Source organism: Eretmochelys imbricata, chromosome 6, assembly GCF_965152235.1.
Source record: "Eretmochelys imbricata isolate rEreImb1 chromosome 6, rEreImb1.hap1, whole genome shotgun sequence".
In the NCBI taxonomy this organism is placed as follows: Eukaryota; Metazoa; Chordata; order Testudines; family Cheloniidae; genus Eretmochelys; species Eretmochelys imbricata.
In genome coordinates, this window is record NC_135577.1 from 15,959,950 (window position 1) to 16,206,237 (window position 246,288).

The 246,288-nt window shown below is 47.9% G+C and overlaps 7 protein-coding genes and 4 pseudogenes across 11 annotated transcripts; 6 read left to right on the forward strand and 5 right to left on the reverse strand.

Annotated features, from left to right (window-relative positions):
- Positions 1-268: 268 nt before the first annotated feature.
- CD5 (CD5 molecule) lies at positions 269-24,874 on the forward strand. 2 transcript variants are annotated; one of them, XM_077820871.1, is made up of 11 exons: positions 269-409; positions 13,099-13,137; positions 15,286-15,570; positions 15,744-15,794; positions 17,494-17,808; positions 19,237-19,515; positions 20,111-20,242; positions 21,429-21,482; positions 22,672-22,794; positions 23,237-23,336; positions 23,521-24,874. In XM_077820871.1, exons 1-10 carry the CDS (start codon positions 358-360, stop codon positions 23,320-23,322), a joined length of 1,416 nt encoding a protein of 471 aa, XP_077676997.1. In that variant the 5' UTR covers positions 269-357; the 3' UTR covers positions 23,323-23,336; positions 23,521-24,874. The 2 variants fall into 2 exon arrangements, with proteins under 2 accessions (XP_077676997.1, XP_077676998.1); XM_077820872.1 differs by having other exon boundaries at positions 15,289-15,570.
- Positions 24,875-26,858: 1,984 nt separating this feature from the next.
- VPS37C (VPS37C subunit of ESCRT-I) lies at positions 26,859-34,412 on the reverse strand. 3 transcript variants are annotated; one of them, XM_077820876.1, is made up of 6 exons: positions 34,394-34,412; positions 33,835-33,911; positions 30,243-30,357; positions 29,974-30,145; positions 29,405-29,487; positions 26,859-29,124 (listed from the first exon to the last, which is right to left on the reverse strand). In XM_077820876.1, the coding sequence occupies exons 3-6, from the start codon at positions 30,333-30,335 to the stop codon at positions 28,366-28,368; spliced, it is 1,107 nt and encodes a 368-aa protein (XP_077677002.1). In that variant the 5' UTR covers positions 30,336-30,357; positions 33,835-33,911; positions 34,394-34,412; the 3' UTR covers positions 26,859-28,365. The 3 variants fall into 3 exon arrangements, with proteins under 3 accessions (XP_077677002.1, XP_077677001.1, XP_077677000.1); XM_077820875.1 differs by lacking the exon at positions 34,394-34,412 and having other exon boundaries at positions 33,835-33,999; XM_077820874.1 differs by lacking the exons at positions 33,835-33,911; positions 34,394-34,412 and adding an exon at positions 32,176-33,819.
- LOC144266484 (pepsin A-like) lies at positions 33,204-72,601 on the forward strand (annotated as a pseudogene). Its single transcript, XR_013346481.1, has 8 exons — positions 33,204-33,216; positions 33,741-33,818; positions 66,635-66,753; positions 67,045-67,244; positions 70,435-70,551; positions 71,082-71,217; positions 71,355-71,447; positions 72,452-72,601. The product of XR_013346481.1 is annotated as a pepsin A-like (transcript).
- Positions 37,357-56,072, reverse strand: LOC144267156 (pepsin A-like). Its single transcript, XM_077820877.1, has 9 exons — positions 56,017-56,072; positions 52,448-52,604; positions 51,001-51,118; positions 48,699-48,817; positions 47,749-47,948; positions 39,352-39,468; positions 38,706-38,847; positions 38,483-38,575; positions 37,357-37,506 (listed from the first exon to the last, which is right to left on the reverse strand). The coding sequence occupies exons 1-9, from the start codon at positions 56,070-56,072 to the stop codon at positions 37,357-37,359; spliced, it is 1,152 nt and encodes a 383-aa protein (XP_077677003.1).
- Positions 72,602-82,298: 9,697 nt separating the features above from the next.
- Positions 82,299-96,785, forward strand: LOC144266486 (pepsin A-like). The gene is made up of 7 exons (XM_077819923.1): positions 82,299-82,412; positions 82,829-83,027; positions 83,576-83,684; positions 84,179-84,323; positions 84,776-84,868; positions 91,466-91,631; positions 96,631-96,785. The coding sequence occupies exons 1-7, from the start codon at positions 82,299-82,301 to the stop codon at positions 96,783-96,785; spliced, it is 981 nt and encodes a 326-aa protein (XP_077676049.1).
- A 10,067-nt stretch (positions 96,786-106,852) lies between these two features.
- Positions 106,853-115,074, reverse strand: LOC144266851 (pepsin A-like; annotated as a pseudogene).
- Positions 115,075-129,009: 13,935 nt separating this feature from the next.
- LOC144266393 (pepsin A-like) lies at positions 129,010-136,953 on the reverse strand. The gene is made up of 9 exons (XM_077819849.1): positions 136,898-136,953; positions 134,614-134,770; positions 133,967-134,084; positions 132,507-132,625; positions 132,006-132,205; positions 131,248-131,364; positions 130,358-130,499; positions 130,134-130,226; positions 129,010-129,147 (listed from the first exon to the last, which is right to left on the reverse strand). The coding sequence occupies exons 1-9, from the start codon at positions 136,951-136,953 to the stop codon at positions 129,010-129,012; spliced, it is 1,140 nt and encodes a 379-aa protein (XP_077675975.1).
- A 6,690-nt stretch (positions 136,954-143,643) lies between these two features.
- On the forward strand, positions 143,644-153,380 carry LOC144267160 (pepsin A-like; annotated as a pseudogene).
- Positions 153,381-162,156: 8,776 nt separating this feature from the next.
- LOC144266487 (pepsin A-like) lies at positions 162,157-175,643 on the forward strand. Its single transcript, XM_077819924.1, has 7 exons — positions 162,157-162,256; positions 163,175-163,372; positions 163,921-164,029; positions 164,524-164,668; positions 165,108-165,200; positions 170,822-170,987; positions 175,489-175,643. The coding sequence occupies exons 1-7, from the start codon at positions 162,157-162,159 to the stop codon at positions 175,641-175,643; spliced, it is 966 nt and encodes a 321-aa protein (XP_077676050.1).
- A 28,088-nt stretch (positions 175,644-203,731) lies between these two features.
- Positions 203,732-214,012, reverse strand: LOC144266394 (pepsin A-like; annotated as a pseudogene).
- A 7,122-nt stretch (positions 214,013-221,134) lies between these two features.
- Positions 221,135-228,902, forward strand: LOC144266395 (pepsin A-like). The gene is made up of 9 exons (XM_077819850.1): positions 221,135-221,190; positions 223,316-223,472; positions 224,002-224,119; positions 225,460-225,578; positions 225,881-226,080; positions 226,722-226,838; positions 227,413-227,554; positions 227,686-227,778; positions 228,765-228,902. Exons 1-9 carry the CDS (start codon positions 221,135-221,137, stop codon positions 228,900-228,902), a joined length of 1,140 nt encoding a protein of 379 aa, XP_077675976.1.
- The last annotated feature ends 17,386 nt before the right edge of the window (positions 228,903-246,288 follow it).

Sequence of the window (246,288 nt, forward strand, 5' to 3'; positions counted from 1 at the left end):
GATACTCAGTCTACACTCGTGACACACACAGTGCTCCCCCTCTCTCCTGGCCCTGGGAATTCATGTGCTCGGGTCTTGGGGATACTGGCTGTGAGGAGGCATGAGCATGAACCTCATTACGAGACGTCTGCGCCTCTCTTGTGCTCGACAGGCTCTGTCAAGGAAGCTGGCAGGCTGGGCTTCAACTCAGCGAGCCGTGACGCAGAGAACCACAGAGGGAGGAAAAGCAGCCTCTTCCTCCCGGCCCCCTCCCTTTCCCCGTGCCAGGTAGCAGAGCCAGCTGGGGTGCAAACGCCCGGTCGCTCAGCCCCGAGCTCACAGATTCAGACGGGGTGGAGGAGGGAGAGACCCAGCCCGATGGGAGTCCAGCAGCCGGCATTCATCTCGTTGGTCTTGGTGGGGATGTGGGGTGAGTACTCAAACTGGCCTCTGCCATTCAGGGACTCAGCGCGGCTGCCCTGATCTACAGAGGAGTCCCAGTGTGTGCGAGCGCCCTTCCCTCTGCAGTCGGGGCATGCAGTAATCACACATCTTCTTGCCACTGCAGGCGTCCAGCCAGGGGAACCAGGGCAGGATAGATGAGGTCCTACTGAACTGGTGCAGAGATGCAGAGATCCCCTAGGTGGAGTGGTAGATTTCACCCTGTCCTAGCTTTGGTTTTCAGGAACTTAAAACAATGAGCGAGAGCCCCAAATGTGGTAAATTGGTATCACTCCATTGGTGTCAATGGACCAGATCCCTAATCAGTGTAAATTGGCTTTGCTCCATTGGCATCGATGGGCCAGATCCCCAAATGGGATCGATCTATCTCGCTCCACTGGGGCTGATTTACACCAGATGAGGAGTTCCCAAAGAACATCTGCTGTGTCTTTGTATTTGCGGCCTTGGTCGGGCATTGTGCTTAGCAGTTTAACATAATAACGATACGTCGTATTTACGTGGCGCCAAAGTGTGTTTGGTGATTTACTCTTCAACATAGGCTGATTAAAGGACTAAAAACCAAACATAGATGGTCAAACCATCAGCCAATAAAATGAGCAGAGCCCCATAAATGAAACCAGCCTGCTATTTAGCACTGCACCTTTTGAAATAAAGCAGGGCTCTAAACCATGAAGAAATATGAGGCTGAGCCTCAGCAGGTGTAAAAGGGCATTGGCGTCAATGGAGTTACAGTCAATCTGGGGATCTGACCCGTTGACTGCAATGGAGCTATGCAAATTTACACCGCCTGAGGATCAGGTGCAAAAAGCAGTTATGCCATGACTCCGTCTTGTGTAACTACCAGGTCCTCCATCCCTCCCTTTTGTCTATTTATCCACCAATTGCATCTTGTTGTAATCCTAGATCAGGAGCTCTCTGGGGCAGGAACTAGTCTCTCTCTCTCTGTTTGTTCAGCACTGAATACAGCAGGCCTTGATCACTGACTGGGCCCTGTAGCCACTTCTGCAATACAAATAAGAAGCATAACAACATGCAAAGTGGTAATTCTGTGAGTCCTGTAAAGCGTGTGAGCGAGAACTCGAAATAAGGGAAAGCAGCATCAGTTTTTCTTGAGTCATTTCAATCTGGATGTGCTGAGCTTCAGTTGGTCAGGAGATTTTCAGTGAAATGGTTTTTCACCGGAGAATGCTGATTCGTCAAAACCAAATATTTATGCAGGAAAGGAAACGTTCTTTGGGATGGTTGCTCAGGTCCAGGATGGAATTTCTGGTCAAAGCGAGAGACAGAGCCCCACCAGGGCCTAGCCAATAGCCTTCCGGTTTGGGCACTGCCCTGCAAGACGGCTGGTTTCAACTCGTTTATCCGAGTCAGGCAGAGCAGGGATTTAAACCAGCGCCTCTCATACAATGGGTGAATACCCTAACCACTGGCTTATTCTGGGGCCTCTCTTCCACTCTGTTTTTTCTGAAAAAAATTTGAAAAGGCCTCTCCTTTGTCCCAGTGCATCACAGGAACTTTTTTTGAAATCTCAAACACTGTTGCAGGACAGGAAAACCATTTCCCGCCGAGCTCTGTTGAGAATGTACTGATGCACGTGTCCCAAACACAGGGCGGGCGGGCTGGTTGCCCCTCTGTCTCCTTGTCTGGTCTCTCTGAGCGCACCTACAGCAGGTTTTGGGCCTCTTGCCCCCGTCTCAGGGTGGGATCTCACAATTCTTCCACTCTTAGACCAGGAGCTAGGAACACAGTCCCGCTTACACAAACCGGCTACCATCCTGCAGGCCCTACTGAGCTTGGGGAACCTATGACCAGGTATAGCAGCCAACAGCCGCCTTAAACACAGGATTTTTTATTTAGCAGCTGGAACAAAGCATGAGAGAAAAAGGGATTTGAAATCAACAGCCAGCCTTCGTGAGTGTCTAATTTAGGGTTTAAAAGGAGTTATTCAGAAATGCCACCTCAAATTCACACTCTACCTTATTAATCCAGAATAACTCTCACATGTGGACAAGCCCTTACCTAAGTTCTGCCATCCCACCATGGTGACTGAAGCAGGTCACATTTCCTCAAACACCCCGCAGACTCCCATGTCTCAATCTGGTTCCTTCTGGCATCCCTTTTTTAAATCTTGCCAAGATTTTTTGCTCCTGAGGAGGTTTATTCCAGGGTTGGTAGGTTTTGGCCCCTCTTGGCAAAACCAGTCCTGAAGGCTCAAAGGGGATCAAGCGAGAGCCACTGGAGCTAATTGCTCAGCATTGTCCCATAATGACTCTTAAGCGGCGAGTGATAGTGACCATCACAAACCACCTCCTCTTTCCTGCCTGACCCTGTGAGAAACAGACCAAAATGTCCATGCAGAAAACACCATCCTAATAACCAGGCCAATATACAATCGCTACAGGGTGCACCATATTCACCACAGTGCCACTAGGAAACCAGCCCTCCTGTTCCCCAGACAGCCCACGGATTGTGTCCAGATTGCACGGTCCGTCTAACTGAGGTCGTAAGCACCTTAGGGCGAGGGGCGCATATTCTGGAGGCATTGCGCAGGGCCCACTGTGCTGTCGGTGCTTAACAAATGTATAACAAACCTCCTCCTTGATAACAACAGCCTGGGGACTAATCCTACCCTGGCCCAGGCTGGGGGACCCAGAGGTGACTCGAGAAGAAGTAAATGTCTAGATCTTTTCCATCTCTTCTCTCTCTGGGACAACCTGGCTCTAGGGCTTTATTCAGTCCCTGTTTGGGCAAAATTTCTGCTGGGCTAGCACAGCACCAGTCAGGATGTAGCCCATTGACTTCAATGGGCGTTTGCCCTGAATAGTTATTTCAGGTCTGTAATAAGCCCCCCTCCCCACCCGCCAACACCAGCCAAAGAAGAAGCAGAGGAGGGACTCTGGAAGAGGAAGGGAAGAGGGGAGACACAAGACTTGACAAATTAGACTGCTGTACTGAACCAGCCTCTCAGCCCAGCCAGTCTGAACCTGAGACCCAATGGCTGGGAGGAAGGCAAGCTGCCAATCATCTGTCTGCCAATCACCATGGCATCTAGGCACCAAATACAAGATCTAAAGGCCTCAATATGGGGGTCAAACCCACCCAGACAAGGGCATGCATTAGTAGGAGCATTGGCAGCAGATCGAGGGAAGTGATTATTCCCCTCTATTTGGCACTGGTGAGGCCACATCTGGAGTACTGTGTCCAGCGTTGGGTCCCCCACTGCAGAAAGGATGTGGACAAATTGGAGAGAGTCCAGCGGAGGGCAACAAAAATTATTAGGGGGCTGGGGCACATGACTTACGAGGAGAGGCTGAGGGAACTGGGTTTATTTAGTCTGCAGAAGAGAAGAGTGAGGGGGGATTTGATATCAGCCTTCAACTACCTGAAAGGGGATTTAAAGAGGATGGAGCTCGGCTGTTCTCAGTGGCGGCAGATGACAAAACAAGAAGCAATGGTCTCAAGTTGCAGTGGGGGAGGTCTAGGTTGGATATTAGGAAAAAAGATTTCACTAGGAGGGTGGTGAAGCATTGGAATGGGTTACCTAGGGAGGTGGTGGAATCTCCATCCTCAGCGGTTTTTAAGGCCGGCTTGACAAAGTCCAGGCTGCGATGATTTAGTTGGGGTTAGTCCTGCTTCGAGCAGAGGGTTGGACTAGATGACCTCCTGAGGCCTCTTCCAACCCTAATCTTCTATGATTCTATGATCAAGGAGGGATCATAGAATCATAGAACTATAGGGCTGGAAGGGACATTGAGACATCATCAACTCCAGGCTCCTGCACTGTAGCAGGACCAAGTAAGCCTATGGCTCAGTCCATTTTCCCCTTTGCCCCCATTTATCTGATACACCTTAGGCCCCTCCCCCTCTAATTTTTCTCCCACTGGTGCTCAACTACCCTGGAGGCGGCAATCTCTTTGCATGGGGCCATATGTTGCCCGCTTTACTCACCCTAGAGGTGCCCAAAGGGGTCAGTGGGGCTCTGCGTGTGCCAGTGATGCAAGCCAATTTGGGTTCCAAACCTCGTCATGTAGCTAAGCCAGCCTTGCAAAAAACCATCAGGCACATTTGCCAACCCATGCACAAAATCTGCTAGCAGCCCTGAGTAATGAGAAAGAGAAATCTAACTCTATCGGACTCACCCCTCAGAAAAATAAAATAAAAACCACAATCACTGGCACCAGGAGAGTTGAAATCTGCAAGGCTGCATTAATAAAACACAGTCCTGGCCATTGGAAGCCACTTTGTCTTCCCCACCACTTGTCTGTTCACGCTCCTGCTGTGTGCCATGGATCAGGGCCCCGCTTGTGCTAGGCATTGTACAGACATGCATAACAAACAAATGGCCCTGCCTAAAAGCCTGGTCTACAGGCAGCTTCTGTACTGGTCTATCTATTTTGTTTAGAGGTTTGATTTTTACCAGCACAACCTCCAGTGTGGACACAGCTATACCAGTATCAAGTTACCTTATACCATTTTGTACTTCATTCCACTTCTCATAAGGAAATAAGCTATGCCGGTATAAGCACAGTTATGCCAATATAACGATGTCCACACTCGAGGAATTGTGCCCCTTTTAACTACACTGGGATTGTTAAAGCGGTACAACTTTCTAGTGTAGACAAGGTTAAGTATTGTCTAAATCTTAGACTGTGAGCATTCTGGGGCAACGGCTGCTTTTGTATTGTTTATACTGAGCCTAGTACAAAGGGGTCTTGATACCTGACTGGGATCTGGAAGTGCAATAGCAGCCATACACAATAATAAATCAAGATTGAATGCCTTTCTTAAAACTACACTCTAGCTCAACCACAAGAAATGTGCTTGATTCAGGAATCACTGGGTGAATTCCATGGCCTCTGTTATATTGGATAATTATAATGGCCCCCTTCTGACCCTAAAATGCTGATTTTCAGCAGGTCTTGTAATACAGGGAAAGTTCCAGAAGACTGGAAGAAAGCTAATGTTGTGTCAATATTTTAAAAGGATAAACGGGATGAATCGGATAATTATAGGCCTGTCAGCATGACATCGATCCCAAGCAAGATAATGGAGGGGCTGATACAGGACTCAGTTAATAAAGAATTAAAGGGAGGTAATACAATTAATACCAATCAACATGGGTTTATGGAAAGCAGATCTTGTCAAACTAACTTGATATCTTTTTTTTTTCTTTTTATGAGATTACAAGTTTGGTTGATAAAGGTAATAGAGTTGATGTAATATACTTAGACTTCTGTAAGGCATTTGACTTGGTATCGCATGACATTTGGATGAAAAATCTAGAAAGATATCAAATTAACATGGCATGCATTAAATGGATTAAAAGCTGGCAAACGATAGGTCTCAAAATGTAACCGCAAACAGGGAATCATCATCAAATGGATGTGTTTCTAGTGGGGTCCCACAGGATCAGTTCTTGGCCCTATGCTACTAACATTTTTATTAATGACCTGGAAGAAAATGTAAAATCATCACTGATAACATTTTCAGATGACATAATAATCCAGGAGTGGTACATAATGATACAGAGCAATCTGAATCACTTGGTAAACTGGGGGCAAGCAGACAATATGTGTTTTAATACGTATGCACCCGGGAACAAAGGATGTAGGCCATCCTTACAGAATGGAGGACTCTATCCTGGGAAGCAGTGACTCTGAAACAGATTTGGGGGTTATGGTGGATAATCAGCTGAACAGGTGCTCCCATGCGATGCTGTGGCCAGAAGGGTAATGCTATCCTGGGATGCTTCTATGGGAATCTCAAATAGGAACAGAGAGGTTTTTTTTACCTCTGTATTTGGCACTGGCATGATTGCTGCTGGAATCCTGTGTCCAGTTCTGGTGTCCATAATTCAAGAAAGATGCTGATAAATTGGAGAGGGTTCGGAGAGAAGCCTCAAGAATGATTAAAGAATTAGAACCCATGCCATATAGTGAAAGATTCAAAGAGCTCAATCTATTTCACTTAACAACAGAAGGTTATGGGTGAGTTGATTACACTCTATAAGTACCTACATGAGTGACAAATATTTAATAATAGGTGTTATGTTGTCTGGAGTCGCTCGTGATTAAGAGTGCCTAGTTCAGGGCAGACTGTCAAAAACACCCCAAACGGGCGGTACATTCTATAATTAGATTTCACCAACCCAGTACCAGAGTACTACAATAGTCTTATAATGGAGTTCACAGACAGTCCCCTTAGACTCTCCAGTCCATCTTGCTACCAAGGCAAGCTGGACTATGTGACAAATGGTCCCTTAAACCTAAATAAATCACAAAATATTCAGGTTACCTCCAGTCCCGAGAGACCAATCATTCACCCAGATCAATTTGTGTCTTAGATCTCACATCAAAGATAGTGCTGGTAGCCAATTCTAAAGTAAACTAACTAAAGGTTTATTAGCTAAGAAAAAGGAATGAGAGTTACTGAGAGGTTAAAGCAGGTGAAAATATCTGGACAGTCTATAATTCCAAATGGTAGCAGAGATGTAATAATCTGTCAGTTTCCCAAATAAAAGCAAACAAACAAAAGTCTCTCAGGACTACCCAGAATAACTCTGGAGATCTCCGTCTTCTTGTTCTGTTATTCTACCCTGTTAGAATCTAAACAGTCCAGAGATGAAGAATTTTTCCCTGTGTCCGTACTTATAGCTTCTCACAGAAACCAAGCTGACACATGGGCTCTTTCTCTGATGCCAGAGAATGAGGAGTGCACTTAGAGTCTTTGATCTCCGATCATCACACACAGTGACCACTTGCTTTGAAATTAGCACTCTCCTGTTAAAGTTCTTCAGTTGCATTCCACAAAGCTTCTTTCTCATTTGAAGGGTTATTTATAGGGCTGTCAATTAATCACAGTTAACTCAAAAAAATTAATCATGATTTTAAAAATAAATGTGATTAATCACATTTTAATTGCACTGTTAAACAATAGAATACCAATTTAAATGTATTAAATATTTTGGATGTTTTTCTACATTTTCATATATATTGTATTCTGTGTTGTAACTGAAATAAAAAAGTGTACAAAACCAAAACAATGTAAAACTTCTGCGTCTACAAGTCCACTCAGTCCTTTTTGTTCAGCCAATCACTACGACAAAAAAGTTTGTTTACAGGAGATAATGCTGCCCTCTTCTTAGTATCATAGAAGATTAGGGTTGGAAGAGACCTCAGAAGGTCATCTGGTCCAACCCCCTGCTCAAAGCAGGACCAACCTTAATTAAATCATCTCAGCCAGGGCTTTGTCAAGCTGGGCCTTAAAAACCGCTAAGGATGGAGATTCCACCACCTCCCTAGGTAACCCATTCCAGTACTTCACCACCATCCTAGTGAAATAGGTTTTCCTAATATCCAACCTCGATGTCCCCCACTGCAACTTGAGACCATTGCTTCTTGTTCTGTCATCTGCCACCACTGAGAACAGCCTAGCTCCATCTTGTTTGGAACCCGCTTTCAGGTAGTTGAAAGCAGCTATCAAATCCCCCCTCACTCTTCTCTTCTGCAGACTAAATAAGCCCAGTTTTCTCAGCCTCTCATCATAAGATATATGTCCCAGCCCCCTAATCATTTTAATTGCCCTCTGCTGGACTCTCTCCAATTTATCCACATCCTTTCTGTAGTGGAGGGCCCAAAACTGGATGCAATACTCCAGATGTGGCCTCACCAGTGCCAAATAGAGGGGAATAATCACTTCCCTCGATCTGCTGGCAATGCTCCTACTTTTGTAGCTGGCATTGCAAAGTATTTACATGCCAGATATTCCAAACATTCATTTGCCCCTTTGTACTTCAGCCATTGTTCCAGAGGACATGCTTCCATGCTGATGACGCTCGTTAAAAAAATAATGTGTTAATTAAATTTGTGACTGAACTCCTTGGGGGAGAATTGTATGTCCCCTGCTCTGTTCTACCCCTATCCTGCCATATATTTCATGTTATAGCAGTCTCAGATGATGACCAGCATATGTGGTTCATTTTAAGAACACTTTCACTGCAGATTTGACAAAACCCAAAGAAGGTACCAATGTGAGATTTCTAAAGATAGCTAAAACACTCGACCCAAGATTTAAGAATCTCAAGTGCCTTCCAAAATCTGATCAGGACGGGGTGTGGAGCATGCTTTTAGATATCTTAAAAGAGCAGCACTCTGATGCGGAAACTACAGAACCCGAACCACCAAAAAAGAAAATCAACCTTCTGCTGGCGGCATCTGACTCAGATAATGAAAATGAACACGCATCGGCCCATCCTGCTTTGGATTGTTATTGAGTAGAACCCATCATCAGCATGGATGCATGTGCCCTAGAATGGTGGTTGAAGCATGAAGGAACACATGAATCTTTACCATATCTGGCATTGACGCTGGCTACAACAGTGCCATGAGAATGCCTGTTCTCACTTTCAAGTGACATTGTAAACAAGAAGCGGGCAGCATTATCTCCTACACATGTAAACAAACTTGTTTGTCTGAGCGATTGGCTGAACAAGAAGTAGGAATAAGTGATTTTGCAGGCTTTAAAATTTTACATTGTTTTATTTTTGAATGCAGTTTATTTTGTACATAATTCTATATTTGTAAGTTCAACTTTCATGATAAAGAGATTATACTATAGTACTTGTATTAAGTGAATTGCAAAATACTATTCCTTTTGGTTTTTTACAGTGCAAGTACTCGTAATCAAAAATAAATATAAAGTGAGTACTGTACACTTTGTATTCTGTGCTGTAATTGAAATTAATATATTTGAAAATGTAGAAACCATCCAAAATATTTAAATAAATGGTATTCTATTATTGTTTAATAGTGCGATTAATCGTGAATAATTTTTTTAATCGCACGATTAATCATGATTAATTTTTTTAATCGCTTGACAGCCTTAGTTATTTAGTTACAGGGGTGCACACAATATAAATGTTTGCCATTACATTATAACAGGATACAAATAAGTGATAACAATGCATGCAGCATCCCTTTTGTTTTCATGAAGTTCAAACACCAAAGACATTCTTATACATTTAACAATCACTTTGATCTATACTAATACACAAGTGGGTCGGCCTGGCTTCCAGCTCTGCATTTGTAAGTGTTCAGTGAAGCCTGGGGCGTTGGCATGTACTGGCACCTGGCCTGCCTGCGTCACAATGGGCTCTTCAGTCTAGCAGAGAAAGGTAGAACACCGACCCAATGGCTGGAAGTTGAAGCTAGAAAAATTCAGACTGGAAAAAAGGTGTCAATTTTTAATGGTGAGGGCAGTTAGCTAGTGGAACAATTTACCAAGGGTTGTGGTGGATTTCTTGATCACTGACAGTTTTTAAATCAAGATACAATGTTTTTCTAACAGATCTGTTCTAGGAATTATTTTCTAAGGCCTATGTGGTACAGGAGGTCAGACTAGCTGATCACCAGTAAATCTATAATGTCACGCTAGTGCGGAGGGCCTGCCCAAGATCCCATGCCCTATTTATATTCTGTGTTAAGGATACTATAGGCCAGATCTTCAGCTGAGGTAAACTGATGTAGCCCCATTGACTCTAATGGAGCTAGGGCCTATTTATACCAGCTGGGCCACTGATTTCATTGGAGTAACGCTGATTTCTACCAGCTGGGGATCTGGCCCATTGAGTCCAATGCAGTTATGCTGATTTGCACCAGCTGGGGATCTGGCCCATTGATTCCAATGGAGCTATGCTGATTTGCACCAGCTGGAGATCTGGATCCAAGTATTTAAAAATAACCAAAAATTCAATATTCAGGTGCGACATGAGCGGGAAAGTGCATGGAAACATGGCCCGTTCCTCACGGTGTCTTTGAATCACCTTAGATTGTCTCTGCACCAGTCCTGTGAGCATTGCACAGCTGTGGGAGAGTGAGGGGGGGGATGGTCTATTCTGCTTCTGGCAACATCAGCAGGCTTGCCCGCTCTGGACTCTGTATTCCTGGCAATGACAATGGTGCAGGAGGCAGGAACGGCTAAGCTGGATTTCCAGATCCCGCAGGGAGCTTGTTGCGCTTATGGCGGTTAGAAAAATCCACCGTGAATTTGCGAATTGAGCACGTGGTATCTAGACTTGTGGGTGGGAATCAGTGTGGAGCCCGTGATCTCCTTGGAACAGACTGACTAGAACCACAGTTTAAATAAGAAAAGGAGTACTTGTGGCACCTTAGAGACTAACCAATTTATTTGAGCATGAGCTTTTGTGAGCTACAGCTCACTTCATCGGATGCATACCGTGGAAACTGCAGAAGACATTATATACACAGAGACCATGAAACAATACCTCCTCCCACCCCACTCTCCTGCTGGTAATAGCTTATCTAAAGTGATCATCAAGTTGGGCCATTTTCAGCACAAATCCAGCGAAGACTGTGTGCTCTGAAGATGTCCTTACTTTGCTGCCCACTCCTTCCTCAAGATCACGGCTGGTAAGGGTTTCCTGGTGATTTTCCAGACAGAGCCCTTGGGGTAGGAATCTGCCTGCACTGCACAACTTCCCATCAGCTTCAGTGGCACACAGCGAATCAGAGAATGCATTTAGTTTTGCTGGAGCTTTGCAATCCTTCTTTCAGCTGCCCCCACACCCTCTGCAGCCTTTGGTGATCACTGAAGGTGTTGGAGCTGCTACCATCTCACTCCAAATACTTTCAAGCAAGCTGGGCCAAATTTCCTTTAAAATGGGGTTTTCAGATGTGAACATGATCCCACTGGGGTGCTGGCAGGGCTTGCACCCAGGGTCTTCTGCACTAAGGACACGAGCTGCAGGAGTGAATCCTCCCCCTAGAAGCAGGGCCAGACTCATAAAGGTCTGTAGGCCAGCCATTGGCAGGGCATGTGTCACAGACACTGAGAGGCAGGTTGGGCTAATGGATAGGGCCACAGATGGGAACTCAGGAGACGTCATGTGACACTTCCCAGGAGTTTCCAGGGTTGTGAGGCACCTCTCCCACCACCTGCCCTTAGCTTGAGGGAGCCTTGTCTGTGCCTGCCAGGGGTCAGGCCCCTGACTCCTCCGCCCACGCAAGCACTGCCCTCTCAGTCTACACAGCCCCACTGTCCCTCTGCAGGTTAGCAATTGGCACAATCCACCCCCAAGTCCCTGTGAGCATCTCCCTGTAGTGCCCAGCCCTCAGTCCACTGGACACTCACAGACGTCACACAGCTGCTGTTCCCAAAGGAACAGTATCCGGTAGCTTCCCAGTTACACCTCGGATCACCGCTCGGCTCAACTCACAGTACGTCAATACGTTTATAGGGAAATCAAGGATAAGTGTATTTAACAAGGAACAGCGGTTCAAGTCATAGCAAGTAAGTAGAAATATTGGAAATGATTGGTTACATGTCAAATAAAACCACCTCCTGCTGTCCAGGCCTAGATTTAACAAACAAGACACTTTTCTGGCTGATGAAGTTTAGCTCACCCAAAGTCTTTCTCCCAGCACCTAACAACCAGGCCAGCTAAACAAGCATGCTGGTGGCTTTTCCCGTAGGTGATGGTTAATGGGGTACCTCTCTACCCCCAGATAGAGTTCCAACCACCCAGTGTCTTCACTTGTAAATGGGGTACCCCCCTGCTGCTTGTTATTGCCTGTCTAGAATCAATCCTGGAGACTTTGTTATTTCTTGATTAGTATTTGGCTCAGACTGTAAATAGTTGTTCATTGTGAAGCAAACAATACCCAATTTGCATATAGCCAGACAGATAAATAAGTGTCTCCTGCTGGAAAGAAGGTTGTTTGTCACCTTTTGGTGACCGGCCCTAAGTCACAAACCCGAAGAGCCTAATTTTCAGAATATATAAACAGCACCTTACATATTATCCATACCTACATTTCACAGTGGTGATGCTGATCAGCGTGACACAAGCTTTCAGCAGAGCCCTTACATGATGCCCTCTGATGAACTATTATGTAGAGACCAGACCCACGGGATTCCTGGAACCCTTAGGCACCCCTGTATCCTCTGCCAGTAGGCATCAAGAGGTTGCTGCCCCACACCTAGCTTCTATCCCCAGCTCTCACCTGCTGCGTGACCTTGGGCAAGTCCTTTCCCCTCTCGTGCCTCAGTTTCCCCTCCCACCCTTTCCCTGTCTTGTCTCGCTAGACTGTAAGCTCTTTGGGAGCAGAGACTGTCTCTCACTATTTGTTTGTACCATGCACCACAGGGCCCCAGTCTCCACTGGGGCTTGAGGTGCTTTTGTAATATAAATAATAATAATTGAACTGTGGATCAGAAAAGGCCCCAGACATGGAAGTAGCAGCAGCTCTATCACTTAGGACATTTAAAACAGGCTTGATATAGGGAACGATTCTGTACTGGTCTCATTGGGCCCCAAGAAATCCTTTGCATTGCTGAGGCCTGATAGTCTGTGCTTAGCTCCTTTCGGAGAGGGTATAGTTTGTGGTGTGATGGTTTTATTGAAGGATAGCGAAAGCTCTTCCAAAAATGTTGCAGGGATGGACAGAAGATGTAGAGGAGACTGTTCTAGCAGGAAATGTCCCTCAGCGGGAGCATACTTTAGAACCAGGTGCCAAGGTTCACTGGCCAAGGGGAATGGCGCAGCATTAGCTGCCTGTTTCCTAATGAGAAGTAGGTTTGAACTGTAGTCATGGCTGCCCTGCCCACTTCACTTCTTCTGACAGTCTCTTCTCTTTGCAGTGACCTCCTACCACAGTGGAGAAGGCCAGAAACCTGCAGGTCAGTGCATCTGTTGAAGCCTCTTTCAAGCCATGTTGATCTTGGATATAAAATAAAATCCAATCAGGCAGCCATCAGTTACTTAGCTTGTCAGCAACCGGCTTAGTGTTCTGTGGCATCATGAGATAGACTTATGCTGGGTTCCTGGCCCTGGTGTGGATATGGCCCCAGGATGTCATTGCAGCAAGGGTTATGCAACCAGGCATAGCGCCCCCTCGTAGCCCTGGGATGCCTTGGACCCTGAGAAATCTTTGCGGGAGGATTGAATCAAGCAACCCGGGCTCCGATGACTATATTTACCCCTCAACACTTCTGGGGCACACAAGCCTCAGCTACAGAAGGGGGAGGGATAGCTCAGTGGTTTGAGCATTGGCCTGCTAAACCCAGGGTTGTGAGTTCAATCTTTGAGGGGGCCATTTAGGGATCTGGGGCAAAAATTGGGGATTGGTCCCCCTTTGAGCAGGGGGTTGGACTAGATGACCTTGGGTCCCTGATATTCTAAGTTTTCCAAAAATGTCTCACCATTGCAAACAGCTCCACTGAGGTTAGCGATGTTGGGAGCCCTAATGCAGACATACTGCTATCTGCCGCAGGGCTTTTAGCATCATGTCTTCTATCGCTGATCAGCTCAAGGCTAATCCACCTGGCAGCCCATCTATCCCAAGGCTCCCAGTGTTTTAACATCATGGAGCTGCAACAGCGTCGGCAACATTTCTCTAGTATAGACCAGCTAGACAGGCAGGCCTTCTCCCCATGCACACTAGTGTGTCTACACGCTCAGAGAGAGACACACACACTACTACACATCTGAGAGTCATACAAACAAACGAGCACCATTTCCTTCCTGCTCTGCTTCACAAAACACCTGCTGACATTTCAGACAGCACTGGAGCAAAGGGAACTAACAGGAGACGAGTGAGTTGAAGGCTAACTTCACTGCAGAAAAGGTGGGGTTTACATGGGGATAATTAACGTGCATTCACTAGCCTACTGTAAAATCCTAGTGGAGACAAGGCACCTGTAGCTTTTACAAGGGTAGGGTCAGCACTAGAGCGCAGAGAATTTTTTTTTCCTTTGGTGAATAGTAAATTTGCAGAAAAGTGCATTTTTCAGGGCACCAAAACCATTCACAAAATTGTGTCAAATTTGGTAAATAGCGTTGGCTGAAAAAAATGAATTTTTTTTTTGGAAAATGTCAAAACAGTCCATTTTAGCCATTTCAAAATGATGTTTCCTTTCAAATTGTTTGCGGCATTGTTGTAGCCGTGTTGGTCCCAGGATATTAGAGAGACAAGGTGGGGAAAGTAATCATTTTTATTGGATTGACTTGTGTTGGTGAAAGAGACAAGCGTCTGAGCTCACACAGAGCTCTTCTTCAAGTCTGAAGCTCTGTGTAAGCTGGAAAGCTTGTCTCTCTCTCACCAACAAAAGATGGTCTAATAAAAGATATTACCTCCCCCACCTTGTTGCATTTCAAAGTTTAGCTACATTTAAAAACAAAGGGTGAAAAACACCCAAAAAGGAAAATTAAAAAAAAATTCATTTGAGATTGAATGAAACATTTAGTTTAACCTGAAATGAAACAAAAACTAAAACAAATGTCATTTGGGGTCAAAAACAATGTTTCAATTGACTTGAAAAGATTTGTTGTTGTTTAATTTCAGCAAGAAAAAACAGCAAAATTTGGTTTCAGTTCAAACCAAACTGATTTTTTTCCTGAGTCTTTCAGGTCAGCCCACAAACTGCAAAATCGATTATTTGCTTAGCTTTGGTCAGCACTATCTCCCCCGCTGCCTGTAGTCAATCTTACCTATTTAACAGCTACAGTGCCCTGTCTCCACTGGAACTGGACAGCAGGGGAGCTAACATGTACTGGTTATCCTGCCATAAAACATACACTTTTTTGTTTCAGAGTAGCAGCCGTGTTAGTCTGTATTCGCAAAAAGAAAAGGAGTACTAGTGGCACCTTAGAGACTAACCAATTTATCTGAGCATAAGCTTTCATGAGCTACAGCTCACTTCATTGGATTTTTACACTTTTTTGTGGCAAAGACAAAGCTAAAGGGAGGGAGACAGACACAAGGGGAGAGAGAGGAGAGATTTCCTAAACACTGCTCTTCTCTCTAACATGCTGTTTTACTTTCTCAGCAGAGTGGACCATGAGACTCACAGGCTTTCACTGCAGATGTTCTGGCCTGCTGGAGGTTAACCCTAGGGGCCACTGGGAGAGAGTCTGTAGAAGTGGTTGGAACCAGACGGTCACAAAAATGGTCTGTGAATGGCTGGGCTGTGGCTCCCCCTCCAGTGAAATAGTCTCAGAGCAGAAACCCATTGAAGGGATAAAGCTGAGCTGCCAGGGGAATGAGGCTGCCCCCAGGAACTGCCACTGGGAGAAATCCAACTGCACGCAGGTTCTGACCGTGGTCTGCAAAGGTAGGTCTGGTCTTCCCTGAAACCTTCCAGCAAGGGAATTTATCTTTTTTATTTAATTTCTCGCTGTGTCTATTCAGTGAACATAACATTCTTCCTGACTGTCTCCCTTAGAACTTTGCCTGGGGCTGGGTCTGCACCCTACTAAAACATTTTGGACATCCTTATCATTTCAGATCCGGAAAAAACCACCACTGCACCACCAACAACTACACCAGAACCCACCGGTAAGGAAACTCCACACATCCAGGTTCACCAAATCCATTCAGATCCACATTCACTCTTCTGATAGAAATGGTTGCAAGTTACCACAGTTAAAGGTGATCATTAGGAGAGAAGATGCAAGAAATCAAAGGAGTCCCTTGGTGAAATTAGCATCTAGCAAATCAAAGCAAATGCTTCTTCGCACAGTGAGACATCTATCCATGGAACTCACTGCTGCAGGAGGCCGTCTGTGTATGGGTTTTTAAGAGAGACAGATGATCTTATGATGGATAATAACATTTGTAGGGAGGCCAGCTAAAATATGGTAATTGTCTTTCATGCTTCAGGGGCATAAACAGATGTCTTCTGCGGCTGGAATGTAATTCCCCTTTCCCACCCCAATGAACAGCACTGCACATTGGGCAAGCTGGATTATGGGGGTTTCACCTGGCCCTGAAGCATCACATAGAGGCTGGTAGTGGAAACACAGTACTGGACTAGGTGGACAGCTGTCTGAACTGGTGCAGCAGGAGGCAGGATATTGAACTCTGTGGATCAATGGTCTAATCTAGTATGGCATTGGCAGGGGGTGAGATATTAGATAAAATAGGCCAATGGTCTCTTATGGTAAAGCAGGGGAGGGAGCAGTAATTAGATCTAGTATGGCAAATCCTATGTTATTCTGATTATTAGCAAAAAGAAAAGGAGTGCTTGAGGCACCTTAGAGACTAACCAATTTATTTGAGCATAAGCTTTTGTGAGCTACAGCTCACTTCGTCGGATGCATACTGTGGAAAATACAGAAGATGTTTTTATACACACAAACCATGAAAAAATTGGTTGTTTATCACTACAAAAGGTTTCCACCTGGGGGTGGGGAGAAAACCTAGATTTGTGCTGGAAATGGCCCACCTTGATTATCATACACATTGTAAGGAGAGTGATCACTTTAGATAAGCTATTACCAGCAGGAGAGTGGGGTGGGGGGAGAGAAAACCTTTTGTAGTGATAAACAACCAATTTTTTCATGGTTTGTGTGTATAAAAACATCTTCTGTATTTTCCACAGCATGCATCCGATGAAGTGAGCTGTAGCTCACGAAAGCTTATGCTCAAATAAATTGGTTAGTCTCTAAGGTGCCACAAGTACTCCTTTTCTTTTTGCGAATACAGACTAACACGGCTGTTACTCTGAAATCTGATTATTAGATAGATCTGTATCGTGATTGATAGATAGATCGATTATATTTTCAATTTAATGGGCATTTGGGTGATTTAATTTAAATTATTGATGAAAACTCTGCTCAGGAACTGAACTACCCCACAGGGTCACAGCAGCCCTCTATGGCTGAGCAGATGTGGGCTGGAAAACACCCCCAGAGCTGTTCCCATTGTGTCAGGTGTAGATGAAAAGCTGGAATAAGGAAGGTGGTGGGAAGGGATATGCTGTCAATGCAGGTACGTGCCCCCAGTGGGATTTCACTTACCCACTGGGCCCAAGCTGTCTCCTAACAATCACCCACAGCTTACCACAGCTGGAGTCTACCAGGGTATGCCTATCAGATGACTAGGGAGAGAAAACACCAAAATACTCCCCTGGTTAATGTGACCAAAAAAAGCAGCAGAAAGGCATCCCAGGACCTTTATCACAGGCAATGTCGGTAAATTATGTGAGATGATGTCACTGTCTGTAACAATCCCCTTCTCTTTGTCCTTCTCCCAGGCCCCCCCAGGATGCGGCTGGTCGATGGGAAGTTCTACTGCTCAGGGATTGTGGAGCTCTACATGGGAGGCCACTGGGGAACGGTCCAGTCAAATCCAGAAAATGAGACAGAGCTGGCCCGCTGGGTTTGCCGGAAGATAGGCTGCGGTGATGCCTTAGAGCAGAAAGATCGGTCTTTCTTGGTGCAAAATGAAAGGCAGCATCTACCTGTCCACTGGGAGATGGTGGCTTCATGTGGAAGTGACTCTATCCCAGACTGTTTCAACAGAACCAGGAACTCTCAGGACAAAACTCCAGCCTCTGTCATCTGCTCCAGTGAGTGAGTCCATCTTAGGACAGCCAAGTCAAGTTCCTTTTCGCTTTCCTCTCCTGCCACGTTTCACCTTTACTCCTGTGCATTCTAAAGAGGCCAATCCATCCCCGCAGCCCATTTATTGCACAAGGTGGGCAGAGGGGACTTACCCCACTGGCAGCCTGCATGGCCATGAACCTAGTGTCAGATTGTGGTACAACATTTCCCGAATAGCAACGAAACTCCTCAAAAATATCCCACTCTCTTCTATCTCCATGCCTGCTGCTGGCCTCTGCTGCCTGTAACTGCCAGCAGTTTTGACCCTCACCTCCTCTTTTCCTCCCTCATCCCTTAGTATGCAAATCTAAAAGTGTCAAGATTGGCATCACTTTTCCACACAACGGCATCCTCTGCATTAGCCTCAGAAATGCCGACTGTCAGTCAAAATTATTACCAAGTTTATTTCTAGTAACAACTACTTCTGACCCTGAGAATTTTCAGACTCTTGGGTTGAGAACAGTGCAAGCCAATGCAATGCAACACTGTACAAATGCAATGCTATAGGTTAAAATGCAATACAAGGCAAATATAATATAAATACTCTGCAGCACAATACATGGCAATGCAATGCAATATGATGCAATCCGGTTGAAATACAGTACCATAGATAGCATCCATTGCAATGCAAGCCTATATGATACAATACAGTGCAATTAATATCCCATATGATGCAGTACAATACTACTTTACTAATACTCTGAACTTCTCTAGCCACTTGTAGATGAGGATTTCCAAGCACTGTTCACACATTAATCATTAACCCTTATAATTTCCCAATGAGGCGTGATTATTGTCCCCATTTTACAGGAGGCAAAACCATAGACTTGCCCCGGATCACACAATGAGTCAGGATTGGAACTCAGAGCACCTGCCACCCCAGCCTGGGGTCTAACCAACAAACCATGAGATCACTAGAATGGATAGGAATTTAGTGCAATATCACGAGCTGTGAAATGCAGCAGTGAATGGGGTGGTTTTCATGGCCACGTATACCACACAAACCACTATTAACTAGCAGCATTAGGTATGAAATGCACTGGAACCCCATCAGTCTGCCCATTGTTGTTAATTATTTGCAGCACCTGAAGGCCTTATATGAGATCAGGATCCCACTGTGCTAGGCGCTGTATAGACACATCATGAGAGACAGCTTCCACCCCCAAGAGCTTCCATTCTTACTGCACAGGACAAAGGATGGGAGGGGACACAGAAGTGAAGTACCTTGTCCATGATCACCCAGCAGATTAGCGGCAGGGATGGGAACAGAATCCAGGTCTCCCCATTGGCAGGCTAGTGTTCTACCCACTAGGCCACATTGCCTGTAGTCAGCTGGGTCATTCAGATATCCACTCGCCTGGGGTCTCACCAATCCCTGCTTGTCTCCTCCCCAGGTTCCCAGCCAAGGGTGATGCGAAGGCTTGGGGACAGCCAGAGCCCCTGTGAAGGGGTCATGGAGGTGTTCCATGAGGGGAAATGGGAAGTGCTGTGCGATTCCAATTCATGGAAGAAATCTAGGGGGCAGCAGGTGTGCCAAGAGTTGCAGTGCGGGAAGCTCTCCTTGAGCGTCCAAGTCCCAGGTGCCAAGACACGGGGAGTGTCCTGCAGCCAACAGCACCTCCAGGAGTGTTCCACTTTCAAAAGAGAAAGCTGCTCCAAAACGAGAGTCACGTGTAAGCCAACAGGTTCTCTTGTGTTTTAGACCAGTGCTTATCCCTCATGGGATAGGACCACTTTACATCAGGAAACAGGTCGGTGATGACCCTTTGGCTAGGTCATCCATGGGGATGGAACAAAGGATCTCTGGATCTCACATGAGCTGCTACTCGTAGGCTAAAGAACTAATGCCATTAGCCTGGCGGCAGTAGCAGACTCATAAATCTTTTACGTGGACCAGCCACTCAAAAGGGACAAAGACCCACATGTGGCTGATGTACTAAGGAAATGGGGAGGAAGAGAAATTTGCCTGATCTACAGTCAACCTTTGCAAATTGCTGGGGTTGGAAATTGGGTAGAAGGTGGTGTTTAGGGGCAGAAGATGGGAGTTGAGTGAGATTTGCGATATAGATTGGGAGCTTGGGAAGGGCTTGGCATGGGGATTTTGGGTTGTAATTGAGTCTTTGGGGCGGAGTGGAGGGATTGGGGTTTAAGGTGGGACTGTTCTCCTAGGGATCACCAGAGGCTGGCTAAGCTGTCAAACCTGTCCGAAGCACTGGCATGTCTCTGGAGAGATGGGAATTAATCAGTAACTGCAACTCCTTTTCCCAGGCCAGAATTTCAAGCCACGCTCAGCTGGGGTGGGAGCAGGAACCATTGTGAGTATCCTCCTGGCTCTGATCCTCCTTGGAGTTCTCATCATTATCTGTGGACCTCCCGCCTACAAGAAGCTACAGAAGAAATGTATGTGACAAACTCTTGCTGTAGGTGTGAGACCACTGATCCTGTTGTCCTTATACCATAGCATGTCTGACTCCCTCAGCTTCAGTCCTCCAAGGAGTCTAGGGCAAGTTCTCATCTCACTCACACAGCTGGGAGTCACTGTCCCTCTAGCTCTTATGTCTATTTCCCGTCTTCTTCTCTCTCTCTTTTTCTCCCAGTCTCTTGCTCTCTTCCTCCTGCTCTGTTGCTGGCTGTCTTCCCATGCCCTCCCCTTCTTTTGGCCTCTTTCCCACTCCATTACCTCTGGAGCGGTGGCATCACGGAGCTACATTGGCTGATGTATTGCTCTTAAACAAAAGGCGTTTTATATATCGTCCCTTTGAGGATTCAGGAGACACACACGCATTTCTCCTGTTGATCTTGTACATCAGTTTTTGGAATGTGAGTTCCTGAGTCAGAGGGGTTTCCCAGACTTTGAAACACACCACAAATGCCTCTCCTCGAGATCCGTAATTGTCTAGCCCACACAATGCAGGCAAAATAAAAAAGGAGTTCAGAATGGAAAAGCCTCTTGAATCACCCAGTGTTGTGTATTTCACAGGCTCTTGAGAGGCTTAGACATGGAAATGACACAAAGGATCAGCCAGGCCCTGTCTTATCCAAATGATTTCTAGCATCTCAAGTGTCTAGCCAGGAAGCAGAGGGATTATTTGATGTGGCTTATGGGGCTAGGAGGAGACAAAAGGGAAATTAAGGCAGAACGTCCAGAAAAAAACTGCTCCTGACAGCGAGATCAATCAGGATGGGGAATAGTCTCCAAGGGAATCCCCATTGCTGGAGCTGTGTGAAATCCAAATGGACAAAGCACTAGAAAGTGCACTGTAGGGACAACCCTAGGACAAGCTGATCTAATGGGGCTCTCCAGCCCCTAATGCCTGTGATTCTGTGATGCGTATAAAGTGACAGACTGGTCTGTACCCATCTAACTTCACCCTTCCCTCCTCCACTGCACTTATCATAGAATATCAGGGTTGGAAGGGACCTCAGGAGGTCATCTAGTCCAACCCCCTGCTCAAAGCAGGACCAATCCCCAGTTTTTGCCCCAGATCCCTAAATGGCCCCCTCAATCACAACCCTAGGTTTAGCAGGCCAATGCTCAAACCACTGAGCTATCCCTCCCCCCCATTGCCTCTCCCTCTCTTTGCAGACTCCAAGAAGCAGCAGCGCCAGTGGATAGGCCCAACTGGATTACAGCAAACTGGTAAGGAGCAAGCACAAGACAGAGGCAGGTCTCTGCAGATCACCCCTAACACTCTCATCTCTTCAGCTTCCTCTGAAGCATCTGATGCACTGCTGCGGTCAGTTTGATCTCAGGCACACAGGCCCCCTGGGCTCCACAACTCAGCAACAGGATGGCTATTGTTCAGCCTGAGGGTTAAGTGGTTTATAGCCAACAGCCACCACAGGTGCTGAGGTTTCCCTCTGATCCCACCATTTCACCACCTTCATTCAGGCTGTCTGAATGATCACAGGGCCAGAAAACAGCCCAGGTACAAGACGTGTCTGAAGCAGAAAATAAGGCCGAGGCCTCAGGAACTTCATATGTGACAGGGCTCTGGGACGAAAGATCCTATCCAAGCCCTTGAAATGTTACTAAGTATCCCAGAACACTGCATAGAAAAGGTTGTACACCCACCCCTGAAATGCAGCCATCTCTGGGGTGGAACACAGCAGCATTGTACTGCTTTAAGGAGGCACAGTGAAGGATAATCTCTCCCATTGAAACTGCTGGGAGTTTTAGGCAGGGAGAACGTCATTACCCAGCTTAAATGACATTGGGATTTTAATGACCACAAGTGGTCAGGACTGGGGCTTTATACCTCAACCAACACAACACCCCCTCCTCACCAGACTAGTGGCTGGTTTCATACTTGCTCAGAAGGAAGAACGCCCCCTATTGAGCACTTGTTGCAGGACTGTAATTCTTAGTACCATGCATGACTCACCACTATCACGTAGTGGGATGCGTAGTGCAGCATCCCACCTTGGGCCCATGCTGACTCAATGGTTCTTTAGTGACTCAGATGGGAAAGTTGAGTCACACACCGATTCCAGTGGCACAGTACACTTCCACTGTGTTCCCGCACTGGTTCAGTTCTTACTCAGCCCCGCTGACTGACAAACACTGGCCGGTTTGGGAGGTGCTACTGGCGGCTGGCGAATGAGGGTGAGGAGTTTCAACCACGGCTTTGGGGGAAAATGTTGAAAAAAGACTCGATATTTTGGTTAAACAATAAGACACTTCTGCAGCTCAAAAGGAGAGGGAGTAGGGATGGTCTAAGTATACTTAATCCTGCCTCTGCATGGGGGACTGGAGTAGATTCTTACATTGCTATGATTCTACCTTAAAGATGCAGTGACTAACAATTCTCCATTGTGCTGCCATCTAGTTTCATTCCATCGCAACAGCACTGTCACTCTCAGGCCCCGTCAGGAAGGTCAAGGCGCACAGGGCGAAGACAATGACTATTCTCAGACCCCTAAGAAGAACTCCTACCTTTCGGCTTATCCAGGTAAGAGACAGCACAGTGTATAGTGACCAGGTATGACACAAAAAAAGAAGTGGACAGGTAGGAACAAGAGAGCAGGGAAGGGAGACAGTCAGGCCTGCTTTGCAGAGATGGACTACAGTGTTTCCCTAGAATAGAGTGGGAATCACTCTAGAGGGGTTCTTCTTCCACTCTGTAGCTTCAGGCAGATCAGTTAAACTCTCTGTGCCTCAGTTCCCCATCTGTAAATGAGGGGTAGTAACCACTTTTGTGATAGCTGGCTGAAAGGCACTTATGTGAATGCATGAAGTAGTTGTTACCTCTTAGATTTTTCCATGACTTAAGAGGTACTGGGGATGGAGGACCTGATATTCATTCCTACACCCCTGGTACTCCTCACAGAGGTCATTAGCACCTTGATCTCTGGCTGTGTAGTGAAGAGAGTGATGGTTTCTTCCTTTTACAGCTCTGGAAGGGGCGATCAGGTCTTCCAACCCTCCAGACAACTCCTCCGACAGTGACTATGACTTGCATTCTGCTCGGCGACTTTAGCCTCTTTCCCCCAGGTAAGCCATTCCCTAACCTTGGCACTGTATCACCAGGCTGAGCCATTCCCAAATCATGTCATCACCAAACCCAAGCAGGGGAGGGGAGGCCCATGAGAGCTGAATCAATAGCTGTGTTTGTGCTTCTTAAAATTCTGGCAGCTGTTAAGTGATTTTCTACGTGGTTCATTTTCTTGCCCTGCAGACAAGACAACTTGAAAAACGGACAGAAGAGAAGAAAAAAAATATCTGAGACGATCCTGCACTGGAATCATTTCCGTGTTACTACATGCAGCTGTAAAGGCTTTTCCCACACTGCCAGAGACATGAGATGGGGGAATCTGTACAGCCCAAATTACACATCCCTTTCCATGCATAGGGGCAAAGAGAATCAGGATGTCTGCCTTCTTTTCCCCCTAGTGACCTTTGGCAAGTCACTTAGGCCCAAAATTTCAAAAGCACCCCTAATTGTGCGTGTCTCTATTTTTTGGTGTACAGCTTCAGACCCACCGGACCTAATTTTCAGCGGTATTGAGCTGAACTCAAGGGGCCTGTGTGTTTCATGCTAGGCATCTAAAATTTGGGGCACCCATGATCAGTGGATTTGATTTTTATATGTTGGTCATTAACCTCTGTATTCTATTCTATTCAGGTTCTTGTACTATGCCCATCGCTATGGTATGTGAGCACCTTCCTATGACAAATTCATCTAGCATTCATTGCTTGTGGTTTCTTCTCCATTCCTCTCACTGGGAGGAAATGTGTGTGTGTGCTGAAGTTGATTTGTTGTTGTTTGTTAAGGGCAGGCAAGTGTAAGAACTGTGCTTTACATTTGGGCTGTGAAGTGCTGGTGTTTGTTTACTTAAGATATGTCCACATAAACTGTAGTATAGATGCTTCCAACATTAATGGAAGGGTTTTTTCCCATTGCTGCAGTTAATCCACCTCTCCGAGAGGCAGTAGCTAGGTCGACAGAAGAATTCTTTCATCGACCTAGCTGCTTCTACAATGGGGGTTAGGTCAACCTAACTATGGTGTTTGGGGTGCGAAATTTTTCACAGCCCTGAGCAATGTAGCTAGGTTGATCTAATTTTTAAGTGTATACCAGGCCTTAGTCCCTGGAGGAGTGGATTGCAGAGTCTCCATGCCTGCTCTTGCACTCTAAATCAGTGGAATACTTCACTATCTTCCAAGGATATAGTGAAGCTAACTTCATTATTGTCTGCAAGGTGCTCAGATGCCAGAGTAATAAGCACCATGGAAAAGATTAGGAATAAACTGTCTTCTTACGTCACTTAGGAAGCTGTGATGATGCATGTTTGGCTCAGCAAATGGCTGGATGGTTGAAGTACCCGAGGAGTACAATATCCTGTGGTAATGTGTATGTGAGTGGGGCTGGTGTGTATGTGTGGGGGTGTGCGTGGCTAGGTTTATGAAGAGAAGGCATATGTAAGATTGAGGCAAGCTGGATGTGTGATGAGAGTGGGAGGAGATAATGCTGAACACAAACATGACTGAGATATTTAATAAGCAATAACAGTTGTAATAAAACTTTTTTTCTAGTAGTTATGCTTCTTTTTTCAATACAACAGAATGAGCTACACACTCTGGGGTGGGGGTGGGGGATTAAGGCACTCATCGTGGTTCTGCCACAAACTCTCTGGGTGACTGTGGGAAAGCCACTTATTCTCTCTGGACCTCAGTTTCCCATCTGTAAAATGGGGATAATAATACTTCTCTTGTCTATTTATAGTGTAAACCCTCCAGAGCCGGGGCTGTCTCTTACTTGGTGCATCTCCAGTGCCTAGCACAATTCAGGCACTATTGTAAAACAAATTAAGAAGAAGATTTTCCTAAAACCTGGTTCTGAAGTGACATGGCAAAAATGGCATTGTCAAGCTCCATGCTTATTTCTCATGGTGAATTTCATATCAGTTCTCTCAGATGACATGAGAAAAGATGTTTCTACTAAGCGCCACAAGCTCAGCCAGTTATCTGACAGTTAAGCTGGGATCTTACTGGCTTGCATAACGCTGACAATAAAGATTCAGCACCTGGAATTTAGCTGATGTATGCTGATGATGCCAGACCCAGAACAGAATTCAAGTAAGTCTTCCAAAGCTGAACAGGGACTAAGAAGTCAAAAACACAAAAGCCGCAATTGTCACTGAAGTCAACAGAGCCAACTTTGACTACACACAGGGAGCAGGCCTTTGGAGTAAGGCAATAACATTTTTATGTAATCACTTTTCACAGCAAAATTATGCTTTAATCTATTTAATCTAAAAGGAGACTCAGTCTCATCCAGAGACCACTATAATTAATGAAGTATAAGTTCCTAGAAAAATTAGATAGATATTTGGAGATTTTTAAGCGCCTTCTTAGACTCCTCCTGAAATACTCTTCACAGCCTACCCCACACTGTGGTGCTATTCAACAATTGGTGACACCATGCAGAAAGTGTACCAAACCAATTCTTTTTAGAGCGGTTTCTGCTTCTGTCTTTCCCCTTCCCTATGACTAAAGAACATGTGTGTGAAAACAGATTATCACAACTGATTCTGAGTTAATCCAACCATTCTTTGTTTTAACTCACTGTCCTATAATATCACTAACTCCACAGCAGCCAGCTGTTATGTCACAGACAGGCATATGATATCACTTGTGAAATAAACAACAAAACCCAGCAACACTCTTCTCACCCAGACAAAAAGAAGAAGAAACTCACTCCTTACATCTGCAGAGAGACTGTTTGAAACATATGAGTTTGTGCTATTGTTGCTGTTTCCAGTAGATAAAGAAACAGTGAGCCGGGGGGAACACACAGAGAACTTATATTTCCATGAATTTAGGGAACTAGTTGTAGAACTTCACAAAACCAATATTAGAAGAATTCTCTTTCACAGAAAGCTCTTCACAGGGAAGGTCACACCATGCATCCTGGGCGCTAAAGAACTGCTCAGCTGGTGCTATAGATGGAACAGACCAAACAATACTGATATGACAAGACTCGCCCTTTAAAAAAAAAAAAATTAAAAACTTCGGCAATAGTCTTTGCTGGGTTGTAATTGTGACTGGGTGTGTGTAACCATGGAGAGTGAACTACCCTCTCATTCAAGCTGAGACAATCCGATCAGCTTCAAGACACCAAAAGCTGCAGAAATGGGGGCTGAGGAGGTCAATATTAAACCAAGACAGAAAGGAAATGAGACAAAGGAATGAGGCGTGGGAAGGGAAAATGGAGGATAGAAACTACAGTGCAGAGAAGAGGAAGGTAAAGGAGAAATGATGCTGAAGCATGAGATCAATTAGCCCCTGGAGAAAAGGATTGTACAAATGTGCGCCTAGGGTATGTTGCAGACTGAAAGGCAGGAAGGATGATGCATAGAGAATTTGGCAGTGAGAGATAGAAGAGGAAAGACTATATGGACATCAAAGGGAAATCAATGCAAGGATGCTGAGTTGGCAAAAAACCAAAATCAATAAAAAATTTCAACCAGGCACCACTTCATATCCCAAAACAATCACAGCTGCAACCCTGTGTGCAATTAATCAAGTTTTATTACTCTAATTAATCACAGATAGAGAACTGTTTCCATCAAATTCCAAAAGCATTCAACTTGGTCTAGTCCATTAGTCATCTATCTTTATAAATAACGTACAGGTAAGCAACAGAATTTGGTAGGTAAGTGCAGACCAAAGCAAAATACCATTTTTGTTAAGAATCCTTCATTCTCTCTGTTGGGTCCATTGTTTCCTCAGGTCAACAAAGGAGGAAGGGGGGGGGGGGAATATGCAAGGGATACTGGATGCTTCTTGATCCAGTGTACCTTCACCCCTACCGCAGGTCACTAAAGAGGAGGAAGAGAAATTGCAGGAGACCTTACATACCTCAGTGTTTCACTGAACCATTACCAAAGTTTGGATAGTAGTGTTGTTTTCCACCATCAACCAGCAAATAAGGCTTAGTCACCCAGATTTCTACAGGTCAAGGCACATGCTGCCTTGCCTCCAAATTATTAGCAGCTCCAGAAGCATCACGCCAACTCATTTTATCTCCATGGCAGAACAGATATTCCACATATCAAATCCCAGGCATATTTCATGACCCTGATGCCTTCTCTGTGATAATCCACATCCTGCAAAGGAGGGCTCTGCCTGCCTCGTAGCTAAAAGGGGCCAGTGCTAAAGGGGCCTTTCCCCACGAGTAGGCTGGAAACAGCTGAAATGGATAGACAGCGGCAGCACTGGACAGACCTTTGCTTTGCAGTAAAATCATAACATCAGTATGGTTAGACGGACAGAGGCAGTGGTAAGGAAATGTTGGTCCTGCAGTATCCTGGGAATGGCAGGACTGGAGCCGGTTTTGAATTACGCTACACTGACATGGGGCATATCAAGGGGTGACTATCCCAACATGCTAGCTAGTCGCTTCTCATTGACAAGATAAATTATGCATTGATTCTGAATCTGGCTGACTCTGCTAGTCTAGTTTCCAGACTTGAGTTCCCTAGGAAGCAATATGAGCATTTCCGGTCAAATACTGTCAGAGATTCTCACTCCATCTCTCTCACACCTGTGTCTTTAGAATTCTTTTGGTATATATCTATATATGTAGAAAACTATACACACAGGCATCTCACACACAGGTCCTCAGCTGGTGTAAATCAATGCATGTTTTGCCCATTTATAGTAGTAGAGAATCTGGCTCACTATTTATATTTTCCAACATGGCTTCGAAAGACCAAGCAGTACAAGTGGCCACTGAAGAATGCCAGCAGCCATCACACGGTATTATTCATTAAACAAAACCTAAAATAGTGCAATCCTCGGATGTGCTGTTACGGTGTCACTTTGTCTTACATCTCATGCTGTTAGCATGTATAGGACGCCAGAACCACACCTCTCACCTTACATAATGCTTATACATGTATGGGTCTGAGGACAACACTCCCAGCTCTTTCTTCTTTTGCTTATTTCTCAGCAAGGATTGATATCTCAGACCATGACACAGGAGAGGATGATGAAGCAAGCTCTCCAGAAGTACTAACTAGTATCCAGGCCAAGCAGGGCCTCGAGGTGGTGGGTATCCAAAGGGAGAATGTGAAGCTGGAGGATACGGAGGCTGGGATGGAATTGGAAAACTAGGTAGCGGTGGCTGGGTTGGGTATGGACACTGTGGTCTTCCACCTCCTGGTGGAAAATATGGAGGCTGTGGAGGCTGGGGGTACCCTAGTCCAGATGGAGCTCTGGGCTGGGGTTGAGAGTAACCTGAGGCAGATGGTGGCCCTCTGCATGGAGCCCAAGGGTACCCTGGGGCTGAAGATGAGCCTCTTGTCTGAGGCTGGGAGTATCCTGGTGCCGAGCCTCCAGGTGGGGCCTGTGGGTATCCGGGAGCTGGAGGTGGTTTATAGGGAAATGTGGGTTGGGTGCTTGGCTGAGAGGAGGTGAGGGGTCCCATTATAACTGGTGCTCCAGAGAAAGGAGCAGGTTGGAGAGTTCCATGGGCTGTGGGGCCTACAGGCATGCGTGGGGCTGGACTATAGGGCAAAGGGAAGGATGGTGTTCCTGATAGGAAGGGCTGTGGCTGCTGCTCATCAGCAGGCCCAGGAGTTACGTGAGGAGCAGGATGCTGGTGGTTAAAATGAGAGTCACTGGCTGGTTCCTGTGAAGCTTCGGACTTCCTCAGTACCTCTTGGAGCTTTTCCACTCTGACCCGTCGCAGGTGGGACAACTTCCTCATGGAGGAAAACTGCTCAAGAAATATCTCCAGTGGCACTTCGCCCTCCAGGAACTTCTCGGCCATAGTCTGAAACACAAGACACCACTGATACCAACGCTGCCCCCTCCAATGTTCTCTCCCAGCTCCAGCTCAGACACCATGTTCTCAGACATGGCCTAGATCACATGGAAACAATTAAACCACTCAACTATAAAGGACTGATAATCCCAATCTTTAGGACAATGGCTTCAATCTATGGGAGATAATCTCCAATTTAGGGTGCTGGTTGGGGAGGGCAATTTCAAGTTTTCAGGGAGATTTCCATTAGTCAATTTTATTTTCATTTGAACTTAAATTTTAGTATCACCTCAGATTCCTCTTCAATCCTTTGGCCCTCCACCTGCAGAAGATTTAACAAGGTCCCAGGCTGCATCGCCGCAGAAAATTTCTCTGGGGAGGAAAAATGTGATGACCAAAACGTGACATACAAAAACTAGGCAAAATTACCATGTCTCCAGCTCTCTCAGAGACAATACTAGGCACCTATCCCAAGGCTCTATGTTCTAACTCATGATCCCAGCAAAGCGTAAAGTAGAAACTACGTCACCTTCCTGCCCCATGCCACCAAGACTTTGTTAAACCCCTCACATTCACAATGGGAACCTTCGCTGCCTTGGGGAGTTTTAATATAGGGAGAAAACCCAAGGAGAAACCAACATTGTGCAGTCTCTTGGCTAGGGAATCACCTCTACTCTGTCCATGTCAGTCTGAACAAAAACCAGAAGACAGATTCAGAATACAGACCTCCTGTACAGAAAGGGAGCTCCTCAGTCCACTGGGCAGGAATGCGGGGGGTGGGGAAAGAGATGGGAAAAAGTCCTGGTTACAGATGACCTGACTACACTGGGGAGGGTGTGTGGTTTGGGAGACACGTACCCAATTTTGCCTTCTGCTCCTGGCACTGTTCAGCCAGCTTCTGCAGCTTCTGGTATCTGTCGGAAAGGTTTGTGCGGCCAGTTTCCAGCGGCGTCTGAAATTCCAGGTTCTGTTCTGCCAGGCTCCGGTTTGTGGCCAAGGCCATCTCCCTTTCCAGCTGTAGTTCCTGGACCTGAGAGGGGAGATCAAAAGCCACAGCCAATGAGGAGCAGCACCTCCTGTCTGCATCCACACTTTCCTTACCCTGCAGCATGCATGTTAATGTTTACCTCTGTTGATTCCAGTGCCAGACGCTCTATCTCCTCAGAATTCTCCTGCAGCTCCTGGAGCTCCTTCACAGATAGGTCCCTTAAGGTCTCCATTTTCACTGGGGAATGTGAATTCCTAAGAGATGAGGAGTGTAAATGGACAATTACTAGGTTTCACAAAGCCAGCTGCACACTGACAATATATAGATATTAATCCCATGACAGACTTAACAAGAGGCTTTGATAAATTATGTCAATCAACAGTGGTAGGGGGCATTCTGTCACAACAGAGAGTCTGAGGACAGAGAGAAAAAGAAAACAGCAAATCTAGCCATTTTGATTTTGGCAACGGTCTTTCCATTTCAGGGAGACAAGGTGAATGAGCTAATATCTTTTTTTGGACCAACTTCTGCTGGCGAGAGAGGTAAGCTCGAAGGCTTGTCACTCTCACCAACAGAAGTTGGTCCAGTAAAAGATATTATCCATCTACCTTGTCTCTCTAGTATCCTGGGACAAACACAGCTACAACAACAGTGTATTTCCATTTCAGGGACAATAGAGGGAGATGATTCCTCCTCTGTGCCAGGACAAAGGCATTTAAAAGTGGAGAAAAACACCTTCTCAGTCATACCAAAGTGTGTGGCTATATCAATCCAATTCTTAAACAACTTCACTAGCTGGCCATTTATTTGAAGATTCTGCTCAGCATGATCCCCCTGTGTTTTTAAAACCAATCGTCTATCTCTAGACACACTTCCCTGCTCATTTTCCTGCTAGTCTTCTACGCATCACCCGATGTAAATGCCTTCCACTCTGGCACTCCTGCCACCTGGAACAGCCTTCCTGTATCTCCCTACCTTTTCAAGTCATGTCTGACAATATGTTTTTATCTTCTTGCCCATGTCACACCTGAATTTCCCTTTCCTTTCTTTTCCCTTTATGAATAAATACTTTCATATTTTCCATGCAATGGGCTCTCACACCTTTGTAAATCAGGATTAACTCCACTGAGGTCAGTGGAATAAACCCTTTGCAGCACTCTTTTCCATCATTTATATATGCTCTGGCTGTCTTGTGCCATTTAGCTTTGTTACACATTAAGGTCACACTCTGTCAGAAAAGTGCTATACACAGTAACTGGGAACAGAATAAAAACTAAACAGGAAAAAAAAAAAAAACAGAGGTACATTCCTGCAGAGGTGCGAAAAGGGACCAATGAGACAACTAGTGCAGATTTTAACCTAGTACTAGCTACGGGTGTCTCTTCTACCTCTGATTCAAGTGAAATATCTCACAGATTCTGACTCTGGAGATGTTGCATCAGTCTCTGCAAATAACATATTATGTCAAATGAACATTCAGGTCTCCAAATCCCCTCCAGCCAGGACACAACCAAACCCATCTAATAATGACGTTGTGAAACCAGAAGGCATATGTGCATCAGCAAATTTTGCCATCACGCTGCAGACTCTTAAACAAACTCAGGGCTCTTAGCTGTCTCACAAGCCACACTCACAAGATGAATGATACAGGGCAGTGAGAACTGGGGCAGCTGGAAACCCTACCCCCTGCTTCAGTGTATCTATAATCTCCTAGAGAACAAAAACAATTCTAATGGCACGGCCATACCTATACCAGAAGAATTTCAGTAGAGGATGTTCACTAGTAGAACTGACTTCTGCTGAAGAGGCCCAGAATCAGAAGCCTGGAAAGCACAGTGTGAAGGGGATCGGGCTATCTATTTAGTAAGCCCTTTGATGAGTAGCAATGTTATTTCTCAGCTGATGAGGCCCATACATTAGTAACAGTGAAAGCAAGCGGTTTATGGGGCGGCCCATGGGGTCACAATCACAGAGCTTGTTGGCATGAGTCACCCACACAGGCCAGGTCTGGGAGGGTTGGTGTAAGTCACATGCATGGGGCAGCCCTGGGTGCAACAGCACAAGTCACTCACCTGGCAGCAGCATTAGGAGTGTTGGCATGAGTCATCCACTTAAGGCTGGTGTTAGGCACATTGGGTACAGGCCACTCCCACGCGGGCAGAGCATAGTGTGAGTCATGAACACAGGGTGCGTGCAGCTGGGTGTGTTGGCATAATTCACCCACACAGGGACTGCACTGGACACTGATGCAAGTCACCTGCACGAGGGCCAGTGCTGGCAGCATTGACCTGAGCTGCCCGCACAAGGAAGGGCCAGCGCAGGGCACATTGGGCTGAGCAGCCCACATAAGGGCCAGCACTGGCTGCATCGGTGCAAGTCACTCGCTCCAGCTATACCGGGGGCGAGTTACCCACCTTGATGGCACTGCACCGAGCAGTGCCAGGTTTATAATGGTGCCAGTGGCTCCATAGAGCTCAGAAGCTGCCCTGGCCTACTCCACTTGCACTGCACCCCGAGACCACACTCCTCCCGCCACCCACCACTTGCTTCTGGCTCCTCTCTGCCCCCTGGCCGGACCCCAGTGCACTGCTGGCTCCAGGCCTGTGGGGCTCCACCTGTCTCCCTGGAGCTGAGCCGCCTGGGACTGGTGCAGAAGCCTGGCCAGTCTCAGTCTGGGCGGGGGGACAGTGTGGGGGGCTTAGCTGGGCCCCTCCAGGCAAGAGCCTCTTGAGGGAGCCTGGCGGAGCAGGCCTTGGCCTGGCTGATCGCAGCACTCATGAAGGGACAGAGCAATTGTTGGCCCCGGGACCAGCCCTAACTGCACTGCCAGCTCAGCCCAGCAGACACAGTCACCTCCCAGCAGGACCAGTGAGTGCAGCAGGGAGGCAGGGCTTGGGAGAGTGGGTCTCTGGGGAATCTGGGGGGGAGAGGGTGCTGGGTTGTGAGGGGGCAGGGAAGATGTGTGTGTTGGGGCAATAGGGAGTGGGGGTTCTGTGGGGGGTGCTGGGCAGTTGTGATGGGGCTGTGGGCAGGGGAGTGCTGGGCAGGGGTGGTGTTGTGCAGGGCGCTGTGCATTTCCAGGGGAGGTCTGGGGGGGGCTATGGTCATAGGAAGTCAGTGGGGTGTTGGGCGGGGGGCTCTTTGGCGTGGGATGGGACATGCTGGCATCACATGGCCACTGTGCGTCTGGCAACTGCCAGTTTGTAAATAGTGGCCTCGCACTGGGCTGGGCGGAGCGGGGCCGCCCCTGCCATGCCATGCGCCTGGCGGGCTCCTCTCCCTGGGGACTGACCTCGCCGCGCCATGCTCCATTGCCCCTGTGGGGGCCACAAATATGTTTGGCACTGGGCCCACAAAAGGTTAATCTGGCCCTGGCACCGGGTGTGTTGGTGTGAGGACAGGGTGGGGTACGGGCAGAGATAGTGACGGGGGCTCCCAGCATAACAGCCTCTCCCCTCCCCCCACCGCCGGCGAAGGGCGGGAAGGGCACGCGCTGGGCTGGACAGCTGGCGCTGATGCACGTGCCACGCCACCTGGGGAGGAGGAGAAAGAGATCGGCGCGCGACAGGGGAGGGCGGGGAGCATGGAATGTCGGTGCATCGTCGCACGCACAGTCCCGCCCCTGTCGCCAGCTGAGGGGAGGAAGAGAGCCACTCCCCACTGTTCTCGCGAGACCTGGCCGGGAAGGGGTTAAGCGATAAGGAGCCGATAATCGGTAAGAGAATACTCACCTGTGAGCAGCCGGGGAGCCCCCAGGGCCACACACTTCCGGGTTCCGGTCCTCGTCCGGAAGTGAGCCTCACCATTGCTGTGGAGATAGGGGGGTGGGGAAGACGGTGGCAGTGTGAGGAGGATGGTACGCTCCGGCAGCTGGTCCGGTCTAGAGCGCTTTCAGCCGCGCGCCATCTTTGTTCCGCTGCGGAGGGGGCGGGGTTGGGCCGGGCCTCAAGCGGCTGACTCTGAGCGCCCGTCCCCGGCAGCCCGTGCCCTGTATGGGATGCCGGCCACCTCCAGCATGGGGGGAGGGGTAAATCCTACACCTGGCCCAGCTCTGACCTGGGCTAATACCCCCATGGACACAACAGGCCGAACCCCTCCAGGGCTCGGCTGCCACCATCAGCCGTCTGGGGGCAGGGCACCGCACCGGAGTGCTGGAGCCGAGGAGTCGGGCATATTTGAGGGGGAGACGCCTCCGTCTTCCCTCCCCCCAAGCACTAAGCCCTCGCCATGGTTCCTGCATATGTCACAACCCTCCCGGGCCCTGGCTGACTCCCTGCTTCGTTAACTCACGGGCACGACGTAGCCTTGGCACAGGAAGAGTTAATTCATTTCCAGACAGTCCCTGCCTGGTGCGGGCAGGTGTGAACCTGGGGACAACCGCGGCACCTACAGCAAGCACTGTCATGCTGAGATAACCATGGCACACGCAACACCAAGCTGCCGCCAGGACCCCCGCTCGATGCTAACGCTGCCGAGGCATTTTCAGCCCATGGATTAGCCTGGCGGGAGCAATTTGGGAAACGCTTGGTACCAGCTGTGATCACGCAGCAGGAGTGCCAACAGGCTTCTGCCCCCTGGGCGCAGACCTTGCCTGTTCACTCAGCAGAAACAAAGGTAGCTGGGAACACTACTTCTACCTCCATCCCCACCTCCTCATCTAGATTTTGGGGGATGTGATTAGAAACTATCAAAGGAAACAGGGACTCTGGGATTCAGATCTCATTTAATGTTCATCTAGGATTTTTTGTTTGTTTTTTGGGGGTAAGGGGGGAGTTGGTAGATTTAACCTTTGTGGGATCCAGATCCTTCCCAACCTTCCCCTTTGCTCCCAGTTGTGGAGGTGTTGCTGATGAGACACCTGTAGGCCCTCACTACCACTTCTTCCAGGCATCACCATGCCAGTGCTATCTTGCCTCCCGCTGGGCTGGAGGAACCAGGCACCCAACCAGCACCAGAATCGTAGTCATGTCGTTACAACTTTACTTAACTGTTAACATCACTCAATCCCTGATCGTCTAGACCTGGTAGTATTAGTTCCCAACTGGCTGGCTGTTGTCCCCATTCCCTTCTATAATTGATTTGGTGTACAGCTGAATCTTTCATTAATGGATTCCTGTAATAATTGTTTCATTATTGATTTCTTGTGTTATTGGTGCAGATCATAATTGCTTCCCCAGTTAACTGACTTACTGCATAATTGAACAATAGCAGTTCCAGTCAGTGCTTTCCTGTCACTCTCTTCACTTCCCTCCTTTACATCAGTATCTATGTGGGGATTTGCTCTGAGTACAGCTATCAGGCCCAGCCACTCCTGTAGCTGCTCAAAACCAGGGTCCGCTCCATCAGTACAAATAGCAGTTTTGCTTGTGTCAAGGTTCCTCCCCCACTCTGAACTCTAGGGTACAGATGTGGGGACCTGCATGAAAAACCTCCTAAGCTTATCTTTACCAGCTTAGGTCAAAACTTCCCCAAGGTACAAAATATTCCCCCCGTTGTCCTTGGACTGGCCGCTACCACCACCAAACTAATACTGGTTACTGGGGAAGAGCTGTTTGGACGCGTCTTTCCCCCCAAAATACTTCCCAAAACCTTGCACCCCACTTCCTGGACAAGGTTTGGTAAAAAGCCTCACCAATTTGCTGATCTTAAAAATCAGACATGAATCCCCTATTGCAAGTCACCTGCACATCCACCAATGTGATATATGCCATCATGTGCCAGCAATGCCCCTCTGCCATTTACATTGGTCAAACTGGACAGTCTCTACGTAAAAGAATAAATGGACACAAATCAGATGTCAAGAATTATAACATTCATAAACCAGTCGGAGAACACTTCAATCTCTCTGGTCACGCAATCACAGACATGAAGGTCGCTATCTTAAAACAAAAAAACTTCAAATCCAGACTCCAGCGAGAAACTGCTGAATTGGAATTCATTTGCAAATTGGATACTATTAATTTAGGCTTAAATAGAGACTGGGAGTGGCTAAGTCATTATTGCAGGGTAGCCTATTTCCCCTTGTTTTTTCCTACCCCCCCCCAGACATTCTGGTTTAACTTGGATTTAAACTTGGAGAGTGGTCAGTTTGGATGAGCTATTGCCAGCAGGAGAGTGAGTTTGTGTGTGTGTGTGTGTGTGTGTGTCCCTGGGGAAAAAAAAGGGGGGGGTGAGAAAGCCTGGATTTGTGCTGGACATGGCCCACCTTTTTGATTACCATGCACATTGTAGGGAGAGTGGTCACTTTGGATGAGCTATTACCAGCAGGAGAGTGAGTTTGTGTGTGTATGGGGGTGGGGGGGGTGAGAAAACCTGAATTTGTGCTGGAAATGGCCCACCTTGATTATCATGCACATTGTAGGGAGAGTGGTCACTTTGGATGAGCTATTACCAGCAGGATAGTGAGTTTGTGTGTGTGTTTTTTGGAGGGGGGTGAGGGGGTGAGAGAACCTGGATTTGTGCAGGAAATGGCCCAACTTGATTATCATGCACATTGTGTAGAGAGTTGTCACTTTGGATGGGCTATTACCAGCAGGAGAGTGAATTTGTGTGGGGGGGGGTGGAGGGTGAGAAAACCTGGATTTGTGCTGGAAATGGCCCAACTTGATGATCACTTTAGATAAGCTATTACCAGCAGGACAGTGGGGTGGGAGGAGGTATTGTTTCATATTCTCTGTGTGTATATAAAGTCTGCTGCAGTTTCCACGGTATGCATCTGATGAAGTGAGCTGTAGCTCACGAAAGCTCATGCTCAAATAAATTGGTTAGTCTCTAAGGTGCCACAAGTACTCCTTTTCTTTTTGCGAATACAGACTAACATGGCTGTTACTCTGAAACAAATACTCCTGTTCCTTTTATGGATACAGACTAACACAGCTGCTACTCTGAAACCTGTCATTATGTTGGAAGTAAACAAATCAAACAGGTCAGGAGTGAGAAGTGTTGGCACAGAGGATGATGGGGAGGGGCAAGGCTGGAATAGCAGTAGGGGCTCCCGGTCAGGAATGAGCGGTGCTGGCAGAAGGTACATCTCCCTTTTCACAGTGGTGGAATCTGAGTCATTCACCCCATCAAAGAGAAACAATTCACTCGAATGCTCTTATATTACTTCATTCTACTGGGGGTAAGATTACAGGACAGAGGGTGAGTGTGGGGTGGCGTCACTAGATCAATATGCGGTGTTGGGGATCTAGAGAAACGGAGACTCTCTGGGGTCAGGGTTCCATGGCAGTGTCCCGGGAATGGCGCTGTGTTCATGCCACAGAGGCCAGGGCCACCTGGTTGTTGGCCCTGTCGAAGACAACGTAGTACTGGCTGATGAAGACATCTCCAAGGATCCAGAGCTCTCCAGAGGGGGTAGGGAGGTAGATGCTTTCAAAGCCAGAGCTACAAGAGCCAGAGTCCTGCACCAGGAAAAATAGGACATAATTACTGGGCAGGAACTTCAATGATCCCTTGAGTTATCATCCTGTAGAGCCTGCACATGCCTGTGCTTGTACCATCTTCGGCTGGACTCTCAGAGCTCCCAAGGTAAGGAGCATTAGGCTGGGTCAGGGCTTTGATGGGAGATCTCTATGGGCCCTAGGGAGTGGCACTGGTGAGTTGGTCCCCAATGTTTGGAGCTATTTAGATATCTAACCCCCACTCACCTACCTTTGTGGATTTGGGCCTAGGAACAGCTTCAGGCTAAGGGGTGCAAACTTTCAAATGGGAAGAAAAGCAAGGTCCTGACCACTTCTGTTCATGACACATCCCTTGGGGAGGCTAAGCACGCTCTCTCCAGACTCCTGGCCAGATTCCAAAGGAAGCAATTACATTCTGCCACCAGAAATCCTGCTGTGATTATAAGTGGATTTGGGCTTCCCCACTGCCTGCTACCAGCTGGTGTTGCTGTGTGCTGTTAAAGCAGCTTGCCTGTTCCTCCCCAGAGGGAAGCAAACCTTTATCATGGGGAAGGAAACTCCTTCCTGATGCCCAGATGCCCATGCCCTGGAGCGCGAGGCAGTGATCTCTCTTGATCTAGCCTCCCAGCTTGGGTAGCTGCTCATTTAATTCTCTCGTAGCCCTGTAAGGCCCCTGCCCTGGTGATCTCCTATGGTGGCCAGCTTTACAGGCTGCCTCGCTGCTCTTGCGGTATGTCACTTTCACTGTGGGCCTGCCTTGATCTTGACCGTCCCTCCCACTGGAACTGTTTGTGAGAAGAGCTCTCTGCCTCCCCACTCTCATACTGGGGACAGAGTCTGAGCTGCATCTCAGTGATGCTCCTGCAGGCTCATGCCGGCTGTGCAGGGGGCAATTGCCAGCATGCTCAGTGCAATGGCCTCAGGCACAAGCCCTCGATAAGAGGCCCCGAGGCGGCTTTCTCAGCAGAACACTCACATCAAGAATGTAGGCACTGGGGGGCACAGGGAACTCGATGCCATTGATGGTGAAGACGATGTTGGGCAGGCTGCTCATGGCACTGCAGCTGATCTGCAGGGAGGGAGGCAACACATGGAGGAAAGGTTAGACGCATCTCGGACACTAGGTTCTCCAATGAGAGATGGAGCATCACATCCGTGTGTAACAGACAGCGCTAGAAGTGTCTGTCCCCGCTTCTTGCCCTTACCATGCCATCGCTGGCGCCGATGTAGGAGTTGATGTTGGAGATGCCAGAAGAGGGCCCAGCCAGCAGAGAAGTGCCAGTGTCAATGATAGCCCGGCAGCCACTAGAGCAAGCGATGGTCTCGCCATTCATGGTGATGCTGGAAGAGAGAGAGTCAGGGGAACATCCCCACAAACACTCCTGATCTCATTCCCACTCAGCCCATGAGCCAGCAGTGAGAGGCCTGTGGAGCTGCCTCACCATTCCCTTGCTACAACTGCCAAGAACTTTCCCCTAATGTTTCAGCTTCAACCTTCCTTGGCTATTGCCCATCACTCATCATCCTACATCCTTCTGGGACTGTGACCGATCTACCCTGGGTGTCACAAAGAGATGTCAAGGGGTTGTGACCATCCTGCCCTTTCCTTTATTGCTAAGCAGAGCTGGCCAGATGAAGGTTCCTGATGTGGATGAGGTGGAGAAACACTGATCTAACCTCCTCACTGGTGAGCCCCTTTCCTATAGCTCCAAGGAAGGTGTGATTCCTACTCCTTTGTCTCTCATCTTGTCTAGACTCTGCAAGTTGAGCTCCCACACACACCTCCTATTGCCTGTCTCCTCAAGGTGGCACGATTAAGGGGAAGGGCCAAGGGGTGGGAGATACCTGTCCATGGTGATTTCCCAGTAAGTCTCAGCAGAGAGAGGGATCCAATTCAGGCTCCCAGAGTAGTAAGATGAGTCAATGCCACCGAACATCACAAAGCTGCCGCTCTGCTCATCACTGGAGAAGGAAGAGAGGAGAGTCAAGGAAGATCCATGAATGGTCGGCTAACAAGACAATAGCAAATGCCCCATCTGTTAGAAAAGGACCACAGCTGGGCAGTGCTGGGGTAGAGTCATAGCTGGGCACATCAGCATCTAGTACAGAGAAAGGAAAGGATGGTTGGATGAGAGTGGCACCTCACCCCCTACTTTAATCTTACTTTGCCCTGTCTCTTGCTAGATTTCAAAAGCTAAGCATGATTGGACCTGCCCTAAAACTGGATGGGAGACCTTCAAGGAAAGGCCCAGGTGTTTGAGGCAGTGGTGTCAGTCACTCAGTAAAAAGAAAAGGAGTACTTGTGGCACCTTAGAGACTAACCAATTTATTTGAGCATAAGCTTTCGTGAGCTACAGCTCACTTCATCGGATGCATCGGAGCTGTAGCTCACGAAAGCTTATGCTCAAATAAATTGGTTAGTCTCTAAGGTGCCACAAGTACTCCTTTTCTTTTTGCGAATACAGACTAACACGGCTGTTACTCTGAAACCAGTCACTCAGTAGGTGCTGCTCTTCCCTCTGAGTCAGTACCAAGCAAATGGTTCTGTATGGTGCTAGAAGATGCTAAGTGAGGGAACCACGTTTGGGGGAATGTTTCCCCCAGGAGTCAGTGTAATACTGATGACCTACCTTGGCACTGGGCAGTGCTTGATATGGTCCTGATGCTTTAATGTAATCATTAGAGATAGTAGCGTTAATTTCTGCTCCCGAAAACTTGGGCCCAAATTGTGAAAGAAGCTTATTGGAACATCTCTGAGGGTGAGATTTTACCTGTAATCAGTTTCTTAATGTATTAGGCTTAGACTTGCGTGTTTTTGCTTTATTTTGCTTGATGACTGTCAAGGTTCCTTCCCCACTCTGAACTCTAGGGTACAGATGTGGGGACCTGCATGAAAACCTCCTAAGCTTATTTTTACCAGCTTAGGTTAAAACTTCCCCAAGGTACAAACTATTTTACCTGTTGCCCTTGGACTTTCGCTGCCACCACCAAACGTTTAACCGGGTTTATTATTGGGAAAGAGCCGTTTGGAAACGTCTTTCCCCCCAAAATCCTCACCAAAACGTTGCACCCCCCTTCCTGGGGAAGGTTTGATAAAAATCCTCACCAATTTGTATAGGTGACCACAGACCCAAACCCTTGGATCTTAAGAACAATGAAAAGAAGCATTCAGTTTCTTACAAGAAGAATTTTAATAGAAGAAAAAGTAAAAAGAATCACCTCTGTAAAATCAGGATGGTAAATACCTTACAGGGTAATTAGATTCAAAACATAGAGAATCCCTCTAGGCAAAACCTTGAGTTACAAAAAGACACAAAGACAGGAATATCTATTCCTGTCAGCACAGCTTATTTCCTCAGCCATTTAAAGAAATCAGAATCTAACGCATATGTAGCTAGATTACTTACTAAATTCTAAGACTCCATTCCTGTTCTGTCCCTGGCAAAAGCATCACACAGACAGACCCTTTGTTTCTCCCCCCTCCAGCTTTGAAAGTATCTTGTCTCCTCGTTGGTCATTTTGGTCAGGTGCCAGCGACGTTATCCTAGCTTCTCAACCCTTTACAGGTGAAAGGGTTTTTCCTCTGGCCGGGAGGGATTTTAAAGGTGGTTACCCTTCCCTTTATATTTATGACACGCCCCCCCAAATCACAGACAGGGTGAAACACTGCCTGGGATTTCTTCCTGGAGTTCTAGGAAAAAACAGAGTTAATAAGACACAGGCACCTCTAAATATACTACCAAGTATATAAAGACTAACAATATTTTCTACATCTCAAGGATGATTTTAACCTGTTGATTCTGGGAAACTTTCACGGGAGAGTGCATCAGCCACTTTGTTAGAAGCTCCTAGATGTGTTGGATGTCGAAATCAAAATCTTGGAGAGCTAAACTCCACCGAATAAGTTTTTTGTTATTTCCCGTGGCGGTATGAAGCCACTGTAGTGCAGCATGGTCGGTTTGCAGGTGGAAACGCCGTCCCCAAATATATGGGCATAGCTTTTCCAGAGCGTAGACAATAGCGTAACATTCTTTTTCAGTGACTGACCAGTTGCTTTCCCTCTCAGACAGCTTCTTGCTGAGAAACACTAAAGGGTGGAATTCTTGATCAGGTCCGTTCTGCATTAAAACTGCTCCAACACCACGCTCAGATGCATCTGTGATTACTAGGAACGATTTGTCAAAGTCTGGGACCCTTAGTACAGGGTCATACATGAGTGTCGCTTTAAGGTGGTTAAAGGCCTTCTGATACTCTTCGGTCCACTGCACGGAATTTGGCTGTTTCTTTTTGGTTAGGTCTATCAGCGGGGTGGTGATTTGGCTGTATTGCGGTACAAATAGTCTGTAATAACCGGCCAAGCCTAAGAAGGATTGAACCTGTTTCTTTGACTTTGGGACAGGCCACTTTTGGATAGCATCCACTTTGGCCTGTAGGGGGTTGATAGTTCCTTGACCCACCTGGTGTCCAAGGTAAGTCACTCTGTCTAGGCCTGTTTCAGAGTAACAGCCGTGTTAGTCTGTATTCGCAAAAAGAAAAGGGGTACTTGTGGCACCTTAGAGACTAACCAACTTATTTGAGCATGAGCTTTCGTGAGCTACAGCTCACTTCATCGGATGCATACCGTGGAAACTGCAGAAGACATTATATACATACAGAGACCATGAAACAATACCTCCTCCCACCCCACTGTCCTGCTGGTAATAGCTTATCTAAAGTGATCATCAAGTTGGGCCATTTCCAGCACAAATCCAGGTTTTCTCACCCTCCACCCCCCCACACACAAACTCACTCTCCTGCTGGTAATAGCCCATCCAAAGTGACCACTCTCTTCACAATGTCTAGGTCTATTTAACACTTCTTAGCCTTAACAGTTAGTCCTGCCTCCCTTATGCGCTCAAAGACTTTTTGTAGATGTTCCAGGTGTTCTGCCCAGGAATCCGAAAATATGGCCACATCGTCAAGGTAGGCGACTGCATATTCTCCTAATCCCGCTAGGAGACCATCTACAAGTCTTTGGAAGATGGTGGGTGCATTCCGCAGCCCGAAAGGGAGTACATTAAATTCATGCAGCCCGACATGGGTGATGAAGGCTGACCTTTCCTTGGCGGATTCATCTAGCGGTATCTGCCAGTACCCCTTGGCCTATCCCAGTTTCTCTAATAGTTCATCTGTGCGTGGCATTGGATAGTTGTCTGGGTGAGTTACAGCATTTAGCTTATGGTAGTCCACACAAAAACGTATCTCCCCATCTGGTTTGGGAACTAGAACCACTGGAGATGCCCATGCACTGCCAGAGGGGCGGATTACACCCATCTGTAACTTATCCTGGATCTCCCGTTCTATAGCAGTTTTAGCTTGAGGAGACACCCGGTAAGGTTGGACTTTAATTGGGTGAGCATTACCTGTGTCAATGGAGTGGTATGCCCGTTCAGTCAGTCCTGGGGTGGCTGAGAACTTCAGCGCGTAGCTAGCGCACAGCTCCTGGATCTGCTGTTGCTGCATACGCCAAAGGGTCATGGAGAGGTTCACCTCTTCCACGCCACCAGCACTTTTCCCTTCGTAGTAGACACCTTCAGGCCACTCAGCGTCATCTCCTCCCTGGGCTGTAAACTGACAAATCTTTAATTCTCGGGAATAAAAGGGCTTTAGAGAATTAATATGGTATACCTTAGGCTTTCGGTTGGAGGAGGGGAATGCTATGAGATAATTAAGAGTTCCCAGGTGCTCCTGGACCGTGAATGGCTCTTCCCACGACGCTTCCATTTTATGGGCCTGAAGCACCTTTAAGACCATGACCTGGTCCCCTACTTTGAAGGAATGCTCTCTGGCATGTTTATCATACCAGGCTTTTTGCTCTTTTTGAGCATCCTGTAGGTTTTCTTTAGCAAGGGCTAAAGAGCTTCGGAGGGTGTTTTGTAGGTTGGTTGCAAAGTCCAGAATGTTAGTTCCTGGAGAAGGTGTAAATCCCTCCCATTGCTGCTTCACCAACTGTAATGGCCCCTTAACCTTGTGGCCATATACAAGTTCAAATGGTGAAAACCCTAAACTGGGATGTGGTGCAGCTTTGTAGGCAAAGAGCAACTGCTGCAACACTAGGTCCCAATCATTGGAGTGTTCATTTACGAATTTATGTATCATGGCCCGCAAAGTTCCATTAAACTTCTCCACCATGTCATTTGTTTGATGGTGGTAAGGAGTGGCAACCAAGTGGTTTACCCCATGAGCTTCCCAAAGGCTTTCCATAGTTCCTGCCAGGAAATTAGTTCCTGCATCTGTGAGGATGTCAGAGGGCCAACCTACCCTGGCAACAATGTCTGTTAATGCCTGGCACACACTTTTAGCCCTGGTGTTGCTCAGAGCTACTGCTTCCGGCCATCGGGTGGCAAAATCCATGAAAGTCAGTATGTACTGCTTTCCTCTGGGTGTCTTTTTCGGAAAAGGACCCAGAATATCCACAGCTACTCGCTGAAATGGAACTTCAATGATGAGGAGCGGCTGGAGAGGGGCTTTGCCCTGGTCTTGGGGTTTTCCCACTTTTTGGCATACCTCACAGGACCGGACATAGGTAGAAACATCCTTGCCCATTCCCTCCCAGTGGAATGACCTCCCCAACCGGTCTTTGGTCCTGTTCACCCCAGCCTGGCCACTAGGATGATCATGGGCTAAGCTCAAGAGCTTGACCCGGTACTTAGTTGGAACTACCAACTGTCTTTGAGGATGCCAGTCTTCCTGGTGTCCACCAGAAAGAGTTTCCTTGTATAAAAGTCCTCTTTCTACAACAAACCGGGATTGTTTAGAAGAGCTGAGAGGCGGGGGGTTGCTCCGTGCCACCATCCAAGCTCTCTGGAGGCTTTCATCTGCTTCCTGTTCGGTCTGGAACTGTTCCCTTGATGCTGGAGACATCAGTTCCTCATTGGATTGTGGACCTAGGCTTGGTCCCTCTGGAAGCGATGTAGGGGATGGGGCTGTTTCCGTTGACTGTGAACCGCTCTCCGCTAGTGCACTATGTTGGGGTTCAGGCTCCGGCTGAGCCTCTTGTGTATGGTTATCGGCTGCTGCCGGTTCAGGTTCGGTGGGGCCCTCTGGTGTTGGGATTGCAAGTACTGGGTTCAGTGCTGGCATGCGTCTGGTGTTGGTTGTTCCGCCGGTTCCGGTTCTGGGACTGGCTCTGTCTGGGTCTCTGGGACTGGATCCGCTACTGCTGTTGCAGACATTGGCCTGGGGTCTGGGTCCATCACCTCTGACCGGGTCCTGGTAGAAGTTTCCGGAACAGAGCTAGGTGTGACAGCTTGTTTAGTCTGGCTGCAGGTGACCATTCCCACCCTCTTGGCTGACTTCACATGATTGGCCAAGTCTTCTGCCAACAGCATGGGGATGGGATAATCATCATAGACTGCAAAAGTCCACGTTCCTGACCAGCCCTTGTACTGGACAGGCAACTTGGCTGTAGGCAAATTGAAAGAGTTGGTCTTGAAGGGTTGAATCGTCACTTGGATCTCTGGGTTGATTAAATTGGGGTCCACTAAGGAAGCATGGATAGCTGACACTTGTGCTCCGGTGTCCCTCCACGCGGAGGGACCTTCTTCCCGCCCACACTCACAGTTTCCCTCCGCTCCAAGGGTATCTGGGAGGTATCTGGGCCTGAGGACCTCTGGTATGATTCCGGTGCAATGAATCATAGAATCATAGAATCATAGAATATCAGGGTTGGAAGGGACCTCAGGAGGTCATCTAGTCCAACCCCCTGCTCAAAAGCAGGACCCATCCCCAATTAAATCAATGAACTGTAATCTGTTGGAGTTCTTGGGGCAGTTGGCCTTTACATGCCCCGGCTCGTTGCATTTAAAACGTCATCCAGCTGACGGGTCATTGGGGCGAGGTGGGTTTCTGGAGAATGGTGTGGTGGGACAATAAGGTGTCTGGAGGGTTCCTTGGGGGGTAGGTGGTGCGTTGGGCTGCCTCCGGTAGTAGGGTGTGGTCTGAGGTTGTCCCTTCTGGTATCCGCTCCAACTGCGACCAGTTTTTTTCTTCTCTGCCACCTCCACCCATTTGGCTCCAATCTCCCCCGCCTCGATTACAGTTTTGGGCTTCCCATCTAGGATGTATCTTTCTATTTCCTCAGGAACACCCTCTAAGAACTGTTCCATTTGCATTAGGAAGGGCAAATCTGCTGGAGATTTAACAGCATCCCAATGTTTCACAATGTGGTAGGCATGTTGGGTAAATGACATGTCCGGGTTTCCACCTTAGGGCTCTGAACCGCCGATGGGAATGCTCGGGGGTTAGCCCCATTCTGACTCTCACCTTGGTTTTAAACAGTTCATACTGGTTCATTTGTTCCTTAGGCATTTCAGCCGCCACCTCAGCTAAGGGTCCACTGAGCTGCGGCCTCAGCTCTACCATGTATTGGTCTGTAGAGATGTTGTACCCAAGGCAGGCCCTTTCGAAGTGTTCTAAGAAGGCCTCGGTATCATCGCCTGCCTTGTAGGTGGGGAACTTTCTGGGATGGGCAGTGGTACCTGGACAAGAATTGCTAGGGTTTGTTGATATATTCTGCTGAGCCTTTGCATTCTCCATCTCCAGTGCATGCTTGCTCTCTTTTTCCTTTGCCTCCAGTTCTTTGTCCTTCGCCTCCATTTCCCTCCTGTGGGCAGCCTCCATTTCTTTTTCCCTGGCTGCATGTGCATCCATCTCCATTCGCATGAGTTCTATCCATCTTTCATATTCCTATTGTTTTTCCTCAGCCTCCAATCTGGCTAATTCCAGGTTTTGTTGAACCGTGGAGTCTGTAATCCTAACCTCTCTGTTTTTAACTAACTTTACACCCAAGAGTTAGAAAGAAAGAAAAAACTTGGCTTGTAAAATTTTGCTGTGCTGTAATATGATACCTATATTCTCTGATAGTGATTGTCAGCCTACAGAGGAATCCTAAAAAAAAAACCCCTCACACCTTTGTCTCCAGGCAAATAGGCAGAAAACCCCTCTAGTTGCTCTTAGGTAAAAAAACAACTTCAGGTCTGTGAAGACTTGTGAATTTCCCTGCAGGAGGTTAACTACCCTGTCTTTAGGTAAAGAAAACTCCAGCTCACAAAAGACAATTCCCTTTTGTCTCTGCTTTGGCCCCAAAGCAGAGAAAAAGAACTCCAACTACTTCCAGTTGGAAACCTGCTTTCCAGCAGCCTAAAGGAAAAAAAAAATCCCTTTTAAAATCTGTGTTTCTGGTACAAAAAATCTCAAATTGATCTCAAAATGATTTCAAGTTGATCCCACCGCTCTGCTACCATGTCAAGATTCCTTCCCCACTCTGAACTCTAGGGTACAGATGTGGGGACCTGCATGAAACCTCCAAAGCTTACTTATAACAGCTTAGGTTAAAACTTCCCCAAGGTAACTATTTTACTATTTAACTTTTGCCTATTTTACTATTTAAAACTATTTTACCTTTTGCCCTTGGACTTTCGCTGCCACCACCAAATGTCTAACCGGGTTTACTATTGGGAAAGAGCCATTTGGAAACGTCTTTCCCCCAAAATCCTCACCAAAGCCTTGCACCCCCCTTCCTGGGGAAGATTTGATAAAAGTCCTCACCAATTTGCATAGGTGACCACAGACCCAAACCCTTGGATCTTAAGAACAATGAAAAGAAGCATTCAGTTTCTTACAAGAATAATTTTAATAGAAGAAAAAGTAAAAAAGAATCACCTCTGTAAAATCAGGATGGTAAATACCTTACAGGGTAATTAGATTCAAAACATAGAGAATCCCTCTTGGCAAAACCTTAAGTTACAAAAAAGACACACAGACAGAAATAGTCATTCTATTCAGCACAATTCTTTTCTCAGCCATTTAAAGAAATCATAATCTAACACATACCTAGCTAGATTACTTACTAAAGTTCTAAGACTCCATTCCTGGTCTATCCCCGGCAAAAGCAGCATATAGACAGAAACAGACCCTTTGTTTCTCTCCCTCCTCCCAGCTTTTGAAAGTATCTTGTCTCCTCATTGGTCATTTTGGTCAGGTGCCAGCGAGGTTACCTTTAGCTTCTTAACCCTTTACAGGTGAGAGGATTTTTCCTCTGGCCAGGAGGGATTTTAAAGGGGTTTACCCTTCCCTTTATATTTATGACAGCTGCTTTTGGGCAATTCTAATGCAAACATTGCAGGGGTCATTCAATGTGAGAGGCACTATACGAACGTGAGTCTCACTGCAGTAGATGGGCTGTTTCCAGCCCTGACTTACGAGCTCAAGTAGACAGAGAAGAGGTCCTGGGACACCAAACCCTCATTCATCATGTTGTCGAAGACGGGGGTAGCTCCAGAAGAGGCGATGCTTGGGAAGGCCAGACCCAGGATCCCATCAAATTCGGAGTACTCAAAGGCTGTGCCGGGCTCAGTTTCACTCAGGCCAAAGATCTGTTTGGTGTCCACAATGCCTCCAATCTTGGGGGTGGGATGGGGACAATCAGACACATGCTATACCCGAGGAGAAGCTGCTAAGTCCTACCAGAGGGAACTTCATGGGTGGGAAGTTTTCAGAAGCTGAACTCTGCTCTCCCCCACATATGGGAACAGTCTAAGAATGACTGGGTTACGTGCGTAGGCGCTAATGGGTCTGACTTTGATTTCATTCTTTGTGGAGTCGTTCAGCTGAAGTGGGCAGTTACCAGCATGAGATCAGAATGAGGCCCCAGCATTAAGAATAGTGTCAATGGGTATTATATGTATGAACAATCCTATAAAGCCCCTTTGATCACCTAGGATTTCGCAGTTGTTCCTATTCTGGATGCCACACTCACTCCACACTTCAAGCCAACAGCAGAGAGAAAACTGAGATCCTCCTGCTCTAAAAGCCTCCCTGCCATACAAAGGCACTAACTGTATACAGCAGAGCAGCTCTGTTCCATACAGTAGGGAGCAGTGGTGCTGTATACCCTACCCTCTTCAATAGGAGTCAACATATGAGCTGCACTCTGCTTGTAAGTGGGTAAAATAGAGCGAGCATGATACAAAAATGCAGATGATCTCTGGCTTGCTCTTGTGTCTTCCACCTCTTTCTCTGGCTTTATCTCCTCTCTTCTCTACTCTTCTCTATCCCCCTCTCCCGGTTCACTCCATGTGGAATTCCTCTTTAGATTCCCAGATGCGTCCTGTCCTTATAACTCCCTATCTTGATCCTTTCTTGTGATTTACCTGGACGGTGTCATACGCCAGGAATCCGGTCATGCTGCCACTGCCATACTGGATGGAGAGACTCTCATTAGTGGCCTCATAGGTGGAGGAGTCTGATGGGTTGAATTGGTTGTGGTTTGCTGCAAGTACAGAAGAGTCAGATGGTCACAGACGGACACTTGTAACTTTCCCCATGTGTTGTATAGAGAGCCTGGATGCCTAAACAGGCTATGAATTCCTTAGTGGGGACAGGGTGCCGAAGAGTCAAGCGTTGCAGCGCTCAGCATTGCCACACCTAAGTGCCTTTGTGGATCTAGCTTCGGGTCTGACTAGGGCCTGTTTTCCCTCTGACACCATGCAGCACGTGGAGGGATAATGGAGGGAGACCTACTGCTCTCTGGCTTCTGAGGTGGATAAAAATAGATGATTTTAAAAATCCTATTTAAAATTAACCTTGACATTAGGACAACATATGTTAAGGTCTAAACTTACTAAAATCCACTAAAATCATCTACATTACATACAAATGTTACTATTAAGCAGTGCATGTTTTCTGCCTTTAAAGAAAGTCAGTGGAACTGGAGGAATTTCAGTGCTCTCATAATCTGGAAACACAATTTCTTTAAGTGCTAAACAAGCTTTTGACAGCAGTAGGCTCTTCTGCAAGTGCAAAGAGAATACTTTCTTTATATCCGTTTATTAACCAGTTCATGGACTAGTTCATTCCAATTTAAGAAACTAATTGGAAATTGAAAAGTGGGAATGCTTGTTTTCCTCTTCCAATCTCTGAGTAAAAACTAGGTGCAAGAGGATGAGCTCTGCGAGTTCTAAAATCTTGAAGGACACGCTGATCAGAAACAATCAGTTCAATTCACTAACTACAGATAACACTTCCTTTGTTTCATAAATCTGTTATTTTTAAATGCAAAACATGTTTTGATAAATTTTTCTTTCTTATGTATCCAGCCCATTCAAAGGAGTTTTAACTAATTTTTTTTAAAAGCTGGATTTTGCATTTTAAAGTGAATTCCAATTTCCATGCAAATTGAGTTTGACACAAATCAAAAAGTAATTACATAGTGAATAAGAAATGCATCCCTCACCATTCTCTAAAATAATTGAAAAAAGTACAAATTATTTATCTGAATAATTGTATATTCAGCTATATAATTGCGTAAATAAATGTGTATTGCCAACCTTCCTGGTTTCGCCGGGAGTCTCGCAGAATCAGGCCCTATCTCCTGGAGGCTACTGAAGCCGATCCGGGAGATTTTAGGCAGCTAAAAGTCCGGTGGCACAGCAGGGCTAAGACAGCCTCCCTGCCTGTCCTGGCCCTGTGCTGCTTCCAGAAGCAGCCAGCATGTTCCTGAGGCCCCTGACGGAGAGGTGGGGGGTTTCTATGCGCTCCCCCCACCTCCAGCACTAACTCTGCAGCTCCCATTGGCCAGGAACTGCAGCCGATGGGAGCTGCGGCGTTGGTGCCTGCAGGCAAGGGCAGCGGGCAGAGCCCCTCTCCCCCTCCCCCTCCCTAGGGCCATGCTGGCTTCTTCCAGGAGCAGCGTTGGACCAGGGCAGGCAGAGAGCCTGCCTTAGCCCTGCTGCACCACCATGCGGGAGCCAGCCGAGGTAAGCGCCTCCTGTCCGGATCCTGCACCCTACACCCCAAACCCCTGCCCCAGCCCTGAGCCCCCTCCCGCACCCAAACACCCTCCCAGAGCCTGCACCCCATATCCCCTCCTCCACCCCGACCCCCAGCCCTGAGCCCCCTCCCGCACCCAAACACCCTCCCAGAGCCTGCACCCCATATCCCCTCCTCCACCCCGACCCCCAGCCCTGAGCCCCCTCCTTCACCGAAACTCCCTCCCAAAGCCTGCATCCTACACCCCTACCCCAGCCCAGAGCCCCCTCCTGCACCCAAACTCCTTCCCAGAGCCCACGCCCCTCACCCCCTAGTGCACCCCAATCGCCTGCCCTAGGCTTAGCCCAGAGGCCCCTCCCACACTCCCAAACCCTCGGCCCCAACCCAGAGCCTGCACCCCAATCCCCCTGCCCCAGCCTGGTGAAAGTGAGAGAGGGTTGGGGAGAGTGAACGACAGAGGGAGGAGGGATGGTGTGAGTAGGGTGGGGCCTCAACATGTTTATAGTGGTAATAAACCAGTGAGAATCAACTTCCTTTAGAAAAATAACTAAAAAGTACAAATGCAAAGCAAGATTAAAATCAATTATTTCAATTAAGGTTCTTCCTCACTAATGTAAATCTCTATGATTTCAATCAACCTGCCCAGCTGGAATGTCAAGGCAAGAGGCATTACAGGTGACTTACTGCAGGCTGTGCTGGAGCAGTACACGGAGGGCACCCACAGGTTGGAAGAGCCGGTGTCGAAGAGGACAGAGAACTCCTGGGCTGGGGTACCAATGGAGATGGTTCCATAATACTCAATCTGCCAAAGCAGGACAAAGAACGATGTAAAGAGAGGGAACCATTGCGATCCAAGGGCTAGATCCTCAGCTGGTGTAAACCCTTATAGCTGCCCAAGCTGATTTACACCAGCTGAGGGTCTGGGCTATGGTGCCCTCGCTACAGGCTCAGCCTGACCTGGTGTTCCTCTGCCATCACTTTGCCAAGCATGGCTCCTAGCACCTACTGGCATCTGAGGGACAGAGTCATTTAGCCCTAGTCCCCATAAATAACAGTGTGTGAGAGGGGGCGTTGAGTAGGGGGGAGCCAGCAGACCCTGGGAGTGCTGTTCCCAGTGCTCTTCTTAATCCCATCTGTCATAAAAATAAAGGGAAGGGTAACCACCTTTCTGTATACAGTGCTTTAAAATCCCTCCTGGCCAGAGGCAAAACCCTTTCACCTCTAAAGGCTTAAGAAGCTAAGATAACCTTGCTGGCACCTGACCAAAATGACCAATGAGGAAACAAGATACTTTCAAATCGGGATGGGGGGAAACAAAGGGTTCATCTGTCTGGGTGATGCTGTTGCGGGGAACAGATCAGGAATGCAGTCTCAGAACTTCTGTTAGTTAGTAAGTAATCTAGCTAGAAATGCATTAGATTTCCTTTTGTTAAATGGCTGGTAAAATAAGCTGTGCTGGATGGAAGGTATATTCCTGTTTTTTTGTCTTTTCGTAACTTAAGGTTTTGCCTAGAGGAATTCTCTATGTTTTGAATCTGATTACCCTGTAAGGTATTTACCATCCTGATTTTACAGAGGTGATTCTTTTACATTTTCTTTAATTAAAATTCTTCTTTTAAGAACCTGATTGATTTTTCATTGTTTTTAAGATCCAAGGGTTTTGGGTCTGTGTTCACCTGTACAAATTGGTGAGGATTTTTAACAAGCCTCCCCCAGGAAAGGGGGTGTAGGGCTTGGGGGGATATTTTGGGGGAAGACGTCTCCAAGTGGGCTCTCTCCCTGTTCTTTGTTTAACACGCTTGGTGGTGGCAGCATACGGTTCAAGGACAAGGCCTTGAGGAAGTTTTAACCTAAGCTGGTAAAAATAAGCTTAGGGGGTCTTTCATGCAGATCCCCACATCTGTACCCTAGAGTTCAGAGTGGCAAAGGAACCTTGACACCATCCAATCAGGGCTGGGTGGCCTAGCACAGGTTCTTGGCAGCAGCAAGATGAGAGCTTGGTTGGAAGCACATGGGTAAGGGAGTGGGTTGGGGCACTTTTGGGAGGAGGAGAGATCAGCTCTTGGCAGAGGAGTGGGAAGCTTTGATGAGGAGAGGGAGGCTACAAGACCTGCTCTCCTGCCATACTCACATCCATGTAGTTTGTTAGGGGCTCACTGGCATCCTCGTTGGCCAGGCTGGGGAAATACTTGGAGGCCGGGTTGTAAGGGTGTTTCTTCAGGAAATCCTCCAGCAAGCCATGTTCCTTAAGGTTCTGCCTCAGGGATTTCATCTTCTTCAGGGAGACCCTAATCAACAGCGGTGGGGAGAGAGACTGATCAGTAACAAATAAGCAGTAGTCAGGGAATACTGTGCAATCCAGCTTTTACATTGCACTGAGACCCCTTAGTAAACCTAGGATTATCAAAGGAGTGTAAAGGAGTTGGGGTCCCAGTGCACTGAAAGTCAATGGGAGTTGGGCACATAATTCCCATAGGACCCTTGGAAAATTCCAGCACATGTGTACTAGAGATGACAGAGAGATGACCCAGCGGAAATAGACAAGATGGACAAGGGAAGTATTATCAGCCGCCTTGACTCCGTTGACCACACTGTTCTGCTTGAAATCACGTTCTCCCTTGGCTTCCATGTCTCTCTACTCTCATGGTTCTCCCTCCTATATCTGTAATCACTCTTTGATGTCTTTTAGTGGATCCACCCTTCAACTTTCTGGAAGGATCCTTTGTCCCTGTCTGTTATCCTTCTATCCCTTATCTCTGTGCAATCTTATCCACAAACATAAATTCCACTACTATATCTATACCGATAACTCACAAATCTACTGCCCTCGGCTAGACCTGTCTCCTCATGTCCAAACTGAAATCTTGGCTTTGTATGCCAGGCTTGATGGGAGTAATTGAACATGGGGGAAGCCTCATTTTTTGGGAGACAGGATTAGAGAGGTTAATAGATCAGTCGACTGAACACAGAATGTCTGTGCTAACCAGGACAGGTAAGTGGGTGGTAAGCCAAGAGAGAATGGCTGAACTAGCTAATATAAGGCAGGGAACATCAAGGGAATCATTTACAAAGTACAAGGTAACAATGGACAAGATAAGATGGGAACATAAAGATGCGTAAGTCGCACATGGCCTGGATAGAGCATGCTGTACAGGGATTGGTTCCTACAAAGTAACCAAGCCAATCCCCAAATGTGTGATACACAGTAAATGCAATGAATGTGATGTGTAAATGTACGTAAAGGAAGCAGGGTTACTTGTGTAACTCTGGATCCTTGATGCACCCTGCATCCACCCCCTGCAGATGAGTCAGATCAGCCCAGCATAGCTTTACAGTATGCCAACTGAAGACACCTGAGTGAGGAAATACGGAGTCAAACGGAATGCTTGAGGAGCATGACTAAAACAGAGCTCCTAATCTTCCTCCTCCCATCAAGCCCTCCCCCACTATCTCTTTCCTTGATCACTGTCGGCAACCACCCCATCCTGCCTCTCACGCAGGCCATAACCTGAGGTCATCTTCAACATGGACTTTTCTCTAGCTCCTCACATCCGGGTTATGTTTAAATCTTGCCAAATTTTCTTGCATAAGCTCTCTGAGATGCAGCCTTTCCTTCAGACAACTATAGCTCTCGTCCCAGCTCTCCTCATTTCATGCCTCAGTTGCTGAAACATTCTTTTCCCTGGCTTTGACAAATGTCGTCTTGCCCTATTCATGCACGTTCAGAATGCTGCTGCAAGGATAATTTTCCTAGTGTGTCACTTTGACCACGTGTGATGGCGTGTCCTCCCAACACTCCCCTTGAAGGGGTTAAGGTAGGCCAGAGGGGCCAATTAACCTATTAGGCGGCAAGCTGGGGAAAATTAAAGCTGAGAGAAAAGCCCTAATTAGAAGAAGCCCACCTGTGCAGGAACAGGCAGGGCTTCCATAAAGCTGGAGAGCAGACAGCAGAAGGGGGCTGCAGGGAAATAGGCTGCAGTCTCTCCCTGGGAGAAGGGCGGCATGTTTTGAAACTACAGAGGCAGGTAGCCTCCCTGGGAAAAGGAAGTTGGGAGACTGGCCAACCCAGAGAGGGGTGGAAGCCAGATAGGTAGGAAAGGCTTAGGGAAAGTGGCAGCAAAGATCGTGGCTGCTGATTAGAGGGTCCCTGAGCTGGAACCCAGAGTAGAGAATGGGTCCAGGTTCCCCTAAGAGCCACTGGGGAAGTGGCGCCAGCTGTGCAGAGAATGGAAAGACTGCTTGAGCCTAAGAAGGGATATAAGAAGGGACTGGGATACCCCAGAAGGGGAAGCCACATCGTGACCTGGACAGATGGCCAAGTCACGAGGAGGCAGCAGCCGTAGTTCCTGGAGTGACAGAGGGTCTGCAAACCAAGAGGAAGCAACAAAGAGATGGAGTGCAAGGGGTGTAGGCCCCACAGATCTAATCCCCAGAGAGGCCAGGAAGAGTTACTATCCAGCAGTGAGTAGAGCATCCTCTGACACCATGAAAGTCCTCTCTTTGCATCCCTCCATCTCATCAGGCATAAGCTGCTTGTCTTTACTTTCAAGGCCCTTCACACTCAAACAATCCCACCCTACCTCTCATCCCTCATTTGCTATCAAGCTATCGATACTCACCTCCCATTGGCCCATGATGCCAGCCTCCACTGCCCACTTGGAAAATTTCCAATCAAGCACCTTCATGTTTCCTCCCACCTGCCCCTACCGTTGGGAGGTCCTCCCAGGGCCGTCCTTACCCATATGCAAAGTATGCAGCTGCGTAGGGCACCAGGAAATTTGGGGCACCAAATTTCCTGGTGCCCTACACAGCTGTGTGCTGCTCCAGCCCCTGCTCTGCCTCTTCCACATGGCCCCTGCCCCTACTCTGCCCCAGTCCCACTCCAGCCAGCCCTTCCTCTGAGGACTGTAGGATGGGTCGGGCTCCCTGCACTCACTGGCAGCAGTAAGTAGAGTGACCCAGCCCCAGCCTGCAGAGCAGGCTGGGGCTGGGTCATTCCACTTCCCGCAGGACGCGGGGGGGTGGAGGGGGAGGGCTGCATAGGGCACCAAAATGGCTAGGGATGGCCCTGGGTCCTCCCCATAAACATCTGCAAAGCTACCTCACTGTCCTCCTTCAAATCCCTCCTTAAAACCTCTCTTCTGTCAAGATGCCTATAAAAAACCCAACATGAATAAAAGTTTGGCTGCTGGTATGCAGAGACCACTGTCCCTCATGTACTTGTACTCCCCCATTGGTCTGTCTGTATCCATCTGTCCTCTCTTCTCTAATTCTAAGGTTGTTATCTACTTAGCGAAGGGACAGTCTTCCAGTGCCAAGCACAATGGAGTTCTGATCCATGACTTGTGGGTCCTACATGCTGTGATAATACAAATAATAAACACTAATATTATCACAGAGAACTGATCCCCAGAGAGAGACTCTGTCACTTGCCCATGGTCACAGAGGGGGTCTGTATTAGAGACAGAAATTAATCCAGATCTCTCAAGTGCCACTCCAGTGCCTTCACCACAAGACCTTCCTTCCTCATTCCTCCGCTACAACACAAAGCTAAGGGGTAGTTCCCAACCGCTTCCTATACATGAATGGAGAGTGCAGAAGAGAATGAGAGAAGTGCAGACACTCCACTTGATAATCACACATTGCTATGTAGAAAGCCGAGTTCAGCAGCCCAAAGTGGTGTGTTCTCACAATACTCACTTTGTCACCCGGCACTGAGAGAGCGCCACCAAACTCAGGAGCAGAAGCCACTTCATGATGTTTTCTGACACGCAAGCCAGTGGTGATGAGTGGTGAATGTAGAGAAACGCCTGGGTGCTGCTTCTTATAAACACACAGCTCAGAGCTTTTCTTATCGAATTAATAACCCTGATAAGAAATGTAAACCTTCCCGATAAGATCTTCCAGAATGTCCTTTAACAAAATTTTGGAGAACACTAAAAGTCCATAGATTTCCACCTTCACTTGTCTGTGACCCGAAAATGGGGCATCATCTAAAGGGAAGGTGTGAGAGTTCAGGGACGTCTAAGCTTTGAAAAGCAATGCCTGTGGGTTGTTTTAAAGAATGGGACAGAAGGCACAGAAGGATTGAATGGGATACGAATACATTCACTGCTTGGTTCTTCATTTCAGTCTGGCCCCATGTTGTGAGAGTGGGTACCTCAATGGCATTGGAGCCTTCCACACTTTGGGCACCAGTTACAATACAGCCATGTAGTGAGTAACTGGTTTCTTGATGAGAACTGGGATATGGAGCTTTACGCCTCTAGGTAGTTTGGTCTGAATCTGAGCCCAGGTCAGCACAGAGAGCTAAAGTCAGTGGACTGGGAAATAGGATGTAGGGCATGCCACAGTCTGAGTGACTGTCTGACTCAGGAATTCGATATGGAGCCTTTCACCTCTAGGTTCTCGCTCACCCAGTTCAAGAGCAAAAGTGTTTGTTGCCTGACAGCGCTTGGGTGAAATATGTTGGTGATCTCCATCCATCTTCTAGAGGGACAGTTGAGGGTAGGGAAGGATGGGGTGTGATTACTTGTTTGGAAGTGAGTGGATAGAGGGATGGTGGGTGAGTGTGACATGACTACCTTCAATGTGTCTGAGGGCAAATTGTAAGTTGTACTTTGGAATGACAGGGCTAAGGTAGTGGTGGGCTATGGAGGCCACTTTTGAAGGGCAAGAAGGAAGCAGATGTCACGGAGAGTAAGGTCACCATGACTTAGACCTGAGGGGGAGAGAAAAGGAGGAGATCCTGGATGGCCCCAAACCTGGAGACTGATTCCCTGGCCCAGGAGCAAATTATGGGTTCAAGTTCCAATGGCTTGGATGTGCGGGAGGTCTCACTTCTTAGCCCTGGTACTTCAGCCATCCTGTTCCTCTCAGAAGACTATCCACTGAACTTGGGTACCAGGCCATGCACCAGGAGCATCTGTTCTGCCTGAAAAAGAATGAGAATCCCAACAGATTTGACAACTTTTACTTTCCATTTAGCACTACCAGATTCCTGACAAGCAAACACCCCATGAGCCACATTCCCTCACCCACTAACTAGGGCTTAATAATCATCAACATGTATGGTGGAGTTCCTGGCTTGAAATAAAGACCCTTTTAAGAAGCATCACAACCAAGGGGACTGACCATCTGACAAGTTCAAGAATGGAAGATGGAGCTATTTGCTTCTCATTGTGCCTCAGTCCAATCTGGCCACAAACTGGGGAACAACTGGCTCAGGAGCATTGGGATTAGCATACAGAGCCTTCCACTTCTAGGCCCTTAGGTACATTCTGAGCCCAAATCAAGGGATGGATGTTTGGTGGCCCCTATGTCAGACGAGTGGGGGGGATGGGTCTCAGTCCCAGACCCTGGTGGGACAGGTGCCCACATTGCCAGATAAATTAATCATCAGGGGCACCAATTGGGCCCCTTTATCTCAGTAAAAAAGCCAGAGATCAAATGGGTCATAGAAACCAGTCCTCTCTTTTCTCCCATCTTTTGAGGTCAGGGCTGGAACAATTATTGGACTTGGGGATAGAGGTCTTCTCTGTCATAGGACCTTCAATTCACAATAAGAGATCTATACCTGATCCCCCTTCCCTTCAGCTTCCTGTGGGGGTGAAGCTGTGTGTACCATATCACCTCCCGCTGGTGGCCCTGTTAAGGCTGAAGGTCTAGAAATCATGGAGATTCTATTCCAGTGATTCAATGCCCTGATCTAAATATTTGATGAATATGCATGAGCTCACCTACAGAAATAGCAGAAAATGTCTCCATTACAAGAATTTAAACCTGAAAAAGCTCCAGAGTGGAACAAGTTTGAGGAACACAAGAATTGCCATGCTACCTGGTTTGGTGCCCAGGTAGCTCTGAGAGCTTCTAGAGCCTCTGCCTCTGTTTGTTCTTTCTCCTGGTCTGCGTGGAGGGCTGTGTGGTCTTCAGGAAACACTCTGGCCCAAGGGGCTTGAAAGAGCCCCTCTTCACTCAGTCACTGAGTTCCACCTGTCTCTGCTTCTGCAGCGCTCCTCCCCCAGACTTCCTGTGCCTGGGAAGCTGAATGCTCTGAAAGGTCAATTCCCAATATCCAGCCACAACATAATAACAACAACACTTCACAAACAACATTTATATAACTCGCTCCTCCAAACACTTATAACCGTCCTACTGATAAACCTTGCTATCTCAGGAAAGTGAGAATAGTCTAGAATGAAGACAGAGATTTTTCCAGCCAATATAACAAATCTCTGCCTACTTTGCTCCAGGGGGCCAATTATTCCTGTGCCACCAACACTGGCCCTTTTCCTAGACTTGGCCTGAACTTTTGGCACATACGACAAGCCTTGATGGCTTCCTCAATGTTGCTGTTCATTTGAGGCCAGTGTAAAACTTTTCCAGCGCTTCTCTTAGATTTCTCAATTCCTAAATCACCTTCATTTCTCTTTCATAACACATTTTACTGTACCATCTTATGAAGCACCATCCTGATTCCTTTAAACATAGTCCCATGTGGTACTGACAGCTCCCTCTGAACTCAAAAATAGGGACTGGGAATATGCTCTCCATACCACTCTGTATTACTTGCCACAGGGTCTCACCCTGAGGAGTAGCTCCGGCAATCACAGTCAACATTTTGACTGGAAAGCTGTTGGGGTTTTTTTTAATGGTCCTTGCAAACTCTTGCAACATGATGGAATCCATTGCATTTCTTGCATCTTTTTCCCACATGCCGGGCATTATCTTGGAGCTGTACACACTGTGGCAACCAGCACAAGCCATGTGCTCTTTTTTCAGAACTCTGACTTGGAAGTCTCCATCCCTTTCTGCCTCAGGTCTCTTTTCTTGCAGTATTTTGGATTCTCTACCATGTCCACAGTATCAGAGCACTGCCCACCCTCCAAAATCTTCCTTCTCGACTGGGTGACTTCAATTGCTTGACAAATTCTGACAGATTTGTCACAGGTTAATTATGGCTCTTCCAGTAGTCTCTGAGATATATGTTCCCGATCCCAGTCCCAATCTGGTCTCTTATCAGAGACTCAGTTTTAGCCTCCCCAAACTTACAAGTTCAGCTCTTCATCCTCAAATCAGTCACAAATTCTTGCAGGCTGCAAGGAATTCTGCAAAGGGAATAGCACAATTGGTTGTGATCAGCCAACTTTCTATAGAAGAGACTATATTATAAACTAGCACAGGGAGCTGCAGGTCAGGACTGAGGGGCATCAGAAGAGCTGTGGATGTGTCAGACTAAGGTCTGGAATAGCAGGGCAGCCTGTCACTCAGGAGGCGCTTTAGCAGTACTGTGTGTGTGTTTCATACCCCAGGCCTATTATAACCAGGTCTAATTTGAGAGGCATTCGCAGAGCTGTGTGGAGACCCAAGACTGGAAAAGAAGGGCATGCTATAGGACAGGATTAATCCATACTGTTTCAGCGTGCAACGAGGTGCCTGTATTGTCTCTCTGGTGTCAGACGTCTCAAAGAAAACCTCTCTTCTCTAAATCTGAGATCTATTTCACCTCTTTGTTGAAAAATCTGGAGCTGGGAATGGAAAATATCTGCCCATTTGCTAGACTAACACCAGAGGCTAGGACCTCACTGTGGGGCAACAGGGGACATCGGATAAGCTGATTTTCAGGACCAGTTCTGCTCAGATAAACTTGTTCAAACTGATAAGTTTTTATACACAGAGTAGCAAGGTCAGACCTGCCCAGTTCTAGGCCCCTTTGTTAGGGTTGTCACTGGCCTAAGGTGACTTTACTCCTAGTCACGTGAAAACCTCATCCCTCCCCTGGTGTTTGCTTTTCCCACAGGGTTAGGAGTGGATAGTGGTAAATGGAAAGTTAAATGCTGTTGTCTAATCTCATGGGATTTTCATTGTGATTTCAGGCAGAGCAGCTGCTCCTAGCATGTGGGCACATGGCCTGGTGCCCAAGTCCGTGGATGGCCTCCTGCCAGGAATAAGATGGCTGCAGTGTCAGGGCTAAGCAGCGAGGTCCCTCCACACATCCCAGCCATGGGGACTTGAACCCATGATCTGCTCCTGGTGCAGGTAATCACGCTCCAGTTTGGGGGCCAACCAGGATCTCCTTTTCTCTCCCCCTAAACCCTATGTCATGGTGAACTTACCCTCTACCCAATCAGGGCTGGACATCTCTTCCCTCTTCTCCTCCGCTGGTGGACTCCATAGCCCACCAATGCCTTAGTCCTGTCATTCCCAACCACAACTTACCATTTGCCCTCAGACTTGTTGAGGGCAGTCACATCACATTCATAGAATCATCGAAGATTAGGGTTGGAAGAGACTGCAGGAGGCCATCTAGTCCAACCCACTACTCAAAGCAGGACCAACCCCAACTAAATCATACCAGCCAGGGTTTTGTCAAGCCGGACCTTAAAAATCTCTATGGATGGAGATTCCACCACCTCCCTAACGCAATACTCCAGATGTGGTCTCACCTGTACCGAATAGAGGGGAATAGCACTTCCCTCGATATACTGGCAATGCTCCTACTAATGCAGCCCAATATGCCATTAGCTTTCTTGGCAACAAGGGCACACTGTTGATTTATATCCAGCTTCTAATCCACTGTAATCCCCAGGTCCTTTTCTGCAGAACTACCGGTTAGCTAGTCAGTCCCCAGCCTGTAGCAGTGCATGGGATTCTTCCGTCCTAAGTGCAGGACTCTGCACTTGTCCTTGTTGAACCTCATCAGATTTCTTTTGGCCCAATCCTCCAATTTGTCTAGGTCACTCTGGACCCTATTCCTACGCTCCAGCATATCTACCTCTCCCCACAGTTTCTTGTAATCTTCAAACTTGCTCAGGGTGCAATCCATCCCATCATCCAAATAATTAATGAAGATGTTGAACAAAACTGACCCCAGGGGCACTCCACTTGATACCAGCTGCCAACTAGATTCAGCCATTCATCTACCCACACCCAAACCGAGTCCTCACACCTGATCCTTTCCTTCCCTGACATGTGTCGCTAGGAAATTCACAAAGACCATCAGCATATTTCATCCACAGGGTTGATAAAGATTTTTTCTACTGAACTGAGTGAGCTGGACCAGTGCCATAAAGGTGAACGGCTCCATATCCTCTGAGTCAACCAGTTACTCAGACTGTAGCATGCCGTGCATCCTATTTCCCTGTCCACTAACTTCAGCTCCTTGCGCTGACCTGGGCTCAGATTCATACCAATGAGCTAGAGTTGTAAAGCTTCATATCTCAGTTCCCATAGAGACACCAGTTCCCACTACATGGCTATTTTATAACTGGGGGCCAAACTGGAACCAGTGACCTAGAGGTGAATACCTCTATATCCCATTCCAATTCCTCTGTGCCTCCTGTTTGCTCTTTAAAACAACCCAGCATCATTTCTTTTCAAAGCTTAGCCGGGAAACCTCCCCTAACTCTCACCCCTTCCCTCTAGAAGATGCCCCCATTTTCAGGTCACTGCCAAGTGAAGGTGGAGATCTGTGAACTTGGAGTGTTCTCCAGACCTTTCTTTCAAGGACATCTTGGACAATCTTACCAGGAAGGTTTGCATTTCTTATCAGGGTCACTAATGGGATAGGAAAGGCTCTGCACTATGTGCATATAAGGAGCAGCATCCCGGCGTCGCGCTGCATTTAGCGCTCACACTTTCCTTTCCCCACCAGTTTGGGTGTACAGGGACATCATGAAGTGGCTTCTGCTCCTCAGTCTGGTGGTGCTTTCTCAGTGCCGGGTGACAAAGTGAGTGCAGGGGGGAACAAGAAACATTGGGATTCTGAGCTCAGCTTTCTACAGAGCAATGTTCCCTTAGCAGCAGCAGAAGCTCCTACATCTTTCTCCTCAATACTTCATTCTTTAATAGGCAGCAGGTGGGAACTACCCCTTGGCTGTATGGCATAGCAGAGGTATGAGGAAGGATGGGCTTATGGTTACAATACTGGAACAGGATTTGGAAAATCTAGGTTCATTTCCAGCTCTACCACAGTCTCCCTGTGTGACCTAGTGACCGAGTCTCTCTGTGCCTCAGTTCTCTGGATAAAAATGAACATATGTCCTTTGTCCACCTTGTCTATTTCATCAGTAAGATCTATAGGACAGGGGGACTGTCTTATACAATGTATTAGTAAAGCTCCCAGCATACTAGGCCCTCTCAGTGCTAGTTACACATGGGCCAGGAGTTTCCAAGCGTCCTACGGGAATTATATGCCCAACTCACACTGACTTTTAGTGCACTGGTCACCCAGCTCACCTAAACCCTGTGCTAATCCCAGCTATAAAAAGGGGTCTCCGTGCAGTGTAAGAGTCGGACTGCACGGTATTCCCTGAACACAAGGCTTGTCTTTTGTTTATTTCTTATTGATCAGTCTCTCTCCCCACCCTTGTTGATTAGGGTCTCCCTGAAGAAGGGGAAATCCCTAAGGCAGAACCTTAAGGAACATGGCTTGCTGGAGAATTTGCCTGGTGCCCTGAACTCAAGGCTTCCAACCAAGCACATACCTTGCTGCTGCCAAGAACCTTCCCCAGCCCCCATGCTGGGGCATCCAGCCCCCAGCTGCGATTGGATGGCATTAAGAAGAGCACTGGGAATAGAACTCCCAGGTCTGCTGGCTCCCCGCTTCCAATACACTGAGATTGATGGAAACTGGGGATAAACAACTCGGTGCATCAGATGCCAGCAGGTCCTAGGTGCCATGCTGGGCAAAGTGATGGCTGAGAAACAGCAGCTCAGGCTGAGCCTTTAGCAAGGCCACCGTAGCCCAGATCCTCAACTGCTGTAAATCAGCTGGTGGAACTATGCCGGTTTACACCAGCTGAGGATCTAGCCCTTGGATGGCAATGGTTCCCTCTCTTTAGAATCATAGAATATCAAGGTTGGAAGGGACCTCAGGAGGTCATCTAGTGCAACCCCCTGCTCAAAGCAGGACCAATCCCCAATTATTGCCCCAGATCCCTAAATGGCCCCCTCAAGGATTGAACTCACAACCCTGGGTTTAGCACGCCAATGCTCAAACCACTGAGCTATCCCTCCGCAAAACAGGCTGTTTGTTACCATGTCAGCTGATTGATGAGCTGCCAGCCCCAACCCAAGCACTAGCCTTTAACCTATCAGTCACCCATCCAGCTACAGACCAAGCCTTGCATTGCTTAGCTGCATGAAATCAGAGGCAATCACCTCCTTGCCTTGACACGCCATCTGGGTGGTTTGATTGAAATCAGAGAGATTTAAATCAGCAATGAGGAAACCTTGATTGAAATCACTGATTTTAATCTTGCTTTGCATTTGTACTTTTTAATTATTTTCCTGCAGGAAGTTGTTTTTTGTTGGTAACCATTAAAACACCTTGATTTGCAACTAATTATAGCTTTTACCCTAAAATTGATACTTCCTCTTTCTAATCAGGAAGAGAATAAATCTGTACATAATGAGTGTAACCACTTATAGACCTTAACATACATTTATTTGTACATTTTTTAATTATGAGAAAATGGTGAAGGATGCATTTTTCATTTTGCTAGCTGACTAATCTTGTTACTTGAAGTATGTGTTCACCTTTACATGGTAATTGGAATTTGATTAAAAATGAAAAAAGAAAAGCTTTTAAAAATTATTAGTAAAGTAAAACGACCTTAAATGTGCTGGATAGCTAAGAAAAAAAGTTTATTAAAACAATTTGCATTTAAAACTAACAATGTATTAAACAAAGGAAGTGTTATCAATAAGGCCATTGTGGAGAAACTAAATGAATTCTTTGCATCAGTCTTCACAGCTGAGGATGTGAGGGTGATTCCCAGACCCGAGCCATTCTTTTTAGGTGACAGATCTGAGGAACTGTCCCAGATTGAGGTATCATTAGAGGAGATCTTGGAACAAATTGATAAATTAAACAGCAATAAGTCACCAGGACCAGATGGTATTCACCCAAGAGTTCTGAAGGAGCTCAAATGTGAAATTGCAGAACTACTAACTGTAGTCTGTAACCTATCATTTAAATCAGCTTCTGTACCAGATCACTGGAGGATAGCTAATGTGACACCAATTTTTAAAAAGAGTTCCAGAGGTGATCCCAGCAATTACAGGCCTATAAGCCTGACTTCAGTACTGGGCAAACTGGTTGAAACGATAATAAAGAACAATATTGTCAGACATAGATGTACATAATTTATTGAGGAAGAGTCAACATGGTATTAGGAAAGGGAAACCATGCCACACCAATCTACTAGAATTCTTTGAGGGGATCAACAAGCATGTGGACCAAGGGGATCCAGTGGATATAATATACCAAGATTTTCAGAAAGCCTTTCTTTCTGAAGGTTCCTCAGCACAGGCTCTTTCGCAAAGGAAGCTGCCACGGGATAAAAGGGAAGGTACTCTCATGGATTGGTAACTGGTTAAAAGATAGGAAACAAAGGGTAGGTATAAATGGTCAGTTTTCAGAATGGAGAGAGGTAAAAAGTGGTGTCCCCAAGGGGTCTGTTCCGGGACCAGTCCTATTCAACATATTCAAAAATGATCTGGAAAAAGGGGTAAACAGTGAGGTGGCAAAATTTGCAGATGATACAAAACTATTAAAGATAGTTAAGACGCAGGCAGACTGCGAAGAGCTACAAAAGGATCTCTTAAAACTGGGTGACTGGGCAGCAAAATGGCAGATGAAATTTAATGTTGATAAATGCAAAGTAATGGCACATTGGAAAGCATGATGCCAACTATACATATAAAATGATGGGGTCTAAATTAGCTGTTACCACTCAAGAAAGAGATCTTGGAGTCATTGTGGATAGTTCTCTGAAAACATCCACTCAATGTGCAGTGGCAGTCAAAAAAGTAACCAGAATGCTGGGAATAATTAAGAAAGGGATAGATAATAGGACAGAAAATATCACGTTGCCGCTATATAAATCCATGGTACGCCCACATCTTGAATACTGTGTGCAGATGTGGTCGCCCCATCTCAAAAAAGATATATTGGAATTGCAAAAGGTTCAGAAAAGGGCAACAAAAATGATCAGGGGTATGGAACAGCTTCCGTATGAGGAGAGATTAATAAGACTGGGACTTTTCAGCTTGGAAAAGAGACAGCTATGGGGAGATATGATTGAGATCTATAAAATCATGACTGGTGTAGAGAAAGGAGATAAGGAAGTGTTGTTTACTACTCATAACACAAGAACTAGGGGTCACCAAATGGAATTAATAGGCAGCAGGTTTAAAACAAATAAAAGGAAGTATTTCTTCACACAATGTACAGTGAACCTGTGGAACTCCTTGACAGAGGATGTTCTGAAGGCCAAGACCATAACAGGGTTCAAAAAAGAACTAGATAAATTCATGGAGGATAGGTCCATCACTAGCTATAAGCCAGGATGGGCAGAAATGGTGTCCCTAGCCTCTGTTGGCCAGAAGCTGGGAATGAGCGACAGGGAATGGATCACTTGATGATTACCTGTTCTGTTCATTCCCTCTGGGGCACCTGGCACTGGCCACTATCGGAATACAGGATACTGGGCTAGATGGACCCTTGGTCTGACCCAGTAGGGCTATTCTTATATTCTTATGTGTAGTCAGTGAATTGAACTGATTGTTTCTGGTCACCATGTCGTTCCAAGATTTTAGATTTCATCCTCTCATACTTACTTTTTATTCAGAGATTGGGAAAGGAAAACAAGCTGTCTTGCTTTTATAACTCCCAGTCAATTTCTTAAGTTAGAATGAACTAGTCAGTGAACTGAACTAGCTGTATGAACTGACATGAAGAAAATATTCTCTCTGTACCTGCGGAAGAGGCTACTGCTGTAAAAAGCTGGTTTAGCGCTTCAACCAAGTCCAGTTCCAGCTGCTGAGCCAGTGAAATCCACCAGTTCAGTGGTCTATCTTTAAAACTTCAGCAACAAATATGCACTACTTAATAGTAATTTTTATTTAATTTAACTGATTTTAATAGATTTTAGTAAGTTTAGACTTGCACATATGTTGTCATAATTTAAACTTTAATTTTAAATTATTATTTTTAAAAGAAAAATGTATTTACATTGTTTAAAATCAGATTTTTTAAATTAAAAAAATCATTAGTTTCCAGCTACTGATACTATAGGTTTCCTTCCATTGTCTGTGGATTGTCCAGTTGTACAGTGTCAGAGGAGGGGGATGGTTTCCAGGAAGCCCAGGAGCTAGATTCACAATGGGACCTAGGCATTGCAATGCTGAGCACTGCAGTGCATAAGCACCCTCCCCCCACCAAAGAATTCACAGCCTCACTAGTCTCCCATACAACACATGGGGAAAGTTACAAGTGTCGGTCTGTGACCATTTGACTCTTCTGTACTTGCAGAAGACCACAATGGCTTCAACCCATCAGACTCCTCCACCTACGAGGCCACCAGTGAGGACATCTCCAACCAGTATGGCACCGGCAGCATGACTGGAATCCTGGGCTACGACACCGTCCAGGTAAATCACAAGAAAGGATCAAAGCCCCTGGAGCAGAGAAGGGAAATGATTAGGAATTCGAAGGACAGGATGCATCTGCAAAGCTAAAGCAGGAACTCCACTGGCTGTGAACTGGGAGACAGGAATAGAGAAAGGGAAGAGAAGAGACAATGAAGCCAATCATGGGGGAGAGAGCACAGTTCAGGGCATGGTAGCCTCTGAGAACTTGCACGCTGTAAAGACCCTCTGGTAGACTTGGCAGCTTCTCCCAGGGTGTAGGGTGTGTCTGATTGTCCCCATCCCTCCTCTAAGGTTGGAGGCATTGTGGACACCAATCAAATCTTTGCCCTGAGGGAGACCAAGCTCGGCTCCTTCCTCTACTACTCCCCCTTTGATGGGATCCTGGGTCTGGCCTTCCCCGGCAGCTCCTCCTCTGGAGCCACCCCCATCTTTGACAACATGATGAACGAGGGTTTGGTGTCCCAGTACCTCTTCTCCGTCTACCTGAGCTCGTAAATCAGGGCTGGAAACAGCCCATCTGCTGCAGTGAGATTCAGCACCTCTCACATTCAGTGAGCCCTGCAATGTTTGCATCAGAATTCCCAAAACACAGCGATCTCGGGTGGAACAAGGCAGCCATTCCATGCTGGTGATGTACATTTTGGGAGCAGAAGTGAACACTAGTGCCTCTAACGATTACATTAAAGCATCAGGGCCCTCTCTACACCCACTGCAGGTCATCAGTATTAGACTGACTCCTGGGGGGGAAGTGCCCCACGTCATCCACATGACTCCCTGGCTTATCACCTTCTAGCACCAGACTGCTCAGTACTGACTCAGACGGAACAGCAGCACCTGCCACCACTGCCTCAAACACCTGGGCCTTTCCTTGGAGGTGTCCCATCCAATTTTAGGGCAGGCCCAGCCCTGCTTAGCTTTTGAGACCTGGCAAGAGACAGTTATCAAAGTAGGGGTAGATGTGCCCCGCCCAGACAACCGTCATGTCCTTTCTCCACTACTAGACACTGATGTGCCCAGCTCTGACTGTATCCCAGCACTGCCCAGCTGTGGCTTTCTCTAATAGGGAAGGGTTCAAAAAGGAACTAGATAAGTTCATGGAGGATAGGTCCATCACTGGCTATTAGCCAGGATGGGCAGGGATGGTTTGTTTTTGGTTTTTTTCCATAGATATTTAGGTCAGAAGGGACCATTATGATCATCTAGTCTGACCTCCTGCACAACGCAGGACACAGAATTTCACCCACCACTCCTCCTCTCACCTATGTCTGAGTTACTGAAGTCCTCAAATCGTGGTTTAAAGACTTCAAGGAGCAGAGAATCCTCCAGCAAGTGCCCCATGCTGCCCAATGTTACAGAGGAAGGTGAAAAACCTCCAGGGCCTCTTCCAATCTGCCCTGGAGGAAAATTCCTTCCCGACCCCACATATGGCGATCAGCTAAACCCTGAGCATATGGGCAAGATTCACCAGCCAGATATTACAGAAAATTCTTTCCTGGGTAACTCAGATCCCACCCCATCTAATATCCCATCACAGGCCATTGGGCCTATTTACCATGAATATTTAATTACCAAAACCATGTTATCCCATCATACCATCTCCTCCATAAACTTATTGAGTTTAATCTTAAAGCCAGATAGGTCTTTTGCCCCCACTGCTTCCCTTGGAAGGCTGTTCCAAAACTTCACTCCTCTGATGATTAGAAACCTTCGTCTAATTTCAAGTCTAAACTTCCCAATGACCAGTTTATATCCATTTGTTCTTGTGTCCACATTGGTACTGAGCTTAAATAATTCCTCTCCCTCTCTGGTATTTATCCCTCTGATATATTTATAGAGAGCAATCATATCTCCCCTCAACCTTCTTTTAGTTAGGCTAAATAAGCCAACTTCTTCCGTTACTTCTAATTGATGCGTCCCCAGCTTATAAGTAAAATTCTTGTTATTAATCCCTAAATGAACTTTACTTATAAGCTGGGGACGCATCAATTAGAAGTAACGGAGGAGGAGAAGAACCTTGGAGTATTGGTTGATCATAGGATGACTATGAGCCGCCAATGTGATATGGCCATGAAAAAAGCTAATGCAGTCTTGGGATGCATCAGGAGAGGTATTTCCAGTAGGGATAAGGAGGTTTTAGTACCGTTATACAAGGCACTGGTGAGACCTCACCTTACACTTCTCACTATTAAATTTCATCCTATTACTAGGACTCCAGTTTACAAGGTCATCCAGATCCTCCTGTAGGATATCCCTGTCCTTCTCTAAATTGGCAATACCTCACAGCTTTGTATCATCCGCACACTTTATTAGCACACTCCCACTTTTTGTGCCGAGGTCAGTAATGAAAAGATTAAATAAGATTGTTCCCAAAACCGATCCTTGAGGAACTCCACTGGTAACCTCCCTCCAGCCTGACAGATCACCTTTCAGTAGGACCCGTTGTAGTCTCCCCTTTAACCAATTCCTTATCCACCTTTCAATTTTCATATTGATCCCCATCTTTTCCAATTTAACTAATAATTCCCCATGTGGCACGGTATCAAACACCTTACTGAAATCTAGGTAAATTAGATCCACTGCATTTCCTTTGTCTAAAAAATCTGTTACTTTCTCAAAGAAGGAGATCAGGTTGGTTTGGCACGATCTACCTTTTGTAAAACCATGTTGTATTTTGTCCCATTTACCATTGACTTCAATGTCCTTAACTGCCTTCTCCTTCAAATTTTTTTCCAAGACCTTGCATACTACAGATGTCAAACTAACAGGCCTATAGTTACCCGGATCACTTTTTTTCCCTTTCTTAAAAACAGGAACTGTGTTAGCAATTCTCCAATCATACGGTACAACCCCTGAGTTTACAGATTCATTAAAAATTCTTGCTAATGGGCTTGCAATTTCATGTGCCAATTCCTTTAATATTCGTGGATGAAGATTATCTGGGCCCCCCGATTTAGTCCCATTAAGCTGTTTGAGTTTCACTTCTACCTCAGATATGGTAATATCTACTTCCATATCCTCATTCCCATTTGTCATGCTACCATTATCCCTAAGATCCTCTTTAGTCTTATTAAAGACTGAGGCAAAGTATTTGTTTAGATATTGGGCCATGCCTAGATTATCCTTGACCTCCACGCTATCCTCAGTGTTTAGCGGTCCCACTTCTTCTTTCTTTGTTTTCTTATTTATAAGGCTATAGAACCTTTTACTATTGGTTTTAATTCCCTTTGCAAGGTCCAACTCTACTTGGCTTTTAGCCTGTCTCACTTTATCTCTACATGTTCTGACCTCAATAAGGTAGCTTTCCTTGCTGATCCCTCCCTTCTTCCACTCCCTGTATGCTTTCTGCTTTTTCTTAATCACCTCTCTGAGATGCTTGCTCATCCAGCTTGGTCTACAACTCCTGCCTATGAATTTTTTCCCCTTTCTTGGGATGGTGTCCTTAGCCTCTGTTTGCCAGAAGCTGGGAATGGCGACAGTGGATGGATGACTTGTTGATTCAGTTCTGTTCATTTCCTTTGGGGCACTTGGCATTGGCCACTGTCGAACGACAGAATACTGGGCTAGATGGACCTTTGTAATGACCCAGTATGGCCATTATTATATTCAGACAGAGCGTTTGCTATTGACTTGCCAGTCAGCCATTCATGCATCTGCTTTGACTCTCCTCTCTCCTTTCTCTAGGGACGACCAGAGCGGGAGGTTTGTGATGTTCGGCGGCATCGACTCATCTTACTACTCTGGGAACCTTAACTAGATCCCTCTCTCTGCTGAGACTTACTGGCAAATCACCATGGACAGGTATCTCCCACCCCTTGGTCCCTCCTCTTTATTGGCCAGCTTGTGGAGACAGGCAAAAGAAGATGCATGCAGGAGCCTGGGGAAGCTCAAATTACAGAGTCTAGAAAAGACAAGAGACACAGGAGTCAGAATCACACCTTCCTTGGAGCTATAGCAAAGGGGCTCACCAGTGAGAAGGTTAGATCAGTGGTTCTCCACCTTGTCCACACCAGGAACCCTCATCTGGCCCGCTCTGCTTAGCAATAAAGTACAGGGCAGGGTGGGCACAACCCCTTGACCTCTGATTGTGACCCCCAGGCTAGATCGGTCACAGTCCCAGAAGGTTGTAGGACGATGAGCGATGGGCAATAGCCAAGGAGGTTGAGGCTGAAACATCAGGGGAAAGTTCTTGGCAGTTGTAGCAAGGGGGGTGGGGAGGCAGGGTGAGAGGCAGCTCCACCCTGCAGGCCTCTCGCTGCTGGCTCATGGGCTGAGTGGGAATGAAATCGGGAGTGTGACTGGAAACGTTCCCCCGACTCTCTCTCTTGCAGCGTCACCATGAACGGAGAGACCATCACTTGCTCTGGTGGCTGCCGGGCTGTCATTGACACTGGCACTTCTCTGCTAGCTGGGCCCCCTTCTGGCATCTCCAACATCAACTCCTACATCGGCACCAGCGATGGCACGGTAAGGGCAGGGAGAGGGAGAGATGCTTCTAGAGGTGTCTGCTACACACGGATGTGATGCTCCATCTCTCTCATTGGAGAACCTAATGCCCGAGACGTGTCTAACCTTCCCTCCGTGTGTTGCCTCCCTCCCTGCAGATCAGCTGCAGTGCCATGAGCAGCCTGCCCAACATCGTCTTCACCATCAACGGCATCGAGTTCCCTGTGCCCCCCAGTGCCTACATCACTGATGTGAGCGTCCTGCTGAGAATGCCGCCTCGGGGCCTCTTAGCGAAGGCTTGTGCCTGAGGCCATTGCACTGAGCATGCTGGCAATTGCCCCCTACACAGCCGGCATGGGCCTGCAGGAGCATCACTGAGATGCAGCTCAGAGCCTGTCCTCAGTATGAGAGTGGGGCGGCAGAGAGCTCTTCCCACAAATGGATCCAGAAGGAGGGACGGTCAAGGTCAAGGCAGGCCCACAGTGAAAGTGACATACCGTAAGAGCAGCGAGGCGGCCTGCAGAGCTGGCCACCGTAGGAGATCACCAGGGCAGGGGCCTTACGGGGCTAGGAGAGAATTAAATGAGCAGCTACCCAAGCTGGGAGGCTAGATCAAGAGAGATCGCTGCCTCGTGCTCCAGGGCACGGGCATCTGGGCATCAGGAAGGATGTTCCTTCCCCATGATAAAGGTTTGCTTCCCTCTGGGGAGGAACAGCTAAACTGCTTTAACAGCACACAGCAACACCAGCTGGTAGGTGGGACAAGCAGTGGGGAAGCCCAAATCCACTTATAATCACAGCAGGATTTCTGGTGGCAGAATGTAATCGCTCCCTTTGGAATCTGGCCAGGAGTCTGGAGAGAGCGTGCTTTGCCTCCTCAAGGGATAAAAAGAAGTGATCAGGGCCTTGCTTTTCTTCCCACTTCACAGGCTGCACCCCTTAGCCTCAGGCTGAAGCACTGGGACTGTACTGAGGCCCAGATCCACAAAGGTACCTCAATGGGAGTTATGCCCCTAAATACCTGTGAGCATCCAGGCCTCACTCACCAACCCCGCTGCTTGCATCCCCAAGCTGTCCCTTAAAGTCTCCAAGCCAAGGCCTGACCCAGGCTAACGCTGCTTAGCTTGGGAGCAGTGGTGAGATTCCATCCCAAGATGGTGCAGGTGCAGGCATGTGCACTTCCTGCAGGATAATAACTCAAGGGGTCATTAAAGTTCCAGCCCAATAACCCATGTCCCATTTTACCCTAGTGCAGAACTCAGGCTCTTGATCTCCCAGTTTTGACGGCATCGACCTCCCCACCACCTCTGGAGACCTCTGGATCCTCGGAGATGTCTTCATCCGCCAGTACTACGTTGTCTTCGACAGGGCCAACAACTAGGTGGGCCTGGCCCCCGTGGCATGAACACAGCACCATCCCCGGGACACTGCCATGGAACCCTGACCCCGGAGAGTATCTGTTTCTCCAGAGCCCCAACAATGCGAGTCAGTCTAGTGACCCTTATTGCTGCTGGGACCTTAATGGACACACACTATTCCCCACCCCAAACTCACCCTCTCGTCTCTAATCTTACCAACAGTAGAATAAAGGACTATAAGAGCATTGTAGTGAATTGTTTCTCTCTGGTGGGCGGGGTGACCCACATTCCACCAATGAGGCAGGAAGGGAACATTCTCATATCTTCTGCTGTGGCCCCCAATCACAATCTGCAGCCTCCTGATATGCCAGCCCTGAGCTCCCTCCACATGCAGCTCTCCCAATGTCCCTTCAACCTGACCCCAGCCTCTTGCTTTTCCAGCCCTGGCTCCCCACACACAGCTCTGCTGATGCCCCCTTACAATGACCTGCAGCTCCCACACTGCAATTCCATTCTTGTCCCACCCCATCCCCCACTATGCTAATGCCCCTCACTCCTGACCTGTTTGTTTTGTTACTTTCAACAGTATCTCATGAGATGGGCTTGGGGGCTGTCCATAAATTACATAACACAGCCATTTGGGGTGACAGGTACCACTGGAACTGGGGACCACTGAATCCTTTGACTCACCAGCCTGGGTTCCCTCTCACACTTTGCTGTGACAAGCTGCAGACCCGCTCCCAGTCCTACACTTCCACCAGCATTCACACAGGCGGGGACACACCCAGCTGCAGTTACATGCAGGCTTTCTGACCCGCCACTACATGAACCCACAGCTAGGATTTGCTGTGGGGCCAGGAGATGACCCAGTCCTTAGGCCAGCACAGAGGAAAGCCAGGGCCAGCATGAGGGCTGGGTCTATGAGGGGGCGGGGTCACATTCCGAGGTGTTGTTAGAGATGGGGCCAGACCTAGGAGAGAGCAAGGACAGATTTCACTTCACTGGAGAAACTCAGGAATAGCCAGACTGGATCAGAGGTGAGGTCCATTTGCCCAGTGTCCTGTCTTCTGGCACCAGCTGCTTGGAAGGAAACCCCAGAATGAAGAATTAGGAAATAACTACCCATGGCCTAAAGCAGGGGCAGCCAGAGTCCCATTTCCCAGCCACCAAGCAAGGGGCAAGGAGCGGCTCAAGCAAGGCACCCAGGGAAGGGCCGCAGCCCAGGGATCTCACAAACCACAACGATCAATGTAAATCGCCTGGTCCAAGGACCTTCACCCAGCTCTGCACAGAGGAGTTTTCTAAGCACATGGCTTGGCAGAGAAGCCAGTTTGGGAAGGTGCAACATGGTTTAGACCAGAACTGGTTCCACTCACTAACAGGCAGAGACCTTGGGAAAAGACCATTGTGCATCTTTCCGGGCAAGTCTGTTTAGCCCCTTTGGAAAGAGTCATAGTCTCTGTGTTGTCCCCAGACATGTAAACTCAAGGAAATTGGCCAGTACTCAGATACAACAAACGAGGCTGGAGGGAGAGAGCGGGGGTTAAGGCTGAGTCCTTATGACAGTGACACAGAGGAAGGGGAAGGGTCTGGTTCCCAGCTGTTCTAACAGGGCAGGGCTCACAGGGAATAGTAACATTAGGTTCAAACGCTGACGGCCTGTTTTGGTTTATGAGGCCTTCTATGCTTAGAGGAGTGAATACAAACTGCAGTGTAAGAAAGACAATCCTCTGGCTTCTCCGACTCTGGCCTATGGCGAAGGCATTGGATTGAGACCTAGGTTCAATCCCAGTCTGTGCTACAGACCTTGGGCAAGTCACTTTCCCTCTTTGTGCCTCAGTTCCCCACCTGTACAATGGGGATAATGATCCTCTCTTTGTCTGTTCAGCTTGGAAGCTCTCCAATGCAGGGGCTGTCTAGCACCTAGCAAAATGGGATCTTGACTATGGCCTCTGGCACTACTCCCATCCATGCAGAGCATTCCCCACTAGATGGCAGGAAGCAGCCAAATCTCCCTCCCAGACCAGGGAGGCCAGCATACCAGCCACAGCCCGCCACCCACACCAAGAGAAGGGGTAAATCAGGAAGCTGCCAGAGCTACCAGGACACCTAACAAGAGCCAGCCAGGAGCATGGCACTTCCTAAAGTTTGTTCCATGCTGTAGCCTTGTCAGGTTGCAGGTCTGATAATCATAATATTTGCTGCTGTTTCTGTAGATGAGCTCATGCATATTCATCAAATATTTAGATCAGGGCACTGAGTCACTGGAATAGAATCTCCATGATTTCTAGACCTTCAGCCTGAACAGGGCCACCTGTGGGAGGCGATATGGTACACACAGCATCACCCAGACAGGGAGCTGAAGGGAAGGGGCATCAGGGATAGATTCCTTATTCTGAATTGAAGGTCCCAGGACAGAGAAGACCTCTATCCCCAGGTCCAATAATCTGTTCCAGCCCTGACCTGGAAGGGTTACCTCAAAAGGTGGGAGAAAAGAGAGGATTGGATCTCTGGTTTGTCTAATGAGATAAAGGGGCACAATTAGTGCCCCTTATGATTAATTTGTCTGACAATGTGGGCCCCTGTCCCACCAGGGTCTGGGCGTGAGACCTCTCCCCTCCCCACTCATCTGACATGGAGTCACCAAAACATCCATCCCTTCACTTGGTCCCAGACTGTACCCAGGAGACTAGAGCTGGAAGCCTATGCTAATCCCAATAAAAAGCCCTGGTTGGTGGGCCAAGGAACGTGGCGTACAAGACCATGGCAGCAAAAGCAGGAGGTTATCATGTCACTCTCTCACTGCTGGGGCCCTGCATTCAAATCCCATGCTATGCCACAAACCACACTGAGCTGGGGTTGGGTCATCACAGAGCTGCCATCCTCCACTTATACCACTAGTAGAATTCATTGTAGAGTGCAACACTACTGGTTATGATCAGCACCTTTGGTCAGAAGAGGTTACGGTATGGAACAGGAAGGGGAGCTGCTGGTCAGGAATGAGGAGCAAATGTGTGTGTGTCAGGCCCAAGGGCTGGAATAGCAGGGGGGCCTGTGAGTCAAGCTGAAGGGGCATCAGCAGAGCTGCTTGGAGACCCAGGACAGGAATAGCAGGGGGTTCTGTGGGGCAGGAGTCCCCGTGTATCCTGTGTGCTTGCATTGCCTTCTGGGTGGGACTCTTCATGCCAGCAGACTTGCTGGAGGCAGGCAGAGTGACTACGCTGGATAGGCCGGAATCACCCTGAAATTGGGCGTGGTGGCCACTAGGCGTGTGCATTAGCTGTTTGAAGGTACTTGGGAGATTTCCATTGTGGGCATGCAGCCTGGCCGCCCAGAATCCCTCTCTGAGAGTGGAACCAATGGAAACGCAAGGGGAGGAGTTCAGCCACAGGAAGAATGGGAGCCAGACTGGAGGACTCAGTGGTGGAGCGGCACAAGCACTAGAAGGGTACACTGTCAGGATGGCATTGCAGGAATTAAACCCATCCCACTCCCCCAAGCGGAGAAGAGGCAGAGGAGAAGGGCTGCAGGCTGTGCACATGGCAGAGGCTCACAGGCAGCTTGAAGAGACTGTGGGACACTAGCGCTTGTTTCCCAGGCTCTAAGGAGACAGCCAGTGGTGTAGTGGAGCCGGAATGTGCTGGAACACCATTTCCGTACTATCCACCCTCCACAGCACATCCCTTTGACCCTCCTCACCCCTCAGCCCCTAGGTTAGGGCTCCATTCAGCCCCCTGCATGTGAGGGCAGGGGCAGAGAGCAGCATGGGGGCAGGGGTAGAGAGCCAGGCCAGTGGGGATCTCTGGCATTCCAGTACCTTCCAGCTCCAGGACTACACTGCTGTCCATGGCCCGCCCTACAAAGGGTCCGGACACCATTCCACAGAGACTGAGCAGGGTAAACCCTCCCCCACAAGAGCCATTCGGGAGCCTACATATGTGTGTCCCCATAATTATATTGCAGTAGCGTGCTGTGGTAGTAACAAAGAGTAAAACTTGGGGGGAATCCCCTGAAAGGGTTGGCTTTAACAGTTGCTCTTGACAATAGTCACGGTTGTTCAAGACTTAAGTAAACATATGCATTCACAGAGAAAGAGAGAGAGATTTAGGCCACGTCTACATTTAAAACAGTGCAGTGGCACAGCTACAGTGCTGCAGCTACCCCACCTGTAGCGCTTTGGGGGAGACACTACCTACGGCCGACGGGAGGGGTTCCCCTGTCACTGTCATAAATCCACCTCCCCGACAGGCAGTAGCTAGGTCGACAGGAGAATTCTTCTGCCCACCTAGCACTGTCTAAATAGAACTTAGGTCGGCTTAACTACATTGCTCAGGGGTGTGGATTTAGCTGGGTCGATCTAATTTTCTAGCGTAGACCAGTGCTTAGTAAGCATTTGCTTTTAGAGACTGTCCCACTGTCCCAGCAGAGACTTAATTCTATGTAAAATAAAGCTCAATCCAAGTCTTGAGAAGACTAAACTCTGAACATTAAGCAGGGGAGGAAGAGGGGAGCTAATGTCAGGATGTTCCCCTTCCCCCTGCTCCTGCACCCCACTTACTCCATCTTCCAGAGAGCAGGGGAACACATGACAGGGCTCAGGAGGGAGGGAGCTTGCTGGCAGCAGCTGCAGTCTCAGCAAGCTGATCTAATTAACAAGGCAGTGTAATTAAGAGTAGGGTCAGATACTTAAAGGGGCAATGCACATCTCTCTCTCACACACAGGGTGTGTGTCTCTGTCTCTGTCTGCGAGACTGTCTTCCCTCCCTCTATTCCTGATGCCTTGTAGAGTGTGAGAGTTAACCCTTGAGGGCTCAGCCAATTGCTAGTTCATCATTTAGCAGGAAGGCATTCCCTGGGAAATATCCCACCCTCTGACTCCTCCACCTCAACCAAGCTTCACAATCATCATTGCTGTGTACCAGTATTAAATTGTTTGTTTAAAACTTATACTGTGTGTGTATATACATAGAGAATATAGTCTTTTGTCTGGTGAAAAAAATTTCCCTGGAACCTAACCCCCCCATTTACGTTAATTCGCTTAACATCGTTTCTCTTAAAGTCGCATTTTTCAGGAACATAACTGCAGCGTTAAGTGAGGAGCTACTGTACTGACTAAATTTGAGGAACACTGCATGCCAAAAAGGAATGAGACCTTTGAGAGACGCAATTTTTTTACATGCCTGCAAAAAATCGATTATACCATAGAGCAATATGTCACATAATAAAGGAAACTCAGTAAAACCTGCAACTTTGGTGAGTTGAGTGGTCAGAGATAGAATCGTTTGTGGCATTAAAGACAAGGTGTTAAGAGAAAGACTGCTCTGTGAAGGAGACTTGTCACTTTGGATGGGCTATTACCAGCAGGAGAGTGAGTTTGTGGGGGGGGGGGGCGTGGAGGGTGAGAAAACCTGGATTTGTGCTGGAAATGGCCCAACTTGATGATCACTTTAGATAAGCTATTATCAGCAGGAGAGTGGGGTGGGAGGAGGTATTGTTTCATGGTCTCTGTGTATAAAATGTCTTCTGCAGTTTCCACAGTATGCATCCGATGAAGTGAGCTGTAGCTCACGAAAGCTCATGCTCAAATAAATTGGTTAGTCTCTCAGGTGCCACAAGTACTCCTTTTCTTTTTGCGAATACAGACTAACACGGCTGTTACTCTGAAACTTTAGAACAAGCTCTCCAGATATGCAGGGCAGCAGAAACTGTGAAAACACAAGCCAGAGAGCTGAATCCACCAGAGGGAGCTATCTGTGTGCTAAGTACAAAAACATATAGCCAGAATAAGTCAAATCAAAGAGTGGAACTACTCACGATGAAAACCAGTGCAAGGGGGAAGGCTGAGTACAGACGGTCATGGGGAAGGTGTGGATCACAGCATGGCCCCAAACACTGTGTTGTCTTTGGGAAACTGTCATAAATGTGGGGGAAATAATGATTTTGCAAAATGCAGCAGATCTCAAATGCAGAAAAGTCAAGAACAATGAGGAGTACAGTGGCACCTTTAAGACTAACAGATTTATTTGGGCATAAGCTTTCGTGGGTAAAAAACCACTTCTTCATATGCAAGACTAACACAGTTAGTGCACACAGACTAACACAGCTACCCCTCTGATACTAGAAAAGTCAAGCACATTCAGTTGAAAATGACCTGGTTGGGGAGTTTTTCATAGATGTACTGGAATCTAGAAAGCCTGATGAGAGGGACTGGATACAACTTGTGACAGTGAATGGAACAATTATTCCACTGAAGCTGGACACAGGAGCTCAGGTTAATATTCTGTCAGAACAAGATTATGAGAGACTGAAAATAAGACCAAACTGGGACCAACAAAAATAAGAGTAACTGGTTATTCTGGAACAAATATACCAGTGAAGGGGAGGTGCGTTGCTAGCATCAACCATAAAAACACTGTGTGCAGGCTCCTGTTCATTAAAGTGCCAAAGAAGGTGACACCAATTTTAGGCCTGGCTGCGAGTGAAAAACTCAATCTGGTAAACCGGGTGTTCTCACTAAATGATCATACTGAACCTGGTTATGAGGCACTGTTTTGGGAATATCATGATTGGTTTCAAAGGTTGAGTTGCTTGCAGGGTGAACATATAATCCAGATAAACAAGCAGGTCCCTCCAGTTATCCATCCATTTCATAAACAAACTAGAGAAATACAACCTAGATGGAGGTACTATAAAGTGGGTCAAAACTGGTTGGAAAACCATTCCCAGAGAGTAGTTATCCATGGTTCACAGTCATCCTGGAAGGGCATAACAAGTGGGGACCCGCAGGGATCAGTTCTGGGTCCGGTTCTGTTCAATATCTTCATTGATGATTTAGATAATGGCATCATAGAGAGTACACTTATAAAGTTTGTAGATGATACCAGGCTGGGAGGGGTTACAAGTGCTTTGGAGGATAGGTTTAAAATTCAAAATGATCTGGACAAACTGGAGAAATGGTCTGAAGGAAATAGGATGAAATTCAATAAGGACAAATGCAAAGTACTCCATTTAGGAAGGAAGAATCAGTTGCACACATACAAAATGGGAAATGACTGCCCAGGAAGGAGTACTGCGGAAAGGGATCTGGGGGTCATCGTGGACCACAAGCTAAATATGAGTCAACAGTGTAACACTGTTGCAAAAAAAGTGAACACCATTCTAGGATGTTTAAGTATGAGAAGTAATTCTTCTGCTCTACTCCGTGCTGATTTGGCCTCAACTGGAGTATTGTGTCCAGTTCTGGGCACCACATTTCAGGAAAGATGTGGACAAATTGGAGAAAGTTCAGAGAAGAGCAACAGAAATGATTAAAGGTCTAGAAAACATGACCTATGAGGGAAGATTGAAAAAATGGGGTTTGTTTAGTCTGGAAAAGAGAAAACCAAGAGGGGACATGATAACAGTTTTCAACTACAGAAATGGTTCTTAGAAGGAGGAGGGAGAAGAATTGTTTTTCTTATCCTCTGAGGATAGGACAAGAAGCAATGTGTTTAAATTGCAGCAAGGGAGGTTTAGGTTGGACAAGAGGAAAAACTTCCTAACTGTCAGGGTGGTTAAGCACTGGAATAAATTGCCGAGAGAGGTTGTGGAATCTCCATCATTGGAGATTTTTAAGAGCAGGTTAGACAAATATCAATTTTATAAATTCACTACATATATAGGATGAAAGATAGGATATGTTACCTTGACCTTCATTTCCATAACGTACAATGTGATTTGCTAGAAATGGATCGAATTCTGCGACAACTTCAAGGGCTATCATGTAATTGCCGTGGTGATCCAAATTTTTCCACCTTATCTCTAAATGCAAGTCCTCTGCTTGAAAGTTTCTTTACCACTACTACAATCCTCTTCAACACATTTCTCCAATAAATAATGTCTTCTTCCATTTGAAATTTTAAATTCATATCAATTCTTCCGGATATCTCGCCTCTCTTCACCACTGTCAGTGCACACGTTTTATGTTCAGTCGAATTTTCATGTTCACATAGTCGAGCTGATATGTTTTTCCAGTCATGGAATCCGCTCGTCGCCAGACTAGAGATCCCTCTGAATAATCGACATGGGGCCCAAAACACGGCTCCTTTGCTCTCCGAATATACAAGATATTGCTGTGGCTTTACTTCACCGTTTAAAAGACGTCATTCAAACACATTTTTTGTTAGAACATGCATTTTATCAGTATATTGTCTTTTTGAGTTAGTAAAATCACTATCAATATTCGCAAAAAGAAAAGGAGTACTTGTGGCACCTTAGAGACTAACCAATTTATTTGAGCATAAGCTTTCGTGAGCTACAGCTCACTTCATCGGATGGTGTTTAATACCATGGGTTGATAAATACTCAATTGTAGCATCATTCAATATCCATTCGGCCGGGTCGTCACTTATGGTAGATATTTCAATGTCACATTGAATTTCTGATTGACATGATTCACAAATCTCTGCAGTATTGTCAAAGATATCCAGATCAGCATGATAAGCGGTAGTCTCTGATATGCTCGTATTTGGAGCATTTTCTTCAACACTAACCGCAGCCAGAATTTCTTCCTTAGATTCAATATGTACTTTAATCACATCAATATTTTCAATATCAACACCAATATTTCCACTTTTTACTTCACTGCTACTTTCAAGTATTTTTTCTGTCTCTCTGTTGGCACTAACTGATACAACAAAGGAATCCATTTTGGGCATTTTTGCTGTCATTTCATTTTCCCTTTCTTTCTTTTGTATAGAATTATTTTTTAACTGAGAACTACTTAATTTCTTCCTTCTGGTCATATTGTTAATGCTTAGGATTGTCGTGAGTATGTTCTTTACTAAAGGGCGTTGCGCCGTCCTGGGTGGTTTCAATACGTGCTGTGATTGGTAGAATCGCGGCGCACGGCACTGATGCCACAATTACAAAAATGCAGCTATTAAAAATTTGCCGCCCCTGCAAATTTGCCGCCCTAGGCCTAGGCCTTGTCGGCCTAGGTGATACTATGCCGCTGACAGGGAGGAATGTGTTTTAAGGGTTACAGAACTGACTTTTGTTGGGGACATTATTTCCAACAAAGGTGTACAACCTGATTAGATGAAGATTTCAGCCACTGAAATGATGCCACGTCTGCAGTCAAAGAAAGATGTCCAACGGTTCCTGGGAATGGTTAATTATTTTGGAAAATTCATCCGTAATCTATCTACCAAAGCAGCAGCTTAGAGAACACTCCTAGAGAACAAAATTGAATGGTGTTGGGGTGCAGAACAGGCGGCATCATGGGAAGGTTTAAAACAACAACTGATAAAAGAGACAGTATTGACGTTCTATGCACCAGGAAGGCCTATTTAAATCTCAGCAGAAGCTTCACAGTCTGGCATAGGTGCAGTGATTTTACGGAAGCATAAGGATTGTTGGCAACCAGCGGCATATGCGTCCAAATCACTGTCTGAGGCAGAAACCGTATATGCACAGATTGAGGAGGAGCTTTTAGGAATATTGTTGGCCTGTGACAGGTTCAATCAGTATATTTGTGGCCAGACAGTGGAAGTTGAAATGGACCACAAGCCCCTGATAGCGTTATTTAACAAACCGCTAAATGACTGTACCTTAAGGATTTAAAGAATGATGATAAAGCTGTAAAAGCATAATGTGGTTGTGACCTACACACCCGGTAAATTCATGTTCACTGCAGATGCACTTTCCAGGATGGTGACTCCCACTACGAAACCAGAGCATAGGCACCGACTTCCCCTCTTTCCCATGGGTGCTTGGCCCCCCGTCTACTCCCTGAAAGACCTGAGACTTGCTAACCTGCCTGGAGAAAGGCTATTGAGGAAAGTGAATGGTAAAGATTCACTCCAGAGTGATGTGCTGGTAACCTCTCCTCTCTAGATTGTTGACACACTGGGTTTATGGTAACACACTAGATGGGTTGAGAATATAATGTGTGTGTTATTAGATAGCTGTTAGCTGTTTTATATTCGTATATAAGAACTACTGAGTTTTTGTTGTTGTTTTTTAAGGGGGAAGATGTAGAGATATGTTTGTGGAAGATTGTCATTTAGAGAGGCTCCCCCATAAGGGACAGTATTATGAACACAGGAATTTAGAGATGTGCCCTGGAAACTGGGGTGGAGAACACTGTGTCGCTTTGTACAGCAGTTCACCACAGAAGCTCCCTAGTTTGTTTTATCAAAGGTTTTATCCTTTCTCATTCACTGGTTTGTTGTTTAATGAACCCCAATATCATTACATAGGATGCATCTGATTCTCCCCATCCCTCCCCCTAGGTCAGAGGCATTGTGGACACCAGCCAGATCTTTGGTCTGAGCAAGACCGAACCCAGCTACTTAAGCTACTTTGCCCCCTACGATGGGATTTTAGGTCTGGCCTTCTCCAATGTCTCCTCCTCTGGAGCCACACCAGTTTTTGAGAACATGATGACTGGGGGTTTGGTGTCCCAGGACCTCTTCTCTCTCTACCTGAGCTCATAAGTCAGGGCTGGAAACAGCCCATCTGTCTACAGCAAGATTCACATTCCTATACTGCCTCTCACAGAGCGATCCCTGCGATGTTTGCATCAGAAGTCCCAAACACAGCCACCTCTGGGGTGGAACGTGGCAGCCATTCTGTGCTTGTGCCATATGTTTTGGGGAGCAGAAGTGAATGACGATATCTCTAATAACAACTGCAGGGGAAATTAACATTAGGAAGTATCTAGTTACGAGCTATGACTGGAAAATGGGTCCCCCCGCCCAAGAAAATTTCTATTTTCCAGCAAAAAAATCAAAAACTGAAATAATTCAGTTTGTAAATATTGCCCTGGTGCTTGGTGGGAGTTTGAATGGGGGTGTCTCCTGCTCCCAGTCTCCTGTATAGGCTGGAGTCCCTGGTCAGACTACACTGCTCATGGTGCCCCACTGTCCGACCTCATGGTGGAGGAAGGGTGTTGCGTGATGTGAAATGCACCAGTCTGACTCTCTCCTCCATTGAAGTGTTTGTCATTCTCTCTTTAGCCAATAATTCATGCATCTTCCCTGACTCTCCTCTCTCCCTTCTCGTGATGTTCAGTGGCATCGACTCATCTTACTACTCTGGGAGCCTGAACTGGATCCCTCTCTCCTACTGGGAAATCACCATAGACAGGTATCGCCCACCCCTTGGCCATTCCACCTGCGGGCTATTGGAAGACAGGTCAAATGTTAATGAATTGTACATCGGAGCCAGGGAAAGCTCAGCTTTCAGAGTCTAGACAAAATGAGAGACAAGGGAGCCACAAAAACACCTTCCGTGGAGCCATAGGAATGGGACTCCCCTGCTAGATTAGGTCAGGTCAGTGATTCTCAACTTTGTTCATACCAGCACCCCCTCCCATCTGTCCAGCTCTGCTTCGCAGTATGGGAAGGGCAGGGTAGCTGGGACCGTCAGTCCCAGAAGGCTGTAGCATAAGGAGTGACGGGCAGTAGCCGCGGAAGAAAAAGTCTAGGATGAGACATCAGAGCAAAGTTCTTGGTAGTCATAGCAAAGGGGCAGTGGGGCAGCTCCACCCCGCAGGTTTGTCCCTGGCTGCTTGTGGGCCGAGTGGGGATGAGATCGGGAGTGTTCCTGGGGACATTCCCCTGACTCTCTCTCTCTTCCAGCATCACCATGAATGGCCACCTTATCTCTTGCGCTAATGGCTGGCAGGCTATTGTCGACACTGGCACCTCTGTGCTGGCGGGGGCCCCCACGGCCATCTCCAAAATCCTGCACTACGTTGGTGCCCGCGGGGACTCCAGCAACCTGGTCAGGTCAGGGAGGAGGGATGGGTGTTTCTAGGGGCATCTGCTACACACGCGTGTGGCCGAACCCCTGATTCCACTGCCACTGCCCACAGGCTGCACCCAGCCAGCATAGGGATCAGCTGGGTCACTCTGCAGATTCCCTGGTGCTTCCACCCACTGGTAACCCACAGGAACACAGGGGAGGTCACCGTCCCCAGCATGTGGCCAGGCCAAATATAGAATCCGGGACCGTCTGAGCTGACAGCACTGGTCCTTTGGTTCAATCTGCAGAGCCTCAGGCTTTCAGAGCCAGAGGTTCAATCCCTGGAGAGGATCCAGTCAGGCAGTGACCCAGCTCATTTAGATCCCACTGCTAATCACATGCAGCTTCCCTTTGCCCACCTCCCTTGTTGGAGAGTTGAGTGCTGAAGCCGTGACTAACCTGGCTCTTGGATGTTGTCTTTCTCCCTACAGATCAGCTGCAGCGCCAAGCACACCCTGCCCGACATCATCTTCACTATCAATGGCATCAGGTTCCCTCTGCCCGCCACTGCCTACATCCGCCAGGTAAGTATCTGCGTCGGGGCCTCTCAGCAATGGCTTGTGCCTGAGGCTGCAGGACGGTCACTGAAATGTAGCACAGAGTCTGGCCTTAGCATGGGGGGAGGGGCAAAGAGCTCTCCCCCAAAGGGACTGCACGGGCAGCCTGTAGAGCTGGCTGCCCCAGGAAATCACCATGCCAGGGGGCTTACTGGGGTAGGAGAGGGGTTAAATGAGCAGCTACCCCAGCTAGGAGGCTAGCTCAAGAGAGTTCACTGCCTCGTGCTCCAGGGCTTGGGCAAGTGGGATTCAAGAATGAGTCATCTTCCCCCCCGGACAGAACTTTTCCCCTCTCTGGTGTGGAACTGGTGAGCTGTTTCAAAAGGCGAGGAAAGGCAGAGAAGAAGCCCCAGTCCAATCATAATCACAGGGGGGTTAGGGGAGCAGAATATAATTGCTCCCGTTAGAATTTGCCCAGGCCATTGGGGAGAGCACCTTCTGTCTTACCAAGGGATTTCGAAGGAGGAGAAGTGGTTGGTGTGGAATTGGGAACTATATCTCCAAGTGGTTTACAGAACGGCTGACGGAGGAGCACTGCTGATTCCCCCATGCTCTGTTAGGCAGAGACAGTTGGAATGGGGTCACTCAACAAAGAGGATCTCCCTTAAGCACCTGGAGCCCAGAGTGATTCCTGAATGCCCTATGGTACCAGGATTAAATAGCAATTCAAGAAAATACCTTGAGTGGAGAAATGGAGCAGCTCAAAATTCCACCAGAGCTGAAGCTGGCTGGAAATACAGAAGACAAGTGGAAGAGATTTGAACAGGGCCTTGCATTGTGGTCTGCAAGCAATGGGTGCCAGTGAAAAGGGAGGCAATCAGATGTAGCCTTATTTCTGACCAGAGCAGGTTCTGGTGCACGTGTCTCTAAAATTTCAGTTAAGTCAGACTAACTATGAAACTGTTTTACAAAAATGTGAGGAGTACTGCACTCTGGATAAAACTGAAACTTATGAGACTTTAACCTGAGGTTCCAAAAGGAAAGTGAAACTAGAGTAGAATTTGTGCCTGATCCAGGGCTGGCGAACTAAATTTGCAGGTTTTTGTAGGGGGCAGAGCAGAGACTAACCAAGTCCCTGAGAAGAGACCACACTGTGACTGGAATGCGGAACAGAGCGAGGAGACCCAGAATCAACCCTTCACGAAGCGCTCCAAGTCCAAGCACTCATGGAGGATGGACAGAGCTCTGACGCTGCAGCCATGATTGAGAATCCAAAATGTTGTAGGAAACCCGAAGAAGAGCTCTGTGTAGCTCGAAAGTTTCTCTCTTTCCCCAGCAGAAGCTGGTCCAATAAAAGATATTACCTCCCCCACCCTGTCTCTCTAATAGGAAACCTAAGGCAGAAACAACAAGGAGTCCGGTGGCACCTTAGAGACTAACAGATTTATTTGGGCATAAGCTTTCATGGGTAAAAAACCACTTCTTCAATTTTTGTGGATACAGACTAACACAGCTACCCCTGGATACTAAGGCAGAAAGGCACACGAGCTCAGGCAGAATTAGGGAAGAACAGCACCAGCAGAAGTTCAGGCAATGCCTGGCATATCAGAAGAGATACAAGAACCGCCATTAATTCCATCACTTTGCAAGAGTTTTCCAGCACCGGCAGAGTGCGCGCAGCCTGGACAAAGAGGACGACGACAGTACCACGAGCTCAGCTGTATGTTTCATAGGAGCAATGGCTACCAGTGCAGCAAAAGATGACCTGGCTGTCACAGATGGAAAGCAAATGGGAGGTTTATTAATGTTACGTTGGACACTGGTGCACAAGCCGATGAGTTGCCACAAATAGTTTTATCAACACTAAAAGAAAAGCCACAGGTAAACTCAGGGCTTATAGCAGTGAGCTTATCCCCAACAACAGTATGTGAACGAGACATATGGGTAAATTGAGAAAGCTACAATGTGGAATAGTACCAGGGAAAAGCACACCCATTACTGGGTTAAGTGTGTCAAGCCCCTGGTCTCATCAAGAGGGTGCAAAGGGTTTGAGGACATCTTCCAGGGGATGGAGAAGCTTTCAGCAGAGTACAGAAAAGAGCTGAAAGAGCCCAACTGCCCCACAATTCAAACACCAAGGAAAGCTCCCTCACACTAAGACAGAGGCTGAGAGAGGAGCTGGACAGACTCATTGATCTGGGAATCACAGAGCAGGGAGAGGAACTAACAGAGTGGGTTTAATCATTGGTCGTTGTAGAAAACACAGACAGAACCCTTTGCTTATGCATAACCTCAAAAGAATTAAATCTATTAAAAAAGTGGATGTTTTTCACTACTACAGGGAAGGACATTTTGGGGGAGATGGCGGGTGCCAAGTGTTTCTCTACACGGGGTGCGTCACAGCAGGATTCTGGCTGGTGCCCTGAGAAGGACAGAGTACATGTTTGTTCTCCTTCAGCATCCCCTATGGGAGACACCATTTCCACAGAGGGACACCTGGCTACCGGTGGTAGCAGATGACAGAACAAGGAGTAATGGTCTCAATTTGCAGTGGGGGAGATTTAGGTTGCATATTAGGAAAAACTTTTTCACTAGGAGTGTGGTGAAACACTGGAATGCGTTACCTAGAGTCAAAGTTTGACTCAGACTCACAATTTATCAGACCACTCTGTTTTATTAGCAAAGCTGCTCTGCTAATACATTTAGAAGTGAGCCCCCCGAGTGGGGCTTGTGTCTTTTAATTTATACCGTTTTTTGGAGAACAAGTTACAGAGAAGTTACAGACAAAAGAAGAAAAAGATTTTAGTCACCACCCTTCGAGATCCCTGAGACCAGTCACATATCTTCAATTACCTGCCACCCTTAACAATCTCCTTTAACAGCTTCCAGTTAACTTAACTAATTGCCCTTCACACCTTCCATTCTGATGCCTGCTTCTTAGACGTGCTGGCTCTATCTTAATTGCTTCTCCATTCAAAAGCTAACTGTCCCTACGTGTGCTCCCTCAGATACTTTGTAACATGTTATGGCATTCCCTCTCATATACAATGTATCCAGCATGTCCCCTTATACAATGTTATACTTCCACACTAGGGAGGTGGTGGAATCTCCTTCCTTAGAAGTTTTTAAGGTCAGGCTTGACAAAGCCCTGGCTGGGATGATTTAATTGGGGATCGGTCCTGCTTTGAGCAGGGGGTTGGACTAGATGACCTCCTGAGGTCCCTTCCAACCCTGATATTCTATGATTCAGCACCCGCCGTGCTTCACTGGAAAATACAACACGCTGTTGATGGTACAGAGGGTGCCATGGTTTACGCAGGCGATGTTCTGATCTGGAGAAAACCAGCAGAACATCATGACCAGAGGCTCCAAGCAGCTGGGAAAGAGCCAGAGCTGCTGAGCTAAAGCTAAAATAAACAAGAATCTAAATTCTGTGTAATGGAAACAATGTCACTGGGCGAGAAGTTAGTCAAGCAAGGGACACAGGTGGATCATGGTGAGGGTGAGATCATCATCAACATGCCTGCCCCAACATACAAGGAAGGGTACAATGATTCCTTGGAACAGTGAACTGTCTACGGAAATTTGTGCCCAAGCTAACAGCTCAAACAAGCCAGCTTAGAGCATTACTGTGCAAAGACATGCAATGCACCTGGGGTGAAAATCTTCATAGAGAGTTTGAGACAATGAAGGGCTTAAAAAGGCCCCCGTCCTGTGAAACTCTGACAGTAAGCTCAAAACTCAGTTGTCCATGGACATCTCTGAAGAAGATATTGGCACAGTCCTCCTACAGCAGGATGGTCAGAATGGGAGATCAGTGGCTTATGCATCACAGGCACAAACAAAACCGGAGTGTCCATACGCTCAAAAAGAGGAGGAGACTTTGGATTTTTGTCCACTCGTGTAAAGAGTTTCATGTCTTTATTTATGGAGGCCAGTGTTCGCTGAAACTGACCAGAAACCACTTATTGCCATTGCCAAAAGGGGCCTGGGAACCATCCCACCACCCCCAGGAATACAAAGATTACTTTTTCAGCTGCAAAGACAGGATTTGCAAATCGAATACGACGAACCTGGGGGAGATTTGGCGGTCTCAAACATGCTCCATAGAGCATTTGACAAGACAGCAGTGGAGCAAAGTCCAGAGCTGTTCTACATGTCAGTTTGATTAAAAAGCCAGTCCAGCCTCAGACAAAACGTGCATTGCGATTGCCAGAGTTACTGCTTAGGACGAGATGCTGCAGAAAGTGCTTAAGGCTATTAGCACCAAGTGACCGTGACCATGCGTTCCCAGCCCCTCTCACCAGTTCAGGGGGAAGCTCTCAGTCCTAGATGGGATTTTGTTTAAAGGCACCAGGACGGTGATCTCTGAGCTACTGCAGAAACATATGTTAAAAAGGAGACATGAAGGTCATTTCATGATTGAAAAATCTAAGCGAAGGGTCAGAGACATTTTACACTGGCCTCAAATGAACAGCAACATTGAGGAACTGTCAAGGCTTGTCGTATATGCCAAAAATACAGGCGTACTCAAGCAAAATCCTATGTTGGTGGCAGAGGAAAAATTTTCCCCCTGGAGTAGAAATTTGTCTACAGTGGCTGGAAAAAAAAGACTATGTATTTGTCCTAAACTACTAGTCTCACTTCCCTCAGGCAGCCACACTAAAAGGTACTACAGCTAAACAGTTGATTGTGCATCTCTATTTTCGCGAGTCATAACTCTGAGCCACACCTGCCTTCATGATGTCTGACAACAGGCTTCAGTTGAGCAGGCATGAGTTTCAGCAGTTTGCGGTGAAGCTTGGGTTTAGACGTGTGGAGAATATGGAAATGTCTGTAATATTTATAGGAAAAATAAGCATGACTCAGTTTCCCCTACTTACTTTGTATTGCTAGGCAGTGGGTCTGGAGGAGTTAATTTCTTCTTGGAAAGAGGGGGAATAAGAGATGGCTGCTAGTCACAGAAGCCTGCCCAGGTTGGCATGAATGAACTCTCAGGAACTGACCGCATAGCAATGGAGTGCCCTGCGGAGATCCTGGAAGACCAACAACTGGGCACTGACTGGCAGCCAAGAGAAGCGGAACATGTGACCACAGTGGAACTGCAACTGGAGGTGGGGGCAGACTGCTAAGCAGGCTGCTCCGAGTTCGCAGAGATTACATCCACGAGGCTATGGAAGAGGGGGCAGGTGATTCCACCAACACAGATTTAGAGTTAAATTGTGCTGTCCTAGGCTAATCTATGGACTCCTCAGCCCTGGATTCCAGGTGACTAATGAATGCTGGATTGTTTTGAAAAGGCAGCGCAGCAAATCTCTAATGGTCACATTGCTCCCAAAGGGGTAAAATCTCACTCATTTGGACTCACCGGAGAACCCTGCTGAGAATCACAGGGGCTGAATCCAGAGGGCCTGGTCTTGGAGTATTGGAACCATGGGGCTTGCCCTTGAAAAATTGGGGACCGAGGGCCTAGTACTTTAAGGGGCACTCCCAGAGAGTCAGTATAAAGTTTGGAGGCATGGCACACCCTGTAAAAACCACACTAGTCCCCATTATCCCACATCCAATAGGATGGTGAGGTGAAAAATAGTGTTAAAATAACAAAGGGCTGAGAAGTCAGACTTTGAGCCATGCTTAGCACAGTTCAGTTACAGGATGGCACCAATGAACATGGGTTGCTACCTGCAGACATGTGGTTTAACAGAATGCTGACAAGTAAAACGCCTACAACGACAGAATCTGCTGTCCCAGGAACTGGGGATTTGTAGAAGAATAAAGAGAGACAGAGACAACTAAAAAGAAGCCAAATGATTTGGGATCCCAGGAGCTTCCACCAAATCGTGGACATGATGCAGCACGCATCTGTAATAGAAATCAATGGCCATCAACAGCGGTGAGGTCACGTGAGGCTGCCCTGAGGTTGTATGAGGCGGTCACCCAAGACGGACACATACTGAGGAGGAAGAACAGAGGAGGAACATCCAGAAGGGAGGGAGGAGGGGCGCTGGGTTTGCAGCTTGGGCTAAGACAGTCTCAGTGAGGCAACAAATACAGCAGGTGGAGACAAGCGAGCCCCAGGACGTACCAACATGGAGCAAATGGACTGACTGCCTCCTGACAGCAGTAGCACTGATGCATCCAGGGAGATCGGCAGGTCCTAGCTAGAAAGAAGGGCACCTCGGAAATCAGTTGAGCGTTACTAGTGGTTGGTTATAAGTATATGGAATGGAGAATCCTGTGAGTGCTGTTTAAGTGGTGTTGTGATTGAGTACTGGCTGGGAAAGGAGGAGGTTAGTATCCCGGACAGGAAGTCTAGGGGAGGGGCTGCAGAGGTCCATGTGCTGTTCTGCAGAAGCAGTTAGAACTGAGCACCGGGCAATTCCTTCAAGCACCTTGGGCCCAGAGTGATCACTGTATATCCCATCTGAAGGGCAGCTACCCCTAGCAGCTGGCTGAGGCATTGGGTCGGTACTGACACCTAAACTCAACTCCCTGCCTGTCTCCTATCCATGCCTGCCCCAGCCTCATGCAGCTTAGCTTGGGAGCTCCAAGATTCCAGCCCAACATACAGGGAGTCAGTGGAGTTCCAGCCCAACAACCCATATCCCATCTTTCCTGGTGCAGAACTCAGGCTCTTGCTCTCCCGGCTTTGAAGGCATTGACGTCCCCACCTCCTCCGGAGAGCTCTGGATCCTCGGAGACATCTTCATCCACCAGTACTACGTTGTCTTTGACAGGGCCTATAAATCATTGTTGCAAGCTGCACCACGTCTTGTACAGAAGAGGTCAAGTGGGGCGTCTATGGAAAGGTTGTAGTTTGCTGGTCATAATTATGCTGTCTGTATGTGTGGATCATTTTTGTATTTGAAGTTATGAATATTGGCTATGTACCTGTATCTCAATGACAAGTTTCAGAGTAGCAGCCGTGTTAGTCTGTATCCGCAAAAAGAAAAGGAGGACTTGTGGCACCTTAGAGACTAACCAATTTATTTGAGCATGAGCATCCAGTGAAGTGAGCTGTAGCTCACAAAAGCTTATGCTCAAAATAAATTGGTTAGTCTCTAAGGTGCCACAAGTCCTCCTTTTCTTTTTGTATCTCAATGTGTTTGATTCTAAGTAGCCTCAGTGAAGCATTTTGTCAGCTTCTTGAGAAAGGACTATTCTCAGTAAGTGCCCGATGAAGAAACACTTAACTGACAATGGACTTTAGGAGATGCCAATCCACATCTGAGCTTTCCTGGGAATGTTCAAACTAACAGTAAACAATGGTGTCGGCCTGCAAAAAGCTGAATCATTCACAGACATGGGACTTGCCCAGGTGGCTACAAACTCCATTTTGTTGCTGTGGCTTTGCACAGAAGGACAAAGGCATTTCCACTCACAAGAGAGAGAGAATATAAAAGGCCCTGGAAGCCTCTGCATTTTCTCTTCAACTGGCTTAAGAGATGGTCTCTCCACCCCCAAGAGATGCCTGAAAGAAATTGGAAAAAAGGACAGTAACTCCGGGGGTGGGAGTGATTCCTAGACCCAGACTAGGAAGGAGTCCAGTCTGTGAAAGAAGCATATTGCATCTCTGAGAGTGAGATTTTATCTGTAATCGGGGGATGAAAGAACAAGATAAAGGAGGAGAAGGACAATTTAAGAAAACAAGCACTGGTCGAACAATAATTGATTACAGCATGATGGTGCAAACCTCATTGGTCCCAATGAAGAAAAATCACTATATGAACAGGGTGCCTTCCCATGAAACATTGGGTTCTTCCTGCCAAGATTTCCCCAGATGCTTCCGCAGAGCATCGTGTCGTGACCGACAGAACCCGGCTCCTCCCTACCTCTGATCACCCTAGCTGGCCTCTAGATTGATCTGGACTCTGAACTGGTATCTATAACATTGATTGGCAGGACAGTGTGTGTGTGGTGTGATTGAATGCATATGCTAATTATTGTATTTCCAATAAATGCAGCATGTTGCCTTTTCCACTGAAAAAGGTCCCGTGTGCTTCTTATAAGCGGAACACTTGGGACACAATGTGACCCACGTAATTCACTGGTGTTCTGCAGAACTGGCACTTATCAATGGAAAGCTTCAGTCCATAGGCCTCCAACCTGTGAATTACTTTAAGAAGTCTTTCTTCGTGCTCCTCTAAGGTTCTTCCAAATACAATCAGATCATCCAAATAAACCAAGACTTGCAGTAAGTTCATGTCTCCCACGGCTTTCTCCGTAAGATGTTGAAATGTGGCAGGTGCCACAGAAATCGCTTGAGGCATGCGTTCAAACTGTTAAAACCCTAAAAGCTGTCTTCTCCTTATATTTTGCTCCCAGAGGGATCTGGTAGTGTTCACTTCGAAGATCCAGTACTGAGAACCACTGACTTCCCAGCAAACAGTCTAAGGCATCTTGTACTCGAGACATGGTGTACTGGTCAATCACAGTACGGCTGTTTAGGGTGCAGTAGTCAATACATATCCAGCTTTTCCCATTCTTTTTATGAACCACCACAATGGGTGAGGCGGAATGGGCTGTGGGACTCTGTAATGACGCCATTTGCAATCAACTCCTGATGCAACCTCCACGCACATCTTCCTTCTCGGAAGAAGCAACCTCCCAGAGCTCTCCCTGAAGGGTCAGGAGTCATGTGGTCTGATGTTGTGCTCTACTCCTTTTGCACATCCCATGTCCCACTCATGCAGTGAGAACACCTTGGATCTTTCACAAAGCTTCTTCCTCAGGCGATCCTTCCACTCCTCAGACCGTGGGGAATCTCCAGAGTCAAACTTTGCAGGATCTATCACTGAAACTTCAGTTTCACACTGGGGACTTACAATGGATTCAGGGTCAAAGAGATCTGCTATTTTCTGCCCTTGTGTCACAACAACATCATGACTTGTTTCATTAGCAATCAGCATAATCACCTTTTCCTGGGCTCTGGCAGGTAGGGTTATGACTCCACTGGGGACCAGCACTCCTTCCGGGAGCCCTCCCTCAGCCGGCTGCCCTACCATTGCCAATGCCCCTCTACTGCCTTTCAGCCCGGTTCTCATGACAAGCACTTCTCGCTCCATCCTTGCGAGGCACTACTAAGGGGTTCGTGCCCACGTACCTCACTGCCCCCATTGGTAACTCAGATGTCTCCTTTTTAGCGCCCTAAATTTTTCTATAGGCTTCAGCACAAAGCGTCTGGATCATCAGAGTGTTTAGATATTGGTCCCTAGCCCATTGTCTGCAGTAATCCGCGAGTACCTTGAAGAGACTGGAGTTGGTCCCTGTCAGCACAGACACATCAGAGATTCCCTTAGGGTCAGGGCACATTAATGCAGTGGAGTCTACCTCTTGTCTTACCCCAGCAACCTCCTCTGGGAATTCCAGGTGCACAATGATGTACCCTGGGCAGGGGTATTCATCCATCCTGAGGCCACACAGACAAAGTCCTGTCAGTGGCTGTATAGGCAGGTGCCTAAGCATCTGTTGGTAGAATGAGTGAAATATAATCGTCACTTGAGATCCAGTGTGGAGCACTGCTTTACACTCCAACCCTTCAGTCCTCACCGCGAGCTCCGCTCAAGGCCCTATCAGCCTGCGGGGATCCCAGCTGGACAGTCTCTTCTAGGGGAGCCTTCAAGTCCTTTGGATCTGAGTGGCCCCCTTCTCCAGACTGTTCGGCAGTTCCTTGACCCCTCCCCACTGATCCTCAGCTTTCCATACACTAAGGAGGGATTTTCTTCATTACAGCACTTGGCAGCACTGTGCCCATCCTGACCACATCAGTAGCAGAAGAATTATCCTTTCCCCCTTTGCCCAGGGGGGATGGTGGCTCTAAATGCTGACTTCTCCATCGCTACAGCCGGCGGCTCCTTATGCCTGGAAGTCTTAATTCGCTCAGTGGTGCTTTGCAGCTCAGCTGTCTGTTCTGTCAGGACCTGCATTTGTTGGGCAAGTTCCTCTCTGGTGCTCACCATCAGTAGAGTGGCTGTTCGTAGGGGTGCTGTGCTGGCTGGCTCAGACAGTTGGGCTTCCCAAAACACACTGGCAGCCTGCCTTTCTTCCTCCTCTCTGACCTCTTTTATCAGCTGGGAGTAACTCGGGGGAGGTTCCTGCCCTTCGATTAGCCAGAGATGAAGTAGAATCGGGTGCTGACATCGAGATCCTCTTACAGTTTGAGCCAGTCTGGTCTGATCCATCTGCTCAGCAGTTACTGCTCCACCCTGGACAGCTCTCGGAAGCCGTCTCTCCAGCCTCTGTATACAGGCTGAAACCTTCTCGCTCTTTTACTGTTGGGAATTAAGGAACTTCCAGTAACTGTCCTCAGAGCCCTCTATGCTCCCAAAGGTGTGAGCGAGGGCCTCTAGGCAGTCCCTCACACCGACCCCAGGTAGCTTCAATGAGCTTCAGGGTGCAAATCACGTCTAATGCTGGGCCCCTGAGGCTCTCTACTGGACCTCTTCGCTTTTCTGCATCTGGTACAGCCCACTCCTGCAGCATTTCAGGGTATGTTCCAAACAGGGTTCAAACGCCTCTTCCCCAGGTATTGGGATGGGACCCCCAGCAAAAAACCTTAACTTATAATAGGAGCTTGATGTAGCATGGGACAGCACACCCTTTTCCAGTGCTTTAGCCCCATCATCCACAGAGGCTGCAGCCTGGCCACTCAGGGTAAAGCACAAAGCATTTCCCTGATGGAGCAACAGTGAGACTGGGTGGCCAGTCGGGGAAATGCACCAATCATTTCCCCCACAGTGCAGCAGTGACACCCAGTGGACTAACCTATCTGTTAGTCTTTAAGGTGCTTGTTGTTCCAGTGGAATGTCCGGGGAAAGCAAAAAGCATTTCTCTCATGGAGCAATAGTGACACCATGTGGCCAGTCAGGGTAATGAACAGAGCATTTCTCCTGTGGAGCAACAATGACACCACTTGGCCACTTGGGGTAATGCACAAAGTATTACTCTCAAAGCGCAACAGTGACACCAGAAGGCCAGTTGGGGGAATGCACAGAGCTATTCCCCCATGGAGCAGCAGTGACACCCGGTGGCCACTTGGGGTAATGCACAAAGCATTTCCCTCATGAAGCACCAGTGACACCAGGTGGCCAGTCGGGCTAATGCACAAAGCATTTCCCTGTTGGAGCAACAATGACACTGGGTGGCCAGTCGGTGTAATGCACAGAGCATTTCCCTCATGGAACAACAGTGAAACTGGGTGGACAGCTGGGGGAATGTGCCCCTTTTTCCTCTATCTTCCCTTGCTCCCCCTGGCTCAGGCCATCTGCCCTGTGTGCCCATGCGCACTCCCTAGGCGCTTTTGCCCCTGCCCCCTTTTCTGTTGCCCCTGTTCACTGCACCCCTTCATGATACCATAGTCCTCCGCTTCCTAGTCCAGCCGGAGGAGCAGGTATCCCTGCCCTGCATCAGTACTTGCGCACCCTCTTCCTTTCCTTGATTAGCTCCCCTGTGCTCCCATCCCATTGGCACCCTCCTCCCCTGCCTGCAGCCTAGTGGGGAGGAGTGATAGGCTTTTACCTTCTCTTTCCCTTCTTCTCCTTCCACCAGTGAAGCCCCCTGCCCCTTGCTAACATGGCAGGAAAAACTGTGTGTGGAGCCCCTCCCATTGACTCTGTGGTCCCCCTGCCACTTCCCCCGTGTCTCCCAGTGGCTAATCTCTCAACCACTAGTCCAGGATCTGCCCTGGATGGCAACTCCCCCCACCATTTGAGGGGAGGCCCCTCGGCTGGTAAGAAGGGCCAGAGGAATAAAAAGGCACAGCCCCCTATGGTTGGGGACGCCCTCCCCAGATCTGACCAACGCCGATGCTTGCAGAGTGTCCTGGAATGGACTCCTGACGGTCAGCATGGGCGACCGGGACTGGCTAGAGCTGCCTTTCACTCTGGCAGAGTTCTCAGAAGCCCTCCGTCTCATGCCCATCACTGGAGTTCTACCACTCCAATGACAGTGGACTTCTACCATGTGTTCTGGCACGTCCTTGGCTCAGACCTTGTCACCCTCTGAGCTGAGTCCTTGGAGAGCAGAGTCCTCCCTCTGTTGTGCAGGTGAACCATGTTCACCTTGCTACCCAAGAAGGGGGACCTCTGTGACCTTTGGAACCTTGCTCCTCAGCACAGACTACAAAGTCATAGTGAAGGCCATCTCGCTCCAGCTGGGGTCTGTGCTGGCGGACATGGTCCATCCCAACCAGAGCATACCATTTTTGATAATCTGTACTTGGTCTGGGATCTCTTGGAGCTGGGATGTAGGGATGTCATTCACCCTCCTGTCCCTGGACCAGAAGAAGGCGTTTGACAGAATGGACCACGGGTATCTACTGGGCATTCTGTGGGCATTCGGCTTCAGGCCCCAGTTTGTGGGGTTTCTCCCAATGCTGTACGCTGACATGGAGTGTCTGGTCAGGCTCAACTAGACCCTGACCAACCTGGTCAGCTTTGGGTGGGGGGTGCGTCACAGATGCCCAAAGTCAGGCCAGCTGTACACTCTGGAGATCGAGCCCTTCCTCTAGACTCCTCCACCAGAGGTTGACGGGGTTGGTGCTTCAGGAGATGGAATTGCAGCTGGCCCTGTTGTGCTGATGTGCTCCTCGTGGTCAGATGTGACACTCTGTACCTCAGGGGGACACCCTCCACCCCATGTCCATCTTTATAAAATGTGTGTGTGGTATCCAATGCAAAGTTTGTCATGTTGGGTGCCTTCAGAAGACTCATGATGCACTGAGCATGTTTGTTTGTTTATTCTACCTGAAGCAGTGTGTTTGGTTTGCAGTGCGTCAAAGACTCCCCTTGGGATAACAAGCCTGATACATATCAATTTGTTTGTTAAATTGACAAACTTATATGAGCTTGCAGTGTCGAGCAGCTATAACTGGACACTGCAAGACTGAGGTTCCTAGGGTTGTGTCTGGGACTGGAGATATTGGCTAGTGTCATTCACTTGCAAGTAGCTGGGAGCAGTTGAGATGCCAGAGGCTGTGCATGAACAGCCCAGGAGTGGGGGTTTTCACAGCAGAGCTGGGTAAGGCTGGCTCCCAGAGTCAAAGATTGGAGTGGCCTAGAAGATCACTGGTGTGGATAACACCAGAGGGGAACATCACAGTGGCGCAGCAAGCAAGGGTGTGTGTACGGCTTGTTACTCCAAGTGAAGTTCACACTTTAAGCACTGATATTTGTGATTCTAAGTGAGCCTTAAGTGCAGTGGCGAAGAACAGCCAGGAGGAGATCACAGTTTTGTCATTTTCTGTTTGCTTATTTCAGGAAAGGGAAGTAGGAACAGAAAAGCAGGAAAATGAGTGAAAGTAGTGAAGCCATTGCAAAGTTGGAGCTTTTCAGGCTTCAGTCTGCAGAAAAGGAGAGAGAGCACCAGAGATGACTGCCACTGAAAGACCTGGAGATAAAAGAAAAAGAAAAAGAGGCAGCCAGAGAGGAGGCTGCGCACAGAAAGGCTATGGAGGCAGAGGCAGGCAGGGAGGAGGCTGCGCACAGAAGGGCGATGGAGGCAGAGGCAGCCATACGAACTATGGAAGTTGTATGGGACAAAACAACTTAAAACTGCCCCATATCACCCACAGGCCAATGGTTCAGTGGAAAGTTTCAATGGAACCCTAAAATCCATGCTAGGGATGTACACTAAGAAGAGGGGCCAAAATTGGGATGAGTTATTACCATTTCTATTGTATGCATACAGGGAGGTACCCCAGGAATCCACAGGTTTTTCCCCATTTTATCTTCTGTATGGAAGAAAAATGAGGGGGCCCCTTGATCTAATTAAAGATTCCTGGGAGGGAAACACTGGTGTAAAAGAAGAACCAGTAACTGAATATGTTCAGAGGTTTAGAAAAGAATTAAAAGACGTGATGGAAATAGTTCAAACCAATCTACAAGAGAGTCAATCCAGGCAAAGGGCATGGTATGATAAAAAATACTTGTAAGCGTATTTTTGAAATAGGGGATTTGGTAATGGTATTAAGCCCTGCGAAAAAGTATAAAGTGCAAAACTCTCTTAGGAGGGACCCTTCGAGGTAATAGAAGTGGCAAATGAGGACACGTATCAAGTTAAAAAGCCCCTTGATGATGCTGTCCCACAGCTTGTGCATGTGAACAGGCTGAAAGTCTATCACAACAGAGAGGCCATAGTAAACGTGATCTGTTGTATGGAAGGGGAAACTGAGGCATGTCCATTCATTGATTTGATGGCTGAATGCCAAGAGGGTTCAACTATGGGAAGCGTTGAGATCTGCAATGACTTGACACCAGCTGAAACGGGGGAGGTGTTGTCAGTGCTGCCAGGATACAGTGAGGTGTTTTCCAACAAGCCAGGAAAAACACACATGCTAACCCACAAAATCCTTACAGTAGGGTCACAACCACCCCCGTTCAGGCCTTAGAGGGCCACTGGCAAGGTAAAAGAACAAATTCATACAGAGATGCACACTATGTTGGACCTGGGAGTGATTAAAGAGTCTGACAGCTCTTGGCATCCCCTGTAGTCTTGGTCCCGAAAAAGGACAACTCTGTAAGATTTTGTGCTGACTATAGAAAGCTTAATGCTGTTACAGTACCAGATGCATACCCTTTGCCTAGGATTGATGACATGCTAGATATACTGAGCAAAGCCAAATAGCTCAGCACCTTTGATCTAATATGGGGTTACTGGCAAATCCCTCTGGATGAGGTTGCCCAGAAAAAATCTGCTTTTATCACTGACATTGGCCTCTATGAATTCACAGTGTTACCTTTTGGTTTGGTCAATGCTGGTGCGACCTTCTAGAGGCTGGTCAACAAAGTGTTAAATGGTTTACAGAATTTTGCAAGGGCATACATAGATGACATAGCGGTGTTCAATGACTCATGGGACAATCATAAACAACACCTGGGAATTGTGCTGTCCAAACTCCAGGAGGCTGGTCTAACCGTAAAGCCCTCTAAGCGCAAAAGAGGAGCAGCCAGAGTCCCTTATTTGGGACATTGGGTTAAGGAGGAGGACAGATAACCCCTGATCCCCTTAAAGTGGAAGCCACTGTAAATTGGCCTGTGCCCCAAACTAAAAGACAGGTCCAATCATTCATCGGTCACATAAAGGGAAGGGAAGGGAAAACCTGGTAGCAGACGCCCTGTCCAGGAAAGAGGACCCCGGGCGCACTGACTTTGAGATAGTCAGTGACTAACCCTCTTGCAGTAAACTAAGAGGAGAGGTGTGACACTCTGTACCTCGGGGGAACACACTACACCCCCATGTTCATCTTTATAAAATGATTGTGTGGTATCCAATGCAAAGTTTGTCATGTCATGTCGGGTGTCTTCGGAAGGCTCATGATGCACTGAGCATGGTTATTATAGTGATGTTATGGTAATTGTTACAGTAACGTTATAGTAACGTCATAGGTTATAATTTCATGTATATAGTTATGAGGCTGAAAATGTATCCTCATGGCTTAAAGCAAGCCCATGCAAAAACTCTCCAGGAGCAGAGAGGCAGTTCACACCTCGTCAGGGCATGGATGGGACAAACCCAGCCGAACCTCACAGCAACAATGGACACTGGCTTAGGCAGCAACAAAAGAATCTGTTAGACCCTCGAGGGAGTCACCCCCCTTCCTTTGGGCAGTTTGGGACTGCAATGAGGTAATACTCACCTGACTCTGAAGGGGTGGGGGCAAAGACAAGAGGGAAGAAAGGACAGGATAAAAGCAGGGGACATGCTCTGAGCAGGGGGTTGGACTAGATGACCTCCTGAGGTCTCTTCCAACACTAATATTCTATGATTCTATAAAAGGGAGAGACATTTTGCCATGATCCCTCTTCTTCCACCTACATCTACAGACACCACCACCACCAAGCGACTGAAACGCTGATCAAAGGAGAGAGCCTGACTGAAAAGTAACCAGACCACTTAACATGGATCTTTATAGTTAATAAATCTGTTCGTTTATTCTACCTGAAGCAGTGTGTTTGGTTTGCAGTGTGTCAGAGGCTCCCCTTGGGATAACAAGCCTAATACGTATCAATTTCTTTGTTAAATTGATATTTGAGCCTGTGGCTTAACAGGGTTCTTTCAGTTGAGGGTGGCCCCTCATTTGGGACAGGTTAGACACAGTCCTGATTTCCTGTATTTCTACAATAATTACAACATTGGCAACCATATTTCACTACCCCTGCATTCAGTACTAAGGTGATTTGTACCCAACACCAAACAAAGTTGATCACCTTGACACCGCTGTGTCTGTTAAATATTTAAACAGATCAGGAGCAAACTGTATTTACATAAACACACCCAAAGTCTCTCCTCCTCCCAGCTAGCTGTCAGGGAAGCATTCATTCAGACCCTGCTTACATAGGTGTCAGACATCTCTACCCAACCTTCCTTCTTGAAACCTGTGATCCATTTTGCTTCTTTGTTGAAAGCTTTTGAGGGGGGCATGGAAAATAAATTCTGCCCATTAACAAGACTAGCACCAAATTCCTGGTGCCAGAGATGTGTGGCACCAAGAGAGACCTGAATAGGGTGGTTTCCAGGGGCACTCTTTCATTCCAGACCAGCTCTGCTCAACCAAACTCGAAGGAAAAGAGACTTTTCCATATGCAATGTAGCACAGTCAGATCTGGCCAGTACCAAGGCCTTTTGTTGGGGCTGTTGCTCAGCGTAGACAGCTTCATTCCCAGCCACGTCAAAAAACTCATCCTTCCCCTGGTGTTAATTGCTTATCCCAGCAGGCCCCGTCTATAGCACACTGAGCCGGGGATGCAGCCAGGTCTGGCCCAGTAGCCTAATGACTTTAGCTCTGTGCTCCCCTGCTATTTCCTAATGAGCTTCCTGTGCTGTAGCTCCCCAACCTGAAGATGCTCATGGGCTTTAATGATTCACACTCCCTACCCTATCTGGAGTGGAAGGGATAGGATCCAGAGGGCCCTAGACAAATTAGAGGATTGGGCCAAAAGAAATCTGATGAGGTTCAACAAGGACAAGTGCAGAGTCCTGCACTTAGGACGGAAAAATCCCATGCACCGCTACAGACTAGGGACCAAGTGGCTCGGCAGCAGTTCTGCAGAAACGGACCTAGGGGTTACAGTGGCTGAGAAGCTGGATCTGAGTCAACAGTGTGCCCTTGTTCCCAAGAAGGCTAATGGCATTTTGGGCTGTATAAATAGGAGCATTGCCCATAGATCGAAGGACATGATCGTTCCGCTCTATTCGGCATTGGTGAAGCCTCATCTGGAGTACTCTGTCCAGTTTTGGGCCCCACACTACAAGAAGGATGTGGAAAAATTGGAAAGAGTCCAGCAGAGGGCAACAAAAATGATTAAGGGGCTGGAGCACATGACTTATGAGGAGAGGCTGAGGGAATTGGGATTATTTAGTCTGCAGAAGAGAAGAATGAGGGGGGATTTGATAGCTGCTTTCAACTACCTGAAAGGGGGTTCCAAAGAGGATGAATCTAGACTGTTCTCAGTGATGGCAGATGACAGAATAAGGAGCAATGGTCTCAATTTTCAGTGGGGGAGGTCTAGCTTGGATATTAGGAAACACTATTTCATTAGGAGGGTGGTGAAGCATTGGAATGGGTTACCTAGGGAGGTGGTGGAATCTCCTTCCTTAGAGGTTTTTAAGGTCAGACTTGACAAAGCCCTGGCTGGGATGATTTAGTTGGGGTTGGTCCTGCTTTGAGCAGGGGGTTGGACAAGATGACTTCTTGAGGTCCCTTCCAACCCTGATATTCTATGATCCTATGACACATGCCTGTCCTGCTGTCTAGCACCCTGGAGCTGAATGGGAGCTGCCTGGTTGCCCAGTAGTCAGGGGTGGTTTTAGTTTTGGCACCTGTTATATGTCAGGTTTAACTTCCTTGAAACTGGTAGGTAGAACCACCACCCTTCATTTAAGATAATAGAAACCGTTATTCTCCTTTATAAAAATAACAGTGGTCTCCAGCCAAAACAAAGGCACAGGAGAGTCTGCACGTGGGCAGAGGAGTTTTGCTGGGTATTGGTTGATGGAGGACGCTGTGTGAGAGAGAAGCGACAAACACACCAGAGAAGCAAGAAGAAGGCAGCAAGAAAGCTTCAGACACAGGCTGAAGAAGCACTGAGCATGACCCTTTGCAAAGCCTAGAGAGAGAGGTTTTGGGCAGAGTGCTGGCTGAAAGGGCCTCGGAGCTGGGAGTACAGAAACTGTCTCCTGTTGTTTGATTTCTCCTGTACATTCTGGGTAAATAGGCAGGCTTGCATCAAAGATATCTGACTCCATCACCAATGGCTCCTCCTAATGGAAACAACCTAGACGTTGACTTGCCACTCAGGTCAAAAGAGGTGGTCTTGGGAACTGTATTCAGTTTTCCTCCCTCACCAGGAAGTTTGGGAGAGGGGCACTTCAGAAGCCCATGTTCTGTTCACCAGAGGCAATTGGAAGTGGGTCACTGAAGAATTAGGATCTCTTTCAGAGATCAGTGGACAGCCCATTGTCCATCTTGCCCATTGTCTTTCCCCCCAGCTGGTGTGAACATTTGCTTTGGTTCAGAAAGAAGACTCTTAGAGAACAAATTTGGGCACATTTTCACTTTTTTTTTACAAAGTATTTCTGAAGCAAAAATGCAATGTTTTGAAAATGAAAACCATTTAAGGTCAGAAATTCAGTGATCTCTGGGTTGATTAAATTGGGGTCCACTAAGGAAGCATGGATAGCTGACACTTGTCCTCCGGTGTCCCTCCACGCAGTGACCTTCTTCCCGCCCACACTCACAGTTTCCCTCTGCTCCAAGGGTATCTGGGAGCTTTCTGGGCCTCAGGACCTCTGGTGTGATTCTCGTGCAATGAATTGTAATCTGTTGGGGTTCTTGGGGCAGCTGGCCTTTACATGCCCCATCTCATTGCATTTAAAACATTGTCCAGCTGACGGGTCATTGCGGCGAGGTGGGTTTCTGGAGAATGGTGTGGCGGGACGATAAGGTGTCTGGAGGGTTCCTTGGGGGGTAGGTGGGGCCTTGGGCTGTCCCCAGTAGTAGGGTGTGGTCTGAGGTTCTCCCTTCTGGTATCCGTTCCAACAGTGACCAGTTTTTTTCTTCTCTGCCACCTCCACCCATTTGGCTCCAATCTCCCCCGCCTCAATTACAGTTTTGGGCTTCCCATCTAGGATGTATCTTTCTATTTCCTCAGGAACACCCTCTAAGAACTGTTCCATTTGCATTAGGAAGGGCAAATCTGCTGGAGATTTAACACTTGCTCCTGATATCCAGGCATCCCAATGTTTCACAATGTGGTAGGCGTGTCGGGTAAATAACACGTCTGGTTTCCACCTTAGGGCTCTGAACCGCCGATGAGAATGCTCGGGGGTTAGCCCCATTCTGACTCTCACCTTGGTTTTAAACAGTTCATACTGGTTCATATGTTCCTTAGGCATTTCAGCCGCCACCTCAGCTAAGGGTCCACTGAGCTGCGGCCTCAGCTCTACCATGTAGTGGTCTGTAGAGATGTTGTACCCAAGGCAGGCCCTTTTGAAGTTTTCTAAGAAGGCCTCGGTATCATGGCCTGCCTTGTAGGTGGGGAACTTTCTGGGATGGGAAGTGGTACCTGGACAAGGATTGCTAGGGTTTGTTGGTATATTCTGCTGAGCCTTTGCCTTCTCCATCTCCAGTGCATGCTTGCTCTCTTTTTCCTTCGCCTCCAGTTCTTTGTCCTTTGCCTCCATTTCCCTTCTGTGGGCAGCCTCCATTTCTTTTTCCCTGGCTGCATTTGCATCCATCTCCATCCGCATGAGTTCTATCCATCTTTCATATTCCTTTTGTTTTTCCTCAGCCTCCAATCTGCCTAATTCCAGCTTTTGTTGAACCATGCAGTCTGTCATCCTAACCTCTCTGTTTTTAACTAACTTTACATCCAAGAGTTAGAAAGAAACAAAACACTTGGCTTGTAAAATTTTGCTGTGCTGTAATATGATACCTATATTCTCTGATAGTGATTGTCAGCCAACAGAGGAATCCTAAAAAAAACCAAAAAACCTAACACCTTTGTCTCCAGGCAAATAGGCAGAAAACCCCTCTAGTTGCTCTTAGGTTAAAAAAAAAATCTTCTGGTCTATGAAGACTGGTGAATTTCCCTGCAGGAGGTTAACTATCCTGCCTTTAGGCAGAGGAAACTCCAGCTCACCAAAGACAATTCGCTTTTCTCTCTGCTCTGGCCCCAAAGCAGAAAAAAACTAGCTGCTTTCAGCCAAAACCCTGCTTTTCAGCAGCCCAAAGGAAAAGAAATTTTCCTTTTCAAATCTGTGCTCCTTCTTCAAAAAATCAAAATCCTAAAAAAACCAAAAAACTAACACCTTTGTCTCCAGGCAAATAGGCAGAAAACCCCTCTACTTGCTCTTAGGTAAAAAAACAACTTCAGGTCTGTGAAGTCTTGTGAATTTCCCTGCACGAGGTTAACTACCCTGCCTTTAGGTAGAGAAAACTCCAGCTCACAAAAGACAATTCCCTTTTGTCTCTGCTCTGGCCCCAAAGCAGAGAAAAAAAAACTCCAACTACTTCCAGTTGGAAACCTGCTTTCCAGCAGCCCAAAGGAAAAAAAATTCCCTTTTAAAATCTGTGTTTCTGGTTCAGAAAATCTCAAATTGATCTCAAAATGATTTCGAGTTGATCCCACCGCTCTGCCACCATGTCAAGGTTCCTTCCCCACTCTGAACTCTAGGGAACAGATGTGGGGACCTGCATGAAAACCTCCTAAGCTTACTTTTACCAGCTTAGGTTAAAACTTCCCCCAGGTACAAACTATTTTACCTGTTGCCCTCGGACTTTCGCTGCCACCACCAAACGTCTAACTGGGTTTACTATTGGGAAAGAGCCGTTTGGAAACATCTTTCCCCCAAAATCCTCACCAAAGCCTTGCACCCCCCTTCCTGGGGAAGGTTTGATAAAAATCCTCACCAATTTGCATAGGTGAGCACAGACCCAAACCCTTGGATCTTAAGAACAATGAAAAGAAGCATTCGGTTTCTTACAAGAAGAATTTTAATAGAAGAAAAAGTAAAAAGAATCACCTCTGTAAAATCAGGATGGCAAATACCTTACAGGGTAATTAGATTCAAAAGATAGAGAATGCCTCTAGGCAAAACCTTAAGTTACAAAAAGACACAAAGACAGGAATATCCATTCCTTTCAGCACAGCTTATTTCCTCAGCCATTTAAAGAAATCAGAAACTAACGCATATCTAGCTAGATTACTTACTAAATTCTAAGACTCCATTCCTGTTCTGTCCCTGGCAAAAGCATCACACAGACAGACCCTTTGTTTCTCCCCTGCTCCAGCTTTGAAAGTATCTTGTCTCTTCATTGGTCATTTTGGTCAGGTGCCAGTGAGGTTATCCTAGCTTCTTAACCCTTTACAGGTGAAAGGGTTTTTCCTCTGGCCAAGAGGAATTTTAAAGGTGGTAACCCTTCCCTTTATATTTATGACAGTGACTTACTTTGTTCTGTTTGTTATTACTTGGACCACTTAAATCCTACTTTTTATACTTAATAAAATCATTTTTGTTTATTAATGAACCCAGAGTAAGTGATTAATACCTGGGGGAGCAAACAGCTGTGCATTTCTCTCTATCAGTGTTATAGAGGGCAGACAATTTATGAGTTTACCCTGTATAAGCTTTATACAGAGTAAAACGGATTTATTTTGGGTTTGGGTCCCATTGGAAACTGGGTGTCTGGATGCTGGAGATAGGTGACCTGCTGAGCAGTTTTTGGTTAAAACTGCAGCTCTGGGGGCGTGGACCACACCTGGGTCCATGTTGCAACAGGCTAGAGTGTCTGGCTCAACAAGGCAGGGTTCTGGAGTCCCAAGCTTGCAGGGAAAACGGGCTCAGAGGTAACTTCAGCACGTCAGGTGACACTCCCAAGGGAACTCTGTGACTGAACCCGTCACAGCTGCTTTTGGGGAATTCTAATGCAAACGTTGCAGGGGTCATTCAGTGTGAGAGGCACTATAGGAACGTGAATCTCACTGCAGTAGATGGGCTGTTTCCAGCCCTGACTTACGAGCTCAGGTAGACAGAGAAGAGGTCCTGGTTCACCAAACCCTCATTCATCATGTTGTCGAAGACGGGGGTAGCTCCAGAAGAGGCGATGCTTGGGAAGGCCAGACCCAGGATCCCATCAAATTTGGAGTACTCAAAGGCTGTGCCGGGCTGAGTTTCACTCAGGCCAAAGTTCTGTTTGGTGTCCACCATGCCTCCAATCTTGGGGGAGGGATGGGGACAATCAGACACATGCTATACCCGAGGAGAAGCTGCTAAGTCCTACCAGAGGGAACTTCATGGGTGGGAAGTTTTCAGAAGCTGAACTCTGCTCTCTCCCACATATGGGAACAGCCTAAGAATGACTGGGTTACATGCATAGGCGCTAATAGGTCTGACTTTGATTTCATTCTTTGTGGAGTCGTTCAGCTGAAGTGGGCAGTTACCAGCATGAGATCAGAAGGAGGCCCCAGTATTAAGAATAGTGTCAATGGGTATTATATGTATGAACAATCCTATAAAGCCCCTTTGATCACCTAGGATTTCGCAGTTGTTCCTATTCTGGATGCCACACTCACGCCACACTTCATGCCAACAGCAGAGAGAAAACTGAGATCCTCCTGCTCTAAAAGCCTCCCTGCCATACAAAGGCACTAACTGTATAGAGCAGAGCAGCTCTGTTCCATACAGTAGGGAGCAGTGGTGCTGTATACCCTACCCTCTTCAATAGGAGTCAACATATGAGCTGCACTCTGCTTGTAAGTGGGTAAAATAGAGTGAGCATGATACAAAAATGCAGATGATCTCTGGCTTGCTCTTGTGTCTCCCACCTCTTTCTCTGGCTTTATCTCCTCTCTTCTCTACCCTTCTCTATCCCCCTCTCCCGTTCACTCCATGTGGAGTTCCGCTTTAGATTCCCAGATGCGTCCTGTCCTTATAACTCCTAATCTTGATCCTTTCTTGTGATTTACCTGGACGGTGTCGTATGCCAGGAATCCGGTCATGCTGCCACTGCCATACTGGATGGAGAGACTCTCATTAGTGGCCTCATAGGTGGAGGAATCTGATGGGTTGAATTGGTTGTGGTTTGCTGCAAGTACAGAAGAGTCAGATGGTCACAGACGGACACTTGTAACTCTCCCCATGTGTTGTATAGAGAGCCTGGATGCCTAAACAGGCTATGAATTCCTTAGTGGGGACAGGGTGCCGAAGAGTCAAGCATTGCAGCGCTCAGCATTGCCACACCTAAGTGCCTTTGTGGATCTAGCTTCGGGTCTGACTAGGGCCTGTTTTCCCTCTGACACCATGCAGCACGTGGAGGGATAATGGAGGGAGACCTACTGCTCTCTGGCTTCTGAGGTGGATAAAAATAGATGATTTTAAAAATCCTATTTAAAATTAACCTTGACATTAGGACAACATATGTTAAGGTCTAAACTTACTAAAATCCACTAAAATCATCTAAATTACATACAAATGTTACCATTAAGCAGTGCATGTTTTCTGCCTTTAAAGAAAGTCAATGGAACTGGTGGAATTTCAATGCTCTCATAATCTGGAAACACAGTTTCTTCAAGTGCTAAACAAGCTTTTGACAGCAGTAGGCTCTTCTGCAAGTGCAAAGAGAATACTTTCTTTATATCCGTTTATTAACCAGTTCATGGACTAGTTCATTCCAATTTAAGAAACTAATTGGAAATTGAAAAGTGGGAATGCTTGTTTTCCTCTTCCAATCTCTGAGTAAAAACTAGGTGCGAGAGGATGAGCTCTGCAAGTTCTAAAATCTTGAAGGACACGCTGATCAGAAACAATCAGTTCAATTCACTAACTACAGATAACACTTCCTTTGTTTCATAAATCTGTTATTTTTAAATGCAAAACATGTTTTGATAAATTTTTCTTTCTTATGTATCCAGCCCATTCAAAGGAGTTTTAACTAATTTTTTTTAAAAGCTGGATTTTGCATTTTAAAGTGAATTCCAATTTCCATTCAAATTGAGTTTGACACAAATCAAAAAGTAATTACATAGTGAATAAGAATGCATCCCTCACCATTCTCTAAAATAATTGAAAAACGTACAAATTATTTATCTGAATAATTGTATATTAAGCTATATAATTGCGTAAATATATGTGTATTGCCAACCTTCCTGGTTTCGTCGGGAGTCTCCCAGAATCAGGCCCTATCTCCTGGAGGCTACTGAAGCCAATCCGGGAGATTTTAGGCAGCTAAAAGTCCGGCAGCACAGCAGGGCTAAGACAGCCTCCCTGCCTGTCCTGGCCCTGTGCTGCTTCCAGAAGCAGCCAGCATGTTCCTGAGGCCCCTGGTGGAGAGGTGGGGGGTTTCTGTGAGCTCCCCCCATCTCCAGCACTAACTCCGCAGCTCCCATTGGCCAGGAACTGCAGCCAATGGGAGCTGCGGGGTTGGTGCCTGCAGGCAAGGGCAGCGGGCAGAGCCCCCTCTCCCGCTCCCACTCCCCAGGGCCATGCTGGCTTCTTCCAGGAGCAGCGTGGGACCAGGGCAGGCAGAGAGCCTGCCTTAGCCCTGCTGCGCCACTGACCGGGAGCCACCCGAGGTAAGCGCCTCCTGGTCGGAGCCTGCACCCTACACCCCAAACCCCTGCCCCAGCCCTGAGCCCCCTCCCGCACCCGAACACCCTCCCAGAGCCCGCACCCCATACCCCTTCCTCCACCCCGACCTCCAGCCCTGAGCCCCCTCCCTCACTGGAACTCCCTCCCAAAGCCTGAATCCTGCACCCCACCCCAGCCCAGAGCCCCCTCCTGCACCCAAACTCCTTCCCAGAGCCCACGCCCCTCACCCCCTACTGCACCCCAATTGCCTGCCCTAGGCTTAGCCCAGAGCCCCCTCCCACACTCCCAAACCCTCGGCCCCAACCCAGGCCCGCACCCCAACCCCCCTGCCCCAGCCTGGTGAAAATGAGAGAGGGTTGGGGAGAGTGAATGACAGAGGGAGGGGGGATGGTGTGAGTAGGCTGGGGCCTCAACATGTTTACAGTGGTAACAAACCAGTGAGAATCAACTTCCTTTAGAAAAATAACTAAAATGTACAAATGCAAAGCAAGATTAAAATCAATTATTTCAATTAAGGTTCCTCCTTGCTAATGTAAATCTCTCTGATTTCAATCAACCTGCCCAGCTGGAATGTCAAGGCAAGAGGCATTACAGGTGACTTACTGCAGGCTGTCCTGGAGCAGTACAGAGCCGGTGTCGAAGAGGACAGAGAACTCCTGGGCTGGGGTGCCAATGGAGATGGTTCCATAATACTCGATCTGCCAAAGCAGGACAAAGAAACATGTAAAGAGAGGAAACCATTGCCATCCAAGGGCTAGATCCTCAGCTGGTGTAAACCCTTATAGCTGCCCAAGCTGATTTACACCAGCTGAGGGTCTGGGCTATGGTGCCCTCGCTACAGGCTCAGCCTGACCTGGTGTTCCTCTGCCATCACTTTGCCAAGCATGGCTCCTAGCACCTACTGGCATCTGAGGCACAGAGTCATTTAGCCCTAGTCCCCATAAATAACAGTGTGTGAGAGGGGCCGGTGAGTAGGGGGGAGCCAGCAGACCCTGGGAGTGCTGTTCCCAGTGCTCTTCTTAATTCCATCTGTCATAAAAATAAAGGGAAGGGTAACCACCTTTCTGTATACAGTGCTATAAAATCCCTCCTGGCCAGAGGCAAAACCCTTTCACCTCTAAAGGCTTAAGAAGCTAAGATAACCTTGCTGGCACCTGATCAAAATGACCAATGAGGAGACAAGATACTTTCAAATCGGGATGCAGGGGGAGGGAAACAAAGGGTTCATCTGTCTGGGTGGTGCTGTTGCCAGGAACAGATCAAGAATGCAGTCTCAGAACTTCTGTTATTTAGTAAGTAATCTAGCTAGAAATGCATAAGATTTCCTTTTGTTAAATGGCTGGTAAAATAAGCTGTTCTGGATGGAAGGTATATTCCTGTTTTTGTGTCTTTTTGTAATTTAAGGTTTTACACAGACGTGATTCTTTTACCTTTTCTTTAATTAAAATTCTTCTTTTCAGAACCTGATTGATTTTTCATTGTTCTTAAGATCCAAGGGTTTTGGGTCTGTGTTCACCTGTACAAATTGGTGAGGATTTTTAACAAGCCTTCCCCAGGAAAGGGGATGTAGGGCTTGGGGGGATATTTTGGGGGAAGACGTCTCCAAGTGGGCTCTCTCCCTGTTCTTTGATTAACACGCTTGGTGGTGGCAGCATACGGTTCAAGGACAAGGCAAAGTTTGTACCTTGAGGAAGTTTTTAACCTAAGCTGGTAAAAATAAGCTTAGGGGGTCTTTCATGCAGGTCCCCACATCTGTACCCTAGAGTTCAGAGTGGCAAAGGAACCTTGACACCATCCAATCAGGGCTGGGTGGCCCAGCACAGGTTCTTGGCAGCAGCAAGATGAGAGCTTGGTTGGAAGCACATGGGCAAGGGAGTGGGTTGGGGCACTTTTGGGAGGAGGAGAGATCAGCTCTTGGCAGAGGAGTGGGAAGCTTTGATGAGAAGAGGGAGGCTACAAGACCTGCTCTCCTGCCATACTCACGTCCATGTAGTTTGTTTGGGGCTCGCTGGCATCCTCATTGGCCAGGCTGGGGAAATACTTGGAGGCCGGGTTGTAAGGGTGTTTCTTCAGGAAATCCTCCAGCAAGCCATGTTCCTTAAGGTTCTGCCTCAGGGATTTCATCTTCTTCAGGGAGACCCTAATCAACAAGGGTGGGGAGAGAGACTGATCAGGAACAAATAAGCAGTAGGCAAACCTTGTGGTCAGGGAATACTGTGCAATCCAGCTTTTACATTGCACTGAGACCCCTTAGTACACCTAGGATTATCAAAGGAGTGTAAAGGAGTTGGGGTCCCAGTGCACTGAAAGTCAATGGGAGTTGGGCACATAATTCCCATAGGACCCTTGGAAAATTCCAGCACATGTGTACTAGAGATGACAGAGAGATGACCCAGCGGAAATAGACAAGATGGACAAAGGAAGTATTATCAGCCGCCTTGACTCCGTTGACCACACTGTTCTGCTTGAAATCACGTTCTCCCTTGGCTTCCATGTCTCTCTACTCTCATGGTTCTCCCTCCTATATCTGTAATCACTCTTTGATGTCTTCAGTGGATCCACCTTCAACTTTCTGGAAGGATCCTTTGTCCCTGTCTGTTATCCTTCTATCCTTTATCTCTGTGCAATCTTATCCACAAACAGAAATTCCACTACTATATCTATACCGATAACTCACATATCTACCGCCCTCGGCTAGACCTGTCTCCTCATGCCCAAACTGAAATCTTGGCCTTGTATGCCAGGCTTGATGGGAGTAATTGAACATGGGGGAAGCCTCATTTTTTGGGAGACAGGGTTAGAGAGGTTAATAGATCAGGATACTGAACACAGAATGTCTGTGCTAACCAGGACAGGTAAGTGGGTGGTAAGCCAAGAGAGAATGGCTGAACTAGCCAATATAAGGCAGGGAACATCAAGGGAATCATTTACAAAGTACAGGGTAACAATGGACAAGATAACATGGGAACATAAAGATGCGTAAGTCGCCCATGGCATGGATAGAGCATGCTGTACAGGGACTGGTTCCTATAAAGTAACCAAGCCAATCCCCAAATGTGTGATACAATACATAGTAAATGCAATGAATGTGATGTGTAAATGTATCTAAGGGAAGCAGGGTTATTTGTGTAGCTCTGGATCCTTGATGCACCCTGCACCACCCCCTGCAGATGAGTCAGATCAGCCCAGCATAGCTTTACACTTTGCTAACCGAAGACACCTGAGTGAGGAAATACGCAGTCAAACGGAGTGCTTGGGGGGTCAAGTGGGAAGGGGTCTCGGAAGAAATTCCAACGGGCCTGTCTCCCTGACATTTCCTCATGGATGTCTCACTGTCAGCTCCACCCCAGCATGACTAAAACAGAGCTCCTAATCTTCCTCCTCCCATCATGCCCTCCCCCACTATCTCTTTCCTTGATCACTGTCAGCAACCACCCCATCCTGCCTCTCACGCAGGCCATAACCTGAGGTCATCTTCCACATGGACTTTTCTCTAGCTCCTCACATCTGGGTTATGTTTAAATCTTGCCAAATCTTCTTGCATGAGATGTCTGAGATGGAGCCTTTCCTTCAGACAACTATAGCTCTCGTCCCAGCTCTCCTCATTTCATGCCTCAGTTGCTGCAACGTTCTTTTTCCTGGCTTTGACAAATGCCGACTTGCCCTACCTATGCACGTTCAGAATGCTGCTGCAAAGATAATTTTCCTAGTGTGTCACTTTAACCACGTGTGATGGCGTGTCCTCCTAACACTCCCCTTGAAGGGGCTAAGGTAGGCCAGAGGGGCCAATTAACCTATTAGGCGGCAAGGTGGGGGAAATTAAAGCTAAGAGAAAAGCCCTAATTAGAAGAAGCCCACCTGTGCAGGAACAGGCAAGGCTTCCAGAAAGCTGGGGAGCAGAGAGCAGAAGGGGGCTGCAGGGAAATAGGCTGCATTCTCTCCCTGGGAGAAGGGCGGCATGTTTTGAAACTACAGAGGCAGGTAGTCTCCCTGGGAAGAGGAAGTTGGGAGGCTGGCCAACCCAGAGAGGGGTGGAAGCCAGATAGGTAGGAAAGGCTTAGGGAAAGTGGCAGCAAAGATCTTGGCTGCTGATTAGAGGGTCCCTGAGCTGGAACCCAGAGTAGAGAATGGTTCCGGGTTCCCCTAAGAGCCACTGGGGAAGTGGCACCAGCTGTGCAGAGAATGGAAAGACTGCTTGAGCCTAAGAAGGGATATAAGAAAGGACTGGGATACCCCAGAAGGGGAAGCCACATGGTGACCCGGACAGATGGCCAAGTCGCAAGGAGGCAGCAGCAGTAGTTCCTGGAGTGACAGAGGGTCTGCAGACCAAGAGGAAGCAACAAAGAGATGGAGTGCAAGGGGTGTAGGCCCCACAGATGTAATCCCCAGAGAGGCCAGGAAGAGTTACTATCCAGCAGTGCGTAGAGCATCCTCTGACACCATGAAAGTCCTCTCTTTGCATCCCTCCATCTCATCAGGCATAAGCTGCTTGTCTTTACTTTCAAGGCCCTTCACACTCAAACAATCCCACCCTACCTCTCATCCCTCATTTGCTATCAAGCTATCGATACTCACCTCCCATTGGCCCATGATGCCAGCCTCCACTGCCCACTTGGCAAATTTACAATCAAGCACCTTCATGCTTCCTCCCACCTGCCCCCTACGGTTGGGAGGTCCTCCCAGGGCCGTCCTTACCCATATGCAAAGTACGCAGCTGCGTAGGGCACCAGGAAATTTGGGGCACCTACACAGCTGTGTGCTGCTCCAGCCCCTCTTCTGCCTCTTCCACATGGCTCCCGCCCCTGCTCTGCCTCAGCCCCGCCCCCACTCCAGCCAGCCCTTCCCCTGAGGACTGCAGGATGGGTCGGGCTCCCTGCACTCACTGGCAGCAGTAAGTAAGCCCTTCCCACTTCCCGCAGGATGCAGGGGGGGGGCTGCATAGGGCACCAAAATGACTAGGGATGGCCCTGGGTCCTCCCCGTAAACATCTGCAAAGCTACCTCACTGTCCTCCTTCAAATCCCTCCTTAAAACCTCTCCTCTGTCAAGATGCCTATAAAAAAACCCAACATGAATAAAAGTTTGGCTGCTGGTATGCAGAGACCACTGTCCCTCATGTACTTGTACTCCCCCATCGGTCTGTCTGTATCCATCTGTCCTCTCTTCTCTAATTCTAAGATTGTTATCTACTTAAGGAAGGGACAGTCTTCCAGTGCCTAGCACAATGGAGTTCTGATCCATGACTTGTGGGTCCTACATGCTGTGATAATACAAATAATAAACACTAATATTATCACAGAGAACTGATCCCCAGAAAGAGACTCTGTCACTTGCCCATGGTCACAGAGGGGGTCTGTATTAGAGCCAGGAATTAACCCAGATCTCTCAAATGCCACTCCAGTGCCTTAACCACAAGACCTGCCTTCCTCATTCCTCGGCTACAACACAAAGCTAAGGGGTAGTTCCCAACCGCTTCCTATACATGAATGGAGAGTGCAGAAGAGAATGAGAGAAGTGCAGACATTCCACTTGATAATCACACATGGTTATGTAGAAAGCCGAGTTCAGCAGCCCAAAGTGGTGTGTTCCCACAATACTCACCAGGCACTGAGAGAGCGCCACCAAACTCAGGAGCAGAAGCCACTTCATGGTGTTTTCTGACACACAAGCCAGTGGTGATGAGTGGTGAATGTAGAGAAACGCCTGGGTGCTGCTTCTTATAAACACACAGCCCAGACCTTTTCTTAGCGAATAAATAACCCTGATAAGAAATGTAAACCTTCCCAATAAGATCTTCTAAAATGTCTTTAAACGAAATTTTGGAGAACACTCAAAGTCCATAGATTTCCACCTTCACTTGGCTGTGACCCGAAAATGGGGCATCATCTAGAGGGAAGGTGTGAGAGTTCAGGAACATCTAAGCTTTGAAAAGCAATGCCTGTGGGTTGTTTTAAAGAATGGGACAGAAGGCAGAGAAGGATTGAATGGGATACGAATACATTCACTGCTTGGTTTTTCATTCCAGTCTGGCCCCATGTTGTGAGAGTGGGTACCTCAATGGGATTGGAGCCTTCCACACTTTGGGCACCAGTTACAATACAGCCATGTAGTGAGTAACTGGTTTCTTGATGAGAACTGGGATATGGAGCTTTACGCCTCTAGGCAGCTTGGTCTGAATCTGAGCTCAGGTCAGCACAAAGAGTTAAAGTCAGTGGACTGGGAAATAGGATGTAGGGCATGCCACAGTCTGAGCGACTGTCTGACTCAGGAATTCGATATGGAGCCTTTCACCTCTAGGTTCTCGCTCACCCAGTTCAAGAGCAAAAGTGTCTGTTGCCTGACAGCGCTTGGGTGAAATATGTTGGTGGCCTCCATCCATCTCCTAGAGGGACAGTTGAGGGTAGGGAAGGATGGGGTGTGATTACTTGTTTGGGAGTGAGTGGATAGAGGGATGGAGGGTGAGTGTGACATGACTACCTTCAATGTGTCTGAGGGTAAATTGTAAGTTGTGCTTTGGAATGACAGAGCTAAGGTATTGGTGGGCTATGGAGGCCACTGTTGAAGGACAAGAAGGAAGCAGATGTCACAGAGGGTAAGGTCACCATGACTTAGACCTGAGGGGGAGAGAAAAGGAGGAGATCCTGGATGGCCCCCAACCTGGAGTCTGATTCCCTGGCCCTGGAACAGATGATAGGTTCAAGTCCAAACAGCCTGAATGGGTGGGGTGGCCTCACTTCTTAACCCTGAACTGCAGCCATCTCCCTGTTCCTGGCAGGAGAATATCCACGGGAGTTGGATCTATGCCATACTCCAGGAGCAGCTGCTCTACCTGAAATAACCATAAGAATCCTATCAGAATTGACAACAATGTTTACTTGCCATTTAGCACTGCCAGGCTCCTGACAAGCAAACACATCAACAACCACGTTCCCGACCCACTAATCAGGGCCTAATAATCATAAACCCTCCGCAAACCCGTGATGGAATTTCTGGCTTGAAATAAAGATCCTTTTAAGAAGCATCACAACCAAGGTGACTGGCCATTTGACAAGTTCAGGAACAGAAGAGGGAGCTGTTTGCTTCTCATTGTGCCTCAGTCCAATCTGGCCACAAGCTGGGAAACCAGCTGGCTCAGGAGCATTAGGATTAGTATACAGAGCCTTCCACTTCTAGGCCTCTTGGTCTACTCTGAGCCCAAGTCAAGGGGTGGATGTTTGTTGTCCCTATGTCTGATAAGTGGGGAGAGGGAGAGGGTACTGGAGTTTTGTGTCCGGGACCTTTCCCCAGTGCTGAATTCACTGTGAGAGTTCTATCCCTGATGCCCCTTCCCTTAATCTCCGTGTCTGGGTGAAGCTGTGTGTACCATATCACCTCCCGCTGGTGGCCCTGTTAAGGCTGAAGGTCTAGAAATCATGGAGATTCTATTCCAGTGATTCAATGCCCTGATCTAAATATTTGATGAATATGCATGAGCTCACCTACAGAAACAGCAGAAAATGTCTCCATTACAAGAATTTAAACCTGACAAAGCTCCAGTGTGGAACAAGTTTTAGGAATACAAGAATTGCCATGCTCCTGGCTGGCTCTGGTTTGGTGTCCTGGTAGCTCTGAGAGCTCCTAGAGCCTCTCTTCTGTTTGTTCCTTCTCCTGGTCTGCGTGGAGGGCTGTGTGGTCTTCAGGAAACACTCTGGCCCAAGGGGCTTGAAAGAGCCCCTCTTCACTCAGTCACTGAGTTCCACCTGTCTCTGCTTCACAGGGCGTGGGCTTCTGCAGCGCTCCTCCCCCAGACTTCCTGTGTCTGGGAAGCTGAATGCTCTGAAACAATTCCCAATGTCCACCCACAACGTAATAACAACAACATTTAACAAAACAACATTTATATAGCTCGGTCCTCCAAACACTTACAACTGAACTACTAATGAACCTTGCTAATAACGTTCAGTTAATCTCTCAGGTGACCTGTGCTGGTCTCCCTGCCAGATTGTTGTCAGAAGGCAGTGAGTCCACTTTGTTCCAGAGATGGCATGTTTTGGGGCTTTGTTGTCTTGACCTGTTACCTGACTGAGACTGTCTTGAGCCAAACGTCTGATCTAGTGATGCTCCTCCCTCTCTTCTGAAAGTTGGAGAGGTGTCACCTATCCCTCATCAGTATGAGTCCATCGGGGTGACAGCCTCCTAGAACTGCAGGGCAGTCTTAAGTTACATGACCAGATAATACTTAGTCCTGCCATGAGTGAAGGGGACTGGACTAGATGACCTCTCGAGGTCCCTTCCAGTCCTGTGATTGCCTGATTCTATGACACCACCACTGTTAATAACCATTGATTTCCATCAGAGATGTGGGGTGCATTATGTTCTCCACAGAGTGGAAGCCCCCGGGATCCCAAATCATCTGACTTTTTCTATTTAGCTTTCTCTTTCTATTCTTCCACAAATCCCCAGTTCCTGGGACAGCAGCATCTATCATCACAGGCATTCTAGTTCTCATTATTCTGTTAAACAACATGTCTGCAGGTGACACCACGTTTCATTGGTACCATCCCGTAGCTGAACTGTGCTAAGCATGGGACAGTGTGACTCCAAAGCCCTTTTCAGTAGCCGCTTTATTATTTTAACACCATTTTCCACCAACACAAGCCATCTGCTCTTTTTGCTGAAATCTGACTTTGAAGCCTTTCTGCCTCAGGTCTCTTATTGAGGTGTTTTGGATTCTCTACCATGCCCACAGTGTCAGAATGTTACCCTTGTGCTAGTTGGAGTGGGCAGCAAGAAGGGCCGGGTTCAATATCTAGAGGCTCCTTTTCAACAACAGAACACAGAACCAGCTCCAGCCCCCATGCAGTAACCTGGGAAAATAACACGCCACCCCCGGACACCTCTAAGAGGCAATATTTCCCCTCCCGCAAGGACAGAGTCTGAGTGTAGAGAGATTTTTTAAGAAAAGAAACATAGGTTTAATTTGGGAAAACAGCACAAGCAGGATTCATAAACATAAAAGCATGAACAGAACACTCACCCTGGAATACGCTGGGCAGTGTCTTTTGCTTCAGGTTCTTCAATCCAACACCAACGTTCCTGTAATGAGCCCCCCCTTCATACTCCACTCACAGTTGTTGTCCTTGGTCAGTGAAGACCCAGCATTCATAGGTGCATCTGCGTGCATCTTTTACTCCCCTCATTGTGGTGGGGGGAGTAAAAGCCGCCTTCCTTGCTCTGCTGCCTGGGCACTTGCTCCACACCCCAGACACCCTCACCGGCTGCCTGCTTGCCACTCCTCTGGCCACCTGCTCACACTCCAGTGGCCACCCTCACCAGCCGCCTGCTCGCCACTCTGCCGTCCACCGCCTCAAATTTACAAGTTCAGCTCTTCATATCTAAAAACGTCCGGGATTTTGCCATTATTATTTTTCCCCAAAGAAGAGTTGATCATTCAAAAAAGAAAGTGAATGTTGATCACTCAGGAGAGTACCTGCTTTTTCCCCCAGCACCCAGTGCTTGCACTGAGAAACAGCTGATTCGCGCGGCTGGGAGGGAGCGGGGAGGAGGGGAAACGCGGCGTGCTCAGGGGAGGAGGTGGGGCCGGGGAAGAGATTTGGGGAAGGGGTCCAATGGGGCAGGGAGGGGGCGGAGTTGGGGCGGGGACATTGGGGAAGGGGTTGGAATGGGGGCAGAGAAGGGGCGGGGAAAGGGAGGAGTTGGGGCGGGGCCAGGGGCGGAGGGCACGAGCAAATACCTCCTCCCCCCGTGTGGAGTCTCCTCTTTTTTGAATGTTCAGATATGGTAACCCTAAGAGAGGCGCTTTGGCAGCACCCTGTGTGTGTTTCATACCCCAGGGCTATAATAACCGGGTCAAGATTGAGAGGCATTGGCAGAGCTGCATGGAGCCCCAAGACTGGAAGAGCAGTGGGTGCTATAGGGCAGGATTAATCCTTACTGCTTCAGGGTGCTACGAGGTGCCGGTATTGTCTCTCTGGTGTCAGACGTCTCAAAGCAAACCTCCCTTCTCTAAATCTGAGATCTATTTTGCCTTGTTGCTGAAAAATCTGGAGCGGGGAATGGAAAATAGCTGCCCATTTGCAAGACTAACACCAGAGGCCAGGACCTCACTGTGGGGCAACAGGGGATAAGCTGATTTTCAGGACCAGTTCCGCTCAGATAGACTTGTATGAACTGGTAAGATTTCATCCACAATGTGGCAAAGTTAGGCCTGCCCAGTTCTAGGCCCCTTTGTTAGGGTTGTCGCTGGCCTAAGGCGACTTTACTCCTAGTCACGTGGAAACCTCATCCTTCCCCTGGTGTTTGCTTGTCCCCACAGGGTTAGGAGCGGACAGTGCTAAATGGAAAGTTAAATGCTGTTGTCTAATCTCATGGGATTCTCATTGTGATTTCAGGCAGAGCAGCTGCTTCTGGCACATGGGCACATGGCCTGGTGCCCAAGTCCGTGGATGGTCTCCTGCCAGGAATAGGATGGCTGCAGTATCAGGGCTAAGCAGCGAGGCCTCCCCACACATCCCAGCCATGGAGATTTGAACCCATGATCTGCTCCTGGTGCAGATAATCACTCGCCAGTTTGGGGGCCATCCAGGATCTCCTTTTCTCTCCCCCTAAATCCTATGTCATGATGAACTTACCCTCTACCCAAGGACATCTCTTCCCTCTTCTCCTCCACTGGTGGGCTCCATAGCCCATCAATGCCTTAGTCCTGTCATTCCCAACCACAACTTACCATTTGCCCGAGACCTATTGAGGTCATGTCACATTCATCTACCCACACCTAAACCAAGTCTTCACACCTAATCCTTCCCTACCCTGACATATGCCACTAGGAAACAGTGGAGAATACCAGCATATTTCACCTACATATTTCACCCAAGAGCTGTCAGGTGACAAAGCCTTTCCCTGCAGAACTGGGTGAGCTAGAACCAGCCCCGTAGAAGTAACTGGCTCTCAAGCCCACTCCCTTGAGTCAGCCAGTCGCTCAAATTCATACTGCCCCTCCTATTTCCAGCTCACTAACTGCAGCTCCCTGTCCTGATCTGGGCTCAGAAACCTACCAATGACCTAGAGGTGTAAAGCTCCAAATCTGGTCTGTGCTCATCTTGTTTACCTATTTGGTTGGTAGTTTATTCTCAAGCTCCCCCAGGAAAGGGGGTGAAGGGGCTTGGGGGGATATTTTGGGGAAACAGGAACTCCAAGAGGTCCTTTTCCTGAATCTTTGTCTAACTCACTTCGTGGTGGCAGCAATACCGTCCAAGGACAAGGAAGAATTTGTGCCTTGGGGAAGTTTTTAACCTAAACTGGTAGAAATAAGCTTAGGGGGTCTTTCATGTGGGTCCCCACATTTGTCCGGAGTTAGAGCTGAAGCGCTTAGATCTGGAAAGGGCTAAAGCTTGGTCTACCAGATAACCCTAACAGTCCTTCTCCAGGTACTGCTCCCCATTCCAAAAAAATTCCCCACCTACAAGGTAGGCGATGGTACTGAGGCCTTCCTAGAAAATTTTGAAAGGGCCTGCCTTGGGTACAGCATTGCTACAGACCAGTATATGGTGGAGCTGAGGCCACAGTTCAGTGGACCCTTAGCAGAGGTGGCAGCTGAAATGCCTAAGGAACATATGAACAGCTACGAAATTTTTTTTAAAAAGGCCAGAATTAGAATGGGACTAACACCCGAGCGGGCCCGTTGGTGGTTCAGAGCCCTCAGGTGGAAACCAGACGTGGCATTTTCCCAACATGCATACCACAGTGGGATGCCTGGATATCAGGAGCAAGGGTTAAATCACTGGAAGATCTGTCTTTCCTAATGCAAATGGAGCAGTTCTTAGAGGGTATTGCTGAGGAAATAGAAAGTACATCCTAGATGGGAAGCCCAAAACTGTAATCAAGGCGGGGGAAATCAGAACCAAATGGGTGGAGGTGGTGGAAAAGAAAAAAGCTAGTAGCAGTTGGAGCGGATATCAGAAGGGGCAACCCGGAACAACACCCTACCACCGGGGGCAGCCCAAGGCCCCACCTACATCCCAAGGAAAACCCCAAACACCTTATCGTCCCACCACACCAGTCTCTAGCAACCCACCTCGCCCCAGTGACCAGTCAGCTGGGCGATGTTTTAAATGTAACAAGTTTGGGCATGTAAAGGCCAACTGTCCCAAGAACCCCAACAGATTGCAGTTCATTACACCGGAATCACAGCAAAGGTCCCCCAGCCCAGATGCCTCCCAGATACCCTCAGAGGGAAGGGAAACTGTGAGTGTGGGCGGGAAGAAGGTTATCGAGTGGAGGGACACTGGAGCACAGGTGTCAGCTATCCACCAATCCTTAGAGGACCCCACATTCATCTACCCAGAGGCCCAAGTGACGATTCAACCCTTCATGTCCAACTCTTTGGCCTACAGCCAAGTTGCCTATCCAGTACAAGGGCTGGTAAGGAATGTGGACTTTTGCAGTCTATGATGATTATCCCATTCCCATGCTGCTGGGGAAAGACTTGGCCAACCATGTGAAGCTAGCCAACAGGGTGGGAATGGTCACCCACAGCCAGGGTAAGCAAGCCTTCACACCTAGCTCTGTTTCTGAGCCTTCTACAAGGACCCCATCAGTGTTACCAGAGACGCAAACTGAGGTGGTAGAACCGGATCCCCTGCCAATGACTGCAACAGCCGTTGTGGACCCAGTCCCAGAGACCCAACCAGAACCAGTCCCAGAACCGGAATGGGCGGAGCAGCCAGCACTGAATCCAGCGCTTGCAACCCCATCTACAGCTCCAACACCAGAGGGCACCACCGAGCCTGCACTGGCAGCAGCAGATGCCCTTACACAAGAGGCTCAGCCAAAGCTTGAAATACCCCATAGTGCACCAGCGGAGAACGGTTCACAATCAACGGAAACAGCCCCATCACCTGCATCGCTTCCAGAGGGACCAAGCCCAGGTCCACAATCCAGTGAGGAACTGATGTCTCCAGCATCAAGGGAACAGTTCCAGGCCGAGCAGGAAGCAGATGAAGGCCTCCAGGGAGTTTGGACGGCGGCACGGAGCAACCCACTGCTTCTCAGCTCTTCTAATCGATCCCGGTTTGTGGTAGAAAGAGGACTTTTATACAAGGAAACTCTTTCTGGTGGGCACCAGGAATACAGGGACAGTTGGTAGTTCCAACTAAGTAGCGGGTAAAGCTCTTGATCATCCTAGTGTCCATGCTGGGGTGAACAGGACCAAAGACCATTTGGGGAAGTCCTTCTACTGGGAGGGAATGGGCAAGGACGTTTAACTTAATATGTCCGATCTTGTGAGGTGTGCCAAAGAGTGGGAAAACCCCAAAACCAGGGCAAAGCCCCTCTACAGCCACTTCCCATAATTGAGGCTCCATTTCAGCGAGTAACTGTGGATATTCTGGGTCCTTTTCCGAAAAGGACACCCAGAGGAAAGCAGTACATACTGACTTTCATGGATTTTGCCACCCAATTGCCGGAAGCAGTAGCTCTAAGCAACACCGGGGCTAAAAGTGTGTGCCACGCATTAGCAGACATTTCTGCCAGGGTAGGTTGGCCCTCCGACATCCTTACAGATTCGGGAACTAATTTTCTGGCAGGGACCATGAAAAGCCTGTGGGAAGCTCATGGGGTGAACTACTTGGTTGCCACCCCTTATCATCATCAAACAAATGGTCTGGTGGAGAAGTTTAATGGAACTTTGGGGGCCATGTTATGTAAATTTGTAAATAAGCACTCCAATGATTGGGACCTAGTGTTGCAGCAGTTGCTCTTTGCCTACAGAGCTGTACCACATCCCAGTTTAGGGTTTTCACCGTTTGAACTTGTGTATAGCCGCCAGGTTAAGGGGCCATTACTGTGGGTGAAGCAGCAATGGGAGAGGTTTACACCTTCTCCAGGAACTAGCATTCTGGACTTTGTAAACAACCAAAAAACACCCTCTGAGACTCTTTAGCCCTAGCTAGAGAAAATCTAAAAGATGCTCAGGAAGAGCAAAAAGCCTGGTTTGATAAACATGCCAGAGAGCGTTCCTTCAAAGTAAGGGACCAGGTCATGGTCTTGAAGGCACTCCAGGCCCATAAGATGGAAACGTCATGGGACGGGCCATTTACAGTCCAAGAGTGCCTGGGAGCAGTTAACTATCTATAGCATCCCCCACCTCAAACCTAAAGCCTAAGGTGTACTATGTTAATTCTCTAAAGCCCTTTTATCCCAGAGAATTAAAGATTTGTCAGTTTACAGCCCAGGGAGGAGATGAGGCTGAGTGGCCTGAAGGTGTCTACTACGAAGGGAAAAGTGATGGTGGCATGGAAGAGGTGAACCTCTCCATGACCCTTGGGCGTATGCAGTGACACCAGATCAAGGAGCTGTGTGCCAGGTTCGTGCCGATGTTCTCAGCCACCCCAGGATGGACTGAACGGGCATACCACTCCATTGACACAGGTAATGCTCACCCAATTAGAGCCCAACCTTACCGGGTGTCTCCTCAAGCTAAAACTGCTATAGAACGGGAGATCCAGGATATGCTACAGATGGGTGTAATCCACCCCCCTAACAGTGCCTGGGCATCTCCAGGGGTTCTAGTCCCCAAACCAGATGGGGAGATATGCTTTTGCATGGACTACCGTAAGCTAAATACTGTAACTCGCCCCGACAACTATCCAGTGCCACGAACAGATGAGCTATTGGAGAAACTGGGACATGCCCAGTTCATCTCTACCGTAGACTTAACCAACGGATACTGGCAAGTACCGCTGGATGAATCCATCAAGGAAAGGTCAGCCTTCATCACCCATGTAGGGCTGTATGAATTTAATGTGCTCCCTTTTGGGCTGCAAAATGCACCCGCCACCTTCCAGAAACTTGTAGATAGTGTCCTAGCTGGACTGGGAGACTTTGCAGTCACCTACCTGAACGATGTGGCCATCTTTTCTGATTCATGGGTAGAACACCTGGAGTATCTGCAAAAAGTCTTCGAGCACATATGGGAGGCAGGACTAACTGTTAAGGCTAAGAAGTGTCAAATAGGCCTAAACAGAGTGACTTACCTTGGACACCAGGTGGGTCAAGGAACCATCAACCCCCCACAGGCCAAAGTGAATGCTATCCAAAAGTGGCCTGTCCCAAAGTCAAAGAAACAGGTCCAATCCTTCTTAGGCTTGGCTGGATATTACAGGCGATTTGTACAGCACTACAGCCAAATCGCCACCCCACTGACAGACCTAACCAAAAAGAAACAGACAAATGCAGTTCAGAGGACTGAAGAGTGTCAGAAGGCCTTTAACCAGCTTAAAGCAACACTCATGTCTGACCCTGTGCTAAGTGCCCCAGATTTTGACAAACCTTTCCGAGTAACCACAGATGCTTCCAAGTGTGGTGTGGGAGCAGTTTTAATGCAGGAAGGACTGGATCAAGAATTCCATCTTGTCATGTTTCTCAGCAAAAAACTGCCTGAGAGGGAAAGCTACTGGTCAATCAGCAAAAAGGAATGTTATGCCATTGTGTATGCTCTGGAAAAGCTTCGCCCATACGTTTGGGGACGATGTTTCCACCTGCAGACCAACCTGCAAACCATTCAAGTGGCTTCATACCGCCAAGGGAAATAACAAAAAAATTCTTCGGTGGAATTTAGCTCGCCAAGATTTTGATTTTGAAATACAACACATTTCAGGAGCTTCTAACAAAGTGGCTGATGCACTCTCCCGTGAAAGTTTCCCAGAATCAACTGGTTAAAATTCATCCTTGAAAAGTGGAAATTATTGCTAGTTTTTATATAATCAGTAGTATATTTAGAGGTGCATGTGTCTTAATAATTCTGTTTTCTTCTAGAGCTCCAGGAAGAAATCACAGCCAGTGTGGAGCAGGCTGTCCAGCACTGTCTATGATTTGGGGGGCGTCATAAATATAAACGGAACGATAACAACCTTTATGTATGCAGTAATATAAAATCCCTCTTGCCCAGAGGTACAGAATCCTTTTACCTGTAAGGGGTTAATCAGTTCAATTAACCTACTTGGCACCTGACCAGAAGGATCAATGGGGAAAGAAGATACTATCAAATCGGGGGGTTGGGGGGAGGCTTTGTTTTTGTGCTCTGTGTGTGTTCTCTCAGGAGACAAAGAGAGAGACCAAGCAAGTAATCCTACTGAATGATACATCTAAATTACAGGAATAGTAAGTAACCGCAAGGAAATGCATTAGAGTATCTTTTGTTTTCACTTGTGAATTTTCCCTGTGCTTAGAGGGAGGTTTATCCCTGTTTTTTGTCACTTTAAAGTTTTGCCGAGAGGGGAATCCTCTGTGTTTTGAATCTGATTACCCTGTAAAATTACCTTCCATCCTGATTCTACAGAGGTGCTTCTTTTACTTTTTTTCTTTATAATAAAGTTCTGGGTTTTTTAAGAATCTGATTGGGTTTAGTGTCCTAAAAACCCAGGGATTTGGTCTGTGCTCACCTGTACCAATTGGTGAGGATATTATTCTCAAGCCTACCCAGAAAAGGGGGTGAAGGGGTTTGGGGGGATATTTTGGGGAAACAGGAACTCCAAGTGGTCCTTTTCCTGAATCTTTGTCTAACTCACTTGGTGGTGGCAGCAATACTGTCCAAGGACAAGGAAGAATTTGTACCTTTGGGAAGTTTTTAACCTAAACTGGTAGAAATAAGCTCACGGGGTCTTTCATGCGGGTCCCAACATCTGTACCCCAGAGTTCAGAGTGGGGAGGGAACCCTGACAGGGTGTTTGGACAAAATTTCTTGTTAAATACAGGTGCCACTTATTCCCTAAGTAGTACCCAAAATAAAAACCTGTTTGGCCCTCCAGCTGGAATTAAGACCTTACAGGGGTTCAATAAGGCAAAAAGTACTGTTCCTTTTTGAAAAACATTTTGTATCAGTTCAATAAATTAATTAATAAATACATACATACATAAAAGGCAATTTAGCTTTAAAAATCTAAAAAAGGGATTTTAAAAATTAATGTCTTTACAAAATTTAAAATGTTAATTAATTTTGCTATCAGGGTTCTATGAAAAACGCCTCCCAGCACATCCTAAAAGCCAGGAAAAATTTGGCAAGCTACTGAATAATGGTCCTTAAGGCATCTAAAGAGCTAAAGTGGCCAACGTGAACTCCAAAAATTCTAGCAATTGCAAAAAAACCCACCAGGAGATGCAGGCCAAAACTAAAATAAAATAGAATGTGGTAAAATTGAGACAAAGATCCTAGTTAAACATCCCGATCCCCCACCCCAGAAGCAGCACAGCTATCAAAAAAGGCAGAAGCCAGCCTAAAAAGACCCCCAGTTGATGGGCTTTTAAGCCAAGGGGTTTTAGTGGAACAGTCAAGTCCCAATAATGCTGCCCTCTGGCCAGTCCTTAAAAGTGACAGCAAGACCTGAAGGCTGGTAGTTGATTTTTGCCCCCTTAATCAGGTGACACCCCGATGGCCCCCATAGTGGCTTTTTTCTGCACCAGTGCATGCTCACGGCCCCCCCGCCCCTGGCCCCACCCCCACCCCAAAGTCCCTGCCCTAACTCCGCCCCACCCTACCCCTATTGGACTCCTCCCCAAATCCCCACCCCGGCCCCATCTGCTCCGCCAAGCACACCGCGTTCCCGCTTCTCTCCCCTCCCTCCCAGGCTTGCCGTGCGAAACAGCTGTTTCGCGGCGCAAGCGCTGGGAGTGAGTGGGGAGAAGGACGACGTGGCGGTGCTCTCAGGGCTGGAGGTGGAGCGGAGCGGAGGCAGAGGTGAGCTGGGGTGGGGTGGGGAGCTGCGGTGGGTGCAGCGCACCCACCAGTTTTTCCCCATGGGTGCTCCAGCCCCGGAGCACACACGGAGTCGGCACCTGTGGGTAATAGCTTCCAGCGTCGGAGGGGACTAGTGGTTTCCAGTTTTGAATTTGGCCGATGCTTCCTTTCCTATCCCTTTACATCGGGACAGCTATTACAAATTTGCTTTTACCTTTCCAGGGAAGCAGTTGTGTTTTGCCAGGGTCCCCATGGGCTGGAACAATGTCGTTCTTATTTCTTATTTCGTCATGCCCATGTCGTTAAAATGTAAAATAAAATGCCTTAAAAAACCAGTATATTTTCTTATGTAAATATCCTAAGTTGCACTCAAACAAAAAAAAATTATTAAATAGGATGTTATAAAAAATTCAGGAAGCTGGGTTTATCAAAAAAAAAACCAAAAAAGCCCAGTTGGGTTCCCAACAAGTAAATTATCTTGAAGTGACTTTGGGACAGGAAGGGTGCTCCCCTAATAAACAAAAAGTAGAGCTGATTCTTAAATTACCAGCTCCCACCGATGTCACCGCTCTTAAATCCTTTTTGGGAATGGTTAATTTTTCCCAAAATGTTATTAGGGGATTTTCAAAAAAGGCAGCCCCGCTGCATAAATTGTTAAAGAAGGGGGTGAAATGAAACAGGGGCCCTTTGCAGCAGGAAGCCATGATCCAGTTAATGCAGGCCTTAGTTCAGGCTCCAGTTTTAGCATAGTCCCCGGTAGGACAGCCATTTGTTCTACAACTGGCAAACAAAAGTAGTTTGGGTGGTACCCATGGCATTAAAAACGGAAATAATTTCCCTAGCCCAGAGAGGGGGCATTTGAGAGTAAAAAAAATCTTTAGCTAAATTGCAAGCACTTGGCTGGTGCCAAATATAAGCAGTAATATAAAATAGTTTGTAAATAACTGTCTGTCCTGTACAGCCAATAATGTTAATTCTAATATAATCAAAAAGCCTCCAAAACAGCAGAGAATAGAGGGGCCTTGGGCTCATTTACAATTTAATTACATTGGCCCTTTAGCAACAAAAGCCAGGGGTAGTCAGTGTTGTTGGATAACTGTTAATCCACTTATAAAATGGAGTAAACCAATCCTCACCCATAACAACACAGCCCAAACAACAGCCCGTGTGCTGATTGAGCCGGTAATAACCAGGTGGGGTATGCCAAAAAAAAACTGATTTGGACCAAGGACCCCATTTCATCAGGAATATTACTAAAAGGCCTTGTCAAGCAAGTCAAATCAAGCAAAAATTGCATCTAGCAGGACACCTCCAAGTTCAGGCCAGTTAGAATGGGCTAACCGCACTCTGAAAACAGCTTTTAAAAAAATAGTAAACCAGCAGGGAAAGTATTGGGATCAGCCACTACCATTTATTCTTATGGTCATAATGGACTCTGTGGTCTCTCATGGAGTTATCCCATTCAAGGCAACAACTGGCAAAGACATGTGCCTTTCAGAACAATGGTGGGTAGGTGGGGCACCGCTAATAAACTGCAACCCCGGGTCCTTACAGACCAGTGGATGCAACAGCTGCTAAAATTTGTTGCTAATACTCATAGGCAGGTAGCTGTGGCCCTAAAAGCCAATGTTCAAAAAATGAATAAAAGATGGGTCCAATCCTAAACCGCATCAAAGAGAAACAATTCACTCAAATGCTCTTATATTCCTTTATTCTACTGGGGGTAAAATTATGGGGTAGAGGGTGAGTATGGGGTGATGTCACTTGATCGATAAGCGGTGTTGGGGCTCTAGAGAAACAGAGACTCTCCAGGGTCAGTGTTCCATGGCAGTGCCCCAGGGATGGTGCTGTGTTCATGCCATAGAGGCCAGGGCCACCTGATTGTTGGCCCTGTCGAAGACAACGTAGTACTGGCGGATGAAGATGTCTCCGAGGATCCAGAGCCCTCCAACGTCGATGCTTTCAAAGCCGGACATACAAGAGCCTGACTCCTGCACCAGGGGAAAAGGGGACATGGTAATTATTGGGCTGGAACTTCAGTGAGTTACCATCCTGTAGGGCCTGCTCATGCTTGTTACCATCTTGGGCTGGGATCTCAGAGCTCTCAAACCAAGTAGCATTAGGCTGGGTAGGGCTTCCATAGGAGACCTCTGTGGGCTGCAGGGAGTGACACTGGTAAGTTGGGCCCTAATTTTTGATGCTTCTTAGATGCCTAACTCCCAGTGAGCTACCTTTGTGGATCTGGGCCTCAGAACAGCCCCAGTGCCTAAGCCAAGGCCTAAGGGATGCAGCCTGTCAACTGGGAAGAAAAGCAAGGTCCTGACAACTTCTGTTCATGACACATCCCTTGGGGAGGCAAAGCATGCTCTCTCCAGGCTCCTGGCCAGATTCCAAAGGGAGCGATTACATTCTGCCACCAGAAATCCTGCTGTGATTATAAGTGGATTTGGGCTTCCCCACTGCCTGTCCCACCTACCAGCTGGTGTTGCTGTGTGCTGTTAAAGCAGCTTGCCTGTTCCTCTCCAGTGGGGAGCAAACTCTTATCATGAGGAAGGAACATCCTTCCTGATGCCCAGATGCCCATGCCCTGGAGCGCAAGGCAGCGATCTCTCTTGATCTAGCCTCCCAGCTGGGGTAGCTGCTCATTTAATTCCCTCTTAGCCCCGTAAGTCCCCTGCCCTGGTGATCTCCTACGGTGGCCAGCTCTACAGGCTGCCTCGCTGCTCTTGTGGTGTGTCACTTTCACTGTGGGCCTGCCTTCATCTTGACCATCCCTCCCCCTGGATCCGTTTGTGGGAAGAGCTCTCTGCCGCCCCACTCTCATACTGGGGACAGACTCTGAGCTGCATCTCAGTGACGCTTCTGCAGGCTCATGCTGGCTGTGCAGGGGCATTTTGCCAGCATACTCAGTGCAATGGCCTAAGGCACAAGCCCTGGCTAAGAGGCCCTGAGGCGGCTTTCTCAGCAGGACACTCACTTCAATGATGTAGGCACTGGCTGGCACAGGGAACTCAATGCCTTTGATGGTGAAGACGATGTTGGGCAGGCTGCTCATGGCACTGCAGCTGATCTGCAGGGAGGAAGACAACACACGGAGGAAAGGTTAGACACGTCTCGGGCACTAGGTTCTCCAATGGGAGAGATGGAGCATCACATCCGTGTGTAGCAGACACCTCTAGAAGCATCTCTCCCTCTCCCTGCCCTTACCGTTCCATCGCTGGTGCCGATGTAGGAGTTGATGTTGGAGATGCCAGAAGGGGGCCCAGCCAGCAGAGAAGTGCCAGTGTCAATGACAGCCCGGCAGCCACCAGAGCAAGCGATGGTCTCTCCGTTCATGGTGACACTGCAAGAGAGAGAGTCAGGGGAACATCCCCACAAACACTCCCGATCTCATTCCCACTCAGCCCACGAGCCAGCAGTGAGAGGCCTGCAGGGTGATTCTTAGAATCATAAAGTATCAGGGTTCAAAGGGACCTCAGGAGGTCATCCAGTCCAACCCCCTCCTCAAAGCAGGACCAATCCCCATTTTTTGCCCCAGATCCCTAAATGGACCCTCAAGGCTGGGTTTAGCAGGCCAATGCTTAAACCACTGAGCTATCCCTCCCCCTTGCTGAATGCCAAAAAGTTTCCCCTGATGTTTCAGCCTCGACCTCTCCTTCCTTGGCTATTGCCCATCGCTCCTTGTCCTACAACCTTCTGGGACTGTGACCGATTTAGCCTGAGGCTCACAAACTGATGTCAAGGGTTTGCGATCACCCTCCCTTTACTTTATTGCTAAACAGGGGAGAGAGGGGTCCTGGCAAAGGGGACGCGGGGGTGGTGGTGCTGCCCTTACCCTGCCCCCCTACTAGTGGCAGACACAGGTCATCTCTGGGTCCTGTCATGGGCGAAGTGGAGAATCACTCATCTAACTGCCTTGCTGGTGAGCCCCTTTCCTATAACTCCAAGTACAGTGTGATCCCAACTCCCTTGTCTTGTCTCTCATCTTGTCTAGACTCTCAGTTGAGCTTCCCCCGGCTCGCACATGCATCTCCTTTTGCCTGTCTTTTCAAGGTGACATTGAAGGGGAAGGGCCAATTGGTGGGCGATACCTGTCCATGGTGATTTCCCAGTAACTCTCAGAGGAGAGAGGGATCCAGTTGAGGCTCCCAGAGTAGTAAGAGGAGTCGATGCCGCCGAACATCACAAAGCTCCCAGTCCGGTCATTGCTGGAGAAGGGAGAGAGGAGAGTCAAGGAGAATGTATGAATGGTTGGCTGATGAGACAATAGCAATCGCTCCATCTGTTAGAGAAGGACGACAGCTGGGGAGTGCTGGGACAGACTCAGAGCTGGGAATATCAGCATCTAGTAGCTGAGATAGGACAGGCTGGTTGGATGAGAGGAGCACCTTACCCCTTGCTTTGACATCACTTTGGGCTTTCTCTTCCTAGATCTCAAAAGCTAAGCACATTTGGGCCTGGCCAAATGTGGACGGGAGACCACCAAGGAAAGGCCCAGGTGTGTGAGGCAGTTGTGTCGGTGACTCAGTAGGGGCTGCTCTTCCCTCAGACTCAGGACTGAGCAGATGGTTCAGCCTGGTGCTAGAAGGTGTTGAGCCAGGAAATCATCTGGGTGACGTATTAGGGGAAACTCTTCTCCCAGGAGTCAGTTTAATACCAATGCCCTAGTGTTCACTTCTGCTCCCAAAAACTTAAATCACTAGCATAGGACAGTTGCCATGTTCCACCGCAGAGGTGGCTGCTTTGGGGGAATTCTTATGCAAATGTTGCAGGGATCACTCATTGTGAGAGGCGCTATAGGAACGTGAATCTCACTGCAGCAGATGGGCTGTTTCCAGCCCTGACTTACGAGCTCAGGTAGACGGAGAAGAGGTCCTGAGACACCAAACCCTCGTTCATCATGTTGTCAAAGACGGGGGTGGCTCCAGAAGAGGAGATGCTGGGGAAGGCCAGACCCAGGATCCCATCAAAGGGGGCATAGTAAAAGGTGGAGCCAGGCTCGGTTTCACTCAGACCAAAGATCTGGTTGGTGTCCACAATGCCTCCAACCTTGGGAGAGGGATGGGGACAATCAGACACACCCTACACCCTGGAGAAGCTGCCAAGTCTACCACAGGGTCCTGATGGCCTGGGGAGTTCTCAGAGGCTGGCGTGCCCTGCACTGTGGTCTCTCCCCGATATGAGAATATTCTGTGATTAGTCTCATTGCCTCTTCTCTTCCCTTTTTCTATCCCCCCCTCCCAGTTCATACCCATATTCTGCTTTAGCTTCCCAGATGCGTCCTGTCCTTCTAACACCAAATCCTTCACCATGTCTTTTCCATGGGTTTTGATCCTTTCTTGTGATTTACCTGGACGGTGTCATAGCCCAGGATTCCAGTCATGCTGCCGGTGCCATACTGGATGGAGAGGCTCTGGCTGGTGGCCTTGTAGGTGGAGGAGTCTGAAGGGTTGAATTTTTTGTGGTTTGCTGCAAGTACAGATGAGTCAGATGGTCACAGGCTGACACTTGTAACTCTCCCCATGCATTGTATGGAGAGCTTGGGTGACTAGCGAGGCTCTGAATTCTTTGGTGAGGTCAGGGTGCCTAAGAGTCACACATTGCAGGACTCAACATTGCCACACTCAAGTGCCTTTGTGGATCTAGCTTCTTGTCTTACTAGGGCCCATTCTACCTCTGACACTGTGTAGTATGTGGAGGGACAGTGGAGGGAGACCTGCTGCACTCTGTCTTCCCGGGTGAATAAAAATCAATGATAAAAAAAATCTGATTTTTTAAGATATCAGTATGTTTTTCTTTTTAAAAATAACCTATTTAAAATTAACTTTGAAATTATGACAACAGAGGGTAAGGTCTAAACTTACTAAAATCTTCTAAAATAATTTAAATTAAATACAAAGGTTATTATTAAGCAGTGCACGTTTTCTGGCTTTAAAGAAAGTCAACAGAACTGGAAGATTTGACTGACTCAGCACCTGGAACCAGTGTTTCCTTTGTTTCAGGCTAAACAAGCTTTTGACAGCAGTAGCCTCTTCTGCAGGTGCAGAGAGCATACTTTCTTCAAGTCAGTTTATTAACTAGTTCAGTTCACAGACTAATTCATTCCAACTTAAGAAACCAATTGGGAATTGAAAAAGTGGGAACACTTGTTTTCCTCTTCCAATCTCTGAATAAAAGCTAGGTGCGAGAGGATGAGCTCTACAAGTTCTAAAATCTTGAAGGACGTGTGGATCAGAAACAATCAGTTCAATTCACTGACTACAAATAACACTTCCTTTGTTTCATAAATCTGTTATTTTTAAATGCAAAACATGTTTTGATAAATTTTTCTTTCTTGTATATACAGCCCATTGAAAGGAGTTTTAACTAATTTTTTTAAAAGCTGGATTTTGAATTTTAAAGTGAATTTTCCAATTTCCATCCAAATTGAGTCTGATAGAAACCAAAAATTAATCATAATATAGTAAATAAGAAACACCTCCTTCACCATTTTCTAAAATATCGAAAAAATGAACAAAGTAAGAATTTGAATAAATGTGTATAAAGCTATGTTAATTGCTTAAATAAATGTGTATTGACATTGTGTATCCCGCTGATTTGCTAAAGGAAGTACGAAATATAATGTAAATATCTAGTTGCAAGTCAACCTGTGTATAGTGGTTACAAACCAGTGAGAATCAACTTCCTTTCGAAAAATAATTAAAATCAATTATTTCAATTAAGGTTCCTCTTTGCTAATGTAAATCTCTATGATTTCAGTCAACCACCACAGCTGGAATGTCAAGGAAAGAGAGGTTGCAGGTGACTTACTGCAGGCTGCACTGGAGCAGTACACAGAGGGCACCCACAGGTTGGAGGAACCGGTGTCGAAAATGACAGTGAAATCCTGAGCAGGCGTACCAATTGAGATGGTTCCAAAATACTCGGTCTGCCAAAGCAGGACAAAAAACAATGGACAAAGAGGAAACCCTTCCCATCCAAGGACTAGATCATCACCAGGAGTAAACCGGCGTAGTTCCACCAGCTGAGGGTCTGGGCTACAGTGTCCTTGCTAAAGGCTCAGCCTGAGCTAGTGTTTCTCTGCCATCACTTTGCCCAGCATGGCTCCTAGCACCTCCTGGTATCCAATAGCCACAGGTGATCAAATGCACATAATTATTTAGCCTCAGACCCCTGAATCTCCGTGTGTGGAGGAGCATGATTGGAAGAGGACAGCTAGCAAACCCTGGGAGTGCTCTTCCCAACGTTCTTCTGAATGCCATCCAATGACAATTGGGGGCTGGGTGGCCCAGCACAGGTTCGTGGCTGCAGCAAGATGGGAACTTGGTTGGAAGCACATGGGTGCGGGAGTGGGTTGGGACACTTTTGGGAGGAGGAGAGATCAGCTGTTGGCAGAGAAGTGGGAAGCTTTGCTGAGGAGAGGGAGGCTACAAGACCTGCTCTCCTGCTATACTCACGTCCATGTAGTTTGTTAGGGGCTCACTGGCAAACTTGTTGGCCAGGCTGGGGAAATACTTGGAGGCTGGGTTGTAAGCGTGTTTCTTCAGGAAATCCTCCAGCAAGCCATGTTCCTTAAGGTTCTGCCTCAGGGATTTCCCCTTCTTCAGGGAGACCCTAATCAACAAGGGTAGGGAGAGAGACCGATCAACAGGAAATAAACAATAGACAAGCCTTGTGTTCAGCACCGACAGTGCAATCCAGCTTTTACATTGCACTGAGACCCCTTAGTATACCTAGGATTATCAAAGGAGTGCAAAGGAGTTGGGTGCCCAGGGCACTGAAAGACAGTGGGAGTTGGGCACAAATTTCCTGTAGGATTCTTGGAAAATCCCAGCCGATATGTACTAGAAGAGAAATGGCATAACGTTCTGGGAGCTGTACTAATACATAGAAAGAGACAGTCCCTGTCCTGCAGAGGTTACTGTTGAAATAGACAAAATGGACAAAGGAACTATTATCCGCCACCTTGACTCCGTCAACCATTCCGTTCTGCTTGAAATCACTTGCTCCCTTGGCTTCCATGTCTCTCTTCTCATGGTTCTCCTCCTACATCTGTAATCACTCCTTTGATGCCTTCAGAGGATCTGCCCTCCAACTTTCTGTGGGAGTTCCACAGGGCTCTGTCCTTGATCCCCTTCTATTCGCCTTCTACCCCTTATCTCTGTGTAATCTCATCCGCAAACACAAATTCCACTACAACCTCTATACCGATGACTCACAGATCTGCCTCCCTCCTCCAGGCCTGTCTCCTTCTGTCCAAATTCAAATCTCGACCTTCTAGGCCTGGCTTGATGGGACTAATTGAACATGGGGGGAGGCCTCATTTTTTAGGAGGCAGGATTAGTAAGGTACTGTGAATAGATCAGCAGGCTGAACACAGAATGTCTATGGCTAACCAGGACAGGTAAGTGCATGGTAAGCCAAGAGACAGAATGGCTGAACTAGCCAAGATAAGGCAGGGAACATCAAAGGAATCATTTACAAAGGACAGGGTAACAGTGGACGAGATAAGATTGGAACATAAAGATGAATAAGTCATACATGGCGTGGGTAGAGCATGCTGTACAGGGATTGGTTCCTACAAAAAAAGCCAATCCCAAAACATGTGAAACAACTTTTGTCTAGCTCCTCACATCCAGGCTATGTCTAAATCTTGTCAAATCTTCTTGCATAAGCTCTCTGAGATGCAGCCTTTCCTATCCCTTCACGCAGCTATAGCTCTCATCCCAGATCTCCTCCTTTCATGTCTCAATTGCTGCAACTTCTTCTCCCTGGCCTTGACAAATGCCATTTTGCCACATTCATGTCCATTCAGAACGTTGCTGCAAATATAATCTTCCTAGCAAGTCACTTTGAACATGACACTCCTCTCTTTGGGTCCCTCCACTGGCTCCCCCTGCTCTATGATATCAGACATAAGCTGCTTGTCTTCACTTCCAAGGTCCTTCGCACTCAGTCCCACCCTACCTCTCATCCCTCATTGGCTATCAAGCTATTGATGCCCATCTCCCATTGGCCCATGATGCCAGCCTCTACTGCCAACTTGATAAATTTTCAATCACGCACCTTTGTGCTTTCTCCCACCTGCCCCCTATGGTTGGGAGGTCCTCCCTATAAACATCTGCAAAGCTACCACACTGTCCTCCTTCAAATCCCTCCTTAGAAACTCTCCCTTGTCGTCGTGCCTATAAAAAAACCATAACAACAGTTTGGCTGCTGGTGTGCAGAGACCACTGTCCATCAAGCTGACTGATTCTTTAGTTGTGCTCCCCTCTCAGTCTGACTGCATGTCTCTGTTGTCTCCTATGTCTTACTGAGGTAGTTATCTACTTAGGAAAGGGACAGCCTTCCAGTGCTTAGCGCCATGGAGTTCTGGTCCATGACTTGTGGATCCTACATGCTGTGATAATACAAACAATAAACACTAATACTATCACAGAGAACTGATCCCCAGAGAGAGACTCCATCACTTGCCCCTGGTCACACAGGGAGTCGGTGGTAGAGCCAGGCATTAACCAGGATCTCGCAAGTGCCACTCCAGTGCCTGAACCACAAGACCTGCCTTCCTCATTCCCCTACTACAACACAAAGCTAAGGGGATGTTCTCAGCTGCTGCCTATACTCTAATGGAGAGTACAGAAGAGAATGAGAGAGGTGCAGACATTCCCCTTGATAATCACACAGGGTTATGTAGAAAGCCGAGTTCAGCAGCCCAAAGTGGTGTGTTCCCCCAGTACTCACTTTGTCACCCGGCACTGAGAGAGCGCCACCAAACTCAGGAGCAGAAGCCACTTCATGGTGTTTTCTGACACACAAGCCAGTGGTGATGAGTGGTGAATGTAGAGAAACGCCTGGGTGCTGCTTCTTATAAACACACAGCCCAGACCTTTTCTTATCGAATTAATAACCCTGATAAGAAATGTAAATCTTCTCGATAAGATCTTCCAAAATGTCCTTAAACGAAATTTTGGAGAACACTCAAAGTCCATAGATTTCCACCTTCACTTGGCTGTGACCTGAAAATGGGGCATTGTCTAGAGGGAAGGTGTGAGAGTTCAGGGACGTCTAAGCTTTGAAAAGCAATGCCTGTGGGTTGTTTTAAAGAATGGGACAGGAGGCATTGGAATGGGGTACGGAGACATTCACTGCTTGGTTCTTCATTCCAATCTAGCCCCATGCTGGGAGAGAGGGTAACTCAATGGGATTGGAGCCTTCCACATCTTTGGCACCACTTGCAATACAGCCATAGAATCACAGAAGTGTATGACAGGAAAGGGACTCAATAGGTCATCTAGTCCAGTCCCCTGCACCCAAGGCAGCCATGCAGTGGGGAATTGGTTTCTTTTTGGGAACCAGGATATGGAGCTCTACACCTCTGGGTCATTGGTAAGGATACAATTCTGTCACAGAGTTCACAGAATCCATGACGTCTTCCAGTGCAGGGCTGGAGCAGCTGTCAGCCCCAGGCCATCAGAGCAGTAGCGAATGGGGTTGGCTCAGCCCCTTTTGGGGCTGGAGCAGCTGCAGTCAGACCCTGCCACAGGAGCAGCAGCAGGGCTGGAGGAGCTGCTGGAGGTCAGCCCCTGGCAGCTCTCTCACTGTTAGACACCCCCTCACCCCCCATTCCTACCCTCCCCGCCCCCAGCAGGGCTCGATTCATACCAGTGACTAAGGTTTGTCTACACTGGCAAGTGAAAGACAAAACTTCTGGCGTTCATTTGAGGGCTTTCTCTCCACCACTCCCCCCCTTCCCTGGTTCTTGTCATGCAGACGGAAAGCGGAAGACCAGAAGTTTGAAGTGCAGGCGATGCGATGTTTATTGGGGTTAGTTCCAAGCAAACATATTCCGAAGCCCTTCACACAAGTTGGGCTTATCACTCTATGCCGATAGAGTTTTCCCCTTCCCCTCCCCCAATTACAGTTCTCTCCACCAGTGGAACCCCTTCTTCTTCTAACCCCTAGTTCCGCACACCAATGGAGCTCCCTCTTCCCGGTGTTCTGCTTCTAGCTCTGATGCTGCAGAGCATTTACTCTGTGTCCCACTTCCCAGCTCTGACACTGCAGAGCATTGCCTGTGTCCCTGTTCCTCATTCCCCTATTCCCAGTCCCCTATTACCATGATCATTCCCCTTCCCACTCCCGTTCCCCATTCCTACTCCCGCTCCTTCTTCTTAGCAGGCCCAAATATACCTGCAGTGCATGCCCCCAGTCACACTCCTTATAACTTATGGTCATGTTCTGCTCGGGAGGCTTGTGAGCCTGGGTCTTCATCCCACGCCTTTTCTACTCCATGGGAGGGGTAAGGAGTGAGGTTGTGCTCCAGTCACGGGCAGTCATTTCTCTGGTCTTTTAGTGTTTTACCGCCGCACACAATCCTCCCTTGCCCCTAAAAGCCCCATCTGGTTGTGGGAAATGCAACACACAGCATCTTTGTCCTTTGTTCTTCACACATATTAGTAAGGATGTAAGAGTATTGAACATCAAATCCAAAATTCTATCTCGAGCTAACAGGCTTATAAGCTAACAATATTCAGAGGTGTTAAAAAAACACAGACCCCCGAAAGACAAAAGATTTGCTGACGACAAGTGCCGGTGCGAACAGTGCTTTGTCTGCAGGAGCGCTTGGTCTGCAGGAGCGCTCTCCTGCCAACAACGCTAACGCCGCTTGTGGGGGTGGAAGTTTTTTGTTGGCAGGAGACCTCTCTCCTGCCGACAAATAGAGGCTACACTGCACACCTTTTAATGGCACGGCTGTAGCAGCACAGCCATGTCACTAAAAGCTGCTCAGTGTAGACATAGCCTAAGGTTAAGATTCTCTCACGGGTATTTTTAGTAAAAGCCAGGGACAGGTCATGGGCTTCTGTGAATTTTTGTTTATTGCCCATAGAGGCCCCTGTTGATGGGCAAGAAGCAGATGTCCAGTCCTCCTTGGGAACAGGGTAAGGTCACCGTGACTTAGACCTTATGGGGAGAGAAAAGGAGAAAACCCTGGATGGCCCCAAACCTGGAGACTGATTCCCTGGCCCAGGAGCAAATTATGGGTTCAAGTTCCAATGGCTTGGATGTGGGGGAGGTCTCACTTCTTAGCCCTGGTACTTCAGCCATCCTGTTCCTCTCAGGAGACTATCCACTGAACTTGGGTACCAGGCCATGCACTAGGAGCATCCGTTTTGCCTGAAAAAGAATGAGAATCCCAACAGATTTGACAACTTTTACTTTCCATGTAGCACTACCAGATTCCTGACAAGAAAACACCTCATGAGCCACATTCCCCCACCCACTAACTAGGGCTTAATAATTATAAACATGTATGGTGGAGTTCCTGGCTTGAAATAAAGACCCTTTTAAGAAGCATCACAACTAAGGGGACTGACCATCTGACAAGTTCAAGAATGGAAGATGGAGCCATTTGCTTCTCATTGTGCCTCAGTCCAATCTGGCCACAAACTGGGGAACAACTGGCTCAGGAGCATTAGGATTAGCATACAGAGCCTTCCACTTCTAGGCCCCTAAGTACAGTCTGAGCCCAAATTAAGGGATAGATGTTTGGTGGCCCTGTGTCACATGAGTGGGGAGGGGATGGGTCTCAGTCTCAGACCCTGGTGGGACAGGTGCCCACATTGCCAGATAAATTAATCATAAGGGCACCAATTGGGCCCCTTTATCTCAGTATACAAGCCAGAGATCAAATAGGTCATAGAAACCAGTCCTCTGTTTTCTCCCACCTTTTGAGGTAACCCTTCCAGGTCAGGGCTGGAACAATTATTAAACTTGGGGATGGAGGTCTTCTCTGTCATAGGACCTTCAATTCACAATAAGAGATCTATACCTGATCCCCCTTCCCTTCAGTTTCCTGTCGGGGTGAAGCTGTGTGTGCCATATCACCTCCCGCTGGTGGCCCTGTTAAGGCTGAAGGTCTAGAAATCATGGAGATTCTATTCCAGTGATTCAATGCCCTGATCTAAATATTTGATGAATATGCATGAGCTCACCTACAGAAATAGCAGAAAATGTCTCCATTACAAGAATTTAAACCTGACAAAGCTCCAGAGTGGAACAAGTTTGAGGAACACAAGAATTGCCATGCTACCTGGTTTGGTGACCAGGTAGCTCTGAGAGCTTCTAGAGCCTCTGCCTCTGTTTGTTCCTTCTCCTGGTCTGCATGGAGGGCTGTGTGGTCTTCAGGAAACACTCTGGCCCAAGGGGCTTGAAAGAGCCTCTCTTCACTCAGTCACTGAGTTCCACCTGTCTCTGCTTCTGCAGCGCTCCTCCCCCAGACTTCCTGTGTTTGGGAAGCTGAATGCTCTGAAAGCTCAATTCCCAATATCCAGCCACAACATAATAACAAGAACACTTCACAAACAACATTTATATAACTCGCTCCTCCAAACACTTATAACCGTCCTACTAATGAACCTTGCTAATAAAGTTCAGCTAATCTCTCAGGTGCCCTGTGCTGGTCTCCCTGCCAGATCAGCACTACTGTTGTCAGAAGGCATTGCATTTCTTGCACCTTTTCCCCACATGCCCGGCATTATCGTGGAGCTGTACACACTGTGGCAACCAGCACAAGCCATGTGCTCTTTTTTCAGAACTCTGACTTGGAAGTCTCCATCCCTTTCTGCCTCAGGTCTCTTTTCTTGCAGTATTTTGGATTCTCTACCATGTCCACAGTATCAGAGCACTGCCCACCCTCCAAAATCTTCCTTCTCGACTGGGTGACTTCAATTGCTTGACAAATTCTGACAGATTTGTCACAGGTTAATTATGGATCTTCCAGTAGTCTCTGAGATATATGTTCCCAATCCCAGTCCCAATCTGGTCTCTTATCAGAGACTCAGTTTTAGCCTCTCCAAACTTACAAGTTCAGCTCTTCATCCTCAAATCAGTCACAAATTCTTGCAGGCTGCAAGGAATTCTGCAAAGGGAATAGCACAATTGGTTGTGATCAGCCAACTTTCTATAGAAGAGACTATATTTTAAACTAGCACAGGGAGCTGCAGGTCAGGACTGAGGGGCATCAGAAGAGCTGTGGATGTGTCAGACTAAGGGCTGGAATAGCAGGGCAGCCTGTCACTCAGGAGGCGCTTTAGCAGTGCTGTGTGTGTGTTTCATCCCCAGGCCTATTATAACCAGGTCTAATTTGAGAGGCATTCGCAGAGCTGTGTGGAGACCCAAGACTGGAAAAGAAGGGGGTGCTATAGGGCAGGATTAATCCCTACTGCTTCAGGGTGCAACGAGGTGCCTGTATTGTCTCTCTGGTGTCAGATATCTCAAAGAAAACCTCTCTTCTCTAAATCTGAGATCTATTTCACCTCTTTGTTGAAAAATTTGGAGCAGGGAATGGAAAATATCTGCCCATTTGCGAGACTAACACCAGAGGCCAGGACCTCACTGTGGGGCAACAGGGGACATCGGATAAGCTGATTTTCAGGACCAGTTCTGCTCAGATAAGCTTGTTTGAACTGATAAGTTTTTATACACAGAGTAGCAAGGTCAGACCTGCCCAGTTCTAGGCCCCTTGGTTAGGGTTGTCACTGGCCTAAGGCGACTTTACTCCTAGTCACATGAAAACCTCATCCTTCCCCTGGTGTTTGCTTGTCCCCACAGGGTTAGGAGTGGTAGTGCTAAATGGAAAGTTAAATGCTGTTGTCTAATCTCATGGGATTCTCATTGTGATTTCAGGCAGAGCAGCTGCTCCTAGCATGTGGGCACATGGCCTGGTGCCCAAGTCCGTGGATGGCTTCCTGCCAGGAATAGGATGGCTGCAGTGTCAGGGCTAAGCAGCGAGGCCTCCCCACACATCCCAGCCATGGGGACTTGAACCCATGATCTGCTCCCGGTGCAGGTAATCACGCTCCAGTTTGGGGGCCAACCAGGATCTCCTTTTCTCTCCCCCTAAACCCTATGTCATGGTGAACTTACCCTCTACCCAACCAGGGCTGGACATCTCTTCCCTCTTCTCCGCTGGTGGATTCCGTAGCCCACCAATGCCTTAGTCCTGTCATTCCCAACCACAACTTACCATTTGCCCTCAGACTTGTTGAGGGCAGTCACATCACATTCATAGAATCATAAAATCATCGAAGATTAGGGTTGGAAGAGACCGCAGGAGGTCATCTAGTCCAACCCCTTACTCAAGCAGGACCAACCCCAACTAATTCATACCAGCCAGGGCTTTGTCAAGCCGGGCCTTAAAAATCTCTATGGATGGAGATTCCACCACCTCCCTAACGCAATACTCCAGATGTGGCCTCACCTGTACCGAATAGAGGGGAATAGCACTTCCCTCGATATACTGGCAATGCTCCTACTAATGCAGCCCAATATGCCATTAGCTTTCTTGGCAACAAGGGCACACTGTTGATTTATATCCAGCTTCTCATCCACTGTAATCCCCAGGTCCTTTTCTGCAGAACTGCCGGTTAGCTAGTCAGTCCCCAGCCTATAGCAGCGCATGGGATTCTTCCGTCCTAAGTGCAGGACTCTGCACTTGTCCTTGTTGAACCTCATTAGATTTCTTTTGGCCCAATCCTCCAATTTGTCTAGGTCACTCTGGACCCTATTCCTACACTCCAGCGTATCTACCTCTCCCCACAGTTTCCTGTAATCTTCAAACTTGCTCAGGGTGCAATCCATCCCATCATCCAAATAATTAATGAAGATGTTGAACAAAACTGACCCCAGGGGCACTCCACTTGATACCAGCTGCCAACTAGATTCAGCCATTCATCTACCCACACCCAAACCGAGTCCTCACACCTGATCCTTTCCTTCCCTGACATGTGTCACTAGGAAATTCACAAAGACCATCAGCATATTTCATCCACAGGGTTGATAAAGATTTTTTCTACTGAATTGAGTGAGCTAGACCAGTGCCATAAAGGTGAACGGCTCCATATCCTCTGAGTCAACCAGTTACTCAGACTGTAGCATGCCATGCATCCTATTTCCCTGTACACTAACTTCAGCTCCTTGCGCTGACCTGGGCTCAGATTCATACCAATGAGCTAGAGGTGTAAAGCTTCACATCTCAGTTCCCATAGAGACACCAGTTCCCACTACATGGCTGTTTTACAACTGGGGCCCAAACTGGAACCAGTGACCTAGAGGTGAATATCTCTGTCTCCCATTCCAATTCCTCTGTGCCTCCTGTTTGCTCTTTAAAACAACCCAGCATCATTTCTTTTCAAAGCTTAGCCGGGAAACCTCCCCTAACTCTCACCCCTTCCCTCTAGAAGATGCCCCCATTTTCAGGTCACTGCCAAGCGAAGGTGGAGATCTGTGAACTTGGAGTGTTCTCCAGACCTTTCTTTCAAGGACATCTTGGACAATCTTACCAGGAAGGTTTGCATTTCTTATCAGGGTCACTAATGGGATAGGAAAGGCTCTGCACTATGTGCATATAAGGAGCAGCATCCCGGCGTCGCGCTGCATTTAGCACTCACACTTTCCTTTCCCCACCAGTTTGGGTGTACAGGGACATCATGAAGTGGCTTCTGCTCCTCAGTCTGGTGGTGCTTTCTCAGTGCCGGGTGACAAAGTGAGTGCAGGGGGGAACAAGAAACATTGGGATTCTGAGCTCAGCTTTCTACAGAGCAATGTTCCCTTAGCAGCAGCAGAAGCTCCTACATCTCTCTCCTCAATACTTCATTCTTTAATAGGCAGCAGGTGGGAACTACCCCTTGGCTGTATGGCATAGCAGAGGTATGAGGAAGGATGGGCTTATGGTTACAATACTGGAACAGGATTTGAAAAAATCTAGGTTCATTTCCAGCTCTACCACAAATTCCCTGTGTGACCTAGTGACTGAGTCTCTCTGTGCCTCAGTTCTCTGGATAAAAATGAACATATGTCCTTTGTCCACCTTGTCTATTTCATCAGTAAGATCTATAGGACTGTCTTATACAATGTATTAGTAAAGCTCCCAGCATACTAGGCCCTCTCAGTGCTAGTTACACATGAGCCAGGAGTTTCCAAGCGTCCTACGGGAATTATATGCCCAACTCACACTGACTTTTAGTGCACTGGTCACCCAACTCACCTATACCTTCTGCTAATCCCAGCTATAAAAAGGGGTCTCCGTGCAATGTAAGAGCCGGACTCCACGGTATTCCCTGAACACAAGGCTTGTCTATTGTTTATTTCTTATTGAGCAGTCTTTCTCCCCACCCTTGTTGATTAGGGTCTCCCTGAAGAAGGGGAAATCCCTGAGGCAGAACCTTAAGGAACATGGCTTGCTGGAGAATTTCCTGAAGAAACACCCTTGCAACCTGGCCTCCAAGTATTTCCCCAGCCTGGCCAACGAGGATGCCAGCGAGCCCCTAACAAACTACATGGACATGAGTATGGCAGGAGAGCAGGTCTTGAAGCCTCCCTCTCCTCATCAAAGCTTCCCATTCCTCTGCCAACAGCTGATCTCTCTCTCTTCCCAAAAGTGCCCCAACCCACTCCCCCACCCATGTGCTTCCAATCAAGCACTTCCCTTGCTGCTGCCAAGAACCTTCCCTAGCCCCCATGCTGGGCCATCCAGCCCCCAGCTGTGATTGGATGGCATTAAGAAGAGCACTGGGAATAGAACTCCCAGGTCTGCTGGCTCCCCTCTTCCAGTACACTGGGATTGATGGAAACTGGGGATAAACAACTCTGTGAATCAGATGCCAGCAGGTCCTAGGAGCCATGCTGGGCAAAGTGATGGCAGAGAAACAGCAGCTAAGGCTGAGCCTTTAGCAAGGCCACCGTAGCCCAGATCCTCAACTGCTGTAAATCAGCTGGTGGAACTATGCCGGTTTACACCAGCTGAGGATCTAGCCCTTGGATGGCAATGGTTCCCTCTCTTTAGAATCATAGAATATCAAGGTTGGAAGGGACCTCAGGAGGTCATCTAGTCCAACCCCCTGCTCAAAGCAGGACCAATCCCCAATTTTTGCCACAGACCCCTAAATGGCCCCTTCAAGGATTGAACTCACACCCCTGGGTTTAGCACGTCAATGCTCAAACCACTGAGCTATCCCTCCACAAAACAGGCTGTTTGTTACCATGTCAGCTGATTGATGAGCTGCCAGCCCCAACCCAAGCACTAGCCTTTAACCTATCAGTCACCCATCCAGCTACAGACCAAGCCTTGCATTGCTTAGCCGCATGAAATCAGAGGCAATCACCTCCTGCACAGATACATCGTTCTTTGCCTTGCTTTGGCAGATCGAGTACTTTGGAACCGTTTCCATCAGCACCCCAGCCCAGGATTTCTCTGTCCTCTTTGACTCCGGCTCCTCCAACCTCTGGGTGCCCTCTGTGTACTGCTCCAACACAGCCTGCAGTAAGTTACCTGCAACAACTCTTGCCTTGACACGCCATCTGGGTGGTTTGATTGAAATCAGAGAGATTTAAATCAGCAATGAGGAAACCTTGATTGAAATCACGGATTTTAATCTTGCTTTGCATTTGTACTTTTTAGTTATTTTCCTGCAGGAAGTTGTTTTTTGTTGGTAACCATTAAAACACCTTGATTTGCAACTAATCATAGCTTTTACCCTAAAATTGATACTTCCTCTTTCTAATCAGGAAGAGAAATAAATCTGTGTATATTGAGTGTAACCACTTATAGACCTTAACATACATTTATTTGTACATTTTTTAATTATGAGAAAATGGTGAAGGATGCATTTTTCATTTTGCTAGCTGACTAATCTTGTTACTTGAAGTATGTGTTCACCTTTACATAGTAATTGGAATTTGATTGAAAATGAAAAAGAAAAAAAAAGCTTTTAAAAATTATTAGTAAAATAAAACTACCTTAAATGTGCTGGATAGCTAAGAAAAAAGTTTATTAAAACAATTTGCATTTAAAATTAACAATGTATTAAACAAAGGAAGTGTTATCAATAAGGCCATTGTGGAGAAACTAAATGAATTCTTCGCATCAGTCTTCACGGCTGAGGATGTGAGGGTGATTCCCAGACCTGAGCCATTCTTTTTAGGTGACAGATCGGAAGAACTGTCCCAGATTGAGGTATCATTAGAGGAGGTCTTGGAACAAATTGATAAATTAAACAGCAATAAGTCACCAGGACCAGATGGTATTCACCCAAGAGTTCTGAAGGAACTCAAATGTGAAATTGCAGAACTACTAACTGTAGTCTGTAACCTAGCATTTAAATCAGCTTCTGCACCAGAGGACTGGAGGATAATTAAGAAAGGGATAGATAATAGGACAGAAAATGTCACGTTGCCACTATATAAATCCATGGTACGCCCACATCTTGAATACTGTGTGCAGATGTGGTTGCCCCATCTCAAAAAAGATATATTGGAATTGCAAAAGGTTCAGAAAAGGGCAACAAAAATGATCAGGGGTATGGAATAGCTTCCGTATGAGGAGAGATTAATAAGAATAGGACTTTTCAGCTTGGAAAAGAGACAGCTATGGGGAGATATGATTGAGGTCTATAAAATCATGACTGGTGTAGAGAAAGGAGATAAGAGAGTGTTGTTTACTACTTCTCATAACAAAAGAACTAGGGGTCACCAAATGGAATTAATAGGCAGCAGGTTTAAAACAAATAAAAGGAAGTATTTCTTCACACAATGTACAGTGAACCTGTGGAACTCCTTGCCAGAGGATGTTGTGAAGACCAAGACCATAACAGGGTTCAAAAAAGAACTAGATAAATTCATGGAGGATAGGTCCATCAATAGCTACAAGCCAGGATGGGCAGGAATGGTGTCCCTAGCCTCTGTTGGCCAGAAGCTGGGAATGAGCAACAGGGGATGGCATTTGATGATTACCTGGATGATTTATTTGTACATTTTTTAATGTACAAATGTACATTTTTTAATGATCACCTGGAGGTGCAGCTAGCGAGAGATGTCAAGAGTAACAAGAAGGGTTTCTTCAGGTATGTTGGCAACAAGAAGAAAGCCAAGGAAAGTGTGGGCCCCTTACTGAATGAGGGAGGCAACCTAGTGACAGAGGATGTGGAAAAAGCTAATGTACTCAATGCTTTTTTTGCCTCTGTTTTCACTAACAAGGTCAGCTCCCAGACTGCTACGCTGGGCATCACAAAATGGGGAAGAGATGGCCAGCCCTCTGTGGAGATAGAGGTGGTTAGGGACTATTTAGAAAAGCTGGACGTGCACAAGTCCATGGGGCCGGACGAGTTGCATCCGAGAGTGCTGAAGGAATTGGCGGCTGTGATTGCAGAGCCATTGGCCATTATCTTTGAAAACTCGTGGCGAACCGGGGAAGTCCCGGATGACTGGAAAAAGGCTAATGTAGTGCCAATCTTTAAAAAAGGGAAGAAGGAGGATCCTGGGAACTACAGGCCAGTCAGCCTCACCTCAGTCCCTGGAAAAATCATGGAGCAGGTCCTCAAAGAATCAATCTTGAAGTACTTGCATGAGAGGAAAGTGATCAGGAACAGCCAGCATGGATTCACCAAGGGAAGGTCATGCCTGACTAATCTAATTGCCTTTAATCATGAGATTACTGGTTCTGTGGATGAAGGGAAAGCAGTGGATGTATTGTTTCTTGACTTTAGCAAAGCTTTTGACACGGTCTCCCACAGTATTCTTGTCAGCAAGTTAAGGAAGTATGGGCTGGATGAATGCACTATAGGGTGGGTAGAAAGCTGGCTAGATTGTCGGGCTCAACGGGTAGTGATCAATGGCTCCATGTCTAGTTGGCAGCCGGTGTCAAGTGGAGTGCCCCAGGGGTCGGTCCTGGGGCCGGTTTTGTTCAATATCTTCATAAATGATCTGGAGGATGGTGTGGATTGCACTCTCAGCAAATTTGCGGACGATACTAAACTGGGAGGAGTGGTAGATACGCTGGAGGGGAGGGATAGGATACAGAAGGACCTAGACAAATTGGAGGATTGGGCCAAAAGAAATCTGATGGGGTTCAATAAGGATAAGTGCAGGGTCCTGCACTTAGGACGGAAGAATCCAATGCACCGCTACAGACTAGGGACCGAATGGCTAGGCAGCAGTTCTGCGGAAAAGGACCTAGGGGTGACAGTGGACGAGAAGCTGGATATGAGTCAGCAGTGTGCCCTTGTTGCCAAGAAGGCCAATGGCATTTTGGGATGTATACGTAGGGGCATAGCGAGCAGATCGAGGGACGTGATCGTCCCCCTCTATTCGACATTGGTGAGGCCTCATCTGGAGTACTGTGTCCAGTTTTGGGCCCCACACTACAAGAAGGATGTGGATAAATTGGAGAGAGTCCAGCGAAGGGCAACAAAAATGATTAGGGGTCTAGAACACATGACTTATGAGGAGAGGCTGAGGGAGCTGGGATTGTTTAGCCTGCAGAAGAGAAGAATGAGGGGGGATTTGATAGCTGCTTTCAACTACCTGAAAGGGGGTTCCAAAGAGGATGGCTCTAGACTGTTCTCAATGGTAGCAGATGACAGAACGAGGAGTAATGGCCTCAAGTTGCAGTGGGGGAGGTTTAGATTGGATATTAGGAAAAACTTTTTCACTAAGAGGGTGGTGAAACACTGGAATGCGTTGCCTAGGGAGGTGGTGGAATCTCCTTCCTTAGAAGTTTTTAAGGTCAGGCTTGACAAAGCCCTGGCTGGGATGATTTAACTGGGAATTGGTCCTGCTTCGAGCAGGGGGTTGGACTAGATGACCTTCAGGGGTCCCTTCCAACCCTGATATTCTATGATTCTATGATTCTATGATTCTACCTGTTCTGTTCATTCCCTCTGGGGCACCTGGCACTGGCCACTGTTGGAATACAGGATACTGGGCTAGATGGACCCTTGGTCTGACCCAGTAGGGCCGTTCTTATGTGTAGTCAGTGAATTGAACTGATTGTTTCTGGACACCATGTCCTTCCAAGATTTTAGGTTTCATCCTCTCACACTTACTTTTTAGTGGGAAAGAAAAACAAGCTGTCTTGCTTTTATAACTCCCAGTCAATTTCTTAAGTTAGAATGAACTAGTCAGTGAACTGAACTAGCTGTATGAACTGACATGAAGAAAATAATTCTCTCTGCACCTGCAGAAGAGGCTACTGCAGTGAAAAGCTGGTTTAGCGCTTCAACCAAGTCTAGTTCCAGCTGCTGAGCCAGTGAAATCCACCAGTTCAGTGGTCTATCTTTAAAACTTCAGCGACAAATATGCACTACTTAACAGTAATTTTTTATTTAATTTAACTGATTTTAATAGATTTTAGTAAGTTTAGGTTTGCACATATGTCGTCATAATTTAAACTTTAATTTTAAAGTATTCTTTTTTAAAAGAAAAATGTATTTACATTGTTTAAAATCAATTTTTTTTTAAAATTAAAAAAATCATCAGTTTCCAGCTACCGTGGAAGCCAGATATGAATAGGTTTCCTTCCATTGTCTGTGGATTGTCCAATTGTACATTGTCAGAGGAGGGGAATGGTTTCTAGGAAGCCCAGGAGCTAGATTCACAACGGGACCTAGGCATTGCAATGCTGAGCACTGCAGTGCATAAGCACCCTCCCCCACCAAAGAATTCACAGCCTCACTAGTCTCCCATACAACACATGGGGAGAGTTACAAGTGTCGGTCTCAGAGTAACAGCCGTGTTAGTCTGTATTCGCAAAAAGAAAAGGAGTACTTGTGGCACCTTAGAGACTAACCAATTTATTCGAGCATGAGCTTTCGTGAGCTACAGCTCACGGTCTGTGACCATTTGACTCTTCTGTACTTGCAGAAGACCACAATGGCTTCAACCCATCAGACTCCTCCACCTACGAGGCCACCAGTGAGGACGTCTCCATCCAGTATGGAACCGGAATCCTGGGCTACGACACCGTCCAGGTAAATCACAAGAAAGGATCAAAGCCCCTGGAGCAGAGAAGGGAAATTATTAGGAATTCGAAGGACAGGATGCATCTGCAAAGCTAAAGCAGGAACTCCACTGGCTGTGAACTGGGAGATAGGAATAGAGAAAGGGAAGAGAAGAGACAATGAAGCCAATCATGGGGGAGAGAGCAAAGTTCAGGGCATGGTAGCCTCTGAGAACTTGCACGCTGTAAAGACTCTAAGGTAGACTTGGCAGCTTCTCCCAGGGTGTAGGGTGTGTCTGATTATCCCCATCCCTCCTCTAAGGTTGGAGGCATTGTGGACACCAGTCAGATCTTTGGCCTGAGCGAGACCAAGCCCGGCTCCTTCCTCTACTACTCACCCTTTGATGAGATCCTGGGTCTGGCCTTCCCCGGCAGCTCCTCCTCTGGAGCCACCCCCGTCCTTGACAACATGATGAACGAGGGTTTGGTGTCCCAGTACCTCTCCTCCGTCTACCTGAGCTCATGAATCAGGGCTGGAAACAGCCCATCTGCTGCAGTGAGATTCAGCACCTCTCACATTCAGTGAGCCCTGCAATGTTTGCATCAGAATTCCCAAAACACAGCGATCTCGGGTGGAACAAGGCAGCCATTCCATGCTGGTGATGTACATTTTGGGAGCAGAAGTGAACACTAGTGCCTCTAACGATTACATTAAAGCACCAGGGCCCTCTCTACACCCACTGCAGGTCATCAGGATTAGACTGACTCCTGGGGGGGAAGTGCCCCACATCACCCACATGACTCCCTGGCTCATCACCTTCTAACATCAGACTGCTCAGTACTGACTCAGAGGGAACAGCAGCACCTGCCCCCACTGCCTCAAACACCTGGGCCTTTCCTTGGAGGTCTCTCATCCAATTGTAGGGCAGGCCCAGCCCTGTTTAGCTTTTGAGACCTGGCAAGAGACAGTTATCAAAGTGGGGGTAGAGGTGCCGTGCCCAGACAACCGTCATGTACTTTCACCGCTACTAGACACTGATGTATCCCAGCACTGCCCCGCTGTGGCTTTCTCTAATAGGGAAGGGTTCAAAAAGGAACTCGATAAGTTCATGGAGGATAGGTCCATCAATGGCTATTAGCCAGGATGGGCAGGGATGGTGTTCCTAGCCTCTGTTTGCCAGAAGCTGGGAATGGCAACAGAGGATGGATGACTTGTTGATTCAGTTCTGTTCATTCCCTCTGGGGCACCTGGCATTGGCCACTGTCGAAAGACAGGATACTGGGCTAGATGGACCTTTGGTCTGACCCAGTATGGCCATTATTATGTTCAGACAGAGCGTTTGCTATTGACTTGCCAGCCAGCCATTCATACATCTGCTTCGACTCTCCCCTCTCCCTTCTCTAGGGACGACCAGAGCGGGAGCTTTGTGATGTTCGGCGGCATCGACTCATCTTACTACTCTGGGAACCTCAACTAGATCCCTCTCTCTGCTGAGACTTACTGGCAAATCACCATGGACAGGTATCTCCTACCCCTTGGTCCTTCCCCTTCATCGGCCACCTTGAGGAGACAGGCAAAAGGAGATGCATGCTGGAGCCTGGGGAAGCTCAAATTACAGAGTCTAGACAAGGCAAGAGACAAGGGAGTCAGAATCACACCTTCCTTGGAGCTATAGGAAAGGGGCTCACCAGTGAGAAGGTTAGATCAGTGGTTCTCCACCTCATCCACACCAGGAACCCTCATCTGGCCCGCTCTGCTTAGCAATAAAGTACAGGGCAGGGTAGGCACAACCCCTTGACCTCTGATTGTGACCCCCAGGCTAGATCGGTCACAGTCCCAGAAGGTTGTGGGACGATGAGCGATGGGCAATAGCCAAGGAAAGTTGAGGCTGAAACATTACTGGGAACGTTCCCCCGACTCTCTCTCTTGCAGCGTCACCATGAACGGAGAGACCATCGCTTGCTCTGGTGGCTGCCGGGCTGTCATTGACACTGGCACTTCTCTGCTGGCTGGGCCCCCTTCTGGCATCTCCAACATCAACTCCTACATCGGCACCAGTGATGGCACGGTAAGGGCAGGGAGAGGGAGAGATGCTTCTAGAGGTGTCTGCTACACACGGATGTGATGCTCCATCTCTCTCATTGGAGAACCTAGTGCCTGAGACGTGTCTAACCTTTCCTCTGTGTGTTGCCTCCCTCCCTGCAGATCAGCTGCAGTGCCATGAGCAGCCTGCCCAACATCGTCTTCACCATCAACGGCATCGAGTTCCCTCTGCCCACCAGTGCCTACATCACTGATGTGAGTGTCCTGCTGAGAAAGCCGCCTCGGGGCCTCTTAGCCAGGGCTTGTGCCTGAGGCCATTGCACTGAGCATGCTGGCAAAATTCCCCTGCACAGCCGGCATGGGCCTGCAGGAGCGTCACTGAGATGCAGCTCAGAGTTTGTCCCCAGTATGAGAGTGGGGCGGCAGAGAGCTCTTCCCACAAATGGATCCAGAAGGAGGGATGGTCAAGATCAAGGCAGGCCCACAGTGAAAGTGACATACCGCAAGAGCAGCGAGGCAGCCTGTAGAGCTGGCCACCGTAGGAGATCACCAGGGCAGGGGCCTTACAGGGCTAGGAGAGAATTAAATGAGCAGCTACCCCAGCTGGGAGGCTAGATCAAGAGAGATCACTGCCTCGTGCTCCAGGGCACGGGCATCTGGGCATCAGGAAGGATGTTCCTTCCCCATGATAAAGGTTTGCTTCCCTCTGGGGAGGAACAGCTAAACTGCTTTAACAGCACACAGCAACACCAGCTGGTAGGTGGGACAAGCAGTGGGGAAGCCCAAATCCACTTATAATCACAGCAGGATTTCTGGTGGCAGAATGTAATCGCTCCCTTTGGAATCTGGCCAGGAGTCTGGAGACAGCGTGCTTTGCCCCCTCAAGGGATGAAAAGAAGTGATCAGGGCCTTGCTTTTCTTCCCACTTCACAGGCTGCACCCCTTAGCCTCAGGATGAAGCACTGGGACTGTACTGAGGCACAGATCCACAAAGGTACCTCAATGGGAGTTATGCCCCTAAATACCTGTGAGCATCCAGGCCTCACTCACCAACACCACTGCTTGCATCCCCAAGCTGTCCCTTAAAGTCTCCAAGCCAAGGCCTGACCCAGGCTAACGCTGCTTAGCTTGGGAGCAGTGGTGAGATCCCATCCCAAGATGGTGCAGGTGCAGGCATGTGCACTTCCTGCAGGATAATAACTCAAGGGGTCATTGAAGTTCCAGCCCAATAACCCATGTCCCATTTTACCCTAGTGCAGAACTCAGGCTCTTGATCTCCCAGTTTTGACGGCATCGACCTCCCCACCACCTCTGGAGACCTCTGGATCCTCGGAGATGTCTTCATCCGCCAGTACTAAGTTGTCTTCGACAGGGCCATCAACTAGGTGGGCCTGGCCCCCGTGGCATGAACACAGCACCATCCCCGGGACACTGCCATGGAACCCTGACCCCAGAGAGTATCTGTTTCTCCAGAGCCCCAACAATGCGAGTCAGTCTAGTGACCCTTATTGCTGCTGGGACCTTAATGGACACACACTATTCCCCACCCCAAACTCACCCTCTCGTCTCTAATCTTACCAACAGTAGAATAAAGGACTATAAGAGCATTGTAGTGAATTGTTTCTCTCTGGTGGGCGGGGTGACCCACATTCCATCGATGAGGAGGCAGGAAGGGAACATTCCCATATCTTCTGCTGTGGCCCCAATCTCAATCTGCAGCCTCCTGATATGCCAGCCCTGAGCTCCCTCCAGATGCAGCTCTCCCAATGCCCCTTCAACCTGACCCACAGCCTCTTGCTTTTCCAGCCCTGGCTCCCCACACACAGCTCTGCTGATGCCCCCTTACCCTGACCTGCAGCTCCCACACTGCAATTCCATTCTTGTCCCACCCCATCCCCCACTATGCTAATGCCCCTCACTCCTGACCTGTTTGTTTTGTTACTTACAACAGTATCTCATGAGATGGGCTTGGGGGCTGTCCATAAATTACATAACACAGCCATTTGGGGGTAAGGGCTGTGACAGGTACCACTGGAACTGGGGACCACTGAATCCTTTGACTCACCAGCCTGGGTTCCCTCTCACACTGTGCTGTGACAAGCTGCAGACCCCCTCCCAGTCCTACACTTCCACCAGCATTCACACAGGCGGGGACACACCCAGCTGCAGTTACATGCGGGCTCTCTGACCCACCACTACATGAACCAACAGCTAGGATTTGCTGTGGGCCCAGTAGATGACCCTGTCCTTAGGCCAGCACAGAGGAAAGCCAGGGCCAGCATGAGGGCTGGGTCTATGAGGGGGCGGGGTCACATTCCGAGGTGTTGTTAGAGATGGGGCCAGACCTAGGAGAGAGCAAGGACAGATTTCACTTCACTGGAGAAACTCAGGAATAGCCAGACTGGATCAGAGGTGAGGTCCATTTGCCCAGTGTCCTGTCTTCTGGCACCAGCTGCTTGGAAGGAAACCCCAGAATGAAGAATTAGGGAATAACTACCCATGGCCTAAACCAAGGGCAGCCAGAGTCCCATTTCCCAGCCACCAAGCAAGGGGCAAGGAGCGGCTCAAGCAAGGCACCCAAGGAAGGGCCGCAGCCCAGGGATCTCACAAATCACAACCATCAATGTAACTCACCTGGTCCAAGGACCTTCACCCAGCTCTGCACAGAGGAGTTTTCTAAGCACATGGCTTGGCAGAGAAGCCAGTTTGGGAAGGTGCAACATGGTTTAGACCAGAACTAGTTCCACGCACTAATAGGAAGAGACCTTGGGAAAAGACCATTGTGCATCTTTCCGGGCAAGTCTGTTTAGCCCCTTTGGAAAGAGTCATAGTCTCTGTGTTGTCCCCAGACATGTAAACTCAAGGAAATTGGCCAGTACTCAGATGCAACAAACGAGGCTGGAGGGAGAAAGCAGGGGTTAAGGTGGGTCCTTACGACAGTGACACAGAGGAAGGGGAAGGGTCTGGTTCCCAGCTGTTCTAACAGGGCAGGGCTCACAGGGAATAGTAACATTAGGTTCAAACGCCGACGGCCTGTTTTGGTTTATGAGGCCTTCTATGCTTAGAGGAGTAAATACAAACTACAGCGTAAGAAAGACAATCCTCTGGCTTCTCCGACTCTGGCCTATGGCGAAGGCATTGGATTGAGACCTAGGTTCAATCCCAGTCTGTGCTACAGACCTTGGGCAAGTCACTTTCCCTCTTTGTGCCTCAGTTCCCCACCTGTACAATGGGGATAATGATCCTCTCTTTGTCTGTTCAGCTTGGAAGCTCTCCAGTGCAGGGGCTGTCTAGCACCTAGCAAAATGGGATCTTGACTATGGCCTCTGGCGCTACTCCAGTCCATGCAGAGCATTCCCCACTAGATGGCAGGAAGCAGCCAAATCTCCCTCCCAGACCAGGGAGGCCAGCATACCAGCCACAGCCCGCCACCCACACCAAGAGAAGGGGTAAATCAGGAAGCTGCCAGAGCTACCAGGACACCTAACAAGAGCCAGCCAGGAGCATGGCACTTCCTAAAGTTTGTTCCATGCTGTAGCCTTGTCAGGTTGCAGGCCTGATAATCATAATATTTGCTGCTGTTTCTGTAGATGAGCTCATGCATATTCATCAAATATTTAGATCAGGGCACTGAGTCACTGGAATAGAATCTCCATGATTTCTAGACCTTCAGCCTGAACAGGGCCACCTGTGGGAGGCGATATGGTACACACAGCATCACCCAGACAGGGAGCTGAAGGGAAGGGGCATCAGGGATAGATTCCTTATTCTGAATTGAAGGTCCCAGGACAGAGAAGACCTCTATCCCCAGGTCCAATAATCTGTTCCAGCCCTGACCTGGAAGGGTTACCTCAAAAGGTGGGAGAAAAGAGAGGATTGGATCTCTGGTTTGTCTAATGAGATAAAGGGGCGCAATTAGTGCCCCTTATGATTAATTTGTCTGGCAATGTGGGCCCCTGTCCCACCAGGGTCTGGGCGTGAGACCTCTCCCCTCCCCACTCATCTGACATGGAGTCACCAAACATCCATCCCTTCACTTGGGCCCAGACTGTACCCAGGAGACTACAGCTGGAAGCCTATGCTAATCCCAATAAAAAGCCCTGGTTGGTGGGCCAAGGAACGTGGCATACAAGGCCATGGCAGCAAAAGCAGGAGGTTATCATGTCACTCTCTCACTGCTGGGGCCCTGCATTCAAATCCCATGCTATGCCACAAACCACACTGAGCTGGGGTTGGGTCATCACAGAGCTGCCATCCTCCACTTATACCACTTGTAGAATTCATTGTAGAGTGCAACACTACTGGTTATGATCAGCCACCTTTGGTCAGAAGAGGTTACGGTATGGAACAGGAAGGGGAAATCAGGAGTGAGGAGCAAATGTATGTGTGTCAGGCCCGAGGGCTGGAATAGCAGGGGGGCCTGTGAGTCAAGCTTAAGGGGCATCAGCAGAGCTGCTTGGAGACCCAGGACAGGAATAGCAGGGGGTTCTGTGGGGCAGGAGTCCCTGTGTATCCTGTGTGCTTGCATTGCCTTCTGGGTGGGACTCTTCATGCCAGCAGACTTGCTGGAGACAGGCACAGTGACTACGCTGGATAGGCCGGAATCACCCTGAAATTGGGCGTGGTGGCCCCTAGGCGTGTGCATTAGCTGTTTGAAGGTACTTGGGAGATTTCCATTGTGGGCATGCAGCCTGGCCACCCAGAATCCCTCTCTGAGAGTGGAACCAATGGAAACGCAAGGGGAGGAGTTCAGCCACAGGAAGAATGGGAGCCAGACTGGAGGACTCAGTGGTGGAGCGGCACAAGCACTAGAAGGGTACACTGTCAGGATGGCGTTGCAGGAATTAAACCCATCCCACTCCCCCAAGCGGAGAAGAGGCAGAGGAGAAGGGCTGCAGGCTGTGCACATGGCAGAGGCTCACAGGGATCTTGAAGAGACTGTGGGACACTAGCGCTTGTTTCCCAGGCTCTAAGGAGACAGCCAGTGGTGTAGTGGAGCCGGAATGTGCTGGAACACCATTTCCGTACTATCCACCCTCCACAGCACACCCCTTTGACCCTCCTCACCCCTCAGCCCCTAGGTTAGGGCTCCATTCAGCCTCCTGCATGTGAGGGCAGGGGCAGAGAGCAGCATGGGGGCAGGGGTAGAGAGCCAGGCCAGTGGGGATCTCTGGCATTCCAGTACCTTCCAGCTCCAGGACTACACTGCTGTCCATGGCCCGCCCTACAAAGGGTCCGGACACCATTCCACAGAGACTGAGCAGGGTAAACCCTCCCCCACAAGAGCCATTCGGGAGCCTACATATGTGTGTGCCCATAATTATATTGCAGTAGCGTGCTGTGGTAGTAACAAAGAGTAAAACTTGGGGGGAATCCCCTGAAAGGGTTGGCTTTAACAGTTGCTCTTGACAATAGTCACGGTTGTTCAAGACTTAAGTAAACATATGCATTCACAGAGAAAGAGAGAGAGATTTAGGCCACGTCTACACTTAAAACAGTGCAGTGGCACAGCTACAGTGCTGCAGCTACCCCACCTGTAGCGCTTTGGGGGAGACACTACCTACGGCCGACGGGAGGGGTTCCCCTGTCACTGTCATAAATCCACCTCCCCGACAGGCAGTAGCTAGGTCGACAGGAGAATTCTTCTGCCCACCTAGCACTGTCTAAATAGAACTTAGGTCGGCTTAACTACATTGCTCAGGGGTGTGGATTTAGCTGGGTCGATCTAATTTTCTAGCGTAGACCAGTGCTTAGTAAGCATTTGCTTTTAGAGACTGTCCCACTGTCCCAGCAGAGATTTAATTCTATGTAAAATAAAGCTCAATCCAAGTCTTGAGAAGACTAAACTCTGAACATTAAGCAGGGGAGGAAGAGGGGAGCTAATGTCAGGATGTTCCCCTTCCACCTGCTCCTGCACCCCACTTACTCCATCTTCCAGAGAGCAGGGGAACACATGACAGGGCTCAGGAGGGAGGGAGCTTGCTGGCAGCAGCTGCAGTCTCAGCAAGCTGATCTAATTAACAAGGCAGTGTAATTAAGAGTAGGGTCAGATACTTAAAGGGGCAATGCACATCTCTCTCTCACACACAGGGTGTGTGTCTCTGTCTCTGTCTGCGAGACTGTCTTCCCTCCCTCTATTCCTGATGCCTTGTAGAGTGTGAGAGTTAACCCTTGAGGGCTCAGCCAATTGCTAGTTCATCATTTAGCAGGAAGGCATTCCCTGGGAAATATCCCACCCTCTGACTCCTCCACCTCAACCAAGCTTCACAATCATCATTGCTGTGTACCAGTATTAAATTGTTTGTTTAAAACTTATACTGTGTGTGTATATACATAGAGAATATAGTCTTTTGTCTGGTGAAAAAAATTTCCCTGGAACCTAACCCCCTCATTTACGTTAATTCTTATGGGGAAATTGGATTTGCTTAACATCGTTTCTCTTAAAGTCACATTTTTCAGGAACATAACTGTCGCGTTAAGTGAGGAGCTACTGTACTGACTAAATTTGAGGAACACTGCATGCCAAAAAGGAATGAGACCTTTGAGAGACACAATTTTTTACATGCCTGCAAAAAATCGATTATACCATAGAGCAATATGTCACATAATTAAGGAAACTCAGTAAAACCTGCAACTTTGGTGAGCTGACTGGTCAGAGATAGAATCATTTGTGGCATTAAAGACAAGGTGTTAAGAGAGAGACTGCTCTGTGAAGGAGACTTAACTTTAGAACAAGCTCTCCAGATATGCAGGGCAGCAGAAACTGTGAAAACACAAGCCAGAGAGCTGAATCCACCAGAGGGAGCTATCTGTGTACTAAGTACAAAAGCATATAGCCAGAATAAGTCAAATCAAAGAGTGGAACCACTCACTATGCAAACCAGTGCAAGGGAGAAGGCTGAGTACAGACGGTCCTGGGGAAGGTGTGGATCACAGCATGGCCCCAAACACTGTGTTGTCTTTGGGAAACTGTCATAAATGTGGGGGAAATAATGATTTTGGAAAATGCTGCAGATCTCAAATGCAGAAAAGTCAAGAACAATGAGGAGTACAGTGGCACCTTAAAGACTAACAGATTTATTTGGGCATAAGCTTTCGTGAGTAAAAAACCACTTCTTGAGATGCAAGACTAACACAGTTAGTGCACACAGACTAACACGGCTACCCCTCTGATACTAGAAAAGTCAAGCACATTCAGTTGAAGACAACCTGGTTGGGGAGTTTTTCATAGATGTACTGGAATCTAGAAAGCCTGATGAGAGGGACTGGATACAACCTGTGACAGTGAATGGAACAATTCTTCCACTGAAACTGGACATAGGAGCTCAGGTTAATATTCTGTCAGAACAAGATTATGAGAGACTGAAAATAAGACCAAACTGGGACCAACAAAAATAAAAGTAACTGGTTATTCTGGAACAAATATACCAGTGAAGGGGAGGTGCGTTGCTAGCATCAACCATAAAAACACTGTGTGCAGGCTCCTGTTCAGTGAAGTGCCAAAGAAGGTGACACCAATTTTAGGCCTGGCTGCGAGTGAAAAACTCAGTCTGATAAATCGGTTGTTCTCACTAAATGATCATACTGAACCTGGCTATGAGGCACTGTTTTGGGAATATCATGATCTTTTTCAAAAGCTGAGTTGCTTGCAGGGTGAACATATAATCCGGATAAACAAGCAGGTCCCTCCAGTTATCCATCCATTTCATAAACAAACTAGAGAAATACAACCTAGATGGAGCTACTATAAAGTGGGTCAAAACTGGTTGGAAAACCATTCCCAGAGAGTAGTTATCCATGGTTCACAGTCATCCTGGAAGGGCATAACAAGTGGGGACCCGCAGGGATCAGTTCTGGGTCTGGTTCTGTTCATTATCTTCATTGATGAGTTAGATAATGGCATCATAGAGAGTACACTTATAAAGTTTGCAGATGACACCAAGCTGGGAGGGGTTGCAAGTGCTTTTGAGGATAGGATTAAAATTCAAAATGATCTGGACAAACTGGAGAAATGGTCTGAAGGAAGTAGGATGAAATTCAATAAGGACAAATGCAAAGCACTCCATTTAGGAAGGAAGAATCAGTTACACACATACAAAATGGGAAATGACTGCCTAGGAAGAAGTACTGTGGAAAGGGATCTGGGGGTCATCGTGGACCACAAGCTAAACATGAGTCAACAGTGTAACACTGTTGCAAAAAAAGTGAACACCATTCTAGGATGTTTAAGTATGAGAAGTAATTCTTCTGCTCTACTCCGTGCTGATTTGGCCTCAACTAGAGTATTGTGTCCAGTTCTGGGCACCATATTTCAGGAAAGATGTGGACAAATTGGAGAAAGTCCAGAGAAGAGCAACAGAAATGATTAAAGGTCTAGAAAACATGACCTATGAGGGAAGATTGAAAAAATTGGGTTTGTTTAGTCTGGAAAAGAGAAAACCGAGAGGGGACATGATAACAGTTTTCAACTACGGAAATGGTTCTTAGAAGGAGGAGGGAGAAGAATTGTTCTTCTTAACCTCTGAGGACTGGACAAGAACCAATGGGCTTAAATTGCAGCAAGGGAGGCTTAGGTTGGACATGAGGAAAAACTTCCTAACTGTCAGGGTGGTTAAGCACTAGAATAAATTTCTGAGGGAGGTTGTGGAATCTCCATCATTGGAGATTTTTAAGAGCTGGTTAGACACACATCAATTTTATAAATTCATTACATATATAGGATGAAAGATAAGATACGCTACCTTGACCTTCATTTCCATAACGTGCAATGTGATTTGCTAGAAATAGATCGAATTCTGCGACAACCTCAAGGGCTATCATGTAAGTGCCGTGGTGATCCAAATTTTTCCACCTTACCTCTAAATGCAAGTCCTCTGCTTGAAAGTTTCTTTACCACTGCTACAATCCTCTTCAACACATTTCTCCAATAAATAATGTCTTCTTCCATTTGAAATTTTTAATTTGTGTCAATTCTTCCGGATATCTCACCTCTCTTCTCCATTGTCAGTGCACACGTTTTATGTTCAGTCGAATTTTCATGTTCACATAGGCGAGCTGATATGTTTTTCCAGTCATGGAATCCACTCGTTGCCAGATTAGAGATCCCTCTGAATAATCGACATGGGGCCCAAAACATGGCTCCTTTGCTCTCAGAAAATACAAGACATTGCCATGGCTTTACTTCACCATTTAAAAGCTGTAGTTGAAACACATTTTTTGTTAGAACACGCATTTTATCAGTATATTGTCTTTTTGAGTTAGTAAAATCACAATCAGCATTGTGTTTAATACCATGCGTTGGTAAATACTCAATTATAGCATCATTCGATATCCATTGGGCCGGGTCATCACTTATGAATGAATTTTTGATTGACATGATTCGCAAATCTCTGCAGTATTGTCAAAGATATCCAGATCAACATGATTCTCGGTAGTCTCTGATATGCTAGTATTTGGAGCATTTTCTTCAACACCAACCGCAGCCGGAATTTCTTCCTTAGTTTCAATATGTACTTTAATCACACCAATATTTTCACTTTTTACTTCACTACTACTTTCAAGTATTTTTTCTGTCTCACTGTCGGCACTAAGTGATACAACAAAGGAATCCATTTTGTGCATTTTTGCTATCATTTCATTTTCCCTTTCTTTCTTTTGTATAGAATTTTTTTTGAACTGAGAACCGCTTAATTTCTTCCTTCCGGTCATATTGTTAATGCTTAGGATTGTCGTGAGCATGTTCTTTACTAAAGGGCGTCGCGCCGTCGTGGGTGGTTTCAATGCGCGCTCTGATTGATAGAATCGCGGCGCGCGGCGCTGATCTCACGATTACAAAAATGCTGCTATTAAAAATTTGCCGGCCCTGCAAATTTGCCGCCCTAGGCCTAGGCCTTGTCAGCCTAGGTCATAATATGCCACTGACAGGGAGGAATGTGTTTTAAGGGTTGCAGAACTGACTTTTGTTGGGGACATTATTTCCAACAAAGGTGTACAACCTGATTAGATATAGATTTCAGCCACTGAAATGATGCCACGTCTGCAGTCAAAGAGAGATGTCCCACAGTTCCTGGGAATGGTTAATTATTTTGGAAAATTCATCCGTAATCTATCTACCAAAGCAGCGGCTTAGAGAACACTCCTAGAGAACAAAATTGAATGGTGTTGGGGTGCAGAACAGGAGGCATCATGGGAAGGTTTAAAACAACAACTGATAAAAGAGACAGTGTTGACGTTCTATGCACCAGGAAGGCCTATTTAAATCTTAGCAAAAGCTTCACAGTCTGGGGTAGGTGCAGTGATTTTACGGAAGCATAAGGATTGTTGGCAACCAGTGGCATATGCATCCAAATCACTGTCTGAGGCAGAAACCAGATATGCACAGATTGAGGAGGAGCTTTTAGGAATATTGTTGGCCTGTGACAGGCTCAATCAGTATATTTGTGGCCAGACAGTGGAAGTTGAAATGGACCACAAGCCCCTGATAGCGTTATTTAACAAACCGCTAAATGACTGTACCTTAAGGCTTCAAAGAATGATGACAAAGCTGTAAAAGCATGATGTGGTTGTGACCTACACACCCGGTAAATTCATATTCACTGCAGATGCACTTTCCAGAATGGTGACTCCCACTACAAAACCAGAGCATAGGCGCCGACTTCCCCTCTTTCCCATGGGTGCTCGGCCCCCCTGCCCCGCCCCCTGAAAGACCTGAGACTTGCTAACCTGCCTGGAGAAAGGCTATTGAGGAAAGTGAATGGTAAAGATTCACTCCAGAGTGATGTGCTGGTAACCTCTCCTCTCTAGATTGTTGACACACTGGGTTTATGGAAACACGCTAGATGGGTTGAGAATTTAATGTGTGTGTTATTAGATAGTCGTTAGCTGTTTATATATTCGTATATAAGAACTACTGGGTTTTTGTTGTCGTTTTTTAAGGGGGAAGATGTAGAGATATGTTTGTGGAAGATTGTCATTTAGAGAGGCTCCCCCATAAGGGACAGTATTATGAACACAGGAATTTAGAGATGTGCCCTGGAAACTGGGGTGGAGAACACTGTGTCGCTGTGTACAGCAGTTCACCACAGAAGCTCCCTAGTTTGTTTTATTAAAGGTTTTATCCTTTCTCATTCACTGGTTTGTTGTTTAATGAACCCCAATATTATTACATAAGATGCATCTGATTCTCCCCATCCCTCCCCCTAAGTCAGAGGCATTGTGGACACCAACCAGATCTTTCGTCTGAGCAAGACCGAACCCAGCAACTTAAGCTACTTTGCCTCCTATGATGGGATCCTGGGTCTGGCCTTCTCCAGCATCTCCTCCTCTGGAGCCACACCTGTCTTTGACAACATGATGAACGAGGGTTTGGTGTCCCAGGACCTCTTCTCTCTCTACCTGAGCTCATAAGTCAGGGCTGGAAACAGCCCATCTGTCTACAGCAAGATTCACATTCCTATACCACCTTTCACAGAGCGATCCCTGCGATGTTTGCATCAGAAGTCCCAAACGCAGCCACCTCTGGGGTGGAACGTGGCAGCCATTCTGTGCTTGTGCCATATGTTTTGGGGAGCAGAAGTGAATGATGATATCTCTAATAACAACTGCAGGGGAAATTAACATTAGGAAGAATCTAGTTACGAGCTATGACTGGAAAATGGGTGTGTCCCCCCCAAGAAAATTTCTATTTTCCAGCAAAAAATCAAAAACTGAAATAATTCAGTTTGGAAATATTGCCCTTGTGCTTGGTGGGAGTTTGAATGGGGGTGTCTCCTGCTCCCAGTCTCCTGTATAGGCTGGAGTCCCTGGTCAGACTACACTGCCCATAGTGCACCACTGTCCTACCTCATGGTGGAGGAAGGGTGTTGCGTGATGTGAAATGCACCAGTCTGACTCTCTCCTCCATTGAAGTGTTTGTCATTGTCTCGTTAGCCAATAATTCATGCATCTTCCCTGACTCTCCTCTCTCCCTTCTCGTGATGTTCAGTGGCATCGACTCATCTTACTACTCTGGGAGCCTGAACTGGATCCCTCTCTCCTACTGGGAAATCACCATGGACAGGTATCGCCCACCCCTTGGCCATTCCACCTGCGGGCTATTGGAAGACAGGTCAAATGTTAATGAATTGTACATCGGAGCCAGGGAAAGTTCAGCGTTCAGAGTCTAGGCAAAATGAGAGACAAGGGAGCCACAAAAACACCTTCCATGGAGCCATAGGAATGGGACTCCCCTGCTAGGTTAGGTCAGGTCAGTGATTCTCAACTTTGTTCATACCAGCACCCCCTCCCATCTGTCCCGCTCTGTTTCGCAGTATGGGAAGGGCAGGATAGCTGGGACCGTCAGTCCCAGAAGGCTGTAGCATAAGGAGCGACGGGCAGTAGCCACGGAAGAAAAAGTCTAGGATGAGACATCAGAGGAAAGTTCTTGGTAGTCATAGCAAAGGGGCAGTGGGGCAGTTCCACCCTGCAGGTTTGTCCCTGGCTGCTTGTGGGCCGAGTGGGGATGAGATCGGGAGTGTTCCTGGGGACATTCCCCTGACTCTCTCTCTCTTCCAGCATCACCATGAATGGCCACCTTATCTCTTGCGCTAATGGCTGGCAGGCTATTGTCGACACTGGCACCTCTGTGCTGGCGGGGGCCCCCACGGCCATCTCCAAAATCCTGCACTACGTTGGTGCCCGCGGGGACTCCAGCAACCTGGTCAGGTCAGGGAGGAGGGATGGGTGTTTCTAGGGGCATCTGCTACACACGCGTGTGGCCGAACCCCTGATTCCACTGCCACTGCCCACAGGCTGTACCCAGCCAGCATAGGGATCAGCTGGGTCACTCTGCAGATTCCCTGGTGCTTCCACCCACTGGTAACCCACAGGAACACAGGGGAGGTCACCGTCCCCAGCATGTGGCCAGGCCAAATATAGAATCCGGGACCGTCTGAGCTGACAACACTGGTCCTTTGGTTCAATCTGCAGAGCCTCAGGCTTTCAGAGCCAGAGATTCAATCCCTGGAGAGGACCCTGTCAGGCAGTGATCCAGCTTATTTAGATCCCACTGCTAATCACATGCAGCTTTCCCTTGTTGGAGAGTTGAGTGCTGAAGCCGTGACTAACCTGGCTCCTGGATGTTGCCTTTCTCCCTACAGATCAGCTGTAGCACCAAGCACACCCTGCCCGACATCATCTTCACTATCAATGGCATCAGGTTCCCTCTGCCCGCCACCGCCTACATCCGCCAGGTAAGTATCTGCGTCGGGGCCCCTCAGCAACGGCTTGTGCCTGAGGCTGCAGGACCGTCACTGAAATGCAGCACAGAGTCTGGCCTTAGCATGGGGAGAGGGGCAAAGAGCTCTCCCGCAAAGGGACAGCACAGGCAGCCTGTAGAGCTGGCTGCCCCAGGAAATCACCATGCCAGGGGGCTTACTGGGGTAGGAGAGGGGTTGAATGAGCAGCTACCCCAGCTAGGAGGCTAGCTCAAGAGAGTTCACTGCCTCGCGCTCCAGGGCTTGGGCAAGTGGGATTCAAGAACGAGTCGTCTTCCCCCCCGGACAGAACTTTTCCCCTCTCTGGTGTGGAACTGGTGAGCTGTTTCAAAAGGCGAGGAAAGGCAGAGAAGAAGCCCCAGTCCAATCATAATCACAGGGGGGTTAGGGGAGCAGAATATAATTGCTCCCGTTAGAATTTGCCTAGGCCAGTGGGGAGAGCACCTTCTGTCTTACCAAGGGATTTCGAAGGAGGAGAAGTGGTTGGTGTGGAGCTGGGAACTATATCTCCAAGTGGTTTAGTTTCCTAGACAGAACGGCAGATGGAGGAGCACTGCTGATTCCCCCATGCTCTGTTAGGCAGAGACAGTTGGAATGGGGTCACTCAACAAAGAGGATCTCCCTTAAGCACTTGGAGCCCAGAGTGATTCCTGAATGCCCTATGGTACCAGGATTAAATAGCAATTCAAGAAAATACCTTGAGTGGAGAAATGGAGCAGCTCAAAATTCCACCAGAGCTGAAGCTGGCTGGAAATACGGAAGACAAGTGGAAGAGATTTAAACAGGGCCTTGCATTCTGTCTGCAAGCAATGGGTGCCAGTGAAAAGGGAGGCAATCAGATGTAGCCTTATTTCTGACCAGAGCAGGTTCTGGTGCACGTGTCTCTAAAATTTCAGTTAAGTCAGACTAACTATGAAACTGTTTTACAAAAATGTAAGGAGTACTGCACTCTGCATAAAACTGAAACTTATGAGACTTTAAGCTGAGGTTCCAAAAGGAAAATGAAACTAGAGTAGAATTTGTGCCTGATCCAGGGCTGGCGAGCCAATTTTGCAGGTTTTTTTAGGGGGCAAAGCGGGGACTAACCAAGTCCCTGAGAAGAGACCACACTGTGACTGGAATGCGGAACAGAGCGAGGAGACCCAGAATCAACCCTTCACGAAGCGCTCCAAGTCCAAGCACTCATGGAGGATGGACAGCTCTGACGCTGCAGGCATGATTGAGAATCCAAAATGTTGTAGGAAACCCGAAGAAGAGCTCTGTGTAGCTCGAAAGTTTCTCTCTTTCCCCAGCAGAAGCTGGTCCAATAAAAGATATTACCTCCCCCACCCTGTCTCTCTAATAGGAAACCTAAGGCAGAAACAACAAGGAGTCCGGTGGCACCTTAAAGACTAACAGATTTATTTGGGCATAAGCTTTCATGGGTAAAAAACCACTTCTTCAATTTTTTTGGATACAGACTAACACGGCTACCCCCGGATACTAAGGCAGAAAGGCACACGAGCTCAGGCAGAATTAGGGAAGAACAGCACCAGCAGGAGTTCAGGCAATGCCTGGCATATCAGAAGAGATACAAGAACCGCCATTAATTCCATCGCTTTGCAAGAGTTTTCCAGCACCGGCAGAGTGCGCGCAGCCTGGACAAAGAGGACGACGACAGTACCACGAGCTCAGCTGTATGTTTCATAGGAGCAATGGCTACCAGTGCAGCAAAAGATGACCTGGCTGTCACAGATGGAAAGCAAATGGGAGGTTTATTAATGTTACGTTGGACACTGGTGCACAAGCCGATGAGTTGCCACAAATAGTGTTATCGACACTAAAAGAAAAGCCACAGGTAAACTCAGGGCTTATAGCAGTGAGCTTATCCTCAACAAGGAGTATGTGAACGAGACATATGGGTAAATTGGGAAAGCTACAATGTGGAATAGTACCAGGGAAAAGCACACCCATTACTGGGTTAAGTGTGTCAAGCCCCTGGTCTCATCAAGAGGGTGCAAAGGGTTTGAGGACATCTTCCACGGGATGGAGAAGCTTTCAGCAGAGTACAGAATAGAGCTGAAAGAGCCCAACCACCCCACAATTCATACACCAAGGAAAGCTCCCTCACACTAAGACAGAGGCTGAGAGAGGAGCTGGACAGACTCATTGATCTGGGAATCACAGAGCAGGGAGAGGAACTAACAGAGTGGGTATAATCATTGGTCGTTGTAGAAAACACAGACAGAACCCTTCGCTTATGCATAACCTCAAAAGAATTAAATCTATTAAAAAAGTGGACGTTTTTCACTACTACAGGGAAAGACATTTTGGGGGAGATGGCGGGTGCCAAGTGTTTCTCTACACGGGGTGCGTCACAGCAGGATTCTGGCTGGTGCCCTGAGAAGGACAGAGTACATGTTTGTTCTCCTTCAGCATCCCCTATGGGAGACACCATTTCCACAGATGGACACCTGGCTACCAGTGGTAGCAGATGACAGAACAAGGAGTAATGGTCTCAAGTTGCAGTGGGGGAGATTTAGGTTGGATATTAGGAAAAACTTTTTCACTAGGAGGGTGGTGAAATTTGTGCCCAAGCTAACAGCTCAAACAAGCCAGCTGAGAGCATTACTGTGCAAAGACATGCAATGCACTTGGGGTGCAAATCTTCATAGAGAGTTTGAGACAATGAAGGTGTTAAAAAAGCCCCCGTCCTGTGAAACTCTGACAGTAAGCTCAAAACTCAGTTGTCCTGGACATCTCTGAAGAAGATATTGGCACAGTCCTCCTACAGCAGGATGGTCAGAACGGGAGACCAGTGGCTTACGCACCATGGGCACAAACAAAACTGGAGTGTCCATACGCTCAAAGAGAGGAGGAGACTTTGGATTTTTGTCCACTCGTGTAAAGAGTTTCATGTCTTTGTTTATGGAGGCCAGTGTTCGCTGAAACTGACCAGAAACCACTTATTGCCATTGCCACAAGGGGCCTGGGAACCATCCCACCACCCCCAGGAATACAAAGATTACTTTTTCAGCTGCAAAGACAGGATTTGCAAATCGAATACGAACCTGGGGGAGATTTGGCGGTCTCAAACATGCTCCCTAGAGCATTTGACAAGACAGCAGTGGAACAAAGTCCAGAGCTGTTCTACATGTCAGTTTGATTAAAAAGCCAGTCCAGCCTCAGACAAAATGTGGATTGCGATTGCCAGAGCTACTGCTTAGGACGAGATGCTGCAGAAAGTGGTTAAGGCTATTAGCACCAAGTGACCGTGACCACGCCTTCCCAGCCCCTCTCACCAGTTCAGGGAGAAGCTCTCAGTCCTAGATGGGATTTTGTTTAAAGGCACCAGGACGGTGATCTCTGAGCTACTGCAGAAACACATGTTAAAAAGGAGACATGAAGGTTATTTCATGATTGAAAAATCTAAGCGAAGGGTCAGAGACATTTTACACTGGCCTCAAATGAACAGCAACATTGAGGAACTGTCAAGGCTTGTCGTATATGCCAAAAATACAGGCGTAGTCAAGCAAAATCCTATGTTGGTGGCAGAGGAAAAATTTTCCCCCTGGAGTAGAAATTTGTCTACATTGGCTGGAAAAAAAAGACTATGTATTTGTCCTAAACTACTAGTCTCACTTCCGTCAGGCAGCCACACTAAAAGGTACTACAGCTAAACAGTTGATTGTGCATCTCTATTTTCGCGAGTCATAACTCTGAGCCACACCTGCCTTCATGATGTCTGACAACGGGCTTCAGTTGAGCAGGCATGAGTTTCAGCAGTTTGCGGTGAAGTTTGGGTTTAGACGTGTGGAGAATATGGAAATGTCTGTAATATTTATGGGAAAAATAAGCATGACTCGGTTTCCCCTACTTTGTATTGCTAGGCAGTGGGTCTGGAGGAGTTAATTTCTTCTTGGAAAGAGGGGGAATAAGAGATGGCTGCTAGTCACAGAAGCCTGCCCAGGTTGGCATGAATGAACTCTCAGGAACTGACCGCATAGCAATGGAGTGCCCTGCGGAGATCCTGGAAGACCAACAACTGGGCACTGACTGGCAGCCAAGAGAAGCGGAACATGTGACCACAGTGGAACTGCAACTGGAGGCGGGGGCAGACTGCTAAGCAGGCTGCTCCGAGTTCGCAGAGATTACATCCACGAGGCTATGGAAGAGGGGGCAGGTGATTCCACCAACACAGATTTAGAGTTAAATTGTGCTGTCCTAGGCTAATCTAAGGACTCCTCAGCCCTGGATTCCAGGTGACTAATGAATGCTGGATTGTTTTGAAAAGGCAGCACAGCAAATCTCTAAGGGTCACATTGCTCCCAAAGAGGTAAAATCTCACTCATTTGGACTCACCGGAAAACCCTGCTGAGAATCACAGGGGCTGAATCCAGAGGGCCTGGTCTTGGAGTATTGGAACCATGGGGCTTGCCCTTGAAAAATTGGGGACCTAGGGCCTAGTACTTTAAGGGGCACTCCCAGAGAGTCAGTATAAGGTTTGGAGGCATGGCACACCCTGTAAAAACCACGCTAGTCCCCATTATCCCACATCCAATAGGAAGGTGAGGTGAAAAATAGTGTTAAAATAACAAAGGGCTGAGAAGTCAGACTTTGAGCCATGCTTAGCACAGTTCAGTTACAGGATGGCACCAATGAACATGGGTTGCTACCTGCAGACATGTGGTTTAACAGAATGCTAACAAGTAAAACGCCTGCAACGACAGAATCTGCTGTCCCAGGAACTGGGGATTTGCAGAAGAATAAAGAGAGACAGGGACAACTAAAAAGAAGCCAGATGATTTGGGATCCCAGGAGCTTCCACCAAATCGTGGACATGATGCAGGACGCATCTGTAATAGAAATCAATGGCCACCAACAGCGGTGAGGTCACGTGAGGCTGCGCTGGGGTTGTATGAGGCGGTCACCCAAGACGGACACATACTGAGGAGGAAGAACAGAGGAGGAACATCCAGAAGGGAGGGAGGAGGGGCGCTGGGTTGGCCGCTTGGCCTGAGACAGTCTCAGTTAGGCAACAAATACAGCAGGTGGAGACAAGCGAACCCCAGGACGTACCACCATGGAGCAAATGGACTGACTGCCTCCTGACAGCAGTAGCACTGATGCATCCAGGGAGATCGGCAGGTCCTAGCTAGAAAGAAGGGCACCTCGGAAATCAGTTGAGCGTTACTAGTGGTTGGTTATAAGTATATGGAATGGAGAATCCTGTGAGTGCTGTTTAAGTGGTGTTGTGATTGAGTACTGGCTGGGAAAGGAGGAGGTTAGCATCCCGGACAAGAAGTCTAGGGGAGGGGCTGCAGAGGTCCATGTGCTGTTCTGCAGAAGCAGTTAGAACTGAGCACCGGGCAATTCCTTCAAGCACCTTGGGCCCAGAGTGATCACTGTATATCCCATCTGAAGGGCAGCTACCCCTAGCAGCTGGCTGAGGCATTGGGTCGGTACTGACACCTAAACTCAACTCCCTGCCTGTCTCCTATCCATGCCTGCCCCAGCCTCATGCAGCTTAGCTTGGGAGCTGCAAGATTCCAGCTCAACATACAGGGAGTCAGTGGAGTTCCAGCCCAACAACCCATATCCCATTTTTCCTGGTGCAGAACTCAGGATCTTGCTCTCCCGGCTTTGAAGGCATTGACGTCCCCACCTCCTCCGGAGAGCTCTGGATCCTCGGAGACATCTTCATCCACCAGTACTACGTTGTCTTTGACAGGGCCTATAAATCATTGTTGCAAGCTGCACCACGTCTTGTACAGAAGAGGTCAAGTGGGGCGTCTATGGAAAGGTTGTAGTTTGCTGCTCATGATTATGCTGTCTGTATGTGTGGATCATTTTTGTATTTGAAGTTATGAATATTGGCTATGTACCTGTATCTCAATGACAGGTTTCAGAGTAGCAGCCGTGTTAGTCTGTATCTGCAAAAAGAAAAGGAGGCCTTGTGGCACCTTAGAGACTAGCCAATTTATTTGAGCATGAGCATCCAGTGAAGTGAGCTGTAGCTCACAAAAGCTTATGCTCAAAATAAATTTGTTCGTCTCTAAGGTGCCACAAGTCCTCCTTTTCTTTTTTTGTATCTCAATGTGTTTGATTCTAAGTAGCCTCAGTGAAGCATTTTGTCAGCTTCTTGAGAAAGGACTATTCTCAGTAAGTGCCCAATGAAGAAACACTTAACTGACAATGGACTTTAGGAGATGCCAATCCACATCTGAGCTTTCCTGAGAATGTTCAAACTAACAGTAAACAATGGCGTCGGCCTGCAAAAAGCTGAATCATTCATAGACATGGGACTTGCCCAGGTGGCTACAAACTCCATTTTGTTGCTGTGGCTTTGCACAGAAGGACAAAGGCATTTCCACTCACAAGAGAGAGAGAATATAAAAGGCCCTGGAAGCCTCTGCATTTTCTCTTCAACTGGCTTAAGAGATGGTCTCTCCACCCCCAAGAGATGCCTGAAAGAAATTGGAAAAAAGGACAGTAACTCCGGGGGTGGGAGTGCTTCCTAGACCCAGACTAGGAAGGAGTCCAGTCTGTGAAAGAAGCATATTGCATCTCTGAGAGTGAGATTTTATCTGTAATCGGGGGATGAAAGAACAAGATAAAGGAGGAGAAGGACAATTTAAGAAAACAAGCACTGGTCGAACAATAATTGATTACAGCATGATGGTGCAAACCTCATTGGTCCCAATGAAGAAAAATCACTATATGAACAGGGTGCCTTCCCATGAAACATTGGGTTCGTCCTGCCAAGATTTCCCCAGATGCTTCCGCAGAGCATCGTGTCGTGACCGACAGAACCCGGCTCCTCCCTACCCGTGATCAACCTAGCTGGCCTCTAGATTGATCTGGACTCTGGACTGGTAACTATAACATCGATTGGCAGGACAGTGTGTGTGTGATGTGATTGAATGCATATGCTAATTATTGTATTTCCAATAAATGCAGCATATTGCCTTTTCCACTGAAAAGGGTCCCGTGTGCTTCTTATAAGCAGAACACTTGGGACACAATGTGACCCACGTAATTCACTGGTGTTCTGCAGAACTGGCACTTATCAATGGAACGCTTCAGTCCATAGGCCTCCAACCTGTGAATTACTTTAAGAAGTCTTTCTTCATGCTCCTCTAAGGTTCTTCCAAATACAATCAGATCATCCAAATAAACCAAGACTTGCAGTAAGTTCATGTCTCCCACAGCTTTCTCCGTAAGATGTTGAAATGTGGCAGGTGCCCCAGAAATCGCTTGAGGCATGCGTTCAAACTCATAAAACCCTAAAGGCTGTCTTCTCCTTATCTTTTGCTCCCAGAGGGATCTGGTAGTGTTCACTTCGAAGATCCAGTACTGAGAACCACTGACTTCCCAGCAAACAGCCTAAGGCATCTTGTACTCGAGACATGGTGTACTGGTCAACCACAGTACAGCTGTTTAGGGTGCAGTAGTCAATACATATCCAGCTTTTCCCATTCTTTTTATGAACCACCACAATGGGTGAGGCGGTATGGACTGTGGGACTCTGTAATGACGCCATTTGCAATCAACTCCTGATGCAACCTCCACGCACATCTTCCTTCTTGGAAAGAGCAACCTCCTAGAGCTCTCCCTGAAGGGTCAGGAGTCATGTGGTCTGATGTTGTGCTCTACTCCTTTTGCACATCCCACGTCCCACTCATGCAGCGAGAACACCCTGGATCTTTCACAAAGCTTCTTCCTCAGGCAATCCTTCCGCTCCTCAGACCATGGGGAATCTCCAGAGTCAAACTTTGTAGGATCTATCACTGAAACTTCAGTTTCACACTGGGGACTTACAATGGATTAGGGGTCAAAGAGATCTGCTATTTTCTGCCCTTGTGTCACAACAACATCATGACTTGTTTCATTAGCAATCAGCATAATCCCCTTTTCCTGGGCTCTGGCAGGTAGGGTTATCACTCCACTGGGGACCAGCACTCCTTCCGGGAGCCCTCCCTAAGCCGGCAGCTCTACCATTGCCAATGCCCCTCTACTGCCTTTCAGCCCGGTTCTCATGACAAGCACTTCTCGCTCCGTCCTTGCAGGCACTACTAACGGGGTCGTGCCCACGTACCTCAGTGCCCCCATTGGTAACTCAGACCTCTCCTTTTTAGCGCCCTAATTTTTTCTATAGGCTTCAGCACAAAGCGTCTGGATCATCAGAGTGTTTAGATATTGGTCCCTAGCCCATTGTCTGCAGTAATCCGCGAGTACCTTGAAGAGACTGGAGTTGGTCCCTGTCAGCACAGACACATCAGAGATTCCCTTAGGGTCAGGGCACATTAATGCAGTGGAGTCTACCTCTTGTCTTACCCCAGCAACCTCCTCTGGGAATTCCAGGTGCACGATGATGTACCCTGGGCAGGGGTATTCATCCATGCTGAGGCCACACAGACAAAGTCCTGTCAGTGGCTGTATAGGCAGGTGCCTAAGCATCTGTTGGTAGAATGAGTGAAATATAATCGTCACTTGAGATCCAGTGTGGAGCACTGCTTTACACTCCAACCCTTCAGTCCTCACCGTGAGCTCCGCTCAAGGCCCTATCAGCCTGCGGGGATCCCAGCTGGACAGTCTCTCCTCGGGGAGCCTTCAAGTCCTTTGGATCTGAGTGGCCCCCTTCCCCAGACTGTTCGGCAGTTCCTTGACCCCTCCCCACTGATCCTCAGCTTTCCATACACTAAGGAGGGATTTTCTTCATTACAGCACTTGGCAGCACTGTGCCCATCCTGACCACATCAGTAGCAGAAGAATTGTCCTTTCCCCCTTTGCCCAGGGGGGATGGTGGCTCTAAATGCTGACTTCTCCATCGCTACAGCCGGCGGCTTCTTATGCCTGGAAGTCTTAATTCGCTCAGTGGTGCTTTGCAGCTCAGCTGTCTGTTCTGTCAGGACCTGCATTTGTTGGGCAAGTTCCTCTCTGGTGCTCACCATCAGTAGAGTGGCTGTTCGTAGGGGTGCTGTGCTGGCTGGCTCAGACAGTTGGGCTTCCCAAAACACACTGGCAGCCTGCCTTTCTTCCTCCTCTCTGACCTCTTTTATCAGCTGGGAGTAACTCGGGGGAGGTTCCTGCCCTTCGATTAGCCAGAGATGAAGTAGAATCGGGTGCTGACATCGAGATCCTCTTACAGTTTGAGCCAGTCTGGTCTGATCCATCTGCTCAGCAGTTACTGCTCCACCCTGGACAGCTCTCGGAAGCCGTCTCTCCAGCCTCTGTATATAGGCTGAAACCTTCTCGCCCTTTTGCTGTCAGGAATTAAGGAACTTCCAGTAACTGTCCTCAGAGCCCTCTATGCTCCCAAAGGTGTGAGCGAGGGCCTCTAGGCAGTCCCTCACACCGACCCCAGGTAGCTTCAATGAGCTTCAGGGTGCAAATCACGTCTAATGCTGGGCCCCTGAGGCTCTCTACTGGACCTCTTCGCTTTTCCGCATCTGGTACAGCCCACTCCTGCAGCATTTCAGGGTATGTTCCAAACAGGGTTCAAACGCCTCTTCCCCAGGTATTGGGATGGGACCCCCAGCAAAAAACCTTAACTTACAATAGGAGCTTGATGTAGCATGGGACAGCACACCCTTTTCCAGTGCTTTTGCCCCATCATCCACAGAGGCTGCAGCCTGGCCACTCAGGGTAATGCACAGAGCATTTCCCTGTTGGAGCAACAATGACACTGGGTGGACAGCTGGGGGAATGTGCCCCTTTTTCCTCTATCTTCCCTTGCTCCCCCTGGCTCAGGCCATCTGCCTGGTGTACCCATGCGCACTCCCTAGGCGCTTTTGCCCCTGCCCCCTTTTCTGTTGCCCCTGTTCACTGCACCCCTTCATGATACCATAGTCCTCCGCTTCCTAGTCCAGCCGGAGGAGCAGGTATCCCTGCCCTGCATCAGTACTTGCGCACCCTCTTCCTTTCCTTGATTAGCTCCCCTGTACTCCCATCCCATTGGTACCCTCCTCCCCTGCCTGCAGCCTAGTGGGGAGGAGTGATAGGCTTTTACCACCTATTTCCCTTCTTCTCCTTCCACCAGTGAAGCCCCCTGCCCCTTGCTAACATGGCAGGAAAAACTGTGTGTGGAGCCCCTCCCATTGACTCTGTGGTCCCCCTGCCACTTCCCCCGTGTCTCCCAGTGGCTAATCTCTCAACCACCAGTCCAGGATCTGCCACTGGATGGCAACTCCCCCAACCATTTGAGAGGAGCCCCCTCGGCTGGTAAGAAGGTCCAGAGGAATAAAAAGGCACAGCCCCCTATGGTTGAGGATGCCCTCCCCAGATCTGACCGACGCCGATGCTTGCAGAGTGTCCTGGAATGGACTCCTGACGGTCAGCATGGGCGACCGGGACTGGCTAGAGCTGCCTTTCACTCTGGCAGAGTTCTCGGAAGCCCTCCGTCTCATGCCCATCACTGGAGTTCTACCACTCCAATGACAGTGGACTTCTACCATGTGTTCTGGCACGTCCTAGGCTCAGACCTTGTCACCCTCTGGGCTGAGTCCTTGGAGAGCAGAGTCCTCCCTCTGTCGTGCAGGTGAACCATGTTCACCTTGCTACCCAAGAAGGGGGACCTCTGTGACCTTTGGAACCTTGCTCCTCAGCACAGACTACAAAGTCATAGTGAAGGCCATCTCGCTCCAGCTGGGGTCTGTGCTGGCGGACATGGTCCATCCCAACCAGAGCATACCATTTTTGATAATCTGTACTTGGTCTGGGACCTCTTGGAGCTGGGATGTAGGGATGTCATTCACCCTCCTGTCCCTGGACCAGGAGAAGGCATTTGACAGAATGGACCACGGGTGTCTGCTGGGCACTCTGTGGGCATTCGGCTTCAGGCCCCAGTTTGTGGGGTTTCTCCCAGTGCTGTACGCTGACATGGAATGTCTGGTCAGGCTCAACTAGACCCTGACCAAGCTGGTCAGCTTTGGGTGGGGGGTGCGTCACAGATGCCCAAAGTCAGGCCAGCTGTACACTCTGGAGATCGAGCCCTTCCTCTGACTCCTCCACCAGAGGTTGACGGGGTTGGTGCTTCAGGAGACGGAATTGCAGCTGGCCCTGTTGGCATTTGCTGATGATGTGCTCCTCGTGGTCCAGGTGTGACACTCTGTACCTCAGGGGGACACCCTCCACCCCATGTCCATCTTTATAAAATGTTTGTGTGGTATCCAATGCAAAGTTTGTCATGTTGGGTGCCTTCAGAAGACTCATGATGCACTGAGCATGTTTGTTTGTTTATTCTACCTGAAGCAGTGTGTTTGGTTTGCAGTGTGTCAAAGGCTCCCCTTGGGATAACAAGCCTGATACATATCAATTTGTTTGTTAAATTGACAAACTTATATGAGTTTGCAGTGTTGAGCAGGTATAACCGGACACTGCAAGACAGAGGTTCCTAGGGTTGTGTTTGGGACTGGAGATATTGGCTAGTGTCATTTGCTTGCAAGTAGCTGGGAGCAGCTGACATGCCAGAGGCTGTGTGTGAACAGCCCAGGAGTAGGGGTTCTCACAGCAGAGCTGGGTAAGGCTGGCTCCCAGAGTCAAGGATTGGAGTGGCCTAGAAGATCACTGGTCTGGATAGCACCAGAGGGGAACATCACAGTGGCGCAGCAAGCAAGGGCGTGTGTATGGCTTGTTACTCCAAGTGAAGTTCACACTTTAAGCACTGATATTTCTGATTCTAGGTGAGTCTTAAGTGCAGGGGCGAAGAACAGCCAGGAGGAGATCACAGTTTTGTCATTTTCTGTTTGCTTATTTCAGGAAAGGGAAGTAGGAACAGAAAAGCAGGAAAATGAGGGAAAGTAGTGAAGCCATTGCAAAGTTGGAGCTTTTCAGGCTTCAGTCTGCAGAAAAGGAGAGAGAGCACCAGAGATGACTGCCACTGAAAGACCTGGAGATAAAAGAAAAAGAGGCAGCCAGAGAGGAGGCTGCGCACAGAAGGGCCGTGGAGGTAGAGGCTGCCAGGGAGGAGGCTGCACACAGAAAGGCCACGGAGGCAGAGGCAGCCAGAGAGGAGGCTACGCACAGAAGGGCCATGGAGGGAGAGGCAGCCAGAGAGGAGGCTGTGCACAGAAGGGCTATGGAGGCAGCCAGAGAGGAGGCTGCGCACAAAAGGGCCGTGGAGGCAGAGGCAGCCAGAGAGGAGGCTGCGCACAGAAGGGCCATGGAGGTAGAGGCTGCCAGGGAGGAGGCTGCGCACAGAAGGGCCGTGGAGGTAGAGGCTGCCAGGGAGGAGGCTGCACACAGAAGGGCCATGGAGGCAGAGGCAGCCAGAGAGGAGGCTGCGCACAGAAGGGCCGTGGAGGCAGACGCAGCCAGAGAGGAGGCTGCGCACAGAAGGGCTGTGGAGGCAGAGGCAGGCAGGGAGGAGGCTGCACACAGAAGGGTGATGGAGGCAGAGGCAGCCATACGAACTATGGAAGTTGTATGGGACAAAACTTAAAACTGCCCCATATCACCCACAGGCCAATGGTTCAGTGGAAAGTTTCAATGGGACTCTAAAATCCATGCTAGGGACGTACACTAAGAAGAGGGGCCAAAATTGGGATGAGTTATTACCATTTCTATTGCACGCGTACAGGGAGGTACCCCAGGAATCCACAGGTTTTTCCCCATTTTATCTTCTGTATGGAAGAAAAATGAGGGGGCCCCTTGATCTCATTAAAGATTCCTGGGATGGAAACACTGAGGTAAAAGAAGAACCAGTAACTGAATATGTTCAGAGGTTTAGAAAAGACTTAAAAGACGTGATGGAAATAGTTCAAACCAATCTACAAGAGAGTCAATCCAGGCAAAGGACATGGTATGATAAAAAATACTTGTAAGCGTATTTTTGAAATAGGGGATTTGGTAATGGTAGTAAGCCCTGCGAAAAAGTATAAAGTGCAAAACTCTTAGGAGGGACCCTTCGAGGTAATAGAAGTGGCAAATGAGGACACGTATCAAGTAAAAAAGCCCCTTGGTGATGCTGTCCCACAGCTTGTGCATGTGAACAGGCTGAAAGTCTATCACGACAGAGAGGCCATAGTAAACGTGATCTGTTGTATGGAAGGGGAAACTGAGGCATGTCCATTCATTGATTTGATGGCTGAATGCCAAGAGGGTTCAACTATGGGAAGCGTTGAGCTCTGCAACGAGTTGACACCAGCTGAAAGGGGGGAGGTGTTGTCAGTGCTGCAAGGATACAGTGAGGTGTTTTCCAACAAGCCAGGAAAAACACACATGCTAACCCATAAAATCCTTACAGTAGGGTCACAACCACCCCCTTCCAGGCCTTAGAGGGCCACTGGCAAGGTAAAAGAACAAATTCGTACAGAGATACACAATATGTTGGACCTGGGAGTGATTAAAAAGTCTGACAGCTCTTGGCATCCCCTGTAGTCTTGGGTCCCGAAAAAGGACAACTCTGTAAGATTTTGTGCTGACTATAGAAAGCTTAATGCTGTTACAGTACCAGATGCATACCCTTTGCCTAGGATTGATGACATGCTAGATATACTGAGCAAAGCCAAATAGCTCAGCACCTTTGATCTAATATGGGGTTATTGGCAAATCCTTCTGGATGAGGATGCCCAGAAAAAATCTGCTTTTATCACTGACATCGGCCTCTATGAATTCACAATGTTACCTTTTGGTTTGGCCAATGCTGGTGCGACCTTCTAGAGGCTGGTCAACAAAGTGTTAAATGGTTTACAGAATTTTGCAAGGGCATACATAGATGACATAGTGGTGTTCAATGACTCATGGGACAATCATAAACAACACCTGGGAATTGTGCTGTCCAAACTCCAGGAGGCTGGTCTAACCGTAAAGCCCTCTAAGTGCAAAAGAGGAGCAGCCAGAGTCCCTTATTTGGGACATTGGGTTAGGGGGGAGGACAGATAACCCCTGATCCCCTTAAAGTGGAAGCCACTGTAAATTGGCCTGTGCCCCAAACTAAAAGACAGGTCCAATCATTCATCGGTCTGGCAAACTACTACAGAAGGTTTGCGTGTGAGTTCAGCGACATTGTATCCCCAATCACAAACTTGTGTAAAAAGCACCAACCCAATAAGGTGATTTGGTCAGAGGCATGCCAGAAGGGTTTTGATAAGATAAAGACAATCTTCCCTGGAAAACCTGTACTACCCAGTCCTGACTTCGAAAAAACTTTGAGCTCTGTACAGATGCCTCTGACATTGGTGTGGGTGCTGTACTGATGCAGACAGGGGAAGGTAACAAAAAACACCCAAGTGCCTTCTTGAGTAAAAAGCTGTCACCAACGGAAAAAGATTTCTCTGTCATTGAAAAGGAATGTTATCCTATGGTGTGGGCAGTTAAACAGTTGAGGCCCTATCTCTTTAATAGAAACTTTGGATACTGACAGACCAGTCACCCTTGGTATGACTAAACAGAACCAAAGTTCACAAACTCCAAACTTCTGTGCTGGAGCCTGAGCCTGCAGGAGTCGGACATGGAAATTATACACGTAAAGGGAAGGGAAAACCTGGTAGCAGACGCCCTGTTCAGGAAAGAGGACCCCAGGTGCACTGCCTTTGAGATAGTCAGTGACTAACCCTCTTGCAGTGAACTAAGAGGAGAGCTGTGACACTCTTTACCTTGGGGGAACACCCTACACCCCCATGTTCATCTTTATAAAATGATTGTGTGGTATCCAATGCAAAGTTTGTCATGTCATGTCGGGTGTCTTCGGAAGGCTCATGATGCACTGAGCATGGTTGTTATAGTGATGTTATGGTAATTGTTACAGTAAAGTTATAGTAATGTCATAGGTTATAATTTCATGTATATAGTTATGAGGCTGAAAATGTATCCTCATGGCTTAAAGCAAGCCCAGGCAAAAACTCTCCAGGAGCAGAGAGGCAGTTCACACCTCGTCAGGGCATGGATGGGACAAACCCAGCCCAACCTCACAGCAACAATGGACACTGGCTTAGGCAGCAACAAAAGAATCTGTTAGACCCTCGAGGGAGTCACCCCCCTTCCTTTGGGCAGTTTGGGACTGCAATGAGGTAATACTCACCTGACTCTGAAGGGGTGGGGGCAAAGACAAGAGGGAAGAAAGGACAGGATAAAAGCAGGGGACATGCTTTGAGCAGGGGGTTGGACTAGATGACCTCCTGAGGTCTCTTCCAACCCTAATATTCTATGATTCTATAAAAGGGAGAGACATTTTGCCATGATCCCTCTTCTTCCACCTACATCTACAGACACCACCACCACCAAGCGACTGAAACACTGATCAAAGGGGAGAGCCTGACTGAAAAGTAACCAGACCACTTAACATGGATCTTTATAGTTAATAAATCTGTTTGTTTATTCTACCTGAAGCAGTGTGTTTGGTTTGCAGTGTGTCAGAGGCTCCCCTTGGGATAACAAGCCTAATAAGTATCAATTTCTTTGTTAAATTGATATTTGAGCCTGTGGCTTAACAAGGTTCTTTCAGTTGAGGGTGGCCCCCTATTTTGGGACAGGTTAAATACAGTCCTGATTTCCTGTATTTCTACAACAATTACAACATTGGCAATCATATTTCAATACCCCTGTGTTCAGTCCTAAGGTGATTTGTACCCAACACCAACCAAAGTTGATCACCTTGACACCGCTGTGTCTGTTAAATATTTAAACAGATCGGGAGCAAACTGTATTTACATAAACACACCCAAAGTTTCTCCTCCTCCCAGCTAGCTGTCAGGGAAGCATTCATTCAGACCCTGCTTACATAGGCGTCAGACATCTCTACCCAACCTTCCTTCTTGAAACCTGTGATCCATTTTGCTTCTTTGTTGAAAGCTTTCGAGGGGGCATGGAAAATAAATTCTGCCCATTAACAAGACTAGCACCAAATTCCTGGTGCCAGTGACGTGTGGCACCAAGAGAGACCTGAATAGAGTGGTTTCCAGGGGCACTCTTTCATTCCAGGCCAGCTCTGCTCAACCAAACTAAGGAAAAGAGACTTTTCCATATCCAATGTAGCACGGTCAGATCTGGCCAGTACCAAGGCCTTTTGTTGGGGCTGTTGCTCAGCGTAGACAGCTTCATCCTTCCCCTGGTGTTAATTGCTTATTCCAGCAGGTCCCGTCTATCGCACACTGAGCCGGGAGTGCAACCAGGTCTGGCCCAGTAGCCTGATGACTTTAGCTCTGTGCTCCCCTGCTATTTCCTAATGAGCTTCCTGTGCTGTAGCTCCCCAGCCTGAAGATGCTCATGGGCTTTAATGATTCACACTCCCTACCCTACCTGGAGTGGAAGGGATAGGATACAGAGGGACCTAGATAAATTAGAGGATTGGGCCAAAAGAAATCTGATGGGGTTCAACAAGGACAAGTGCAGAGTCCTGCACTTAGGACGGAAGAATCCCATGCACCGCTACAGACTAGGGACCAAGTGGCTCGGCAGCAGTTCTGCAGAAACGGACCTAGGGGTTAAAGTGGCTGAGAAGCTGGATCTGAGTCAACAGTGTGCCCTTGTTACCAAGAAGGCTAATGGCATTTTGGGCTGTATAAATAGGAGCATTGCCCGTAGATCGAAGAACATGATCGTTCCCCTCTATTCGGCATTGGTGAGGCCTCATGTGGAGTACTGTGTCCAGTTTTGGGCCCCACACTACAAGAAGGATGTGGAAAAATTGGAAAGAGTCCAGCAGAGGGCAACAAAAATGATTAGGGGGCTGGAGCACATGACTTATGAGGAGAGGCTGAGGGAATTGGGATTATTTAGTCTGCAGAAGAGAAGAATGAGGGGGGATTTGATAGCTGCTTTCAACTACCTGAAAGGGGGTTCCAAAGAGGATGAATCTAGACTGTTCTCAGTGATGGCAGATGACAGAATAAGGAGCAATGGTCTCAATTTCCAGTGGGGGAGGTCTAGCTTGGATATTAGGAAACACTATTTCATTAGGAGGGTGGTGAAACATTGGAATGGGTTACCTAGGGAAGTGGTGGAATCTCCTTCCTTAGAGGTTTTTAAGGTCAGGCTTGACAAAGCCCTGGCTGGGATGATTTAGTTGAGGTTGGTCCTGCTTTGAGCAGGGGGTTGGACGAGATGACTTCTTGAGGTCCCTTCCATCCCTGATATTCTATGATCCTATGACACATGCCTGTCCTGCTGTCTAGCACCCTGGAGCTGAATGGGAGCTGCCTGGTTGCCCAGTAGTCAGGGGTGGTTTTAGTTTTGGCACCTGTTATATGTCAGGTTTAACTTCCTTGAAACTGGTAGGTAGAACCACCACCCTTCATTTAAGATAATAGAAACGGTTACGCTTCTTTGTAAAAATAACAGTGGTCTCCAGCCAAAACAAAGGCACAGGAGAGTCTGCATGTGGGCAGAGGAGTTTTGCTGGGTATTGGTTGGTGGAGGACGCTGTGTGAGAGAGAAGCGACAAACACACCAGAGAAGCAAGAAGAAGGCAGCAAGAAAGCTTCAGACACAGGCTGAAGAAGCACTGAGCATGACCCTTTGCAAAGCCTAGAGAGAGAGGTTTTGGGCAGAGTGCTGGCTGAAAGGGCCTCGGAGCTGGGAGAACAGAAACTGTCTCCTGTTGTTTGATTTCTCCTGTACATTCTGGGTAAATAGGCAGGCTTGCATCAAAGATATCGAACTCCATCACCAATGGCTCCTCCTAATGGAAACAACCTAGACATTGACTTGCCACTCAGGTCAAAAGATGTGGTCTTGGGAACTGTCTTCAGTTTTCCTCCCCCACCAGGAAGTTTGGGAGAGGGGCACTGCTGAAGCCCATGTTCTGTTCACCAGAGGCAATTGGAAGTGGGTCACTGAAGAATTAGTATCTCTTTCAGAGATCAGTGGACAGCCCATTGTCCATCTTGCCCATTGTCTTTCCCCCCAGCTGGTGTGAACATTTGCTTTGGTTCAGAAAGAAGACTCTTAGAGAACAAAATTGGGCACATTTTCACTTTTTTTTTACAAAGTATTTCTGAAGCAAAAATGCAATGTTTTGAAAATGAAAACCATTTAAGGTCAGAAATTCAGTGATCTCTGGGTTGATTAAATTGGGGTCGACTAAGGAAGCATGGATAGCTGACACTTGTACTCCGGTGTCCCTCCACGCAGTGACCTTCTTCCCGCCCACACTCACAGTTTCCCTCTGCTCCAAGGGTATCTGGGAGCTTTCTGGGCCTGAGGACCTCTGGTGTGATTCCCGTGCAATGAACTGTAATCTGTTGGGGTTCTTGGGGCACTTGGCCTTTACATGCCCCAGCTCATTGCATTTAAAACATCATCTAGCTGACGGGTCATTGCGGCGAGGTGGGTTTCTGGAGAATGGTGTGGCTGGACGATAAGGTGTCTGGAGGGTTCCTTGGGGGGATAGGTGGGGCCTTGGGCTGCCCCCGGTAATAGGGTGTGGTCTGAGGTTGTCCCTTCTGGTATCCGCTCCAACTGCAACCAGTTTTTTTCTTCTCTGCCACCTCCACCCATTTGGCTCCAATCTTCCCCACCTCGATTACAGTTTTGGGCTTCCCATCTAAGATGTATCTTTCTATTTCCTCAGGAACACCCTCTAAGAACAATTCCATTTGCATTAGGAAGGGCAAATCTGCTGGAGATTTAACACTTGCTCCTGATATCAAGACATCCCAATGTTTCACAAGGTGGTAGGCATGTCGGGTAAATAACACGTCTGGTTTCCACCTTAGGGCTCTGAACCACCGATGAGAATGCTCGGGGGTTAGCCCCATTCTGACTCTCACCTCGGTTTTAAACAGTTCATACTGGTTCATTTGTTCCTTAGGAATTTCAGCCGCCACCTCAGCTAAGGGTCCACTGAGCTGCGGCCTCAGCTCTACCAAGTTGTGGTCTGTAGAGATGTTGTACCCAAGGCAGGACCTTTGGAAGTTTTCTAAGAAGGCCTCGGTATCATGGCCTGCTTTGTAGGTGGGGAACTTTCTGGGATGGGAAGTGGTACCTGGACAAGGATTGCTAGGGTTTGTTGGTGTATTCTGCTGAGCCTTTGCCTTCTCCATCTCCAGTGCATGCTTGCTCTCTTTTTCCTTCGCCTCCAGTTCTTTGTCCTTTGCCTCCATTTCCCTCCTGTGGGCAGCCTCCATTTCTTTTTCCCTGGCTGCATTTGCATCCATCTCAATTGCATGAGTTCTATCCATCTTTCATATTCCTTTTGTTTTTCCTCAGCCTCCAATCAGCCTAATTCCAGCTTTTGTTGAACCATGGAGTCTGTCATCCTAACCTCTCTGTTTTTAACTAACTTTATACCCGAGAGTTAGAAAGAAACAAAAAACTTGCTTGTAAAATTTTGCTGTGCTGTAATATGATACCTATATTCTCTGATAGTGATTGTCAGCCAACAGAGGAATCCTAAAAAAAAACAAAAAACCTAACACCTTTGTCTCCAGGCAAATAGGCAGAAAACCCCTCTAGTTGCTCTTGGGTAAAAAAACAACTTCAGGTCTGTGAAGTCTTGTGAATTTCCCTGCACGAGGTTAACTACCCTGCCTTTAGGTAGAGAAAACTCCAGCTCACAAAAGACAATTCCCTTTTGTCTCTGCTCTGGCCACAAAGCAGAGAAAAAAAACTCCAACTACTTCCAGTTGGAAACCTGCTTTCCAGCAGCCCAAAGGAAAAAACATCCCTTTTAAAATCTGTGTTTCTGGTTCAAAAAATCTCAAATTGATCTCAAAATGATTTCAAGTTGATCCCACCGCTCTACCACCATGTCAAGGTTCCTTCCCCACTCTGAACTCTAGGGAACAGATGTGGGGACCTGCATGAAAACCTCCTAAGCTTACTTTTACCAGCTTAGGTTAAAACTTCCCCAAGGTACAAACTATTTTACCTGTTGCCCTCGGACTTTCGCTGCCACCACCAAACGTCTAACTGGGTTTACTATTGGGAAAGAGCCGTTTGGAAACGTCTTTCCCCCAAAATCCTCACCAAAGCCTTGCACCCCCCTTCCTGGGGAAGGTTTGATAAAAATCCTCACCAATTTGCATAGGTGAGCACAGACCCAAACCCTTGGATCTTAAGAACAATGAAAAGAAGCATTCAGTTTCTTACAAGAAAAAATTTTAATAGAAGAAAAAGTAAAAAGAATCACCTCTGTAAAATCAGGATGGCAAATACCTTACAGGGTAATTAGATTCAAAAGATAGAGAATGCCTCTAGGCAAAACCTTAAGTTACAAAAAGACACAAAGACAGGAATATCCATTCCTTTCAGCACAGCTTATTTCCTCAGCCATTTAAAGAAATCAGAAACTAATGCATATCTAGCTAGATTACTTATTAAATTCTAAGACTCCATTCCTGTTCTGTCCCCGGCGAAAGCATCACACAGACAGACCCTTTGTTTCTCCCCCCCCTCCAGCTTTGAAAGTATCTTGTCTCCTCACTGGTAATTTTGATCAGGTGACACTCCCAAGGGAACTCTGTGACCGAACCCGTCACAGCTGCTTTTGGGGAATTCTAATGCAAACGTTGCAGGGGTCACTCAGTGTGAGAGGCAGTATAGGAACGTGAATCTCACTGCAGTAGATGGGCTGTTTCCAGCCCTGACTTACGAGCTCAGGTAGACAGAGAAGAGGTCCTGGTTCACCAAACCCTCATTCATCATGTTGTCGAAGACGGGGGTAGCTCCAGAAGAGGCAATGCTTGGGAAGGCCAGACCCAAGATCCCATCAAATTCGGAGTACTCAAAGGCTGTGCCGGGCTGAGTTTCACTCAGGCCAAAGATCTGTTTGGTGTCCACAATGCCTCCAATCTTGGGGGAGGGATGGGGACAATCAAACACATGCTATACCCGAGGAGAAACTGCTAAGTCCTACCAGAGGGAACTTCATGGGTGGGAAGTTTTCAGAAGCTGAACTCTGCTCTCTCCCACATATGGGAACAGTCTAAGAATGACTGGGTTACGTGCATAGGCGCTAATGGGTCTGACTTTGATTTCATTCTTTGTGGAGTCGTCCAGCTGAAGTGGGCAGTTACCAGCATGAGATCAGAAGGAGGCCCCAGTATTAAGAATAGTGTCAATGGGTATTATATGTATGAACAATCCTATAAAGCCCCTTTGATCACCTAGGATTTCGCAGTTGTTCCTATTCTGGATGCCACACTCACGCCACACTTCATGCCAACAGCAGAGAGAAAACTGAGATCCTCCTGCTCTAAAAGCCTCCCTGCCATACAAAGGCACTAACTGTATACAGCAGAGCAGCTCTGTTCCATACAGTAGGGAGCAGTGGTGCTATACACCCTAACCTCTTCAATAGGAGTCAACATATGAGCTGCACTCTGCTTGTAAGTGGGTAAAATAGAGCGAGCATGATACAAAAATGCAGATGATCTCTGGCTTGCTCTTGTGTCTCCCACCTCTTTCTCTGGCTTTATCTCCTCTCTTCTCTACCCTTCTCTATACCCCTCTCCCGTTCACTCCATGTGGAATTCCGCTTTAGATTCCCAGATGCGTCCTGTCCTTATAACTCCTAATCTTGATCCTTTCTTGTGTTTTACCTGGACGTTGTCGTACGCCAGGAATCCGGTCATGCTGCCACTGCCATACTGGATGGAGAGACTCTCATTAGTGGCCTCATAGGTGGAGGAATCTGATGGGTTGAATTGGTTGTGGTTTGCTGCAAGTACAGAAGAGTCAGATGGTCACAGACGGACACTTGTAACTCTCCCCATGTGTTGTATAGAGAGCCTGGACGCCTAAACAGGCTATGAATTCCTTAGTGGGGACAGGTTGCCGAAGAGTCAAGCACTGCAGTGCTCAGCATTGCCACACCTAAGTGCCTTTGTGGATCTAGCTTCAGGTCTGAGTAGGGCCTGTTTTCCCTCTAACACCATGCAGCACGTGGAGGGATAATGGAGGGAGACCTACTGCTCTCTGGCTTCTGAGGTGGATAAAAATAGATGATTTTAAAAATCCTATTTAAAATTAACCTTGACTTTAGGACAACATATGTTAAGGTCTAAACTTACTAAAATCCACTAAAATCTTCTACATTACATACAAATGTCACGATTAAGCAGTGCATGTTTTCTGCCTTTAAAGAAAGTCAATGGAACTGGTGGAATTTCAATGCTCTCATAATCTGGAAACACAGTTTCTTCAAGTGCTAAACAAGCTTTTGACAGCAGTAGGCTCTTCTGCAAGTGCAAAGAGAATACTCTCTTTATATCCGTTTATTAACTAGTTCAGTTCATGGACTAGTTCATTCCAATTTAAGAAACTAATTGGAAATTGAAAAGTGGGAATGCTTGTTTTCCTCTTCCAATCTCTGAGTAAAAACTAGGTGCGAGAGGATGAGCTCTGCAAGTTCTAAAATCTTGAAGGACACGCTGATCAGAAACAATCAGTTCAATTCAATAATTACAGATAACACTTCCTTTGTTTCATAAATCTGTTATTTTTAAATGCAAAACATGTTTTGATAAATTTTTCTTTCTTATGTATCCAGCCCATTCAAAGGAGTTTTAACTAATTTTTTTTAAAAGCTGGATTTTGCATTTTAAACTGAATTCCAATTTCCATGCAAATTGAGTTTGACACAAATCAAAAAGTAATTACATAGTGAATAAGAATGCATCCCTCACCATTCTCTAAAATAACTGAAAAACATACAAATTATTTATCTGAATAATTGTATATTCAGCTATATAATTGCGTAAATAAATGTGTATTGCCAACCTTCCTGGTTTCGTCGGGAGTCTCCCAGAATCAGGCCCTATCCCCTGGAGGCTACTGAAGCCAATCCGGGAGATTTTAGGCAGCTAAAAGTCCGGCAGCACAGCAGGGCTGAGACAGCCTCCCTGCCTGTCCTGGTCCTGAGCTGCTTCTAGAAGCAGCCAGCATGTTCCTGAAGCCCCTGGTGGAGAGGTGGGGGGTTTCTGTGCGCTCCCCCCAACTCCAGCACTAACTCCGCAGCTCCCATTGGCCAGGAACTGCAGCCAATGGGAGCTGCGGGGTTGGTGCCAGCAGGCAAGGGCAGCGGGCAGAGCCCCCTCTCCCCCTCCCACTCCCCAGGGCCATGCTGGCTTCTTCCAGGAGCAGCGTGGGACCAGGGCAGACAGAGACCCTGCCTTAGCCCTGCTGCGCCACCGACCGGGAGCCACCCGAGGTAAGCGCCTCCTGGTCGGAGCCTGCACCCTACACCCCAAACCCCTGCCCCAGCCCTGAGCCCCCTCCCGCACCCAAACACCCTCCCAGAGCCCGCACCCCATACCCCCTCCTCCACCCCGACTCCCAGCCCTGAGCCGCCTCCCTCACTGAAACTCCCTCCCAAAGCCTGAATCCTGCACCCCACCCCAGCCCAGGTTAAGGTAGGGCAGAGGGGCCAATTAACCTATTAGGCGGCAAACTGGGGGAAATTAAAGCTGAGAGAAAAGTCCTAATTAGAAGAAGCCCACCTGTGCAGGAACAGGCAAGGCTTCCATAAAGCTGGGGAGTAGAGAGCAGAAGGGGGCTGCAGGAAAATAGGCTGCAGTCTCTCCCTGGGAGAAGGGCAGCATGTTTTGAGACTACAGAGGCAGGTAGCCTTCCTGGGAAGAGGAAGTTGGGAGGCTGGCCAACCCAGAGAGCGGTGGAAGCCAGATAGGTAGGAAAGGCTTAGGGAAAGTGGCAGCAAAGATCTTGGCTGCTGATTAGAGGGTCCCTGAGCTGGAACCCAGAGGAGAGAATGGGTCCGGGTTCCCCTAAGAGCCACTGGGGAAGTGGCACCAGCTGTGCAGAGAATGGAAAGACTGCCTGAGCCTAAGAAAGGATATAAGAAGGGACTGGGATACCCCAGAAGGGGAAGCCACATGGTGACCTGGACAGACTGCCAAGTCACGAGGAGGTAGCAGCACTAGTTCGTGGAGTGACAGAGGGTCTGCAGACCAAGAGGAAGCAACAAAGAGATGGAGTGCAAGGGGTGTAGGCCCCACAGATGTAATCCCCAGAGAGGCCAGGAAGAGTTACTATCCAGCAGTGAGTAGAGCATCCTCTGACACCATGAAAGTCCTTTCTTTGCATCCCTCCATCTCATCAGGCATAAGCTGCTTGTCTTTACTTTCAAGGCCCTTCACACTCAAACAATCCCACCCTACCTCTCATCCCTCATTTGCTATCAAGCTATCGATACTCACCTCCCATTGGCCCATGATGCCAGCCTCCACTGCCCACTTGGAAAATTTCCAATCAAGCACCTTCATGCTTCCCCCGACCTTCCCCCTACGGTTGGGAGGTCCTCCCAGGGCCATCCTTACCCATATGCAAAGTACGCAGCTGTGTAGGGCAACAGGAAATTTGGGGCACCAAATTTCCTGGTGCCCTACACAGCTGTGTGCTGCTCCAGCCCCTGCTCTGCCTCTTCCACATGGCTCCCGCCCCTGCTCTGCCCCAGCCCCGCCCCCACTCCAGCCAGCCCTTCCCCTGAGGACTGCAGGATGGGTCGGGCTCCCTGCACTCACTGACAGCAGTAAGTAGAGTGACCCGGCCCCAGCCTGCAGCCTGCACTCACTTCCCGCAGGACGCAGGGGACGGGCTGCATAGGGCACCAACATGGCTAGGGATGGCCCTGGGTCCTCCCCATAAACATCTGCAAAGCTACCTCACTGTCCTCCTTCAAATCCCTCCTTAAAACCTCTCCTCTGTCAAGATGCCTATAAAAAGCCCAACATGAATAAAAGTTTGGCTGCTGGTATGCAGAGACCACTGTCCCTCATGTACTTGTACTCCCCCATTGGTCTGTCTGTATCCATCTGCCATCTCTTCTCTAATTCTAAGGTTGTTATCTACTTAGGGAAGGGACAGTCTTCCAGTGCCTAGCACAATGGAGTTCTGATCCATGACTTGTGGGTCCTACATGCTGTGATAATACAAATAATAAACACTAATATTATCACAGAGAACTGATCCTCAGAGAGAGACTCTGTCACTTGCCCACGGTCACAGAGGGGGTCTGTATTAGAGCCAGGATTTAACCCAGATCTCTCAAGTGCCACTCCAGTGCCTTAACCACAAGACCTGCCTTCCTCATTCCTCCGCTACAACACAAAGCTACGGGGTAGTTCCCAGCTGCTGCCTATACATGAATGGAGAGTACAGAAGAGAATGAGAGAAGTGCAGACATTCCACTTGATAATCACACATTGCTATGTAGAAAGCCGAGTTCAGCAGCTCAAATTGGTGTGTTCCCCCAGTACTCACTTTGTCACCCGGCACTGAGAGAGCACCACCAAACTCAGGAGCAGAAGCCACTTCATGATGTTTTCTGACACGCAAGCCAGTGGTGATGAGTGGTGAATGTAGAGAAACGCCTGGGTGCTGCTTCTTATAAACACACAGCCCAGACCTTTTCTTAGCGAATTGAATCATAGAATCATAGAATATCAGGGTTGGAAGGGACCTCAGGAGGTCATCTAGTCCAACCCCCTGCTCAAAGCAGGACCAATCCCCAATTTTTGCCCCATCCCTAAACGGCCCCCTCAAGGATTGAACTCACAACTCTGGGTTTAGCAGGCCAATGCTCAAACCACTGAGCTATCCCTCCCCCCAAAGGAGTCAGGGCTGGGAGAGGTAGGAGATTCAGAATAAGGGTTTTCAGTTGCTGTAGAGTCATTTCTCAAGGAGATGCCTGGTTCTGTTAGCCCAGGTGCTGGTTGTGACCCAGTTCTCTCTCCTTAGATCAGGGGTGGGCAAACTTTTTGGCCGAGGGCCACATCGGGGTGCGAAACTGTGGAGGGCCAGGTAGGGAAGGCTGTGCCTCCCCAAACAGCCTGGCCCCGCCCCCTATTAAGAAATGTAAACCTTCCCGATAAGATCTTCCAAAATGTCCTTAAACGAAATTTTGGAGAACACTCAAAGTCCATAGATTTCCACCTTCACTTGGCTGTCACCCGAAAATGGGGCATCATCTAGAGGGAAGGTGTGAGAGTTCAGGGACATCTAAGCTTTGAAAAGCAATGCCTGTGGGTTGTTTTAAAGAATGGGACAGAAGGCACAGAAGAATTGAATGGGATACGGAGACATTCACTGCTTGGTTCTTCATTCCAGTCTGGCCCCATGTTGTGAGAGTGAGTACCTCAATGGGATTGGAGCCTTCCACACTCTGGGCACCAGTTACAATACAGCCATGTAGTGAGTAACTGGTTTCTTGATGAGAACTGGGATATGGAGCTTTACGCCTCTAGGTAGCTTGGTCTGAATCTGAGCCCAGGTCAGCACAAAGAGCTAAAGTCAGTGGACTGGGAAATAGGATGTAGGGCATGCCACAGTCTGAGCGACTGTCTGACTCAGGAATTCGATATGGAGCCTTTCACCTCTAGGTTCTCGCTCACCCAGTTCAAGAGCAAAAGTATTTGTTGCCTGACAGCGCTTGGGTGAAATATGTTGGTGATCTCCATCCATCTTCTAGAGGGACAGTTGAGGGTAGGGAAGGATGGGGTGTGATTACTTGTTTGGGAGTGAGTGGATAGAGGGATGGTGGGTGAGTGTGACATGACTACCTTCAATGTGTCTGAGGGTAAATTGTAAGTTGTGCTTTGGAATGACAGAGCTAAGGTATTGGTGGGCTATGGAGGCCACTGTTGAAGGGCAAGAAGGAAGCAGATGTCACGGAGAGTAAGGTCACCATGACTTAGACCTGAGGGGGAGAGAAAAGGAGGAGATCCTGGATGGCCCCCAACCTGGAGTCTGATTTCCTGGCCCTGGAACAAATGATAGGTTCAAGTCCAAACGGTCTGAATGGGTAGGGTGGCCTCACTTCTTAACCCTGAACTGCAGCCATCTCCCTGTTCCTGGCAGGAGAATATCCACGGGAGTTGGATCTATGCCATACTCCAGGAGCAGCTGCTCTACCTGAAATAACCATAAGAATCCTATCAGAATTGACAACAATGTTTACTTGCCATTTAGCACTGCCAGGCTCCTGACAAGCAAACACATCATCAACCACGTTCCCCAACCCACTAATCAGGGCCTAATAATCATAAACCCTCCGCAAACCCGTGTGGTGGAATTTCTGGCTTGAAATAAAGATCCTTTTAAGAAGCATCACAACCAAGGTGACTGGCCATCTGACAAGTTCAGGAACAGAAGAGGGAGCTGTTTGCTTCTCATTGTGCCTCAGTCCAATCTGGCCACAAGCTGGGAAACCAGCTGGCTCAGGAGCATTAGGATTAGCATACAGAGCCTTCCACTTCTAGGCCTCTAGGTCTACTCTGAGCCCAAGTCAAGGGGTGGATGTTTGGTGTCCCTATGTCTGATAAGTGGGGAGAGGGGGTGGGTCTCAGTCCCAGACCCTGGTGGAACAGGTGCCCACATTTCCAGACAAATTAATCATAAGGGGCACTAATTGGGCCTCTTTATCTCAGTAGATAAGCCAGAGATCAAATGGGTCATAGAAACCAATCCCCCTTCATTTCCCCCACCTTTCGAGGTCACCCTTCCTGTAAGGGCTGAAGCAGATTGAGGGACCTGGGGATACCAGAGTTTTGTGTCCGGGACCGTTCCCCAGTGCTGAATTCACTGTGAGAGTTCTATCCCTGATGCCCCTTCCCTTCATCTCCGTGTCTGGGTGAAGCTGTGTGTACCATATCGCCTCCCGCTGGTGGCCCTGTTAAGGCTGAAGGTCTAGAAATCATGGAGATTCTATTCCAGTGATTCAATGCCCCGATCTAAATATTTGATGAATATGCATGAGCTCACCTACAGAAACAGCAGAAAATGTCTCCACTACAAGAATTTAAACCTGACAAAGCTCCAGTGTGGAACAAGTTTTAGGAATACAAGAATTGCCATGCTCCTGGCTGGCTCTGGTTTGGTGCCCTTCCAGTCCTGTGATTGCCTGATTCTATGACACCACCACTGTTAGTAAGCATTGATTTCCATCAGAGATGTGGGGTGCATTATGTTCTCCACATGGTGGAAGCCCCTGGGATCCCAAATCATCTGACTTTTTCTGTTTAGCTTTCTCTTTCTCTTTTTATTCTTCCGCAAATCCCCAGTTCCTGGGACAGCAGCATCTATCATCACAGGCATTCTAGTTCTCATTATTCTGTTAAAAAACGTGTCTGCAGGTGACACCACGTTTCATTGGTACCATCCCGTAGCTGAACTGTGCTAAGCATGGGACAGTGTGATTCCAAAGCCCTTTTCAGTAGCCGCTTTATTATTTTAACACCATTTTCCACCAACACAAGCCATCTGCTCTTTTTGCTGAAATCTGACTTTGAAGTCTTTCTGCCTCAGGTCTCTTACTGAGGTGTTTTGGATTCTCTACCATGCCCACAGTGTCAGAATGTTACCCTTCTGCTAGTTGGAGTGGGCAGCAAGAAGGGCCGGGTTCAATATCTAGAGGCTCCTTTTCAACAACAGAACACAGAACCAGCTCCAGCCCCCATGCAGTAACCTGGGAAAATAACACGCCACCCCCGGACACCTCCAAGAGGCAATACTTCCCCTTCCACAAGGACAGAGTCTGAGTGTAGAGAGATTTTTTAATAAAAGTAAAGTAGCTTTAATTTGGGAAAACAGCACAAGTGGGATTCATAAACATAAAAGCATGAACAGAACACTCACCCTGGAATACGCTGGGCAGTGTCTTTTGCTTCAAGTTCTTCAATCCAACACCAACGTTCCTGTAATGGGCTCCCCTTCATATTCCACTCACAGTTGTTGTCCTTGGTCAGTAAAGACCCAGCATTCATAGGTGCATCTGCGTGCATCTTTTACTCCCCTCATTGTGGTGGGGGGAGTAAAAGCCGCCTTCCTTGCTATGCTGCCTGGGCACTTGCTCCACACACCAGCCACCCTCACCGGCTGCCTGCTTGCCACTCCTCTGGCCACCTGCTCACACTCCAGTGGCCATCCTCACCAGCCGCCTGCTCGCTGCTCTGCCATCCACCGACTCAAATTTACAAGTTCAGCTCTTCGTCCTCAAACCAGTCACAAATTATTGCAGGCTGCAAGGAATTCTGCAATGGGAATAACACAATTGGTTATATCAGCCAACTTTCTGTAGAATAGGCTAAATTATAGAAAGCACAGGGAACTGCAGGTCAGGATTGAGGGACATCAGAAGAGCTGTGTATGTGTCAGGCCTGAGGGCTGGAACAGCAGGCTGGCCTGTGGCACAGGAGTGAGGCTAGGGTTTCCATATGTCCGTATTTTCCCAGACATGTCCAGCTTTTTGGTTCTTAAATCGGCGTCCGGGAGGAATTTTAAATATCTAAAAACGTCCGGGATTTTGCCATTATTATTTTTCCCCAAAGAAGAGTTGATCATTCAAAAAAGAAAGTGAATGTTGATCACTCAGGAGAGTACCTGCTTTTTCCCCCAGCACCCAGTGCTTGCACTGTGAAACAGCTGATTCACCTGGCTGGGAAGGAGGAGGGAGGAGGAGGAACGCAGCGCGCTTAGGGGAGGAGGCGGGGCCGGGGCAGAGATTTGGAGAAGGGGTCCAATTGGGCAGGGAGGGGGCAGAGTTGGGGAGGGGACTTTGGGGAAGGGGTTGGAATGGGGGCAGAGAAGGGGCGGGGAAAGGGAGGAGTTGGGGCGGGGCCAGGGGCGGAGGACAAGAGCAAATACCTCCTCCCCCGTGTGGAGTCTCCTCTTTTTTGAATGTTCAGATATGGTAACCCTAAGAGAGGCGCTTTGGCAGCACCCTGTGTGTGTTTCATACCCCAGGGCTATAATAACCGGGTCAAGATTGAGAGGGATTGGCAGAGCTGCGTGGAGCCCCAAGACTGGAAGAGCAGTGGGTGCTATAGGGCAGGATTAATCCTTACTGCTTCAGGGTGCTACAAGGTGCCTGTATTGTCTCTCTGGTGTCAGACGTCTCAAAGCAAATCTCCCTTCTCTAAATATGAGATCTATTTTGCCTTGTTGTTGAAAAATGTGGAGCGGGGAATGGAAAATAGGTGCCCATTTGCAAGACTAACACCAGATGCCAGGACCTCACGGTGGGGCATCAGGGGATAAGCTGATTTTCAAGACCAGTTCCGCTCAGATAAACTTGTATGAACTGGTAAGATTTCATCCACAATGTGGCAAAGTTAGGCCTGCCCAGTTTTAGGCCCCTTTGTTAGGGTTGTCGCTGGCCTAAGGCGACTTTACTCCTAGTCACGTGGAAACCTCATCCTTCCCCTGGTGTTTGCTTGTCCCCACAGGGTTAGGAGCGGACAGTGCTAAATGGAAAGTTAAATGCTGTTGTCTAATCTCATGGGATTCTCATTGTGATTTCAGGCAGAGCAGCTGCTTCTGGCACATGGGCACATGACCTGGTGCCCAAGTCCGTGGATGGTCTCCTGCCAGGAATAGGATGGCTGCAGTATCAGGGCTAAGGAGCGAGGCCTCCCCACACATCCCAGCCATGGAGATTTGAACCCATGATCTGCTCCTGGTGCAGATAATCACTCACCAATTTGGGGGTCATCCAGGATCTCCTTTTCTCTCCCGCTAAATCCTATGTCATGATGAACTTACCCTCTACCCAAGGACATCTCTTCCCTCTTCTCCTCCACTGGTGGGCTCCATAGCCCATCAATGCCTTAGTCCTGTCATTCCCAACCACAACTTACCATTTGCCCGAGACCTATTGAGGTCATGTCACATTCATCTACCCACACCTAAACCAAGTCTTCACACCTAATCCTTCCCTACCCTGACATATGCCACTAGGAAACAGTGGAGAATACCAGCATATTTCACCTACATATTTCACCCAAGAGCTGACAGGTGACAAAGCCTTTCCCTGCAGAACTGGGTGAGCTAGAACCAGGCCCCTAGAAGTAACTGGCTCTCAAGCCCACTCCCCTGAGTCAGCCAGTCACTCAAATTCATGCTGCCCATCCTATTTCCAGCCCACTAACTGCAGCTCCCTGTGCTGACCTGGGCTCAGAAACCTACCAATGACCTAGAGGTATAAAGCTCCAAATTTGGTCTGTGCTCATCTTGTTTACCTATTTGGTTGGTAGACTATTCTCAAGCTCCCCCAGGAAAGGGGGTGAAGGGGCTTGGGGGGATATTTTGGGGAAACAGGAAATCCAAGAGGTCCTTTTCCTGAATCTTTGTCTAACTCACTTCGTGGTGGCAGCAATACCGTCCAAGGACAAGGAAGAATTTGTGCCTTGGGGAAGTTTTTAACCTAAACTGGTAGAAATAAGCTTAGGGGGTCTTTCATGCGGGTCCCCACATCTGTCCGGAGTTAGAGCTGAAGCGCTTAGATCTGGAAAGGGCTAAAGCTGCGTCTACCAGATAACCCTAACAATCCTTCTCCAGGTACCGCTCCCCATTCCAAAAAAATTCCCCACCTACAAGGTAGGCGATGGTACTGAGGCCTTCCTAGAAAATTTCGAAAGGGTCTGCCTTGGGTACAGCATCGCTACAGACCAGTATATGGTGGAGCTGAGGCCGCAGCTCAGTGGACCCTTAGCAGAGGTGGCAGCTGAAATGCCTAAGGAACACATGAACATCTACGAACTTTTTTTAAAAAAGGCCAGAATTAGAATGGGGCTAACACCCAAGCAGGCCCGTTGGTGGTTCAGAGCCCTCAGGTGGAAACCAGACGTGGCATTTTCCCAACATGCATACCACAGTGGGATGCTTGGATATCAGGAGCAAGCGTTAAATCGCTGGAAGATCTGTCTTACCTAATGCAAATGGAGCAGTTCTTAGAGGGTATTCCTGAGGAAATAGAAAGTACATCCTAGATGGGAAGCCCAAAACTGTAATCAAGACGGGGGAGATCGGAACCAAATGGGTGGCGGTGGTGGAAAAGAAAAAAGCTAATAGCAGTTGGAGCGGATATCAGAAGGGGCAACCCGGAACAACACCCTACCACCGGGGGCAGCCCAAGGCCCCACCTACATCCCAAGGAAAACCCCAAACACCTTATCGTCCCACCACACCAGTCTCTAGCAACCCACCTCGCCCCAGTGACCAGTCAGCTGGGCGATGTTTTAAATGTAACAAGTTTGGGCATGTAAAGGCCAACTGTCCCAAGAACCCCAACAGATTGCAGTTCATTACACCGGAATCACAGCAAAGGTCCCCCAGCCCAGATGCCTCCCAGATACCCTCAGAGGGAAGGGAAACTGTGAGTGTGGGCGGGAAGAAGGTTATCGAGTGGAGGGACACTGGAGCACAGGTGTCAGCTATCCACCAATCCTTAGAGGACCCCAGATTCATCTACCCAGAGGCCCAAGTGACGATTCAACCCTTCATGTCCAACTCTTTGGCCTACAGCCAAGTTGCCTGTCCAGTACAAGGGCTGGTAAGGAATGTGGACTTTTGCAGTCTATGATGATTATTCCATTCCCATGCTGCTGGGGGAAGACTTGGCCAACCATGTGAAGCTAGCCAAGAGGGTGGGAATGGTCACCCGCAGTCAGGGTAAGCAAGCCTTCACACCTAGCTCTGTTCCTGAGCCTTCTACAAGGGCCCCATCAGTGTTACCAGAGACGCAAACTGAGGTGGTAGAACCAGATCCCCTGCCAATGACTGCAACAGCCGTTGTGGACCCAGTCCCAGAGACCCAACCAGAACCAGTCCCAGAACCGGAATGGGCGGAGCAGCCAGCACTGAATCCAGCGCTTGCAACCCCATCTACAGCTCCAACACCAGAGGGCACCACCGAGCCTCCACTGGCAGCAGCAGCAGATGCCCCTGCACAAGAGGCTCCGCCAAAGCCTGAAATACCCCATAGTGCACCAGCGAAGAACGGTTCACAATCAACGGAAACAGCCCCATCACCTGCATCGCTTCCAGAGGGACCAAGCCCAGGTCCACAATCCAGTGAGGAACTGATGTCTCCAGCATCAAGGGAACAGTTCCAGGCCGAGCAGGAAGCAGATGAAGGCCTCCAGGGAGTTTGGACGGCGGCACGGAGCAACCCACTGCTTCTCAGCTCTTCTAATCGATCCCGGTTTGTGGTAGAAAGAGGACTTTTATACAAGGAAACTCTTTCTGGTGGGCACCAGGAATACAGGGACAGTTGGTAGTTCCAACTAAGTAGCGGGTAAAGCTCTTGATCATCCTAGTGTCCATGCTGGGGTGAACAGGACCAAAGACCATTTGGGGAAGTCCTTCTACTGGGAGGGAATGGGCAAGGACGTTTAACTTAATATGTCCGATCTTGTGAGGTGTGCCAAAGAGTGGGAAAACCCCAAAACCAGGGCAAAGCCCCTCTCCAGCCACTTCCCATAATTGAGGCTCCATTTCAGCGAGTAACTGTGGATATTCTGGGTCCTTTTCCGAAAAGGACACCCAGAGGAAAGCAGTACATACTGACTTTCATGGATTTTGCCACCCAATGGCTGGAAGCAGTAGCTCTAAGCAACACTGGGGCTAAAAGTGTGTGCCAGGCATTAGCAGACGTTTTTGCCAGGGTAGGTTGGCCCTCCAACATCCTTACAGATTCGGGAACTAATTTTCTGGCAGGGAACACGAAAAGCCTGTGGGTAGCTCATGGGGTGAACTACTTGGTTGCCACCCCTTGTCATCATCAAACAAATGGCCTGGTGGAGAAGTTTAATGGAACTTTGGGGGCCATGATATGTAAATTCATAAATGAGCACTCCAATGATTGGGACCTCGTGTTGCAGCAGTTGCCTTTTGCCTACAGAGCTGTACCACATCCCACTTTAGGGTTTTCACCGTTTGAACTTGTGTATGGCCGCCAGGTTAAGGGGCCATTACTGTGGGTGAAGCAGCAATGGGAGAGGTTTACACCTTCTCCAGGAACTAGCATTCTGGACTTTGTAAACAACCTACAAAACACCCTCCGAGACTCTTTAGCCCTAGCTAGAGAAAACCTGAAAGATGCTCAGGAAGAGCAAAAAGCCTGGTTTGATAAATATGCCAGAGAGCATTCCTTCAAAGTAGGGGACCAGGTCATGGTCTTGAAGGCACTCCAGGCCCATAAGATGGAAGCATCATGGGACGGGCCATTTACAGTCCAAGAGTGCCTGGGAGCAGTTAACTATCTATAGCATCCCCCACCTCAAACCTAAAGCCTAAGGTGTACTATGTTAATTCTCTAAAGCCCTTTTATCCCAGAGAATTAAAGATTTGTCAGTTTACAGCCCAGGGAGGAGATGATGCTGAGTGGCCTGAAGGTGTCTACTATGAAGGAAAAAGTGATAGTGGCATGGAAGAGGTGAACCTCTCCATGACCCTTGGGCGTATGCAGCGACACCAGATCAAGGAGCTGTGTGCCAGGTTCGCGCCAATGTTCTCAGCCACCCCAGGACGGACTGAACGGGCTTACCACTCCATTGACACAGGTAATGCTCACCCAATTAGAGCCCAACCTTACCGGGGGTCTCCTCAAGCTAAAACTGCTATAGAGCGGGAGATCCAGGATATGCTACAGATGGGTGTAATCCACCCCTCTAACAGTGCCTGGGCATCTCCAGGGGTTCTAGTCCCCAAACCAGATGGGGAGATATGCTTTTGCGTGGACTACCGTAAGCTAAATACTGTAACTCGCCCCGACAACTATCCAGTGCCACGAACAGATGAGCTATTGGAGAAACTGGGACATGCCCAGTTCATCTCTACCGTAGACTTAACCAATGGATACTGGCAAGTACCGCTGGATGAATCCATCAAGGAAAGGTCAGCCTTCATCACCCATGTAGGGCTGTATGAATTTAATGTGCTCCCTTTTGGGCTGCAAAATGCACCCGCCACCTTCCAGAAACTTGTAGGTAGTCTCCTAGCTGGACTGGGAGACTTTGCAGTCACCTACCTGAATGATGTGGCCATCTTTTCTGATTCATGGGTAGAACGACTGGAGTATCTGCAAAAAGTCTTCGAGCACATAAGGGAGGCAGGACTAACTGTTAAGGCTAAGAAGTGTCAAATAGGCCTAAACAGAGTGACTTACCTTGGACACCAGGTGGGTCAAGGAACTATCAGCCCCCTACAGGCCAAAGTGGATGCTATCCAAAAGTGGCCTGTCCCAAAGTCAAAGAAACAGGTCCAATCCTTCTTAGGCTTGGCGGGATATTACAGGCGATTTGTACAGCACTACAGCCAAATCGCCACCCCACTGACAGACCTAACCAAAAAGAAACAGCCAAATGCAGTTCAGAGGACTGAAGAGTGTCAGAAGGCCTTTAACCAGCTTTAACCCATAACAACCATGCTGCGCTGAAGTGGCTTCATACCACAAAGGGAAATAACAAAAAACTTCTTCGGTGGAGTTTAGCTCGCCAAGATTTTGATTTTGAAATACAACACATTTCAGGAGCTTCTAACAAAGTGGCTGATGCACTCTCCCGTGAAAGTTTCCCAGAATCAACTGGTTAAAATTCGTCCTTGAAAAGTGGAAATTATTGTTAGTTTTTATATAATCAGTAGTATATTTAGAGGTGCATGTGTCTTAATAATTCTGTTTCCTTCTAGAGCTCCAGGAAGAAATCACAGCCAGTGTAGAGCAGGCTGTCCAGCACTGTCTATGATTTGGGGGGCGTCATAAATATAAAGGGAAGGATAACAACCTTTATGTATGCAGTAATATAAAATCCCTCTTGCCCAGAGGTACAGAATCCTTTTACCTGTAAGGGGTTAATCAGTTCAATTAACCTACTTGGCACCTGACCAGAAGGACCAATGGGGAAAGAAGATATTATCAAATCGGGGGGTGGGGGGGAGGCTTTGTTTTTGTGCTCTGTGCGTGTTCTCTCAGGAGACAAAGAGAGAGACCAAGCAAGTAATCCAGCTCCTACTGAATGATACATCTAAATTACAGGCATAGTAAGTAACTGCAAGGAAATTCATTAGAGTATCTTTTGTTTTCACTTGTGAATTTTCCCTGTGCTTAGAGGGAGGTTTATCCCTGTTTTTTGTCACTTTAAAGTTTTGCCTAGAGGGGAATCCTCTGTGTTTTGAATCTGATTACCCTGTAAAATTACCTTCCATCCTGATTTTACAGAGGTGCTTCTTTTACTTTTTTTCTTTCTAATAAAGTTCTGGTTTTTTTAAGAATCTGATTGGGTTTAGTGTCCTAAAAACCCAGGGATTTGGTCTGTGCTCACCTGTACCAATTGGTGAGGATATTATTCTCAAGCCTACCCAGAAAAGGGGGTGAAGGGGCTTGGGGGGATATTTTGGGGAAACAGGAACTCCAAGTGGTCCTTTTCCTGAATCTTTGTCTAACTCACTTGGTGGTGGCAGCAATACTGTCCAAGGACAAGGAAAAATTTGTACCTTTGGGAAGTTTTTAACCTAAACTGGTAGAAATAAGCTCAGGGGGTTTTTCATGTGGGTCCCAACATCTGTACCCCAGAGTTCAGAGTGGGGAGGGAACCCTGACAGAGTGTTTGGACAAAATTTCTTGTTAAATACAGGTGCCACTTATTCCCTAAGGAGTACCCAAAATAAAAACCGGTTTGGTCCTCTGGCTGGAATTAAGACCTTACAGGGGTTCAATAAGGCAAAAAGTACTGTTCCTTTTTGAAAAATATTTTGTATCAGTTAAATAAATTAATTAATACATACATATATACATAAAAGGCAATTTGGCTTTAAAAATCTAAAAAAGGGATTTTAAAAATTAATGTCTTTACAAAATTTAAAATGTTAATTAATTTTGCTATCAGGGTTCTATGAAAAACGCCTCCCAGCACATCCTAAAAGCCAGGAAAAATTTGGCAAGCTACTGAATAATGGTCCTTAAGGCATCTAAAGAGCTAAAGTGGTCAACGTGAACTCCAAAAATTCTAGCAATTGCAAAAAAACCCACCAGGAGATGCAGGCCAAAAGTAAAATAAAATAGAATGTGGTAAAATTGAGACAAAAATCCTAGTTACAGATCCCGATCCCCCACCCCAGAAGCAGCACAGCTATCAAAAAAGGCAGAAGCCAACCTAAAAACACCCCCATTTGATGGGCTTTTAAGCCAAGGGGTTTTAGTGGAACAGTCAAGTCCCAATAATGCTGCCCTCTGGCCAGTCCTTAAAAGTGACAGCAAGACCTGAAGGCTGGTAGTTGATTTTTGCCCCCTTAATCAGGTGACACCCCGATGGCCCCCATAGTGGCTTTTTTCTGCACCAGTGCGTGCTCACGGCGCCCCCGCCCCTGGCCCCACCCCCACTCCAAAGTCCCTGCCCTAACTCCGCCCCACCCTACCCCTATTGGACCCCTCCCCAAATCCCCACCCCGGCCCCGCCTGCTCTGCCAACAAGTAAATTATCTTGAAGAGACTTTTGGACAGGAAGAGTGCTCCCCTACTAAAAAAAAGTAGAGCTGATTCTTAAATTACCAGCTCCCACCGATGTCACCGCTCTTAAATCCTTTTTGGGAATGGTTAATTTTTCCCAAAATGTTATCAACCGATTTTCAAAAAAGGCAGCCCAGCTGCATAAATTGTTAAAGAAGGGGGTGAAATGAAACAGGGGCCCTTTGCAGCAGGAAGCCATGATCCAGTTAATGCAGGCCTTAGTTCAGGCTCCAGTTTTAGCATAGTCCCCGGTGGGACAGCCGTTTGTGCTACAACTGGCAAACAAAAGTAGTTTGGGTGGTACCCATGGCATTAAAAACGGAAATAATTTTCCTAGCCCATGAGAGGGGGCATTTGAGAGTAAAAAAAATCTTTAGCTAAATTGCAAGCACTTGGCTAGTGCCAAATATAAGCAGTAATATAAAATAGTTTGTAAATAACTGTCTGTCCTGTACAGCCAATAATGTTGATTCTAATATAATCAAAAAGCCTCCAAAACAGCAGAGAATAGAGGGGCCTTGGGCTCATTTACTATTTAATTACATTGGCCCTTTAGCAACAAAAGCCAGGGGTAGTCAGTGTTGTTGGATAACTGTTAATCCACTTATAAAATGGAGTAAACCAATCCTCACCCATAACAACACAGCCCAAACAACAGCCCGTGTGCTGATTGAGCCGGTAATAACCAGGTGGGGTATGCCAAAAAAAACTGATTTGGATCAAGGACCCCATTTCATCAAGAATATTACTAAAAGGCCTCGTCAAGCAAGTCAAATCAAGCAAAAATTGCATCTAGCAGGACACCTCCAAGTTCAGGCCAGTTAGAATGGGCTAACCGCACTCTGAAAACAGCTTTTAAAAAAATAGTAAACCAGCAGGGAAAGGATTGGGATCAGCCACTACCATTTATTCTTATGGTCATAATGGACTCTGTGGTCTCTCATGGAGTTATCCCATTCAAGGCAACAACTGGCAAAGACATGTGCCTTTCAGAACAATGGTGGGTAGGTGGGGCACCACTAATAAACTGCAACCCCGGGTCCTTACAGACCAGTGGATGCAACAGCTGCTAAAATTTGTTGCTAATACTCATAGGCAGGTAGCTGTGGCCCTAAAAACCAATGTTCAAAAAATGAATAAAAGATGGGTCCAATCCTAAACCGCACCAAAGAGAAACAATTCACTCGAATGCTCTTATATTCCTTTATTCTACTGGGGGTAAAATTATGAGATAGAGGGTGAATGTGGGGTGATGTCACTTGATCGATAAGCGGTGTTGGGGCTCTAGAGAAACAGAGACTCTCCGGGGTCAGTGTTCCATGGCAGTGCCCCAGGGATGGTGCTGTGTTCATGCCATAGAGGCCAGGGCCACCTGATTGTTGGCCCTGTCGAAGACAACGTAGTACTGGCGGATGAAGACGTCTCCGAGGATCCAGCGCCCTTCGAGGTAGATGCTTTCAAAGCCGGACATACAAGAGCCTGACTCCTGCACCAGGGGAAAAGGGGACATGGTAATTATTGGGCTGGAACTTCAGTGAGTTACCATCCTGTAGGGCCTGCTGGTGCTTGTTACCATCTTGGGCTGGGCTCTCAGAGCTCTCAAACCAAGTAGCATTAGGCTGGATAGGGCTTCCATAGGAGACCTCTGTGGGCTGCAGGGAGTGACACTGGTGAGTTGGGCCCCAATTTTTGATGCTTCTTGGATGCCTAACTCCCAGTGAGCTACCTTTGTGGATCTGGGCCTCAGAACAGCCCTAGTGCCTAAGCCAAGGCCTAAGGGATGCAGCCTGTCAACTGGGAAGAAAAGCAAAGTCCTGACAACTTCTGTTCATGACACATCCCTTGGGGAGGCAAAGCGCACTCTCTCCAGACTCCTGGCCAGATTCCAAAGGGAGCGATTTCATTCTGCCACCAGAAATCCTGCTGTGATTATAAGTGGATTTGGGCTTCCCCACTGCCTGTCCCACCTACCAGCTGGTGTTGCTGTGTGCTGTTAAAGCAGCTTGCCTGTTCCTCTCCAGTGGGGAGCAATCTCTTATCATGGGGAAGGAACATCCTTCCTCATGCCCAGATGCCCATGCCCTGGAGCGCAAGGCAGCGATCTCTCTTGATCTAGCCTTCCAGCTGGGGTAGCTGCTCATTTAATTCCCTCCTAGCCCCGTAAGTCCCCTGCCCTGGTGATCTCCTACGGTGGCCAGCTCTACAGGCTGCCTCGCTGCTCTTGCAGTGTGTCACTTTCACTGTGGGCCTGCCTTCATCTTGACCATCCTTCCCCCTGGCTCCGTTTGTGGGAAGAGCTCTCTGCCGCCCCACTCTCATACTGAGGACAGACTCTGAGCTGCATCTCAGTGACGCTCCTGCAGGCTCATGCTGGCTGTGCAGGGGCATTTTGCCAGCATGCTCAGTGCAATGGCCTAAGGCACAAGCCCTGGCTAAGAGGCCCCGAGGCGGCTTTCTCAGCGGGACACTCACTTCAATGATGTAGGCACTGGCAGGCACAGGGAACTCAATGCCGTTGACGGTGAAGACGATGTCGGGCAGGCTGCTCATGGCACTGCAGCTGATCTGCAGGGAGGGAGGCAACACACGGAGGAAAGGTTAGACATGTCTCGGGCACTAGGTTCTCCAATGAGAGAGATGGAGCATCACATCCGTGTGTAGCAGACACCTCTAGAAGCATCTCTCCCTCTCCCTGCCCTTACCGCGCCATCGCTGGTGCCGATGTAGGAGTTGATGTTGGAGACGCCAGAAGGGGGCCCAGCCAGCAGAGAAGTGCCAGTGTCAATGATAGCCTGGCAGCCACCAGAGCAAGCGATGGTCTCTCCGTTCATGGTGACGCTGCAAGAGAGAGAGTCGGGGGAACGTTCCCACAAACACTTCTGATCTCATTCCCACTCAGCCCACGAGCCAGCAGTGAGAGGCCAGTAGGGTGATTCTTGCTGAATGCCAAAAAGTTTCCCCTGATGTTTCAGCCTCAGTCTCTCCTTCCTTGGCTATTGCCCATTGCTCCTTGTCCTACAACCTTCTGGGACTGTGACCGATCTAGCCTGAGGGTCACAAACTGATGTCAAGGGTTTGCGATCACCCTGCCCTTTACTTTATTGCTAAACAGGGGAGAGAGGGGTGCTGTCAAAGGGGACGCGGGGGTGGTGGTGCTGCCCTTACACTGCCCCCCTACTAGTGGCAGACACAGGTCATCTCTGGGTCCTGTTATGGGCGAGGTGGAGATCCACTCATCTAACTGCCTTGCTGGTGAGCCCCTTTCCTATAACTCCAAGTACAGTGTGATCCCAACTCCCTTGTCTTGTCTCTCATCTTGTCTAGACTCTCAGTTGAGCTTCCCCCGGCTCCCACATGCATCTCCTTTTTTCAAGGTAACATTGAAGGGGAAGGGCCAAGAGGTGGGCGATACCTGTCCATGGTGATTTCCCAGTAACTCTCAGAGGAGAGAGGGATCCAGTTGAGGCTCCCAGAGTAGTGAGAGGAGTCGATGCCGCCGAACATCACAAAGCTCCCAGTCTGGTCATTGCTGGAGAAGGGAGAGAGGAGAGTCATGGAGAATGTATGAATGGTTGGCTAATGAGACAATAGCAATCGCTCCATCTGTTAGAGAAGGATGACAGCTGGGGAGTGCTGAGGTAGATTCAGAGCTGGGAATATCAGAATCTAGTAGCCAAGATAGGACAGGCTGGTTGGATGAGAGGAGCACCTCACGCCCTGCTTTGACATCACTTTGGGCTTTCTCTTCCTAGATCTCAAAAGCTAAGCACATTTGGGCCTGGCCAAATGTGGACGGGAGACCACCAAGGAAAGGCCCAGGTGTGTGAGGCAGTTGTGTCAGTGACTCAGTAGGGGCTGCTCTTTCCTCAGAGTCAGGACTGAGCAGATAGTTCAGCCTGGTGCTAGAAGGTTTTGAGCCAGGAAATCATCTGGGTGACGTATTAGGGGAAACTCTTGATCTAGCCCCGTAAGTCCCCTGCCCTGGTGATCTCCTACGGTGGCCAGCTCTACAGGCTGCCTCGCTGCTCTTGTGGTGTGTCACTTTCACTGTGGGCCTGCCTTCATCTTGACCATCCCTGCCGCTGGATCCGTTTGTGGGAAGAGCTCTCTGCCGCCCCACTCTCATACTGGGGACAGACTCTGAGCTGCATCTCAGTGACGCTCCTGCAGGCTCATGCTGGCTGTGCAGGGGCATTTTGCCAGCATGCTCAGTGCAATGGCCTCAGGCACAAGCCTTCGCTAAGAGGCCCCGAGGCGGCTTTCTCAGCGGGGCACTCACATCAATGATGTAGGCACTGGCGGGCACAGGGAACTCAATGCCGTTGATGGTGAAGACGATGTTGGGCAGGCTGCTCATGGCACTGCAGCTGATCTGCAGGGAGGGAGGCAACACATGGAGGAAAGGTTAGACACATCTCAGGCACTAGGTTCTCCAATGAGGGAGATGGAGCATCACATCCGTGTGTAGCAGACACCTCTAGAAGCATCTCTCCCTCTCTCTGCCCTTACCGTGCCATCGCTGGTGCCGATGTGGGAGTTGATGTTGGAGATGCCAGAAGGGGGCCCAGCCAGCAGAGAAGTGCCAGTGTCAATGACAGCCCGGCAGCCACCAGAGCAAGCGATGGTCTCTCCGTTCATGGTGACGCTGCAAGAGAGAGAGTCGGGGGAACGTTTCCAGTAATGTTTCAGCCTCAACTTTCCTTGGCTATTGCCCATCGCTCATCGTCCTACAACCTTCTGGGACTGTGACCGATCTAGCCTGGGGGTCACAATCAGAGGTCAAGGGGTTGTGCCTACCCTGCCCTGTACTTTATTGCTAAGCAGAGCGGGCCAGATGAGGGTTCCTGGTGTGGACGAGGTGGAGAACCACTGATCTAACCTTCTCACTGGTGAGCCCCTTTCCTATAGCTCCAAGGAAGGTGTGATTCTGACTCCCTTGTCTCTTGTCTTGTCTAGACTCTCTGATTTGAGCTTCCCCAGGCTCCCGCATGCATCTCCTTTTGCCTGTCTCCTCAAGGTGGCCGATGAAGGGGAAGGACCAAGGGGTAGGACGTACCTGTCCATGGTGGTTTGCCAGTAAGTCTCAGCAGAGAGAGGGATCTAGTTGAGGTTCCCAGAGTAGTAGATGAGTCGATGCCGCCGAACATCACAAAGCTCCCGTTCTGGTCGTCCCTAGAGAAGGGAGAGAGGAGAGTCGAAGCAGATGCATGAATGGCTGGCTGGCTGGCAAGTCAATAGCAAACGCTCTGTCTGAACATAATAATGGCCATAGTGGGTCAGACCAAAGGTCCATCTAGCCCAGTATCCTGTCTTCCGACAGTGGCCTATGCCAGGTTCCCCAGGGGGAATGAACAGAACTGAATCAACAAGTCATCCATCCACTGTTGCCATTCCCAGCTTCTGGCAAACAGAGGCTAGGGACACCATCCCTGCCCATCCTGGCTCATAGCCATTGATGGACCTATCCTCCATGAACTTATCAAGTTCCTTTTTGAACCCTTCCCTATTAGAGAAAGCCACAGCTGGGCAGTGCTGGGATACAGTCAGAGCTGGGCACATCAGTGTTTAGTAGCGGAGAAAGGACATGACAGTTGTCTGGGCGGGGCACCTCTACCCCTACTTTGATAACTGTCTCTTGCCAGGTCTCAAAAGCTAAGCAGGGCTGGGCCTGCCCTAAGACTGGATGAGAGACCTCCAAGGAAAGGCCCAGGTGTTTGAGGCAGTGGTGGCAGGTGCTGCTGTTCCCTCTGAGTCAGTACTGAGCAGTCTGGTGCTAGAAGGTGATGAGCCAGGGAGTCATGTGGGTGACGTGGGGCACTTCCCCCCCAGGAGTCAGTGGGTGTAGAGAGGGCCCTGATGCTTTAATATAATCATTAGAGGCACTAGTGTTCACTTCTGCTCCCAAAATGTACATCACCAACATAGAATGGCTGCCTTGTTCCACCCGAGATTGCTGTATTTTGGGAATTCTGATGCAAACATTGCAGGGCTCACTGAATGTGAGAGGTGCTGAATCTCACTGTAGCAGATGGGCTGTTTCCAGCCCTGATTTACGAGCTCAGGTAGATGGAGAAGAGGTACTGGGACACCAAACCCTCGTTCATCATGTTGTCAAAGACGGGGGTGGCTCCAGAGGAGGAGCTGCTGGGGAAGGCCAGACCCAGGATCCCATCAAAGGGGAAGTAGTAGAGGAAGGAGCTGGGCTTGGTCTTGCTCAAGCCAAAGATCTGATTGGTGTCCACAATGCCTCCAACCTTAGAGGAGGGATGGGGACAATCAGACACACCCTACACCCTGGGAGAAGCTGCCAAGTCTGCCAGAGAGTCTTTACAGCGTGCAAGTTCTCAGAGGCTACCATGCCGTGAATTGTGCTCTCTCCCCCATGATTGGCTTTGTTGTCTCTTCTCTTCCCTTTCTCTATTCCTGTCTCCCAGTTCACAGCCAGTGGAGTTCCTGCTTTAGCTTTGCAGATGCATCCTGTCCTTCGAATTCCTAATCATTTCCCTTCTCTGCTCCAGGGGCTTTGATCCTTTCTTGTGATTTACCTGGACGGTGTCGTAGCCCAGGATTCCGGTTCCATACTGGATGGAGACGTCCTCGCTGGTGGCCTCGTAGGTGGAGGAGTCTGATGGGTTGAAGCGATTGTGGTCTTCTGCAAGTACAGAAGAGTCAAATGGTCACAGACCGACTCTTGTAACTCTCCCCATGTGTTGTATGGGAGACTAGTGAGGCTGTGAATTCTTTGGTGGGGGAGGGTGCTTATGCACAGCAGTGCTCAGCATTGCAACGCCTAGGTCCCGTTGTGAATCTAGCTCCTGCGCTTCCCAGAAACCATTCCCCTCCTCTGACACTGTACAACTGGATAATCCACAGACAATGGAAGGAAACCTATTCATATCTGGCTTCCACGGTAGCTGGAAACTGATGATTTTTTTAATTTAAAAAAAAATTGATTTTAAACAATGTAAATACATTTTTCTTTTAAAAAATAATACTTTAAAATTAAAGTTTAAATTATGACAACATACGTGCAAGCCTAAACTTACTAAAATGTATTAAAATCAGTTAAATTAAATAAAAAATTACTATTAAGTAGTGCATATTTGTTCCTGAAGTTTTAAAGATAGACCACTGAACTGGTGGATTACACTGGCTCAGCAGCTGGAACTAGACTTGGTTGAAGTGCTAAACCAGCTTTTCACAGCAGTAGCCTCTTCCGCAAGTGCAGAGAGAATATTTTCTTCATGTCAGTTCATACAGCTCGTTCAGTTCACTGACTAGTTCATTCTAACTTAAGAAATTGACTGGGAGTTATAAAAGCAAGATAGCTTGTTTTCCTTTCCCACTAAAAAGTAAGTGTGAGAGGATGAAATCCAAAATCTTGGAAGGACATGGTGACCAGAAACAATCAGTTCAATTCACTGACTACACATAAGAACATAAGAATGGCCCTACTGGGTCAGACCAAGGGTCCATCTAGCCCAGTATCCTGTATTCCGACAGTGGCCAGTGCCAGGTGCCCCAGAGGGAATGAACAGAACAGGTAATCATCAAATGATCCATCCTCTGTCACTCATTCCCAGCTTCTGGCCAACAGAGGCTAGAGACACCATTCCTGCCCATCCTGACTTATAGCTATTGATGGACCTATCCTCCATGAATTTATCTAGTTCTTTTTTGAACCCTGTTATGGTCTTGGTCTTCACAACATCCTCTGGCAAGGAGTTCCACAGGTTCACTGCACATTGTGTGAAGAAATACTTCCCTTTATTTGTTTTAAACCTGCTGCCTATTAATTCCATTTGGTGACCCCTAGTTCTTGTGTTATGAGAAGTAGTAAACAACACTCTCTTATCTCCTTTCTCTACACCAGTCATGATTTTATAGACCTCAATCATATCTCCCCATAGCTGTCTCTTTTCCAAGCTGAAAAGTCCCATTCTTATTAATCTCTCCTCATACGGAAGCTGTTCCATACCCCTGTTCATTTTTGTTGCCCTTTTCTGAACCTTTTGCAATTCCAATATATCTTTTTTGAGATGGGGCAACCACATCTGCACACAGTATTCAAGATGTGGGCGTACCATGGATTTATATAGCGGCAACGTGATATTTTCTGTCCTATTATCTATCCCTTTCTTAATTATTCCCAGCATTCTGGTCACTTTTTTGACTGCCACTGCACATTGAGTGGATGTTTTCAGAGAACTATCCACAATGACTCCAAGATCTCTTTCTTGAGTGGTAACAGCTAATTTAGACCCCATCATTTTATATGTATAGTTGGCATCATGCTTTCCAATGTGCCATTACTTTGCATTTATCAACATTAAATTTCATCTGCCATTTTGTTGCCCAGTCACCCAGTTTTAAGAGATCCTTTCACAGTCTGCCTGGGTCTTAACTATCTTTAGTAGTTTTGTATCATCTGCAAATTTTGCCACCTCACTGTTCACCCCTTTTTCCAGATCATTTTTGAATATGTTGAATAGGACTGGTCCCAGAACAGGACACCACTTTTTACCTCTCTCCATTCTGAAAACTGACCATTTATACCTACCCTTTGTTTCCTATCTTTTAACCAGTTACCAATCCATGAGAGTACCTTCCCTTTTATCCCGTGGCAGCTTCCTTTGCGTAAGATCCTTTGCTGAGGAACCTTGTCAAAGGCTTTCTGAAAATCTAAGTACACTATATCCACTGGATCCCCTTGGTCCACATGCTTGTTGACCCCCTCAAAGAATTCTAGTAGATTAGTGAGGCATGGTTTCCCTTTACTAATACCATGTTGACTCTTCCTCAGTTAATTATGTACATCTATGTCTGACAATATTGTTCTTTATTATCATTTCAACCAGTTTGCCCAGTACTGAAGTCAGGCTTATAGGCCTGTAATTGCCAGGATCACCTCTGGAGCCCTTTTTAAAAATTGGTGTCACATTAGCTATCCTCCAGTCCTCTGGTACAGAAGCTGATTTAAATGATAGGTTATAGACTACAGTTATTAGTTCTGCATTTCACATTTGAACTCCTTCAGAACTCTTGGGTGAATACCATCTGGTACTGGTGACTTATTGCTGTTTAATTTATCAATTTGTTCTAAAACCTCCTCTAATGATACCTCAATCTGGGATAGTTCCTCAGATCTGTCACCTAAAAAGAATGGCTCAGGTCTGGGAATCACCCTCACATCCTCAGCTGTGAAGACTGATGCAAAGAATTCATTTAGTTTCTCCACAATGGCCTTATTGACAACACTTCCTTTGTTTAATACACTGTTAATTTTAAATGCAGATTGTTTTAATAAACTTTTTTCTTAGCTATCCAGCACATTTAAGGTCGTTTTATTTTACTAATAATTTTTAAAAGCTTTTTTTTTTCATTTTTAATCAAATTCCAATTACCATGTAAAGGTGAACACATACTTCAAGTAACAAGATTAGTCAGCTAGCAAAATGAAAAATGCATCCTTCACCATTTGCTCATAATTAAAAAATGTACAAATAATAAGTGGTTACACTCAATATATACAGATTTATTTCTCTTCCTGATTAGAAAGAGGGAAGTATCAATTTTAGGGTAAAAGCTATAATTAGTTGCAAATCAAGGTGTTTTAATGGTTACCAACAAAAAACAACTTCCTGCAGGAAAATAACTAAAAAGTACAAATGCAAAGCAAGATTAAAATCAGTGATTTCAGTCAAGGTTTCCTCATTGCTGATTTAAATCTCTCTGATTTCAATCAAACCACCCAGATGGCGTGTCAAGGCAAGAGGTGTAGCAGGTAACTTACTGCAGGCTGGGTTGGAGCAGTACACAGAGGGCACCCAGAGGTTGGAGGAGCCGGTGTCGAAGAGGACAGAGAAATCCTGGCTGGGATGCTGATGGAAATGGTTGCAAAGTACTCGATCTGCCAAAGCAAGGCAAAGAACGATGTATCTGTGCAGGAGGTGATTGCCTCTGATTTCATGCAGCTAAGCAATGCAAGGCTTGGTCTGTAGCTGGATGGGTGACTGATAGGTTAAAGGCTAGTGCTTGGGTTGGGGCTGGCAGCTCATCAATCAGCTGACATGGTAACAAACAGCCTGTTTTGTGGAGGGATAGCTCAGTGGTTTGTGCATTGGCGTGCTAAACCCAGGATTGTGAGTTCAATCCTTGAGAGGGCCATTTAGGGGTCTGGGGCAAAAATTGGGGATTGGTCCTACTTTGAGCAGGGGGTTGGACTAGATGACCTCCTGAGGTCCCTTCCAACCTTGATATTCTATGATTCTAAAGAGAGGGAACCATTGCCATCCAAGGGCTAGATCCTCAGCTGGTGTAAACCGGCATAGTTCCACCAGCTGATTTACAGCAGTTGAGGATCTGGGCTACGGTGGCCTTGCTAAAGGCTCAGCCTTAGCTGCTGTTTCTCTGCCATCACTTTGCCCAGCATGGCTCCTAGGACCTGCTGGCATCTGATTCACAGAGTTGTTTATCCCCAGTTTCCATCAATCTCAGTGTATTGGAAGCAGGGAGCCAGCAGACCTGGGAGTTCTATTCCCAGTGCTCTTCTCAATCCCATCCAATCGCAGCTGGGGGCTGGATGCCCCAGCATGGGGGCTGGGGAAGGTTCTTGGCAGCAGCAAGGGAAGTGCTTGTTTGGAAGCACATGGGTGGGGGAGTGGGTTGGGGCACTTTTTGGAAGAGAGAGAGATCAGCTGTTGGCAGAGGAATGGGAAGCTTTGATGAGGAGAGGGAGGCTTCAAGACCTGCTCTCCTGCCATACTCATGTCCATGTAGTTTGTTAGGGGCTCGCTGGCATCCTCGTTGGCCAGGCTGGGGAAATACTTGGAGGCCAGGTTGTAAGGGTGTTTCTTCAGGAAATTCTCCAGCAAGCCATGTTCCTAAGGTTCTGCCTCAGGGATTTCCCCTTCTTCAGGGAGACCCTAATCAACAAGGGTGGGGAGAGAGACTGCTCAATAAAAAATAAACAATAGACAAACCTTGTGTTCAGGGAATACCGTGCAGTCCGGCTCTTACATTGCACGGAGACCCCTTTTTATAGCTGGGATTAGCAGAGGGTATAGGTGAGTTGGGTGACCAGTGCACTAAAAGTCAGTGTGAGTTGGGCATATAATTCCCGTAGGACGCTTGGAAACTCCTGGCTCATGTGTAACTAGCACTGAGAGGGCCTAGTATGCTGGGAGCTTTACTAATACATTGTATAAGGCAGTCCCCTGTCCTATAGATCTTACTGATGAAATAGACAAGATGGACAAAGGACATATGTTCATTTTTATCCAGAGAACTGAGGCACAGAGAGACTCGGTCACTAGGTCACACAGGGAGTCTGCGGTAGAGCTGGAAATGAACCTAGATTTTCCAAATCCTGTTCCAGTATTGTAACCATAAGCCCATCCTTCCTCATACCTCTGCTATGCCATACAGCCAAGGGGTAGTTCCCACCTGCTGCCTATTAAAGAATGAAGTATTGAGGAGAAAGATGTAGGAGCTTCTGCTGCTGCTAAGGGAACATTGCTCTGTAGAAAGCTGAGCTCAGAATCCCAATGTTTCTTGTTCCCCCCTGCACTCACTTTGTCACCCGGCACTGAGAAAGCACCACCAGACTGAGGAGCAGAAGCCACTTCATGATGTCCCTGTACACCCAAACTGGTGGGGAAAGGAAAGTGTGAGTGCTAAATGCAGCGCGACGCCGGGATGCTGCTCCTTATATGCACATAGTGCAGAGCCTTTCCTATCCCATCAGTGACCCTGATAAGAAATGCAAACCTTCCTGGTAAGATTGTCCAAGATGTCCTTGAAAGAAAGGTCTGGAGAACACTCCAAGTTCACAGATCTCCACCTTCGCTTGGCAGTGACCTGAAAATGGGGGCATCTTCTAGAGGGAAGGGGTGAGAGTTAGGGGAGGTTTCCCGGCTAAGCTTTGAAAAGAAATGATGCTGGGTTGTTTTAAAGAGCAAACAAGAGGCACAGAGGAATTGAAATGGGAGACAGAGATATTCACCTCTAGGTCACTGGTTCCAGTTTGGGCCCCAGTTGTAAAACAGCCATGTAGTGGGAACTGGTGTCTCTATGGGAACTGAGATATGAAGCTTTACTCCTCTAGCTCATTGGTATGAATCTGAGCCCAGGTCAGCGCAAGGAGCTGAAGTTAGTGGACAGGGAAATAGGATGCATGGCATGCTACGGTCTGAGTAACTGGTTGACTCAGAGGATATGGAGCCGTTCACCCCTATGGCACTGGTCCAGCTCACTCAGTTCAGTAGAAAAAATCTTTGTCAACCCTGTGGATGAAATATGCTGATGGTCTTTGTGAATTTCCTAGTGACACATGTCAGGGAAGGAAAGGATCAGGTGTGAGGACTCGGTTTGGCTGTGGGTAGATGAATGGCTGAATCTAGTTGGCAGCTGGTATCAAGTGGAGTGCCCTGGGGTCAGTTTTGTTCAACATCTTCATTAATTATTTGGATGATGGGATGGATTGCACCCTCAGCAAGTTTGAAGATTACACGAAACTGTGGGGAGAGGTAGATACGCTGGAGCGTAGGAATAGGGTCCAGAGTGACCTAGACAAATTGGAGGATTGGGCCAAAAGAAATCTGATGAGGTTCAACAAGGACAAGTGCAGAGTCCTGCACTTAGGACGGAAGAATCCCATGCACTGCTACAGGCTGGGGACTGACTGGCTAACCGGCAGTTCCGCAGAAAAGGACCTGGGGATTACAGTGGATGAGAAGTTGGATATTAGTCAACAGTGTGCCCTTGTTGCCAAGAAAGCTAATGGCATATTGGGCTGCATTAGTAGGAGCATTGCCAGTATATCGAGGAAAGTGCTATTCCCCTCTATTCGGTACGGGTGAGGCAACATCTTGAGTACTGCGTTAGGGAGGTGGCGGAATCTCCATCCATAGAGATTTTTAAGACCTGGCTTGACAAAGCCTTGGCTGGTATGATTTAGTTGGGGTTGGTCCTGCTTTGAGTAGGGGGTTGGACTAGATGACCTCCTGTGGTCTCTTCCAACCCTAATCTTCGATGATTCTATGATTCTATGAATGTGATGTGACTGCCCTCAACAAGTCTGAGGGCAAATGGTAAGTTGTGGTTGGCAATGACAGGACTAAGGCATTGATGGGCTATGGAGGCCACCAGTGGAGGAGAAGAGGGAAGAGATGTCCAGCCCTGGTTGGGTAGAGGGTAAGTTCACCATGACATAGGGTTTAGGGGGAGAGAAAAGGAGATCCTGGATGGCCCCCAAACTGGAGCGTGATTACCTGCACCGGGAGCAGATCATGGGTTCAAGTCCCCATGGCTGAGATGTGTGGGGAGGCCTCACTGCTTAGCCCTGACACTGCAGCCATCCTATTCCTGGCAGGAGGCCATCCACGGACTTGGGCACCAGGCCATGTGCCCACGTGCTAGGAGCAGCTGCTGTGCTTGAAATCACAATGAGAATCCCATGAGATTAGACAACAGCATTTAACTTTCCATTTAGCACTATCCACTCCTAACCCTGTGGGGACAAGCAAACACCAGGGGAAGGATGAGGTTTCCACGTGACTAGGAGTAAAGTCGCCTTAGGCCAGTGACAACCCTAACAAAGGGGCCTAGAACTGGGCAGGTCTGACCTTGCTACTCTGTGTATAAAATCTTATCAGTTCAAACAAGTTTATCTGAGCAGAACTGGTCCTGAAAACCAGCTTATCCGATGTCCCCTGTTGCCCCACAGTGAGGCCCTGGCATCTGGTGTTAGTCTCTCAAATGGGCAGGTATTTTCCTTTCCCTGCTCCAGATTTTTCAACAAAGAGGTGAAATAGATCTCAGATTTAGAGAAGAGAGGTTTTCTTTGAGACGTCTGACACCAGACAGACAATACAGGCACCTCGTAGCACCCTGAAGCAGTAGGGATTAATCCTGCCCTATAGCACCCCCTTCTTTTCCAGTCTTGGGTCTCCACACAGCTCTGCGAACGCCTCTCAAATTAGACCTGGTTATAATAGGCCTGGGGTATGAAACACACACACAGCACTGCTAAAGCGCCTCCTGAGAGACAGGCTGCCCTGCTATTCCAGCCCTTAGTCTGACACATCCACAGCTCTTCTGATGCCCCTCAGTCCTGACCTGCAGCTCCCTGTGCTAGTTTAAAATATAGTCTCTTCTATAGAAAGTTGGCTGGTCACAACCAATTGTGCTATTCCCTTTGCAGAATTCCTTGCAGCCTGCAAGAATTTGTGACTGATTTGAGGATGAAGAGCTGAACTTGTAAGTTTGGAGAGGCTAAAACTGAGTCTCTGATAAGAGACCAGATTGGGACTGGGATCGGGAACATATATCTCAGAGACTACTGGAAGAGCCATAATTAACCGGTGACAAATCTGTCAGAATTTGTCAAGCAATTGAAGTCACCCAGTCGAGAAGGAAGATTTTGGAGGGTGGGCAGTGCTCTGATACTGTGGACATGGTAGAGAATCCAAAATACTGCAAGAAAAGAGACCTGAGGCAGAAAGGGATGGAGACTTCCAAGTCAGAGTTCTGAAAAAGGAGCACATGGCTTGTGCTGGTTGCCACAGTGTGTACAGCTCCAAGATAATGCCCGGCAGGTGGGAAAAAGGTGCAAGAAATGCAATGGATTCCATCATGTTGCAAGAGTTTGCAAGGACCATTAAAAAAAAACCCAACAGCTTTCCAGTCAAAATGTTGACTGTGATTGCCAGAGCTACTCCTCAGGGTGAGACCCTGTGGCAAGTAATACAGAGTGGTATGGAGAGCATATTCCCAGTCCCTATTTTTGAGTTCAGAGGGAGCTGTCAGTACCAGATGGGACTATGTTTAAAGGAATCAGGATGGTGCTTCATAAGATGGTACAGTAAAATGTGTAATGAAGGAGAAATGAAGGTGATTTAGGAATTGAGAAATCTAAGAGAAGCGCTGGAAAAGTTTTACACTGGCCTCAAATGAACAGCAACATTGAGGAAGCCATCAAGGCTTGTCGTATGTGCCAAAAGTTCAGGCCAAGTCTAGGAAAAGGGCCAGTGTTGGTGGCACAGGAATAATTGGCCCCCTGGAGCAAAGTAGGCAGAGATTTGTTATATTGGCTGGAAAAATCTCTGTCTTCATTCTGGACTATTCTCACTTTCCTGAGATAGCAAGGTTTATCAGTAGGACGGTTATAAGTGTTTGGAGGAGCGAGTTATATAAATGTTGTTTGTGAAGTGTTCTTGTTATTATGTTGTGGATGGACATTGGGAATTGACCTTTCAGAGCATTCAGCTTCCCAGGCACAGGAAGTCTGGGGGAGGAGCGCTGCAGAAGCAGAGACAGGTGGAACTCAGTGACTGAGTGAAGAGGGACTCTTTCAAGCCCCTTGGGCTAGAACAAACAGAGTCAGAGGCTCTAGAAGCTCTCAGAGCTACCTGGGCACCAAACCAGGTAGCATGGCAATTCTTGTGTTCCTCAAACTTGTTCCACTCTGGAGCTTTGTCAGGTTTAAATTCTTGTGATGGAGACATTTTCTGCTATTTCTGTAGGTGAGCTTGTGCATATTCATCAAATATTTAGATGAGGGAATTGAATCACTGGAATAGAATCTCCATGATTTCTAGACCGTCAGCCTTAACAGGGCCACCAGCGGGAGGTGATATGGTACACACAGCTTCACCCCGACAGGAAGCTGAAGGGAAGGGGGATCAGGTATAGATCTCTTATTGTGAATTGAAGGTCCTATGACAGAGAAGACCTCCATCCCCAAGTTCAATAATTGTTCCAGCCCTGACCTGGAAGGGTTACCTCAAAAGGTGGGAGAAAAGAGAGGACTGGTTTCTATGACCCATTTGATCTCTGGCTTTTTTACTGAGATAAAGGGGCCCAATTGGTGCCCCTTATGATTAATTTATCTGGCAATGTGGACACCTGTCCCACCACGGTCTGAGACTGAGACCCATCCCCTCCCCACTCATCTGACACAGGGCCACCAAACATCCATCCCTTGATTTGGGCTCAGACTGTAGCTAGAGGCCTAGAAGTGGAAGGCTCTGTATGCTAATTCTAATGCTCCTGAGCCAGTTGTTCCCCAGTTTGTGGCCAGATTGGACTGAGGCACAATGAGAAGCAAATGGCTCCATCTTCCATTCTTGAACTTGTCAGACGGTCAGTCCCCTTGGTTGTGATGCTTCTTAAAAGGGTCTTTATTTCAAGCCAGGAATTCCACCATACATGTTTATAATTATTAAGCCCTAGTTAGTGGGTGGGGGAATGTGGCTCATGAGGTGTTTGCTTGTCAGGAATCTGGTAGTGCTAAATGGAATGTAAAAGTTGTCAAATCTGTTGGGATTCTCATTCTTTTTCAGGCAGAACGGATGCTCCTGGTGCATGGCCTGGTACCCAAGTTCAGTGGATAGTCTCCTGGGAGGAACAGGATGGCTGAAGTACCAGGGCTAAGAAGTGAGACCTCCCCCACATCCAAGCCATTGGAACTTGAACCCATAATTTGCTCCTGGGCCAGGAAATCTGTCTCCAGGTTTGGGGCCATCCAGGATTTTCTCCTTTTCTCTCCCCATAAGGTCTAAGTCATGGTGACCTTACCCTGTTCCCAAGGAGGACTGGACATCTGCTTCTTGCCCATCAACAGGGGTCTCTATGGGGTAATAAACAAAAATTCACAGAAGCCCACGATCTGTCCCTGGCTTTTTACTAAAAATACCCGTGAGAGAATCTTAACCTTAGGCTATGTCTACACTGCGCAGCTTTTAGTGACATGGCTGTGCTACTACAGCCGTGCCATTAAAAGGTGTGCAGTGTAGCCTCTATTTGTCGGCAGGAGAGAGGTCTCCTGCCAACAAAAATCTTCCACCCCCACAAGCGGCGTTAGCGTTGTTGGCAGGAGAGCGCTCCTGCAGACAAAGCGCTCCTGCAGACTGTTCAAAGCACTGTTCGCACCGGCACTTGTCGTCAGCAAATCTTTTGTCTTTCAGGGGTCTGTGTTTTTTTAACACCTCTGAATATTGTTAGCTTATAAGCCTGTTAGCTCGAGATAGAATTTTGGATTTGATGTTCTATACTCTTACATCCTTACTAATATGTGTGAAGAACAAAGGACAAAGATGCTGTGTGTTGCATTTCCCACAACCAGATGGGGCTTTTAGGGGCAAGGGAGGATTGTGTGGGGCGGTAAAACGCGAAAAGACCAGAGAAATGACTGCCCGTGACTGGAGCACAACCTCACTGCTTACCCCTCCATGGAGTACAAAAGGAGTGGGATGAAGACCCAGGCTCACAAGCCTCCCGAGCAGACCATGACCATAAGTTATAAGGAGTGTGACTAGGGGCGTGCACTGCAGGTATATTTGGGCCTGCTAAGAAGAAGGAGGGGGAGTAGGAATGGGGAATGGGAGTGGGAAGGGGAATGATCATGGTAATAGGGGACTGGGAATAGGGGAATGAGGAACAGGGACACAGGCAATGCTCTGCAGTGTCAGAGCTGGGAAGGGGGACACAGAGTAAATGCTCTGCAGCATCAGAGCTAGAAGCAGAACACCGGGAAGAGGGAGCTCCATTGGTGTGCGGAGCTAGGGGTTAGAAGAAGAAGGGGTTCCACTGGTGTAGAGAACTGTAATTGGGGGAGGGGAAGGGGAAAACTCTATCGGCATAGAGTGATAAGCCTGACTTGTGTGAAGGGCTTCGGAATATGTTTGCTTGGAACTAACCCCAATAAACATCGCATCGCCTGCACTTCAAACTTCTGGTCTTCCGCTTTCCGTCTGCATGACAAGAACCAGGGAAGGGGGGGAGTGGTGGAGAGAAAGCCCTCAAATGAACGCCAGAAGTTTTCTCTTTCACTTGCCAGTGTAGACAAACCTTAGTCACTGGTACGAATCTGAGCCCTGCTGGGGGCGGGGAGGGTAGGGACGGGGGGTGGGGGAGTGTCTAACAGTGAGAGAGCTGCCAGGGGCTGACCTCCAGCAGCTCGTCCAGCCCTGCTGCTGCTTCTGTGTCAGGGTCTGACCGCAGCTGCTCCAGCCCCAAGGGGGCTGAGCCAACCCCATTCGCTGCTTAAGCCCTGAGGCTACTGCTCTGATGGCCTGGGGCTGACAGCTGCTCCAGCCCCGCACTGGAAGAAGTCAGGGATTCTGTGAACTCTGTGACAGAATTGTATCCTTACCAATGACCCAGAGGTGTAAAGCTCCATATCCTGGTTCCCAAAAAGAAACCAATTCCCCACTGCATGGCTGCCTTGGGTGCAGGGGACTGGACTAGATGACCTATTGAGTCCCTTTCCTGTCACACACTTCTGTGATTCTATGGCTGTATTGCAAGTGGTGCCAAAGATGTGGAAGGCTCCAATCCCATTGAGTTACCCTCTCTCCCAGCATGGGGCTAGATTGGAATGAAGAACCAAGCAGCGAATGTCTCCGTACCCCATTCCAATTCTTCTGTGCCTTCTGTCCCATTCTTTAAAGAAACCCCAAGGCATTGCTTTTCAAAGCTTAGACGTCCCTGAACTCTCACACCTTCCCTCTAGACAATGCCCCATTTTCAGGTCACAGCCAAGTGAAGGTGGAAATCTATGGACTTTGAGTGTTCTCCAAACTTTCGTTTAAGGACATTTTGGAAGATCTTATTGGGAAGGTTTACATTTCTTATCAGGGTTATTAATTCGATAAGAAAAGCTCTGGGCTGTGTGTTTATAAGAAGCAGCACCCAGGCGTTTCTCTACATTTACCACTCATCACCACTGGCTTGCGTGTCAGAAAACACCATGAAGTGGCTTCTGCTCCTGAGTTTGGTGGCGCTCTCTCAGTGCCGGGTGACAAAGTGAGTACTGGGGGAACACACCACTTTGGGCTGCTGAACTCGGCTTTCTACATAACCCTGTGTGATTATCAAGGGGAATGTCTGCACCTCTCTCATTCTCTTCTGTACTCTCCATTCATGTATAGGCAGCAGCTGGGAACATCCCCTTAGCTTTGTGTTGTAGCGGAGGAATGAGGAAGGCAGGTCTTGTGGTTCAGGCACTGGAGTGGCACTTGCGAGATCTGGGTTAATGCCTGGCTCTACCACAGACTCCCTGTGTGACCAGGGGCAAGTGATGGAGTCTCTCTCTGAGGATCAGTTCTCTGTGATAATATTAGTGTTTATTATTTGTATTATCACAGCATGTAGGACCCACAAGTCATGGACCAGAACTCCATGGCGCTAGGCACTGGAAGGCTGTCCCTTCCCTAAGTAGATAACGACCTCAGTAAGACATAAGAGACAACAGAGACATGCAGACAGACTGAGAGGGGAGCACAACTAAACAATCAGTCAGCTTGATGGACAGTGACCTCTGCACACCAGCAGCCAAACTGTTGTTATGGTTTTTTTATAGGCACGACGACAAGGGAGAGTTTCTAAGGAGGGATTTGAAGGAGGACAGTGTGGTAGCTTTGCAGATGCTTATGGGGAGGACCTCCCAACCATAGGGGGCAGGTGGGAGAAAGCACAAAGGTGCGTGATTGAAAATTTATCAAGTTGGCAGTAGAGGCTGGCATCATGGGCCAATGGGAGATGGGCATCAATAGCTTGATAGCCAATGAGGGATGAGAGGTAGGGTGGGACTGAGTGCGAAGGACCTTGGAAGTGAAGACAAGCAGCTTATGTCTGATATCATAGAGCAGGGGGAGCCAGTGGAGAGACCCAAAGAGAGGAGTGTCATGTTCAAAGTGACTTGCTAGGAAGATTATATTTGCAGCAACATTCTGAATGGACATGAATGTGGCAAAATGGCATTTGTCAAGGCCAGGGAGAAGAAGTTGCAGCAATTGAGACATGAAAGGAGGAGAGCTGGGACGAGAGCTATGGCTGCGTGAAGGGATAGGAAAGGCTGCGTCTCAGAGAGCTTATGCAAGAAGATTTGGCAAGATTTAGACAGAGCCTGGATGTGAGGAGCTAGACAAAAGTTGTTTCACATGTTTTGGGATTGGCTTTTTTTGTAGGAACCAATCCCTGTACAGCATGCTCTATCCACGCCATGTGTGACTTATTCATCTTTATGTTCCCATCTTATCTCGTCCACTGTTACCCTGTCCTTTGTAAATGATTCCTTTGATGTTCCCTGCCTTATCTTGGCTAGTTCAGCCATTCTGTCTCTTGGCTTACCATGCACTTACCTGTCCTGGTTAGCCATAGACATTCTGTGTTCAGCCTGCTGATCTATTCACAGTACCTTACTAATCCTGCCTCCTAAAAAATGAGGCCTCCCCCATGTTCAGTTAGTCCCATCAAGCCAGGCCTAGAAGGTCGAGATTTGAATTTGGACAGAAGGAGACAGGCCTGGAGGAGGGAGGCAGATCTGTGAGTCATCGGTATAGAGGTTGTAGTGGAATTTGTGTTTGCGGATGAGATTACACAGAGATAAGGGGTAGAAGGCGAATAGAAGGGGACCAAGGACAGAGCCCTGTGGAACTCCCACAGAAAGTTGGAGGGCAGATCCTCTGAAGGCATCAAAGGAGTGATTACAGATGTAGGAGGAGAACCATTAGAGGAGAGACATGGAAGCCAAGGGAGCAAGTGATTTCAAGCAGAACGGAATGGTTGACGGAGTCAAGGTGGCGGATAATAGTTCCTTTGTCCATTTTGTCTATTTCAACAGTAACCTCTACAGGACAGGGACTGTCTCTTTCTATGTATTAGTACAGCTCCCAGAATGTTAAGCCATATCTCTTCTATACATATCGGCTGGGATTTTCCAAGAATCCTACAGAAAATTTGTGCCCAACTCCCACTGACTTTCAGTGCCCTGGGCACCCAACTCCTTTGCACTCCTTTGATAATCCTAGGTATACTAAGGGGTCTCAGTGCAATGTAAAAGCTGGATTGCACTGTCGGTGCTGAACACAAGGCTTGTCTATTGTTTATTTCCTATTGATCGGTCTCTCTCCCTACCCTTGTTGATTAGGGTCTCCCTGAAGAAGGGGAAATCCCTGAGGCAGAACCTTAAGGAACATGGCTTGCTGGAGGATTTCCTGAAGAAACACCCTTACAACCCAGCCTCCAAGTATTTCCCCAGCCTGGCCAACAAGTTTGCCAGTGAGCCCCTAACAAACTACATGGACGTGAGTATAGCAGGAGAGCAGGTCTTGTAGCCTCCCTCTCCTCATCAAAGCTTCCCACTTCTCTGCCAACAGCTGATCTCTCCTCCTCCCAAAAGTGCCCCAACCCACTCCCCCACCCATGTGCTTCCAAGCAAGCTCCCATCTTGCTGCAGCCACGAACCTGTGCTGGGCCACCCAGCCCCCAATTGTCATTGGATGGCATTCAGAAAAACATTGGGAAGAGCATTCCCAGGGTTTGCTGGCTGTCCTCTTCCAATCATGCTCTTCCACACACTGAGATTCAGGGGTCTGAGGCTAAATAATTATGTGCGTTTGATCACCTGTGGCTATTGGAGACCAGGAGGTGCTAGGAGCCATGCTGGGCAAAGTGATGGCAGAGAAACACCAGCTCAGGTTGAGCCTTTAGCAAGGACACTGTAGCCCAGACCCTCAGCTGGTGGAACTACGCCGGTTTACTCCTGGTGATGATCTAGTCCTTGGATGGGAAGGGTTTCCTCTTTGTCCATTGTTTTTTGTCCTGCTTTGGCAGATCGAGTATTATGGAACCATCTCAATTGGTACGCCTGCTCAGGATTTCACTGTCATTTTCGACACCGGTTCCTCCAACCTGTGGGTGCCCTCTGTGTACTGCTCCAGTGCAGCCTGCAGTAAGTCACCTGCAACCTGTCTTGCCTTGACATTCCAGCTGTGGTGGTTGACTGAAATCATAGAGATTTACATTAGCAAGGAGGAACCTTAATTGAAATAATTGATTTTAATTATTTTTCTAAAGGAAGCTTATTCTCACTGGTTTGTAACCACTATACACAGGTTGACTTGCAACTAGATATTTACATTATATTTCATACTTCCTTTAGAAAATCAGGGGGATACAGAATGTCAATACACATTTATTTAAGCAATTAACATAGCTTTATACACATTTATTCAAATTCTTACTTTGTTCATTTTTTCGTTATTTTAGAAAATGGTGAAGGAGGTGTTTCTTATTTACTACATTATGATTAATTTTTGGTTTCTATCAGACTCAATTTGGATGGAAATTGGAAAATTCACTTTAAAATTCAAAATCCAGCTTTTAAAAAAATGAGTTAGAACTCCTTTCAATGGGCTGTATATACAAGAAAGAAAAATTTGTCAAAACATGTTTTGCATTTAAAAAAAACAGATTTATGAAACAAAGGAAGTGTTATTTGTAGTCAGTGAATTGAACTGATTGTTTCTGATCCACACGTCCTTCAAGATTTTAGAACTTGTAGAGCTCATCCTCTCGCACCTAGCTTTTATTCAGAGATTGGAAGAGGAAAACAAGTGTTCCCACTTTTTCAATTCCCAATTGGTTTCTTAAGTTGGAATGAATTAGTCTGTGAACTGAACTAGTTAATAAACTGACTTGAAGAAAGTATGCTCTCTGCACCTGCAGAAGAGGCTACTGCTGTCAAAAGCTTGTTTAGCCTGAAACAAAGGAAACGCTGGTTCCAGGTGCTGAGTCAGTCAAATCTTCCAGTTCTGTTGACTTTCTTTAAAGCCAGAAAACGTGCACTGCTTAATAATAACCTTTGTATTTAATTTAAATTATTTTAGTAGATTTTAGTAAGTTTAGACCTTACCCTCTGTTGTCATAATTTCAAAGTTAATTTTAAATAGGTTATTTTTAAAAAGAAAAACATACTGATATCTTAAAAAATCAGATTTTTTTTATCATTGATTTTTATTCACCCGGGAAGACAGAGTGCAGCAGGTCTCCCTCCACTGTCCCTCCACATACTACACAATGTCAGAGGTAGAATGGGCCCTAGTAAGACAAGAAGCTAGATCCACAAAGGCACTTGAGTGTGGCCATGTTGAGTCCTGCAATGTGTGACTCTTAGGCACCCTGACCTCACCAAAAATTCAGAGCCTCGCTAGTCACCCAAGCTCTCCGTACAATGCATGGGGAGAGTTACAAGTGTCAGCCTGTGACCATCTGACTCATCTGTACTTGCAGAAAACCACAAAAAATTCAACCCTTCAGACTCCTCCACCTACAAGGCCACCAGCCAGAGCCTCTCCATACAGTATGGCACCGGCAGCATGACTGGAATCCTGGGCTATGACACCGTCCAGGTAAATCACAAGAAAGGATCAAAACCCATGGAAAAGACATGGTGAAGGATTTGGCGTTAGAAGGACAGGACGCATCTGGGAAGCTAAAGCAGAGTATGGGTATGAACTGGGAGAGGGGGGATAGAAAAAGGGAAGAGAAGAGGCAATGAGACTAATCACAGAATATTCTCGTATGGCGGAGAGACCACAGTGCAGGGCACGCCAGCCTCTGAGAACTCCCCAGGCCATCAGGACCCTGTGGTAGACTTGGCAGCTTCTCCAGGGTGTAGGGTGTGTCTGATTGTCACCATCCCTCTCCCAAGGTTGGAGGCATTGTGGACACCAACCAGATCTTTGGTCTGAGTGAAACTGAGCCCGGCTCCTTCTTTTACTACGCCCCCTTTGATGGGATCCTGGGTCTGGCCTTCCCCAGCATCTCCGCTTCTGGAGCCACCCCCGTCTTTGACAACATGATGAACGAGGGTTTGGTGTCTCAGGACCTCTTCTCCGTCTACCTGAGCTCGTAAGTCAGGGCTGGAAACAGCCCATCTGCTGCAGTGAGATTCACGTTCCTATAGCGCCTCTCTCAATGAGTGATCCCTGCAACATTTGCATAAGAATTCCCCCAAAGCAGCCACCTCTGCGGTGGAACATGGCAACTGTCCTATGCTAGTGATTTAAGTTTTTGGGAGCAGAAGTGAACACTAGGGCATTGGTATTAAACTGACTCCTGGGAGAAGAGTTTCCCCTAATACGTCACCCAGATGATTTCCTTGCTCAAAACCTTCTAGCACCAGGCTGAACCATCTGCTCAGTCCTGACTCTGAGGAAAGAGCAGCCCCTACTGAGTCACTGACACAACTGCCTCACACACCTGGGCCTTTCCTTGGTGGTCTCCCGTCCACATTTGGCCAGGCCCAAATGTGCTTAGCTTTTGAGATCTAGGAAGAGAAAGCCCAAAGTGATGTCAAAGCAGGGGGTGAGGTGCTCCTCTCGTCCAACCAGCCTGTCCTATCTCGGCTACTAGATGCTGATATTCCCAGCTCTGAGTCTACCTCAGCACTCCCCAGCTGTCATCCTTCTCTAACAGATGGAGCGATTGCTATTGTCTCATTAGCCAACCATTCATACATTCTCCTTGACTCTCCTCTCTCCCTTCTCCAGCAATGACCAGACTGGGAGCTTTGTGATGTTCGGCGGCATTGACTCCTCTTACTACTCTGGGAGCCTCACCTGGATCCCTCTCTCCTCTGAGAGTTACTGGGAAATCACCATGGACAGGTATCGCCCACCTCTTGGCCCTTCCCCTTCAATGTTACCTTGAAAAAAGGAGATGCATGTGGGAGCCGGGGGAAGCTCAACTGAGAGTCTAGACAAGATGAGAGACAAGACAAGGGAGTTGGGATCACACTGTACTTGGAGTTATAGGAAAGGGGCTCACCAGCAAGGCAGTTAGATGAGTGGATCTCCACCTCGCCCATAACAGGACCCAGAGATGACCTGTGTCTGCCACTAGTAGGGGGGCAGTGTAAGGGCAGCACCACCACCCCCGCGTCCCCTTTGACAGGATCCCTCTCTCCCCTGTTTAGCAATAAAGTAAAGGGCAGGGTGATCGCAAACCCTTGACATCAGTTTGTGACCCTCAGGCTAGATCGGTCACAGTCCCAGAAGGTTGTAGGACAAGGAGCGATGGGCAATAGCCAAGGAAGGAGAGATTGAGGCTGAAACATCAGGGGAAACTTTTTGGCATTCAGCAAGAATCACCCTACTGGCCTCTCACTGCTGGCTCGTGGGCTGAGTGGGAATGAGATCGGAAGTGTTTGTGGGGACGTTCCCCCGACTCTCTCTCTTGCAGCGTCACCATGAACGGAGAGACCATCGCTTGCTCTGGTGGCTGCCAGGCTATCATTGACACTGGCACTTCTCTGCTGGCTGGGCCCCCTTCTGGCGTCTCCAACATCAACTCCTACATCGGCACCAGCGATGGCACGGTAAGGGCAGGGAGAGGGAGAGATGCTTCTAGAGGTGTCTGCTACACACGGATGTGATGCTCCATCTCCCTCATTGGAGAACCTAGTGCCCGAGACATGTCTAACCTTTCCTCCGTGTGTTGCCTCCCTCCCTGCAGATCAGCTGCAGTGCCATGAGCAGCCTGCCCGACATCGTCTTCACCATCAACGGCATTGAGTTCCCTGTGCCTGCCAGTGCCTACATCATTGAAGTGAGTGTCCCGCTGAGAAAGCCGCCTCGGGGCCTCTTAGCCAGGGCTTGTGCCTTAGGCCATTGCACTGAGTATGCTGGCAAAATGCCCCTGCACAGCCAGCATGAGCCTGCAGGAGCGTCACTGAGATGCAGCTCAGAGTCTGTCTTCAGTATGAGAGTGGGGCGGCAGAGAGCTCTTCCCACAAACGGATCCAGGGGGAGGGATGGTCAAGATGAAGGCAGGCCCACAGTGAAAGTGACACACTGCAAGAGCAGCGAGGCAGCCTGTAGAGCTGGCCACCGTAGGAGATCACCAGGGCAGGGGACTTATGGGGCTAGGAGGGAATTAAATGAGCAGCTACCCCAGCTGGGAGGCTAGATCAAGAGAGATCACTGCCTTGCGCTCCAGGGCATGGGCATGTGGGCATCAGGAAGGATGTTCCTTCCCCATGATAAGAGATTGCTCCCCACTGGAGAGGAACAGGCAAGCTGCTTTAACAGCACACAGCAACACCAGCTGGTAGGTGGGACAGGCAGTGGGGAAGCCCAAATCCACTTATAATCACAGCAGGATTTCTTGTGGCAGAATGAAATCACTCCCTTTGGAATCTGGCCAGGAGTCTGGAGAGAGCGCGCTTTGCCTCCCCAAGGGATGTGTCATGAACAGAAGTTGTCAGGACTTTGTTTTTCTTCCCAGTTGACAGGCTGCATCCCTTAGGCCTTGGCTTAGGCACTAGGGCTGTTCTGAGGCCCAGATCCACAAAGGTAGCTCACTGGGAGTTAGGCATCCAAGAAGCATCAAAAATTGGGGCCCAACTCACCAGTGTCACTCCCTGCAGCCCACAGAGGTCTCCTATGGAAGCCCTACACAGCCTAATGCTACTTGGTTTGAGAGCTCTGAGAGCCCAGCCCAAGATGGTAACAAGCACCAGCAGGCCCTACAGGATGGTAACTCACTGAAGTTCCAGCCCAATAATTACCATGTCCCCTTTTCCCCTGGTGTAGGAGTCAGGCTCTTGTATGTCCGGCTTTGAAAGCATCTACCTCGAAGGGAGCTGGATCCTCGGAGACATCTTCATCCGCCAGTACTACGTTGTCTTCGACAGGGCCAACAATCAGGTGGCCCTGGCCTCTATGGCATGAACACAGCACCATCCCTGGGGCACTGCCATGGAACACTGACCCCGGAGAGTCTGTGTTTCTCTAGAGCCCCAACACTGCTTATCGATCAAGTGACATCACCCCACATTCACCCTCTATCTCATAATTTCACCCCCAGTAGAATAAAGGAATATAAGAGCATTCGAGTGAATTGTTTCTCTTTCATGCGGTTTAGGATTGGACCCATCTTTTATTCATTTTTTGAACATTGGTTTTTAGGGCCACAGCTACCTGCCTATGAGTATTAGCAACAAATTTTAGCAGCTGTTGCATCCACTGGTCTGTAAGGACCCGGGGTTGCAGTTTATTAGTGGTGCCCCACCTACCCACCATTGTTCTGAAAGGCACATGTCTTTGCCAGTTGTTGCCTTGAATGGGATAACTCCATGAGAGACCACAGAGTCCATTATGACCATAAGAATAAATGGTAGTGGCTGATCCCAATCCTTTCCCTGCTGGTTTACTATTTTTTTAAAAGCTGTTTTCAGAGTGCGGTTAGCCCATTCTAACTGGCCTGAACTTGGAGGTGTCCTGCTAGATGCAATTTTTGCTTGATTTGACTTGCTTGACGAGGCCTTTTAGTAATATTCTTGATGAAATGGGGTCCTTGATCCAAATCAGTTTTTTTTGGCATACCCCACCTGGTTATTACCGGCTCAATCAGCACACGGGCTGTTGTTTGGGCTGTGTTGTTATGGGTGAGGATTGGTTTACTCCATTTTATAAGTGGATTAACAGTTATCCAACAACACTGACTACCCCTGGCTTTTGTTGCTAAAGGGCCAATGTAATTAAATAGTAAATGAGCCCAAGGCCCCTCTATTCTCTGCTGTTTTGGAGGCTTTTTGATTATATTAGAATCAACATTATTGGCTGTACAGGACAGACAGTTATTTACAAACTATTTTATATTACTGCTTATATTTGGCACTAGCCAAGTGCTTGCAATTTAGCTAAAGATTTTTTTTACTCTCAAATGCCCCCTCTCATGGGCTAGGAAAATTATTTCCGTTTTTAATGCCATGGGTACCACCCAAACTACTTTTGTTTGCCAGTTGTAGCACAAACGGCTGTCCCACCGGGGACTATGCTAAAACTGGAGCCTGAACTAAGGCCTGCATTAACTGGATCATGGCTTCCTGCTGCAAAGGGCCCCTGTTTCATTTCACCCCCTTCTTTAACAATTTATGCAGCTGGGCTGCCTTTTTTGAAAATCGGTTGATAACATTTTGGGAAAAATTAACCATTCCCAAAAAGGATTTAAGAGCGGTGACATCGGTGGGAGCTGGTAATTTAAGAATCAGCTCTACTTTTTTTTAGTAGGGGAGCACTCTTCCTGTCCAAAAGTCTCTTCAAGATAATTTACTTGTTGGGAATCCAACTGGGCTTTTTTGGTTTTTTTTTTGATAAACCCAGCTTCCTGAATTTTTTGTAACATCCTATTTAATAATTTTTTTTGTTTGAGTGCAACTTAGGATATTTACATAAGAAAATACACTGGTTTTTTAAGGCATTTTATTTTACATTTTATCGACATGGGCATGACAAATAAGAACGGCATTGTTCCAGCCCATGGGGACCCTGGCAAAACACAACTGCTTCCCTGGAAAGGTAAAAGCAAATTTGTAATAGCTGTCCCAATGTAAAGGGATAGGAAAGGAAGCATCGGCCAAATTCAAAACTGGAAACCACTAGTCCCCTCCGACGCTGGAAGCTATTACCCACAGGTGCCGACTCCGTGTGTGCTCCGGGGCTGGAGCACCCATGGGGAAAAAATGGTGGGTGTGCTGCACCCACCGGCAGCTCCCCACCCCACCCCAGCTCACCTCCGCCTCCGCTCCGCTCCACCTCCAGCCCTGAGAGCACCGCCACGTCGTCCTTCTCCCCACTCACTCCCAGCGCTTGCGCCGCGAAACAGGTGTTTCACACGGCAAGCCTGGGAGGGAGGGGAGAGGAGCGGGAACGCGGCGTGCTTGGCAGAGCAGGCGGGGCCGGGGTGGGGATTTGGGGAGGGGTCCAATAGGGGTAGGGTGGGGCGGAGTTAGGGCAGGGACTTTGGAGTGGGGGTGGGGCCAGGGGCGGGGGCGCCGTGAGCACGCACTGGTGCAGAAAAAAGCCACTATGGGGGCCATCGGGGTGTCACCTGATTAAGGGGGCAAAAATCAACTACCAGCCTTCAGGTCTTGCTGTCACTTTTAAGGACTGGCCAGAGGGCAGCATTATTGGGACTTGACTGTTCCACTAAAACCCCTTGGCTTAAAAGCCCATCAAATGGGGGTGTTTTTAGGTTGGCTTCTGCCTTTTTTGATAGCTGTGCTGCTTCTGGGGTGGGGGATCGGGATCTGTAACTAGGATTTTTGTCTCAATTTTACCACATTCTATTTTATTTTACTTTTGGCCTGCATCTCCTGGTGGGTTTTTTTGCAATTGCTAGAATTTTTGGAGTTCACGTTGACCACTTTAGCTCTTTAGATGCCTTAAGGACCATTATTCAGTAGCTTGCCAAATTTTTCCTGGCTTTTAGGATGTGCTGGGAGGCGTTTTTCATAGAACCCTGATAGCAAAATTAATTAACATTTTAAATTTTGTAAAGACATTAATTTTTAAAATCCCTTTTTTAGATTTTTAAAGCCAAATTGCCTTTTATGTATATATGTATGTATTAATTAATTTATTTAACTGATACAAAATATTTTTCAAAAAGGAACAGTACTTTTTGCCTTATTGAACCCCTGTAAGGTCTTAATTCCAGCCAGAGGACCAAACAGGTTTTTATTTTGGGTACTCCTTAGGGAATAAGTGGCACCTGTATTTAACAAGAAATTTTGTCCAAACACTCTGTCAGGGTTCCCTCCCCACTCTGAACTCTGGGGTACAGATGTTGGGACCCACATGAAAGACCCCCTGAGCTTATTTCTACCAGTTTAGGTTAAAAACTTCCCAAAGGTACAAATTTTTCCTTGTCCTTGGACAGTATTGCTGCCACCACCAAGTGAGTTAGACAAAGATTCAGGAAAAGGACCACTTGGAGTTCCTGTTTCCCCAAAATATCCCCCCAAGCCCCTTCACCCCCTTTTCTGGGTAGGCTTGAGAATAATATCCTCACCAATTGGTACAGGTGAGCACAGACCAAATCCCTGGGTTTTTAGGACACTAAACCCAATCAGATTCTTAAAAAAACCAGAACTTTATTAGAAAGAAAAAAAGTAAAAGAAGCACCTCTGTAAAATCAGGATGGAAGGTAATTTTACAGGGTAATCAGATTCAAAACACAGAGGATTCCCCTCTAGGCAAAACTTTAAAGTGACAAAAAACAGGGATAAACCTCCCTCTAAGCACAGGGAAAATTCACAAGTGAAAACAAAAGATACTCTAATGAATTTCCTTGCAGTTACTTACTATGCCTGTAATTTAGATGTATCATTCAGTAGGAGCTGGATTACTTGCTTGGTCTCTCTCTTTGTCTCCTGAGAGAACACGCACAGAGCACAAAAACAAAGCCTCCCCCCCACCCCCCGATTTGATAGTATCTTCTTTCCCCATTGGTCCTTCTGGTCAGGTGCCAAGTAGGTTAATTGAACTGATTAACCCCTTACAGGTAAAAGGATTCTGTACCTCTGGGCAAGAGGGATTTTATATTACTGCATACATAAAGGTTGTTATCCTTCCCTTTATATTTATGACGCCCCCCAAATCATAGACAGTGCTGGACAGCCTGCTCTACACTGTCTGTGATTTCTTCCTGGAGCTCTAGAAGGAAACAGAATTATTAAGACACATGCACCTCTAAATATACTACTGATTATATAAAAACTAACAATAATTTCCACTTTTCAAGGACGAATTTTAACCAGTTGATTCTGGGAAACTTTCACGGGAGAGTGCATCAGCCACTTTGTTAGAAGCTCCTGAAATGTGTGGTATTTCAAAATCAAAATCTTGGCGAGCTAAACTCCACCGAAGAAGTTTTTTGTTATTTCCCTTGGCGGTATGAAGCCACTTCAGCGCAGCATGGTTGGTTTGCAGGTGGAAACGCCGTCCCCAAACATATGGGTGAAGCTTTTCCAGAGCATACACAGTGGCATAACATTCCTTTTTGCTGATTGACCAGTGGCTTTCCCTCTCAGACAGTTTTTTGCTGAGAAACATGACAAGATGGAATTCTTGATCCAGTCCTTCCTGCATTAAAACTGCTCCCACACCACGCTTGGAAGCATCTGTGGTTACTCGGAAAGGTTTGTCAAAATCTGGGGCACTTAGCACAGGGTCAGACATGAGTGTTGCTTTAAGCTGGTTAAAGGCCTTCTGACACTCTTCAGTCCTCTGAACTGCATTTGGCTGTTTCTTTTTGGTTAGGTCTGTCAGTGGGGTGGCGATTTGACTGTAGTGCTGTACAAATCGCCTGTAATATCCCGCCAAGCCTAAGAAGGATTGGACCTGTTTCTTTGACTTTGGGACAGGCCACTTTTGGATAGCATTCACTTTGGCCTGTGGGGGGTTGATAGTTCCTTGACCCACCTGGTGTCCAAGGTAAGTCACTCTGTTTAGGCCTATTTGACACTTCTTAGCCTTAACAGTTAGTCCTGCCTCCCTTATGTGCTCGAAGACTTTTTGCAGATACTCCAGTCGTTCTACCCATGAATCAGAAAAGATGGCCACATCATTCAGGTAGGTGACTGCAAAGTCTCCCAGTCCAGCTAGGACACTACCTACAAGTTTCTGGAAGGTGGCGGGTGCATTTTGCAGCCCAAAAGGGAGCACATTAAATTCATACAGCCCTACATGGGTGATGAAGGCTGACCTTTCCTTGATGGATTCATCCAGCGGTACTTGCCAGTATCCGTTGGTTAAGTCTACGGTAGAGATGAACTGGGCATGTCCCAGTTTCTCCAATAGCTCATCTGTTCGTGGCACTGGATAGTTGTCGGGGCGAGTTACAGTATTTAGCTTACAGTAGTCCATGCAAAAGCATATCTCCCCATCTGGTTTGGGGACTAGAACCCCTGGAGATGCCCAGGCACTGTTAGAGGGGTGGATTACACCCATCTGTAGCATATCCTGGATCTCCCGTTCTATAGCAGTTTTAGCTTGAGGAGACACCCGGTAAGGTTGGGCTCTAATTGGGTGAGCATTACCTGTGTCAATGGAGTGGTAAGCCCGTTCAGTCCGTCCTGGGGTGGCTGAGAACATTGGCGCGAACCTGGCACACAGCTCCTTGATCTGGTGTCGCTGCATACGCCCAAGGGTCATGGAGAGGTTCACCTCTTCCATTCCACCATCACTTTTTCCTTCGTAGTAGACACCTTCAGGCCACTCAGCATCATCTCCTCCCTGGGCTGTAAACTGACAAATCTTTAATTCTCTGGGATAAAAGGGCTTTAGAGAATTAACATAGTACACCTTAGGCTTTAGGTTTGAGGTGGGGGATGCTATAGATAGTTAACTGCTCCCAGGCACTCTTGGACTGTAAATGGCCCGTCCCATGATGCTTCCATCTTATGGGCCTGGAGTGCCTTCAAGACCATGACCCGGTCCCCTACTTTGAAGGAATGCTCTCTGGCATATTTATCAAACCAGGCTTTTTGCTCTTCCTGAGCATCTTTCAGGTTTTCTCTAGCTAGGGCTAAAGAGTCTCGGAGGGTGTTTTGTAGGTTGTTTACAAAGTCCAGAATGCTAGTTCCTGGAGAAGGTGTGAACCTCTCCCATTGCTGCTTCACCCACAGTAATGGCCCCTTAACCTGGCGGCCATACACAAGTTCAAACGGTGAAAACCCTAAAGTGGGATGTGGTACAGCTCTGTAGGCAAAAGGCAACTGCTGCAACACGAGGTCCCAATCATTGGAGTGCTCATTTATGAATTTACATATCATGGCCCCCAAAGTTCCATTAAACTTCTCCACCAGGCCATTTGTTTGATGATGACAAGGGGTGGCAACCAAGTAGTTCACCCCATGAGCTACCCACAGGCTTTTCGTGTTCCCTGCCAGAAAATTAGTTCCCGAATCTGTAAGGATGTCGGAGGGCCAACCTACCCTGGCAAAAATGTCTGCTAATGCCTGGCACACACTTTTAGCCCCGGTGTTGCTTAGAGCTACTGCTTCCAGCCATTGGGTGGCAAAATCCATGAAAGTCAGTATGTACTGCTTTCCTCTGGGTGTCCTTTTCGGAAAAGGACCCAGAATATCCACAGCTACTAGCTGAAATGGAGCCTCAATTATGGGAAGTGGCTGTAGAGGGGCTTTGCCCTGGTTTTGGGGTTTTCCCACTCTTTGGCACACCTCACAAGATCGGACATATTAAGTTAAACGTCCTTGCCCATTCCCTCCCAGTAGAAGGACTTCCCCAAATGGTCTTTGGTCCTGTTCACCCCAGCATGGACACTAGGATGATCAAGAGCTTTACCCGCTACTTAGTTGGAACTACCAACTGTCCCTGTATTCCTGGTGCCCACCAGAAAGAGTTTCCTTGTATAAAAGTCCTCTTTCTACCACAAACCGGGATCGATTAGAAGAGCTGAGGAGCAGTGGGTTGCTCCGTGCCGCCGTCCAAACTCCCTGGAGGCCTTCATCTGCTTCCTGCTCGGCCTGGAACTGTTCCCTTGATGCTGGAGACATCAGTTCCTCACTGGATTGTGGACCTGGGCTTGGTCCCTCTGGAAGCGATGCAGGTGATGGGGCTGTTTCCGTTGATTGTGAACCGTTCTCCGCTGGTGCACTATGGGGTATTTCAGGCTTTGGCTGAGCCTCTTGTGCAGGGGCATCTGCTGCTGCTGCCAGTGCAGGCTCGGTGGTGCCCTCTGGTGTTGGAGCTGTAGATGGGGTTGCAAGCGCTGGATTCAGTGCTGGCTGCTCCGCCCATTCCGGTTCTGGGACTGGTTCTGGTTGGGTCTCTGGGACTGGGTCCACAACGGCTGTTGCAGTCATTGGCAGGGGATCCGGTTCTACCACCTCAGTTTGCGTCTCTGGTAACACTGATGGGGCCCTTGTAGAAGGCTCAGAAACAGAGCTAGGTGTGAAGGCTTGCTTACCCTGGCTGCGGGTGACCATTCCCACCCTCTTGGCTAGCTTCACATGGTTGGCCAAGTCTTCCCCCAGCAGCATGGGAATGGAATAATCATCATAGACTGCAAAAGTCCACATTCCTTACCAGCCCTTGTACTGGACAGGCAACTTGGCTGTAGGCCAAAGAGTTGGACATGAAGGGTTGAATCGTCACTTGGGCCTCTGGGTAGATGAATCTGGGGTCCTCTGAGGATTGGTGGATAGCTGACACCTGTGCTCCAGTGTCCCTCCACTCGATAACCTTCTTCCCGCCCACACTCACAGTTTCCCTTCCCTCTGAGGGTATCTGGGAGGCATCTGGGCTGGGGGACCTTTGCTGTGATTCCGGTGTAATGAACTGCAATCTGTTGGGGTTCTTGGGACAGTTGGCCTTTACATGCCCAAACTTGTTACATTTAAAACATCGCCCAGCTGACTGGTCACTGGGGCGAGGTGGGTTGCTAGAGACTGGTGTGGTGGGACGATAAGGTGTTTGGGGTTTTCCTTGGGATGTAGGTGGGGCCTTGGGCTGCCCACAGTGGTAGGGTGTTGTTCCGGGTTGCCCCTTCTGATATCCGCTCCAACTGCTATTAGCTTTTTTCTTTTCCACCACCGCCACCCATTTGGTTCCGATCTCCCCCGTCTTGATTACAGTTTTGGGCTTCCCATCTAGGATGTACTTTCTATTTCCTCAGGAATACCCTCTAAGAACTGCTCCATTTGCATTAGGAAAGACAGATCTTCCAGCGATTTAACGCTTGCTCCTGATATCCAGGCATCCCACTGTGGTATGCATGTTGGGAAAATGCCACATCTGGTTTCCACCTGAGGGCTCTGAACCACCAACGGGCCTGCTTGGGTGTTAGCCCCATTCTAATTCTGGCCTTTTTTAAAAAAAGTTCGTAGATGTTCATGTGTTCCTTAGGCATTTCAGCTGCCACCTCTGCTAAGGGTCCACTGAGCTGCGGCCTCAGCTCCACCATATACTGGTCTGTAGCGATGCTGTACCCAAGGCAGACCCTTTCGAAATTTTCTAGGAAGGCCTCAGTACCATCGCCTACCTTGTAGGTGGGGAATTTTTTTGGAATGGGGAGCGGTACCTGGAGAAGGATTGTTAGGGTTATCTGGTAGACCCAGCTTTAGCCCTTTCCAGATCTAAGCGCTTCAGCTCTAACTCCGGACAAATGTGGGGACCCGCATGAAAGACCCCCTAAGCTTATTTCTACCAGTTTAGGTTAAAAACTTCCCCAAGGCACAAATTCTTCCTTGTCCTTGGACGGTATTGCTGCCACCACGAAGTGAGTTAGACCAAGATTCAGGAAAAGGACCTCTTGGATTTCCTGTTTCCCCAAAATATCCCCCCAAGCCCCTTCACCCCCTTTCCTGGGGGAGCTTGAGAATAGTCTACCAACCAAATAGGTAAACAAGATGAGCACAGACCAAATTTGGAGCTTTACACCTCTAGGTCATTGGTAGGTTTCTGAGCCCAGGTCAGCACAGGGAGCTGCAGTTAGTGGGCTGGAAATAGGATGGGCAGCATGAATTTGAGTGACTGGCTGACTCAGGGGAGTGGGCTTGAGAGCCAGTTACTTCTAGGGGCCTGGTTCTAGCTCACCCAGTTCTGCAGGGAAAGGCTTTGTCACCTGTCAGCTCTTGGGTGAAATATGCTGGTATTCTCCACTGTTTCCTAGTGGCATATGTCAGGGTAGGGAAGGATTAGGTGTGAAGACTTGGTTTAGGTGTGGGTAGATGAATGTGACATGACCTCAATAGGTCTCGGGCAAATGGTAAGTTGTGGTTGGGAATGACAGGACTAAGGCATTGATGGGCTATGGAGCCCACCAGTGGAGGAGAAGAGGGAAGAGATGTCCTTGGGTAGAGGGTAAGTTCATCATGACATAGGATTTAGCGGGAGAGAAAAGGAGATCCTGGATGACCCCCAAATTGGTGAGTGATTATCTGCACCAGGAGCAGATCATGGGTTCAAATCTCCATGGCTGGGATGTGTGGGGAGGCCTCGCTGCTTAGCCCTGATACTGCAGCCATCCTATTCCTGGCAGGAGACCATCCACGGACTTGGGCACCAGGTCATGTGCCCATGTGCCAGAAGCAGCTGCTCTGCCTGAAATCACAATGAGAATCCCATGAGATTAGACAACAGCATTTAACTTTACATTTAGCACTGTCCGCTCCTAACCCTGTGGGGACAAGCAAACACCAGGGGAAGGATGAGGTTTCCACGTGACTAGGAGTAAAGTCGCCTTAGGCCAGCGACAACCCTAACAAAGGGGCCTAAAACTGGGCAGGCCTAACTTTGCCACATTGTGGATGAAATCTTACCAGTTCATACAAGTTTATCTGAGCGGAACTGGTCTTGAAAATCAGCTTATCCCCTGATGCCCCACCGTGAGGTCCTGGCATCTGGTGTTAGTCTTGCAAATGGGCACCTATTTTCCATTCCCCGCTCCACATTTTTCAACAACAAGGCAAAATAGATCTCATATTTAGAGAAGGGAGGTTTGCTTTGAGACGTCTGACACCAGAGAGACAATACAGGCACCTTGTAGCACCCTGAAGCAGTAAGGATTAATCCTGCCCTATAGCACCCACTGCTCTTCCAGTCTTGGGGCTCCACGCAGCTCTGCCAATCCCTCTCAATCTTGACCCGGTTATTATAGCCCTGGGGTATGAAACACACACAGAGTGCTGCCAAAGCGCCTCTCTTAGGGTTACCATATCTGAACATTCAAAAAAGAGGAGACTCCACACGGGGGAGGAGGTATTTGCTCTTGTCCTCCGCCCCTGGCCCCGCCCCAACTCCTCCCTTTCCCCACCCCTTCTCTGCCCCCATTCCAACCCCTTCCCCAAAGTCCCCTCCCCAACTCTGCCCCCTCCCTGCCCAATTGGACCCCTTCTCCAAATCTCTGCCCCGGCCCCGCCTCCTCCCCTGAGCGCGCTGCGTTCCTCCTCCTCCCCCCTCCTTCCCAGCCAGGTGAATCAGCTGTTTCACAGTGCAAGCACTGGGTGCTGGGGGAAAAAGCAGGTACTCTCCTGAGTGATCAACATTCACTTTCTTTTTTGAATGATCAACTCTTCTTTGGGGAAAAATAATAATGGCAAAATCCCGGACGTTTTTAGATATTTAAAATTCCTCCCGGACGCCGATTTAAGAACCAAAAAGCTGGACATGTCTGGGAAAATACGGACATATGGAAACCCTAGCCTCACTCCTGTGCCACAGGCCAGCCTGCTGTTCCAGCCCTCAGGCCTGACACATACACAGCTCTTCTGATGTCCCTCAATCCTGACCTGCAGTTCCCTGTGCTTTCTATAATTTAGCCTATTCTACAGAAAGTTGGCTGATATAACCAATTGTGTTATTCCCATTGCAGAATTCCTTGCAGCCTGCAATAATTTGTGACTGGTTTGAGGACGAAGAGCTGAACTTGTAAATTTGAGTCGGTGGATGGCAGAGCAGCGAGCAGGCAGCTGGTGAGGATGGCCACTGGAGTGTGAGCAGGTGGCCAGAGGAGTGGCAAGCAGGCAGCCGGTGAGGGTTGGCGGTGTGTGGAGCAAGTGCCCAGGCAGCATAGCAAGGAAGGCGGCTTTTACTCCCCCCACCACAATGAGGGGAGTAAAAGATGCACGCAGATGCACCTATGAATGCTGGGTCTTCACTGACCAAGGACAACAACTGTGAGTGGAATATGAAGGGGAGCCCATTACAGGAACGTTGGTGTTGGATTGAAGAACTTGAAGCAAAAGACACTGCCCAGCGTATTCCAGGGTGAGTGTTCTGTTCATGCTTTTATGTTTATGAATCCCACTTGTGCTGTTTTCCCAAATTAAAGCTACTTTACTTTTATTAAAAAATCTCTCTACACTCAGACTCTGTCCTTGTGGAAGGGGAAGTATTACCTCTTGGAGGTGTCCGGGGGTGGCGTGTTATTTTCCCAGGTTACTGTATGGGGGCTGGAGCTGGTTCTGTGTTCTGTTGTTGAAAAGGAGCCTCTAGATATTGAACCCGGCCCTTCTTGCTGCCCACTCCAACTAGCAGAAGGGTAACATTCTGATACTGTGGGCATGGTAGAGAATCCAAAACACCTCAGTAAGAGACCTGAGGCAGAAAGACTTCAAAGTCAGATTTCAGCAAAAAGAGCAGATGGCTTGTGTTGGTGGAAAATGGTGTTAAAATAATAAAGCGGCTACTGAAAAGGGCTTTGGAGTCACACTGTCCCATGCTTAGCACAGTTCAGCTACGGGATGGTACCAATGAAACGTGGTGTCACCTGCAGACACGTTGTTTAACAGAATAATGAGAACTAGAATGCCTGTGATGATAGATGCTGCTGTCCCAGGAACTGGGGATTTGCGGAAGAATAAAAAGAGAAAGAGAAAGCTAAACAGAAAAAGTCAGATGATTTGGGATCCCAGGGGCTTCCACCATGTGGAGAACATAATGCACCCCACATCTCTGATGGAAATCAATGGTTACTAACAGTGGTGGTGTCATAGAATCAGGCAATCACAGGACTGGAAGGGCACCAAACCAGAGCCAGCCAGGAGCATGGCAATTCTTGTATTCCTAAAACTTGTTCCACACTGGAGCTTTGTCAGGTTTAAATTCTTGTAGTGGAGACGTTTTCTGCTGTTTCTGTAGGTGAGCTCATGCATATTCATCAAATATTTAGATCGGGGCATTGAATCACTGGAATAGAATCTCCATGATTTCTAGACCTTCAGCCTTAACAGGGCCACCAGCGGGAGGTGATATGGTACACACAGCTTCACCCAGACAGGGAGATGAAGGGAAGGGGCATCAGGGATAGAACTCTCACAGTGAATTCAGCACTGGGGAACGGTCCCGGACACAAAACTCTGGTATCCCCAGGTCCCTCAATCCGCTTCAGCCCTTACAGGAAGGGTGACCTCGAAAGGTGGGGGAAATGAAGGGGGATTGGTTTCTATGACCCATTTGATCTCTGGCTTATCTACTGAGATAAAGAGGCCCAATTAGTGCCCCTTATGATTAATTTGTCTGGAAATGTGGGCACCTGTCCCACCAGGGTCTGGGACTGAGACCCACCCCCTCTCCCCACTTATCAGACATAGGGACACCAAACATCCACCCCTTGACTTGGGCTCAGAGTAGACCTAGAGGCCTAGAAGTGGAAGGCTCTGTATGCTAATCCTAATGCTCCTGAGCCAGCTGGTTTCCCAGCTTGTGGCCAGATTGGACTGAGGCACAATGAGAAGCAAACAGCTCCCTCTTCTGTTCCTGAACTTGTCAGATGGCCAGTCCTTGGTTGTGATGCTTCTTAAAAGGATCTTTATTTAAAGCCAGAAATTCCACCACACGGGTTTGCGGAGGGTTTATGATTATTAGGCCCTGATTAGTGGGTTGGGGAACGTGGTTGATGATGTGTTTGCTTGTCAGGAGCCTGGCAGTGCTAAATGGCAAGTAAACATTGTTGTCAATTCTGATAGGATTCTTATGGTTATTTCAGGTAGAGCAGCTGCTCCTGGAGTATGGCATAGATCCAACTCCCGTGGATATTCTCCTGCCAGGAACAGGGAGATGGCTGCAGTTCAGGGTTAAGAAGTGAGGCCACCCTACCCATTCAGACCGTTTGGACTTGAACCTATCATTTGTTCCAGGGCCAGGAAATCAGACTCCAGGTTGGGGGCCATCCAGGATCTCCTCTTTTTCTCTCCCCCTCAGGTCTAAGTCATGGTGACCTTACTCTCCGTGACATCTGCTTCCTTCTTGCCCTTCAACAGTGGCCTCCATAGCCCACCAATACCTTAGCTCTGTCATTCCAAAGCACAACTTACAATTTACCCTCAGACACATTGAAGGTAGTCATGTCACACTCACCCACCATCCCTCTATCCACTCACTCCCAAACAAGTAATCACACCCCATCCTTCCCTACCCTCAACTGTCCCTCTAGAAGATGGATGGAGATCACCAACATATTTCACCCAAGTGCTGTCAGGCAACAAATACTTTTGCTCTTGAACTGGGTGAGCGAGAACCTCAAAGATTCAGACCAAACTACCTAGAGGCGTAAAGCTCCATATCCCAGTTCTCATCAAGAAACCAGTTACTTACTACATGGCTGTATTGTAACTGGTGCCCAGAGTGTGGAAGGCTCCAGTCCCATTGAGGTACCCACTCTCACAACATGGGGCCAGACTGGAATGAAGAACCAAGCAGTGAATGTCTCCGTATCCCATTCAATTCTTCTGTGCCTTCTGTCCCATTCTTTAAAACAACCCACAGGCATTGCTTTTCAAAGCTTAGATGTTCCTGAACTCTCACACCTTCCCTCTAGATGATGCCCCATTTTCGGGTGACAGCCAAGTGAAGGTGGAAATCTATGGACTTTGAGTGTTCTCCAAAATTTCGTTTAAGGACATTTTGGAAGATCTTATCGGGAAGGTTTACATTTCTTAATAGGGGGCGGGGCCAGGCTGTTTGGGGAGGCACAGCCTTCCCTACCTGGCCCTCCACAGTTTCGCACCCCGATGTGGCCCTCGGCCAAAAAGTTTGCCCACCCCTGATCTAAGGAGAGAGAACTGGGTCACAACCAGCACCTGGGCTAACAGAACCAGGCATCTCCTTGAGAAATGACTCTACAGCAACTGAAAACCCTTATTCTGAATCTCCTACCTCTCCCAGCCCTGACTCCTTTGGGGGGAGGGATAGCTCAGTGGTTTGAGCATTGGCCTGCTAAACCCAGGGTTGTGAGTTCAATCCTTGAGGGGGCCGTTTAGGGATGGGGCAAAAATTGGGGATTGGTCCTGCTTTGAGCAGGGGGTTGGACTAGATGACCTCCTGAGGTCCCTTCCAACCCTGATATTCTATGATTCTATGATTCAATTCGCTAAGAAAAGGTCTGGGCTGTGTGTTTATAAGAAGCAGCACCCAGGCGTTTCTCTACATTCACCACTCATCACCACTGGCTTGTGTGTCAGAAAACACCATGAAGTGGCTTCTGCTCCTGAGTTTGGTGGCGCTCTCTCAGTGCCGGGTGACAAAGTGAGTACTGGGGGAACACACCACTTTGGGCTGCTGAACTCGGCTTTCTACATAGCAATGAGTGATTATCAAGTGGAATGTCTGCACTTCTCTCATTCTCTTCTCTACTCTCCATTCATGTATAGGCAGCAGCTGGGAACTACCCCGTAGCTTTGTGTTGTAGCGGAGGAATGAGGAAGGCAGGTCTTGTGGTTAAGGCACTGGAGTGGCATTTGAGAGATCTGGGTTAATTCCTGGCTCTAATACAGACCCCCTCTGTGACCGTGGGCAAGTGACAGAGTCTCTCTCTGAGGATCAGTTCTCTGTGATAATATTAGTGTTTATTATTTGTATTATCACAGCATGTAGGACCCACGAGTCATGGATCAGAACTCCATTGTGCTAGGCACTGGAAGACTGTCCCTTCCCTAAGTAGATAACAACCTTAGAATTAGAGAAGAGATGGCAGATGGATACAGACAGACCAATGGGGGAGTACAAGTACATGAGGGACAGTGGTCTCTGCATACCAGCAGCCAAACTTTTATTCATGTTGGGCTTTTTATAGGCATCTTGACAGAGGAGAGGTTTTAAGGAGGGACTTGAAGGAGGACAGTGAGGTAGCTTTGCAGATGTTTATGGGGAGGACCCAGGGCCATCCCTAGCCATGTTGGTGCCCTATGCAGCCCGTCCCCTGCGTCCTGCTGTCAGTGAGTGCAGGGAGCCCGACCCATCCTGCAGTCCTCAGGGGAAGGGCTGGCTGGAGTGGGGGCGGGGCTGGGGCAGAGCAGGGGCGGGAGCCATGTGGAAGAGGCAGAGCAGGGGCTGGAGCAGCACACAGCTGTGTAGGGCACCAGGAAATTTGGTGCCCCAAATTTCCTGTTGCCCTACACAGCTGCGTACTTTGCATATGGGTAAGGATGGCCCTGGGAGGACCTCCCAACCGTAGGGGGAAGGTCGGGGGAAGCATGAAGGTGCTTGATTGGAAATTTTCCAAGTGGGCAGTGGAGCCTGGCATCATGGGCCAATGGGAGGTGAGTATCGATAGCTTGATAGCAAATGAGGGATGAGAGGTAGGGTGGGATTGTTTGAGTGTGAAGGGCCTTGAAAGTAAAGACAAGCAGCTTATGCCTGATGAGATGGAGGGATGCAAAGAAAGGACTTTCATGGTGTCAGAGGATGCTCTACTCACTGCTGGATAGTAACTCTTCCTGGCCTCTCTGGGGATTACATCTGTGGGGCCTACACCCCTTGCACTCCATCTCTTTGTTGCTTCCTCTTGGTCTGCAGACCCTCTGTCACTCCACGAACTAGTGCTGCTACCTCCTCGTGACTTGGCGGTCTGTCCAGGTCACCATGTGGCTTCCCCTTCTGGGGTATCCCAGTCCCTTCTTATATCCTTTCTTAGGCTCAGGCAGTCTTTCCATTCTCTGCACAGCTGGTGCCACTTCCCCAGTGGCTCTTAGGGGAACCCGGACCCATTCTCTACTCTGGGTTCTAGCTCAGGGACCCTCTAATCAGCAGCCAAGATCTTTGCTGCCACTTTCCCTAAGCCTTTCCTACCTATCTGGCTTCCACCCCTCTCTGGGTTGGCCAGCCTCCCAACTTCCTCTTCCCAGGAAGGCTACCTGCCTCTGTAGTCTCAAAACATGCTGCCCTTCTCCCAGGGAGAGACTGCTGCCCTTCTCCCAGGGAGAGACTGCAGCCTATTTCCCTGCAGCCCCCTTCTGCTCTCTGCTCCCCAGCTTTATGGAAGCCTTGCCTGTTCCTGCACAGGTGGGCTTCTTCTAATTAGGACTTTTCTCTCAGCTTTAATTTCCCCCAGTTTGCCGCCTAATAGGTTAATTGGCCCCTCTGCCCTACCTTAACCCCTTCAAGAGGAGTGTTGGGAGGACATGCCCTCACACGTGGTCAAAGTGACACACTAGGAAAATTATCTTTGCAGCAGCATTCTGAACATGCATGAGTAGGGCAAGACGGCATTTGTCAAAGCCAGGGAAAAGAATGTTGCAGCAACTGAGGCATGAAATGAGGAGAGCTGGGACGAGAGCTATAGTTGTCTGAAGGAAAGGCTGCATCTCAGAGAGCTTATGCAAGAAGATTTGGCAAGATTTAAACATAACCCGGATGTGAGGAGCTAGAGAAAAGTCCATGCTGAAGATGACCTCAGGTTATGGCCTGCGTGAGAGGCAGGATGGGGTGGTTGCCGACAGTGATCAAGGAAAGAGATAGTGGGGGAGGGCTTGATGGGAGGAGGAAGATTAGGAGCTCTGTTTTAGTCATGCTGAGGTGGAGCTGACAGTGAGACATCCATGAGGAAATGTAAATGTATGTAAATTTATGTTTGTGGATAAGATTGCACAGAGATAAGGGATAGAAGGATAACAGACAGGGACAAAGGATCCTTCCAGAAAGTTGAAGGGTGGATCCACTGAAGACATCAAAGAGTGATTACAGATATAGGAGGGAGAACCATGAGAGTAGAGAGACATGGAAGCCAAGGGAGAACGTGATTTCAAGCAGAACAGTGTGGTCAACGGAGTCAAGGCAGCTGATAATACTTCCCTTGTCCATCTTGTCTATTTCTGCCGGGTCATCTCTCTGTCATCTCTAGTACACATGTGCTGGAATTTTCCAAGGGTCCTATGGGAATTATGTGCCCAACTCCCATTGACTTTCAGTGCACTGGGACCCCAACTCCTTTACACTCCTTTGATAATCCTAGGTGTACTAAGGGGTCTCAGTGCAATGTAAAAGCTGGATTGCACAGTATTCCCTGACCACAAGGTTTGCCTACTGCTTATTTGTTCCTGATCAGTCTCTCTCCCCACCCTTGTTGATTAGGGTCTCCCTGAAGAAGATGAAATCCCTGAGGCAGAATCTTAAGAAACATGGCTTGCTGGAGGATTTTCTGAAGAAACACCCTTACAACCTGACCTCCAAGTAGTCCCCCAGCCTGGCCAACGATGTGGATGTGAGTATGGCAGGAGAGCAGGTCTTGTAGCCTCCCTCTCCTCATCAAAGCTTCCCACTCCTCTGCCAAGAGCTGATCTCTCCTCCTCCCAAAAGTGCCCCAACCCACTCCCTTACCCATGTGCTTCCAACCAAGCTCTCATCTTGCTGCTGCCAAGAAACTGTGCTAGGCCACCCACCTCTGATTGGATGGTGTCAAGGTTCCTTTACCACTCTGAACTCTAGGGTACAGATGTGGGGACCTGCATGAAAGACCCCCTAAGCTTATTTTTACCAGCTTAGGTTAAAAACTTCCTCAAGGTACAAACTTTGCCTTGTCCTTGAACCGTAT

Excerpts from the sequence above, each read along its gene's own strand:
- CD5 (XM_077820871.1), top strand. The coding sequence starts at position 358 with ATGGGAGTCCAGCAGCCGGCATTCATCTCGTTGGTCTTGGTGGGGATG. Across the intron at positions 15,795-17,493 it reads AACTACACCAGAACCCACCG|GCCCCCCCAGGATGCGGCTG; the intron begins GTAAGGAAACTC and ends TCCTTCTCCCAG. Across the intron at positions 21,483-22,671 it reads AACTGGATTACAGCAAACTG|TTTCATTCCATCGCAACAGC; the intron begins GTAAGGAGCAAG and ends GCTGCCATCTAG.
- VPS37C (XM_077820874.1), bottom strand. The coding sequence starts at position 32,471 with ATGCAGCCAGTGCTGGCCCTTATGTGGGCTGCTCAGCCCAATGTGCCC. Across the intron at positions 30,146-30,242 it reads TGGCACTGGAATCAACAGAG|GTCCAGGAACTACAGCTGGA; the intron begins GTAAACATTAAC and ends CTCCCCTCTCAG. Across the intron at positions 29,125-29,404 it reads GGATTGAAGAGGAATCTGAG|ACTATGGCCGAGAAGTTCCT; the intron begins GTGATACTAAAA and ends CTTGTGTTTCAG.
- LOC144267156 (XM_077820877.1), bottom strand. The coding sequence starts at position 56,072 with ATGAAGTGGCTTCTGCTCCTGAGTTTGGTGGCGCTCTCTCAGTGCCGG. Across the intron at positions 39,469-47,748 it reads TTCTCTGTCTACTTGAGCTC|TGATGAGCAGAGCGGCAGCT; the intron begins GTAAGTCAGGGC and ends TTCCTTCTCCAG. Across the intron at positions 38,576-38,705 it reads CCAGCGATGGCATGGTAAGG|ATCAGCTGCAGTGCCATGAG; the intron begins GCAAGAAGCGGG and ends CCCTCCCTGCAG.
- LOC144266486 (XM_077819923.1), top strand. The coding sequence starts at position 82,299 with ATGGGTGCTTGGCCCCCCGTCTACTCCCTGAAAGACCTGAGACTTGCT. Across the intron at positions 82,413-82,828 it reads CACTCCAGAGTGATGTGCTG|GTCAGAGGCATTGTGGACAC; the intron begins GTAACCTCTCCT and ends CCCTCCCCCTAG. Across the intron at positions 91,632-96,630 it reads TCTTGTACAGAAGAGGTCAA|ATCTGACCAACGCCGATGCT; the intron begins GTGGGGCGTCTA and ends CGCCCTCCCCAG.
- LOC144266393 (XM_077819849.1), bottom strand. The coding sequence starts at position 136,953 with ATGAAGTGGCTTCTGCTCCTGAGTTTGGTGGCGCTCTCTCAGTGCCGG. Across the intron at positions 130,500-131,247 it reads TGGGAAATCACCATGGACAG|TGTCACCATGAACGGAGAGA; the intron begins GTATCGCCCACC and ends TCTCTCTTGCAG. Across the intron at positions 130,227-130,357 it reads CCAGCGATGGAACGGTAAGG|ATCAGCTGCAGTGCCATGAG; the intron begins GCAGGGAGAGGG and ends TCCTCCCTGCAG.
- LOC144266487 (XM_077819924.1), top strand. The coding sequence starts at position 162,157 with ATGGGAAGGTTTAAAACAACAACTGATAAAAGAGACAGTGTTGACGTT. Across the intron at positions 163,373-163,920 it reads CTTCTCTCTCTACCTGAGCT|CTGACTCTCCTCTCTCCCTT; the intron begins CATAAGTCAGGG and ends CATGCATCTTCC. Across the intron at positions 164,669-165,107 it reads GCGGGGACTCCAGCAACCTG|ATCAGCTGTAGCACCAAGCA; the intron begins GTCAGGTCAGGG and ends TTCTCCCTACAG.
- LOC144266395 (XM_077819850.1), top strand. The coding sequence starts at position 221,135 with ATGAAGTGGCTTCTGCTCCTGAGTTTGGTGGCGCTCTCTCAGTGCCGG. Across the intron at positions 224,120-225,459 it reads CTGCTCCAGTGCAGCCTGCA|AAAACCACAAAAAATTCAAC; the intron begins GTAAGTCACCTG and ends CTGTACTTGCAG. Across the intron at positions 225,579-225,880 it reads TGGGCTATGACACCGTCCAG|GTTGGAGGCATTGTGGACAC; the intron begins GTAAATCACAAG and ends CCCTCTCCCAAG.